We start from the raw sequence: 288358 nt of genomic DNA, 5'->3' as shown, positions 1-288358 counted from the left end.
AAGAAATTTTTCAAGGTACATATAATAACGGTATGTGGGAGTAAGTATGTAAATATATCATACATCAAATCTATAATATACAAAAAAATAGCATATTATCACTGAAGTATGAACTTGAGTGGGCGTACATTTTTATTAATGAAGTACAGTTAGCTGAAATAAAGCATTAATTTGCATTCTTAAACACTCACTTAATTTGCGGATGCTCGAAATAACCATGAAAACAGCAAGAACAAAAGTAATAGGCAATGGGAAAAGGAAGAAAGCGACTAAGTGTGCGGAAAAAGCGCTGAGTTATCTAGCAAATAGCTGGAGTAGTGACTGAATTATGAATGAATGGCGATGGAAGATGAGTGAAATAACACAGCGTGACGTGGAGGTAACGGATAGAGGCAGATAAATGAATGAAAGTGCGAAGAGAAATACCAGCAGAACGGATATATATGTGTTTATGTGTTTAGGGCTGCTAATGGAGCTTTGGTGGGGAGTGATGTATGGGCTTCTTCACGCGTTTGCACGTTGTTTACTGCGCATACAAGTGTAAATATTATGAAAAATATATTTTTAGATTTAAAAAATAATAAAAGCTGTTTACTTGTCAGACTGGAGTGCGATGTAAATAATTGTCTGCTATTATTTATCACTCACACGCCATTTATATGAATAGCAATGGAAGAATGTATATTTTAAAAGATTTTAATGACCTACACTATTAAATTCAATTTTATTTTTTTCTTCATTGGTTTTGTCTAACATATTTGCAGCCAGTGCTTAGATATAAATCATTAATTTAATTTCATTTATAAATTTCAATTGTTTATTTATTTGTTGTGGGTGCAATGAACTAATTTAACACACAACAAATTAGGAGGTATTTATAATTGGCAAATAAAAACGAAATAAATATATAAGTGTGCCAGTTCGGGCAACGGACAATAAGTAGAAACAATTAAAATTAGCAAATACTTAAAGGCCAATGATACACTTTGAAAAAAAAGATAAAAAATATCATTTAAAATATTTCTTTACATACGCAAGTACAAATCTCAAGGCTTTTATGTGTCACTTCGACGACGTAGGCTAATTAGTTGACTTCACTTCGACTGAAATAGGCAGCTGGATATAATTGCTCAATTGCGTTGCTCAAAATAGATGAAAAAGCGAGGAGATTATTTTATTTTTTCAGATTAAAAGCTTTGGTGTATCTACTTAAAAACCGCAAATTCTTAACAACAACAACAACAACAATAAGCAATCCATAAAAATACATTTTTTTTACATTCATGGGAAAGTACTTAATGTGAGGCCAATGAACCGTAGGAAATGCTTGAAATTATAAGTTTTGGGATTTTTTGGATTTTTGTGCTATTTTGCCGGCTGTTTTACATTGGATTTTTCCTCGTTTTTTGCATAAATTTTACTGTGTCTAGAATCACAAAAAATAACACATATGTCCGTTGATGGCTATTAAAAATATAATTTCCCAATATACAAGATAGCAATCATTAAGAAATGTAAAAGCTAAATAAATTTTTGATACTTCTTAAGGTATTTCAACGCACTGTAACACTATATATATACATATATATCTGTCGACTAAACTGAGAACACTACCTGCAGTAACAAGAAATATAAGAGCGCTAACAACACCACTAACATAATAAATAACATATGTACGACAAATTTTAACATTAGCCCTGACATTGCTGGTCTTCTTTGGCAGGCGGGATAATATTTATTTGTTTTACTTGCGACCCAAACTGAAGTAAATAATCGTATATTTTTATATGTAAGAGTACACATATTTATGTTCCTAAGCATGGTTGTGCTTCTTTCAAGTGGGCGATTGTTCGGTCAAGTGGCCGTCGTTACTCAGGTTTCACTGAGAGCAAACAAAACACTTTATTTCTTCCGAAAATTGAATTTGTTTTACTGTTGCCATTTTCTTTAGAATGGTATAAGAAATAAGGGACGGATTTTCGAAGGACATGGCGTATACTTAACAATTTGAGAAGCTGAACAAGCTAAGTTAGACCAGTTTCTGGGTTCTGGTGAACCTTGTTCTTTTATTTTTGAACTCATTATTGCGATATTCATTTATCTTAACAACTTAAAAAACTAAAAATAAAAAAACAATTTAAAAAACAAGAAAAAACGTTAACTTCGGCTGTACCGAAGCTAATATACCCTTCGCAGGTGCATTTCTTTTAGTAACTATGTGTTTAAGCAAATCTAAAGACGTAAGAAAAAGTAAATAAAAAAAAGAAAACATTTTACTAACTCTTTTTAGCCGGGATGTTTGCTAGAAACATTAAGGTTATATAGTTAACCGATCTGAACAATTTATTCGGAGATTATATTATTACCTTAAGCAGTAATCCATGTCAAATTTCGTGAAGGTACCACGTCAAATGCGAAAATTTTCCATACAAGCCATTGATTCCGATCGTTCGGTTTGTATGGCAGCTATATCTTAAAAACTGAGGGACTAGTTCATATATATACAGACAGACGGATATCCACTCAGTTCAACATACTGATCATTTATATATATATATACTTTATAGGGCTTACGACGCTTCCTTCTGGGTGTTACAAACTTCGTGACAAACTTAATATACCCTATTCAGGGTATAAAAATTCCACAAAATAATATTCTAATGATTTTAATTTCAAATATTATTGTTTACGTACATTTCAAAATCATAAAAAACTCTTAACAGTTTTTCACAACTTTCAACAAATATTGACACTCCATATTATGCTATTGCAAAAGTTTTGCATGCAATTTTCGGGCAAATAAAACTCTTTCAAGTTCCTAACTTTCCAAAAAGTGAAATTTGTATGCACGAACGCTCAAGTACGCGCTGAAAATGGCAAAAACAATTGCCAAGTAAGTGAAAAGAATAGCAACAACAAAAGAGACAAATATGCTGAGCACACGAATTTACAGCAGACAATCGGATAATGCAGTAGTCTCGTATTGCTTGCAGGATATTCGCAGAGAGCAGATACTTGTATACTTTAGGATACTTTAATCACGTACACACACACATTCGCAATGTCGTGTCGGTCCATAAATAACGATTTTCGCATTCCGCAGTAATTCTTGGTATCGCTGTCACTGTTATTGTTGTGGTTTGTGTTGCCGTTGTCCTATTGTTGGCTGCCTGCTTTTACATGCCGTTGCACAAAATGACCAAAAGCTTAAGTGATTTACACTTATTTCCGTTGTTCTTTGGAAGTTTCTATGTATGTAGGACTATTCTTGCTTAAAACCATATTGGGTCGGCGTTCGCAGACCACGTTTTAACTTATCTGCCTTAGAATAACTTAAATATTAAAAAATTCACAAGAAAAGCGGAGAGATACAGTAGAGAAGAGAAGGCGACAGCATTAAATTCTCTGTTGGCTTACATTCCTAAGTTAATTCATTTCGCGAAGCCACTTCTGGCAATTCTACTAAATCATGGTTAAAGTGTGGCCATAAGCGAAACCATAGCATTCTGAAGCGTAAGTAATTAGATTACTTCAGTTGCTTAATTCTTATTTCTTCCTTCTTTCTTTTTATTTCTTTCCCTTTTGTCGCTGAGCCACATTGTGGTCTATCGATCGAGCATCGATAAAGATTCAAGTGTTTGCCTCAAGCAAGTTATTTATACTCCCGCATAATTAGCACTTAAATGAGTGGGAGTGTGAATGGAAGTGGAATTGAGCAATTTATGTTTTAGACGGAAATTAAAGATATCGAATAATTAAATTCCAGTTTTTTGTTAGTATAGATTTTTCTCAAGGTATCTGTGTTTCCAACTTGTGATTAACCAAAAATGTAGTGCTTAAGTGCCAATTGATATGAATTTTCTGACTTAACCACTAATACTTCTATTAAAGCTGTGAATGTGCATGAACTTTTATTTGCGGATTACTTTACGCATGAAGAAAGTAAATAATAAGCTCTTCAAGTAAAAACATATGTCGACAAACGCATTCGCCGTAGACGATAATAATTAATTATACTTAATTATATCCAAATGTATATAAAGTCGAAGAAATTATATACATACACTTGTATATCACATTTATTTATATACAAAAGTTTCTGAGAAATTTTTTCTAGCCGATCAGTGTATAAATAAGTTTTGTACTACACCTCAAATTATGACCACAGGCTATAAGCACTAATTGACAAAGTTGCGCCTATTTGCACACTTCGCTTGATTAGTGTAATCCACTGCACAACATTGGCGGCCATAATCATTATGCTCACTTACATTCACACATTCACTTAGTTATTTAGCTATTTTGGTGGTCAAAATTAATTACCTTCTCGGGCAGAAGTTTCTGAATTTGTGTATATGTATATAAGTAGGTATATTGCTTTACTGTCCCAACCGACAAACAATGGTATGCCATAAATCAGCAGTAATCTAAAAATGGAGCCATATTTTTCGCTATATCTCTGTTCATATATGTATACGTATGTATGTATGTCCACTACTTATATCGGAGCTGTGTGATTCAAACTAATAGCCTATTCACACAGAAACTAATTGATCAATTAACCAGCCTCTGCTCAATTTGGATCGATTTACCATACAAAATGAAAATCTACATTAAATATACTCTCGCAATAAAAGTTGCTAAGAGAGTATTATAGTTTTGTTCACATAACGGTTGTTTGCAAGTTGAAAATCGGGCCATTGCCATGCCCACAAAATGGCGAAAACCAAAAACATATAAAGTGTCATAACTAAGCCATAAATAAAGTTATAAAATTAAAATTTGGAACAGGGTATCGCACTAGGAAGAGGCATATTTGGATGTAATTTTTTTGGGAAAGTGGGCGTGGCCCCGCCCCAAATCGGTTATTTGTATATATCTCGCAAACCAATAAAGCTAAATAAACCAAACTTTCTGCAGTCAGTTCTCTTACGTACCCCACCACACACTATGAAATTAGTTGAAATCGGATAATAAACACACCACCTTCCACCCACCTCCCATACAAAGGTTAGGTTGAAAATTACTAAAAGTGAGTTAACTCAGTAACGAAAAACGCCAGAAACACTAAATTTCACATAAAAAATGACAGATGGATGCAGCACTCAGATTTTTTTACAAAATGGAAAATGGGCGTGGCATCGCCTACTTATGGGTCAAAAACCATATCTCAGGAACTACTCGACCGATTTTAATGAAACTTGGTTCGTAATAGTTTCCTAACATCCCCATCATATGTTGTGAAAATAGGCCAAATCGCTTCACAACCACGCCTACTTCCTATATACCAGAACTTTGAAAACGATCTGAATCGTTAACTTTACAATATATAAAGTAAGCACTAGTGAAGATATCGATGCAGAACTTTGCACAAATACTACCTTTATAGTGTGGCAGCCCCATTCTAAAAATTGTCGAAATCGGACCATAGGTTTTCAAGACCCCATATATCAAACACGAGGACCTCGGTGCTTCTAACCTAATATTATGGTTTCCAACTTTCAATGGACTTTATACAATATATATGACGAATATGTGGGTCAAATTGTGTATTATATAATATTAATAAAGTTAAATAAATTGCGAGAGTATAAAATGTTCGGTTACACCCGAACTTAGCCCTTCCTTACTTGTTTTTAATTGAATTTTAATCGACTTGAAAATGAAATGCACTCTGCGACAAAGACCGTATATGTAATTATATGGACATTCATTGTCTGCGAGTTGTTGTTCATGCTACACGAAGGTAGATGTGGAAATAAATAAAAAATAGCAATCAGCTGTTGAAACTTACCAACCTCTTATGATTCGCAAAAACAAAAATGTGTAACAGTTGATCGATTATCAAGTAGCCAGAAGTGTGAAGGGCAAAAACTTATTTCTCAAACAAAATTTTAATTGATCAATTAATTCGACTGTGCTATGTTCATTATGTTCCATGAATTTAAAATATTTGATGGATTTGTTAGGAATTACAAATATATCATAGATCATGAGTTCAAGCAAGAATAGATTAGGCTTTTAAAATTATCTAGCGGAAAATAATCACTTTTTCTTGGTGCATTCCTGCTACAAATGCCTATAAATTATATATTATAAAACAGACACACCACCGAGATAATTGATAAATTTTGTTGATTAAATTTATTATTTACAATTTTAAGCTAATGTGCCACCTTTTTAAGAGCCTTTCACCTTGAAGATTATATAATGAAACCGCTTTATTTCCATTCCTTAACTTCACCTTACATTATTTCTCATTCTCGTAAATGTAAATGGAAGTACAATTCCCTCGCGCACTAACTAACTAACTTCGCTACATCCAATGATCATTAAAAACTTAAATAATACCTGTGTCACATCTTCTGATACAACCCAACCAAGTCATGCATTAAATGGGCAACTAGTAACGAGCGAAGTTTATTTCTCCCTTCCATGTGCAACGTAGGGGGATCAGAAATTTCAACAAATTGCAATTTAACAATGGAACTATTGCTACTGAATTTCTTAATTAACTATAATTTGTACTTTTCGTCACTCACCGGAAACTAAGCCACCAACCGCTTGTGGATCAACACAATTTGCTTGAGCAGAGCGCAATTTCTTAATTGAAATTATGCAAAAATTTTGAAAATATACTAGGGAAACTCAATGTCTAATGGATAAAGTAACTAATTTGCAATTTTGCGTTAAAATGTTTAGCCAAGTGAAAGAGAAACAAATTTTCATGAGAATTTGACCAAGTGAAGAACTTCACTGTTGAGTAGCTTCCTCATCTTTTCACTTAAAATTTTGCGATAATAAGTATATCTATTAGAATACACTTCGGCTTTCAATAACACTAGTGAGCACCTCTCGATATCCAAGAATTTGCGGTCCCCACAGTATTAGCTTAGAAAGTTTATAATTTATTACAAGCATATTGCCATTGTCATCTGCCACTGCATACTGTTTCTACTTTTCTTCTATGCAGCTTCTCTGCTGAGTAATTCAATTGAAGCGCAAAAACAATAAATTAAAGATTTTTACAGAAAAATAGTTAAGACTGATTAAAGAAAGTTGTCAGCCATAATTAGGTAATATATCTTTATCAGCTAAATTTTGAAGAGGCTAAGAGAAGATACTTTCAAAAATTCTTATTGACCAAGTTGTTGTTCTCGTGAAAAATTATCGTTCTTTGACTCTAACTGGAATGAGATTATCTAGCGCTTACAGTACACAAAGCTGATATTTTGCACACACATCCACATCTAGTCATACTCTCTAGTCAAAAGCCGAAATTCTTGTTTGGTCGCAATGTAAATATTATCATGCTGTGGCATTAAATCTGTCAACTAAATGTCAAACAGTGACATCCAATGGCATGACTGTTAGCAGCGGTCAGTTACACACCAGTGAACACACAATTCATGAGGAAGTCAAATGCGATTGTGAGTAAATGTGGGATAATTGAATCCAATGACAAATTACTCGATGACAACGGGCCATTTGTGAGGTAGCTTAACATTGTAGTGGACTGGCAAATGTACTTAAGCATAGTTGGGTATGGTAAATACCACTGCAGACAAACAATCATACAAATTCAGAATACCTTGTACATAATTACTCAACAATATGCTGGCATACTGAATTGAGTGTGTAAATTTAGTTGGATTTTCGATGTGTAAATTGAATTCCACAAATTTGCGTGTGTAAATTCATTATAGCTGTGTTCTACAGCCATACACCATGGAAATAGTTGAAATTGGATAATAACCACACCCACCTCCCATACAAAGGTTAGGTTGAAAACTACTAAAAGTGGGTTATCTCACTAATGAAAAACGTTAGAAACACTAAATTTTGCAGAAGAAATAGCAGAAAGAAGCTTCGCTCAGATTTTTTTACAAAACTGAATATGGGTGTGGCATCGCCCACTTATGGGTCAAAAACCATATCTCAGGAACTACTCGATAGATTTCAATGAAATTCGGTATATACTATTTTCTTAACACCCTAATGACACGTGTGGAAAATGGAATGAAATCAGTTCACAACAACGACAACTTCCCATACAACTCATTTTTGAACTCCATCTTATTCCTTCACTTTATAATATAAACATAAGGAACCAATGAAGATAGCGAAATAAAACTTTACACAAATACTGTATTTGATCTGTGGCATCACTTGTGAAAAAATTGTCGAAATGTAACTTTTCAATGCCCCGGATATCGAATATAAAGAACTCCGTGCCTTATGGTAATTTTTCACCGAAAATGTCGATAAATCTCTCAGGTATCTTAATTTAATTCAGATGAAATATTTTTCTTCTAACAGTGTGTCTCTGTACCAGAAATGGTTAAAATCGGGTCATAACTTCCCCTAGCTCCTCCCATATACCTAATATAAGGGGTTTCAAACTTTCAATGGACTTTATACTATATATATGCCAAATATATGGGTCAAATTGTGTGCTATATTAATAAAATTAAATCAATAAATTGCGAGAGTATAAAATGTTCGGTTGCACCCGAACTTAGTCTTTCCTTACTTGTTTTTGCTTATTTTTTTTTCTCACGCACTCACATTGATTTCTACATTTTGTTTTACCTGTTGCAAAGAGCAGCTACTTTCAAAACTACGTTGCTCGGCAATATAATTTTTCGCTTTATTGTAATTCATTCTTTTCTGTGTGTGTGTTTCCATTTCGGTTATGCTTTATTGCCTTCGAGGCTTTGAAGTTGGATATCTCTGATGGAGGCTGCTTTCCATGGTAATCATGTTTTTATGTTATTTAAATTTATTTTGTCTTTGGCTTTTACGTGTGATGTATAGGTACATGTGTCAGGATAAAAATAACTCTAACTCATGAGAAAATGTCCTTAAAATATGTTTACAGATCCATTCGCCTCCTTTTCGCATCACTTCAAGACCTCATTTGAAAGAAGTTCCACAGTATTAAAGGTAGAAAATATACATTATATACGCACCGATAACAAATTGGTTCTTTCTGTTTTCAGAATGGCTGACTGATTGTTAATTACTTTTGGTTCGCAGTTTGACATTGGATTAGGTGATCAATGGAGACAATTGTTATTATATATTATTGAATTCTGACAGAGATAACTTCTAGAGAACTTGCTAGTAAAGCAAATGACTACCAATAAATAATATAAAAATTGTATAAGCTTTGGTTTTTATAGATTCTTCATTTTTTTCTGTTTTTATACATATTTTGAAATTAATAAGGAATAATTATTATGCGACACCAGAAGGATTTTCATAGTAAAAATAAAAAGATTTTGCAATTAAATATTTAATTCTGCCAAGTGATCAATTTGAAATTGTCGTACGCCGCGTCGCATGAGCAACAAACGACGGAATAATTCAAGCAGAAGTCCTTTATTTCTTCTTTCTCTTCAACCTTCAGTGTTTGTCGCATGCGAAGTGATTTCCGGCCAAATGCTCCGCATACGCGACCGGCAACAAAATCAGACTGAAGGCAAACAAACCAAACTGTTAACGAATGCCGCTATTCATGCACTGCCAGCCAACATCTGCTGCTGTCGCTGTTACTGCTTATGCCACTGTTACTGATGCTGCCTCTGCCACAGTTATAGGTTGTTAGGCAGCAGCGACGCTGACGCTAAAGGTGATGTGCAAAATGATTTCAGCTGAGAAGAGCGCAATGCGGCAGCCGCTCCAAAGCGTGTTCGGTAGCAGCAAAAATATAAACAAACATTTTTTTGTTGTTATTGTTCACTGTTTACATTCGTTTTGCTAACAATAAAGTTCAACTGAACGCCACCAGCGTTGCCATATTGCTTTTGGATAACGTAATAATTGAGAATAGGCACTCTCTTGTCGCGATGCGTATCTACCAACCAAGTTACGGCGCAGAAGCTGAAAGAAATTTTTTGGTAAACAAAACAAATGAACGCGCTCTCAACAACAACAAAACAACTGACAATGCTGATAACGTCAAAATGCGACGCCGAGAAAGTAACAAGTTGCTCAACTACGGCGAATTCGGTCTCTACTTTGGTTGCCATAGCAACATAGCAACTGCTGTTGTAAGTTGTTTTTGTTTTGATTTAAATTTCTTATCTTTTTTGTTTACTTTCATCGTTTCCATATTCGCTTGCTTGTTATGTTTAGTTATCCCTTGGCGGTAGCAGTAGATATTTGCTGTGTTATCAACGCCACCTAAAAACAACTTTGTTGTGGCAATGAAGTTACTCAACACCGGCAAAGCCCTTGCGTTCGACACTGTTGTTTCAATGCCTTGAACAAATGCCGCCAGCTGCCTTCAATGACCTGCTCGAAGGCTTTCCTTATATTTCTCATCATATTATCTTTTATTTGATACACTATAAAGGTGATATTGAAAGCTCAATACTTCACTAAAGAAAAATTTATAAACATATAGAAAAGTAACTGAGTTAAGCATGCAATTTTTTTAGTTCAAACTTTTTATTGTCCTAAAAGATAAACATTTAATTATGGTTTACCGAAATTATAAATTTTTTAAAAACAAATGTTTTATGTTATTACTTCTTTCATTATTATTTGCATTTATGCCGATTTTCTTTCAATTTACTTACAGTCCCGACATTGCCACACCACACAAACGTCCAGCAGAGCGTGGTAAGTCCCGTATTTGTTTCGAGGTTCGATGATAATGAAGCTCGGTCTGAGAATAAAGTGTTAAAGAATGTGAAATAGAGCAACCTACAGAAGAGACTTTAAACTAAAATTTAAAGCATAAAAAACATACTTTGTTTGCGTAAGAGTAAGTTGCTAAGAGAGTATAATAGTTTTGTTCACACAACAGTTGTTTGTAATACCCAAAACTAAACGAGTTAGATATAGGGTTATGTATACCAAAGTGCTCGGAGTGAAGTGTGGAGTTCAAATCCGCATGTCTGTCTGTCCGTCCGTCCGTCTGTGCAAGCTGTAACTTGAGTAATAATTAAGATATCTTAATGAAACTTGGAACACCTGGATGTACTTTTTTGGAGAAGTGGGCGTGGCCCACACGTATGTGTTTGGTACATATCTCGTTAGCTACTAAAGCTATATCAACCAAACTTTCTAGTGTCATTTCTTTTTGGTACTACCATATACAGTCCAAAAATGGAGGAAATCGGATTATAACCACGCCTACCTCCCATATAAAAGTTAGGTTGAAAATTAAGAAAAAATGCTTTAATTCGCTAAGGAAAATCACTAGAAACCTTAAATTTCATTGTAAAAATGGTACAGGGGAGCTGCACTCAAATTGGTATACAAAATTTTAAATGCGCGTAGTTCCGCCCACTTATGGACCAAAAACAGTATCTCCGAAACTACTCGAAACATAATGTCTTCCTAGCTTCCCAATGATATTTTGTGAAAATAGTCCAAATCGGTTCACAACCACGCCTACTTCCCATATGCCGGAACTCTGAAGTCGATCTAAATAGTTTACAATATATAAAGTAAGCACTAGTGAAGATATCGGTGCAGAACTTTTTTTACCGAAATTATAGTTAAGTCTCTCAGATATTTTCCTTTTAACTACAGCAGATTGTTTGAATTCGCACAAATTTACGAAAGTAGAACTCGACAATCAAGCGACATAGAAGGGCATAAAGGTATTTAAAACTGAAAAAAAATGTCTTTAAACTAATTTGAACTCACTCAGGCAACGCACATACATCCCGACTACACTACAAGTTCTTCACGTAACAACATTGCTTTGATTGAACTGGACAGCGATGTGGAGTACACGCCAAAAATATTTCCAGTGTGCTTGTACACTTCACAAACGAAACCAAATAATTGTGAGTTTACTCTTAGATTATTTTATCTACTCTTATTTTATGATTTATTTTTATTGTAGACTTGATGACAGGATTTAGGCAAGTTCAGATTGTGGCGGACGCGGACTGTTTGTAAAATTCAACGACTGATGGCAACCTTCAGCCATATCAAATATGTGCAACCAGAATAGAAAATGGTTGTGGTAATGTTGGTGATCCTGTATTTGTAGACGAGCCGCATTTCCCCAGATATCAGTTATTCGGAATTGTTGAAAATCAGTCTTACAATTATAATGCTAGCCTTGTTATAACAAAATTATTTGATAACTTGAAGTTTATAGAAAGCATTGTATGGCCGGAGAGTGCAAATTTGACTTCGAATGTATAAAATATATTTTTTACAAATATTTTTCAATAAATAAAACTATATAGTTTAGACAAAACTATTATGAATTTTTATAAGTTTTATGATTATTGCTTTTTGGCATGTATCGGGAAATGGCGCCACCATGGCGTATACGCAACTTCCCGCATTTGTAAATGTAATTTTGAGTACATAATAGATAAACTACATATTTGTTAGTGTAATAAATGAAAATAATTTTATATTAACTCTAAAATTTGTTTATTTGATTTGTACACTATTAAGTTGGAAACTAAACAATATAATTTTGGTTCATCATACGCCCCGTGTGACCTATCATTTAGTTATGTTTAATAAAAAAACATTTACATAGCAAATATTTATCTTATGTCGTCTAATAGACATTTAGCTGTGAAAAAAATTAATAATTAATAGTATTGAAAGTTCATTAATAATTTGCTTCGTGACCACCCACTGTAAGCATAAATATCGATGTGAATTACAAAAACAACAAGTAAGCAAGGGCTAAGTTCGGTTGTGACCGAACATTTTATACTCTAGCAATTTATTTATTTAATATTATATAATAGATATTTTGACTCACATATTCGTCATATATATGGTATATAGTCCAAGTCTAATATTAGGTTAGAAGCAACGAGGTCCTCATGTACGATATATAGGAAAGGATGAAATTTAAGGTTTCTGGTGTTTTCCGTTACTGAATTAAAACATTTTTAATCGTTTTCAACATAACCTTTGTATGGGAGGTGGAAAGGAAATATAAGGAAATGCCTGAAAAAAACGACTTCTCAGAATTTTGTTGATAGTAGTTTAGTAGTTTACGAGATATGTACAAAAAACTTAGTAGGAAGCGGGGCCATGCCCACTTTCCCAAAAAATGGCATCCAAATGTGCCCCTTCCTAGAACAATCCTTTGTACCAAATTTCATTACCATAGCTTTATTTATGGCTTAGTTCGCGTCTTGGCTCCCACGTCACTGTTGACAGTCATAACTTCGAGGTCGTAGATAATTTCGTATACCTGGGAACCAGCATCAACAACACGAACAATGTCAGCCTCGAAATCCAGCGCAGAATAACTCTTGCCAACAGGTGCTACTTTGGACTGAGTAGGCAATTGAACAGTAAAGTCCTCTCTCGACGAACCAAAATCAAGCTCTACAAGTCGCTTATCATTCCCGTCCTGCTTTACGGTGCAGAAGCTTGAACGATGTCAACATCAGATGAGACGACACTAGGAGTTTTCGAGAGGAAAATTTTGCGCAAGATGTATGGTCCTCAGAACATTGGCAACGGCGAATACCGCAGACGATGGAACGATGAGCTGTACGAGTTATACGACGACATTGACATAGTTCAGCGAATAAAAAGACAGCGGCTACGCTGGCTAGGTCATGTTGTCCGAATGGACGAAAACACTCCAGCCCTGAAAGTGTTCGATGCAGTACCCGCCGGAGGAAGCCGAGGAAGGGGAAGGCCTCCACTCCGTTGGAGGGACCAGGTGGAGAGCGACCTGGTTACACTTGGGATCTCCAACTGGCGCCGAACTGCGAAGGAGAGAGACAGGTGGCGCACTATCGTCGATTCGGCTATAACCGGCTAAACGGTTGCAACGCCAATCACATACATACAGTTATGGCACTTTATGTGTCTTCGGTTTTTGCCATTTTGTGGACGTGGCAGTGTTCCGATTTTGCTCATCTTCGAAAGCAACCTTCCTATGGTGCCAAGTTTCATCAAGACATCTTAATTTTAACTCAAGTTACAGGTTACACAGACGGACGGACGGACAGACAGACATCCGTTTTTGAACTCCACTCTTCACCCTGATCACTTTGGTATATATAACCCTATATCTAACTCGTTTAGTTTTGGGTGTTACAAACAACCGTTATGTGAACAAAGCTATAATAAAAAATATGGTTCAATAAACTAAAACAAATTTATGCACTGCAGCAGCACTAATTCGTGATAAATGATAAATAGTATCTCACACTTGCTCTTCCAACTATGCCTCTGTCGAGGTCATTAACTTCCAGCCAAGCTGAGACAGTGGGTGTGTAAAGTATGAGTCATTATGAGCCTCCGTGTACTAATTTTGGTATAGCGATACTGCTATTATTGATAATTAAAGAAATTGCTTAGAGTGGGAGCCTACAATTATAAAAATTTCTATAAAGAAATATATGTACACGGCATATCACCCAACATTTCGTTCACTTGTAAACGTGGCTTGCGATTAAATGTCGAATTTATTAATGAATTATTCACCGCATGGAAACGGGCAGCAAAATACAGAAAGAAGTTAAGGAAACTATTTTATTGTATTTAGTTGAAGCTTTGACAAGTAAATGTCTGTTGCTAACCGTTCTAATTTAATTTAAGCAAGTCATAGTCAATGTATCCATGTATAGCATGGAAGTGAGGTGCTTTGAAATTATACATAGATACTATATTTAATAGACGTAGGTTTCCTAAATTAATTCCACGTGAATTTCATGTGGCAAAAAAGCTAATATCAAATATTATTATTTTTTGTACATACATATGTCACTTGAGGACTCTCTCTGAACGGAGCTTAACAAATCCCTAACAATGTGCTAAAATACTTGAAAGCAGAAGTGTCTTCTACGTAAGTATTTAAGCATGTATAGCCCTAGTAAGATCGGATAAATGAACTAAATTAATTCCATAATAAATCAAGTGCAGAAGTATCTCGGCAACACATGCTTTGCAACACGTTTATGCCACGCTCCAGAGCGCTGATTGATATTGATCCTAGCTAACTAGTTTGTTTGCAGATACATGTATTGGACACCGTTTGGAAAGTTCATTGAATTTCGTACAAATTCATCTTCATCTTCATCACTTAAGCCAACTTGTTCTCGTACACGTACACATGCATTGACATTTCTTTACCTCAAGAGGTTTTCGAAAAGACAGTCAACTGCCTACGCCTCTTAGCGTCATGCGGTGCTATAAGTATTGCTGTTTATTTATCAAATCTGTCGCACATTAATCACAGAATGGCTTTCGCTTTTGTGTCACATAACAACAAGTATTTACAGTTAGCATACGCTTTTAAGTCAGATAAATACGACCTATATTCTTTTTGTGACGAAAAACGGCAAATTCACTTGTGAGTATTTAATCAATTCAGCGGAATTACAACCAGCGCACGAGCATATTGAGCTGATTTCTTCGACTTAGTGGTAAGTTATATTTTTATTTGTCTTATGATATTTACTAACTATTTTATACCACATTATGTGCCTACTTTTCTTAACTCTCTACTCACTCAATCTTGATAAATTTACAAACCGCCCACGTTAACCAAAGGATATCCATCACTGACAATGCCATCTCAATCTCAGTAACTCATCGATGGGTTACAAAAAATCCACAATATGTTATTTATTAAAAATTAGAGGAAATACATATGTATGTATATTTAACTTTATTTATTTACATATGTATGTATATTTTACTAAATCAACCTCATTTTATATCATGCGATAAATTTCTAATAATTTTTTTCTCGCATGCGATATTTTTATAAATATCAGTTAAATTTGTTCGGTATGTTTTTGTCGGCAACGTTTTTCGGTTTTTCCGTATCACAATTAATACAATTTAATACAATTTAAATCACAGTTAACGGTAATTTTCCAAAAAATTCCAATGCTATGAAAGTGTCTAAATGAATGAATCTACGCGAGCGTCAGCAACAACAACTGCGTAAATTGTGCACAAATTTAATCGCTTTAATGGATCAACGGTGGTTGTTGTTTATTTTGCATTTCATTTTATTAAACTTTATTCCATTTTGTAAGCTTTTTCTCTTTATTTATTTAATGATATTGAAGCGCTTATATTCCTATTAACTGCCATACTAACGGCTGGTTCGTCATGTAATAAATTTAAAGAGATTTATTTACTGAATTTTTATTTGTTATTGCTTTCAATATTTCTTTATTTTTCTTTTTTTTGTGGAAAGAATTATATTTTTTGCAACTATTAAGGGCAATGCTTTCATTTCAGAAATAGTTTTTCATTCGATAGTTAACTAAGAACGTATTTTTCGAATTGTCAGTTAAAATTCTAGCAGTGACTTCGGATTGGTATCAATTTTGGTGACCAAACAAACATATTTATTGATTAATATGAAATATTGGTTTATCACACTCAAATTATTAATAAAATAATCCTCAGTTATCATCATAAACGAATAAATGTATAGCAAGTATTAAAAGTATTCGTAAATATTTATCTGTATTGATAGTTTGTCTGTCTGCGAACTTTTGGTCCCTTAAGAAGTAAACACTTGACACTTAACATTTGTTGATTTTCAGAGAATTGACACTCAAATCACTTGTTTGTTTATTGTTGAGGGCAGACGATTGCCCTATCCATCGTGAAAATATAGTCACAAGTGAATTAGGTCACAAAATCAATTTGTCGCCATGCACTAAATCTACCGTCAACAAGTTGTTCATCACTCAAATGGTTGACATAGGATTTGATTTCATTTCAGCACCAATTTCTATGTATTTTCATTGAATTGACCTAAAAAAAGCTAATAACCACCCAAATCACTTTCTCATTGGCTGTTTACTCAAGAAAAATGCGTTTGGAGTCAAGGAAGGTAATTTTACGTTAAAATTTACCTCCCTTTCTGACGATTATTCGTTAATTCAACTTGTAACATCTAATGCTACTATATATCACATAAGCTAAATCAAGTATTTACAAAGATAACGAACAGATCATACAAATCTCAACAAATATGGCACTACTAATAAAGGGTTTTTCAAAAGGTGCGCTGCAAAAGTAGACCGATAGGGACAGCAAACGACGTCATATTTTTGACATTTCTCTTCAGTAAGGTTGGCCATTTCATCATGGCTAGATATACGATCCAACAACGAGTCCAAATTATTATTATTAAATTATTTTCTACCGAAATTCGGAGTCAGTGGCCTCAACTATAAGATCGCTACGTCCTACGTAGCATTGAGGCTCATTTCTGGCTGAATGGCTTCGTCAATAAGCAAAATATGCGTTATTGGTAAGGCAACAATCCACACGTGCTCCATGAGTCACTATTGTATCCCGAAAAATTACGGTTTGGTGCGGTTTATGGCAGGCAACGTCATTGGGCCGTACTTCTTCCGTAATAATCAAGACCGGCACGTTACTGTCAATGTGAATCGCTACCGCTCAATGATAACCAATTATTTTGGGATCGAATTGGATGATATGGACTTGGGCAATATGTGGTTCCAACAGGACGGCGAAAACAGCCACACAGCCAATGTCACAATAGAATTATTGAAAACCAAGTTTGTTGAACGGGTTATCTCACGAAATGGCCCAGTCAATAGGCAGCTTAGGTCGTGCAATTTGACGTTAGACTATTCCATTCTGTTAGACTATTTCCTGTGGGGATACGTCAAAAATTTATAAATATATGGTTTGTTGTAATATTAATTATTTCGTAGCTCATTTTGCTATGACATATATGAAGGTCGTCCACTACACTAATGTTCAATGAATGTCAAACACTAAGCCTGTATTTAGCTTTATTGCTATTGATTGCTCGTTGCTCTCTGACTCGACTCGACTTTCATAGAAATTTACGCAAACACCCGAAAGGGTTTCATATCATTCTCAATAATTATACGCAATTCAATCTCAATATTCAGCTCAAGTCCAGAGGCAAATTGAGTGCGTGGCGTGAATGCGTCAATGCATCGAATTTCGGTTGCCCACACGACGAGCTGCCTTAAATAAAATAAACTTGCTTTCGTTTTGAGAAAAAGTTTGCTCTTCTCATAGATTTTCATCTTTTGAATGGCATATTTAAAGGTGAATAAAACTTTGCGCCCAAACTTTTTCTCAAAAAGTGCAAAAGTCACTTCATGACGCGCTTGTACAACTCAAGGGTCCCCCCAAGGTATTATTAGAAACGTGTGACGCAAAAGCAGGTCTTTCAATTGATTTAAATCTCAGACTTAATAACAATTTGAGATCGTATCACATGAAATGGCCACATTTAAATTTATTATTTGCCACTTTTCAGCCATTTTCAACATTTAACAGCATTCATACATATTTCCATTAGTACGTGACCGTTATTGTATTACATTTTGGGTTCCTTGGCGACATAATCCAAAGATTAACAGCTTTTTCATTGCCATTGGTGTGGGTTGCGTAAAAATTTCAATTATTAAGTTGTAAACAAAATAGCCTGGGGTTGGTTTCAAGTATCTCCCTACCTAAGGGTGGGATATATAAGATAAATATGCCCAGTAGAGAGCTTTTATCACCCACAAAATTTAATATTCTCTTTGCTGTCTTTTAACATTTTATGCTTACGTCATAACTGTCAATAGTAATGACAATATTGTAGATGACGTGACTTTCGTATGACGAGCGTGACGACAACGCCAGAAATGACTGACAGCAACCGAAATAGCTTCAATATTTCCTAGGCATATCCAAACACATTATCTTTTTAACAGCCTATGGCTAACATTCTTAAGACATATTTTTAATGCCTCCAAGCTGTCATAACCACAAATTTCTCATAAAAATTAAAACCAACACAACCGCATCATTTTGGGAAACAAGGAAATGGTCGTTCAGGATACAGCTAAAATATACTTGGTCTCTTACAAAATTACAAATAAAGTTTAAGTGAATTACTTTAATGTCTACTCAAGTTGCGAGCATCCAACGCATTTGCTTCAACCAACCTCTCAGTTACACTTATAACCATCCTCAGTTACACTTAGCACTCAGTTCTTACTTTTATTTTATAGACTACTTCATCCTCTACTGCTGTTTCTATGAACAGCTTGTATGCTTGACAAGCTTTACTGCCTCCTCTTATTTCTCTTTTCTCTGCCTTATCCCCATACAAATGGTCCAGCTGTGAATCCTTTTCAGTAATTAGTGCGGCTTTTGAGTTGTTCATTGCATCATTGTTATTCTTGTCCTTGTTGAGAGATTTTAAGCAATAAACTCGCCCCATGAATAGCATAAAAATATGATTATAAGTGATTAAAACGGTTAGTAGAGCAGTTAGTAGTATTTTGGGTGGCACGTTTCGAGAATTTGAGTTTAGCACACTCACTCGATTTGTTGAAGTGGAAATTTTATTATTTGCCATTAGCTTTGTTGGCCACAAGCATTTTGCAGCAGTTTCCTAGCAACAAATCTATGAAATGTAATTAAATAGAATTTCGCATAATTATGAAAATGTTTGAAAACTTTAAAACAATATTCGAAAGCTTTCTACTAAAATTGACTGAAATGGCACCATTTTAAAGTGAAATAAAATTATATATATAATTTTTAAATGATTGTACATTAAAATTATATTTAAATTAAAATATATTTAATTTAAATAAAACAAGAATAATTATATAAAAATAATTATATAATATAGTTGGTTCCTTTTATTGGGACGATCTAGCTCTATGACATGCAGCTATTCGAGGAAACTAAAATATGTGACAATATATATTCATGCCGTAAGGGTTAGACCTTATTCGGTATGATTATATATGGCTTAAGGATGTATATTAAATAGAAAACTCCTTTAAAGTTTTTCAATATTTATTTTTTTGTTGATATATTTGAAGAAACATTATTCTTCTATCATCCTCTCAAATACCAAAAAAAATTCAAGCCAGTTGTGCCCAATGACACTATGATTGGCCTTGGAAATGATTACAATTTAATTAAATACAAATAATATTGACTTTAGTGCTGTTCAATTACAACTTTTATGGAGAAAAATCTATGAGAGATTTTTAACCTATATATGTATATAGCAATGAAGGTTTCGATGGAATGAGAAAGTCAATGCTCCGCTAAACAGACATACAGACGCGTACAGATGCTGTGAGTACTAGACAGTTGAGTTGGTAATCGAACTCTTATTTGTAATGGTCATCGAATATTTGACCTTCATCACTTTCCAACTGTCTGACGCTCTACCCTCTTGTATCTACAGACTGAATTTTTATTTTATAGTTATTCTACACATTTTTCATTATTGAAGCGCCATTCCAGATATAGTTATAGATATATTTGTATGACAATTGAACGGCGTAAGCACTAAAGTCTACAGTTAATATTTACGACTACATACTCGTATTCAGCAAGAGTTATTAGGTTTATATAAAGTCCTCTTCATGTTTATGAAAAATTGCAGTCCAAATGATATACAATAAATGTCTTCATACATATTTATGCACATAAATAATAAAAAACATATACAGAGAATTTATTATTTGCTCTTGCACTGTCATTCGCAAGTGTCATTGGTAAGAAAAGTGATTGCGTTGCATTAATTTCAGTGTTACTGGGTTCCAAAGACACCTCCTACTAAAGCAACCATGCAACATATGTCGCGACAATTTGAAATGTACAGCGTTCGCTGTTAATGAGGTTACCGCGGTCAGAGTTATTGCAAATATAGTTCACTTCACTTTGGATGTTAGTGTGTAGTGGAGATGTGGATTTGTACGATTTTCATAATCCCGAAAATGTCGGGTTCTTGTTGGAACAATAGCCGGTATTAGTTCAATTTCTCTCTTTTATTGCAAATCAATTTTCTTTTTTTCTTAATTTTACTCCTTTCAAATACTGATTACTCATAAGGAGGCGACATTCTTGGTGATTTTAATATTAGCTTCTTTCTTACTTTGACTCGAACTTTGAAGAAGCTTATGCTCCAAAAAGACTTTTTAAACTTTATTCAATATTTCCCACAATCAAAGTCCACACACTCACGTAATCACGTACTCACGGATAATTTAATGTGGTGCTTACTCCCAGGCAATTTCATTCTCAAACTGCATATGACATTCGTGAATCGGCACTTGTGCTTCGCCGGAAATTTATTTTATTGCAATTTCATATTTTTTCAAAAAGGTAATGCAAACACGGGCTTCACTTGGAGTGCACTCTGCACGCAATATTCTGCTCTTTTTTGCCAGTGCATTTAAATAAGTTGTGTGTGTCTGTGAAGTCACCTACGGATACGTGCAGTTTTTCATATGCGTACGCCCTTTGAATTGCAATCGTAAATTGTTCTACATGCAAGTTAACTGTTCTTACAACCGCTAAGCATGGTACGTGCCAAAAACAACAACAAGAACATTTTAAAAGTTTCTGCACCTACAAGTGTTTACGCGAGTGAAGACATTTTGTATGAAAATGCTGGCACTTATGCACTCAGGTACACATTTGCTAACAAAATTTTGCATACCAAAACACTTGTCGCCAGTATTTTTTGCTCTGTTGCACTTTTGCTGCGGTGCAATTCACAGGTGCAGTTGCGGTTTCCAATTTGAAAAACTATTCAGGCAAGAAAGTCCACAAAATTTACAAGTGCAGAGAATTTCAATTAAGTACAAGCAAGGAGTGGAAAGATGTGCTCATGTTGTTGCCAAGTAAATGTTGCGGTTTTTGGTAAAAATTAAAAAAAAAAAAACAAGTAAGGAAGGGCTAAGTTCGGGTGTAACCGAACATTTTATACTCTCGCAATTTATTTATTTAACTTTATTTATATTATATAATATACAATTTGACCCACATATTCGTCATATATATTGTATAAAGTCCATTGAAAGTTGGAAACCATAATACTAGGTTAGAAGCACCGAGGTGCTCATGTTCGATTAATGGGGCCTTGAAAACATATGGTCCGATTTCGGCTATTTTTAGAATGGGGCTGCCACACTATAAACGTATTATTTGTGCAAAGTTCTGTACCGATATCTTTACTAGTACTTACTTTATATATTGTAAAGTAAACGATTCAGATTGTCTTCAAAGTTCTGGTATATAGGAAGTAGGCGTGGTTGTGAAGCGATTTGGCCTATTTTCACAACATATCATTGGGATGTAAGGAAACTATTACAAACCAAGTTTCATTGAAATCGCTCGAGTAGTTCTTGAGATATGGTTTTTGGCCCATAAGTGGGCGATGCCACGCCCATTTGCCATTTTGTAAAAAAATCTGAGTGCAGCTTCCATCTGCCATTTCCTATGTGAAATTTTGTGTTTCTGACGTTTTTGGTTAGTGAGCTAAACCACTTTTAGTTATTTTCAACCTATCCTTTGTATGGGAGGTGGGCGTGGTTATTATCCGATTTCTGTCATTTATGGACTGTTTAAGGAAGTGGCTAAAAAAACGACTGCAGAAAGTTTGGTTTATATAGCTCTATTGGTTTGCGAGATATATACAAAAAACCTATTTGAGGGCGGGGCCACGCCCACTTCCCCAAAAAAATTACATCAAAATATGCCCCTTCATAGTGCGTCCTGCATACCAAATTTTAGCTTTATTTATGGCTTAGTTATGGCACTTTATGTGTTTTCGGTTTTCGCCATTTTGTGGGCGTGGCAATGGTCCGATTTTGCTCATTTTCGAAAGCAACCTTCCTATGGTGCCAAGAAATAAGTGTGCCAAGTTTCATCAAGATATCTTAATTTTTACTCAAGTTACAGCTTGCACAGACGGACGGACGGACGGACGGACAGACAGACATTCGGATTTGAACTCCACTCTTCACCCTGATCACTTTGGTATATATAACCCTATATCTAACTCGTTTAGTTTTGGGTGTTACAAACAACCGTTATGTGAAAGCACACTAAGCTTTCTGACAATTAACCCAAAAATTTTTTTCCCACACGAATTCGCCGCGTTATTTCTTTCTTTCACAATGGCGGCAAGTGTTCACACACAACATAAAGTTGGTTATAATTTCGCACCGCTTCCAAAAGTACACAACAACAACAAGTACACAACGGTAAACAACTAAGGGCGGCTTAATATGAAAGCCCACACTCGAAGCGTGACGTGTTTCACGAAGTGTTGCGCAAAATGGAGGCAAAAACAACATTTGCGATAACAACAGCCTACTTGAATACGTTGATGGCCTGCAGCTGCTGCCAAATATTCATTCATTCATTGAGTTTTTTTTGCAATCCTTCTGGCAGGACATGCTAACGCTCTGGTACAATGCAGCGGCTTACCAACTGATTTTTATTTATAGGGTAGGAGGTGTGGACAGATGAGCTAACAGGATCAAGCTGTAGGGTAAGTTAACTAGCAGGAAGGAAGGAAATGCTACAATTTTACGCAACGCCTAACGCAATATCTTTTTGTCATGTAGTAATTTTCTCTGTGTTGTCTTTGTTGTTATACAGTTGTTTATTACTTTTTGTATAGCTTTCTATCTATATTCTGCGTTTCTTATGTTGTAGGCGTTGGTGGAGAAACCCAAATTGTTGCTCTCAGTTATCGGCTACGAATTATGACCTCAAGGACACGCTCCAATTCACAAACCAACATAAAGCAATCGAAAGCGCTTGAGCATATCAATATTTACGATTGTTCCCGAAATTCATTAATCGAGAAAGTTTTTTATTTTTTCTCCTTTATGCATGAGTAAACACACAAGAAGATGTGGCTTGAGATTTACTACGCAAATTTATTGTTCTTTTTACGTTTTCTCTTTATTCTCGATTGATTTTGGTGTTCAAAATTGGTACACCAAGTGTAATGGCCTATAAAATGGTGATTTTTGGGAATTTTTATTAAAAAAAAATACTTTATCAATTATTTCAAAATTTTAAGAATATATTTATACATGTTTCAAGAATATGCAGTGAAATTTTTGAAGAAAAAAATTAAATATTTTTTAAGTTATAGCCGATCTTCAACGGGGCGAAAAAAAAGGTCCTTCACTGCTGCAGTGAATCCGGCCTTCTCCGTGGATGAAATCTAAAAAACCAAAAAAAAATCTCGTTAAACTAGATAATATTGTCTGTACAATGACCTACGATAAAAAAGTCAAAAATTGACAATATGGCGGCGTTTTAAAAAAAATAGTCGAATTTTATCCAAAATTTAGGTCGTTTTTGGCCTGCCAAAATTCGATTTTTTGATCAAATCAAAAATCGATAGGTCGTTGTACAGGGAACTATATATAGAACATGTGAAAAGAAATTCGGATCATTTGTTTTTGAGTAATAACTGCAGCAAATTCGAAAAATGATGTTTCAAGAAAAACGCGTTTAAAGATAAAATGATCGTTTTCACTGTTGCGGCTGCTCTTTAAATTACTATAACTCAAAAACTATTTGAGATATCGATTTGAAACCGTTGGTGTAAACCGCGGAAGAGGAAAACCTCCGCTCCGCTGAAAAGACCATGTGGAAAGCGAAAGGAAAGTTTTGGCGCCAAAAAGCAAGAAGGAGGAATGACTATAATCACTTAAGCCGTTCTTAAGCCAGAATTTATGAAAATTATCTTAATCATTCAGGAACATTTATGTTTGCCAATCATGACCTCTATTTATTTTAAGGGATCCCGTATTACTCGAAATTTTACAACATACAAATCGGTGCGTTCAAGTTGAGTCGCTACTATCATGACACTAAACTCGGTAATAGCATGGCATTCATAAATTAAGTTAGTAAGTGGTCCACGTGCCTTATTAATTGAAAATTAATGTATTTCCATACCTTCCAAACTACTATAAACAGACTTTTATAAATTTAAAGTGTATATCTGAACTTATCAACTTTTCACAGCAATGCTCCAACATTCCCTAACTACCGTCAAACTTTTGCTATCAATCACAACCATCGACAAGCTGGCTATCTTCAGGGTCAACAGACAGTCCAGCGTGTCGTAACAGTGTCTGCGCACCCACGCGACAGCAATTGCAACTCTGTATGTGTATAATTAAATGGCCGACGCAAAAATGTCTGCTCACATACTTTCGTATTCACAAACGTAAAACTACATAAATTTATTAAACAGAAAGTGCACACAACCTAGTCAACAAAACACTAGAGATGCAAGTGGGACTGCTGTTGAAACAGATCCTATGAAACAAGGTTCTCCTCAACTTTCTGAGATATACATAAGATATACCTTTCGTTAAACAGATTTTTTGTTTATAATTTTTAAATTATGATTCTCCATCATTTTGATAAGGCTCCGAAATAGTTTTAAAAGTCAATAATCGTTGTGTCACCCTCCCAACTCTACTCCAAAGTAACTACACCTTCTCAAACACCGTATCTATCTAGACCTCTATATATAGCTAGGGTTGACACGATTCCAGTTTTTAAACAATAATGAATTACAATCTCAAACTCGCACTTGTTGTCCATAAAATAAGTTAATCCAATATTTTGCTTGTTGGGCATAACTGTAGGCACAAACTGACCAGTGGGCCGGGCGCCATCATATCGAACTGTCCACTCAACTTTCGTCTGTAATTTAATTTGAAATTTTCCAAAAAAAGATCAATTCATCGTTCTTTGGCTATAAATTTTAGCTTTTGACTATTTTGCTGTTGGCATACACTGCATGAGCCACGAATGAGTTTATTAAGAAATCTCTTTCGAATATTTAAACGGCTTTTACGAACAACTATTCAATGATGGAGTGTCGTGAAATATGTACAACTTTTTACTTTTCAATTTAATATCTGGAATGCAACACGCGCGTAAATATTTTAGCTACGTCTGGTTCAACAAACCGCCATAAATTTAAAGTGAAACGAACTTTCTAATAAAATATTGGGCAAGTGTTCGCATGAGATTTATACGGCGCCTTTATAGTGGTAGCCAAAATTTTTCTTTGAACAGAGCGGTAAATAAGACCATGGGTCTTATAAATTGAGCAGCATAAATTGACGCCAGCGCCACCTAGCTGTACAACTTATTAGAAACGTCACAAGGTAAGAAGAAACCTAATTTTCTTTAAATAACGACTTGTAATTTTTTTCTCAAATATGAAATCAAATCCGTAAATAAATTGTGTATTCAAAAATATATATTTAATTAAAAATTCAATATTTTAAACAAACTAAATTTATTACCGAGCTCTCAAGTATCGCTCTCAAACTTTCATACCCAATTCACCGGGATTAATGATCTTTATATTTCTGTCATTGACTTTGTACAGTACTTCTTTGCGCATTTGCTCGAGTTCATAGCCGCCATTTTGCTGCACTTGCTCCTCTTCGCCCTCCTCCTTCACGCCATTGGCAGCCAACTCACGCTCGATCAGCAGTTTACCGTCCACATCACGCGATGCGCCGCTCTTCAGTTGCGTCGCGCGTATACGCAGAGTACCCAACTTCGCCACGTTGTTGTCGATCGGCTCATATAAATCGCAATTGCTCAACTTCGTGATCACCGCCAAATTCTTATATTGTTTCGGCAATTCCGCCAACTCATGGCACAGCTGTATGATCTCCTCCTTAGTGGCGCCCAAATTCAACAGGATCGCCAAATTGTCGATCAAAATCGTTGTGCTGACGCGTTGCGCCGCGCTTGCGCTGATGTAGTCGCGTATGGCGTCGAGTAGGAGTGTTGTGACCTGACGCTCATCCTGCAGCCACTTGCTGGTCATGCCTTTGATGGCCATATCCGTCAGCGGATCCACAACGTTTAGGGTTTTATCCAGGAAAATGTTCACATTGTAACCGAGCCGCATGCCGGCATGGAAGTAGTGCTGATAGTTGTGCTGCAGGCATACGAGCACCGTGCCTGCGTTGGAGATACGCAGCCGCTGGCCGAGTATGCAACTCAGCAGGAAGCTGCCGTCGCAATTCGACTCCTCGCTGATGTGAACGAATTTTGGCAGTTTTTGCTCGTTCAAGCCGCAAGCGAAGAGCACTGAGGCAGCCATTATGGTTTAATTAACTGGAGGAGAAGGAAATGAGATATATTTGTGAAAATGAAAATAAATGTTATATAATTAGTAATGTTCAAATAATTTTGCCTAGCATGAAAACATAATTACATCATGTTAATCTGACCACTAAAATAGTATGCACTCCTTGCCTCACTGAAATCCTATCATAATTCCTAACACCTTTGGGAACCATCTGCAACATTCATCAAAGCCAGAAACAGTTTTCTAATTAGTTCTTGGGGCTATGTATCATATGGAGCACAAAGCCTAAAAGGACTGCAGGCGCCCGAAGAGAAATGTGCATAAATTAATTGCAGCCGTAACATAAGCACATGTTTCATAGAAAATGGATGGCATTAATTACAGTGACCTCTAATTAACATCCACACATGGCGCAGTACTTGGCCAGCTGACTTGTAGACATTCGTGTTTATATATACCTAAGTACATATATGGAACATAACCTAACATTAAATATTCGCACTATGTATTAATTTTGTCTGCCCCGAAGACGGTTACCAAGGAGGATGAAGCAACAAAAGTCCACGATCTCGTATTGGCAAGTGTTCGACATAGCTGAGACATCTCAAAAGAGCAGAATAATCATATCTTAGACCACTCTATAGCAGTATTTGATGCTATTTCAGCACAATCCGAAGCCGTTTCAAGACCGTCGACATTTAAGGGACCCACTGGTACATAAAAGAAACCAAAGAACTCGAAACAGATGATTTCATCCGGCGTATTGTTGCCTAGGAATCGCCGACTACCTGGATAGAGGTTCTACTATAACCCATCAGGACTTACTTACTTATCCAAACGGCCAGGCACTTAATAGTAAATTAAATTAGCAGAAATCTCAAAAATTTGAACCAAAATTTTTCAGCAAATAAAGGGTGATTTTTTAAGAGCTTGATAACTTTTTAAAAAAAAAAAAAAAACGCATTTGCAAAATCTCATCGGTTCTTTATTTGAAACGTTAGATTGGTTCATGACATTTACTTTTTGAAGATAATTTCATTTAAATGTTGACCGCGGCTGCGTCTTAGGTGGTCCATTCGGAAAGTCCAATTTTGGGCAACTTTTTCGAGCATTTCGGCCGGAATAGCCCGAATTTCTTCGGAAATGTTGTCTTCCAAAGCTGGAATAGTTGCTGGCTTATTTCTGTAGACTTTAGACTTGACGTAGCCCCACAAAAAATAGTCTAAAGGCGTTAAATCGCATGATCTTGGTGGCCAACTTACGGGTCCATTTCTTGAGATGAATTGTTCTCCGAAGTTTTCCCTCAAAATGGCCATAGAATCGCGAGCTGTGTGGCATGTAGCGCCATCTTGTTGAAACCACATGTCAACCAAGTTCAGTTCTTCCATTTTTGGCAACAAAAAGTTTGTTAGCATCGAACGATAGCGATCGCCATTCACCGTAACGTTGCGTCCAACAGCATCTTTGAAAAAATACGGTCCAATGATTCCACCAGCGTACAAACCACACCAAACAGTGCATTTTTCGGGATGCATGGGCAGTTCTTGAACGGCTTCTGGTTGCTCTTCACCCCAAATGCGGCAATTTTGCTTATTTACGTAGCCATTCAACCAGAAATGAGCCTCATCGCTGAACAAAATTTGTCGATAAACACATTTCGAACCGAACACTGATTTTGGTAATAAAATTCAATGATTTGCAAGCGTTGCTCGTTAGTAAGTCTATTCATGATGAAATGTCAAAGCATACTGAGCATCTTTCTCTTTGACACCATGTCTGAAATCCCACGTGATCTGTCAAATACTAATGCATGAAAATCCTAACCTCAAAAAAATCACCCGTTAGTTGTCTAAATATCTTTTAATATAATATAAAATTCAGAATTTCGTATTTTCACTTAAATTATAATTAAAATAAAAAATTAAAAATAAAAAAATAGATGTGGCCCATGAGGGGATCGAACCCGCGACCTTCGCGTTATTAGCACGACGCTCTAACCAACTGAGCTAATGGGCCAGTTGGTATCTCGCTGTCAAATAGCTTACAATTACTCAGCAACTAAAAAAGAGCGAGAGAGATAAAACTATAAAAGTCGAAAGAAACTCTCGCACAATATTAGACGAGCATTAAGCAATTCAAAAAAATCACAGCAAAAACAAAGCAACTTAAGCGCCGTCAAGCAAGTTCAGTGAAACCGGCGCCTGCTCTTGAACGTGCTAAGTGATCAGTGATCGCACGAACACACAACAAAACATGCACACGAGCACACCTTCGTCCCACAGTTAGATAAACAAACGAGCGCAAGTTTTGCATTTCAAATTGAAAGTTCTTCAAGAACAACAAGAAATTGCAAAAGTTTACTTAGCAGAAGCACAGCACTGAAGGTATACTCGTACAAGGAAATATGTATGTAGCTTGTGCTTGTTCAGCAAGAAGCTTAACGAGAGAATTGGCGCTTTAGATTTTAACGAGTGACGTAGGTGGTCTTTGACCAACTTATTAGCGTTGTCACATTTTGAGGAGATAAAATAATATTATATTAGGCAAATATAGCAAGCTTACTCTTATAAGGCAGCGAGTTTTGTGACGCCGACTAGTTGGAGCAAAAGTAAAAAGGAACTTGGAAGTTACATGAACAGCTGATTATGAAATTGTTGCAGTTATAAATTATTTATATGCCCAAATAGTTTATGTCGAATACGAAATTTTTGATAGTTCAAATCTTGACTCTTATTTCTGCAATAATATATTTCAGTTGAAAGCTCGCGACTTGATTTAAAAAGTAACTCCACCTTAGAATTTCTAAACTTTTGTCTAAAAGCGACTTCAGGACCCTGAAAACAAAAATTAAAAATCCTTAAATAATCGAAAATTATATATTATCTATAAGAAGACTAAATATGGATTCACTTTTTTCAAAGCTACTAAACTACTACCAGAAATATAACTCGATTAAATGTTTAGCAATTGACTTGTATCTACAGAAAATAATTTTATTTGATGTTACTTATTTGTTTAGGGTACAAATAGAAAATATCTCTTTCCCTCTCCGAAGAAATGTGTCTCTCTTCAAATATTCATAATTTTTCCAAAATGCAAAAAGCTTTTTAAGGAAAAAATAATAAAAAATAATAGTTTTTTCAGGCTTAGAAACACCATAATTGTGTCAGGCGTACAGTTCCCCACCTCCTCAGTAGCCATTTTCTTTGAAAGAAATCAACAAAACATTATTTAATTTTTTTCATTCCTTCCGGTATTCCTTCCAGAAATTAGTTGTTATTTCGGCGATTCAGATTGTTATTATTCGAGTTTTCGTTTCTAGCTGAAACTAAATTTTTTTGAAAAATCGGATTGTAAAGGAATTGTTCTGTGTTGGGTTTTGGGTTGGTGATTTTGAGATTTTCGTATGAAGTTATTTTCTACATTAGGACTTTTGAACGTTTTTTAGCTATTTTTGAGTGCAAGCAGTTGAGATTTTTCAAAATATTCTACCGAAAACAGCCGATAGAGTGCGCTCCTGAGCAAATCATGAAAATTTTCAAATTTTGTACATTTTGATAATATTTAAAAAACTAACTGAAATTTTAAGTTCATTTATATTGTTTCGGAACCAAAACTTTTATAAATTTTTGACAAATCATAATAGTTGATATATGTATAATAAAAATGTATTATAGTAATGATAATAAATATCTATCGATTATCAAAAATGTTTATTAATTATAATAAATTATTAATTTTCCCCCAATTTCCCTACAACTACATCTAATAACGCAATTAAGCTCCAAATAAAGCTAGAAACTTGTGTTAGTCACATGTATGGAATCACTGTAAGCTCGCATAAATAATAATTTCGGAAAACTTGCAAAAGTTAAAAGAATAGGAGCACATGAAATTGCGGTCTGTATTGGCAGAACACTTTCAGATGGCATTGAAATAAAAAAACATCTCACATACACACAAACAAATATATATACAGACGTGCTTTGTATATATGTATATACATTTGGAATATACATATAATGCAAATGACAAGCTCCATACACATTCAGCTTTTTGACTTTCACGAAGCTTACCAACCAACCAATTGCCTATCAGTGCTGTAAGTACATGGTGTTAGTCAGCTTTTAAAGCGCCGCCGATTATCCATTCGCACTTTTTTTGAATGAAATGAAATTATGTTACAAGCACATCAATTCAATTCAAAATGACATGTAACTTTTTGCGCAATTCAGCGTTTTAATTAAAATAGCTCAAGTGCATAAATTGATAAAAAAATTTAATTTTATTTTTTTTATTGTTTTTTGTGCATAAACACTTCCATATCGAACACAAATGCTCCAAGTCCTTTGTACGCAAAAAAGCATTCAAGCACTCTTGTGTGCTTGTGTGTGTGCTCTTGTGTGTGTCAGCATAAAGCATGCGAGAAACCACATTACACATTGCCACAACACTGTGCAAGTTTCGCAGCTGAAAAGCTGCATTTTTGTTTAAATAAATGTGTGTGAATTTAAATTACAATGTTAACCACAATTTGCATTGTGTTAAGTGGCCGGCTCTCGTTTATTTAACTTTCGAGTGGTAATTGTGTGCGATTCGACTGCAAGTGACATTTATGAAAGCACTTTGTACAACAACAAGCACACACACAGTGTGTTGGAATAGTATTGCAAACAAAAATTTCATTAAAATATTTTTTATAAAACCATAATCCACAAAAAAACTTGCGAGTTATAGAATTTTCATTAAACATAAAATTTTTCAAAAAGCTGGCAAATATAGATTTATTTAATTCGCATAAAAATTTAATCCGTTTAAACATGTATTCTGTAATTCTGTTCGTTGCACTTTGCTATTGCTTGGCTCTTCACGTCTGTATCGCATGCCTTTGTTACACGATTTATAAAATCTATAAGTGTAATATCATACTTTTTGTTCACCTCCATAAGATATAGAGGGACTCTTCTAAAATTCTGCCTCGGTAGTAAAATTTAAAATTTTGTATTATGTCCTGACCAAAAAGTACGATTTATGGAAGGAAATTTGTATGAAAGTTGCACTCTATTGCCTCTTCAAAAGTTCGAGTTATGGAAGTTCCACTGTTAAATTTCAAAAATTATAGAAGCTGTCGTGAACTGTTCTGTATATTTCTTTTGACAAAAAATCTTATATGAAATTGTAGATTTTATATATATTTTCTTTCGTCTCTCATAAAAAATAAATTCATATTCTTAATAGATTTTTTAAGAAAATGGAGAGATCGGCCATATTTATTGGTCAACAATTTATTCAAAATAACTCACACTTATAGCTTGAGAGAGTTAATTAGTTTCGACAAAGCTCTCTAGATATATACGAGGTGTGTTCAAAAAATAACGAGAATTTTCGTTTTTGAAATAAATATTTCGTCCCCTCAATATAGCAATAGCGTATAATTTTTTTTTTGGTTTTGAGAAAATCGAGTTTAAAGTTTTTGTCAAATCAGAAATGAAGGAAATTTTTGAACATGAAATTATACACCATTTTTTCCAATGACATTTTGACCCACTTTGTGGAAGTAGAATTTGACGAAATTTTGACCAGACATAGAATCAATGATGGATATTGTAAATATGCAATAAAAAAATAATGGCGTATGAGCACACACGCTATTGTTATATTGAGGAGACGATTTATTAATTCTTCTACATTAATATTGATGCCTTTAAAATAGTCCCCATTTGATGTTATGCCAGCGCTTCTTCCAATCGTTGAAACACATCTCAAAATTGATTTTTGGGATAAGAAAATAAGAAATTTCCTTTAGAAATAAGATAAAGTCACGGGGAGTCACGGAGTCTGTTGAATATGGAGGTTGGGTTTCGTTACAGTTACCAAGAGTTCATGAAGAAGCAACGAAGTGTGAGCTTTTAACAAACGAAAGTCGACAAGCTCATAAAAACGCGTCTAACCTTAGCCGCAGCTATAGACAACGTAAGCAATAAATATAGCTGGAGATTTTAAAATATTGACAATTGGACTCTCAAACCCATGAAATCTTAAAATTCCCGTTATTTTTTGGACATACCATGCATTTAAATTATCATGAACACAATCGGTACCTATTTTCGAAAAAAATAACTTTACTAAATCAACAGAGAAAAGAAACTGAGTTACTAACCAATGACTTTGGAAGTCCTCTAATCAAACATCTGTAAAGATACTGAAAAACCTTATTAGAGGAACTTTTAATCAATGATAAAAACAAATGAAGATATGATTTTCAACAATGAAAGAAAAAGGTCACTATTTTTGAAATGTGTTGCTGTCAGTTTTTTTAAGTTTTTCCTAAATAAATTATAATAAAAAAATTATAATAGAAAATAATCAAAATATTTTCAATAGAACAGACGAATAAATGGATGAGTCAATCTTAAAACAGATCGAAATTTTTTTCAACGAAAAATCATAAGAAATAATGTAAGTTGATCACAACGCCATCTGGCATTTTACGTATAATACATTTTATATACAAAATTTTCATATTTTTCATTTCAATGAATACTTTTCAGTTCAACTGTAAATGAAATAAGTGCTTTTAATGACAAGTGAAACTATGTCGTAACAATTATTTATTGAGTAAAACAAACTTTTGAAAATTAATTTACACATAATTACTCAATTACAAATTGCACTACAATACAGTTAAGTATGCTCAGATCAAAGTAATTAAATTGAAAATGCTGCTCATAAATGAAACTGTTAAAATATGCACCACAAGTGATGCGAATTAATGAAAACAATTAAAAGGCGATATGGCTTATAAGCTTTGAACGAGCTAAAAAAAAATATTTATAAAATTTTAAAATTAAAAAAAAAAATAAAAAAAAAAAATGTTTAAATAAAAAATTTCGGTAAAAAATAATCAAAATTAAAAAGTAAAAAGACACTCATAAATTGTGTTTATTAATAAAAAGAACTTTTTCAAACTTTTAGTATCTCTTATTTGCAAGCACATTTATGCTTCTTCAACAACATTCCTGAGCGCAAGACACACCATCCCACAAGAAAACATCGGCACAAAGCTTATTTTGGGAGCTTCATAACTTGATGTGCTTAATTTAAGATATTAATAAAGCCCTTACGACGGAACACAAAAGTTTGTAAGCTCTGAAAAGTTAAATATATGAAACAAATTGCGTATAATTAAGCGTTAAGCCGACGCTTTATACCACTTTCATGAATAATTTCAGTGCTATTTGTTGATTTGTGTATTTACATAAAAGTCATGTATGCTAATATTTATGTAATACGCTTTATCGTTCGTAAGGTGAGTAATAAGCAATGGCAGCAAAGGAAATCATGCAAATCAATCACTTCAGACATTATTAAATCAACACCCGGTAAAATGCAGAAAAAGCTGCACAAGCTTGATTTCCTACAAATTTCTTGCAAACAAATTGCGAATTAATTACAAATACAGTGTTGCCTGGCTAAGTGAACCCGATGGAATTTGTATTTGAATCAACTGTTTGGTGTAGAACATTGAAGAAATTACTGTTAAAAATTTATATAATGCTAAATATATATTTTAGCTATAGAATTAATATAATTTAAAGCAGAAAAAAAAATAAAAGAGTTGCCACCTTTTTGATAATTGAAAGTAAAATAATTGTTAAATTAAAGAAATACTACAATATTGGTATAAAACTGAAAAGGTTTAGAAAAAAAAATTCAATTGAAAATATTTTGAGTGTTGCCACCTGTTTAAAAAATGTTAAATAATTTAATTGAAAATTAAAGTAAGAAGATTTAAGTATACTTGGTATAGAAAATATTTTTGAAAATAGTTGCCACTTATTTAAGTGGTTATATATAGTTAGACGGCCGAAAAAAGTGAATTTTCCAGAATTTTTTCTGAGAAAACTTTTTAATTTTTGATCCAAAAATTTATACACATATTATGGTATCTTTTAACTGTATTTTAAGACTTAGTACTAGTAAAAATATTTATTTGAAAAAGAGCTACAGCTGATCTCCAGGAGCTCCTCTCAAAAAAGACGTTTTGCGGTGACCACTATATCTCGGAACTGGATCATCCGAAATTAAAAAACCAAACAGATTTCGTTAAAATAATATTAAATCTAGTAATTAATGGATGGAATAAGCAAAATAAAATTTTTTGCAAAATGGCGGTTTCTCAAAAAAAAAATCGATTCTTCGCCGAAATTTCGGCCTTAAATTGTTTATAAAATTCCGTTTTCGAGTAATGTTGGTCACCGACTTTGAAAACACCATTTTGAGAAAAACGCGCTGCCGCTCGGACCTTGTACTTCCAAGCACTCTGAAACGCCTTTTCAAATTTGCTTGTAACTTTGAAAATATTCACCGGAACGATATGAACGATATACATTCTGTGTGTATTCTTAAATATATGTACATTAAGAAAATGTAATAAAAAAAATCGATTTTTTGAAAATTCTAACTGTATATAACCGCTTAAGGTGTTAGGGGTAGTCAGAAGAGACACGAAAAAATTAGAATTTTCAGTATTTTTTTGCTATTAAATCATGTTATTATACAAAAATAATAATATGGCATTATTACAAAATGTTTTGACTTGAAGTCACGAAAATTTAAAAAAAAAATTATTATTTCCAAAGTTATAGCTCTTCGTGTTGGACCAATTCCCAAAAACAAGGTCCTTGCGGTGACAATCATAAGTCTTTGGAGATTCATTTAAAATCAATCGGTTAAGAAAAATTAGTTTTATAAATAGATATTGCTGGAATTGATCGAAGCTTTTTTGTTTTTTTTTTCAAAAATTAACAAAATGGCGGCCTCAGGAAATTCTTTTCTAGATTTTCGTGAAAAAATCAGCGGTTTATTGTTCTTAAAAAATCGAAATTAAAAAAAAAAAGCTTCGATCAGTTCCAGGATGATAATGTATTCTAAAGGCTGTATAAATTTCATTAAAATCTATTGAACGGTTTTCGAGTTTAGTTACAGTTGTCATCAGTTCAAACAACATAATTTTGGGAAAAACGAATTTAAAGTTTCACACCAGCCCAGCTCAAATTTTGGATTGCCCGAGCGTTCTTTGTTATTTGTCGAATAACTCGAAAGGAAATTATCGGATCAACTTCATTATTATCATTATCAGAGAATATTTTTAAGATATTACACAAAAATTGATTTTTTGAAAATCCTGACCACTCCTAACACCTTAGTAATTTTTAATAAATTAAATTAATTTCAAAATTAATATTATAAAATCAACATAAAATTAAACATTCCTAGAGTATGGTAAGCATAAAATTATATAAGTTCAATGTATAAACATATAATTTTTAAATAGTCCCACTGCTTAACCCTGGAAAGTCATGCCTCCTCGAGTGTTTATTTTGTACAAAACCCGAATGAATCAGGGCCGTGAAAATTGTATTTATTTAATAAAAGATTTAAGAAAAACTGTTTTATATTGTTTTATTTAGAAGATATATAAACCAGGTAATGTGAATATATTGATTTTAGTAGGTTTTGATAGGTAGGATAATATATTAAGGACTTTGAGTAATGCCGTCGTCGAATCGACGAGGGATGACCTCTACTTTTTAAAAATAGCGATGACCTTCTAGGGTTAAAGAATTCCATATTTACGACACACCCCGAAAAATTTCACAGCTGTGACGTATGTACTTCTACGCACACAGTTTCAAAGTTATTTTTTTAGTTACCATGTGCGTCCAACTATTTCGGTAAGCTCTTTTTTTACAAAAATTTTAGTGAGATAATTGCCAAATGTTTACAGTGAAGATCAGCAGCATTTTACCATTATAGAAATACATAAAAATTATTTAACGGTATTTCATTCAGTTTGAAAAATATAAATACAGCTTTTTAAAGCTTCAACCACCGACGCAGTTTTCGAAAAACCATTTTCTCTAACTAAATTTGTTTACCAAAAATATTTCCTGTTTAACTGACCGCGTCTCCACTGTGCCACTTAATTTCAAATCAGCTGTCATGGTTAAGGACAAACAATTGCGGCAAAATTTGTACAATTTGTGCGTCAAAACTATGCATGGATCTGTGCCACATGCGTATGACGCGTGTTCTTTAAAATAGAAATAAACACAAAATTGTTAACAGCCAACATACAAGCGACGAGACAATGAACAATACATACATGTGAGAGAGCCATACAAGCTTCTACATTTTTATATATGTATGTTTGTATGTATTTTTTATAAGCACAAAACGATAAGACACGCTGCGAGATAGCACTTTTTGAGTGATCACCAAACAGAAATTATTTTTTTTTCCACATTAAGCTTGCACATTAAATGCGCTAAAAGCATTAATAAATTAGCAATTGCCTGATACAAAAAAAAATTAACTAATAATTGATAATAAAAAATATTTTTATAAACTTTTATAATGAAATTTTTATAAAAAAAACTTTAAATTTACGCTCGCGTACAAGTATCGGTTGTGTAGCAGTGAAAACAGAAAGCTTCTTCGGCTTTAATCGAAATGAGCGCGCACAATACCCCGCCAACGATCATGAGAATACGACAACGCAACGTCAACTGACCATATATAACAACAATTCATGTCGTACTCGTGTTGTGATGGTGGGGTGATACGCATGGCTCGGAAGCAAAAAGCTTCAAAGCGCTCGCTTGCTGCTGCCTGGCTGGATAGCTAGCTAGTTGGGCATGTTAGCTACAAACAAGCTGCGCACAACGCTCTATGTCGATGGAGGGGAGGCGCGGGCGTGTGTTATAAATATGTTTTTTCTTGATTTTGGAAAGAATATTGCTGCGCGTTTGTGTTGCTGACAGGCCGGCCAACAGCCGCAAGAGCTATTAGTAGGAGACGATTACTCGAACGCATCGATCGCGCTGCTGCTGAAACGCTTTGGAGCGCTACAGTAAAAATTCAAATAGTGCCAAATTGGAAAACACATTGAAGTTTTGGTAATACAAGCTAGTGGAAAGAAAAAATAAAATCAAAGCAATTTAGTAAAACTATAAAGCAGTGAAGAGTGACAAATGTATTTGTGTTCGTGTGTGTGTTGTTTAAATCGCGTGATTTGCCATTTCAAGTGTGAATTAATAAACAGAATTCATAATAAGAAAAAAAAATACAAATCTTTAAAATTATTGAACGAGCTATAAACACATGCTGGAGCACCGGAATAGGCACGCTCAAGTGAAATTATAAAACAACAGCTCATATACGTACATATATGTATAAAATCACGCTGCTGTGGCTATTATAGTGCACATTTGAATATTATTTTTTTTTGTATGAAATAATATTTTTCACTATTTACATTAGCTTGTTAGACATGCAAGCGCTGAATGATGCTTTTAATTTGTTATTATCTGTTTGTTATTATCTGTCATTATCAATTAGGACTGCACACAAAAAGACACTTATATGTACAACTAATACTATAAATATTTATATATTTTATGTATGTAAGTATAAAGTACAATGAGGCCAACGCGTGTTGTTGTTGGCAATGAGCTGAAGAGCATAGCAAACAGCTGGAATTTCATATGAAATTGGAACAAACTATGCCGAAGCTATGGAAAATGCTTCTAAAAACAGAGAAAAAAAATGGAAAATTAGTTCTTTTTACAAATTTTAAATAATTTCTATATAAAATTCGTTAAAACTTTTTATATAAATGTGTATATAGCACAGTTGTTTATACAAAAATATTTTCTTATTTTGTCAAGTCACTTTTTATTGGTAATATAGACCGGACAAAATTTTATTTTTATCATTTTCATTTCTTCCGTGATAAATATACATACATACGTACGGACTTTTGTGATATCAAGAACTAGAAAACAAAATTGTTATTATTATGGCGATCGAATTTTCTGAGCTATATCTACATTTAAAATTACCGCCATAAAACGACACTAAAGAGTGTTTCTCTCAGATATGAAGAGGTTGAAGTTTATTTTGTTGTTGTTATTATAGCTCATTATCTACCTTCAGCTAGAAGAAATTTAAATTATCAGAGTAGAAATTGAAACTATATCGGCTATCAACAGCGATTTTTATGGAATTTTGGTTCCTATATCGAGTATATACATACATACATACATATATACAAACATACATATTCAATAAGTCAATAACTTTCAAGTTTAACACGTTTTTTAAATGTCATTTGTTAGAGTGGATGCATTTGTTAGTTGCACTTAACAGATACACATCATAAAATATATTTTTAAAATTTGTATTTTTATCTGTTTTTTATATGCATGTATGTTTGTCCAACTATTTAATATGCCACTGCGTTTCTCTAATTTAAATAAAGTCAGAAATGAAAAACAACACTCGCACAGCAACAACGCTGGAGTCGTTGCATATAAATAATTCGACTCGTAAATAGAAAAGTTAAATAAATAGCCGCGTGTGATATTTAGGCATAATAAAGCTAAAATCATCACACAAAACATGCAAAATCACAAGCAAATAAAAGTTTATATAGACTGTATTATATGTATGTACATATGTAATATATTATTTTTTTATAATATAATATTTTATCAAGATAAGAAGGTTATCAGACAAATAATAACAAATAACTTGGTAACAAACTGATAAAGAAGAGACATTTTGCATTCTTCAAAGAGACTATCCAAAGATTACACGACTACATACATCCACATATATATGACACAAAGGACTACACGATATTTATCTGTTATTTGGATGTGCTCTCCAACAAATTCTCTACACTTTAGACCGTTTAGAACGAATATGAAACCAAGTCGATTCCGTATATAAATACTCGACTGTGAAGCGCAGTTATAAATGGACTGTAGTTATGAAAACAAAATCAAAAGTTAAAATATACAGTTATATGAACACTTTTTCTACAGAATATGATTATAATTGCATTGCATAAAGCATAATTCTATTATTTTTGCTTTACCAAAAAGTTACCGATTCATGCAAGCTTATAAGTAAGTCGTGATAAGAGACATTAGTAATGACCGGAAATTCGAATGAGATGATTATTGCAAAATATGAAAATTATGATTAATCACAAGCAAGGCATTAACGCACACAACACTCACATGCAAGTATTAAATAACAAAATAAAATAAAAATATTAAAATTATAAAACACACTTGACGTTGTTTAGAAAACTTAAATTGTACAAAAATAATTAGCAAGCTTTCACACTGTAAGTGCAAGATCAATATGTATAGTGACACGATCGTGTTTAACATTAATTTAAATATTTATTATTTTTGCATCAAAATAAAGTGCTTCAGCAAATAAACACGTTTAATATATTTTGCACATAGATATATACATATAAAACACGAACTTAGCACCATTAATTTTGTTAATAAACACACACAAGTATATCTACACCCGGTTCTTCACCACTTTATTTGCACTATTTCGTACCGTTTAAACATTTTCGATTAACGACACTTTAGATATTAACATGCGATAAGTGCAATCCGTCAAAAAACATTTGTTGAATTACCATAGTTGTTATCACAAACAAGTGGTACAATTATGTAATTGATATGTTTCACTCACTCATAAACAATTTAATGCTGTACATTGACCTACACACTGACATTCAGCGGCGTCTTATCAACATAAAAACAAAAATAAATATATTAACAATAATTTTGTGTCACATTCACAAAGATTATAAACCCATAATAAACAAGAGTCACACGCCGCACAGGCAATGTAGCGATATAGAAAAAAACAATATACACATATGAAAAGTGGGCGTGTCTTATGATTCCTTCCTAGACTCTGGAAACTTTTGAAATTTGGCTCAATTCAATAAAATTAGCAATTCAGAAAAGAAAAATAATATATGTACATATCTTTGAGATTTGGAATAACATATCCGCAGAAACAAATAAGCCAACATACACACATATATAAATACGGTACACGTGTAGAAAATTAATTATAGAAATGGGATGACTTTGAAATTTGTTCTCAAATTTTTAAAACTTGTGACAAATGTAGCCAAAACATGTGCGAATACAATGGGAATAACAATAATAAAAACACATATACACAGATTCTAACGAAAGATAATTTAAAAGTTTATGGCAATAATTATAACCAAAATTTTACATACATACATACATATGTATATAGTTTGCGTGGAATTGATAAAATTTGCAGTTGGTTTTAGTTTTGTGTTTATTTTTAAAATTCTGCAAAAACATTTAAGTGTCGGACTATTAAAAAGATTTTTTTCCAAAAAGAGTATAAAAATATAAAAAGCTCGATACTGGCTTCTTATTAAGAAGTTCTTAACCTTATTTGACCTTCAATAAATTTATTATTTGACTTGAGCTATAGCAATAGATAGTTTTAAGTTCTGCAAATTGCAATTTAAGCTGATTAATACATGGTATTCTGTAAATGCATTAGTCCGATTTCCGTAAACTGCTAAATTTTAAATTTAAAGCAAAGCATTCCCCTAAAACCTTGAATAATAAAGTCTGACATTCCTGAATTATTTTTGCAATGAAAAACGTCGCACTTTAAGACATATGAAAGCTAATCACCCAGCAATATGTAAACCAAACAACAGCAGTAGTTAAATAAGCCAAACAGCAATGTTTAAAGCGCCCAAGTCTTATTATATATATATATATATATATATATGAATATAGCACGTATATATATATGAATATAGCACGTTGCTGAAACTGAGAGTTAAATAGGAAGACTTTTTTTTGACACAATTAAATTAATAATTTAAACAAATATTATGAAACTTACTTGAACTTAGTGGTGGCCAATCAGATATCCGGCACTTCGAGGCTGGTCTATCTTTTTCAATGAAAAAGTTGCAACAGAACTTCCAAGTCAAAGCACAAATAGTTACTACAACATATGCTTAACTTTTACTTAAAATTTGCATAAAACAAAGATATATTTTAAAATAATAATAATTTTATTGAAAAAATTAAAAGCTCAGTTAGAAATGGCAAATTCGCAAATAACAATTAACAGTGTTGCCAAAAGTTTAAGAATTAACCGATTTATTTACATTGATGTACACTACAGCCCAACATTGAAATAATTTTAATTTCTCTCAAATGTTAAAACTATTTATTTATTTATTTTTAAAATTCTCAATTTGTTCTTTATTTGAAGGCAAAAAACAATTTATACATTTAAATTAACACAAATTAAGCTCACTCCAACAATAATTTAGCAAGCAATAACGGTGAATTGGCAACACGGCAATAGTTTACAAAGTTCCACAAAAGGAAATGTCAAAAGCGGCTGATTTACAGAATGGCACAAAGGCACTGAAATATTTTGAAGCCCACTACAAATTTTCTTTATATATAAATTGTGTTTTAATCTCTTAAAATATAAAATTCATTACTTAAAATATACGTTAACTAAAAACACATGTCAACTGCGTGCAAAAGTTTATTATTAAAGAAAATGTATTGGAAATCGCTTTTAAAATACTTTCGAGTATTTGTACTCGCACCGGATAAATCGGTACTTGTAATGGTCTGCAAATTTACAGCACCAGCATCAACAATTGTAGTGAGAAAAGAAATACACAGTCATCATTTTCGTGAGATTAGATTAGGCATTCCAGTTAATTGTGATATTCACTGGAGGAATTCAGTGCAAGTATGACACTTTTATAAGACAAAAATCTGCCGAGCATGGGCGCAACTACAAAATACTCAACTAAAGTACAACATTCCTATGGTTTATAAGAGGTATGAAAAGGAAATGAACTAAAACGGAAGTGTAGGATGTAGTACAGTGGGTGGGTGCCCGACTCAAGGTCACCGCTACAGGTGCTACTGAGTTTCACATTGACAAACAATTGAAGAAAATTACAATAAAACCACACTAGTATTTTATTATTATTCTTTTCATATATTTTCAGCTTCTAAAAGCATACGACCCACCCGAAATCTGTCCAGCAGCCCCATATTTACATAAAACTGCAACTATTTTAAATCAACATGTCCAGTACACAGACACAACGTCAAGGTCGTTGGTATTTTGGTGGTATAGCCAGCGCTGGTGCCGCTTGCTGTACACATCCGCTGGACTTGATTAAGGTGACGCTGCAAACACAGCAGGGCAAATTGTCTGTGTTACAGCTAACCGTGAAAGTTGTGCGGGAGCAAGGTGAGCTAAATGACATAATTATAATAAAAATATTCAAAACTATATTTATATATGTGGATGTTATTAATTGCAGGCGTTTTGGCACTCTACAATGGCTTGTCTGCTTCCGTCCTACGTCAAATGACGTACTCAATGACGCGTTTCGGTATCTATGAATCAGGAAAGCAACAAATCAATACCGATACATTCCTTGGCAAAATCACCTTAGCAGGTTTGGCTGGCACTGCTGGTGGTATTGTCGGCACACCGGCCGATATGGTGAATGTACGCATGCAAAACGACGTCAAATTGCCAGCAGATCAGCGTAGAAAGTGAGTTCATAATTTAACATTCCATTTGGAACATTTTAGTGACAGAGTGAAAACAAAAATGTATATTTTGTGGTGTTACTCGGTTCGCAGTGTAAATTATTATTTTTGTGGAGTTATTTTTGTTATTTTTTTTTTAATCAATTGAAAACTAAAAAGAAAAAAAATTTTAAACGATTTTAAAAATTATTTTTAACAAACCGGAAAATGTTGCTGAGATGTAAAAAAGTGTTTCGGTACCATAAACAACAAAACTTAATTCATTTTAAAAAGAGTGTGAATTGCTAGTTTTCTCGGTTATCGTGTCTGGCATTAAGAAATTTAATTTTTTTACAACTCTAGAAGTGTCGTTAATAGTTTAACATACAAATAAACTGATTCCGAAAATATAATTGATTCTTCTACTTCTTGCTTACAGTTACAAAAATGCGATCGATGGTTTAATCAAAGTATATCGCCATGAAGGTTTCACGCGTCTATTTTCGGGTGCTACCACTGCTACCGGCAGAGGAGTTCTTATGACAATTGGTCAAATAGCATTTTATGATCAAGTAAGTCTTCAATGAACATTATTATAAACTAAAACTTGTATTTATGTCACGAAAATCTACTTCCACGCACAGATCAAAGCAATGCTGCTAACCACACCCTACTTCAAGGATGATTTAGCAACACATTTCAGCGCCTCACTGGCGGCTGGCGCTATTGCCACCACACTCACACAACCACTGGATGTGCTTAAGACACGTTCCATGAACGCCAAACCCGGTGAATTCAAGGGCTTATGGGATATTGTCAAGTTTACCGCGCGTTTGGGTCCGCTCGGCTTCTTCAAGGGCTACATACCGGCATTTGTGCGTCTTGGTCCACATACAATTATCACGTTTGTTTTCTTGGAACAATTACGTTTAAACTTTGGCATTTTGCCAAAAGTAGAGGCTTCTGTGGTGGCTGCACAATAAACTCGTAGGAAAACACATGCACACATCACATTGCTGCCGAAGCACAAAGCAGCAAACTACTCGACAAATGTTACAAACACAAATTCAACTATAAATGCATTACAGCAACAAAATTGATGTTTAGTGTACGATATAGATATACATAACTGTGTATTTCTAGTTTACGTTAATATTTTACCTTGGACAAAATGCAATAAGTATCAGCCAGTTCATGGTCAATGTGCACTCATATTCATTTTTTGATATATATATATATGTATGTTTGTATGTATAAGTATAAAATTGTAATTTTGCATTTAGCATGCATTGTGCTTAATTGCATACTTAAGCGAAAATTTTTAGAAACATTTACAGCCGCACAGCAATGACAGTGACAGTTTGTATGAATATATTGAGAGTCATACAGCTAATATTCATATTTATTAACACAAAAGTGGTTTCTTTCTTTAATTTGCCGATGCTTTCAAAATATTTGTCTACTAATTATGTATGTCATTTAATATTTTGTACAATTTTAACAAAAAGTAAATGTTTGCTTCTCAACTAGTTGCGTTTACAACGCTTATACACACACACATTGATACATACATGAATGCAGCTATTGGCGTTGTTGGCGGCAGCTTCATATATAGTATGCATATAAGTGTTGTTGTTGTTATTATATTTGGAATGCAATATACCGTTTTTACAGCTATTTTACCTACTAGAAACGCATTAAATGCAAAACGGCTAACAGTAACTGACATTCCTAATTCATATAAATACTATTGTATTTGCAAATAGTATATGTATATGTTAAATGTAGGTGTATTACTTTTAAGTGCAAATGTTTGTAAACAAAAAAAGAAAACAAGATTATTTAGCCAATTAGTTACTCTAAAAATGTATGCTTGACCGCACACAAGGCTTTGCCTTTGCGCACAATTTGTTAATTCCCGTAAAAAACCTATAATATAATTATAAGTAAGCACTTTTTCTATCTCTAGACGCTGTCCTTTATTTATGTTCTATTGTTATTGTTCTCTTTTTTAATGACATTTGTTTTATTTTAATTAAATTAAAAATAATATTAAACGTAAATTGTTATAGTTGTATCACTATTTTAACTTTAAATGTGAAAAAATTAAATTTCTTTATTGCAATTTGGAACATTAAGCTTGTTAAAAATAAAATCTGTGTAAAATCTAATTAAATTGAGTTTTAATTAAAATCTTGGAAGTGTAAATTAACTGTGTTGATTAATATTGGGACTCCCACTGGAATTGATTGGCGCACACCTGTGGCGTGGAACGACTAAGTAATCTATATTGATTTTCATCACAGCGCTGATGTGGTAGTGGAGTGGGTATGTCTCTAGCATGCAGTGTAAATTAGCATTTTTTAACTTAATTTTCATATAAGGATATGCTGACTAACACAAAAACAACATTGCGAAAGGTAAATGCATCGGAGAGGTTAGTAGACATATTTCCTGAGATATTTACATATATGTATATTTTCCATTTTTTTTAAATCAGCTCATTGTGTCAATGGTCCTCCCAAAGGTGCGTCGAAAGACAACCAAGAATCCTAACCTAGTCTAGCTTATATCAAAACTACAAGTTCGTTCCTAACACAAACGGGCGTAAGCAACGAGAACGAACTCTTTATCCGGTTAATATTTGATATTGCAACAACAACAACTAACTATATACAGTTTTGTAGTTAAAAATGCATTAAAAGCACTTAACAATTTTTAAGAAATGCTACTTTGGACACCAACTAATTTTGAAACAAAGTGCTTTCAATCCGGGTTTAATAGTCTCACGACGAAGGTGTATATAAAAGGTTTTTCAAGAAGAGCGTTACAAAAGTTTGGTTTGGTTAGGGATATTAATGAAATAATTTTTTTCTGTGAAAGTACATTCGATGCAATTATGTATGGAACTCGATTTCTTTTTTTCTTGTCTTTTAGGGCCACCACGGGCACGCTTACAGAATTCAGGACGCTGAACCCAATTTTCGAAAGTTTTCAAGCATAAATCGGCCGATACTGCTGCAAACGTTCGATTTTTGGCATAGACCATACACTTAACGAAGCCCCACAGCAAATAATCTAACGGGGTCAAATCGCATGACCGAGGCGGCCAATTGACTGAGCCAATTCGTGAGATAACACTTTCACCAAACTTGGTTTTCAATAAATCGATTGTGACATTCGCTGTGTTGCTTGTGACGCCATCCTGTTGGAACCACATATTTTCCAAGTCCATATCATCGAATTCGATCCCAAAATATTCGGTTATTTTGAGCGGTAGCGATTCCCAATCACAGTAAAGTGCCGCTCTTGATCATCACGGAAGAAGTACGGCCCAATGACGCCGCCGCCCCATAAACCGCGCCAAACCGTACATTTTTCGTGATGCACTGGTGACTCATGGAGTACGTGTGGATTGCTGCCTGACCAATACCGCATATTTTGTTTATTGACGAAGTCATTCAGCCAGAAAGGAGCCCACCATAAATTGGACGTAGCGCGCTTAAAATTGAGGCCACTGACTCCGAATTTCGATAGTAAATTTTAATAATTTCAACTCGTTGTTGGATCGTATATCTTTCCATGATGAAATGGCAAACCTTACTGAATAAAAATGTCAAAAGAGCATGTGTCCCCATCGGTCTACTATTGTAGTGTCCCTTTATTATTGAGGAAAAAGAGGAACAACATAGTCGGATCAATTATAATTTATCAAAACTGAAAATGGATAACTCTTCGGTAGTTTGCTGGTCAACGTCCCGGTCCGAGCTACCGTCAATAACAGAAATATGAGCTTGCATATTTTTAGGCGACTCGACCACTTGCTCATCCTATTTGGAACACACTTTTGGATGTCATCACAAAAACTAAAGTTTAAAATCGTCTTGGAAGGATTAATGATAATAAAATTGCATCTACAAACGGCTGCAGTCCCTTAAAATCTCTCGTATAACATCCCTTCAAAATTTTCTACAACTTTTATTTTTAATTTTTATTTATTTAATATTTTTTTTTTGTTTTGTTTTTGTGAATATCAGTGCATACGCTAAATACTAGTTAAATACAAACTGATTAATTTTTAAATTGTTGTTCTTTCGCTTAAGTGTAAGTATGTATGTATAATTGTTTTCTAATATTACTTTTGCTTATTACTAAAACTAAAATATTAAATAACTATGGTGTAAGACAAGTTCGCTTGAGTTTGCAGAAGAAATACTTTAAAATGTATAAAGTGATAAATAAAATATGTATGTATTGAGTTTTTTATTAATAAATGATTTAAAAAATAAAATAAAAATATTATATTGAATTTTTTATTAATAATATTAATTCAAAAATTAAAATTAAAATATTAGAAAAAACACTTTAATAACTTAAATGAAGAATAAAATGCTCAAAAGCATTTATTGATGCTGCAATTGCTTATATTTGTTTGTATTAATGTTTTATGACATTTTCATTAATTTATTGTCGTTGATGACTTGAATGCTTGAAATGTAAGAAAAAATAAAATTAAATAAATAAATGAAAAAATACGAGCCGGACTTGTGATATAAAATATTTAAAGTTTTAACACATTTACATTTTTTCTTTACAAATTTGGAACAATTTCACGCCGAAAGTGAGTCTTTATTTAGAACTAGCTGTTAAAAGGAAGATTTGCTTACTTTTAGATTTTTTCAAATAATTTGAATTTTTTAATGATTTTTTTCTATGAATTTATATTTTTTAATGTTGCGATTGTATGCCTATCATAATTAATGTGTTACGGTGTTAGAGATACATATGAACCTTAACCATTATATAATATTAGTTTAGTTACAAAGCGTGTATTCGAAGTTTATTTATTTAATGTTGCCAAACAAAAAAAAAAAGCGCCAAAGTCTACAACAATTTGCTTTTGGGCAATTACTAATGTACAATGTAATCCGAAGTACTTTCAGTGCTTAGTTACTAGATATGCTTTAAGTTTGCCAAAGTGCAACATAATCCAACTTATGATATTTTATTTTAAAGAAGAGCAGCTTCCATTCCGTTTATTTGTTATAATAATAGTTTAACTATTCTTAAGTCATAAAGTTACTAAAGTGCGTGTTACATGTAGCTGAGTGTAACACAAGTGATGACTTGCACTCTGAGCACCGCAGCAAATCCAAAGCCACACTAACAACTTCATTCTGCTTTAAAATAACGTCTTTTCATTATTATTTTTTTATTTGATAATCAACCAAAAATTATTTATAAACGAAGTGGTATAAATAAATATTTACAATTTTTTAACTCATGTAACGAATTAAAATAAGAGCATTTAATTTACAATAATAAAAAACAGTTATAAATAAAAATAGTAAAAGCATTCTGCTGTTTTGGCCGTACACACAATATATATTGCATATGTTTAGGCGCGTTACCATTTTTTTCTAACAAATGTTACTTTTTATAGGTTGTCATGTCACAGAACATTTCTTAACATTTACTAAACGGACTAGTGAGAATATTCCTTCAGATCTTCAACTAATTTTTGAAGACAGTATCCTTCAGACAGACAGTTAATACACTTGCCGAAATTGTATTTCTTGTAGTCAGATAGATCAATTTACCCACTTCATTCCTTGTGGCCTGAATGTAGCAAATTTAACTCTTATATATGGAAACTAGGCAAAAAATCTAAATATCCCTCCTCGAGGATCAAATCAAAATATAACCAACTAATAGTTATAGTAACTAGAACAACAAAAACCAAACAGTTCTTGAATGCTTTAAACACTGATCGTTGGTTGGAAACGACCTGTAGCTCATGATTGTGGGCCGTTGTAATCTAATAAATACCTAATGCGCCTAAAAATATGCCTTGCTTTAATAGGTTCAAAAGTCAATACAAAGAAAGCGTTTAAAGACATTTAGTAAACAAAACCATCCACGAATGGTAGACCTAAAACCAACTTGTCTAATATTTTCTAACCAAACTTTTTTTCACCTTTCATTAACCTGGTAGCGACAGAATGAAGCTTGTTCTCGACTAATTGCTTTAAATACCTAACAGTAGATAATTTGTATTTAATTATTCTGCTGCTTATTTCTTAACTAGCCGCACATATATATGTTTCTTTGTATGTATTTATGTTATTGAATGCATAGTCTATATTAAATCATGCTTAGAGCGCTATATTCCTTAGTTTTTTATAAAAATTCTTACAAGTTAGTGATTCAATATGAGTGAGGCATTCATTTAGCATGCATACTGTTAGCGCAATATAAGTTTATTTTGTTGTTGTTGAAACCTTTGTTTATATGTTGATGACTTAAAATAGGGTTATGTTGTAGTTTGGAGTTCTATTTGAAAATAAAAATGTTTAAGAAACAATTATAATAAGTAGCATTCAAGTAAGTTTTTCGGGTCGAAAAAATATTTTTGTTGTAATTTGTGTGTTGTACGACACTTGATCGAGTGTTTAGGCAGCACTTGAGTTGGTATAAACTTTATCTCTAAACAACATTTTCACTTATAGAAAATGAGTGTAGCTAAGGCCACGTGCTCGCTATGGTAATGCTAGTAGATAACATAACTGTTTGTGGTGCTTTGTTGTTATGTGGGCATAAATAATTTTTTAAAATTTTTCAAAGGTAAATACCCGAATATTATGTTCATTAACACAGAAAAAAATTTAATTTTAGAAAGAAAATTTGTAATTTTATTTATTCTAAGTTCATTCGACTCAATTATCGCTGAATATTAAACAGCTTAATTGATTCAATAGAGCCCTTTAAGTGAGCACGCGATCCAACATAAAGGCACGAACCCTATTTCAAGCGAATTTATTGCGTGGAAAATGCGTTTTTGAGAATGCATGCAATAATCTGAGAATACAGCAAGCGCGTCAATAAAGTTCGTAACATGTGAGGCACACATTTTTTTTTATAAATATGCTTTCACACCATACACATATATGTTTGTATGCATGTAACTTACAAATAACTGTTATTTATTTCGAACTTATTGCTAGGCAGGTATGCATTTAAGTTGTTCTACCAACACATATATTCAGCATTTTTGTGGGATTTTCTACTATTAATGTTATGTAATGTTATGTAACTATGCAGCAGTGAAGTGTTTGCGGTATATCTAGCATAATTTAATATATTTGTATATCAGTATTTGTGGTATTTTTCATAATTATTTTTATCTTTCTTTATTACTATTTTGTGGTTTGTGGTAATAAATTGGTTTGCAATGAATTAAGACAATGCATACTGGCAGATATAAAATGAAAAGCATGAATTTGTCATTTATAAAACAGTTTCTCTTTTTAACTACGTATTTATATGTATGTATGTATATACTAAAGTAATGTTCTTGCTCGGCTGCGTGGAGTTTTTAACACCAATTCGATGGGCTTGCAATTATTCAATGAAATTTAACATACATGGTTTAGGCGACCATTTGTCAATATTATCATATAGTTTTCAAGTCATTTTAACTTATTTCTTTTACTTATTTAATAACCATTGTGTTTGCTTACAAATTGTTAACTACATTTTTAGGTTAGAGTGTCACTAGAAATAGTTTTAGTGTTTTTTAGTCATTGGAGCAGTGATTTGCATGTGTTTTCTTGTGAGTGTCTATCGAAAATTTGCAAATTAAACTTAATAATGTTTCAATAATGCTTATGCATTTGAAATATGTTGACATGCACCTTCTTAGTTTAAAATAATTTAAATTTATGCAAATTGCTTTAGTTAATTGTGTGTACTTATGTTTACTTGTTTACTCTTGTTTGCAGCGGGCGTTACAATGGATTTTTTTTTGTATTTAAATAGAAATTAATTTATTTTGTAATTTTTTTTCATTTATGAAATTTTGATTTGTGGCACATTTTAAAGAAAATTTTGTTTGTCGCGTATTCACCTAAGTATTTTTGTTATATCGTATGCAGCCATTATTTGCATGTATGTATGTATATAAATGTTAGGCTCAATGCAATTTGAACACAATTCAGTTGTAGAATGATAGGAAAAAACAAGAATGGCACAGTGTAACGATATAAGTGGTAATTAAATTAGAATTTATTTAGTTTTTTTTTTTGTTTGTTTTTATATATTAAATTAGTTACTGCAAATATTTTGAAGTAATTAAACAAATTTTTACTAGCCTTTTGGGTATGTCTTAATTGTAACAAATGTATTCGATTGTAATTGTTTTTTGCTTTATACGAAATGTAAACTAAATTGCATTTTTTTTTATTTAAATTTAGTATTAGTTTCACTTTCTCACAATTAACCAACAAGTGGGAACATGGTGAAAACAGCCGAAAAATCGTGTTTCAAGCTGCTCGTTAGTCACGTCGTCACACTGTGCGTACGCCATCTTGTTTTGTGTTTTTTTGTTTGCTCTGTTTCTTTTTTTGTTTTTGTTTTCGCTTATCACTAATAAAGCATTAACAATTACCGAAATAAGTCTATAAAATATTAATGTTACTATAAATTGTATTATTATTATTATTATTGTTATTAAATATATGTATATGTTATATGCTTTCTAATAAACGGTACTTTGCATTAGAACTCTTATTTTTTTTTGTTTTTTGTTATATACTATTACTTAATTTGTTTTTGCAACTAAGCTGCAGTTGAGCCATTAAGTGCCAGCCCACGCAAGCGCACACACGGTCACGCACACGAAGGCAAAGTCATTTTTTTGTTTTTTGATTAATTTTAACTAGCCTTTTTGACAGTTAACTCTGTATTAAGTCGCTACGACTTGCATCGTTAAGCACTTGATTTGTTTGCATCTGTCATGCTAAATATTGTTTTTAGCCTCCTCACGCCACGTCAACGCCGTGCCACATTTCTAGAAAGCCAGCCAAGGATGATGCAGCAACGATTCCTTTGAACGATCACCATAATCGTAGGTCAATTCTTCGCCCGGCTCAATGTCATCTTTTGCCACTAATATCAGATGTGGCCGTTGCTTGACGTCCACCACTTTTGTGACGAGATTTCCGTTGCGTGAGTGATTCACGAGACGTCCCAGTTTGCCGGTATCCGCAGTCGCATCAATGCAATACTGTTGATTTTTATGCTTAAAATAGTACATATAACAGCCTGCGTTCTCGTCCAATGCATAGCGCTTCTCGCGTTCACTCGCCTCGTTCATCGCTATCAGATCACCAATGTACTCCACCACGAATTCGCCACGTTGGAAGTGCCGATCGGCGACAATACCGCGACCTTTTCCCTCGAAATGTGCCACTTTAAGACCATCGGCACGTTCCTCCAAAACAGCTCGCTCCAGATTACGCATGATCTCCTCATTTACGGCAGTTTTAGTTTTGCGTACACTACGACGCACGGGGAAGCATTCCTTTAAGGTGTGATTGTTATTTGTGGCGGCCAGTGGTAGGCCATTCACCAATTTCGGTTTGTGCGATTGCATTTTAACTGCATGCGATTTGGGTGCCACCAGCTTTTGTGGTTGCTTCAAAGCACTCATTAATGTAGCGCACTTTTGTTGTTGTGCCAAGATAGGCGTGTCACGTTTCTCACAATTTGAGTTGAGCTCATGTTGTATATTCCTAGCTGCCTCGTTGACATTCTGCATTGAGTTGAGAAACATCATAATTAAATATTTTCATAAAAAATAAAATTAAATTGTTTAATTGCTGTAGTGACAATGTAACGGTTCAAGTGCGCTCAAATTCGATAAAAAAAATATTACTTTATTATTAATATAATAATAAATAAGTTTAAGCAAACACGACCGTTATTGAATAACATCACAATTCAACTGATAACACTTTTCAAAACACAACAATTTACAAGTACTCACCATAGCGACTGCACATTCCTCAGGTAACAACTTAACGGAGTCCTCGTTGCTTAATGCGCTAAGCTCTTTCTGTGTATTCAGCCTTCGTCGTGTTTTAGAGTGAGCGCTCGCCATTTTGCGCGGGGATTTCCGCGGCGATAACTGTTCTTTGTTAAGTTTACGCCCCGAAGGAGACGAGATTCTGCCGTTTGTAATAGCAGCGCGCATAGGTGAGATCATAGGTGGCATAGTTTTAATAGGTGATGGGCACACAATGCGATGTGGCGTTGCTGGTTTTCTTCTACGTGCATTCCCATCATCCGCCGCCACTGCAGCGATCTTGTCATTTTGTTCTGTCAACATCATATCTCTGTTAATTGTGGTAGTGAAGGCAACGCCACTATCGCAAGAACTATTGTCATTATCATTTTCATTGTCATTTTCTTGATCTTGTTCAGGTAATAACTCCTCCACCAAACCGTTCTCATGTAACGCTACAATAGCCATATTTTCTGCCTCCAAAGAGTATGGATCAAGTTTACACTGCGAAATGTTGAGTGTCACAATTTGATTGAAGCGACCATTAAGCGCCGTAGTAAGTGCAGGTGGTGATGAGAATATCGGCTCTACTTCGAGTGATGTGTTTATCTTTATGGATGACGCTTGATTTGGTGTTTTATCCACGTTCAATGTGAGCACGGGTTCTTGTAAAAATATATTTTCCGAATTACTAATATTTGTACATGCACTGCCAGTTGACGAGTGACTGTCACGTAATTGTGAGCGATGTGTCAGAAAATCGCTACCGAAGACTGTGTCCTCTGTTAGCTGTGCACAAAATTCACTATCATTTGTATCTTCGTCAAGTTCGCATGGCGTATCTGGTGTCGATGGGTGTATATTATTGTAATGGGGCAAGTCTTCATATAAATATTCTTCATTGACTGTGCAGCTTATGGTTTCTGTTTTTCTTTCGGAACGCTCTTCCAACTTAGCATTATTGGCAGCAGTTTTAGCTTTGAAGAAATTTTCTATTGTACGTGTTTGTGAACGAGTGGCCAAAGGCACACCTGCAAAATAAAATTACATAAATTTAAACAATGTAGTTTTTTACATATAAATCACAGGGCGTGTCCGGAGGAAATGTTCCTAAAATAATTCATTAAATTATGTAATTTAGTAATTTATGCTCCATAAAATGTAATCTCCAAATAGTTGACGAGTATCAAAATTTATCAAAATCATTTATAAAGCTGGTATGAAGTATTTTATGTAAGGTATAAACGTGACACTTTTTTCTTGTCAAATCCAATAATTTTGTGGCGCCGCACACCGATAACAAAGCATGGAGCTATTTACTAAACACTTGCAGTGAAAAAAGCGCGCTAAAATATGGCGCTGTGTACAGACGCCGAAATATGTACTTACCAATCGTGCGGCCTGCAATACCTCCTCTTTCGCCTCTTACTTTGCCACTTGCTGATGTCGACGATTTAGTTTTTCCGTGTGTTTTCACTTCTTTTTCGGATTGATGTTCTCTATTGGCTAGCTTTTCCGTCAAGCAGTTATCAATTTTACAGTCTTTACGTTTGGGACTGGCAAAATATTGTTCATCCAAATGTGTACAGCCAGCCGTAGATTTGAGTTCACCATTTTCTAACAAATTACTATTGGCGCTACGCGCACCTCCGCCTGTGAGCGCTGTAGCTTTGGTAGCGCGACGACGCACCATTTTTCCAACAGCAATTTATTAAAACACAATATTGTCAAAAATGATAGCCAAGCACCAATACGATCTCCACACAATTTTTCGTTTGTATTAAATAACTATTAAAAGAAGAAAAGACAAAAAAAAATTATATACATATCTTTTGAAAAGAAATTTCGCTGGCACAAAGCATACGATACAAAAAACAAAAAATTTGTCAGCTCGCTAACTTCGCCCCGCGCTAATGCAGAGCAATGTAGGTGCTCGCTACAAGCGCGCTATCGTTTTCACACCACGATGAGCCGCAGCTGCTGCCATCAAAGCCTTCGAACTATTCTTCCTCTTCTTACCGACGATCGGATCGACGCTTGTTTTGCAATTTTTCGCAGGCTTCTATAAACGCTTTGTCCAACGGCGCATCAGCGGAATTTCATTAACAAAACATCAATTACTTAATAACTTTACGGCTAAGCACTTTTTAAAACAGTTTTTATAATTATGATTACATTTTTCTACGCTGAACACCGCAGTTCTGTTAATAATTGCTCCGACCTTTTTCGCTTATTCGCTGCTTCTGCTTACGATTATTGTGCTTTGTTGTTATTTAGCAATATAATGCCACACGACAGAGATAACTGCTATATGCAAGCACGGTCACATCACGCTAGCCAGAGTGAGCCAATAGGGTGTACTGCATAATCGCAACAGGGTGCACTGAAAATGTAGAAATTGTAGTATTTGGAAGTACATAACTTTTTTTTTATAACTTTTTAGGTGAAATTATTTTTGTATTATTTTGAACAATTATTTAATTTACAAAATTAAAATACTAAAATTTCAAATTTTATTATTTTAAAAAACAAATAATTTGCTTTAAAAGTACGTATAAAGTGTGCGAGTTATATCTTTGTTAAAAAAATGTTTTATATATTAATATTAAAATTTTAATATTTTTTATAATTTCAATTTTTAAAAATTTAAATTATTGAAAATTACGTAGTAACTTATAAAATAAATTGTAAACTAATCTTTAAATAGTATTATTACTTCTTTTTAGTGAAATATTTACTCAAGCAACCCTGTGTTTTGTTAATTGTGCCAAAAGCCGTACCATTCACAATGCTGTTGGACACAATCGGAAATGACAGAAACGAACGTTGAATGCTAATCATCTGTTACCGGCCGAAGCCATGTCTTTTTGGTATGCATGTGTATTGGTAGTGGTGCAACTGGTGCTAGAGCCACTTGAAAATCAAACAGTCAGAAAGAGTCAAACACACACACACACTAACAAATCAGACACAATGCAGTTCTGTGATATATTTACATATGTATCTCATGCAATAAAAAACAAAATAATGTAAATAACAAATAATTTATAATAAAATAAAATAAATTAATGAAACACAATTTTATGTATGTTTGTATGTATACACCAAAAAATAACAACACAACATGCAGCTGTGATATGTTTGTATGTATCATATGATGTTTAAGCTTAGTTTTTGTTGTATGTATTTCATATACATACATGTGAGTACGCATGTGTGCGTTTGTATACATTAAAAATTAGTCATGAGTAAAAGGTGCTCTTGGCCAAAAGTTGTTTACGGTTTTTTTTTTATGCTTTACCATTCGCGTTCTCAACCACCTTGGCGGATGTTAAACAACAAATGTTGCTGCGCTGGAGAGCGCAACAGAGAGCATTTGAGCGCACACGCAACGAAGAGCAAATTGGAAAAATCACATTATTTGGCCTTTACAAAGCGTGTGTTGGAGCAATAGTCAGTCTGTTTGAGTTGGATACCAGTAGTCATCGGATAGACTCGACGTGGAACGGTCGTTTTGGTGTTTGTTGTAGTTAATAAGGGGGGAACGTGGTGTTCACGATACAAGTCACTATTTGTTCCTTCACTATACACTTTTCAATAAGTGTAGAATGCGCATTAATATACATATTAAAAAAAAATAAATAAATAATCATATAAATATATCGATGTGTGTGTGTATTTGTACAAATGAATTAGAGTCCAGTCAAATCACGACATAAAGCAACAGTCCGCAGTCGTTCATATAGGATAGTATCTATGTATGTAGTAGATATGTACCAGTAGTAGCCAACGCTGTAGTGTATGTGCGTGTGAAAAATCTACGTTTGTACTCGCAGAAAAATGTTATAAGCGTATAAGAAAAATCAAAGATATTTTTACGGTGGAGTTTTTCGGGTTCGGCCAATAAAACAGCGAAAATTCGTACAAACACGAAACGGAAAAGGGAAAACGGAAAATAAACGCAATACATAGTCGCGTCCATTTTTTCAATTCAGTTGGAATCTGTAAAATTGAAAGAAGTCAAATTGATACAAGCAGTAAAAGCACTAGAAGAAGGCGAAAAGTGCGAAATTTGTGTGTGAACGCGCGTGTGTTTGTGTTTTCGCGTGTGTGTGTGTGTGTGTGTATTTCACTATATGTATGTATATACAAGTGTAAGTGTATGCGAAAAGTGAATAGAAGAAGAATTGTGAAAAACAGGTTTCTTAGTTGTGGCAGCGGTCGCTTATATAGAAGTTGTAACAGCAACGGCAATAGCAATAGCCAGAGTCATAGCTATAACCATTGCCAGCGCAAGAGCAGCAGCAGCCGCACCGCATAGGCAACATTAACCAAATCAACGAATTGAGCTTACGAATAGCAGAACCAATAACAACAAAACCAAACAAACTTGAAGTAACAAACAAAAAAAAACAAAAATCAGTATAATACGCAGCAGCAGCTGAGAAAAAAAAAAACAAAAAACAATTGAGGTGAGTCAAAGTTTAAAAACCAACCGCAACATAACGAATAATTCCTCCAACGAGGAAGCGAAAGGTTGCCAAACTTACTACAAGTTGAAAGGGAATTTCCTTTATGACGTAGATGCTGCCTTTATTTACTTTGGCCAAGTCAATTTCCTTCTTATTTTTTTGGTGTGAAGGCATTTTAAGAATTCCAATATGTTGTTGATTTGAGTTATTAGTTGTGGTCTTAAGAGCAATACTTCAAAGTCAACTGTCATTTGGTACAGACACAGAGATTCACATACATATGTTGATTGAATCAAGTTAATAGTAAATGTATGTAGCAGTCGTAATTCTTTATTCTATAAATGTTGACAAAATGAAGAAAAAAGTTCACATTTGAAAACGGTTATTGTCATAACAAACTTAACTACTACTAACATCGAAAACATCCAAGTTTTGTTTCTTTTCAGTATCTATGAACCAGCTTCGATTTAAGAATGAATCTAAAATTATATTAAAACGGTATAGAAATTAACATAACTACAGAAATAAAAAAATAAAAATCCCGACGGTTTGGTCAAGAAAAGTAGATAATTGTATGCATCGCATTATTCCACTGTGAGACTTGTTTCAGAACAAAAGAACTTAGAAAAGAAGTAGAATAAAGCCTTTTAAAGTTAATTTTACTATCAAAGCTGTAGAAATCTACGTTTGACAGCAATGTTCTTAAGGTTTTCGATACTACGAAACGTCACAAGATGCTTCAAAAAGTTATGTATAAACTCGTGAGAATTACATTATTAATGGCGGGTTATAAGTTCTTTGAGCTTTTTTAGAGTTTATCATATTATCATCTTAAATCATGTTTTAGTTGAGAAGAATGGTTTTAAGATTTTTTATATATTTAGTCACTGCGCTTTGAATGATTAAAAACAAATAAAGAAAGCAATAATATATCATATTTTTCACATTAGGGTCTGTAGTAAAAATCCCATATATTAATTTGAAAAATAACAAGTTCAGCCCTAATTACTAATATCAAAACTTTTTTGAAAGTTTTAAGGAATATTCTAAAGATTTCGCAAAAAGTTATTTTAGTCTAGCTCCGAAGATGATATCTTTCATTATATTATAGAAGGTGAAGTTTGATCATTATACGTTCGTTTAAAAACAGGGAATGTGAAATTTGGAATTTGGAGAGTCCAATTGTCAATTGTCCCCTGAGGTGCGGTAATTTTTCAACGATATTCATTGCTTACTTTGTCTGGGGCAGCCGCTAAGATTAGATGTGATTTGATGAGCTCTGCGATTTTCGTTTCTTAAAAGGTTACACTTCGGTGATTGTTCGTGAATTCTTGCACAAAAACAATACTGGAACGATGCTCTAGACTTGATTTTCGCCAGACATGACTTCGTGTGACGTTTTCCTATTTCCAAAAACAAAGATAGTCATGAAGGGCCGCCGTTTTATAAGCATAGTGGTTATTTTCAACATTAATGTAGACGAATTAATAATTGTTTTTTTTTTTTTTTATGCATTTCGTAAAGTGTGTCCTAATATTTTGAGCCACTGCGAATAGGTTTTACTTCGGAAGTTTAGAAATACAAATAACAATATAAACGAGGAAAGATGATAAAGTAGTAGAAAAAATGCAAATATATTTCTCAATTTATACCAATTCCTAACACCACTTCCGATAACTTCTTATGGTAGAAAGCTACAAGCTCGCTTTTAACTAACTTTAAACTCTACCAGACAATCCTTCTAGGGATAGTTGTGACTCGATTTAACCATTTTTAGTACATAGATACATTATTAGAAGAAAACAGAAACCCCTGAATTAAATTAAAATATCTGAGATATTTATCGATATTTTCGGTGAAAAATTACCATGCGGCACTGAATTCTTCATATTCAATATCCGAGTCATTGAGAAGTTACAGTTATTCCGCAATCTTCATTGGTTCCTTATGTGTACATTATAAAGTGAAGGAATAAGATGGAATTCAAAATTGAGTTTTAAATAATAAAGATAAGTGTTCGCCATTATGTTTTAAAAATGATTTCTGACAAGTGACCGCTGCGGCTGGCTTAAATAAATTCTCGCCGAGAGGCCCAATTTTCGACCAATTTGTGCAGCAATTGGGGTATGTCACAAATAAACGTTGTTATGGAGTAAATCTATTAATTATGAAATAGCAAAGCAAACTGAGTATAAATCAAGTACCAGCTTTAAAAAAGATCAACTTCAAAAAGAGGAATCATTGAAAACCAATCGTTTAAAAAAGCTCCCGTTACATGTATGGGATGTGATTGGCGTTGCAACCGTTTAGCCGGTTATAGCCGAATCGACGATAGTGTGCCACCTCTCTCTCTCCTTCGCAGTTCGGCGCCAGTTGGAGATCCCAAGTGTAACCAGGTCGCTCTCCACCTGGTACCTCCAACGGAGTGGAGGCCTTCCCCTTCCTCGGCTTCCTCCGGCGGGTACTGCATCGAACACTTTCAGGGCTGGAGTGTTTTCGTCCATTCGTACAACATGACCTAGCCAGCGTAGCCGCTGTCTTTTTATTCGCTGAACTATGTCAATGTCGTCGTATTATTCGTACAGCTCATCGTTCCATCGTCTGCGGCATTCGCCGTTGCCAATGTTCTGAGGACCATAAATCTTACGCAAAATTTTCCTCTCGAAAACTCCTAGTGTCGTCTCATCTGATGTTGACATCGTCCAAGCTTCTGCACCGTAAAGCAGGACGGGAATAGAGCTTGATTTTGGTTCGTCGAGAGAGGACTTTACTGTTCAATTGCCTACTCAGTCCAAAGTAGCACCTGTTGGCAAGAGTTATTCTGCGCTGGATTTCGAGGCTGACATTGTTCGTGTTGTTGATGCTGGTTCCCAGATATACGAAATTATCTACGACCTCGAAGTTATGACTGTCAACAGTGACGTGGGAGACAAGACGCGAATGCGCCGACTGCTCCCGTTACATAGGAAACGTTAATTTTGTATGATTTGAAATTTGTTATAATAATTTCTGATAACTTCAAATCATCAAATTATTTACATTACTCAGGGGTCGATTGAGTATGGTAGTTCGGCTGGTTGAACCTAAAAGTATCCTTTAGTTTAGAAGATATTTCAAAAGAATTAAGCAATTACAGGTGTAATATTGTAAAATCAAAGCGGTCATACTATTATGTTCTGTCTGAACCACTCTGTGGTCATGATAAAGTTATATAATTCAGAGAATTTTATATATGCATTTCCGTGACATGGTCGAGTAAGCCGCCACAGATAATAGGGATACTTATACAAATGCTATAGTCTCTTTTTCGTTTACTTCTCGGCAGCTTCTACAGTAATCATTGTGAGATTACTCCAGTCTGTTGGCATGTCTTCCAATCAGACTGTGGCCTGTTGACACTCCTACATGGGTTCTTATATAATTTCTTTTAAATTTCAATAGTAGACACATTGCGGCTCTTATTCCATTCAGGCCATGGTTTGTCTGGTTGTTGAGCAAGCCAGGGATTGTTGCCACCAAGACTCAGCTATACAGTCAATCTCATCAGAGGAAGTTTTTCTAATACCTTCAATTATTTAGGATGTGAAGAAACTTAATATAAAATATAAAGGCTTTGTGGAGTTTATTTTAAACTTTTAGGTCCTTCTTCTTCTTCTTCTTAACCCTTTATAGCGAATATTTTGATAGGTTTTTATTTTAAGACAATGCAGTTACTACAGAGACCGCTTATGAGTGCGATTTTCAATATAAAGCTGACCATCAAACTCAACTGCGATTCTTGGGGACAACTGCTTTGTTTACAATAAGTAAGTCTATGGATAATGAGACTAAAAAGCAAGGCTTCACAGCAACAAAAGAAAAAATGCTAAAAATAAGTACACAAGTACTCGTGTATATATGTATGTAAGAGTGTGCAGTTTGGCAATGAAAATTATGCACATCATATTTCTATTTTATTAATAACTTACTTACTTACTTACTTACCTCCACATGCGTATCAAATGTATTTGACCAACAAGCAACAACAAACATGCGACAGTGACTGCTAAAATTACACTTAAACACACAGCTAATTACATACAACAGTTTACTTTGCGCTTAAAACGCTTTTGTGGCGTTAAAACGCATATGTTAATATTGTATGTATGTATGTATTTGTTGTTGTTGGTGTAAATATTTTTTTTTCGTGTTTGTTGGCGTGCACGTGTGCCTAACATAAATGGCAAAATTATGCGTTTCTATGTGAATACTATAAAGAGTGATACTCAACTAGCTAGCGAGCTACCTTATTTGTTTGGTGCAAAACAACAACAACAACAACAACCAACAAACAAAACATAAAAAATGGTTTTACAAAATAAATTGTTAAAGTGTTAGTGGTTCACCTTCATAGCCGTGGCTAAAGCTGTTAGTGATGTTGTTGTTGTTGTTGTAAACCAGCTATGCAGAAACGTCAACCGTTTCGCTATTTGTATTACACACTATTGCTGCTTGTTGTTAGTGTTGTTGTTGTTTATGGTGTTTTTTGGTTAATAAGTAGACACAAAAGCAAATATGCAAAAGCGTAGGCCAAGTAGCTTAAGAAGCAACGTCGTAAAGGTGGAATTAATGGAGGAGCGCCAACAATAAAGATTTACAAAAACAACAACAACCGCCATACATATATATATGTGCAAAGGAACGCATTTCGCTCAACATGGAAAATCAACACCGTCAAGTTGAAGTCAGTAGGAAATAAATGTGTGTGTGTCTTTGTGTGGCTAGCACAGCGCACAGCAGCGCAACGCATAGTCAACAAAGAAAGGGGAAATGAGAATGAGAAAAGAATCTGTTATTAAATGAAATTGATGCTGGTAATTACCGTTTCTGCTTGGTTGACGAACTGACGGACGGCTCTGTCTGTTTTAAGTAAATGCACGAACATTCACTGCCATTCCATAAACACATACACATCCCACATAGCTATGCTTATAACACTGAACGTATGTATTGGCAGTGAGTTGGGGATTTCTGGACCGTTTCATTTTCCTACTTTTCAAACTGTAATTGGGTAACAAACTTACACATGCCCATTTACTGGTTACTGCGTAGCGCAGACCATCATGGCCAGCAGGACGACGGTCCACGTCGGTTTGTCTTCCAAATTGCCGACCCACCAATAACTGCGGAGGCAAGTTGAGCGCCGAGCTTGCTTGCTTGGTTGAAAAGTCAACTAGAGTCCGAAAAATGACTCTAACTTCTAAATTTATTAGAAATAATGTGTGTATATAAATATTGGCAAACAGGTTCGGTGGTTTTTGTGGCGTATTTACACACATTTTTTTTTAAATAAGTATTTCATAACTTAGATTTGTTTACAAATATTTGTGATTTGAGGCTAGTTAATTGTCAATCGATTTGTTAACAGACATATTAATTAAGTGTTTTTTTCGAAGTCCAAATTGCAAGGTTTTGGTGTTTTAATTCGGTTGTACATAGAATATTTTATTTATCTACGGTTGTACCTTATATAATAATTTACAGTACTAATAGAAACTTTAAATTCATCCCTGAAACATTTGGGTCATCGAGTCATTTGAACTCTAATACCTGTGAGGCAGTCCATAGTCCACTTGAAGAGGTCCACTGCAAGAGCGCTGGACTTACAGAAATCGCATGAGCTCAATAAGCGCTGGACAACAATTAGCACCTGTGCCATTGCGATGTCCGAGGTCGAGCTGGCCCGCAGTGGAGCGTAAAAGGAACTGCTTTCTCTCAGTTCTCGCCATCTTGGCACGATTACTGGTGTGCTTACTGAACATTGCCCGAAAGGCATGTTAACGTTGAGACTAGAGCTCCAGGCAGATGTAAGTTGCGAAAGCTGTTTGGAGGAAGGCGAGGTGGAATCATATAAGTATTTCCTCCTGCAATGCCCAGATTTTCCCAGACTGATGTTGAAACACCTTGGAGGACTAACCTTCAGCGAATCTAGCACACTGGCTAGAATTGACATTAGCAGACTCAAGAAGTTTGTAAAAGATTCCAAACACTTTTGCAAATCATAAGGGTCTTGTAGATCCATTAGAAGTTTATTGGCAAAGAACAACGCTCAAAACTGTCCAAGTGAGATCTGTGAGAGATGTGTCGTTGGGATAGATATTATGGAGAAAATGAGATATAAGTTTTTTGTTGTTGTATGGCGAGAAAATGCTACCGAGTTTGATCGGACGAAATTCGGATCCGTTTCGTTAGATGAAGTCGGGTTCGGTGGGGGGTGCTTATTAAAGAATGATTCAAGATACAATAAATCTGTATGGTAATTTAACGTCGAAGACTCTTTGTTAAGTGCAGCTATTTTTCTTTAAAAGAACTAAGCGCGTATTGGAACTTATATTTCTGTATGTGTCTTTAGGACTCTAGTCCAAGGACTTCTTAAGTTCAAGCTCAATTACATAGAGATATTTACTTATAAGCCCCATACATATATACGCTTGGTCATAATTGGAGACTATAAAGTTGATGAACTTACAAGGAAGATCTTATCATTATAAAAAACTGTGACCGGGTTGGAGTTGTGTCTGTCGTAAGCTGAGTGGATAATGAGATGAATCCCAGAGCTTCAGTCATGGTCTGTGGTGGATAAAGAGAGGTGTAATAGGTTTCATCTACTCAGTAAGTTTCGACACTCCTTAGTTTAAGGGGGTTCTGAGTGATTATTGTCTGATTGAAACCTAGTCGGTAGTGCTAAATATCCATTGTCGAAGTTTCTGGGCTCAAAAAATTTCGTCTACTTTTGAAGATATTTGAGGTTTGATTAGTTTTAAGAGAAAATGAGTAGGAAGTGTCCGAAATGCTATTTCAGCGAGAATAGAATACCTTGTCATTTTAACTTCTTTTGCGGGTACCCTCATCCATTTCTACCCCCTCTATATACCCACATCACTTGACCTAATCTACTTCAACAAGCACCTTGTAATTTGTAATTTACGAACACTTATATAACTAACAACCACAACCATAGATACATATAGATATTAATGTCCGTAAAGTTGTATGCCCGCAGGTAACTTAATCAACACAAATGTACATAAACAAAAAGGAACTTTGCGAAAGTCTCGAGATGGATGCGCACTTTGACACGACGACCACTCTACCAGCATACCTGGCCTACGCTTGTTGTGCTCGTCTACGATGAGCGAGTCTTTGTTGTCGCTTTGTTTTGCCAGCCAGTTTGTCACAATTGAACTTATCAACTTATCATCACTGTGTCCGTCCATTGTTTGTCGTTTTATTAATTAATAATTCAAGACAACTTTTATGTGTGACAGAAAATCAATGATTGTTCTTGTTTACTATTGTTTTTGAGCAACCCCCCCCCCCCCCCCCCCCTCAACCACTCACCCACTCACCCACTCACCCGCCCTTCTTGTCTTCTTGGGGTCTGTGTTCTGTGGGAGTGCGGGTATTTGTCGCGAAGGCGCTTTCAACATGCCGCCGCCTTCATGTAACCCTGCTGGCACTTCAGACACTTGCCTGCTTGCAGTAATTTTGCAATTTTTACAGTTTCTTCTTCGCCTTTTGTCTACTCGCCGCTGCGACGACGCGACGTGGGCAATAACGACGACGAGCAAAATAATAATAGAAATCAGTAAAATTTATTACTTTCAAAGAATTTTATGAGCATTTTATAGTCGACTCCCCATTACAGCAAACAAATTCGCCTACAACAAAGTAAATGGCTCTGCTACGTTTAAAAGCGTCAAACTCATGGCAGCGATGGCAGCCATTGCAATGGTGGAGGCGGTCGCGCCGACGACGACGACGACGAGCACATTTTATATTCAGTGTTTAACTATGATAAAAAGGCTGGGTAACGGTTGGACCAAGAACACACACTCACAAGCGCACACTGAAAAAAGCGCCAGAAACAAGAGGAGGCGAATTCATTGAGTGTCGACACACACACACTCCATTGTTGGTTTTGTTGTTTTCCGTTGTTGGTGAGTGTGAAAAAGAGTGTAGTCGAAAGCGCAGTGAATAATAATATTATTAGTGCTGCAGTCCCTCGCCGCTGCCTAGTGTGACTTTTCCACGTGAAATAGTTTTTGCTCGGCTTGATTCTCGTGTCTATGGCCGTCGTCAGGCGCTAATAAATGAAGTTGTAAACATTTTCATCGTTTGCACATTTCCGTACATCCGCACATACGGCGCGCATACATAAATAACGCTCAAGTTAATGTCATTACGTGTGAACGCAAATTGGACCTGGCGAAAGAGTCAAGTTTTTGGTCAACAAAAATTATTGTTATTATTATTATTGTTATTATGCGCGAGCTGATTGAGTTATTGACTCTGCTTTCCGGGTGTGATAAATGTAAGTTGATCAAGTGTTTACAGAGTGTAAAAGTTTCGTGGTACCCATGACTTTCAAAAGAGGAAGGAGGCTGAAAAAGTCTCTTGAGAGCAACTTGAAGAAGTAAAACTTTATAAGACAGAATGTTGTTAAGCTTCTTTGGTTAAGTCCAACGTCAGATGTATTTTGAAACTCGAAGAAATTAGCTTCTTCTTCTCTAACCTTAGAGAAGTGACTATTCTGATAGTAAAGCTGTAATACTGGCCTTGAGCTCGCTGACTATGCACTCGAGACGGGTAAAAGGAAGCCTGTCCCATTATCAATGGTATCGAACCACTTCGCCATCTGGCTAGTTTGTATACCTGGCCACAACTGAATCGCAGAAGATTGCAAGGCTGTTAAATTTGCAAGGCTAGATATGGAAGAGATGGGAAGAGGTAGGAGTACCACTATCGCAAGAGGTCTAGAGAGCTCCTCGCTTACAGTAAAGGCAAACTAGCTGGGTTCTAACTAAATTTTAACAAACGCTTGCTACTGGAGGAGCACGAGTTGAAATTATTCCAAAATTTCCCTTTGGAATGCCTCGTCTTTACGTGATCTAAGCAAAAACTTTTTGGATCTCACTTTTTTGAAAATCCTCGCGATTAGTCGCGCTTAGTCTGATATGTCCATCATTGAAGACTCTGCATTTTATATGCTGAGCTGAGTGACACAAGAGAGAGAAAGCGAGAATACAAGAGACAATGAAAATATGAAGAGAAGAAGAAAATTACTATATGTTTGAGACAAATTTCTACAATTTTTTTTAGAATTACAATGATCCGGACTAGAGACATATGTATCACTATAGAACACAACTAAAGCTGTTCGAAAATCTTTTATAATACAAAATATAATATATGATTCAGACAGAGATATGATTTCAGATAAATAAAAAGACTATGTAAGTTAACAAATTAGACCAGTGGATGGAGATGTTGCTTGATTTTTTGGCCGTGTCTAAAATAGTGAATTTTGTTAATGCCATAATGACTCTTGCATTACAAGGTTACATCTTCTAGATTAGAACATTATTTTGTTCGTATTTTCTCTTATTAATGCTGTGTCTTAAATTATATATTTATATGAAAGAGTCTCACACTTTCTTATCAGATGGATGATCGATTTCTTATTGACTCTAAGTTCCAAATTGTTATCTTGAGGACTTACGAACCAGACTATTTGTCTGGTCAGAGAACTTATCACCATCCTATGGAAACCAACGAAGTTGGAAATTATTTTTGAAGATGACAAGATCACTAATGCTGCCGTATTGTCCGTACGATTTATTTTATACTCCACCCAGCCATAGTTCTTTGATAGAACCCTATATGGTTAAGTACTTCTTATTATCAGAAATTTTGCGTGAAGTAGAAAATGCTATGAGTATAATCTGTGATGTGTTCTAAATTATCAAATTAATATTGAATAAAGCTAGTGTTCTTCGATCTGCTAATCCACCGTTTAAGCCAAACTTAGTTCAATAGGTTGCATAAACTAAGCCATTTCCTGTTTCGCCATTTAAATTCACCATTTAAATTTGTTTAAAGTCACGATTGCAAACCCGATTTCCCCCTTTCAATTATTACCGCATCGTCAAAGGCAAATGAGCGTGTGCAAAGATTATAATTGTGGAATTCGAGCGTTATATTAATCCGTTTACATACAAATTTTAGTACAGTATATAATTAGATGCACATATACATATATAAATATGTCTTCTTGCCTTTGTATCGCTAATTAATGGCAACCAACCGAACGCCGATTCCAAGCAAATACTCAAATACTTAAATATGAAATGAGGCCAGCTTAAGAAACGAGGGAAGAATACTCGCAATTTTATGAGATCATCAACTCATTCGGTTTCATCTTTTTTTGGCTCGTTCTTCCTCTTCTGCGCTGCTTACCATTTTAAAGCGAATTCTTTAAAAGCGCTTTTAACGAACTTTAACTGTGGAGTTATTCTTAAAAAATAATAAAAATAAATAAATACAAGCACACATGTATATAGCTGTATGTATGTGTGGTAGATGTATGTCCACATATACTATAGTAAGTGTTATGCCTTTGGGTATGAAGTATTAACGCTATGTTAATTAAAGAGTCACCTTCAATTGTAAAAAACAAACATAAATATAAGATAAAAATAATTATTTTTGGTTAGTTTTAATTTTTTTTACTTGTTTATGATTCTGCCTTCTCTTTGAACGAATGCCAACTGCTTGGTTTTGGTTAAATAAAACAAAACAAATTCATTAGAAATACACCATATTTATGGCCAATTAGAAATCCAGGAAATAATAAATGTTTTCATGAGATAAATGAAATCAGAAATATGCTAAAATTCACGGATATACGGATAATCGTGATTAAAAAGTTCTCAAAATAAATCACTTCATGCTACATTAAACTTAATTTTATCTGAACAGTGGCTTTCATTTAAATTATGCTGGTAAATAATTTTGAATTCTAAATTAACTTCTTGTTTTTTGTTGATTATGAGAAAGACAATGCAAATAGAAGTGCTTGAATCGTCGCTATACAGCTCGAGAGGTTTGATAAAATAATGAGAAATGCAGCTAAAGGATATTATTTTGCAGCGGCGGTACATGAATATAGTCTAGAATGTATAGTTTCAAATTGAATAAAAATAACAAAAACAGAAAAGCTCTAAATTTTGGTTGTTGTTGTTATTTCTACAATGTAGTTATTGTAAAATTGGTGAATAGAATTTTTGAAATTTTTTTTTTATCAATTTTAATATATATATTTATTATCTGTCCAATTATAAAAAGAATAACTAAATACAATGAGGATAAATTATGGTATTATGGAATTAAAAAAAATACAAAAAAATTTACAAATTGAGAGAGAGATCTAGATTGAAAGGTTCTTTTCAATCTTCTAAATTGCAAACTATTATCTAGCAGCTAGGTTCGGTTAGTCTAGTTGGCTAAAGCCACACATGGCCCAGTTTTGGTCCTTTGCTATACCAGATGGAGTGCTGTCACGTAGTTAATGAGGAGTAGTCATCCTTTAGGATGCCTGTACTTAGCGAATTTTAGTGGGTTCTGAAGTTTTACTAACATTACCTCTTCCAGATTCTAGTACTGTGGGGCCCCAAAATGTTGGAACCGTTGTCTTGACATTGCAGGACAAGCGCACGAGAGCTGCTCCATTGTTTCTCTTATACCTTGTTCTTGATAATTACTGCAGTCATCTCGATTCGTCAGTCCCATTTTAAAGGCGTGTAAAGCAGTTGGATCGTATATATATTTTCATGGTACACCAAATGGAAGAGATAACGTCTGCTAAATTCGTCGATTGTTTCCTTTACAGTGAGCAGTGAGTTTAGATCTTGGTATAGGCTATCGTTTTTCACATAGCAAGTGGGGGTCCCACAATGGTGCGTAGATCTTTATTCTGTAAAGCTTGAGTTATTTTTAAATTTAAATGACTAAATAACTGCTCCAGATTTGAATGTTATACATTCAGATCGGCCCAAGTACATAATAAGTTAGTAACTCGTTCTTCAGACTGAGGCGGAATCTTGGCCTTAGAAGCCAATATAGCTACGCTGCTGTGAACATTTCAAAATAGTTTCATATTTGTTTTTATTTGTTCAATTATTATTTCTTTTTTAATTTAATTGGAATACATTTTTTTCGAAATATTTAAAAATAAATTCATATTTTTTTAATATGATAATCACTTGGCGCTATGTCCGGGCTATATGGTGGATGCAATAAAACCTCCCATCCGAGCTCCAGTAGCTTCTGACGAGTCATCAACGAAGTGTATGGTCTGGCGTTGCCCTGGTGGAACACTACATCCTTCCTTTTGCCAATTCTGAACACTTCTGGTCGATCACTTGCTTCAAGCGATTATGTTGTACGCAGTAGATGGTATAATTAAGCGTCTGGCCATATGGGAGCAGCTCATAGTGGATGATTCCCTTCCAATCCCACTAAACACACAGCAAAACTTTCCTGATCGTCAATCCCAGCTTGGCCACTGTCGGGCCTTCGATTCGATTCACTGGCCTTCGACCATGACCGTTTTCACTTGATACTATCGTATGTGATCTATTTTTCGTTACAAGTCACCATCCGTTTCAAAAATGGGTCGAGTTTGTTCCGTTTCAGCAGCATATCGCAGGCTTTGATTCGGTCCAGAAGGTTTTTTTTTGATTCAAATCATGCGGCACCCAAACATCAAGCTTTTATGTGTATCCAGCCTTCTGCAGATGGTTTATAATGGTTTGGTGACTAACTCCCATCGCCTGGTATCATCTAACTCGATGTTTTCCATGATTTGTCCGGTATTCGTCGTCACAGGTCTTCCGCCGGCTGGCTTATCCATGGTATCGTTTTCACCCGCTCTGAATCGTCGAAATCATTCCTTCGCTGTTCGAAGTGATAGAGTATCATCCCCCAAAATACCAATAATCTCACGGAATGTTTCTCTAGCGAATTTGCTTGTAACGAAGGAAAACTTGAAAATAGCGCGAATTTTGGCTTAGTTGGACGCAATATCCAAACTAATAATGCATAGCGTCGTTTTGTAGGTTATGTCAAGACCTTTCAAAGATCTATAGTATAGCCAGATTCGAGCTCTGTGGCGTTTTATACATAGGGAGATATTTATATATTATATATAAATTATTTTTCGTTTCAATAAAATTGCAATTTACTCAAATCCTTCAATAAGAACAAATGTACATAAGTATTGTCAAACAAATATATGTATGTACATATGCAAGTACAACTGACATATTTGTTTGGTCAGAATCGCATTAATATATTTATTTATTTGCTAATATGTATGTATGTACATATCTATTTTAAGAAGCACATTAGCACATATTTACATAAGCCCGTAAGTTAGCACATTATAAAAAGATACCAACACACATACATACAATCATATATACATACATATATGCATATAAATATACAAACAAAGAAGTACAGCAATAATAATATGTTATAATCATCAGTACGAGTATTTGCAATGCTTTCTTAATCAACTTAAAACTCGGCAACTCACCAAATATACAGACATTTGTACTTATACAGACAAACAGACATATATACATTTATAAACGAGCACTTGGCTCCAACAAAACGTAGCGCAGTTACCATGAACTACCAACTTTGTTGCATTGCCTGCCAGCGACTGATGGAGTTTGTGAGTTTTCTTATGTATTTGTGTGTGTATATTTTTATGTTTGTATGTGTATGTCTGTTAACCGCACGGCAAACAACAACTCACAAAACAGCCTTAAAAACAGCCCAACAACCCACCAGCCCACCAAAGCTATATATCTATACGCCATTTGGTATGCTTGTTTGTATGTATAGTATAGTATATATATAGATATATATTTGTGTATTATATGTATGTATAGATGTAAGTACATGAATCGCGTAAACAGTAAGGCACTGCGCATGCTTTCGCGCTTATGTTGTTGCGTTCGCGCGCTCTTTTTTCACTCCATGTTCCATGCTCTTGAGCGCCACAAACAACGAGAATATGCTTACATACTTACATATATATACACACATATATATAGTTAGTTGGTTGGTTAGCGTAGCGTATTGTTAGTTAGCGTTTTTTTTTCATTTGATTGAGAAGCGCTCTTAGCTTGGAAAATGCTGTGTGCTTTGTTCATTTGTTTGTTGTTGTTGCTGTTATTTTCCTTTTGGTATTGCTATTGTTGTTTTAGGTTTTTGTTTTACGTTTTAGCGAGTCGTTAGTGAATTTTATTTGCTCTTCCTTTATGAAAATCATTTTGTATTTGCGCGCGTTCTCTTTCTCTTACATTCTATACGAATGAATGCGCCACAAACACCTAGAGACACCTTCCAAAGTAAGCACAAGCATACATACATATATACAAACTGACATTTGGCCGTAGATGCTATGGCTCTAAAGTTGTACATTTGTCTATAAGTATGTATGTGTGTTTCGAATGTTAGTACTCTTGCATGGTATATGGCTTTCCGATTTCATCTTCTATGCTTCATTCCTGCTGGCTACCCGTGTTCGACTCCTCTATGGTCTAAGCTCGAATGTATGATTGCGAGTTGTATCTATCTGTCTGTCTATATAAAAATGTTTGTATGTACATATACATATATGTCTGTTTGTATGTAGGTACCTGTGAGTTACGGCTCAACCGCTTGACTGTTTGGCTGTTCGCTTTGTTAGTTATTTGGTTGGCACGACGATTTGATGATGGTTTTTCTCTTTTTGTTTTGATTGTGTTTGGCTTCAAACTTGTTAGGTGGGTTTCCTCCAGCTGCCAGTATTCTAGCCCGTATGTACTTTATCAGCGTCCCACCAGCTTCAATTGCTAATGCAATAGCCACAGCACCGCACATCAACTTTGTTCAACGTAAGCTTATTTCTACTACGTACTTACTGGCATATTATATGAGTACGACGTGTGTACAAAAAATAACGGGAATTTTCGGTTTTTGGAAAAAATATTTTTTTTTATACGTCTGTATGTAATGTTGTCGCCTTCAAAAAATGATATTATGCCAATCCTCGAAATACTTCTCAAACTCAATTTTTGGGATAACCTTTGGCTCTTTCAGCGATATCTCGTTTGCTTGTGAAACGAAGGCCCTTTAAGGCTCTCATTATTTTTGGAAATCGAAAAAAGTCACACAGTGTCCGGGAGTCTGACGAATATGAAGGCTGGGCCTTCGTTATAGTATTATTTTTGGCAAAAAAATCACGAAAAAGCAACGAAACGAGCGGGTTTTTAAGACACGAAAATCACCGAGTTCACTTCGAGTAAAATGTCTAACTTTAGCGGCTGCTACAGGCAAAGGAATCAAGATGAAAGGAAAAATAAAATTGACAATTGGACTTTTGAACAAAATTCCCGTTATTTTTTGAACACACATTTATATATGTATGCTTGTTTGTGTGTGTGTTTTCGCTGCCTTTTTTGTACGACGTCGTGTATCCGTCGGATAAGTTTGGTTATTCTTGTACTCAATTATACGGGAATTACGCGTCTATCTACGCTTCACGAGTGGCTAACCAAGTAGACACACAAATACGTACTTACATACTCATGACACCCGCATTAGCCATATGGGCGAGCGCACACATGTAACTGCACACATACATATAACACATCCACACATATATACATAAATATCACTCATAGGTAAAACTATCTTCCTCAAAATGAATTGAGGTGTGTAATATGCGCGCACACTCATTCACACACACACCCTAGTAGCAGCCATGTTGTGCTCGCTGAGTTGGCCAAGGCTTGGCCAACAGTTGACTGTAATGGATTAATTGTTGCAATGTGACAGTTATTACTTCTACTTGTGCATTTGATGATCGTTACTTTTATTTTCATTACTTCTACACGCATTTCACTCGCCTGCTTTGTTTTTGTTTTTGTGTTACTTTACTTCATTATTATTATTATTATTTTCCTTTCCTGCCTGTTTTTTGCATTACTTATACGTCCCCTCCAACTTTGCGCTGTGTTGTGTTGTTGTTGTTGGTGTTGGTGGTGAGTGTAGCCACTTCGAGGTGAGTTAATTAGCGCATCTAAGCACCTAATAGGCATACTTTTCGCAACTTTTATTTCATTATTAGTTAAGTGCGTGTGTGTGTGTGTGCGCGCGGTTCAACGCCTAACCAGTTAGCGGTGTTTATTAAGGGGAGAAATAATATATGATTATTTAATTGTGGGTTTACTACTGGAGTTCAGTGTAGTTGTGTTAAGGTTTTTCACATTACAATTGCTGGAAGTTTTGTCCGTATATCGTTAACAATAATATTTTTTTCTTATTTAAAGAGACTTCTCACAGATCATCCTAAACCAAATCCTACTTGATTTTATAACTTATAATTGAATAATATATATCCACAAGATCATAGAAAATATCATTCTTCTCAAATCTGTGCTTTTCGTGCTGATTGAATATATTTTTAGAAGTCAAAACTCGAACACATAAAAAAACAAAAACAATATTAATACTAACCATTTGTATTGTTTTATGCATTTGGGAAAGAAAATGTGTACCTCAGCATATTAAAAATAAATAAACACCTCTATCGTGAATGTCGGGTGGCAGTAGATAGTCGACTAATGAGCGATTATCGACTACAGGAACTATTATAATGGTCGATGAGTCGCTTAACCATCGACTGTGAATGCTTTTCAATCGCTCATTTGTTGTCAAACATTTTTCAATCGTTAGAAATTTTAGAATTTTGTCGATCAAAATAGCAAAATAAAATCGAATCGATTCAATTAGCTGGAGTCTATTCTACTGCCAATCGACACTCGCAATAGGGGGGAATGTGTGTTCTTTAAACATTCTATTTGTCAAATTTTGTTTTAAATTTTAATATTTTTCTAGGAAGATTATTTCAAATTAAAATCTGTCGTAAAAGAGTTTCGATACTCATCAAAAGCAGAGGCTTGGCAATTAATCAATACAGTGATTAAACGAAAAATAGCGAAAATGGAAGGCATATTTCTTCAAAACGAATCAAAAGATTTCAAAATTGAGTTATATGGGAAGTAGACGTAGTTGTAAACGCATTTCGCCCATATTCCACCCGTGTCATCAGGGTGTCAAGAAAGTGTTATATACCGAATTTCATTGAAATCGGTCTTGAGATATAGTTTTTGACCCTTAAGTGGGTGACGCCACGCCCATTTTCCATTTTGTAAAAAAATCTCAGTGCAGCTTCCTTCTGCCATTTCTTATGTAAAATTTGGTGTTTCTGACGTTTTTTGTTAGTGAGTTAACGCACTTTTAGTAATTTTCAACCTAACCTTTGTATGGGAGGTGGGCGTGGTTATTATCCGATTTCTCATTTTCGGACTGTATAAGGAAATGGCTAACATAAACGACTGCAGAAAGTTTGGTTTATATAGCTTTATTGGTTTGCGAGTTATATACAAAAAACCTATTTGGGGGCGGAAACACGCCCACTTTTCAAAACCAATTATATTCAAATGTGCCCCTCCCTAATGGGATCCTATGTTTCAAATTTCATTTTCATAACTTTATTTATGGCTTAGTTATGACACTGTATAGGTTTTCGGTTTCCGCCATTTTGTGGGCGTGGCAGTGGACCGATTTTGCCCATTTTCGAAAGCAACCTCCTCAGGGTGCCAAGGAACATGTGTTCCAAGTTTCATTAAGATATCTTAATTTTTACTCAAGTTTTCGTTTGCACGGACAGACGGACGGACAGACATCCGGATTTGAAATCCACTCGTCATCCTGATCATTTATGTATATATATAACCCCATATCTAACTCTTATATTTCTTGGTGACACAAACAACCGTTATGTGAACAAAACTATAATACTCTGTGCAACAGGTTGCGAGAGTATAAAAATATCAGTTTACTTGCAATTGGTAACACTTGTAAAAAAGTTTTTAATTCATTAATTTCTAAATAGTGCAAAAATGTAGCTTACTTTTCAGCGCGATGACGAAAAGTACTACTGAATATGTACTTCGTAGTTTTTTATTTAATTTCCTTTCATTTACATGAAAGGCGCTATCTTATTGATTTACATTATTTTATATTTGACTAAATTTTGAGGTTAAAAAGTATAGTTTTAGGGATGTTTATATAAAATCTACACCAAACTGAAACTACTCGTATTTTCCTAAACTTTCCTTATTATTTTACGGGGTTAGGGGTAGTCAGAGACACGAAAAAATTAGAATTTTCAGTAATTTTTTTTTGCTATTAACTCATGCTATTTTACAAAAGTAATAATATGGCATTATTACACAATGTTTTGACTTGAAGTCATGAAAATTTGAAAAAAAAGTTGTAATTTCCAAAGTTATAGCTGTCTGTGTTGACCCAGTTTCAAAAAAAGGTCCTTGCGGTGACAATCATAAGTGCTTGGAGATTCATCTAAAATCAATCGAATAAAAAAAATAGTTTTATAAATAGATAATCCTTTGCCTGAACCCTTTTTTTTCAAAAATTAACAAAATTGCGGACTCAGGAAATTTTTTTCTAGATTTTCGGAAAAAATCAACAGTTAATTGGTCTTAAAAAATCGAAATTAAAAAAAAATCTTTGGTTCAGGCCTGAGTTTATTATGCATTCTAAAAGCTGCAGAAATTTCATTAAAATCTACCGAGCGGTTTTCGAGTTACAGTTGTCACTAGTTCAAAAAACATACGTTTTGAGAAAAAAGCATTTCAAATTTCACACGAGCGTGTTGGAGTGCCCGAGCGCTCGTTGTTATTTGTCAAATAACTCTGAAAGCAATTATCGGATAAACTTCAAATTTTCAGAGTATATTTTTAAGAGTAAAGAAGAAGAAAAAATTAATTTTTTGAAAATCCTGACTACCCCTAACCCCTTAAGGAAATCCTTCATTATTTCAACTTCCCGAATTTTGCAATACCAACTTTGGAGCTCAGCTATTGTTTTATTGTTTTATTGTTTTTAATCTTAAACAAATAGCAATAAAGCCTTTTCGAAGAAGTTTCATAACTAATGCCAGTTTATAGGACCTCTTTGGAATGTCGAAAAACCCGTCTAGTACCAAAACAGATTTATGGTTTCTAAACGTATTTTATTTGATAGAAAAATTGACTTGTAATCTATGCAAGATGAATTGTTAAGCATTTTGAATCAATTTAATTAAATTATAATCCAGAAATCCCAAAGTCATTGGCTAAAATTATTGGTGAGTTCAGAACAAAGTTAAATTTTACAAAAATTCTTCTTATTTCTCTCAGTCGGCTTTTGTTTTATACCCATCATATAGTTTATATTAGAGCTCTTGGTATTCGACTAATCGACTAACCGAATAGGTCATTATTCGAATAATAATATTCGTCAGTCATCGACTATTCGATTAACAGAAACACAGGATAAATGCGCACAATTGACATTTTCACAAGTAAAAACAAACAAAAATTAAGGGCTGCTTGGATTTCAAACAATTTTCATTTATTCGAATAGTGACAGTATAACTATCGAATAACCGTAGTAGAACGACTATTCGAATAGTCGTAACATTGCGACTAATCGAATAGTGCTAACCGGTTATTGTCGTCGGTTACAAACCGGATATTCGAATAAGCGGTTTTGAGGTTAATCGATTAATTTTAAGAGCCCTAGTTTATATACACATATATGTATGTACGTATATGCATGTACCTATAGGTTCAACAAGGGTTTCATGACAAGCTATGTAGTATTATTTAGGGGCAAATCATGTTATAACTGCAATAGAACACGCGCTTACAGCCTTAGGGCTTAACATGGGACTTTTTCAGCAGCTAAACGAATGAGAACAAATAGGAAACTTAAATTCAATATAATGATTTATTTTATATGTAACATTGGGAAATAGAAAAATATCATTTTGTTGTTGTTGTTTTTCAACTACGATTATACTTGTATCAATTTCACAGAAATAAATAAAACTAATTTTTAACAATTTCTTTAATTTCAGCTGCACATTTGTGTGTGTATTATATGTGCGAAGCGCGTGTTTAACTAAACCAACATTGGCCACAACAAATACATACATACACAATTTGTATGAATATTCGGTCGGTATTTCTCCTGTGATATTTAATCAAAAATTTCTGTTTCCTAGAACAACTGAAATTTAGCAAATATTCAAGCGTGTACAACAAAAACAACAACACGTACATACACATAAATATACCACAAACACGCGCAATACAAGTGGCAAGCGGCAAGCAGTTGTTGTTATTAAATAATTTCATGTGTGCGTGTGTGTGTGTGTTTTTGCATTTTTGACATGTGCTTGGCGTGTTCGAAACGGTGATGTTACCAAATAAACTGGTTGTAATCTACTGCCAACAAACGACGCCAGAACAAGAACGTACCAACGATAACAGTATCAACACCAGCAGCAACATCATCAACAGCATAAGCAACACCAGCAACAACAACAACAAGCATAGCAAAAAGAACAACAACTGCATTAGCACGAGGAACAGCAGGCACACCAGCAACAACAGTAACAACGACAACAACGACATTGGCAATTGCCAGCACCACAACGTGAACGACAGCGGCAGCGACGCTGACTACGTCAATAACGGCCACGCCTCAATCAAGTATGAAAATTGTGTTGGTCAAGTGTGTCGTGTTAGTGGTTGCATTTTGAGTGTGTTAACGTCGTTACCAAGTCTGCTGCTGCAGCAGCAACAAGCGAACACGCATCACGTTTGCGTACCACACCAGCAACAACACCAACAACAACCATATAAACAACAACCGCAACGAGTTGTACAACAACCACAACAAAAGCGATTGCCACGGCAAAGCCAAGAAAAGCTAAAGCAAAAGCAAAAGCAAAAACAAATACAAGTGCATAAACATAAATATAAACAACAACAACAACAACGACGACTACAACAAACAGTTTGTAGAAGAACACTTAGGAAACCAGCAGCAACAACAACAACAACTATAACGTACTCTGCAAATAGCAGTACGTATCCATTGCCGGCAAACTTCCGTCATTCACCATTCACCAAAGTACGGCCAGTGAGGGCTATTGAACTATTGTATGCGAAGCAAAAGTATTGGAAACGGAAATTTGCAAACATAATTCGAAAATATGAATTTAATTATTGTCGCCATTGTGCTACTAATGGCCCACAAGGAATACATGGCAAGCCCAACACCATTAAAATTACCAGGTGAGTGGTGATCATTTCGAGCAAATATAGATATACAAACATACATACAAACATATATTCAACATAAACCATATAAATCTGCCCGCAACTATTAAGTCATGTGTACATAAATGTAGTAACGTCTAATATCCTCTCACATACTTACGTATATTTGTAAGTTGGATATGCGTAACGTATATTACGTCTGGTTGAGATTACGTAGCTTATAATGAAAAATTCATGCGAAACTCTGACATCTATCTGCATATTAATGTATTTTTGATGCGGTCGGTGTCCTGGGCAATACATACATATACACTAAGCCCAGTACTGTACTCCACTCCACTCCACTCTACTACACACCAATGGCAAGGCAACGTCATAAACGTCCACAATGAATTATTCACATAGTGACTGAGCGGCTGAGTGCGGTGCCGTGTGCGATGGGGCGGGAGTTTTAAAGTAGCTCAACGCAATGTTGCTTTGTAAACAATATTAGTCGTCGTCGTCGTCGTTAGTGGGGGGTTTGGAAGACTATGGCAAAGGACGTTAAGTCTTGTATTATGGCGAAATAAAATATTACTGCTTCGTTTGCTTTCGACTTTTCCATACACACTTTTAAGTCAATAATAAGTAGAATTTCCGTTTGATAGCATTTAAAGTTGTTGTTGTAGGAAATATGTTGTATTTTTGCATACAAAAGATGTCTGATTCGTCTCAGTTCTTTGTTAGCGGATCAAAAAACTTGTACTGTTTTAATATTTTTTCCCACACAGCTGTTGTTTGAACTTCTACACAATGTTTGGATAATTCAATCAAGTTTATTTTTATGGAAAACCTTTTCAATTTAACCCTTGTTAATTTTCTAAACGGAGCAAAAGTTTTCAATTGTTTTTTAAAGTTTTCTTGTACATACACACACCTTCTGGTAGTGAACTTCCTTGTTATTATTGGTATTCAATATACCGATATGAAACTTTTCTCAACAACTTTCAGCAGCAATCTTCCTTTTTTGTATACATAATTCCTTATTTTTTCCATTGACTGCCATATTAATACCATATAAACTTTATTCAATTTTTTTCAAAAATTATTTATCGAACAAAACCCACTAGGTTAGGTCAAGGGGTAGATCTCCGCATCTACAAAGAATCTCACTTAGACAGCATTTGTGACAGCCAAATACTCCTGTCGGATCGCCAATACCTTTATGATTTAACAAAGCGCTTGGACTCTGTTAAAGTTCTATAGTCCGTTAATGTCGATTCCAGTCACTTCGCTGTATACGTTGTAGGTGTACCACCGATATGTTTTAACCTTTGTGTGGTGAATGCTGTACATTGAAGGAGGAAGTGCTTGGTTGATTCCTGTTCGCCTTCCTCCAAGCAGTTTTGGCAACTAGCGTCTGACTTGATTAAAGCCCACTAAATGCTTTTTATTATTTTATAGCGCTCAAGAACACTCGATAAAATACTAAAATACTTTTACAACAACGGCAGAAATAAGATCTATGTTCCGTGACCAAACTTAGTGGGAACTCACGATGATATTTAAACAGCCATGGTTAGTATGCCGACCATTTTCTAATTTGAAAGACTTCCGCCTAACTATTGAGACACAATTCACTTCAAACAAACAAAAGTCTGGTCCAAAACCTTTAAGGTGTACCCATAAGAATACTTGGTAATTTTGCTACTCGCTTACAAACAAAAATCAGACTATTTTGTGAAAAAACGAATTCGCATGTCTGAAAAACATCATATTTTAGATTCTTACCGTTAGATTAAAAAAGCACTGCTTGTGAATCTAAGGTTAACATCTAAAATAACGGAAATTTTAAAATTTCGCGGGTTTGGAGAGTCCGCTTCGTCTATAACAGTCGCTGAGGTTACAAGTGTTTTTATGAGCTAAGCAATTTTTGAACAATACTGTAACTATGCCCCAGGCTCCATATTCACTAGAGATGGCTCTATGTGACTCTTTTCTATTTCCAAAAAAAAAAAAATAAACCTTAAAGGTCGGTCGTTTTACAAGTAAATGAGAATCGCTGAAAGAGCCAAAGGTTATCCCAAAATTCGTGTTTGAGAAGTGTTTCGCTGATTGCAAGAATCAACTGGGATTAGTTTAGACGAATGAATAAATATTTTTTTTACAAAAAAAACGAAAATTCCAGTATTACAAAAAATTCGACTAATATTTTACGGCTCTGGTGGAACATGAGTTATTGTAATACAAAATTGAGATATTCCATCAATGTGAACAATAAAAAGATAAATATGATATATTCAAACATAAATAACTCGATTGCACTTTTTTCTTTCAAAAAATAATCAAATCTGTGATTCATAATCCTTGACCTCAATTAAACTGTCGCAAAAAGTGTGGTTAATCTGCTGACATAATTTATGATTATTCCATCAAAGCAAAACTGACATTATTTTTTGAGTGGTATTATTTAAAATTCTTTCTATTATTACCGGTTTCTATTGAATTTTTTAATAATCAAAAAAACTGTAATAGCTTTCAACTTCAAACCCACTCTACCATGGTTTATGGTCGTATTGTTTTGGTTCCACGAAAAAATGAGCAATTTACTCATTGCGCTCCCTTGAAAATATTGAAATATAAAATATTTAGCTATTTTCCAGTGCTATTGTATTAAATTAGCAAAACTGTGACCTCGCAATTGTTTTAAAAATGTTTTTTTTTTAATGTAAAAAATATTGCCTTAATTTTTCGAAAGCTATGTTCTATTGAAAAATCGCAATAATTTTTCTGCTTTACTTATTTTGTATTTTTATGCTGTGGCTTCAATATCAGTCAATGTATGAATACATATTTTTGGTAATATTTAAAAAAAAAGCTTAAGTCGGCTTAAACTAGCTGGTTTAGTTGTGAGTTCCAACAAGTATGAGGATATATTTTACTTAAATTTTGTCATAATATGAAGCTATGGATTTAAATGGTTCATTGAGTTAAAACTTAGCGCTGAGTATTGATTATGTATCTCAGAATAAATTAAATTGATCCTAATAACTAATTTCGACTTAAGCTATTTTAACATTTTACAATTTTTTCAAATATATTTTTATTGACTTTATTGCTATTTCTCAAACAAAAGCGCTCGAAAATGTTGCTACTAAGTGGTTGATATTTAATCTTTTTCATTTTATGTAATTTTTAAAATATTCAAATAAACATCATTGAGATCCAATATATTGAATGTATAAATTTGTTTAGAGCAACTCAAAGTAGTCATGATAAATAAATGAATACAAAAAAGAATTTGTACATATGTAAATATGTATATATTTACCATATAAATATATATTTAATGTGTGTATATATCTACTATTTATTTCCCAAAATTGCAGATAAGAAAAATGTTCATCAAAACTTTCAACTTTTCTGCTTTAAAACAAATATCTAACGAATTTAGCACAGCATTCAGCTAAAGTGTGTACATATATATGTATATCGATAATGTATAACTGTATATAGTAGATAGGTATGTAAATTGCTTTTGCGCAATAATTGAAATAAGTTATTTACCGTTGAGATGCAAATGCAAAAGTGAAAATGTAATTGAAATGCGGAATGTGGAATGCAAGAAGAAAATCAATGAAAAACTGAGGAGGAAGCTGATGGTGTTGTAAATGAGAGAATAAAGTTAATTGAATTGATTGAAATCATGGAAAATAAATTAATTTGATTTTATGATTAAATGGAGCTTTTATGCCTGACCACTTCATTTTAATTATTACTCACTGTCGTCATGTTCAGTCACTTGGGCATGTGCTGAGTCGAAAGAGCGAGCGGCTGAGTAACGGCAGATAGGCGAAGTTAAAAATCTGTAATACAGCAAAGATATATTGTTGTTGTGTTTGTTGTTGTAGTTAGATGCTGATTTGTTGACATTTGCGGTGTAGATACTCCAGCAGCTGTGCCACCTTTGACAGGCAGACGTGTGCTGGTGAGCCTCAATGCAAATTAAGTTAATATAATTTCTAAAGTTGACTCAGCATGTGTAAATTGGGCACAAACGCACACACACACAAACACACACATGCATATGTATGTAGGTAGAGAGATAACTACGGTTAAATAAACGTACGCCAAACACGTGTCCATAACGCCCAAGCAAATGAACCCTTGTATGCTGCATACATACACATACATACATATACCATAGACGCCCAGTCCTGACAGCACACATGCTTTACACTGCGGTCTGCCATCCAACACACACATACATTCGTACTCATACACACGCATGACTTAATTTTTAAATCCTTAATATCGGCAAGTGGGTGTTTAACGCAAAGAATCACGGGGAGTTTATTCGAGAGCTCGAGCTCGTGCTGCTGCTGCTGCTGATCGGCTGCGGAGGATTAACCGAACACCAGCCAATTTAAAATGTCAATTAATTAGCAGATTGCCAACAGATGCATACAAGTGGAAAATTGATTACTGCTACATAACGGCACAAATCATCTCTTTCTCTCGAAATCATCTGATGTCATGTGCACTGAGACGATTTGATTTCGGTCTTTTTCACTACTCCGCCCTGCTGCCCCGCCTCCCTACGATTGGTAAACTCAAAGCCGGAGTGTAAGCAGCAGCAGCAGCGGCGACGGACGGACGGACGGTAACAAGGTTCGTTGCGGTGTCAGGGACAAAGCCAACCGCGCATGGGTTTGCCTTGTTGCCTCACCATGCCATGCCATGCCAAGCCAATGCATTCGATTCGGTTCGGTTTAATTGGTCTCACTGCGGGTGAGTCTACAGTTATGTGCGACTGACAGACTTGAATGGCGAAAATTCATATAATAAAAAAATTATGTTTTTATCATTAGCGATTTTTTTTTTTAATTTTTTAGTTTCAAATTTAAGGTGTTACCCAGCACGAAACTTGTTGAAAGTATTTAGTTAGACTGGTGAATAATGGTGGCAAAATTCGTTTAAGGTTTAAGGTTAAGCACTGCTTAACGAAAGTTTTAATAACACATTTAAGTTTCTGTGTGGTCTTGAAAGCTACTTTTTATTATATAATAAATAAAATTTTTCTGTGCTCTAATAAAATTTGCATAATTTTTGGCAAGTCGAGGTCAAGGTTACCAATGAATTGTTTAGTATTTCTTATCAAAATTACCTACAACAATTGTAATGGCATTTCAAGACACTTATACACGTCGATCAAATGTTTCGAATAAACTGTTGATTCATTTGAAAATATATTTTTTAACAGGTGGCAACACTTCCTAAAAATATTTTTATTTAAAATCGTTTTTAAACTCAATTAACTTGACCTGATCGTTGTAAACCGTAAATCAAAATATTAAATTATATTTTTTGAAAAAGTGGCAACCCTACATAAAAATTTTATCAACAATAAATTCTCTTAAATCTCTTTAATTAGTCGTCTTTCCTTATTTTATTAATTTTTTGGTCTTAAAATTTAAAAATAGATGGCAACTCTAAGTAATTAACCATTCCAAGTTAGAAGAGTATTAAGCGTCCCAATGCTCTTATTTCAATTTTAACCTTTAATTATCACCCTTGAAATGCCTACGTGCAAATCCCCACCCAAGTGGAAATTCCAAACTGATTACAACAACAACAAGCACTGTGTGTGTGTGGCATGTATGTACTACAACAATTTCGTTGCTAACACAACTAATTTAAGCCAATTTAAATTTTGCTATTTGTTAAGAAATCGATGGCTGCATTGAACAGCAGCAAAGGCCAAATGCAAGTACAACCCGAAAGCTGCCTGCCAACAATGCCAATAAAGTTGATGGCTCAGCAAGTGCAAGGCGATTCACACAAACACACACTCTCTCACATATACTTATGCATATGTATTCATTAGCACTGTGTGCCTGGCACTTCACACATTCCACACCACCTTTCACATTGTCATGCACAAATATTGTATGTGCAAACTCACGAGCACTCGTATATTTACACATCATTCAAGTAGTCATTGAATATATTTTCAGTGCTTATTGATTATGGAAAACTGTGAAAGGTTATTTAAATTGTTAAGTTTTCTAACTAACACTTGTTAGACGCTGACGCTGACGCTGTCTGTGAATGGAAAGCTCACGCGTTTGCATTGAAAAAATCGTGTGAAAGTTTTACGAAAAACGGAAGTGAAGGCTTATACACACATACTTACATACTATAATATGTACATACTAAAGTGTGAAAATGTATAAATAAACTTACGCTCGTACGAGGGTGGGTACACTAGTTTTAAGTTTTTGCGCTAAAGTATTCAAAATTTTATTCAAAATAGGGTGAATACGAATGATTTAGATTTACGAATATTTCGCTGAAATGAACTAGTAGTAAGTCATGTCCACTACAACTAAAAAGGATATTAGTTTGGTAGTCGAATATGTTTAACCCGAATAGAACCGGATTTGTCCCAACACAGAACTGTTTTCTCAACAAAAATCCTTTGATTCCGGTTGGTGTCGACTAACATAAAAATCATTGGTCGATCTTGGCTCTCCGACCATTAATTGCGAACCTCCAAGTGCATATAAGAATAATCTTATAAAATCCATTGCTTCTTTGGGAACTTTTTTAATGCTTTCAAGACCCTCTATTTGCTGGATAAAAATATAGTATTAAAGTAGAAGATCGCTTTTGCTCTACCAAATCTTAATAAAAAGATTGCCATTTTCTTGTCGAACTTGCTCTGATCTCTTTCTAAAATATCGGTATTAATATATAATAACAAGTTCTTTCAACTTTTATCTTTTATAATAAGATATAAGATTAGATTTATAAGAGCATTTAACATTAAGTTCTAACTAAGTGTTTTGTGGATCAAATCGATATTGAAGAAAGTTTTCTACATTCTACCTCTCTTTAGGTAGGTAGGTAGGTAGGTAAGGTAAGTGAATGCCGAACGACGCACCTAAGACTTAGGTGGCGCATTGTGATAACACAGGGACTGAAATACCCTCGTACTATCATATCCTCTTTGAACTACTCAGTGCTTTTGATGAAATTAATTAAATCTGTTTTATCTGTGCAACTTCGAGACATCGTCGAGGAAACCGCAATCGATAGTTACCATCCTTTTCCTGCATAAAGACTTTCATCTGCATAGATGATGTTCTACAGTCTCTCCTTCTTCTACTTCTTGGCAGCTTTTGCAGTAATCATTGCATGTTATCCCCAATCTGCTGGCATGTCTGCCAATAAGACATTGTACTGTTGGAACTCCGTCCAGATTTCATTCTTATATTATTCCCTTTACTTTTCAATAATCGGTAAGTGCGACTCATATTCCATTATTTCTACTAAGATTCAGCCATCTCTATGACATATTTGGATTCCTTTGAAGATTTATGATAAAGTAGAAAGCTAGTTCTACTAACAGCTCAAGGCATTATTTCACTAACTTCAAACTTATAGACTTTTGTGATTTCAAAGTCGCTTGGCGGTATGTGAATATAAAAATATTTCTAGTTCTTTTCTCTAAAATCTATGGACTATTATTCACGATTTATGAGTGGGTATGAGTGTTCAATGGTCCCTGGTCTAAGAAATGTCTTTCCAAGTATTTCTATCTTGTTAACTGATATTTATGTGGAACTCGAAAAAACTGGAACAGACAAACTAAAAAGGACGACAGCTTCATTGCCATTGTTATCTCTACAAAAATCAAATCAGTGGTAGATTCATTACTAGTGTGGTGAAATTGGTACCACATTGGATATAATCACAACTATAGTGATTATGTATAGTGATCTCACCAAAGTAGAACCCTTGAAGTGATTGAGAACAACATGAGATTTTCACCCAACTTGTTTAGAGAACAACATTTCACTTAATTAGGTTAAAGTTTTAATATATTAATGATGTTGAGGTGAGTTTTAAAATATGTGAAACATGTGGTAGAAGTAACTGAATTTTTTTTCAAATGGCAACACTGTAAATTTCAAATACTATATTATAATCAATATGTTCATGTCACGCTAGTGATTAGCCTTGCTTCTCAATCAACAGCCAAACAACAAAAATAAGAGTAAATATTTAATACTGAAAATTAACTAAAATTAAAGCAAAGTGCAATTTAATTGAATATACTCGTATTTGACACAAACATAAACGCAATTAGATATTTATTCAAGCATGCAGTCAATCAAATAAAATGCCTATTTGGCAAATTAAAGTGACTTTTGGCATGCGGAAAATTTCATGAATTTCACTCCATTGTAATTTGGTGATAAAATTTAATATTAATGATGACATTTCCCAGACTAATTTAATGAAAATATTTCACACAAGCAGAAAATTCTTTTGCCATTGCCACAAACACCTGCTGGACAACAACAAAAAAAAGGTAAAAGTGAAAAACGAAAATTTTCAAATCATAAAATTTGCATTTTAAAGCTACTTTTGCATTACTTTGCTTTAATTGAATATGCAACTAATTTATGCAAACGAAATTCAATTTCATGACATGGCATAGCACAAGCACAAGGAGAAAAAATGCAAAAACCTTCACTGCGCTATGCAGAAGTTTGTTTGTTGGTGGTTGATGTTGGTGTTGTTGTTGTTGTTATTTTTTTCTCAAGCATGGAGATCGATGGTTTGTTGGTTTGTTAGGCAGGATTATGGATGTTTGGCAGGTGCAGGTGTGCTGTGTACTTATGGCAATCTATGACATGCTGTACTATGCTATGTTATGCCATACTAAGCTCTTCTATGTTATGTCATATTTTGCTATGCTATGTTGTGTTCTGTTATGCTATGTTATGTCATGCTATGCAAATCCGATGGACACTTACACTATATAATTACCCGCTCCGGAAGTTAAGCTTTCTTAGTGAGACCACACAAGCAAATTTTGCCTCAGGATCTCAGAATCAAATAAGAATGTCATTGCTGTGCTATGCTATGTTACGCTCATGTTTTGCTATGCTATGTTGTGTTATGTTATGCTATGTTATGTTATGCTATGCTGTGCAGTGTTCTGCTGTACTCTGCTATGATATGTTATTATGGCATGTTATGCTGTGCTATGTTATGTCATGCTATGCTATGCTATGTTGTACTTATTTGCATGCATGCCACACATCACCTTATGCATTTTTATATGCAACATGTCTGCATGTAACTGTTCGCTTTAAGTGCAGCATTAAAGCATTTCAGTGTCATAAGCTGCTATTTGTTGAGGCGCCACAGCCACAGGATTTGACCCTTGCGCTATCGTATACAGTATATACTTGTAGCTCGTATGAGGCTTATATGCATATGCAAACAGCCGCTGCAAGCGCGTATGGAATTTATGAAATCTGTGCGTTCATGCGTTTACACATTGTTGTTGTTGCTTGCTGGCGAGGATTTCAAGCGTCAGTGCCTCGATTGAATGAAAAATGATTATTTATGCTGAAGTGATAAATACAAAATCCCCTTATAAGTAGTTGTCTGTTTTTACTGTCATTTTCACACGCACACACACACAAACACTCATATATATATATACTATACATATATATATATATGTATATGCACACGCACACTTAGCATACAATACAGTTGTAATGCTGCTCACTTAAATATTATGATTGAATTAAATCTTAATGAATGCTATGCATATTAAATCCTTTAGAGTGTATATTCCGGCTATGCGAGTGCTATAGATGTATGTGTGAGAGTATGGATGTGAGCTCTGTGTGTGTGTTTGCTTCGAAAAGGGACACAAGGGACGCATCAACACATTTCATTTCATTTCCACGTCATCACAAAATCGATTTCCCTGCCGTACAATGTTAATGCTATCTTTTTTGCCCAAACTCCCGCACGCACCACACCACACAGCGTTGCCACTTGATAACCTTATCGTGCATAGAGTGGCATGTGTGTATATATACTTGTATCTCTTACTGACCGCACAGTTTTCTATCAACACTGGCATATACATATATATAGAAGTGGATAAATAAAGTGAACACAGGAAACTTTCCGGCACACCCACACACACATGCACAGAAATATTGTTTACCCCTTGATTACGCGCAGCGCTAGGGTTTTGAGCACCTATATATATATGTGTATGTGTTCAGGAATGTGTTTTTTGCTTGTTACCGTGTTTGGTCGTTCGTGCGTTTGTTGAGCCAAAAAAGCTCAATGAAAAATTTATGTAAATTACAACATCAAGTCTGACCGACCGCAAAGTGTCTACACGCACTATAACACACACCAACAAACACTCGCGGATATACAGGAACTCATACTCGCACACGTGCTGGCAAATAACGACACACACACACACACACACATCCATAAATTTATAACGCCCGCGCGCTCGTTGAACGCGCCCACCTACAATCATGTTCACGTTTCGGCTGGGGATCCGCCTGTTTTTCGGGGCGGCGTTAGACATGCGAGTGCATAAAGTGGTTCAATTAAACATAACCGCAGGTATTGTCAACATCCAGCAGGGAAAACGAAAATCGAATAAGCAAACACAAAAACAACAACAAAAACCGCAAAAAAAGTGGAAACAAAATTACTTTCGAAAAAATTCTGGAGCGCCTACAATTTCGAATTTGTTGTTGTATTTCGCGTTTATTTCTATTGTTTTTTGTTTTGTAGTTTTATTTGACCAATTGATTTATTGTTGTTAGCTGCATTCCTGTTCGTTAAAGTGAACTTCAATTTGGCATATTTTTTTTTTTATTTTGACCATTTTTTGGAAAATTGAATTGCCAATACAAGCACTGCTGTTGCCGCACGGAAATTTTAAACTCCACTTAATTCGTGGCAAATGCAATTAAACCAGCTGAAATTCCATTTCGTGTAGCGACAAATACACAGGTTTGCACTTTTTGTGACAAAATGTGAATTTGTTTCGATTTTTAAAAGTGGGATTTCTGCGATAACAAAAGTATCAACGCAATTTCAAACCACTTTTGTATACTTTGAGCATATATTTGTTATTATTTTATGCACGAAATTGCTATTTTTTATTAAATAAGTATTTGGGTTTAAATTCAATGTTTATTTTTTAGTACAGAATGAATCGTATTTCTCTCTTAAGAATGAGTTATGTATATCCCTAAGTTTCGATTCCAACAAACTGAAAGAAACTTTTTCATATCAGATTTCTGACAGAATACCGTTATTAGTAGGAATTTTTTTGATTTAGTTCGGAAAATAATTACTAATTAATAGAACAGTAACTACTAACCTCTTCGCCTCATTGGTATTTACGAATCTTATATTAATAATGGGAATAGATGATATGGTGAGTCAAAAAATTTAAGTCATGTGGAGGATTCTGAAATCAGATTCGAGAGCTAGATTAGATTAAAAGGACTTCCTTTTCTTGTATGTATGTATGTGATTGACGTTCAACCGTTTAGCCGGTTATAGCCGAATCGATGAGAGCGCGCCACTCCTCTCTTTCCTTCGCAGTTCGGCGCAATTTGGAGATTCCAAGTGTAACCAGGTCGCTCTCCACCTGGTACCTCCAACGGAGTGAAGGCCTTCCCCTTCCTCGGCTTCCTCCGGAGGGTACTGCATCGAACACTTTCAGAGCTGGAGTGTTTTCGTCCATTCGGACAACATGACCTAGCCAGCGTAGCCGTTGTCTTTTTATTCGCTGAATTATGTCAATGTCGTCGTATAATCGTACAGCTCATCGTTCCATCGTCTGCGGTATTCGCCGTTGCCAATGTTCGGAGCACCATAAATCTTGCGCAAAATTTTCCTCTCGAAAACTCCTAGTGTCGTCTCATCTGATGTTGACATCGTCCAAGCTTCTGCACCATAAAGCAGGACGGGAATGATAAGCGACTTGTAGAGCTTGATTTTGGTTCGTCGAGAGAGGACTTTACTGTTCAATTGCCTACTCAGACCAAAGTAGCACCTGTTGGCAAGAGTGATTCTGCGCTGCAATTCGAGGCTGACATTATTGGTGTTGTTGATACTGGTTCCCAGGTATACGAAATTATCTACAACTTCAATGTTATGACTGTCAACAGTGACGTGGGAGCCAAGACGAGAGTGCGCCTTTTCTTACTTATCGAAAATAAATGGGAATATTTTAGTATCTACTATTCACAAGTATAATATGCGAAATGTCGAACAGAATAAGTCCGATGGACACTTACACTATGTAAGTACCTGCCTCGGATAAGACATTAAGATTTCTTAGTGAGTTCTTCCGCGAAAGCGAATTTTGCCTAGGAATCACCTAACGAAATACGAAGTTAAGCAGCTTTAAAGAGTTAAAATAGGTATTACAAGACATAAGAGGTTCTAGAAATTGTGAATAAATAAAATATGGAGAAATAGAAACTGAGTTCAGAAATTATTAGTATTAAGAGGGTCCTTCCATGTGATGGGCTCAAAAAAAAATGAAGTAAAAAACTAAAAAAGCGCCAAATTTGCAATTTTTTTCAAATGTCTACCAAAAGTCCAATTTTTGGTATATTAATTTGATAATAGTCAATTTCATGCATTTAAGCTAACAGATTAAAATGCCGCTAAATTTTTTTGTTTCCTATAAGCCAATCAGCCAGAATAGTGGAGGAAGTGCGAGCCTACTTTTTCGAAGCAGGGGTGTTCAGAACGCTGTAACTCATGTTTTACAAAAGCTTTTTACCTTAAAATTTACATATATACTGTCGAAATATGTATATATATAATATATATAATAAATGATAATAAACTTAAAGCTATATCTATTTACTGATCATAGCAAAAAAAATCTAAAAAATCTCTGAAAAACCATCCCTTGTGACAGCCACCTTAAGGTGTCTTGGATTGAGTCAAAAAGAGACACTTCTCAAGAGAAACATAGCTTTCTCATCAGATTTGGCTCACAGCTACTTTTGCTCTTTCAGAAATTCATCTAATCCTTTGAAAATATCAGGAGTTCAATTGTAAGGTACTATATAAATAGATAAATATGCACTAAAAAATATAAATATATATTTTTTTAATTAGTGTCAAATTTGATCAGCTGATATTTTTATAATTTTCAATTTCTTTTCTCTCATAAATTATTTTTTAAATAATTTCTACTTTCTACTCTCTTTAAAAATATTAAATATATGTATCTGAGAACATAAGTAGCTTAAATGAAAACCCCAATTCGCACAACAAAACCCATATCACACTGTTTAAATGTCCTCCTGTGCCCAGATAATACGCATCAATAGCGTTAACGTCAGAAATCCTTAGGGAGACCATTATGAATATCAGCTCTTAAGCTTTATTGCGTTTTATGCGCTACACACGGACACACATACAAACACACAATCGCATGAGCGCACACAAAGGTTTTCCGAACATATTATTGCTTATTGCTTTTACACCTTTGAAATTTATTGAAATGATGATTTAAACCCGCTTTCGTCGAGACGCGTTGAGCGTGGTGTCCTTGTAGCGGTGCTGAGATTTAAGGTATTTTTTGTACCATACAGCACAGCACACGGTTGACTGGTGAGCTTGGTCATATTTAAACTCATATATACATCTACATACTCACCTGCGTGCATAAATATTCTCCTCCTTATATGTGTATGTATGTTTGTATGTGCTGGTGCAGGTGGGCTTGTGCAAAATATCGCCTGAAGCACTGCAGTCTGCCGCGTCCAGCAGCTGCACAGCGACGAGGTGCATGAATTTTCATTTGTCCAGCTTACAGGCGCACACACACACACCCATACATGCATATTTACTTGTTGTGTCGCCGCCACAACTTTTATGTGTGGTAATTGCATTATACCACCGGCATTGTAAATAACACTCAACTCCTTCGGTGCGCCAACTTCAGCACTCACAAAGCCCCGCAGCGGCGGACCGACTGCCAAAGCTACTTTTCTATGCTTGTGTCCAGCATATTCACTTATTTCACGTTTCTTTTTTGTTGTTGTATTTTATTATTCTTTATTTTGTTTTCAATGCTTTCATTATGTTGCCCACACTCGCACACAGAGGGGCGCAGAGAGACACAGAGGGCCACAACAAAGTGCTATTTATGCGCCTGTATTTATTGTATATTCTTTACATTTTGTGTATTGTCGGTTGGCGAGTATTTTACTGCCAAGCCAAGTAAGCACTTGCTGCCTATTTTGTGGTGCTCGGCTGCTGCCAGCTTTTGTGACCATTGCCGTATTGTTGTTGTGTATTTCATATTTTCCCACAGCCATAAATATTTATAAACAACATACATTTTATTACCGCCTCGGTGTGTCTGTGTGTGTGTTTGTTTGTTTGCAATTAGCTCGCATGTGACTGGCTACTAATTTTTTCGCTCCATTGCAACACACACACACACGTATACACAAAACAAAAAGAAATATATTTATTTGCGCGCATATGTGCCTTTATGAGGCTGTAAGTGCACTTGCGCGTATAAATTGGTTTGAATAAGACAACAACACGGCGTAAAAAAAACTGTGTGTGCACACAGTCATAATCATAAAAACGTCTGCCTGCAGAGCCGCAAAAACACACACACACAGCGCAGGCTGGGTCACTTTATCGGCTGGAAAAAGCACAGTAATTGCACTCTTTGCTTCATTTCATTCACACACAGCGGAAGCACATCCTCTCACGTTTGCCTCGTCCGCCTGCCTGCCATCCTGCATTGTTTTTGTGTTTTGCTGGCGTTGTTGTTGTTGTCGCGGCCACGACGCTGTCTGCGTTTGTGTTGCGCATCTATTGTAATGCATCCACACGCTACACCTGTACAAATATAAATACTAACCTAGGAGCATGCCGTGGAATATGTGTTTCTGAGCTGAGCTCAAAGAGTGCCCTGTAGGAACAGCGAACTCTTCATTAATCTTTTGGCATTTTACGAAGACACTGAGGATCATATGATTGATCAGTTGTTGATCAGTGATTTTTAAAGTTCTCTTGATGATACTGAAAACAATAAGAAAATCTTATTTTGCTTTACAACTATTCATAAGTATCTCAAGATTTCGAAATGCTTTTTTGGTTCTTCAAAAATAGCCATACGATCGATCAACAGCTGTGGTCGAAGTTACATGATCCTCACTTATGTGTCACCATATGGAAATAATACTTATGGGATTCTTCATCGATATATTTACAACAAAATATTCTGGAAGCATTTTTATAAACATCCATAATCCATAATTGAGCCAATTCCTCAAGATCTAGTTAGAAATTCTATTTTGTCTATTATTTGTATCAAATTTATGCGGAAATCGTTATCCATTTTATGAAATATGAATTTTGAAAATAAAAGATCAATTTTTTGAGATCACGAATCTCTCCTGAGATACTCTGTGGTGGGTATATATGATTTTATTACTTAGAAGTCAGTTGTAAGGAATTCTAATTATCTTTAACTATGAATTGGAGATCAAATACAGCCAATACACTATTTTCAAGTAGCGACAAAACTTTTCCTAATTTTCGAAAACGGTTCCAAGCTCTTTGGAAGAATATATGACTACGGTAATACCTCATTGTCATAAAAACTGTGACCTCATAGACCTCAACTTAAAGAATTTATTGTCAAGAAATTAACTAAAATGGGCTTAAAAGTCCCAAGTTTAAATGAAAATGATTCTGGTCCTATACAAGAAGTCTCATGTTACGCAAGAGGTTTCTTAAGGAAATGATATTATTTGACATATTTTGACTTTTTACGAGCGGTTCGAAAGTCTAGATCTGTTTTGGAACTCTTGTATCAAAATCTCTTCAAAAATTTTACTTCAATCAATCTCAAACGTCGAACAAAGAACAGAAAACTTCTTCTCTTCCATCAAATCTCATCGATTTCCAACTGGGTCACTACTCGTATTATCTACGCGTGCCAATATGTGTCTGAACTAATGGCAAAATATGAGCCTGACAGCGGAAATATTGCAATTATAGGCGGCCTGCTCGTGCGATTGTCTAAATATTTGCGCTTACATACCTAGAAGCGCATACGCATTCTCACCATATAGGGTTATATATAATCATATATACACACATAAATGTTCATGGTAGCCATTGCTAGACATATATATTATCCATAGGAAATGAGTGTAAAATACGGCCGCTACTCATGTTTCATGTCATATTCAAGTCATGTTTTCCAGGTAGCTAATAATAACCAATTTAATGGCTGTGATTTTTCTCCATTTAAAATACATTTGCACATAGAATTGTAATGAGTTTTTACACATTCATTTCGTAATAAAGGTGTTTTACTAGCTAATATTCGTAACTTCGGTGTAGAGGAGTTATATAATATACGAGTAATATAAATGGGTTAATGTTATGGTTATGGAAAATAGAAATGGGTTTTGCGTTTTTGAGTTCTAAGGTAGCAGAAGTATGTATATAAGTTAGTTATACATTTAAGTTCGATAGAGTTCAGTGGGTATAGGTCAATTGGAAGTGACTGAGTGATAGAAAGATATTTCAGAAGTCATTGGCAAGAGATCTCATTAGCTTCATACACTCCACAATGTAAATAAATCTCTGCCTTAATCGTAGGAAGTCGAAGTTGTCTGAGAAATAGTGGTGCACATAGTACTTCGGCTTTCAAACTCGCCACGTCATGCAAAATATATACTTTTCAAGAGATCTATATCTAGTTAGAAGAGCGAGAAAACAGATAATATTCTGTAGCTCTCGAGCTAGATTTTTCTGAAAGAATATTTAAAAAAAATGTACTCATATTTAGAGGAGGAAGTCAAGAGTTTCGAGGATGAAGTGCATGTTTTATTAGCAAAGCTTTACATCATTTACGATTATAAAATATGTCTTTGGAATATTCATGGAAATAAAATTGAATGCGGACTAAAAATCAAAGAGTTCGTGATTATTGGTCAGAAAAATTCTTCGTAGTTTCTTCTGCTCAAAAATTGAATTTCTCAAAATTAGTTTTTGGAACACTTTTCGATCCAAAATTCATTACTGGCGATGATTAGGGGAAGATTAGGCTGTCAGTTCGTGGGTTTTTTGATTCTATTTTGAAATGGTGATTATATAAAGACTGATTATTTTGTATTTTTCAGACTTTCATTGAACTCGATAAGGAAGGCTTTAGAATAATAATATATTTCTCATTGCAGTTTTGTCGTTGCCTTTCGAGCGATAGCTGTTGTTAAGAAAAACTGAATCTCCCTGTGATCTTAAATACCCAGAACCATCTCAAGGAAACATCAATAAAAGCATGAAACAATTTTAGATTTTGTCTATCCGGTGATTAGCACCCACAATCCAGCGATTAGTAGTCAGGTACTCAACTCATTACGGTTTAGATAGAACGCTATTAATGTTTTTTTAAAGGACATTTAGATATAAAACAGTCCCTTCGAAAGCATAATAACCTCGTTTTGGTATAAGTAACAAAATGTTACTCATACGCCACCACCAACCTTGCTGAGTACATAACCTACCGTTCCTTTTTCTCCGAACTTCTACACTTAATCTAAAGTTATGCAATTTTCTAAGTATTCAAAGATATTAAACGGCGACAACAGCACATGCTTTGCATTCATTTTGCTCGCCGCCAAGCAACACCGGTGTGTGTGTGTGTGTATAGGAGTATAACAAAAGCAACTTTTCGCTAATAAACATTTATGTAAGTGAATTCTATTATTTACCTGCGCACGGCGTAGTACAACCCTTTATCGTACGCTTTATTATTTCAGCATTTTGCATATCTTGATTCGGAAATAATTTACAGGACTCAACGTGTACTCAACGCGTCACATGGGCGCTCAGCGGAGACGACGCCTCTAAGTATACCTTTAAGTATGTTTGTATGTGAGTGCGTTTGTGTGAAGGTGCTCGTTTAGCCGCTCATTCACTCACACATACACACACACACACACACATTCATTTATTGCATTCAACTCAAGCACCCGCTTTCGCTTTCGCTGTTCCTTTTCTACTTCCATTGCCATTTCCTGTGTCTTCCGAGTGCGTCGCAGAGCGGTCGTGTGTGTGTGTCGAGTCATGCTATCTTCAGATCTTCTTTGTGTCGCCTTGTGTCGTTGTAGACGTTGACGACAAGCGGCATCATCGTTATAAGTTAATTTGCAACTTGAAACGCGGCTGTACAGCGTTGGTGACGTGAATGGAAACGCAATTAGATTTGATTATCATAATTTTGGCAGCGTTATTCAGGTGTTCTAAATGAGCCACATACTTATTTCAAAGGCACACATACTTGAGTACAACAACACTTCTGCTTAATAAATAACAGTTTATGTGTATGAGTGAGTATAGGGTGTGTCAATAGGAGTGAAAGCGTTCACTGATTATGGCAGATTTTCCTTTATCTTCCACTTTTATTGCTTTGCTTTAATGGGTTTACATGGCAATAACAACAAAAAAAGTGCAGATTATTAAACGACAACAACAACAACAAAAGCAGAAGGATTAAAGGAAAATGCTGCACACCAATGTGGCAAACCGTTATTCACACACACACACACACACACACACATATACCGCTTCCTTCGTTTATTTGTATAGGACAAAACGTTTATGTGTGTCTGAGAGATGCGGTTTGAAGCTGCGGCCGACTGGGTTGTCTACTTGCCAGGCTCGGCTGACTCGATTGGCTCGGCTGTTCTTAATGACGACGGGCTCTTTACGTAAGTGCGACGTTGCGCGGCGCCAACCGGAACTGGCAGAATTGCGCAAAGATGTGAGAAAATTAAGTTGATATGAAAGTGATGAAGATCTTGATACACACGAGATTGGCTAAACACACACACACACAGACAGACATACTCACATAGACTCCAACGTTACGCTACGAAAATAATTTATTAAATTTCTATATTAGCTTGAAATTGGGCCAGCGTCAAAGCGTTGCGCGTTGATAGTGCGCCACTATATATTACAGTTATATATATATATATATATATACATATATTGGTGTGTGTTTGTGCAGCTAAATAACTATTAGTGCCACATAAAGTGCTGCACCGAAAGATTTATCAGCGTTTAGTGTTGCCGTACTCCCCACACTCTCGAGCGGCTGTCAGTAGTGAAATAAATTTGCTCGATTGTCGGGCAAACCGCTCGCATAAGACCGCAACGAGGAGGTAAAGGGGTGACTGGTGGGTGATTTAGCTACGTGTTTTGCAAGCTGATAATCAGTTGATAGATGAATGTTATTTTCAAATGTTACAGGTCGTTGTAGAGTGTTGATTAGGCGCAACCGACATACGAACACACACACACACATACTGTTTTATATGAATATATATATATATATATATATATATATGGAAGTGTGTGTGTGCTGATTCGAAAGTTTAATGCCATTAATTATCTTGCTTTCGCAGTAGTTTGACTCTAAAATGAAAATGTGCATTAGTTGAATATTCTAACTTCCTAATTGCTTAATGGTTAGTATTAAGTTAAACATATGTAATTGTTTAAACTTCTAATTGAATAAGTTGAGTGTGAATGATGGCATGCATAGATGAGTATTCATATTTTTGTTGTTGCTGTAAGCCATACTGTGTTAATAGTGTTGGAAAATTATGCACCATTATAAGCTTATCAGTTTCAAAATGAATTTGGAATTATAAATTTGTACAAAATTAATTTTAATTCATTAATTTGGCATGCGACTTTTGATACATATTTCGGCTAATAGACATATTTATGTTTATTTATATTCGATTTATAGGAATATTAAAATATGAAAACAGTAAAGACAAAAATTGTTTAAGCAGGCTTTATTTATTAGAAATGGAATATTTCGGTGAAATTTATTAAATTGATATTAAATCATTTCAGAGCCCAAAGCCAATATTAATTTTTATATGAGCTGATATCGCATTTTATGATTTATGTTGAGCCTGGAAACTTGTTGTTTTGCATTGGATCAAGTTGAATTTTTTACTTTTTTACAAACTAAGAGGGTTATATTCTACGTTGGGCAATGACAACTTATCCCAAGGATTTTAAATCGTGCAAAGGAAAGAGCGATACACAAAACAAAAAGATTTCCACTGAGAGAGATTAACTTCATAATATGTGAAAAAAAACGATTACAAAAAATGCACTTTTCGTACTATATTAAGTGAAAAATTTAAAGTTCTGACAAAAACTAACGAAAAGTAATACAAACAAGTAAGGAAAGGCTAAGTTCGGGTGCAACCGAACATTTTATACTCTCGCAATTTATTTAGAGATCTACCTATATTTTCGGTGAAAAATTACCCTTAGGCACTGAGTTCTTCATATTTGATATCAGGGGCCTTGAAAAGTCATGGTTCGATTTTGACAATTTTTCCACAAGTAATGTCACAGCTCAAATACAGTATTTGTGTAAAGTTTTATTTCGCTATCTTTATCGGTTCCTTATGTATACATTATAAAGTGAACGAATCAGAAGGATTCAAAATTGAGATATAGGGGAAGAAGGCGTAGTTGTGAACCGATTTCGCTCATATTTCACCAGAGTCATCAGGGTGTCAAGAAAATATTATACACCGAATTTCATCTGTCGCGTAGTTCTTGAGATATGGTTTTTGACCCATAAGTGGGCGACGCCACGCCCCTTTTCCATTTTGTAAGAAAATCTCAATGCAGCTTCCTTCTGTCATTTCTAATGTAAAATTTGGTGTTTCTGACGTTTCTCGTTAGTGAGTTAACGCACTTTTAGTCATTTTCAACCTAACCTTTGTATGGGAGGTGGGCGTGGTTATTATCCGATTTCTTTCATTTTTGGACTGTATAAGGAAACGGCTAAAAGAAACGACTGCAGAAAGTTTGTTTTATATAGCTTTATTGGTTTGCGAGTTATATACAAAAAAACTTATTTGAGGGCGGGGTCACGCCCACTTTTCAAAAACAATTACATCCAAATGTGCCCCTCTGTCATTCATCTGTTCCAAACTCTATACCAATGAGTATAACAAAAACAATTTCTGTTGAACTTCCATAATACCTTCTGAAACTAGGAAGTCTCTCTAACTTTTTTCAGTGGATTATGGTAAATTCAGTGGATACGGATGTTCTATTGTATTTACCAAATTTCGATCGATCTAATAACGAAAATTATTGATCGTTTTAATATGTTCGATGTATGATTTAAAATTAATTCCGTGCGAGTCCCTAAAAGCCTGACTAAACCTTACAGACTCTTGAAAAAGTTTTTTTTATCTCTGTTCAGCAAAGAGCCGATTGCACTGAAGTGTGTTACGTTAAGATCAATAATCTAAAAACAATCGGATAATACTTTCAAGAGCTCTAAAACAGGACAGGATATTTTTTTCAGTCCCAAACTTCGAAAACTATCAACTGCGTTTCCTTAGTTAAACAGTGACATATATCAAAAAAATAAAGTTAGAGTCTTTTTCTCTGCACAATTCAATTAGATTCAAGATATCGGACCAAATTTTTCTTTCCAATATCATGATTTCCGCTCAACTGATTGGCTTCATAATACATATATCGGCATATACATATGAGTGAAATTCTAAAAAGCAAGATATGTTTTTTTAAACTACAACTACTTTACAACAAGCCATAGTGATCAATCTCATATAAAAATAAAATTTTTCACCAATGAATAGTTATGTTGTTTTTTACCAAAATTACAGCAATGTAATGCAATAATTCTTTGTTTATTTTAAAAATTAAATTAAAATTAAATCGAACTGTTTACTGTTCACTTCACCGTTATTATTCCATGTTAAGCTCACCACACATAACATATAAGTACATATAAATGTTTCCTGATTTCAATATCTAGATTACCCGTTAATTCGAAAGTCATAGTGAAATGTACATATTTGTTTATTTATTTATGTGATTTTTTTTATTGTGTGTCGAGTCACAATAAATACAGTTTTATTACGAAAATCCGTTGCAGTAATCTCATTAAAAGTGGCAGACCAGACCGTTAAATGCATTTCCGTGCATTGCGCCAACAAATCAAAGCAGTCACAAAGTGTCTAATAGCGACACTTAAAGCGAGCACAAGCACACACAGACACCTCACCTGTTCACAGACACAGTTTTGAGTATTGAAATAACAGTGAAAGTTTTTCTCATGCAACCAAATAAATCTTATGTACAACAACAACAACGACAACAAAGGCAAAATTCGATTTAGCATTGTAGCTTGACATTAACCGAAACACATTTGGAAAATGCCGATCGGAAATTAGCAGCTGCCACAAATGGGCACACGCAGCCAACAAACTTGGTGAGCACTGAAAGCGAACCGAAAAAAAAATAAAAAAAATTACCCGAAACAATAATCAACGAAATTGCATACGAAAGTTGTGTAGACTCCGCTTCATACATAATTGGCTTAAAAAATGTAAGTGACAGCGGTGTTATAATCTTTCGTCGTTTCGCTTTCAATAATTCTGAAAACAGCAATGCGTTACGATTTCATACGATTTATGGTGGAAAACAATTGGGTCACTCCAACTATGTTGCTGTTGTTGTTGTTGTCTTTCCGTTACACATACGATTTTATTCCGTTTTATTTCAGCTTCAATTTTGTCTTTATTTATTTGCCTCTATTGCCGCATTGTGTTGTAGTGGCAACACCGTTGTTGCGCAGCTTTGCAATGTCAAATGGCAATTTTCATCCATTCGAGTTGTCGTTGAATTCACAATTCAATTGGTTTATGTGTGTAGAAAAACCAAAAATGTAAAAAGTAAACGGCAAATATAACAAAGTAAAAGAGTTTACGAGGTTTTTTTATGAATTTACTGACAAAGTGAATTTACTCGCTACATTGATACGCGCAAAAGTTGATTCTTACCAAAGAATCAATCGATGTTTCAATATTTCATATTTTTTCTGCACTAAATCGAGTATACATAAGAGCTTGACTATTTTTTAGAAATATGAAATACTTATTTAAAATAAAATACTTTAAAATATAACAAAATTAATGAATTCATTTATATTTTGGCTTCATTAGTTTGAATTTTCGATGGTTTCCAGTGTTTGAACAGATCGATCTGTCAATAGCCCATAGACACTGCCGTTGATGAACACCATTCTATATCAGTGGTTCGCTTTGAACCATTTTATCCAGCATAGTTGGCCTTAGTTCGCCTAGAAAAACTCTGAATTGTAGTTTCAAACTGTCAGTCGTAACTACAACTATTAATTTTAGAATCAATCCCATAATGTAGGTTGCCTTTTGGCTGAATAACAAGTAAGGAAGGGCTACGTGCGGGTGTAACCGAACATTTTATACTCTCGCAATTTATTTATTTAATTTTATTAATATAACACGTAATTTTACCCACATATTCATATATATGGTATAAAGTCCATTGAAAGTTGGGAACCCCAATTTTAGGTATATTGAGGTTGGGTAAAGTTATGACCCGTATTTTAGGCACGGAGACATATTATTAGAAGAAAGATATTCCCTCCGAATTTCTTCAAAATTTCTGAGAGACTTACCTATATTTCGGTAAAAAAAAGAATTAAAAGTCCTGAAGTCCTCATGTTCGATACATGGGTCCTTGAAAATTTAAGGTCCGATTTCGACGATTTTTCGAAGGGCGATGCCACATTATAAATGTAGTATTTGTGCAAAGTTCTGCATCGATATCTTCACTAGTGCTTACTTTATATATTGTAAAGAAAACGGTTCAGATCGTCTTCAAAGTGCTGGTATGTGGGAAGTAGGCGTGGTTGTGAACCGATTTGGCCTATTTTCACAACTTATAATTGGGATGCAAGGGAAATATTACAAACCGAATTTCATTGAAATTGGTCGAGTAGTTTCGGAGATATGGTTTTTGACCCATAAGTGGGCGGAACCACGCCCATTTAAAATTTTGTATACCTTCTTTATAATGAAATTTAAGGTTTCTATTGGTTTTCCTTACTGAATTAAAGTAATTTTAGTAGTTTTTAACGTAATCTTTGTATGGGAGGTGGGCGTGGTTATAATTCGATTTCCTCCATTTCTTTATAATGAAATTTAAGGTTTCTATTGGTTTTCCTTACTGAATTAAAGTAATTTTAGTAGTTTTTAACGTAATCTTTGTATGGGAGGTGGGCGTGGTTATAATTCGATTTCCTCCATTTTTGGGCTGTATAAGGAAATGCCTGAAAAAAACGACTTCTGAAAATTTCGTTGATGTAGCTTTAGTAGTTTGTGAGATATGTACAAAAAACTTAGTAGGGGACGGGTCCACGCCCACTTTCCCAAAAAAATTACATCCAAATAGGCCCCTCCCTAGAACAATCCTTTGTACCAAATTTTACTTTCATAGCTTTTTTATGGCTTAGTTATAGCTCTTTATGTATTTTCGGTTATCGCCATTTTGTGGGCGTGGAAGTGGTCCGATTCCATTTTCGAACATAACCTTCTTATTGTGCCATTCATGTTCCAAGTTTCATTAAGATATCTCAATTTTTACTCAAGTTACAGCTTGCACGGACGGACAGACAGACATCCAGATTTGAACTTTACTCGTCACCCTGATCACTTTGTATATATAACCTTATATCTAACTCGTTTAGTTTTAGGACTTACAAACAACCGTTATGTGGACAAAACTATAATACTCTCTTAGCAACTTTTGTTGCGAGAGTATAAATATTGCAGGACCAATATTGCCTTCGGCATGTAAACCAAATCAGGCTGTACAATTTTTTAAGTCAAGAGAGCTTAGGGAGTATCTTCAAGATTGTTCCTACTCCAAATATAACGTACTCGTTAAGGGGCTATACCAGTGTAAACCATGAAAAACTAGGCCGAATGAGTAGCTGAAACTAAAAATTTCAAAAAGGGTATTAAAGTTGAAAGTATTTCCTATAAAATGACCTAGAATCTTTGAAAAATATCAAAAATTAACAAAATGACGTATGTCTGAAAAAGGGTAAAAAATTGTCGTCAAATTGACAATTTTCAATACATCAAATTATCGTAGTCAGTCAGTCAGTTTAAATTCGAAGTTGATCGGTCAATGTCTCGTTGAGTTATGATGTCAGCAATTTTGAGAAAAGTCGTTTCGAGAAAAACGCGTTTAAAATAGAACGCTGCCATTCAAAAACTATTCAAGATAGACCTTACCGCTTTCACAGGATATTTTTGAAAGTATAAACTAACGAATAAGCAAAAAATAAAAAAATCGATTTTTTTTAAAGTGTCACACTGGTATAGCCTCTTAAGTGAGAAATATGTCTCACCGCTGAAAATAATTTCACAGTGAAAATGTTAATATAAATTAAATCGATTTTTAAATTAATGAGTATAAATTTCAAAAATATTGCCTGACAGTTGATGTGACAACTATCCTATTGATAATTATCAGCCACTAAACCTTTTACATATAATTAAAAATATAGTAAAGCAAATGAAAATTAAACAATAACAACAACAAGAATAACATAAAATATAAATTTTACAAATTATACTTTAAACTTCATTATCTGCTTTACCATATCTGAACAGCTAACGTTAATTTTCTATACAACAATAAAACAAAACAATGAAACTACTAAATATGCAACTGAAAACATACAAAGCTCGCTTACTATATGTAAATAAAAACTATAGTACAATAAACGAGTATAAACATTCACTCATTTACTCCACGATATTTACAATTTTACAATGGAAAACTCATATGGCATGATTGAGTGGCGCGCCGTGCCGATGATACGGGCGCCACCGTCGTCTAATTGAGTGCATTGAACTCGCATTTGCTAAACACGCAAATAAATACAAATAATTCGCGTGCGTTTATTTACCCGCACATTATTACAGGTCATTGATGCTTTTCAAATACATATTTTGTGAAATATTATTATATAATGATTCTTTGTTTGTTCTGCGAGTTTGAGTCATTGGACGCACTTTAAAACTAAAATTTTAATTATTATAAGTTGAAATAATTAAAGTTACTGTTAGAATTTAAGTGGTGAACGAACTGAACGAATTGCAAATATTACTTCAGCGTCAACTGTCACAAAAGCATTAGAAATAATTAAAAGCAAAAAATTTTTTTTTTTTTACATTAGAGCGATGCCTACCTAATATTCTGACTTTGTATTTTGAGCTTTACTCTAACGTTTTTGGGGAAAACCACGACTTTCTCTTAATAAAATCTTACATTTTATTGATTTAGAAGCAGATTAGCTAAGTTTCTCTATTCTCTTCATATAATTCTGTTTCTAATTTCATTAAATCTGAAAAAAACAAGTTTTCTTAATTATTTTAAGGTGTGGTGAAATGAAGTCACAGTTCTAAACCTGCTAAGTGTGAGACATGATGATGATGTCTTTGTTGACGCATTAAACTCGTTCATACACCTTCGAGAGTCTTTCATTTTTGATTCTAGCTCTAATGTGATAACCGAGATTTAGTTTCAATGTCAACACTTTGCAGCACTTATATATATTTTAATAGCACTTATGAATTGTTATGTCATCTAAAAACTGCAGTAATGATCTCGGGTTCTTTTGGTGCATATCCGCTTAAGCTTAAAAAACACAATCTTTTTTCGTTTGGTTTATTTAGATGGATAATTTTTTTATGAATCTGACCAAAAATTATTTTGGAGACGATATCTCGGTTATGATCTATAATTTCATCGGCACAAGTCTTGTTCCAAATGGTAATCGCGGCCAATAGAGGCAACTACACTCTCAAGCACTTACTTGGATGATTTTTTTTGAATAACCCAATTAATATTAATATCCCTACATTTCATTATTCACCATTTATCACGCTTGTTTAAAATTAACAAAATAGTTCTTTTTCATTTCCCTTCAATCAATCAGGCATTTACTACAACTGACATTTAAAAAGAGCTAACTTACAATTTTATTTCTGGGAACAAAGTACTCCAAACATATGATATGTTTGGTATATGGGAAACCTTAGGTGGGTTTCAAAAGCTAAAAACAAGGGTATTTAGATTTTTTTTAATATATACAACCATATATTTAATTTAAACCATTCAGTGTACCAAAGATACATGTGTAAACAGTATTTTGTAATTTTTTTATTTAAAGATTCCGAAAACTCAGCCGTTGGCACCACATCTGCCATGACGTGTCCAACAAAATGTCTTGCCATGGACAACATAACTCATGTTTGGTTCATCTAAAACAATAAACCTGAAATATTTCCTTAGTATATGGATAAATCTAGTTACTGAATGAAGGAAAAAAGAAAATATTGAAATTTGAATTTTCGACAGAATTTAAATCAAAAAATGTTCGCCATATAAGATATAAAAAAATCCTTCGTTCACTAACTAGATTCGTTATTCCAAAGATGTGTGCAAAATTTTAACGAAATTGCTTCATAACTTTTTGAGATATCGTGTCTACCGACTTGAAAAAGTGAGTTTCGAGATAAATGCGTTTAAATTTTACATCCGTACTGACATGGCCAGATAGACGGAACTTCCAAAGGGTATATCTCTTAGATTTTTCATCGGATTGATTTGATATAATTGGTTAATATTTTAAACATATTGCACTATTTAATAAGAAAAACAATTTTTACGTTTCAAATTTTGAAACCAACCTAACCCCTTAAGGCTCTAGAAGCCGAAAAAAAGCGTTTTTTAGCAATTGTTTTTTTAAGGGAAGGAAATGATTGCGGTAAACGGAATTTTAAGACGATAGTGTACTATATTTAAGGCTTAAAAAACAATATTTATTATTAAAAAATATTGAAAATTTTTCAAAGTTGTAAGTATTTTTCGGGAGCGCCTGGAGTCTGCACTTGTAAATCGTCGCCGGTGATGGAGGTCGTGCGATGCATTTGAAACAGTCGAACCAAATTTTTTTTTTTAATTTTTATAAGTTTATTTTCTTTATGAACTAAAAAAATATCGAAGAAGTTATAAAATTCCAAATTTTTTCGAAGTTTGAAAAAAAATTCACTTTTTTAAGAAAAAAAAAATTGACTTTAACGTTGCAAAACCGGTAGTTTAAATAATACTTTTGTCTAACTTTTTTAGTTCAAATAGAAGATAATTTCATACTGAAGCTAGATCACTTTGGTTTTTCGATTGGAAATATATTCTTTTTGCTATCGCCGGCATCGTTTTCTAACACTTGTGAAAATGAAAAGTCGATAAAACGCGCTTTAAAGTTTTCGGATTCGCATTCGCACCTGCCCGACGCTCGGCCACTAAAACTGCTCTAGCTTCGAAAATATGTCGAATTGGCCTCTGAAATTTTAAAGACATATTCTTGGTTAGTTTTGGAAGAGATTTAAAACAAAACAAAAAATAAGATTTTTTGAAGCGTGTAAAGCAGACTACTGCCCTAAGCTGCGACAACCTTGTCTCGAAGATATATAGGTCAAATTTTTGCCAATAAGTTTACTCAAAATAGTATTGTTTCTTACTTTAAACTACTTAAAATAAATAATTTCTTCAGTTTTTAATGAAGAGTAAAGCATACATATATTTCATTCAAACTAATAAGGAATTTCTAACAAATTTAGTAAAATGTAAAAACACGTGCTCACATTTCAATACTCTCAAATGCACAGTACTGCTGTGAGTCACTGCATGAATTTATATTAATTATAAGATAATTTATAATATAGTATGCATAACACCGTTTGTGCAATAGTCATGTGAAATAATTATCGTTTATTAATAATTCAAATTATTCGCTTATATTCTGCATATTAACACAATAGAGTAATTAAGTAATTATACGGAGACTAAGATGAAAACAAATTTCTGAAAGTAAGCGTGATTTGTACTTACTGTATTTTGTACGATTTGAAAACACTTAATTCAAAATTAAGTAAACTCAGTGTAAGCAAAATTATAAATAAATTCAAGGCATATGAAACAGTTGTTTAGTAATGCGCATAAATCATAGTTGTTTTTGTAATTTCACATGCTTTTGCACTCATTAACAACCTTGACAGGTTTTGAAATTGCATCTCATTTCATTTCATTGTGTGAAATGTGCAAAAAAACACTAACAACAACAACTCTGTTATCTTATTATAAGCTATTTTCCATTTGAGTTTTTTTTTTGAGAAAAAAAAAAGATAAAAAGCAATCAAAAAAACCCACTACCAGACCATTTCTGAATGTTAATATAGCCGTTTTGCCGTTATTTGGTCAACTGTCAACGTAAATAAAATTAAAAATTTTCCTTTTTTTGCAAATGTTTGAAACGAGTTTGCATGCAGAGAGCAGAGACGGCGCGGCGCGTTTGCGGTCGGCTTATTTGCGATATTTATTGCCGACGCTTTATTTGTTTTCTTTGACTGCTCATCTGTCTATTTATTGCTGCTACTGTTGTTGTTTTTGTTTTTGTCGTGTATCAATAACAAAACAAATACACGGTGTATTTAAATATTTACATCAACAACAAACAGTCGCAGATACATACTAACATATAGATAGATTGCTTTATGCAAATGCAAAATATCAATATGAGATTTCTCTCCCACCCGCCCCGTCCGTCCATTCATTGGAGCTGCCAATTTAATTAATGCAAACTTTTCGCTTACGCATAATACACAGCATTAAATATTATTTATCTGCTTACATAGATGCATATATATAGTATCTGAAGACTGCACACAAAGCCACCGTTAAGCTCTACAGCTGACCTACTTACAACAAGTGTGTTGTGTTGTTGTTGTTGTTCGTGCGCTTGCGGCTTTGTAGCTGAGCTCTGCTTGCTTTGTATCCCTTCAGGTAAAATATGATGAATTTGATAATTTAATGCATATTATTATCGAGCATAGTATAAATTATTATGAATCATATGCAAATAGATATCTGTGCATTGCTGTGCTATTGCTGCGCGCAACGTGAGCTACAAAGCTTTGTATGCAAATTCATTGGAAATTCATGTAATGCTAATACCATTGGTATGCAAGTAGACAAGTTCCAATGCATTACGAGTGAGGCTTCGCAATTTGCTAATAATTTTCTTAGAAATATTATATAGAAGTTATGAGCAAACATTAGAGAGAATGAGAACAAGTAAAGAGTGATTAGTTGAAGTTGGTAATTTTTGAAGGTTTCGATTACAATGCAGGTAATTAATTGAAATAAGAAATAAATGAAATAAGATTCATGATTTTTATTCCCAGAACATTTTTTTCAGTTTTTGAAATACATATTTTCCAAACAAATTTATTTCAATTCGAATTCGAAGATCGTCACACAGACATAAATAAATCCATTTTTCACGGCTATTCAGACAACAATCAACTATAGTAAGAACAGAGAGTTGTCTTCACCTGGAACTGAAATATAATGCCGCTTATAGCCTTTCGCACAGGAGTTAATTGATTCATTAATCGGCTTTTGCTCCTTTAAAGCGCTGATTTAAGTCGATTTAACATACAAAAGAAAAAATCTTATTTTACTACATTAATTTTTAATCGAATACAAATCGAGTTGATAATGGAATACAGCTGTGCGGGCTTTTGTCTACGGTGTAAATTTGGTTATGGTTATTGATAAAATAGTAATCAACTGATGAAACTTACCAACTTCTTATGAATGGCAAAAACAAAAATGTATAACAGCTGATCGTTAATCGAGTAGCTAGCTGTGCGAAAGGCAAAACTTGATTTCTCAATTAAAATCTTAAGGTATTCAATTAATTTGGCTGTGCGAAAAGGCTATTGCTCTTCAGATTCAAGCTTATATAGACTCATGTTAATCGATTTCATTCTAATGAACGCTTATATGAGACTTTACTAGCGCTAAAACCTTTGTTGCTTGTTCTTCTTCATGTACGGATAGACTAGATCGCTGTTGGTTTCAACTGAACAAAGTCCAAGTCATTTTGTAGCGTTTTTGTTTTGAATAACTGTTGATCTTGCAAAGTTTGAACAAAATTTCGGTTCGATGGTTACAGGCTGCGTAACCCTGGTTTCAATTTATGACGGAATAAGATGTCATTCCTTTAAGCTACAGGTTTTAGGTATAAATTAGAGATTTTAATTATTTATATGCCTTTAGGCAGAGTTTAAACTAGCAACCCAGTGATTTTTGACGAATTTAAGAAACTTGGTGAAAATTCATGACACAACTACTGTGGGAATTCAACCAGATTGTGCTAAAAACTGCAAATAATCTATTCCCAAAAACATTTCATTATAACAAATGAACTTAAGAACAAAATCATTGTAAGAATCTCAATTTAGTTGCTTGCAATGGCTCAGCAATTTCAAGCAATTATATTTTTCACAACATGAAAGGGATTGATGAAAAGTTCAAAAAGGGTTGACCATGATAAAGGGGCATGACACAAACTTGTACCGAAGTCTAAAAGTTTGACACACAACTTAAAAAAAGAAAACAAAACAAAAAAAGGCACACAGAAAAAATAATTTCGTCTCTCTTTTTTCTAATGAACAAAAAACTTCTAGTTTTCTTCGACCGAACTTACGCTTTGACCAAATTACTTTTTTTTTACTTTTCTTGTTTTCCTTCAGTTCTAAATTGCCTCTGACCCACATTAGTCGCTCAAAAATCGCCGTACACAAAATCAATGACGGAATCGTTTTTCAAGTGCTCGTAAAATTGTTTATGCCCATACAAATACTACCACTTCAGAAATCAGATATGTATATGTATGTATGTACTAGACTATATGTTAGCTTGTAATTAGCCAAGCTCAAACTGAAACTGGAAAAGGCATGAGTACTTGCCAAGTATTGTATGCAGACAAATAAATTCTTGTGAGGCACAAAAATGGCATGGTTTGTTGTAGGAGTGTTGTTGTAATGTTCCAATACATGTGTCGTGCCTTGTAGGTACACATGTACTTACTAAATGTGGTAACATGCGACAGCAGCGGCTTGAACTTGCATAGAGTTTAGGTTGGCATCTAAGTACGTGCCTACAGTGGGGTTGTTTAAGGTTTTTTTGCTCAAAATATGCGAAATATTTATTCGAAAAAGTTTTAAAATTTGAGAAATAGTATTCTCTCTTACTGAAAAGTTAGGTCAAGGCTAGTTCTTTCTCCAAATATACTAAGTTTTGCTCAAGAGTTATAAACTGGACTACTTGGACGACGTTTTCCTATATTCAGGGTAATCCCACGTACAAATATCTACCAAGCCAGAAAATTATTTATCAAAATTTCTTTATAACGGCAGTTCAGTTTGATCACACAAAAAAATCTTTAACTCCTCTTGAGCATGGATTTTGAACTCGAAGTTTCCTAAAAAAAAATAAAATTTGTTTTTTTTTATTAAAGCTAATTTGATATCATTAGGAATCACTTCGAGTTTATTTAGAAATTCAGTGTTAAACACTACTAATAAACACGGAGTTTATGAAACCAAAAAATTTATGTTTCTTCAACTCTCTATAACTTTTAGTCAACCAAAATTACAAAACTGTAAAATCGAGTTTATGGGTTACTGGCTCACTAATTGACTCAATTAACTTTAATTGAATCAGTCACGAAGGATGGATCTCTATTATTTATTGACTATGAAAATTTTGTAGTTCTGGGTTAATAGTTCACTAATTGACTCAATTAATTTTAAAATAATCAGTGATGCATAAAGTGAGCGGATATACCTATTCATATTCACCATTGACTATGGTAATTTTATAGTTTACACAAAAATAAATCTCAACAAGTTGGCTTTTCAAAAATAAAAATAAATTTCCATAATTAATGTTAAAAAAAAATTGTCAAAAGAATCACACGCAGACACCACCATATGTGGTCCACATACTGTTTGGAGTCACTGTAGTCGTCACTCGTTGCATTCTATAGCTGCTTGCTGGCATGCACTGAAGTTATTTGTAAAATTCGCTCTCTTTCCCAGCATGTTCTTGTCTGCTGTAGTTGCATACAGATTTTTCTGTTCTATATATGCCATATGTATATATATGTATATTATATACACCAATATATATGTATGTATGTATGTATGTATGTATGTTAAGTGTGTCGCCGCTGATGTCTTGGCTGGTAAATTGTGCTTCTTGCAATGTTGCCGTTACCAGCAATGACGTTGACACTGATGAAAGTTTATGTAGAAAATTTGTTATTCTCTTTTGCGTGTTTTGTTGTGTTTTTTCACCGATATCAACGTCAATGTTTTTATTATTGTTTGTCTTTATATTTAGTGCATTTTGCTTTTCACACAACTTTTTTCTTTTTTTATAATATTATTTTTTATTTTTGCCCTTTATGCAGTTTCGTTGATTTTGTTTCGCATTTAATATTTGATTATTTTCTGCTTGCCTTCACTTCATATTTTTTGTTGTTGTTTGTTTCCGCTTTTTATGTTTTTTCTTTTTGTTGTGTTTTGGTGAAAAATTCTTTCGGTATTTATGACATGATTATCCGCAGTGCAATTTTTTATTGACCGCCATTATTTGATAGACATTTTTGTTGAATTTTTCATGAATGTTGTTCTTGTGATTTCGCTTATGCTAAAAACCTCACTCTGGGCGAATTTGCTCGTGGTGTATGCATGGCTTATCATCGAGACGTGGGTTTAAATCATATCGTAACGCAGTCGTGCGTTAAGAAAATGGAAATTGTTTTTTTTTTTTGTTTTTTTGTGTTTGCTAATAATATTCGCTTTCGAGCGATGCTGGAGCGCTTTTTAAATCGTCAATTCATTCAGTTTTTGAATAAGGTTATATTTTTATCACCTTACAAAAGTATTATTGTTTACGGTTTTACATTGCACTTCTTTAGTGACCTTCGTGTCATACAGTGAAAAGTATCATATCTTACAATAGCAAAAACAGCCTTAAATTAAAATCTCAGACTACCCAATTTGATCAAAATATCATAGGGTTTTTTTATTTATGAAATATCATATTTTTACAAGAATACTTAAAAGATATATGACCAAATTGTCAGATTTTTGATTACTGTAGAGGTGGGATTATTTAATTGAGTTTGGCCGATCCACTATAGTGAAAACGAAAGTATGAAATATTTGAATATTATTCGTCATTATTTTTGGTCTATGGCGAGCTATTCTTGGGGACTATTAGGAGCCCGTTATGATTCGTCCATAACAATTTAGCCTGACTTTAGAAGCCTAATTAAATAATATCATATTTATCGAGGTAACATACCTTATAGCCTTTTCGCACAGAAGCTAATTGATCAATTAAACTGTCCTTGCTCGATTAAAGCGCTGATTTAGATCGATTTTCCATACAAAATAAAAATCATATTATTCTACATTAATTTTTAATAGAATTTGAAATGAGTTGAAATGCAACTCAGCGAAAAGTAGTAATACTACTGACGGTAAATGTCGCTTCTGGAAATAAAGGCTGTGGTTATTGAGAAAAGATTAATCAGCTGTTGAAACTTACCAACTATTTAATGCAAAAACAAAAATGTTTAACAGCTGATTGATTATCGAGCAGCCGGCAATGTGAAGGGCAAAAACTGGTTTTTGAATTAAAATTTTCATTGAACAATCAATTTGGCTGTGCGAAAAGGTTTCAGCTTTCAGAATTTGCTTTTCCATAAATATTTATTTTTAAGGATGTGGTTTTTTATATTTTAAGAAACAAGTAAAGAAAAGTAATTAAAGTTAATCTAATAATGGTGAATTATATTATTGCTGTTGACATTTAGCTAATTAAAGAAGTTTAAAAAAGAAGACAATTTGTATTTGTCGCATATTTGCCAGACAGCTTTGGTAAAGTCTCTTCAATTGCCATACTTTTTGTAATAGTCTTCTTAGGCTTATTTTTTTCGAAAAATGCCAACTCTATTCTGAAAATCGTTTAATTAAAGAGTTTCTGCATAATTTTCGAGCGAATTTAGTGAATAAAAATTACAAGTTTATCCCGGTTTTCTTTTAATTATTCGCAGAAAGGTGGCAACTCCAATCCAAATTTAGATTAATTTAAGGATTATGAGAATATATTCTGTTTGATGACCACGTTGGATTATTTTTTCTGGTTTTGTTCGAAAATCTCCATTTCAGATTCTAAGGAACGATAGTGTCGAGCCTATATCGCATGGATTCTCTTAGGAAGGGTTTTCTGATTTAATTTAAATTTAAAATATCGAAATATAACTCTGAAGAGAGGTCACAAATTTAGTCAATGATTATTTGACATAAGCACATCAGTTATCTATAACCCATATATATACATAAGCATACATATGTACATAAGTAGATCGTTGAGAAAAAATCTATTTTTCGAAGATTTTAACATTTGCAAACACTTAAAGATAGAATATAACATCCATTTTGGAAATACATCTCAAACTGAACGAGTATGTGTATATATATGTGTTTGTATCTTAATCGTAGCATTTTTCAGCTTGACAAACGAATACTTCGAAAAGCTGTGGTTGCTTTAAGCTACTGTGGTTTTAATTACTTTCAAACTGCGCACACACACACACATATATATACAAGCGCACGCACACAGCGCTGTAGACAACACACTTATTCAACAACTATGTAGCATTCGATGCGATGCAAATAAATAACTTGGAAATTCACAAACTTAGAAGATTATTTGCAAAATAGCACAATCTTCGTTTTTCACTCTTCTTCTTATTAGTGTTGTAGTTGTTGCTTTTTGTAGCTTGAAGCATTTTTGTCACACTCAAATAGTTGAATATTGATTATTTCGTGTGAATGGCGAACGCGCCTCAGGCGATGTAACATGCAAAATGCCGTTATACAACAATTTGGCAGAAATAATTTTTGCAGATGCTAACTGTTAGTCACTGGAAGAGACAAAAATATAGGCACACGAGCACGAGAGCTGAATTTAAAGTATTTTATGCGGTCAATGCCATTTGGTTAATTACGCACACGCACCTCAAATTAGAATGCAGAGCAAGTTGCGTTTCCGCTGAAATTAAATTCTCGCGCTGATTGCACGAAAAATTCGCAAATTTAATTCATTTGCGTGTGATTGTTGTTGTTATTGTTGTTGTTTGTATTGTGAAAAGCCACTGGTTTAAGTGGCAACAGTTTAAATTGCAGATTTATTTGCCATGGAATCGAATGAAACAAGATGAGAGAAAACACAAAAACACACACAGCAGTGTAATAGCTACCAGCTAACAGCAACAATAATAACAACAGCAAATAGCAGCAACAACAACAAGCGCAACATTCAAAAGGTAAATCATGATTTTAATGACGCAATTAGAGCGTAAAATTGTTGTACAAACAAAGCATTAGCAGCAATACAACAAGCAGCAGCAGCAGGCAGGCCAGCAGCGTCAACGCCAGCGTCAGTTTCAACAACAACTTTGTTGCAACAACTCCACAAGCATAATTTAAATAATTTCTGTGCATTAAAGCAACAGTGCCGTTGCCCGAGGAGGAGTGAAGCGCTCCAAGCGCTGAATTCGCTGAACCCAACTCGACCAAGGGGTCGCGCAACGGCAATCGACCGGCCAATTGGACCTGGTAGCTGATGGAGCTGTTGGGAGTGGGTTTGTGGATGTCAATTGTTGCAAATTGCAACAATAAAATATAAATATTCGAATGTTGGCAACTTTTTAAGCGTTGCGCTGATTGCAGCAACAGCAGCAGCGTCGGCGTGCCGACATGACTACAATGAGGGTGATTGGCTGCGCTGCTTTAGCAGTTGTTGTGCTGTGGTAGTGGCACGAAGTTGGTTGTGGATGTATTACAACTACAGCAATTTTATGGTGCGATGGATCAGCTGTTGGGTGTTTGTGTGTGTGTGTGTGGGTGGGAGCAGGCAATGCTGTTGTTTGCATTCGCGGAAGTTTCTTCCACTTTCTGTTTTCAATTTTTTTGTATAATGGCAAAAAATATAAAAAAATGAATAGGGAAAGACTAACTTCGCTTGGAACTGACCCTTACATACCTTGGAGCTATATAAAATTGAAGCGACTGTCATAATAAGTTTTCTTTTTGGGAAATCTTTCCTAGAAATCAAATTTTTTTGTAGAATTGGATGAGGAAGTGTTCCAAGTTTTCAACAAGTTCTCAAAATTGAGTTTAGCTGTTTTTCCCTGAGGCAACAGATTTACCGTAATAACGATTGGTCAATTGCCTTTGTGAAATTTCACACTGAAATTATTGTATCTATTATATATGAAAATACAACAAAAGATAGTTGTTGTTATTGTTATTGTAGTGAAACATTCTTGCAATAGTTTTCAAAAATACTGCCAAGTGGAGAGTCCTTGGTCGGATTTGAATCTGGGTTCATCTTGGTTATGTACAAGGTGTGTTCAAAAAATAACGGGAATTTTATAGCTTACACTTTTTGAATTCTTGGCCAAAAACAAACAGCCTCAGCTTCCACATTCTCCAGACATGGCTCAGAGTGACTTTTTCCTAGTTCCAAAAATAAAGAGAACCTTAAAGTGCCGTCGTTTTCCAAGCATACGAGAAATCGTTGAAAGAATCAAAGGCCATATCGAGTTTGAGAAGTGCTGCGACGATTGGTCGAAGCGCTGGCATAAGTGGGGAATCAAATGAGAACTATTTTGAAGACGACCACGTTAATGGAGACGAATGTATAATTATTAAAAACAAACGAAAATTCCCGTTATTTTTTTAACACACCTCGTATATACGATTTACATGAGAGTGTTCTGGAGGCTTATCATAAACAGTGTTAATGGTGTTATGCGCCAAACCCCTCTATAAAAATTTTAGAAATGTAATTTTAAGGTTAGAGCATCAAAGCTTAGATAAAAAAGCTTATTGCAATATTAGTTCAAAAAACCTATTTTTGAGAATTTTCACATTCTTCCAATATATTTCTGGGTTATCATAATCTCTTCGAATATGTACATTTCTGAAATCTATTGAACTTATATAGCCCTATATCATCATTTATTGATGTCAAAAAAAGATCTCGCAGACAACTCATCGAAATCCACTCAACGCTTCATTACAACTCACAAACAGCATTAAGTGTTACAAATAACCGTTAAGTAAACAAAATTATAATTCTCTTGTGCAACATTTTGCGCGCGGCCAGAAACAAACACACAAAAATTAGAAAAAAAAATATATACATATAGCGCTCACTATATAGCCCATAAGCAGATTGAGAGTGTGTTTGTGCGTCGCGAATTGTTATGCCACATTGTCTCGTATTTTTCGGCGATTTATTTGTTTCTCACTTACATTGCCATTGTTTCTATTTCTGCTTTTTTTTGTCTTTTATTTTTTCTGCTTTTGCGGCTTTTCGAGAAAAAACATGGCGCAAGCTAGCTATGCGCCGGCCACTGCCGGCTTACTGCCTTTCGAACATTTCCAATATAAAATTCAGGCTGAGTGGCCGAAAAGTATACTTGAAACACACAAGCGCACACACTTTTACACCAACAACGTGGGCCGGTAAGCCCGTTGTGGGTGCTCGCATTCGTAGATAAAATTCATATGTACAAATGTACTCGTACTGCCATGAATTCAAGTGCAGTTTGTAGGTGAAAAATTTTAATAAGTACCAATATGTACTTGTATAACATGAAAATATGGCGATCTCATTGTGCTTTTTACTGTTACGTAAGCGGTATATATGTAAGTGCATTATTGTGTGTGCGGTTTTAAAGGTAACACACAAACATAACTACATACATACATCTGTGGGGATTTTTTATTAATATTTTCCCTTTCAAACACTTTCCAACTTAAAAGTTATGAAACTTTACTTCTTTTCGTGACGTTGTTTTCTTTATTATTGATTGTAGGTGCAATTAGAAATAAAGTTATGTCGGTTTATTGTTTTTGTTAGTGTGCTATTATATTTATAGGGACTTGACTTGACTTCCCTTCACTTCCCTTCACTTCACTTGACTTGACTCGCCTTCACTCGACTTGACTTGACTTAACTTGACTTAACTTAACTAAAAATTATATTATAGTTTTAAAATTATTTTGCTATTTAAAAAAGGAATTATATTGTCATGAGATATCTTAACTTAACTTAACTTAACTTAACTTGACTTGACTTGACTTGACTTGACTTGACTTGACTTGACTTGACTTGGCTTCACTTCACTTGACTCCACTTCACCTGACTTAACTTAACTTGGATTGACTTGACTTTACTTGTCTTGACTTCATTTCACTTGACTTGACTTGACTTGACTTGGTTTGACTTGACTCGGCTTGACTCGACTTGACGCGACTCGACTTGACTTGACTTAACATAAAAATATTGTTTTAAAATTATTTTGCTATTTAAAAAATGGAATTCTATTGTCATAAGATATCTTTACTTAACTTAAATTAACTTTCCGAGCATAACACAAAATATTAAAGAAATAACGTTTTATTATGATTTTATAATCTTCTCTTTCTCTTATTTTTTTCATTCAAAATCAAACTATATTTAATACAGAGAAATGCCGGCAGTAGCATTCGCTTAGAGCTAGAGGCAATATGTATTCATATAATTGCCCACCAGTGTACTTACAAATAATATTTATACAGACATATATGTATATGTATCTACACATAACTTACTTCGCCAAACCAGCAAGCAATGTTCCACCCACGCTGAAAGCATTTATTTGTTGCACAACAATGCGGTTAAGAAATGAAAAATAATGGTTCACAAAAAAAGTTCAAAACTTGCGAAATAAAGAAATTCAATAATTATATTTCATGTTTCTGAAAGTGTGTGGCTGGTCGGGTAGCTGGGAAAGGCATATTTCTGTGTATCCCTACACACAACACAAGACCGTCTATGTATGGCTACAAATAAGTAATTTGAGTTGTACACTCATTTAGCGTTTTGCCTTTTCGCATTGTTCGAAGATGCTTTATGCGGTTTTTTTATGCGACAGTTCGAAGATGACTCACGCATTTCGACTTCTTGCCTTTGCTTTTGTGTTTTTATATTTTTTCTCGATTTTATTCCTTTCCTCCTTATTTGCTAAGTCGTCGCGACTTGTTTATTTTGCGGCATATTTGTGGTAATCACTTTTATGACGCCTATTTTTTTTCTGAAACGGTCGTACTGTAGACAACCGGTTATATGACGCTAATTAACTTGCAAACAAATGGCGGAGGGCGAAGGCGTTAATGGATCTACATATGTATATTCTACTTGGTGTTCAATTATTTCCAAATACTTTATTGAGAGTAATGAAAATAATAAAATAAATATACATACATACTAACTATATATGAAGCCTTTTTGAAAAGTCGAAAGTATTGATGGAAAGTGAAATTAACCTAAATTATGTTATAACCTCAAAGCGGAGATGTTCAGGTCGCCATTATTTACGAAGTCGAACTTTAGATATCTGTCACACGAGAAAGTGAGAGGCAAATATTGAAATAAATGAAAGTATTTAAGAATTAAGTATGATTTCGATTACTACTGACAAACTTATGACGAATTTTTTTCCAAGATATCCACGCTAAATATACCAATTTCACTCAGTGCGAAAAAACTACAGTGAACGAAGAAGATTATATCAGATATACATAGATGTATAATGTTCAAGTGCTAATAAAAGAGGGATAGAACAAAATATAGATAGTCCAAAGAAACAGGATATATTTCTAATAATTTTTTCTAGAGTAAATACACTTCAAGGAAGTCGATAGAAATAAGTCTAGCGAAGTTTCGAAGAATAAATCGTCAGACGATTATCATTATCGTATATTGTCGTATTATATTTCTACAATACCACCAGCTGAGCAAACTTATTGTCCACCTCAATATAATCAGGAATAGTAACATTTGAAAGGATATTTGTATTAATATTTCTCATCCATAACCGCGATGGTTCAATTTTAAATTTTGTATTATGCCTTAGTCGAAAAGTTCGAGTTTTGGAAGGAAATTTGTATGAAATTTGACTTCTAAACGTTATTGCCAATTCAAGAAGTTCAACTGTATATATGTATATACATACAGTGTCCGACAAAATTATGTACATATACACTATGAATATAAACACAAAAATTAATATGTCAGTTAAGCAGTCACCGACACCGTCTACCAAGTTCAGAAAAAGTGATTGTGGTAGGTTTTCCCAAGAGTCCTTCAATCTATCTAAAATTTCTCATTTATTGGGACGACAAGAATATATGAAGAGCTTATCATTCAAATATCGTTATAAATACTTAATAAGATTTAAGTCAAAGTTTTTGGCAAGCCATAGTAGGAGCTCTATCGATTTTTGATCGAAACATTCTTTCGTAACCCGACTTGTATGTTTGGGCTCATTGACCTGTTGGTATAAAGAGTTATCTTCTAAGTCCATTTTTTGTGCTGAAGGCTCCAAATTTGTACTTAGCATCACTCCGTAGGACTCTCCCGTCATTTACCTTCGATTAATACAAGATTTGATAGACACTGTAGCTACAGCAACCCCAAACTAAAACATTTCCACATCCGAACTTAATGGTGACTTGGATGTATTTACTGTGGAGCCTCTTTCTTTTTGACTGCCTTTCGTTTTCTTTCTAATTAAAGCTTGCTCTCATTACTCCAAATTAGTATTTTCCAAAAACTTGGCGACATTTGGTAACACTTTTTGGTAAACTCAAATCAAGAAATATTCAAATAATAGTAAAAAATGTGGTGGGGTATCCATAATTTTGTCGGATACTGTATGGAGTTAAGAACTTATAATCTAGAGATAACGACCGAAACCACTGTGTAAATTACTTTGGGACGCTGATAACAAGGTCTTGAGCATAAACTTTATATAAATAAATATTATTGCTTTCAATCGGTTTGTTATCGGAAGTCGAGAGTCAGTTCGAGAAACTTAGCTGTTGATATTGTTGTAGTATTCTAACTATGCAAACTCTTGTATGTGATATGACATAATGGTCGCCTTCATCTCTGGAGAACTCCATTAAAATAGGTGTTTCGATGTAAGATTAGAACATACGAATTTAGGTTTTAGTTGAGTGATTCGGGATGGTTAGTATCATGTTTGGCAATCGTTGTATGGTATAAGAGTATTATACCGAAATTGAGTCTGTATAAGAAAGAGTGTGACTAGCCTAACTACTAACCTAACCTATTTCATAAAAATAGTATGGGGAAAAACAATTTTTGATAGTTCCTCGACGCTAGAAGTTCTTCGCTAGGGCTGTTAGTGTTCCTTACTCGAATAGAGATTATTTGTGGTAAATAATTGAGCTTTTAGAAATTTATTCCAAAATACAAAAAAAGAAAATTCCCACAACTTATTAAATCTTTGTATGTATATAACCCGCTTCGGAATCAAATTAAACTTTCCACGAGCTAATGAGCCGTGTGATTTTCTTCACATTCGGGTAAATATAAACAACCATTGCAAATACCAAAAACCGACCGTTTTTCGTTGCTGAACTTTGCAAAAATATATTTAAGATAATTACATTTGTTTTTGTTTTTTTGTTGTTATTTTTCCAAACGATTTGGGTATTAACTGCATTGCTTTGTGTTGTTGCCAACATACTTTAAATACAATTAGTTAAATGAGAAATAAGTGTGAACGAAGAAAAAGGACTAAAAGTACATTTACAAAGGGTTAATGATGTTTAAATATGCTTTTGCTCAGCAGCAGTTTAGTATGCTGTTGTGTGTGTATATGTATGTATGTATGTGTGTATTTATATAAGTGTGGTGAATGCTTAAATGCATAAACTTTTGTTTAATTAATTCATTTTATAGGCTTGTTGCCACACCATGTATTGTATTTGTTGTTGCCTTAATTCTAATTAAATTGCTGTTTGCTTATATTGTATTGTAAGTTAGGCAAGTCTCTACTCGCTTATAATTACAGCAATAAATCAAAAATTAATTAAGGTGTAAATGCGTAATTCTTATTTATTTGTGTGCGCGCCGCTTCTCTGTGCTTCTTCAAAACTTTGATTATTCAATTACACAAAAAAACTGTTTTAAGTAAATTATGAAATGTTTTTGCCCATGTTGTTGTTGTTGTGTTACTTTTTTAAATTAATTATCTACGTACGTGACCAGTTGTGTGTGTGTGGGAGAGAAAACAACAAAAAAGTTAAACAAATTACAAGAACAAATACACACAGAACTACATATATATAAGCTTCAAATATATAGAATTTATGTAACTCAGTATATATAATATATCCATATATGTACATATGTGCTTTGGATACGCGTATGATGAGCACATTCATTTAAGCTGGCAAACCACAACACTTTCTGCCATCGCCAATCAAATTCAGCGAAAAAGTGTAAATGAAATTAATTAACGTGAGGATAATTCAATGAGTCATGCTGGCTTGCCTGGTTGGCTGGTTGGCTAGCTGACTCGCTAACTGGCAGACTGGGTGACTCTCCAACTCGTTGGACGCTTGGCAATTTCGGCTGGTATGTTATGGGGTATTGTTGGTATTGTTGTAAGTGGCCACTTAGCTGCCACAGTGGCAGCGCGGTGCGTGGAGGGAGATGAACACAGCTATAATCATGTGTCCTCTCAGTCGTCGCATTAAATTGAATCTTGCGGTTTGTAATGCAAGTACGATTATTTGACACAAAACCGCATAACACATGCAACTCGCCGCCATTGCACTGCAGTCAATAGCCACTCGTTAAAACTTAACAATTTTTTTTTGTTACTTTTCTAACAGTTAACGGCAGTATCTCGTTGTTTGTTTCAATTTTCGCATTCCCGTTGCAAAATTTCAACTCGAAAAATCACTAAAATTCGTTTGGCATTTCACATGCAGCAATTTGTTGAAACACAGCATTTTATTAAATGCAACATATGCCGCCCGCGTTGAAACAAATCAATAAAGACAGAAACAGTGGCATTTTACACACACAAACACACTTACATATATAGTAGCTGCTGCATAGCTTTCCGCTTGTTTATTGTAATTGAGATGGCGCGCATAAATTTTAATTGCCATTTTATGTGCTCTAAGCCCAAAACATTTGATGCGGTTGCGAAATTTCATCATTAATTCATTTGGCTCGGCATTTTTGCGCTGCTACTGTTTAGGAATTCTATACGAAATTTGTACAAAACAGTTACACAGGCACATACATATATACATTTGTATATACAATAGTCTAAGCCATCTGCAGCAGAGATTTATGAAATTTCTATTTTTTGGCGAAATTTACAAATTAATGGCCTTCCGTTGGCATTGAAAGGATTGCAGAAGGATTTTGTAAATATTAATTTATGTTAAATAAGTCATAAAAAGCATTGTAAAGGATTAAATATATATAAATACATGGCAACATTGTATTTTTGTTGTTGTGGTTTCAAATAATTGATATTTTTCGGTCATGAAAAAGTTGAAAAATAGAAATTATTAAACAACTAGTTGATCCGTGAACTGTGTATCAAAGGAGTGTTTGAGTGCAATCATTTAGATAATTGTTTTCGAATTTTATTTTTGCTATTTTCTACTTTTTATTATTTTATTTTTTATTATATTTTATTGTATTGATTTTTTTTTTAATTTTTTAAATTTTTGCATTTCTCTATATATATTATATAAATTTTTTAGTCATATTTCCTGTTATTATACTGGTTATTTTGCTCATTGACGCGGCGAAAAATTTAACAAAACAGAGTTCATCTAAATAGTGCTAGTCCTTCTTGAGTTTCAAATGAGAAAGTAACTAGGCTTTCTTTTACAACTATAACAACGAACTCTTCAGCATTCCTTCACTTTTTATATATCGTACTTATCTTCTCATAAGATTTCATTATATTCCTTGACTTTTAATTTTGTTGATCTTTCTTCTGGATTTTTCAAAAAACTCTTTCTCTTAGAACACAAAAATAAAATAGGTTTTTAATTTCATTACTTGTAAGCTCATATTTATTAAATTAGGCTTAGTTGTAGGTCTCAAACTTGATTAAAAACAAGAAACATTAAGGTTATATAATTAACCGATCTGAACAATTTATTCGGAGATTATATTATTACCTTAAGCAGTAATCCATGTCAAATTTTGTGGAGGTACCACGTCAAATGCGAAAATTTTCCATACAAGCCATTGATTTCGATCGTTCGGTTTGTATGGCAGCTATATGCTATAGTGAACCGATCTGAACAATTTTTTAGGAGATTAAATTATTTCTATGAGCAATAACTCACACCAAATTTCGTGAAGATATGTAGTAAAATGCGGAAGTTTTCCATACAAGCCCTTGATTCCGATCGTTCAGTTTGTATGGCAGCTATATGATATAGTCGTATGATATCGGCAGTTCCGACAAATGAGCAGCTTCTTGAAGAGAAAATAATATCAGCAAAATTTCAAAACGATATCTTAAAAACTGTAGGACTAGTTCGTATATATACAGACAGACGGACGGACAGACGGACATGGCAAAATCGACTCAGTTCAACATTCTGATCATTTATATATACACTTTATAGGGCCTCCGACGCTTCCTTCTGGGTGTTACAAACTTCGTGACAAATTAATATACCCTGTTCAGGGTATAATAAAGCTACTATCGAAAATAAAGGACTTGTTGGGTGTGGCCAGTATTCCTATTTTCGGACGCCATTCAAAATTATAGTTTTCAAATTCTCAAGCAGGGATTTTCTGCTGTTCCAATAAGCTTTGGAGGATTATAAAACTCAATATATATCATGACAAAGCCTTTGATCACTTTGTAGCTTTATTGACAATGTAACAACTCTATTATGTCGAGTATAAAGCTTTGTTTTTATGAAAAAATATTAAAATCTAGTTTTCAATTTAGAAAGGGGTGTTTAGCAAACAATATTTTCTCATGTATTAAATTTCTCTCAAGATATTTTTTAAACAATATTTTTTGACAATATTTCTTTTTTTCTTACAATTCAAGATTGATGAAAATAACCAGAAACTAACTTGTTTCAATGTAATCTAATGTTTACAAATTACTTATGTGAAGAATGTCGAAATTTTGATGTCGAGACTCTTTCATGGCTTACCTTTACATTTTCTCCAATCTTATTTTCTTTTAATTACCAAAAATTGCTTTTTCAAATATTTACATTTTGGACCTGTCCAGTAATGTGCCTCTCTTTCTTTGTTCGAAAATATCCATAATTGTTCGTTAGGAACCCCCATTAGGAATATATACAGGGATTCGGGTTCCAAAATAATATGTTATTGGGTCCAAATCGAAATTTACTTCAGTAACATACGAATTATTAAAAGTTCGTTTTTGGACCTATTCTTAGCTGATTGGCAGTTCTCTCTCCTAAAGTAAAGACATAAACTGTATTTATATATGTATGTATAAAGTTTATAAAGCAAATAGTCTTTACAATATATATAATATATTTGTACTTAAGTCCCCTCACGCTTAACAACTAACTCTAGAACCTATTGACACAAATTAAATGAGTTCTGACTGCCCGAGCCCGCTGCATGACTGCTAATTTAATGAGCACAAGTGTCGGTGTTGTCGATAATTAAACAATGTGCTAATCGGATAATCTTCTCTATTAAATTGGGCGATCACTCGTGCTGCTGCTGCTGCTGCTGCGAAACCAGCGACGAAAAAAAAGCAACGAACAAAATTAATGGCAATCATCTTTGCATATTGGGTCTAGGTCTGGGCTGGCTAGCGGCAACGGCACGACATTGGGGCCAATTTAATGATTAACCAAATTGATTGATGGCTCACGGGCTTATCATACATACTTCAGTACGTTGCAGACAAATTCGTTTGCTAATGCTTCGGTTTGTTTATTGCTATTGTTGTATTTTTTTTTCGAAGCTGTCAGCAAATAAGGCGTTGAAGTCATTACTTTTCTTCGTAGAAGCGAAAACAACAGAAAAAAATCACGCAAATGACAGGCGATTGCATGGAGAAGGGAAGTGCTCACACAATAGTTAATAATTTAATTGCATAAGTTGTTATTGTTGTTGTTTTCTTTTATTTCTTCAATATTCCGCACATCATTTGTATGCGCACGTTGGTATGGCAGCGGAAATAACGGCACATTACGATGTGTAAAGTTAAGACGAATGCAAGTTGAACTTAAAGTTTTCTGTTATTTCCTTTCCAACGTTTCGCCAGCAATGCATTTTCTGCTGTGAGTGTGTGTGCGTGCGTGCGTGCAAAGTCACGTTTTTTGTTGGGGAAAAACTAATAATGGGCATATTACGAGTAGCAGGCAATTTTTCACAATTTTCAGTTAGAAAATTTACGAGTGTCGATTAGATCTTAACACGTCGCAATGTCTTTTATTTCACTATCGTTATATTTTGGTTTTTGTTGTAATTCAATATGGCTGCCGGTGCGATTGGTTATCTGTGTTTTTGTGTGTGTGTTTGTATATGTACGAGTATGTGTGCCATAAATTTATGTGCAACGAACAGCGCTGCATTTTGTTACGTTGCATTTAAAAAGTTGGACTAAAAACTTCTTCAAACGCAAAGCATTACGAGGGATGTTTGATATGTCAGAGTTGTTTTTGGAGACATTCGGATATTTCTTTCTGTAAATGAGTTCTTTTCAACAAGTCCTCGTGGTTCAGTTCAAAAAATATTCCCGTCACTTTTAGATTTTCCGCATAGATGTTTTACAGTTTCTTCTTCTTCTATTTCTTGTCAGCTTCTGCAGTAATCATTATATGGCGTCTGGCATGTCTATTAACCAAACTGCGTCCCGTTAGAACTCCTACCAGAGTTCTTATATCGTTCTCTTTAAATTTCAATCATCGATCCATATTCCATTCAGACCACATTTATCTGCTTGTTGAACAAATCAATGATTGCTTCCACTGATTTGGGTGTTTGCAAGTAGTCAAAGACATATTACATACATATCTTCCCTCTTTATCGCCTTCTAATTGTAACGAGTTGTCCAATTTGGCAAGTTCATTTGCTTTACAGTTACCTGGAATATCACTATGTCGTGGAACCCATTGCAGATTTATCTTAAAATAGGAAGCTACTTATATTAACAGCTCAAGGCATTCCTTCACCAACTACGAAGAAACTCTTAGAGGCGTTGGTGATTTGAAAGTCGTTTAGCTCTCTGTGAATATAAGTATTATATGTTTCTTGTTGCAAGTACATTCTTTGTCAGAACAAGAAAGCCTTTTTTAATTGCTGTAACCTCTGCTCGAAAGACAGTTCAGGAATATGGTAATCGGAAAGCTGGTATCGAGCTATGCTGAAAATAAACCTCTATCATTTATCCAGTTTGGATCCATCCAAACTGTGTCTTTAACCACCTCGCCGCTACCTCACTTCTCTCTGGATGGGAAGGTAATATTGAGAGCTGAATTCATATTTAATTCTACCGGTTACGAAAATCCGTATTCTCAGTTATGAACGGGAACCTATAAAGTATGTTAGAACGTCCCTTATTTCAAGTAGCTAGTAAGGAAGATTCCCTTAGTCTAAGTGCCAACTTTTTTACAAACAATATAGGCAGTAAGTGAAGAATAGCATTTAGCGCCTGACTTGGCGTAGTTCTAAGGGCTACACTAATACATATACAACAATTCGACACTGGCGCCAACTAGCGGTCATTTCTTTTACAAAAGTAGTTGTCTTAAGTTTTCCATGATATGTTTTGGATATCGGCCAATTAGGAGAAAAAATGTAATCTTCTTCTTCTTCTTGACTGGCGTAGACACCGCTTACGCGGTTTTAGCCGAGTCCAAAACAGCACGCCACGTATCCCTCCTTCTGGCAGTTTGGCGCCAATTAGTTATTCCAAGCGAAGCCAGGTCCCTCTCCACCTGGTCCTTCCATCGGAGTGGAGGTCTCCCTCTTCCTCGGCTTCCACCAGCGGGTACTGCATCGAATACTTTCAGAGCTGGAGCACTTTCATCCATTCGAACAACATGACCTAGCCAGCGTAGCCGCTGTTTTTTTATTCGCTGGACTATGTCTATGTCGTCGAATAACACATACAGCTCATCGTTCCATCGTCTGCGGTATTCGCCATTGCCAATTCTTAAGGGACCATAAATCTTCCGCAAAACCTTTCTCTCAAAAACTCCTAGTGCCGTCTCATCGGATGTTGACATCGTCCACGCTTCTGCACCGTAAAATAGGACGGGAATGATGAGAGACTTGTAGAGTTTGGTTTTTGTTCGTCGAGAGAGGACGAAAATGTAATGTAGGAGAGAAAAAATGTAATACTTCGGAATAATTTGACTACAGCGCCATCTAGCGGATTTGATCTTCACGGAGAAGTTAACATAACTTAAAGCCTCTTTAGAGTGCTCCGTGCTTTCATTGCTTCTAGGATTCAGACTTCTACAATCATACTTCGATTTTTTGATACATAGATCCAGGTGTTAAGCATCGTAAGACCAAGATATTTTTCAATTTTCATAAACTATGAAATTTTTCTATTAAAAGTATTTGTAAACATAAAATGACTTTAATCGCTTGAATTTGCTATTCTAGTCTGTTTGCTGTTTCTCTGTGACCCTGCAAAGTCGCTCGCTTATCCAACAACTCTCGTATCAAAGCTTGCCAACCAACATTGGATAATTCCAAAATCGCAGTCAAGAAGAAAGGGTAAATGCACAGGAGCTTATGTGCGCTTGTAAGCTAGAGTGCGCGTGCGTGTGTGTTTGTTGGAAAACGTCACTGAAGTAGAAAATTACAAAATTAATGTACAATGACTTAAACAATTACTCGCATGCCATATGTGTCGACTTGAAGTACAAGCGAGTACTCCAAACACTTCAGCGGCACACATTTGCGGCAAACACACACACATATACATGCATACTTAGAGAAGTTTGGTATGAAGAAGCGCGCACACGCAGCCCCCTCCACGACCACCTCAAGCATATGCAAAAGAAATAAAAAGTGGTGAAAAAAGATTATTATAAATGACTGTGCTGTGTGCGGTGCGGTGCGGTGCTATGTAATGCTGTGCAACTTTGCAATTAGTACACCTCAGCGCGCATATTTTTTGTAATAATAACAAAAAAAAAGTATAAAAGCATAAAAATTAAAAATAAATAACACAAAGTTTTCATTTTGCGGTTTTACGCTCAAAACTTTGAGCCGAAACTTTTTTTGCTATTGTTCGTAATTACCGCAAACTCGATACGGCATCATCATACTTGCTTGCTTGTGCTTGTGCAGTCAACAACAGCAATAGCAACAACAACACGCACTCATTTGCACAAAAACGCTAATTAAAGTTGTATGAAAAATTTGTTGTGTCTTTGCTTGTTTGTGGCAGTATTTCAGTATTTCTGCCAACCCGCGCCCCCTCTTCTTCCACTCCAACCAACCGCCAAAAACATTTCATATTTATGTCGCTAATAATTAAATTTTCACTAATTTATTTTCGTTTTTTTTCTCTTTCTCTCTCTCCCCTTCATTCCAATTACAGGACACACACAAAAGCTGTCACCCTATATACGGCATTGGGAGGCGGCGGATTTCGATCGTTCGCACTTGCATGCGGCACATCAAAAACACATCGAACAGAAACGTCATCGTCGAAAAAGAGCGCTGAATTCGGTCGAATTCGGGCCAGTGCACACAATCAGACTGAATTTCTTTGCTCATGACAGGTAAGTGAAAATGGCAGAATGCATTTATATCGGCGAAAACGTTTAGATTGTTGACAGTTTTTAGTGCTCACTTATTGCAGGGAACGACAACCTAGGCTATTTTTGAAGGCAATAACATTCTGCAAATACATTTCGTTACCCTGTTTCGATAGTTTTTTCGAGAAATCTTAATTCCTCTTACATTTTTTTTCATTAGATCGAAGATATAGAGTTTTTTTTACAACACTTGGCTCCGTCTCTCATTTAACCGACTCGAATAAAGACAAATCGTAATATTAATCGCCTAATCAGTTAAGACAGTTAGTAAGGTCTACTTGTGCTTAACCTTAGATTAAAATTAACACTTCGGTATCTAAAGTCTCGACATCAAATGTAGAACTTCAAAAGGCCCTCCAAATTTGAATGTCTGGAGGCGGTCCCAAACTAGAATACGATGCCAAATGCTTTAATGGCTGTAAGTATCATCCATCCCATGTTAAGATATGGTACACTGTTATGGTGTAAAATATTACGAAAGAAGTCCCCTCGAACTGGCGCTATGAGAACTAAATCAACAAAGCCCCTAGAAGTAATTCTCGAAGTAAATTATGATTATACCCAGCCAACTTCATTCATTCAGGCTCCGCACCATTACTACCCTCCTTCATACTGAATCGTGTCTCAAAAATCTGGCAAGATTGGTAACGCGACTTGAAAAAGAAATCTCTGGGGAGACAGCAAAACTTCCTTATTCTTTCCTTAGTATAGAAGAATGGGACAATGCATTTTGGAGAAACATCCACAACTGCGATCCATCGTCTGCGGTATTCGCCGTTGCCAATGTTCTGAAGACCATAAATCTTGCGCAAAATTTTCCTCTCGGAAACCCCTAGTGTCGTCTCATCTGATGTTGACATCGTCCAAGCTTCTGCACCATAAGGCAGGACGGGAATGATAAGCGACTTGTAGAGTTTGATTTTGGTTCGGCGAGAGAGGACTTTACTGTTCAATTGCCTACCCAGTCCATAGTAGCATCTGTTGGCAAGAGTGATTCAGCGTTGGATTTCAAGGCTGACATTGTTGGTGTTGTTAATGCTGGTTCCCAGGTATACGAAATTATCTACAACTTCGAAGTTATGACTGTCAACAGTGACGTGGGAGCCAAAACGCGAATGCGCTGACTGTTTGTTTGATGACAGGAAATATTTCGTATTGTTCTCGTTCACCACCAGACCCATTCGCTTCGCTTCCTTATTCAGGTTGGAAAAAGCAGAACTAACGGCGAGGGTGTTGTTTCCAATGATATCGATATCATCGGCGTACGCCAGTGGCTGTACACTCTTATAAAAAATTGTGCCTTCTCTGTTTAGTTCTGCGGCTCGAACTATTTTTTCCAGCATCAGGTTAAAGAAGTCACACGAAAGCGAGTCACCTTGTCTGAAACCTCGTTTGGTATCGAACGGCATGGGGAGGTCCCTCCCGATCCTGACGGAGCTTTTGGTGTTGCTCAACGTCAGCTTACACAGACGTATTAGTTTTGCGGGGATTTGTTGCGTCTAAAAATTTCAAAAAGCCTAATTTCATAGTAGAGCTATACTTCTAGGAATATTTTTTTATGTTCTTCGGTATTGGAATCGAACACTGGTTATTCCTATACGTTATACTCCCCTGAAACTAATTTTTTCTATAAATCGTATCCAGTAATAACAGTTTTATACAACTGATTTTATGGTAAACCATTTGAACTACTATAGACTGAGCCATTTGAACCAGGGACTACTTTTTCCACCAAAAATTTAAGTTTAAGATGTTTCGCTTTAGTTTCTAAACCGATGTACTTATGACATAAATGCCTGATAATATGAATGCTTTATACAACCTAAGGTTTTGAAAATACTATTTCGAATCTTTAAAGTTACTTATTTATATACCATATATATTTAATCTAAATTTAACGGCTGATCTCATAACTCGTCCTTCCATTTTCAGAGAATTTCGCATGGTTCTCCAGCAGAATCCACTGTCGGTATTTGCGGGTGATGTAGAAATCGAAAGTACGCACGGACCGGTGGATTATGACATTTCGAGAATATACACCGGCACACTAGAGGGTAAGCAATGCAAATATTTCAAAAACTAACACCTAAGCAACAAACTAGTGTTTGGCATAAAAAATAACAAATGTTGGAAATTGTAAAGTTCAACGAAAGTTTTCGCTAAACCCACTGCGAGGCTGTATATTTTCACAGTTACTTATGTACATATGTATGTGTGTATGTCTGTGCTATGTATGCATTCAAATTGGAGCGCGTCACTAAATGGAACACTGGCAATAACCATAAAACACATGGGAATCAATGATGTTGTCATGTCAATAATGAAGAAACAAACACAAAAAGACACGAAAACACATAAAAGCCAGAACGAAAGTGTGCGCAAGAGAGTGAATGACTGAAAGAGAGAGTGGGAGTGGGAGAGAGTGAGGCAAGCGTAGAAAGAAAGCACACGAGCGCTGTGCAAAGTTTTCACATTTTCCGAAAATGACCATTTCCGGTGCTGCCTTCGCCGCTGCTGGCACTGCCGCTGCCACTGTTATTACTGCCACTGCTGTTGCTGCCATTGCGTCGCTGCTGCTGCTGTTTCTGCTGCACACATAAGCGTTCTGTCCATTTGGTCGTTCATCATCTAACAGCTTGGATGGCGGTGATGACTGTGCAAATATTTGAGCTCGCATTCTCCAATGTATACTCGACTCATATGAGCACATTTGCACAGCATCAACGAGATTCAGAGATATGTATATACAAATGTACATATATATGAGAACATACAAGCATTTGCATGTATTTATTAGCACGCGTATATAGTTCTACATACATACATATATATATGTCTGTATATATGTATGTGAACCATGAGCGGATATGCGTGTTGTGTGGGTGTGTGTGTGTACAATACATTTCACCTTAGATTGAATGAAAGATGTCAAGGACGTAATATTTGCATTGACTAACGGCCACACAGTCACAGTTGAGGCAGAGAGAGAGGTGGCGGTGGCAGTGGCGTTGGAGTTGCCATTAATGGCGGTTGGGTTGGGTCTGGCCTTGGCGAGTGTGGAAGGGAGGAAAAGTAGGTATTTGAAAATCATTATGGATTGCTAGGAAGAGGATGCTCCTATGATTGCTACAATCGCTCTACCCCCTCCACTCGCCACGCACGCTCCTGCACCGCCGCCGCTGCGCTCATAAATACACCAGGCGGTGTTGGTATGTTGAAAATGAAATGACTCGTACTCGACGTGTAGTATTGGCAACTGTCCATTGCCGTAAACAATAACCACTTTGTGTTGCCAATGGCAATGTCGACTGCCACAGCTATAAATCTTACCTTCAACTCTCTCAAGGATTGTATGGAAAAATAAACAAAAATGCTAGTTGAAAGAAATATATTTGAAATCTAAAAGGTTTTTATTGCATACTTGTGCATTGCACAATCCGACTCACTCATTCACTTATGTGTGTCTGTATGTGTATGAGTGTATGTGTGAGTGTTGTTGGTGATACACTTATCGACAGGAGATTGAAATCAATAACGTTTTGTGTCCGGAAACTGTAAGGATTACAATTTACATTTACTTTTATTCAGTTTTTTTTTCGTTTATATCCAGCGCATGTAAGCTCTGGTGGTTTTATAGATTTTTTTTTTATTTCCATAGAATTTTAACTCTGTTATGTGTACATAATACATATAGAAAAAAATTATAATTTAATACGATAGAAATATGCAAAAAGTTATGGTTAATGGATCTGGAGATTTAAAAATTTGATCCGAGTTTGGTAATTTAAGTAAAGTTAAATGAATTATTGAGTAAATTAATGAGTATGTTAAGCAACACTCACCAGTACTTAGTAATTTAGAGAATACTTTAAACACAAGTAAACATTATGAAGTAGTCTAATGAGTACCTTAAACAGCATTAACAACTATTGCGACTCCCGTGCCCATTGGTTGGTTTGCAGCCAGGAGATAAATCCGGCTGTATTCGAACGGAGCCTTCCCAACATTGGATTGCCTTGCGAAGTGACTTTAGCCTAGCCACGTCATGCGGTTCTGGCGTGGCGAACCTATTGCTTCACCACAGTAATTTTGACCACGAGGCTCAAGTTTGTTAGCCGGAAACAGATGGACTAGAAAAAAACCAAAAACAACCAAGCAGCGACAAAGGTACCCTAAGATCACGGAGACTACCACACTTCCTGGATCCCCTGACGGCAGAGTAGCGTTCGTTGTTCGAGGATTACGAAAGAAACGACAATGTACCCTCAGAGTAAGCAAGACACTACTTCAGACAGCGGACAAAAGCCCAAGAGAGATTTGAGCAAAGGCTAACCCCACAACAAGTAGTTCTTTTTGATTAACATGAGTATCTGCCTTGACGGCCTAACCTCAAGGTGCTCAAAAACACATCTGCGCCCTTATTTTGCTATGCACCTTCAGTACCAAGTATGGACACACTAACCACCTTGGTAGTAGTAGTAAAACCTCTGCCATACTTTGGGTCTGGCACCCTATTGAACTCCTCAACAGTACCCTCTTTTGTCTAGAGGGACAGCGGCAAAATGTCTCAATATTTACTCCAGTTATCGCTTGCAAAGAAAGAAAGATAGACATGTGGATTCCAACTCGTCTCATCATCCTGATTACTTCTGTATATATAACTCTATATCTAACTCGTTTATTGTTACACAAAGAATTCTAATGTGAAGGGACCACTTTGAAACTGTATTGAGTATATTTAATTAATATTTTATGCTTTTACCATTACTAAGTTGTGACTGAGTACTTTAAGTCTTAAGTATTGAGTACTGATATTAATTACAAGTACTTCAATACCGACTACTTGAGACAAAATGTCGCTTGAAACTGTACTAAAAATTCATATTTGTTAAATTTATACAGTTCTTTTGAACAGTTTTTTTAGCGAGTAAAAATTAAAATTATAAACTTTTCACGAATTTTTTTAGAAAACATAAACATAAACATAAATATAAACAACAAAAAAAAATTAATTTTCAGAAACTGAAATAAAAAATATAAAAATTAAATCAAAAGTATGGCAACTCTTACAACCGTTAAATGCCTGCTGGGTACACAAAAATACATTTACACACTTATATTTAAATTTAAAATTCCACTCTTTGTTGTAGTTGTTTTATAGCATTTTCAATATGTACATATACAGACGTACATTATCCATGCAGTCAGTTTGAAACAGGAAGTGATTGGTTTGCAAGTATTTGCATTTCAATGTGAGTGCAGCAGTTTGTAAGCAAAATAAGAGAATTGCAAAACTGTCTGCGCCATACTCGTTTACTCGTATATGCATAAGTGGCAAGCTGTTGCAGTTGCTATGAGAAACTGCCAAAACGGAAGGAAATACTAAATATTTATTTGAAAAATAAAAGCGAAATACTGTAAATACACTGAGTGAGCAATCTCAGTAGAATTTGCTTTGTTTGCGCACAAAAATAGTGAAGAAATTAATGAATTGATTTTACTTAGAGACAAAAAAAAACCAAACCAACTAACAACAAAGAAAAGTAAATTAAATATATTTTATGACCACAAAATGATTTAGATCACAGTTAGTATTCTTTATTGAATAACAATAGCCCAGAGTTATTTATACGATAGCAATAATAATTAAAATTGTAGCCCATTATATTCGAATTTTTGTCAATTAAGAAATGGACAGTTGAACAAGGTAGATGAAAACACACATCATCATACATAAAAACAGGTGTAGACATCATTTAGTATTAATTACTTGTAGCAATTCCCCTGAAGTGAACTCAGTCAAAGAGAATTGAATATGTTATTTAAATTATTTAATTAATTTTAAAAGCAACAAATATACTCGTATCATATTTATTTTTAAACTCCCTCAAAATTTTGCATAGAGTTTAATTGCTAGACTTTTCTCTAGCTCCAGTATAAAAAATATAGTGAGAAATTACATGACCTTGTTCAAGTCTCCATATCCCCTCATGATATTTTTGGCACACCTGTTTGGCCACTGGTCAAGATTTGTTTACATTTTGGCCGAGATCAATGACCTTTGACAGCAGTTTGTTTAAATTTTTTAGGGTCATGTAAAGTCAAGTTTGTCAAATGATGATAGGTTTGTTTAGATCTTTAGAGGTCTCGTGAGGTAAATTTTATGGACTCACTTGCATCGGGTTTTTTATATGTGAGGAGTTATGTGAAGTTAGATTAGTTTATATTTGGAAGTGTCATGTAGGGTTAGACTTGTCTACATTTCATGGGTTCAAGTAAAATCTGATTTGTGTATAGTTGGAGGGATAAAAGTTTGTTGAAATTTTGAAGCGTCACATGATGCCAGAGTTGTATACATTTTGAGAGGTCGCATGAAGTCCATTTTTTTACATTTTGAGGTGTGAATTGTTTACAATATGAGAGGTCAGGTGGAGGTTAATTTGGATTTTTTGGTATCACGTGAGGTCAGGTTTGTTTAAGGTCTCATTAGGATTGTTTCGAGAAGTCATTTGAGGTTAGATTTGTTTACATTTTGAGAGGAAATTATGAACGAATTGTAGAAAACCCGGGATTGTCACGCTCTTGGTGACGCCAACATGGCTACTATTGTCGGTAATGGTACCCAATAGAATCTACTAGGTCGTCCGAAGCGTTTGAGTCATCTCCCGGACGCACCCGATCGATCGGCTATCAAATTTATTTACTAATTTAATTAATTTCTTTATTCTGAATATTTGTTTGCCGAATATATATAGCTTATTGCTTGAGATATCTTAATAGAAATATTTGAGCAATTTTTTGGCTAAAGTATACGAAGTCTATACCCTCTCCCAGCGCCAATGTCAGCAATATATATTATATTCGATTATATAAATGTGAGAATATAAAATCTTCGGTTATAACCGAATACACCTTCCTTACTTGTTTCTTTTCATTTCATCAAAATAATGAGAGGTTGTATAAAGTAATAGCTTGTACAAATAGTACAAAGGCTAATTTACGGACGATTTCTTCATTAACCCAATTTGTTTACACATACCCATTTGACAAATTTTGAGAACATTATGTATTACCCTATAGAGTGGGACCAGTGGCAGTTATATATTGTTTGAATACTTTTTCATTCGGATGTGTTTATCTTGGAACAAATACTCTTCATCTCTAGTCACAATTTTTTGCGGAGAAAACAATTCGAATAATAATAATAATGAGCACTTGCTTCCTCTCATACAAAATAAAAGGACTTCATTCATTGGAAACCAACATGTGACATTTTCAAAAAAAAAAAATACAATTACATAATACGCTGAAATAACATTATTACATTTGCAGCTTTTCACTTAAAAACATAATTGTAATTTAAATTATTGTTGCTGACAGCTGACAAATGCGCGGCAGAGCTTTCAGCGTTTCGGCGAAATAAACGAAACAGTATGTGCTGAAAGTAATTATATAGAAACCCCAAAACATACGCACACATACATACATGCATATATATGGAGCGAAACGTGTATAAATCTGCATTAGGCAACACATTTGGCACAGTTTCGCTACCCACGACACGATTATCCACACACACACACACATACGAGTATATATGTATGTATGTATGTGTGCATGCAATCAGAACTATCGTGCGTAGCTGCAGTCATGTGACATTTGCAAGTGTTAACTTAAATTACTCACTATAGTCTCGACTCCAGTCAGGACATCCAAATTAGGCGTACGTGATGAAGCAGGAAATGTGGCATTTATCATCGTATCGTATCGTACGCAATGTCCATGGCGCAGCCAAGTTTAGCACTCGGATTTATTAGAGGTGCCATGCCGAAGTAACGGACGGAGGGAGCAGAGCATAGCGTAACGCCGTTGGCATAATGCACAACATCAACATGAGCAATTTACGCACACACACACACACACACACACTTGGTGCTTGCTTATGTGGGTGTGTAGTTGTATGGATGTGTGTGTGTTTGTGCCCAATATTCACGTAACTGTTCTACTGTATGTAACTTCATACCTTTGCTGGTAGACTAAAAGCATTTATTACTGAAAGTGGTTTCCATTCAAGCAGCAATCCTTTGGCATCACTGAATGCGAAAAGCTTTTAAAAGTGTGAATAAATGGCAAAGTTCATACGAGGCATACTCGTACGAGTACACTTACGCACATATCTACGTCAATGAACATCTAGAAAATGGGAATTTCATTTCGTAGCACACCAAAAACACTCACACAAAAACAAAAAAGTACTGGGGTGAAAGAAAAAAAGTGGTATCATTAAAAGTTGAATGTGACCATCTCTGGTGTTTCCAGCGCCAAATAATCTAGACCGCAAATTGGTATTTTGTTGAGTAATTTTAGTGCACAGCTAGTTGCTTTCAGGTCGTCAGTATTCGTTTGAGTTGTGAGTACAGGCTTTCACAGGTTTTTTGAAAGTAGGCAAAAGTATTTCAACACTTTTTTTATTTCGCTTGAGGTTTGTAGTTTTCATTTGAGGCAAACTGAAATATCTGAATAAAAAGAAATTTGACTCCAAAAATTGCTTAACAGGGCTAACTGTATATAAATTATCTAGATCTATATAGATATACGAGTAGATCTAGGCCTAGAACTTATTTGATTATTCAAGGGATTGTCTCGAGACAACAATTTGGAGATCATCAAAGTTTTGAGGCTGGCATATGTCTAGAACAATAATTCTCTTTGAATTATCGAGTCCAAAGGCTCAAAACTAAAGGGGTTTTCAATAAGAGCGTTACAAAGGTTTGGTTTGGTTTGGGATATCAATGAAATTCATTATTCCTTCGTTGCCATTAGTCTGGAACTCTATTTCATTTGCATGTCTACCACGGGCAAGCTTGCAGAAGTTCAGACGCTACGCTGGTTTTCAAGCATACGAAGTTCATCAATCATTGCTGGCTTGTTGGCATAGACCATAGACTTGACGTAGCCCCACAGAAAATAGTCTAACGGCTTCAAATCGCACGTCCGAGGTGGCCAATTGATTGCGCCATTTCGTGAGATAACACATTCACCAAACTTGGTTCTCAATAAATCGATTGTGAAATTCGCTCTTGGAACCCCATATTGTCCAAGTCCGTATCATCCAATTAGAGCCAAAAATATTCGATCATCATTGAGCCGTATCGATTCCCATTAACAGTAAAATACCAGTCCTGATCATCACGGAAGTAATGACGCCGCCGGCCCATAAACCGCACAAAACCCTAATTTGCTGCCTGACCAATAACCCATATTTTGCTTATTGACGAAGCCATTCATCCAGAAAGGAGCCGACCATAAATTGGACGTAGCGCTCTAAATTTTAATAATTTCGACTCGTTGTTGGATCGTATATCTTTCCATGATGGAATGACAAACCTTACTGAAGAGTAATGTCAAAAGAGCGGGAAAAAATATGCGTCGATTGCTGTCTCTATCGGTCTACTTTTGTAAACCCTTTATAACATTAATAAGGCTCCACATATTCTTGGGTCCGATATTCCCTAGCTAAGATTTTACGTTATTAATAATAACTTTCTTACATGGATTTTGTCATATCCTTCAGTAACAGCCATCGAATTCTTTTTATAGCTGTTTGACAGCGTTTTCAGACCTCAGTCGATATTTTTGATAGAAATAAAATTTTTCAGACAAGATAAAGGGTTTTACAATTCCTTCCAAAACGGATGGGTTTAATGATAAGCTTTGCTTATAACAGAAATATACATGGAGTACGTCATTGACTTCCGAGTGAAGACCCTATTAAAATAGAAAAAAAAAATTGATCTGGTTGAGATCCTGCAACAGGTAGTAGGAACCTTTCAAATTTTACCACAACTGTCGATTCGAGAAATATTGGTTCTCTTCAGCTGTAAGTTACTTTGCACTTAACAATCTCATTACATGATTGAATCTGAAGCATAAAAGCTGATTTACCTCTAACTGCAAATAATTTACCTCGCCACATACTTATATTACACTTTTGGATTGAAATTTTAAGAGCAACAAAAATCTTTTCCATTCTACTACACACTCTCCTCTAACTGTGTGCATTTCAGCATTTCATTGCAGCAATTTTTTTTGCAAAAGCATACCAAAAAAAAACCAGAAACAACAAATTCAACAAAGCCATTAGATGCTTGCTTGCCTGATTAGATAAACTGAAGCTTTTAAGACTTTAGCCGATTATCGAGAAGCACTCATATTTTTTCGAGAATTTTCAAAAGCAACCACACTACTACCTGTAAACGTAAGGAAGCCTGTGTTATACATATATATGTGAGTGTGTGTGGTTGTGGAGCAGCGTGTAAGCACACATGCATATAATCGCTTATAAGCACTCTTGCCGAGTGCAGCATATGTTTTCACGTTTACAATACACACATGCAACAACAACAATATACGTGTGTTTGTGTTAATTATTTTAAATTTTTCGGTTTATTTTCTCCGTTGCTCTGGTCCTTTGTTCTGTTCTGCTACGCCTAAATGTTTTTCTTCTTCTACTTGCTTTTGCTCATGGCAGCAATGCATATGCATAGATAACGTGATAAAGGCGCCGCATATGTGTAGGTGCGTGTGTTTTTGTTTTTTGGTTGGTGTGCTTGTGTCTTCTACTTGTTTGCGTGTGCTTTTCTGCAGCAATGCCTTAGGTGCGGCCACACAGCATTTCAGCATATTTTTTTGGTGAGTCTCTTTCAGTTTCAGTTGCTGTTGTTGTTGTTTTTGCGTACATTTCATTTTTTCACGTGCTCTGCCACATGACCTAACTATTCGTACGTTACAGTTTTTTGCCTTCACACTCCTTCTTTTATATCTTTTAGGTGATTCTTTTATTTTGAAATTGTTTTCCTTGCTTTTTTGTTATTGTTGTTGCACGCTACATGTGTCCATTCGACGTTGTTGTCCCATTTGTTAAACGCCCCGAAGTCAAGTTGAAAGCTTATTGCATGCACTGAGCGGCGAGGAGTAACCAAGTAACCCGGCTCCAGCCAAGTGCGTGTGTGTTTGCGCTAGTATTTATTGCATGCGGCCCTGCCTACACACCGAAATGTGTGCTGTGCATTCGTGCTACAAACCGACATGTGTTTGTCTACGCTCGCCAACGCCCTTTGTTGACCATTGTCATTAGGGCTCTCTCTCTCACTCTATGTGTATGTTAAGTGGCTGTGTTTTTCCTACTCCGCACACGCTGTTACAATTCTAACTGGACCAGCAGTTGGTTGGCGGTCCAACCCTTCGGTTTCCGCACAAAACTGACTGTGCTGCCAAATAAGCGCGCACAACAAGAGGCAACGTATACAAGCGTTCAAAAAATAACGGGAATTTTTGGTGTTTGATTTTTTTTTTATTTTTTTGACTACAAAAAATAACGGGAATTTTTGGGTTTTGATTTTTTTTATTTTTTGACTACATTGATGTTCTAGCCTTCAGAAAAATCAGAAAAAAGTCCCAATTCGATAATATGCACCAGCGGTTTTTCCAATCGTCGAAACTCTTCTTAAACTCGATGTTTAGTATGACCCATAGCTCTTTCATCGATTTCTCGTATGCCTATAAAACAACGATTCCTTAAGGTTGTTTTTATTCTCTGGAAATAGGAAAATTGCACACGGAGCATTAAGGAGGGTGGGGTATCGTTAGAATTTGTTTGCCAATAAAGAAGAAGAAGAACGATGTATCAGCTTTTAATAAACGAAAATCCCGAAGCTCAAAAAAAGATACATGTACATACATATACCAATATGATAAAAAAAATTTTTTTTTGGAAAATTGAAAATTTTAAAATTCCCGTTATTTTTTGAACACACCTCATATATGTATATATTTCATGTAAGCCAGTATATATGTATGTATGTTTGTTTGTGGCAACAAAACATGCTCCTTTTAGTAGGTGTGTCATAACATGCTCTAGATAGAAGTACAAACAAACCCAGTAATACATTGGCACACACACACACGCAGCCACATATAAGCGCATTTAACAAGCATATAAATCACTAATGAACAAACAAGCAGCAAGTTAACAAACAAACACGCACACAACAACAACAACAAATGTTTGGGTATTTATTGCAAAAGGGTGAAATTATTCTATTAATACTGTAATCTGATTAATTGAGAGCTTACTGTTTACAGAAGCAAGCGTTTTTAACAGGAAAAAATTCTGCATTTCAAAAACACACAGAGACATTCATATGTAAGTAGAAGAGCCTTAATTCATATATATACAAGTACCATTGTGCTTCAGTGCTTCTGTTGGGAAAATCCCCTCTAATAGCCAACTAAAGTTCAAAGAGCAGTACACGCGTGTGTTTGCATGTGTATGCACGTCCCGCTGTGAACCGGAGCGCTCTCAAGCAAGCTCCTCAAGGCAAACGCGCGATTTACTAAACAAACATCAAAAGTTTCTGCTATGGGGCGTTGCTGGGGAATACCCGCAAATAATTTCTGTGAGTCACCAATGCCATTACAATCCGCTGAACTACTGCACCCGCACCCCACGACCTGGACAGCTGCAATGGCTGCCACGCAACTGAATATCCACAAACTATTAGCGCACAAAACGACTGGCAGTTGTTCTACTGTAGTTATTACTATTGTTGTTGTTGTTAGAAGTCAGTCAACACACATTAAAGGCCAAACTTTGCAACGCTTGAGTAATTGGCATATTAAAATACATAATTAAATTCCCTTTATTATAGTGTATGCGCCAAATACTATGCCTCAATTTGCATGTGTGCGTGTGTGTGTGTTTAGGGGTTTTTCCACAACCTCCCCTCCTCCCCTATCTGGGTAGCACTGAAAAAATTGTAATATTTAAGAGGCATTAATTTCACGTTTGACTGCTTTCGCGTTTAATTCAATTTAGAATGTTTTGCACGCTACTGTTTTTGCTTTCTACTCGCAGGGGGTTGGACTTCTAATGAGGGGTTGCCAAATTTAACTCAGTACAAATTCAAATATTGAAAGGTGTGTTGAAAGCTGCTGCTGCTGAGTGATTTCGGAAACAATTTCAGAGTGGTTTTGGAGTAATAATCATAGCAATAACAATAACAATTGTGGTAACAACAAAAACAATAATAATATTAATAATAGCATAATAGCATAATAGCAAGAATCATAATCGTATTCAAAACAATAACAACCACAACAATAATAACAATATAAACTTTAATCAAAAAATTTCATTGACATTTTCAAGCAAACTTTGGAGCTAAGATTTAGCATTAACTTTGTTAGAACAAACCATTCTAATACTTGTAGGATATTAAAAGCAAATACATTTTTTAATAATAGAATTTAGAATTTTTTAGATTTCTGATAGAATTTTAACTAAATTTCTTCGCTCATTTGTTTTAAGCGCTTTATTGCTGTCAGCGGAATTTAAAGTATTTCTATTACCAATAGGCCACCTAACGGTTAATTAATATAATAAGCAAGTAAAAAAAATTATAGAAATGTTCCTACTGTCAACGATAATATTTATCTTAAATTTCATAAATAATATCGTTCTGATTCTTCTTAAAGAAATTAAACGCATGTTCGTGCCTTGACTTGTTTGAAGAGGTGTTATCTCACTTCTTATGTATTTTCATAAAGCCAACGCACATGAAATGCGACAAATTGTCTCAAACTGTCGTTGTTGTCTTTGCCTATTGCTGCACACGTTTTTGTGTCTTATTAGTCAAAGACGTTTTTGACTAATCCGATGTGTGTTGAGCCTTAAACATCTACTATAATGTATTCAATTGATTCATAATATATATAAGATATTGAGAGTACTTACAATTTTCGAGAATAAATTTCTTTTTTGAGGTTATCGTTATTAATACTCGTTGAAACATACCTGAAAAAGGAAAAACGTAAGTAATTTAAGACTCTAGAATTATACAATAATGATTCTTATTGAGTAGATTGTAGAGTTGAGACATATTCTTTTACTATTAGGTTAGGTATATAAAATACTTATAGGAAACTTTCAATAATGAGCTTTTAATTTTTTTAATGAAAAGCCCACTCTCAACGGTATTGGTATACATTTTCAATTTTATTCTAAAAATAAAAAAACAACATTCTATATGATTTTTCATTAAAAAATGCTTAAAGTTAGAGTGTTATGCAAACAATTTTGAAATTTTATTCGAAAATTTATGCTAAAAGGCAAGAGACCAATTTGTATAAAAGCAATGTTGACAATGATGACCCATTCAATTGTATTATTATATAATATTTCATTCAAATAGATTCGATTCGTTATATATTAGATACAAAAATCGTATTAAATTTAGCATTTAGAACAACTTCGAATTCTCAAATTCATAAGAATTATTAATTTTGTTTTTAAGGCAGTAGTCTGCTTTAGAAGCCGAATAAGAAAACGTTTTTTTAGCAATTTTTTTTTTTGAAAGGGAAGGAAATGATTGCGGTAAACGGAATTTTAAGACGATAGTGTACTATATTTAAGGCTTAAAAAAACAATATTTATTATTAAAAAATATTGAAATTTTTTCAAAGTTGTAAGTATTTTTCTGGAACGCCTGGAGTCTGCACTTGTAAATCGGTGCCGGTGATGGAGGTCGTGCGATGCATCTGAAACAGTCGAACCAATTTTTTTTTTTTTTTTTTTTAATTTTTAAAAGTTTCTTTTCTTTATGAACTAAAAAAATACCGAAGAAGTTATAAAATTCCAAATTTTTCCGAAGTTTGAAAAAAAATTCACTTTTTTAAGAAAAAAAATTTACTTTAAGTTGCAAAACAAGTATGTAGTTTAAATAATACTTTTGTCCAATTTTTTTAGTTCAAATAGAAGATAATTTAATACTGAAGCTAGATCAATTTGGTTTTTCGATCGGACATACATATATTCTTTTTGCTCTCGCCGGCACTGTTTTCTAACACTTGTGAAAATGAAAAGTCGATAAAACGCGCTTTAAAGTCTGCCTGAGCATTCGCACCTGCCCGACGCTCGGCCACTAAAACTGCTCTAGCTTCGAAAATATGTCGAATTGGCCTCTGGAATTTTAAAGACATATTCTTGGATAGTTTTGGAAAAGATTTAAAACAAAACAAAAAAATCGATTTTTTGAAGCCTGTAATGCAGACTACTTACTGCCTTAATACAGTTTTGAGTTATTAAAGCTTGAATATTTCAATACATTTTGCAACTAAAATATCTTAAAATCACAAAAACATTAACACAACTCCACCGCATCACTTAAAAAGCATCACAAGCTCGCATGTCAAAACCGGCAGTCACTCTTTGTCACAATTTTGCGACGAAGCACTTCATGCCATTTATTAAAAATAAATGATAAAAAGTAAAATAGCCAAATTATAAAATAAACAAACAAATGCCTGTAAAAAGGTACACATTGCATTTAATGCGCGCGCGTTGCACTTACTCCGCGCAAAGCAGCAGCTGTCAGTTGCGCGGCGCACAGATTCCAACATTTTATGCATTTACACTTGCAATGCCACTAAGCTTAAAAGCTTCTCAAGTGCGAATAAAAGGTTTATTATTGACGCGTATAAGCCAGTTTGTGTGTTGTCACTGTTGGCGGCGGGTGATGACCAGCGCTTGAATGGTGACATTAACAAGAGTTTTCCGACTCTCCTCCCTCCCTCACTCTTTCATTTTAGCTGTTTCTCACTCACGCTCTGCCAGCTGTGCGACACATTTTTACTTAAATTCCGTAAAAGTTGACTGCATGTTTTATGCTGCCGTATTATAAATAATAAAAACAACAACAACAAAATATTGTTATAGTTTTAGTTGTTGCAAATGGTTGTTTGTTGTATTTTTTATGTTTTTTGCTGCTGCAAGTTTTTCAGTTGTCAGATTTGTACACATTTTTAGCTGCATACTCGCCTCTTTTTTACTTTTTTTACTCTCAAATGTACATGAAGATTCCTCGGCGTTTATCCTTGACAGAGAATATTAAAAATCGCAAGGGCGTTACGTTTTACAATTTTTTTGTTTTTATTTTCATTTTTTTTATTTTTTTTTTATTTTTTTATTTTTATTTTCATTTTTATTTTCTCTTCTCTGCTCAGCCATCATATGCATCACCGTTGTAATAGTTTTATTTGCTTGTAATATTATATTGTTTTTATTTCTTCCGCTTTTTCATTGTTTTTCTTCTCATATTGTTTTGCTTTTGTTTTAATTCGCTTTCGTTTGGGGTTTTCCGATTTCTCCATTCTTCTTTTATTCCGTTTTGTTTGAGTGTATAGAGTCGGCTTGTGTTTATGTGCCATTGCCAGTCGGTTGATTGTGTCCTGCCGCTTAGTTGTGCACTTTTGTTCAGTTGAGCAGTCATGTCACCACCGCACCTCTCTCTCTCTCGTCTGCCATTTCCTGCCATGGCGACATTCAGCTTGGCATTGCTGTGGCCATTGTTGGTGTTGGTGTTGTTGGTTAAATGAAGTGTGCCTGCCACATTAATGTCCACATGCTTCAAGTGTGCACAGAAACACATAAAAACCCATACACAAAAGCGCACACATGTGTTAATGTAAATATATATATATATATAAATGTCTGTGGGTGAATATTTTATGTAATATACATACATACACACATATGTTTTCATAAAAGTGCGCACTAGCTGCTTTTAACGCAAACGTGTCGCTAAGTGCGTATAAATATTTGTGCAAATATATTTACACACACACACACACTCATACTCACTCACGTACTATGCATTTAGCATGCTGTCGCGTATACGTCTAGGTGCACCACACTATTGTAGTTTGCCGCAAAATAGTACGTATACGCACTGTAGTTCGCATTTAAATTTATGCGCTTATGCTCTTGCATACAAAGATTCTTGCGCACAGTTGTTGTGGCGTCTTATGCAAAATAAATTTTTCCGCATTTAGTTAAGCCATTTCATATTTTAAGCAGCAAACTTCTAGTGGGTTTATAAATTCTACTTCTGGGTATAATTGTTTTTATGTTTGCGTACATATGTTTGCTTCTATAAATAGACTGATAATGATTATGTGCCACATTTTTAAGATTTCTGAAATAGTATAAGCAAGAGAGAATACATTTGTATTTCTATATAGCACTAAATTCAGAATAGTAAAACGGAATAATTGTGAAGCACTTCGAAAAATGTAGGTAGAGATTTATGGGTTGAAAATGGATGGACACATATTACAGACACGAGACCCAATTTTCATAATCTATTCTACTTTTTTAAGTAGTGGAAAATGTGAGGCGGTACTAATGATAAAGACTGATATGGTTTTGGATAAGATTTTGAACGCGTATATCTTAACTCGGCCATCACAATTTCAAATTTAGCCGCCATAGATAGCTTTTTACTCAAAACGATGTTAATCAGAAGCGATTAATAAACTTGTTTGGACTCTTTTATCATTTGTTGCAATATTGGAGTATTTGAAATACAAAAGTTTGGAAGTTGCCACCTGTTAATAAATTGAATATCAGTAAAAAGTACAAAATAAAGAAACAAAGCAAACAAGACGTTGCAAGCAACATTAATATGAAGAAGATTTTAAAATATTTTTGTATAGAGTTACCACTTTTTCAGAAATTTTAATTTAATAAAAATTAGCAGGTTAATGGATTATTATAAAAAAGGGTAATAAAATGTATAAACGTATAACAGAAAATATTTACTAAGAACCGTTGCCACTTATCCTGTCATTTGCTTAAACATTAATGGATATTGAGAGATTTATAGTTTTTTTGTTTTTATTAAATTTTAATAATTAAATTGGCTGAAGAAATATTCAATAATACTTTTCAAAAAGAAGATATATCTATATAATACACTACCTGACTCCGCAGTCGTTGCACTGCGTGAAATTATTTGTTTTGAAAACAAAGTTGAATTCGTATAGTGTTGGAAAACATTTATTTGCGATTTTTCTAAATTTTTTTTTCAATGTAACTCAGCTTAATAAACAACATTTTTTGTTTTCTGTTCCGGTGCGTAAATGTACCGAGAAGATGATTTTTCAACTCGTGAATGAAATTTATGCCACACACCTCCAGCGACTGTCTTTGAGACCTGTCGATTGTCATCCCAAATGCAAGTCCCATTGGAAACTGAATACGTAAGAATTTAGAAATTTCACTGGATAATTCACAGCTTCGTCTTCATTTTCAACATGATCGATCGATGTGTATGAACACAAATCTCCCGGAAGTTGACTTTAAGTCGTATAGATTAAATCATCGACATCGGTATTTTTGGCAGTTAAAAATCTGCGTGCACTCAACCAATCGTAGTTACGATAAATTTGGCTAATGTTCGGATTGATATCAAACCATTAGAAGTATTAACCAGAATTTGCCCAGTTCTTTGCAAATCTTCTGCGGTGCTTTCCTGTTGCAGGAACACACGCATATTCATGGTCAATCATATGGTTTTCGCGTGCCGCCACAAGTACGATGACTTGAGACATACGTTCAATTCCTCCGCCGCTGTTGATTTCGAAATAACAGAATGTGTTTGTCAATAACAGTCATTACGCCACCAAAGTGACGATTATTATTCCACAGATCTTTCATTGTTCTGTCAAGTGCTTCTAGAAAATTGCGCTCATCTCATAGATGTTTATAGATTTGCATGTTTAACTAAAGCTACAGTGTCGAATGTGCGGTTCTTCCAACTTCAAGTAGCGTTGCTGCAATTCCAGTAGATGCGAGAGCCAACGTAATACCATCTTGAGATCGTATTGTTGCCAAAATCAATGATATCAGAATCAATAAAGATTCCCAGTTCCACCGTGCGTACCAAGAAATAAAAGTCCACCATTTTCATCATGGACATCCTTAATCAATTCATCATAGGTTGTCTTTTGCTGCTCATTAAATAATGGAACATTTCTTTATGCTTGTTGTTCCAAAGTTATTCTGTCGTATGCACGATTCAGTACATCTCTAATTTGACGATTTGGTGATGGCATATGAATTTCAATGCTTCATTGTAGATGTCACCGTTCATTTGCAATTCTGAATTCTCTGTTGCCACTTGCCAATTTCCGACTTTTCCGAATTGTTTTTTTTTTTAGATAGATTGAAAAAAAAAATGTATGGAAAAAAGTCACTTTTTGGAAAAATTTTACAATTTTCCGACTAAACCTTCCAAGATCCACAACGAACCACCTCTGAACATTTCATCAAGAATGGTCCAACCGTTCTCGATCCTTAGCGTAAGGAACGGAAGCCCTCAAAGATAAATAATTTCCCCCGTTTTTTACACATTTACCACCGTTTCTTCGCTCCTGATGCTATATAGCCTATAGCCTTCCTCGAGAAATGGACTATCCAACACAAAAAGAATTATTCAATTCGAACAAATAGTTTCGGAGATTAGCGCGTTCAAACAAACAAACTCTTCAGCTTTATAATATTAGTATAGATTCATATATGTATTCCGAGGCATAATTCAACTAAGTTGAGTTTACAGTTATTCGTTTAACTTCGTCTCTCTCAAGATACGAAAATTGGTTGAAGAACTCAATATGGTTCGAACAGTACAAAAATTCTATCTTATCACTTTCTAAGACGAAAATTCGATAGGAACATGAGGAAGTTAAACTGAAATTGTTTGGAAATAGATGGAGCTATCTATAAAACATACTCAAATAGATTCGAAAAAAATTAAATTCGCTTAAGTCTGTTGGCCAGAGCAATGAGTGGAAATTTTTAAAGGGTTAGGTGGGTTTCAAAATTTCAAAATTTGCAAAATTTTTTTTCGTCTTATTAAATAGTACAATATGTTGAAAGAATTATCATAAAATAATATCAATCCTAGTAATATTCTAAGAGATATATCCTCTGGAATTCCCGCCCGTAAGGCCACGTCAGTATGAATGTGAAACTTTAAATACATTTATCTCAAAACTCATTTTTCAAGTCGTTGGACACTATTTCTCGAAAAGTTATGAAGCGATTTTGTTTAAATCTTGCACACATCTTTGAAATAAAATTATCTAGTTAATGAACGAAGGAATTTTTGTTTTTTTTTATTACAACTATTTTTTTCGATCCAATATAAAAAAGTGTGTGTTTTTTGATTAAATGTCTGTCAAAAATTCAAATTTCAATATTTTCTTTTTTCTTCGCTCATTAATTAAATTTTTCCATGTAAACCTACCTAATCCCTTAACTTCGAAACGGATTGTCTAAAAATTTTTATATGTAGAAAATAATTCAAAGAGATTTCTGAATAGCCCATAATGAATATTGAAACTTTCATGATATATTTTTAAATTTAAGAGTTTTTTATTATGAACAAAGGATTTGGTTGTTCTTAATACATAAAAAAATAAATATATAAACATAAAAAATGTATTTAGTAATAAATCACATATTCTCATAAAAAACCTTTTTTAGATATGTACACTTTAAAAATAGTAAACCTGTCTCACTTGAAACAGCCTGTTGTCACATATCGTTGAAGGACAATTTTTGTGTCAAAACATTTTCACAGTCATTGTTTCATGTCTTGAGTTGCTGTACAAAAAGGAAACCAACACATGCAAGCCAAGCATTTACAGCTATTCATATATGTATGTATGTATATATGTATATGTTTCATCATACATACTGCATGTTTATATGCTTATTTGTGTATTTGAAAGCATACAAGTTCGTCGCTTCGAGGTTGCCGACACGCACATACATATGTACATAGAAAATTGTGTGTATGCCTTACGTTTTCGTACGTCAATTGTAATGCTATTTGTATAGGTCAAGCGCGTCTGGAGCATCATACATTTTTAATGTCCTTTCGCATCGTTTGTTCTTTTCAATTTCACTGCTCAGGGGTATTTTATTTCATTTTTTTGTTGCTTTTGCTCCTTTTGTACTGTTTTTACTTTCGCTGCTGTATTTTGCATCTTTACTTTTACGCTAGTGTAAGTGGAAGAGTGTGAGTAGTGGCGTGGGAGTTGGAAACAAACAAAAAAAAACAACAAAAATCACACAAATAACTGTTTGCTACATAAACACTTTCACGCAAGTGAACTTTCTGCGCATATTTAAGTAGTGTGAAGTGCCACACAGACATACATACACAGATATACATATTTATATTGCTCTATATAAACTCAAAGGTATAGGCAGCTCTGCATGAATGACTGAAAGCAAACGCGTGCTTATAAATTGGTCTGTATGTATGGTATAACACTATGTCAGTGTGTTTGCTTAATAAAAGTAAAAGGCAAAATAAATACCGCCAGTCACTGTGTTGGCATGTAATTTATGTGACACACTGCCTGATATATCACAACGGCAATTTCGATGCTCACCTGCTTCGTAGAGTTCCTCAATTTTTGTCGTCTACTTAAAGTGGTTGTCAGCCAGCTTTATTGCGTCAATTACACAATTTCTTATATATGCAGCTATAAATGTATGTGTGTGTATATACGTATGCGTTGCAAATGTAGTCATTCCATTGCTCAGTCATCTGTGCAACACACTGACTGCCAAGCAATTTGAGGAATGTTCTTTGTCCTAGCCTTGCATGTGTGTCTGTGTGACGTGTGTTCTAGTATGTTACTGCCATTTTTGTGTGTTCATTGTTGTTGTTGTTGTTTTATGCATGCTTTGTTTTCAGTGTTGTTACATACTCGCTTTGGCCTGCATGTATATAGCAGCGCAACAACAGAACAACAACCACAGCAATGAGGCTAACAAAAATTCCAAAGAACGCAGTAAAGCTGCAAATCTGGCACGGCAAACACACACACACACATATTTAACTCTATAGCAGGCAGGCAACAGGCAAATTAGTAACATGCCTAGCATTGAGTTTGCAAGCACTGGCAGCGATTTTGGTCGCCGTTAACGTAGCATAAATCCTAACAACGCGTAAACAAATCCGTTTTTTCCTCAAATTTGGTTTTATTAAAACGCTTTTTCGGCGCTTTTACGCCACTTGCATAGATATGTAGATTTGTAGCGCTGCAAGGTAAGGATATTTTTGGTTGTGAAAATAACATTTGCTACCTTTATGACACGTACAACAAATAAAACTTTATTAACTCAGCGGAATTTTTCAAACCCACACACACACACAGATATTTTCATACATTCATAGATATATATATATATCCATACATACCCCCACATCTTATATCAGCCTACACTCTAACCTTCTCACTCAGCTTTCAACTCGATATTTGCACCATTGCCTATGAGACTGACAATTCATTCACGCATCCTGCGCTGCTTCAACTTCTATTCAAACACTGACGACCACAACTACCGTATATACATACATCCCTACATCGTTAGCAATCGAGTCGCTGCTGTATGCCCCGAAATATAGCTAGCTACACGCTCACGTATTCATAAATTTTCCTACCCACTGAAATGTGAGTTAAGTCAGCTTTTCGGTGCTGCAGTTCATCAGTTACCAATTCCTATTTTCCGGCTGGCAGCTTGCAGCTCGCAGCGTGCCATACACGAAATTCTAACTTTATGCCTGTGAAATTTCGCGTTATGCCATACTCCTTCGCCTTCTACGGTTTTCCAATTTTTGTATGCATAAAACACACACATATTTTCATAGATATGAGGTTCAGTTATGCATGCTATGTATGATTATTAGGGGGGTTCTTATTATGACGAAATGGAAATTATACTTTTATTAAAATCTTTTTAAAAATTATTTTTTTTTGGGTTTAATATTAAGATTTAACTTGAACTTGAAAAATAGCCAATCGAACACTTATCTGGTATAAATTACACAATTGGTATAAATTTAATAAACTGGTATAGAGCTGAAGTCATATATTCATTGAAGTCGGTACAAGAAAATTTGAATTAATTTATAAAAATAGTGCATGATGGCCATGAGTGACCTTATAGATTCATCCAAAGAAGCTAAATATAACCCCTATAAACTAATTTTTATGATTAGAGGAGTGATCTAAAGTCAAGGTATGAGAATACTTGATGACTAAATAACATTTCATAATTGCCTGTATCAACTGTTAAGAGCTTATATAGTACTGAGGTTTACAACTGAGAACATCTTCGGGTCATGAGTCTACATTTGACGCAAGGACAGAGTGCAGAGTGATGATAAGTCGAATGGCGTTCTCCTCTATCTCGGTCGTATTTTCATTGACAAAAGGCGTTCGATACACTTCATCATCATGCATTCTGGAATGCTTTATACTGTAGAGAATGGGTAGAAGAGTATCCCCTCAAAACAAATAAAATCAATATGAGTGTTATATTCTGATGCCGGTTGTCGCATTTTGTACAAAAAAGAGTTCAGAGAAATGAGCTGGCGTCTAAATAGACGGTTAGAAGATCTAGACTATGCAGACGAAATATGTTTAAGGACATATACCTTTGCTGACATGACAAAAAACTAGTTGTGATGCAAGAAAATTCAGCCAAAGTAAGTCTCAGAATTAATATCGACAAAGCCTAAGAAATGTGTATCAACACCACCTATGCCCAGAACTTTCAAGCGGCTTGGCTTTGAACTGTAAAATGTGAAATCTTTTTGCTACTTGGACAGTATTACATCTGCCAACGGAGGATAAAAAAGAAGACGTCAATAACCGTATAAAAAATGCCAAACAAGCTTTCGGTATTCTCACAGTGGATTGAGATTACGAGATTTACCAAAATAAAAATATTCAATTCCAATGTTAAGTCAATCCTTCTATACAGTTTCGAAACATGGAATCTCGTAACCTCTGACATCCAAAAGTACCAAATTCTTAAGATTTATCGTATTTTCTGACCCATCACCGTCTCTAACACGGACTCATGGTCACGCATAACCCAAAAACTTCAGAGGGGTCGAAATTCTCACGAGAAAATGGGGCTGACCCAGGCATGTTCTGAGACGAGATCCAGATACAAATACCCGGAATGCTATCGACTGGAATCCACAAGACAACGGAAGGAAAGCCCGAACCCCTCTGGAAGTCAAATCAAGAGGCTAACAAGATCAAAAAATTGGAAGAATCTCATTATGGCCCTTTGCTACCCCGCGCAGTCAATACATATCTGTAGATTATTACAAATCTTTTCGGATACCTCTTACTATATTATGAACTAGAACAAATTTTTTCGACTTCCAACCATGTGTTAACTATCTGTCTAATCTAATCTATAGTATGCTCGAAGAATCGGCCGAAAGATGAATATATCAAACTAGCATTTTGCATTATTATTAACAATCATCCTGTCGTTCGCAAGTCATTTACTAACTCCAATCTATATTTATTTAATTTCTTCAAGACTCACTCAAAAATTCAAAAGAAAATGCTGACAAGTGCAACAAAATTGCAACGAACTTCATAACAACCCTAATGCACATAGTCACCCCAATGAGCGTGCATAGAGGAGTACCCACAAACTAACTAGCTTCATTTTTTTCGACTTTATATTCTCCGAACCAACGCCATTATGATGCAACGCATTCGTTGTGAACTTGTTTTTGCCAATTTCGCCTGACGGCAATGGCAACAACAACAACACCAGTCGGAGCGAAGCAGCAGAGCAGCGCTGAACAGCAAGTTAACAGCAACGAGTCAGCAAGTCTGGCTCACGCCAACAGGCAGCACTCTTTGTATAATTTAGTCATAGCAAAATTGCTATGCTCTTAAGCTTCTTGCCATAGGAATTGGGAAACATTTTTTTGGTTGAAGTATTCCCCACACTCGCATTCCTCAGCACTTCCAGCTTACCTCATTTATTTGGTTATGCAGCTGGCGCACAAAGTTATGCCGCTCACAAACACACACACACATATTTAGCATATTTACACAAACAAGCCAGGCCAAGCCAAGCCAAGCCAGCAGGTACAAAGTCTTAAGCAGTAAAGTGAATGAAAAATCAAGAGGTTGAAGGGAAGAAAAGAAAACAAGAAAATTCCAAAAATTAAAAATAATATTACAAAAGACGCACAAAGTAAAGAACAACAAAGTTCGGAAGGAAGTTTTTGAGCAAGAGTCCTCCCGAAGTACTTGTACCTCTTCATATGTTTGTACTATATTTCTATTCTCTTTGCATATATAATATATAATACATACTTCTTACATGTGTTTGTTGGTGTGTGTGTGTGCGTGTGGCTGTCATTGATGTGCCCGTTACTGCACACTCACTTATGGTTGTTGTTCTTAATAAATTCATTATTGTTTTCAAAAACTTCTGACACAATCTCATACTCATACTCGGGCTATTTCTTTTCGGCAAAGTTCTCATTGTAACTCTACAAAGCCATACACATACATACATACATACATACTTATTTGTGTAGGCTTTACTATCGTCTACGTTGTAAATTCATGCATATTTGTGGTGTAACTTTCAAAATTTCTAAATTCATTAAAAGGATTTATAACCACGCGCAATTTAGCATTGATTCAAGCAAATATTTTTGGGACTATTTTTTGATAGACGATTTATTGTGCATTTATGAAGCAGAAATGTATGAGTCGCCAATATGCCGTTGAAGTATTTATTTTAGGGATTAAGAATTATAAAACATTCACCTCCTTCTCTTTATCAGACTAAGTTACTATATATGTATATATACCAACGGTACATATTGTATATGTTTAGCCTTATACTTCTACTTGGAATTGAGTAGACACATACTCTAATAATAAATATTGGTCTAATATGAGACCAAGTGACCACTTTGCACTTCTCCAGTTAGTCGATGTACATTAATATCTCTTTGGAATCCCTGAAAACAGCGTGCATCACTTTACCGGCTGATAAGACAAACCTCGCTCTCTTCAGATGAAGTTGCCCGATTGAAGCTAGTCAGAGCGGGTCCACTGATTGTTATTCCATAATCTTGTATACCAGCATATCCATGTTTCATAGTAGGTCACGAAAGAACGCAGAAACTCCTTCGGATTGTGCTTAAAAGGTGTTGAACACTGCACTGAAGTGATCTCACGATTTCGTTTTTTGTACGGAGTGGGCAAACGCGGAACATATCGGGTCTCATGCCCAATATGCCATACAGTAAACGATCGATGCAATCTTTTTAGATACCTAATATCTTTCCTCCCTTCTGCCATACAAGATCGTGAGATTTTATCACATTACAGGTACGTCACCAAGACATGGTAGCCGTTTGGGGCACCTGCTTGTGGATCTGCTAAAACTGAACCACGACCACGTTCTAACCAAGAATCTTTTCAAAAGCCTCTGGCTCTTCCAAAACCAATAATCCAATCAACACCAGGCATAGTCTTTCCTTAATTTTTCTAAAAACCGCGGACTCTCAATCAAAACAAAACTATAAGTCCGATTAGGTTTCGCATTTGGTATTTCTTTTGCGATCGAGATATCAACACAAGGCCTAAAATAGCCAAAGCTTGAACAAGTCAAGAAAAGTGACAAGTGAAGACAGTTGGAGAGGAATCATCCTTTAATGTCCTATACACAATAGATTAAGGTTAAGACACCTCGATAGGCATATTTTCAGCGAACCAGAAAACCCAGCGAATTGAATGGAATTGATTTAAGCCGACTTTAGAATTATGTAGTAGAATCCAAGAGCTTTGTCGAATCATGAGTGTCTTTCTCAGCAGTCGTGGAGATCTACGCCTTGACCTAACCTAACCTGTGTAATGTTGGGTCAGCAATGCAGATACTTTTTTAGATATCAAAGGATGTTATAAAGATACGTTCTAGTCGGATATTACATATTAAATTGACAGACATTGATGAAGAGATAAAAAGAATTTGGAATTAGAGGGATAAGAATAGCCGATAAGAACATAATAGAACTTTACAACCTTTAACTGTATTATGTTCTTATCGGCTAATCTTTCGCCACTCACTTAAATGTTAAATAGACCAATGAAACAGACTTCAAGATTAGTTTCTAGAACTCTCGAGTTGCTTTTTAATACTTTTGTGAGTGGCCGAAGCTATATATACCTAATACTATTCTTCAAAGCAAGCAGTTTCGCAAAATAATATTTAAATCCCATACAAACATAACAATCACACCTTTCAACGCACCCGGAAGATTGGTGTTTTCCTTCTAACTTTGTCAACGATGACTTTGGTGCGGTCATCACAAGCGTGTTTAAACTATATAATTATTAGAGTTTAGCTTTATTTATGCATTCAAAATCACTCTCAGCGCAATTATGCCATAAAATCTAACTCGATTAGCAGCCTTAAATATCAATTATAATAAATACTAATTTGCATGTATGTCGTCTATGCATTTGCAGGTGATGAGAACTCGCATGTACATGCCATTCTCACCAGCGACAATCTGCTCGATGGCACCATCGAAACGGCCGCCGAGCACTACTATGTGGAGCCGGCGCAACGTTACTCCAGCGAGCTGCCCGCAACGGGTGTGCACAGTGTCATTTACAAAGTCAGCGATGTGCAAATGCGCAAGTCGGCGGCAGCTGAGCACTGCGCCAGCGAACGACTGCGACGCGACATGCTGTTGAACGATCTGAAGCGACGGAAAGCGGCCACAAGCGAAGCGGAAGCGTCAAAGTCGTTGGAGCGGCACAAACGTTGGCTGCCGGATGAGGTATGTAATTTAAAGAGCAAAGCCAATTACCCGAATACGTACTTAGTTACAACAACAATGCGAACAATGTAGCATAATTGCGCATAATTGGTCTGACATTTTGTTGTTGTTGGCGACTCACATGACGTTAACTCAACTAACCATTGACATTCATCGATTGCACATTTTATTTTATACGCTTCCGTTGTTCTATTTCTTTGTCTTCACACGCAGTTGGCCGCATCCACCGATGACCATCAAAATCCGCCGCTGCCATTGGACTTGGACGTGCCCTACAATGACGACTTCAGCATTTATGCGGGAGGCGGTAGTCGGGGACGGTTTCGGGAGCGGGAGCAAGTGAAGAACCGCGAACGGGATCCAGGTCGAGACCGAGATCGTGAACGAGAAGAGATCACTACAACGAAAAGTTTGATTAACAACAATAACAATAACCAAGAGTATAACTTTAATAGGGAACAGCAACGAAATAGATATCAACAATCGGCGACGACGTCCACCACTACAACAACAACAACGTGGCGTAATGCCGTCGCTGTCGATAGAGAAACAACCGACCGATATGGCGATTTGCTGCGCAATGTGAACAGTGCCAACAACGATAATAACAGTAATAACAACAACAACAATACTAGAAGCAGCAACTTTCATGTTCCGTCCCTCATTGTTGCGAATGCGTCCACAATTGGTGGTGGTGCCGGTGGTGGTGTGCAGAATCGCAATATCCTGGTGAACAATTACAATCCTGGCAATAGTTATAGCAATAGCAACACTAACTACAATAACAATAATAATAATAATAATAACAACAACAACAACAATAACAATGGCTTGCGCAAAACCTATGCAAAGCACAAGAATATCATTGTTAGCACTTACAGCAATAAAAACAACAACAATAATAATAATAATAACAATAGCAACAGCAACAGCAACAATAATCGTTCGTATCCATATGATTTTGTCATCAATGGCGGTGGCAGCAACAGCAACAACAACGCGAACAACAATAATGGCGTCAATTATAATTACAATGACAACAACAACATTAACAATCGTTTCGACACAAACAATTTCTTTCAAACGAATTGGTCCACCATGTTCACCAACAACAACAACGATCGTCCCAGTCATAAGACACACGTCGAGATCATAACCAAGAATGGCGCCACAAAGAAACCGAATATCATTGTGAACAACTATAATCCAGATATAATGCTTGTGCCAAATCCACAAAATCCACACTTCAACAGCATGTTGATGACAAATTTGCTAAGTGGGCGTGGTCGTGATGCCGCGTACGAGACAAATTCGAAAGATAGCGCACAGTCCATGTACGATCGCAAGATCACTTGTATGCTTTATTTGCAAGCCGATCACACATTCTTTCAGAAAATGGGTTCGGATGAGGCCAGCATTGAGGCGATCACACGACATGTGCAGCGCGCCAATTCGATCTACAAGAATACGGGTGAGTTCAGAGATTTTAATCCGAGATCTTTTGATTCCGAGCATAAATAATTCCTTTTCTTTTTCTTTCTTTTTTTTTAATATTTGTGAAACAGATTTCAACAATGATGGCAAGCCAGATAACATAACATTCATGATCAAACGCATCAAAGTTCACAATATGAATGCGATCCGAGATCCGAGTTATCGTTTTCCGGGCAATTACGGTGTGGAGAAGTTCCTGGAACTGTTTTCAGGTAATATAGAAAATTAATATTTATTTATCAGGGTTCAATTTTTACTTTATATTTTAAATACATATAAAGGGGTTTTCAATAAGATCGCAACAAAAGTTCTTTTTAAATAAAATAAAAACGGTTTGGGATATCAATGAAATTCTTTATTCTTATGAAAGTACATTCGATGCCATGATGTATGGAACTCGACTTCTTTTACATGGCCACTTGCAGATTTCGTAAGATAACTCGTTCACCAAATTTGGTTTTCAATAAATCGATTTTTGATACGTTGTCTGGTTTGTGGCGCCGTCCTGTGGGAACCACATTATGTCCAAGTCCATACCAATTCGGACCAAAAATATTCGATTATCTTTGAACGGTCAGACAGGACGATTATGACGACCATTAATTAGAGTAGCGCTCTTAAAGTTGAGGACACTGACTCAGAATTACGGTTCTCATTGTTGGATCGTATATCTTTCAATGATGAAATTGCAAACCTTAACCGTTTGCTGTCCCTATCGGTCTACTTTTGGAGCGTCCCTATTGAAAACCTTTCTAGCATCACCTTTATCGAAAGGCGGCAGCTCTACTAAAAAAATGTGTAAATTTAAGACTTCCCGTCTGCTTTTCATTTAATTAAATTTAATCCAGTTCATACATGAAAGAAACAGCACCTGAATGTTTTATATCGTTATACTCCTTCAAGAAATAGGAAGAACAACTTGAAACAGAACACTCTCGAGGAAAACTAAAGTTTAAGACTTTTTTTAGAAAAAAACCTAGTTAAACTTAACCTAACTAAAATATGTATCTCTTTACTAATTTTCTCCATATCAGAGGAAGATTATGATGCCTTTTGCCTGGCCTATATGTTTACATATCGAGATTTTGAGATGGGAACTCTGGGTTTAGCTTGGACGGGAGATCTTAAAAATGCCGGCGGAGTTTGTGAGAAGAATGGCGTAAGTTCAAATTTTATTTCGTAACATTTTTTGCATTTTTTATCGCAGAAAATCATTTCGCAACAAAGAAATTTGGGTTTTATAAAAAAATTTCCTAAAATCACCGTTATTTTCCAGCACTATCGCGGTTCTTTGAAGTCACTGAACACAGGCATTGTGACACTACTAAATTATGGTAAACATGTTCCTCCAGCTGTGTCGCATGTGACATTGGCACATGAAATTGGACATAATTTTGGATCACCTGTAAGTTCATTACTTGAAAGTATTATTATTATTTTCAGTTTCTGAATAAAAAAATATTTAAGAAACCCTTGAAAGAATGTAAACAATACTTTCTAACATCTTTAAGCGAACAAATAATATTTCATCAATTTATTTTCTTCCTTCTCTCACTCTAACTCATTTTCTCCCACGTCACCCACACAATTTCATGCATTTGTTGTCTTGCCCACTGACCAGCACGATCCGGAACAGTGTACACCCGGCGGTGAGGATGGTAATTTCATAATGTTTGCGCGCGCCACGTCTGGTGATAAGAAGAACAACAACAAATTCTCACCATGCTCACTGAAATCCATCGAACCCGTACTAAATGCGAAAGCACGTAGCGCCAAAGGCTGTTTCACCGAACCGCAGGCATCCATTTGCGGCAACGGTGTGGTCGAGGGTGACGAACAATGCGATTGCGGTTGGGAGGAGGACTGCAAGGATACATGTTGTTTCCCGATGTCACGTCATCCGCGCATCGACGAAAAGCCATGCACATTGACACCGCGTGCCATGTGCAGTCCATCGCAGGGTCCATGCTGTACGGGTGATTGTAAATTGAAATTCGGTGATAAGTGTCGCGATGACAACGGCTGTCGCGATCCGAGCTTCTGTAACGGTCTCGGCCCTGAATGTCCGCCATCGGTGAACAAACCGAACAAGACGATATGCAACAAAGAGTTTGTCTGTTATATGGGTGAGTGTACGGGTAGTATTTGTTTGGCCTATGGCCTCGAGTCATGCCAGTGCATACCGGGACCGACTGATGACAAAATTAAATCGTGCGAATTATGTTGTAAATTGCCCGGAGAGGGTAATGCCTGTCGCAGTTCGTTTGAATGGAATGAGCCGCCGTTTGATGTGCCGGATATGTATGCGAAGCCGGGCACGCCGTGCAACGATTACAATGGGTGAGTGTGATGCCGACCACGCGTGTGCTTTCGCGTGCTGATGGACATGTGTATGAGCGCGTATTAACTTTTTCTTTTTGTCTCTTTTTTCATGTTTTATTCTCTTAGCTATTGTGATGTATTCCAAAAATGTCGCGAAGTTGATCCTTCGGGACCGTTAGCTACGCTACGCAAATTATTGTTGTCAGAAGAGAGTATTGCCACGTTTAAGAAATGGGTACAGCATAATTGGTATACCGTTGTGTTGGCGGCATTAGGCGTATTCGTGTTGCTGGTAAGTTGGAGAGACTTTATTGAAGCTCATATTAAGTCACTTAAATTTGTAAAAACGGTAAAATACATATGAATATTTATAGGACTCTAAGGTACGTTGTCTTAAACATCAGAAGATATTTAAAAAAATTCTTATTTCATTAGATTTTTTCATTCGCCTTAAATTATCTTCAATTCTCAACAGGTTTAAGGGATTAGTGAAAAGTAAGAATTAAACTTTTCATCAGCCTGTTTCTAAATGACAATACTTGAGACTGCTCACAAAGTATTCGAATTCAATAAGAAATAAGAAACTCATAAGGTTATATCAGTGAGATTTGAGTCATATGTAATCATATCTATGATATGAGATATAGTAATCATTAAAAACTAATTATGTATATTGAGTTCAACAAATATTATTTATGGCTTTAAGTTTCATCATTTAAATTATATTTAATTAAATGACTTGAATATTTTTGGTTTTCTCAATCTTCAAAGATCATGAAGATTGCAACAAAAATGCTTAATGACGAGTATGAAGAGAAGATTGCAATGCAATTACGTGAGAATAGTAAGTGCCTGAATGAGTATTCAGATTAAGACTGCTGGTAATTATCGCTAGTTCGAGAAGTCGTTTTAGTTGTGCTATTAATGTGATCATTATGGCTTTGTCGAATATGCAGTAATTATGCTGGTCAATGAAATAATTCACAATTAGGCATTTTAGAAACTCCTTCATTCATTCTTCCAACAAAAAAACTTGCATTTTAAAATTTTCACGAAGCTGACTGCTCATGGTGGTCATGTTTATGTAGGGATTTGTGTCATCATGGTACGTATCACTTTGGTCCAACGCTTGGAAATTTGCCAAGAATATTACTAAATCTGGCTTCTGGCTATAAAAATCTGGCTTCTGGCTTAATGGCTTCGTCAACATACAAAATTGGCGCTATTGAGGGGAGTTAATCCCCGTGTGGTTCAAGAAACGTAGTTGCATCTCCAAAAATTTACCGTTTGGTCAGATTGTGGTTTAGCGGCGCTATCAAGCCGTATTTCTTTCGAAATGAGACAGAAAATGCCGTTACCATTAATAGCGTTAACCGACTTTTTTCCCGAAATTTGATGAGATCGACGCGGACGAACTCTATTTCCAAAAAGAAAGTACGTCACATCCTGTGTTACTTCTAAACATTGACATATTGGCGAATCTTTAATTTCAATCATGTGATTTAACGCCACCAGAATATTTTCCTGAGGGTATGATGAAACAAAGTTGACGCCAATCTATCAGTAATGGTCGAGGAGCTCGAAGACAACATACAGTTCAACAATCCGTCATGAAATCGGATTTCATTAGATCAGTATTTTCTCGATTAGTTTCTGGTAAACTTACAAGTTTTTGTACATTAATTTAAAAACCAGATTACCATATTAAGTAAGACATTTGTAAAATAATACCATGTAAGCTAGTGACTTATTTTTTTAAGCGAACCACTGAACCAAAGACCTTTATATTTAAACCTCATATTTTCATTTCCACTCAAAACAGATACTCAGCACGAAGCTACTGGCGAAGCGGTCGAATCTGAAACTAAAATCGGTGACCATCATACACAGCGCCACCACCGAAACGGTGCGTCTACCCGACGACAACAACGGCGTCATCGTGCACACGGCCGTCCGTACAAAAGTACCGTTCAAGAAAAAGGTGCGTGGCGAGCGCACCAACAAAGGTAAGAGCGCGCACAGAAGCGGCAGTAGTGGCAATATAGGCGCGGGCAAAAGTAAAGGCAGCGGCAGCAAAGCAACGTCCTCCAAGACAGGCGAGTTGGCCGCGAAAACAACTCACGCGCACAACCGTAGTGGAAAGCCAAGCAATGCTGCAGCGACAACAGCTGTTGGTGCCGTTAACACCGCTATTGGTGAGGTGGCAGTCAAACCAACGCGCACCAAGAAGAATCGTGTTGGTAGTGGCGGTGGCGCGACTGCGTTGAAGCCCACGCCGGTTGCAGCAGCGCTAAACACGCCACTAGCGCCTACAGGCAGCGGCGGAAAGTTGGAGAATGAGGTGAAAGCGAAAAGCAAGCGCTTCAAGAAGCACAACAAAGAGATCATCGACTATTCATCGCGCAGCGGACAGGATGCGGCGAGCATCAGCGGTAATGCGCACACGAATACATTCGGCAAGGTGCAGAAATGGCTGCTGGAGTCGCCGATTGTCGTGCAACCGCTTTCGCATATCGAACACTCTTCGAAAATACGCAAAGTGATGAGCAAATCGCAGTCCACACCCGAGCGACTGGTACAAAAGTCGCCGCAGAAGTCAAAGTCGGTGACAAATCTCGTCAATGACAAGGTGAAACTGCAAGTGGTGTATAAGCCGCCATTCAAATTCGCGCTGCGCCTCTCCAAGAATGCCAAAGTGAAGACGCATGTCATTGGCGGCGCAGCCAACAAAATGAAGCGTACAACACGCGCGAACGGCGCTGGTGCCAATGGCGCTGAGAGCAAACGCAAGAGCAGCAATCAAAATAGCGAGGGTAGCAAGAATTCTGGCAGCGGTGGCAATGAGGAGGTTAAGTGCAAACGCATTGCGCTGCTACTCCGTAATAATAACGAAGACAATCAAATATTAACCTTAAATGAACCGACCTACGAGACACTCAACCCGAAAACCATGCCCTCCAAAATGGAGAATCCATTCTATGAGAATCTACAGTGCAGCACAACGACGGGCGAAATGCGCGCCGCCATGGTCGCCAACAATGAAGCGGCAGTTGGTAATAGCGGCGCGGCGACATCGGCAAACGCAAGTGTGTCCAGTAAAGCGCCCAGCTCTAGTGGGGGTGTACTGCAGAAGCAACGCGCACACAACTACAGTCGCTCCAACTCATTTTCAGCCAACAATCCATTTGCCGCCAATCCTACCGCGCTTCACTCGCGCAAGCTGAGCGAAAGCAGCAACGCGCAAGCGCCAGCGACGTGCGCCGCCGATTTGGGCCGCAACTTTGGTAGCACACAAAACCTTGGCCAAATGGCACAAAATCAAAATCACTTAGCCAAATCAAAGAAGCGCAGCAGCTTGAATCTGAAGCTGAATAGCGCCGCCAAGAATGGCAAGGATCCATCCATTGCGGCGCGGCGCAGCAATTCAAATATGAATTTACGTAGTAATAATGCCGCGTCCACATATCAGCCAAGTACCTACTCGAATGAACCGCAAAACGCCATTGCCACCGCAACCACCAACACAACCACTTCCACGCACGCCAGCAACACTGCTGCCACTGTAGTGACGCCAGCGCCCACGGAGCGTCAACTGCGACGCAGCTCCAGCAGCACCGCCTACCAACACCAGCCAAAGTCCACGAGCCAAAGCTCGGCTTTCACAGCGGCACTGCCAACTGCGCGCACCAGCTTCAGCAACATACCACGTGCCAGTCTGAGTGCCGCTGCCAGCAGTGGCGTTAATGCCGGCACTGTCAACACAAATGGCGTTCTCGGCAACTTCAGTCGCATCGCCGATGTGGATCAACTAGTCGTCGCCGGTAGTCAATCCAGTCACAGCAGTCAGGGTAGTCACGCCAGCCACAGTAGCCACCATGCACCCATACGCCATGAACATCGACGTAGTCGTAGCAGCGCACATTCCACCGCAGCACCAACACTAGCCATCACTGCCAATTCTAATGCCACCACCGCCCCTACGGAACAGCAACAAAAACGTTCCAATTCTATAAGACAGCTGCAACATAGCTATCATCCACCGCCGTTGCCAAATGTGGCAGCGGTGTCCAGCCACATCGGTCAGGCGCGCATTGAAGCGGAGCACGAACTGCCATCCGACTTGGAGGTATTGCTGTCCGATGTGGAGCATCTAGTTAGTTAAGGGTTAATAGTTATAAGCAATAGATGTGCGCTTGAGTATTGTGGGCAACTGGTCGAAAATGCTTTAAGCAAAGCAATTAAACGGTATTTAATAGTGTTTAACGGTCTATGGGTGTATAAATGTTTGTAGGAAAACTCAGCACATGCTTTAACGACTGTAAGTTGCTTCCAGTTTGTTTAGTAATAGAGCTGTTTCCATTATTGTTTTCGCTTCTTTTCCCAGTGGTAACAAAATGTAATCGATATATTATTTTCTTTTTAAAAATAACGTTTTTGAATTCTTTTTAGCAACGTGCAAAACTTTAATATCGTTATGATTCTACTTGATATGCTAGTATTATACAACTTTTTTCAATATTTTTTTTTTTGTTTAAAAAATCGTTTTTCTAAAATATTATCGATAATTTGAAATATGAAAAAAAATTATCGGTATAATTTTTCCATTTTAATTTTTTTTTTTCAATTTTTTAAGTCATCAGTGGGAAATACGTTTTTCCAAAATAAAAAGAGTTAAATGGGTTCAAAAAAAAGTCTGAATATACATAACTTCAAGTATTTCAAAAATAATTTTCAACTAAAAAATATTCTTATCGGCAAACATATTTTCATTAATATCTTTTAATTATGATTTTATTATTTCTTATCATAATTATTTATTTAAAAACAGAAACTAAAATTATCGATAACATATTGTAATAATTTATCGATATGTTATATTGCCGATAACATATTTTAATAATTTATCGATATTTTCTTTATTTACTCTTCATTGCAAATCAAATTTAGACTAATTTCTAAAGATTTCCCATATTTTGAAAAATTTACGAATTTTAGAAAAAATTGAAAATATGAGCCAAGAACTAGACCTAATTTTTTTCGAAGTTTTGTATTCTTAGGTACTATAATTTTTATAAAAAATAGTATTTTTCTTATTTTCGAATAAAATCGTTCCATTTTATACAGTTTATGACATTCCAAGGTCGTCAATACTCGAAATCTTAAATTATTTTCTTTACAATATTAAAGTATTAACTGAATCTCTTTTAATATTTATTTTACTTCGCTTTTATACTAATTTCTCCAAATACGTTAGGAAATTTTCTCACTTCCATTGTATAAAAAAAAATAGCTAACGTGACGTCACGCTAGCAAATTCACAGGGAGAAAACTGGGAGTAAGAAGTCTAAGAGCGAAACCGCTCGGCACAATCTCCGAATTTTCTCAATAATTTTTTTATATCTTTCCTAGATTTTCTTCCACAGAGCCTTATCGGTGTTTGGTTATTATTTTTGAACGATTTTAAGCCGTTACTCCAACTAGTTTAAATTCCATCTACTAGAAATCCTGCGTGTTAGAATTCTACTTTCTAAATTTTAATCTACACAACTGTAAATATAATTTAGCAATTAAGCAAATGCTTTCCCCACTCCCGACTCAAGCAGACTGACCTGACCGAAGGCAGTAGCCCCGTATGCACTCTCTTGCTTTTAGCGATAAACGCAAACGCACTTGTCCGTCGATAATGTCTTCATTAATTACTATATACATATATGTATTGAGCATAGTAAAAGCAAGCAAAATGCAAAATACGAATAAATCAACTTTTAAATTAAATAGAAATATTTTTGTGATTGTAATTTATATTTGCACTCCAGTGAATATTATTAAATGATTAAGAGCAAAGCAAAGCAAAGAAAAAAAAACAAAATTACTTGTAATAATTAGGTTTAGACATTCTTTTATAAGTAAATATATACATTAATACTTACTTACATAAATATATTTAAAATACTCAAGTACATAGCAGCACATACAAACAAACAAAAAGACGTATGCAAATGCAGATACAAACAACAACTAACAGTTATGCCTCTTTTGAAGTTACACACTACTCTTTCTTTGTGAAAATTTATTAAAAGAGTTTTAAAATAAAATAAAAATATATATTTTTCTTAATTATTTGTTTTAAATAACAGTGAATAAAGTAAAATGTAATCATTCCGACTTATGAATCTTTGTGTCAATTACAATTAACTATGTGAAAATAAATTATGTAATGCATTAATGCAATAAACTTAAGTACAGCAAAGCATACATATGTACATAGTGTACATACATATGTATATGTACTTATTAGTCCTAAGTACATTTTAATGTGTTGTATATGTACGTATATAAAATGGTATTTTAGCGAGTATTTTATTTAAAGCCACGCAACAAAAATTACTCAATCTACATACATACATATTGACACATATGTGTATGTATGTAGTTAATGCTTTCAATGTTATTTTAGTATATGTGAATTATTGCGAAGCATCTGTAAATATATATATGCGAGTGAAATGTATTGAAAAGGAAATCGTGTAAGACGAATATGTCCTAATCATTTTGTGTCTGTGAAACATTTTTAAATATTATTATTATTATTATTATTATAATTACTAAAACTGTATGTTCAATAGTTATGTATGTAGTTATAATTAATTAACACACTCACACACATACACTATAAATTAGCTTAATGTGACGAAGCTAGCTAACGTATATGTAAAGTAAAGAAATAAACAAAAAAACATATAGTTGTAAGATAAACTAATGATAAATAAAAACTACAACAACAAATAATGAATAAAATTAAAAATGTGAATGTGTTTGTTATGGTTGCCTTAATGGATACAAAGTGAAAACTTGTGTGAGTAGCCTTCAACATGAATGCAACCGGAATTCTCTTCATAAAATACTACTGAACATGAATTAGTCTGAATGCTTCACTTTTTGCAACAATGCTAGTTATCTAATAGCTATTGGAAACGCATATTTGCAATTACACCATTCTTCTATATTCCTTACACTGTGCGACAAACCTGGCCCCGATAAATATGTGTCTAGCACAGTAAGCGACATAAAACTTGCGCCACAACGCTCGTAATGGCATAAATATATAAAGAAGTTCGCGCAAACTTCTTCCAATTGAAGTGTATCTTCTTTTGTCTTCAAAGACTTACCTATTGCCGTTGGTGAGGGTGCCAAAAGCTTTGTGGTGGAACCTGCATTAGAAATTTAGAGAATTAGTTAAAGTCTCAGCAATATTGTGTTGATTGTGCTTATGGAATTGGAAAAACTTACCAAGTAATGACGAAATATCACCGGAAGACATTAAAATTTGATAGCAGTCCACAAATTGCGAAGTTATCACTGCATTTACATTAGTCGCTTTATGATTGCGAAATAAACACCGATAACATTAAGCACACTCACTTATATATAAAATAATCATTTTAATTTGTACTTAATACACAATTAAACATATTACACTGCATTTTTCACAATTTAAGTTAAAAGAAGCGCATAGAAACTGATTTCCGGAGGGAAAGATACTTCAACTGTCAAATAAAATGCAAAGAACAGGGCGATTCAAGTGATTCTTAAAATTGTGTAAATAACAACAACAAAGTGTTTTATGAGCAGGTGCGACACTTCAAGGCTGCCAGCTGACAAACTGTGAATGAACAAAATGCCACCTTACAGTAAAATGATAAGAACACAATTCTTTTTTGTTTAGAAAATCAGTAAAGAAACAAAAGTGTGAATATTTAAAGTTTTTATCAGAACAAATACTATTATATTATTGACAAGCCGCCATAGTCTTACACAAAAAAGTTTAATATACTCAAAAAATTTTGTTTTAACATATTGAAAGTGCGGCAACACTATGCATTTAATACAAAGTGTAGGTATGTCAACGTCTTTGCATATTTGGAAAATTGTTCGAGATGGAAAACGTCACGAAGAAATATAATATTGCCAAAAATATTTAAATAAAAACAAATGAAGTTCTTGAAACTGTGATTAATAAACAGCAAATGTGTAGTATTTAAATAATATATGTGACGCGTCGTTGGTGTTAGAGCAATTGAAAGGTTTGGCAAATCCCTCTAGTATTGTCAAATAGGTACACAAAAAACTTTCCAGCTGGTGCCATTTGTGAAGGTGAAAATACAAATCTATATATATGTGCATACACATTTTTGTATGGTTTTATAAAATAATAAACAGAAACTTGAGTATAACTAGAATTTGTGTAAATAAATCGTTGGTGTTTATGAAAAGTTTATAATATTCAACTATATGCTTTCATTTGACAACTATGCAAAGCAGAACTTACGTATTGATGCACCTTAACAAATAGCAGAATCGTTAAATACATTGTTTAATATTTATATGTTTTCTTTTAATAGTTGGTGCCGCAATATCTCATGTGATAGCTTAAGTGGATAAACCACAAAACATAAGACATTGACCGCGTTGATTACTTGAGAAATATCATTTCGACTCGGTCTTGTTGTAAAAAATCACTGTGTACATATAATAAATCGTCCGCTCCCCTTTCCTAACGTGGCCAAAACTCGATAAGGTGAGCGTGATATGATTTTGGTTTTGATGACGCATTCACGATAATAAACTGAGGTGCAGCTCAAGTACTTTGAAGTCAGTTTCATTGTTTGCAAATAAAGCATGATTGTTGGCATTTGAATACTAATTTCAAAAACACTTGCTAATTATTGTAGAGAAATTAGCTATTAATACACTGAAAGTAAGAACTTTTATAAGGCATGGCAGGCATTCCCTCTATACCACCGCTACTTTGCAACACTCCGCCACCAATAGATTTTGGTGAAGAGGATGACGATTCCGGTTTACCGCCCACGTTAACGCTCGAAGATGAAGATGATTATGGTGATTTTGCATTGGGCGCAGATATAAATGAGGATACAACCAATGCTGAGGGTAAGAAATGAAGCGAAATCATATTCAGAATACATTTTTCTGTTTGTTAGTAATATTAATAAATTATCGTGTATTTATAAACATTAATTTGTTTTTTTTTTCTTCATTTCTTTATTATTGCAGTATCTTCGTTACCACGCACACCTCAGTTTGAATTAAGTTCTTCAACAACCAGCGGTTTTACGGATATCCCACCCGCTTTCGAAGATTGCGGCACTCTATCTATAACGTCTACAGAATTTAACAATTCTGCAGCAAATGAAGAAGTCAAAACACAAATTCAGCTAAATGAAGCATTCAATTACAATGTAACACAGACATTTTCATCACCAAATGGCGAAAATAATAACAACAACACTCTAACTACAGATGCTATGAGAGAACTAGAACAAATTAACAATTCCGATAAACCGTCTGCGCAGCAAAATGTGAATGATAATAAACCATTAGACTTTGATTCAAATGAGGCCAAAGCTACAACAACTACAAGTACACTCAAAGATCAAGCTGAAACCTTAACTGAAATTACAACTAAAGAAGTTAGTCAAGTTGGAGATTCTAATGCAGCAACAAGTGAGCCGGAAACTGAAGTGAAATCGAATTTTATGCCAATAATTTCACAAAGTCCTCCGCCATTAGCGGACCTAGTGTTATTAGAAGATTTAGCTGACGACAGTAGCGATGAGGAGTGTCATCGTTCACCAAAAAAATCACCCATATCAACAACGGCACCACTGGCGGACAATATTGATAATGATTCCCAGGATTTCTTTGCAATTCACGTTGTTAATACGCCCACTTCTCCGAAAGAAGATAAATTTTCAACGATTGCAGACGATATAAATATGAATAACTCTTTCAACCACAATAACAATAACACGAGCGATTTACCAAATACAACAAATGCAAATTTAAATGAGCAAGTACATGATGAAGGTGATGATGATGATGATTTCGGTGACTTTGCCGATTTCGAGACAGCATCCGATTTCATGAAACCAACAGAGCATAATGGATTAGTTACAGCTGATTCGATAACCACATCATTGGTCGATAGCAACCAAAATGTGGAAGCGTTAGTCGAGGTAAATGTTCACATATACTATTTTGTCACATATATATGTTTATAATACTATTTTTGTCTTCAAATAGCCACCACCGGATACTGCAATCCCAGCGGATGATAATGATGATGATGATTTTGATGATTTCCAAGACTTTACTTCAGCTCCAGCGCCAACACCGGCTGTTGTGCCAATCATATCAGCACCGCAAGCATTAAGCATAACAGCAGAGAATAATAACACCAACACAAAAGCTGGACCATTGAAAACTGACAGTGTTGGAGCTGAAGTGAGAAAAGGTGTGGAATCTGCAGCAACCTCGTTTGATAATGATGACGATGACGATGATTTTGGCGATTTCGAAGAGGCTACATTTGAAACACCTGCAAGTCAATACACTTCTGCTGCGCCAGTTTTACAAACAACAACGCCAGCGCCAGCAACGACTGTCTCTAGCGCCAATATCGGTGAACGTTTAGGTTCGGTGCTCAAAATGATGTTTCCAACGGAAGACGAACGTACCGCTGAAAATAATGAGTTGCAACAAACAGTAAAAGTTGCCAATAACATGAACGAAACACTTCCTTTAGAAGCAATAGAAGCTGCCAAAGCCTTAGAATTTCAATGGCCACAATCAGAAATGCGACATGCCCTCATACGTTCGATAGGCATCGATTCGCGAAATATTGTAAGGCTCTAAGCAGAAGTCATAATTTTTGAAATAAATATCTTATTTTATTATTTTCTAGCTCTTCGGTGACAATTGGAATCCCTCAATGCCACGCTTTGCTGCCAATCTCAGTTTTAACCCTCTAAAACCAATGAAACCGCAAACAGCCAACACTGTGCCAAACACAACAACATATGCCGATGCCGATACAATGCAATATAGCATAAACAGTGGCGTTAGCGCTGCCGAGCCGGACATTAGCAGTTATGCTAAGAAAACGGATGTACCTGATGTTGAATTCGATTGGCAAGGCACCGGTTTGGTGAATCCACTTGACGGTAAGCATGCTTATATAAATTATACAATACTCTAAACCATGCAAACACACTTTAAATTCTAAAGCTATCACAAAACTAAAAAAAACGCTTTCTCTGCAAGCCATTCGACAGATATGTGCTTTGTGTCTACTCCTTTTCCGTATATCTTTTTATTATTAAATATCATTTTGTTTTTATGCAACATTTGTACATGTTTTGCGCAAACTTTTTATATTTTATTGTAATTTGTTTTTCTGTAATTCACGCCGCAACGCCAAGCAACGTGTGTGTTCTTATATTATCAAATCGTATAAATGCTTTACAATTGCTTTACTTATGACTTTTATAATTATATATTTGCAAACTGCATGGAAATTGCTTCGTTTTTAACCTATGCAACTGTGCTAAAATACTAAAAGCAAAAAGCGCGAGAAAATAAGTGTACAAATGTATTTTACGCGTGCGAAATGTGTGTAAGTTTGCAATGTTAAATTAATTTTCCAATGCCATTATTGCTAGTAAAGTACATATTTTTATACAACTTGTGCTTGTATTAGTTTTCACTTAAAAATTCGTAATTTATACTATTGTATTTGCTTTGATAGTTTTTAACAAATTTTCAAGCAAATTTAAAATTAGATTCTTGCATTTATTAACAAATCACTTCATAATAAACTAATTTAATATCAAAATTGGTAATCTATAAAACTAAAATCAGTTTTTACTTTTAATTATTGCGGCTAAAATAAAATAAAATCAAGTGCTATATCAAAATTATTATTTACCATTTTCACTGGGTGATACAGATACAAAAAAATAAAATAAAAACATCAAAGTTTATATGATTTAAAATTCTCATATTTGTTATATTTAAAATAATTATAAAAAAATTTAACAATATCAATTATTACATTTCTACATACAAATTTACTAAACTTTATTTTTGCAAAACTACAACAACTTTTTTTTTGTAATTTTCTTGCTCAAGTTTGCATTTTATTTATAAATTCAATAACTTTTAACTTTTACTGTACGCGTTCAATTTCAATTTCTTCTCCAATTTACTAATTTTATTGTTGCAAACTAATTTTTATAATTTAAGTTAATTAGTAATACAATTATAATTTGTTTATTTAATTAACAAAAAACACTTGTATATCTGTCTCTACTAACAATAACACCAACCAACCAACCAACTAACTATACGATTGCAATAACAATCAAAATCAATGCTGATGAATTACAATAAAAACAATAAAACAAATGACTAGCATCACATGTTCACACTTTACTATTGGATCTAGACCAAGTTATGGTGATGGCTACTAAGCTTGATAACTTAACTGTTGATTCCTCCTACTCCTCCTCCTTCTCTGCATGTGCAACGTTGGAACGAAATGCAACAACAACAACAACTACTAACAATACAACCGCTAAAAATAATTTAATTAATGAAATGCAACGGCTTAATTTAACGTCACAAACCACTAACACAACAACAACAACAACAATAATAACAACGCCCACATGTGTTGCATCTGCTCAATCATCATCATCATTATCCGCACGCATCTCATTATCACCATCATCGTCGTCGTCATCATCTTCATCACAATCACCAACACCATCATTACTAAACAATAACAATAACAAACCAACTATATCCACCAATTCTACGCACATTATCTATTCAAATGCTAAACAACAACACGCTACTAACACTAACGAAAATATCTGCACTTCTCAAAACCACCAAACGAATACACTGACTTGTTGTAAAACAACAACACATGCAATCGCTGGCCACAATGCTTTTTTGCACTCTCTCAACACAAACGTGCCACCACAAACGCTTATCGCTCACGGTACCGTTGGAAATATCAACACCGTTGAACCGTTTTTGTATTTAAACTATCTTACTAATCACCTTTTGGCTATTAATCAAAATCATGCAACTGCCATGAACAACAACAACAATAAACTATCTTTAAATACCAACTTAAATGAACGTTTTGCAATGCCAAATCCTAAAACTACTGCAACAACAAACGCAACATTGAAATGCGCCGATATTTGTAATAATTTTAACATCCCCAATAAACCACTGGAATGTGTCAACTTCCACATGAACTCAAATCGCTTACTGGACTGTAGTAGTAAGTTAAATAATTGTTGTTGTGGCATATAATAAGGTATTTGCACACAGTAGGTTAGGGTAGAAGTATGTGCCGCACCTTTTCTTTGAAAAAAATTCGTTTCTAACCTAAAAATTAATAATTCAGTAGAATATTTAATGCGATAGAAAATTTACTGTTAATTAATTGCGTTAAATTATACAAAAATATTCTACAACATTCACCAAATATTCATTAATTGTATTATTATTATTAATTAATTATTTATTTATGACTGTTTTTAAAAAATGACTGTCTAAAAACACATAATCCTATTTTATGATATTCCAATATTAAAAAAAAATTTTGTTTAATTATTACACCGAAAGTTAAGGCTTCCACAGATAAGCAATTAAATGTTTCCTCTTTTTTGTTATCATTTCATCAAAATATCAAAAATCAGTTCGCTTAATTACTTACTTGTTGGTAGTTTATCTACCATTTATTGGATTTTATTAACTAATAGTTTATCTTATCACACAAACACAGATTGTTTAACTAGTTTCTTAAGTTCGCTCACTGTTTTAGCTTCAGAAAAGAGAGAATTTACTTATTTACACACTTAAGCCACGAACTATCCCAAAATTGCATGAACAGAAGCATATAAATGTTTTCAGCTTCAGAAGTGAAAATGTGCGTCATATGCCCTACTCTACCCTAGCTATTATACGCCTTCAGTTAAGTGCACCATATACTTTACTTAAACATCTAATCTTTGTGTTCTTCCCAAGCACACTTTTTATGATAATTTTTTTTTTGTTATAAAATATTATAAACTTATGTGTATTTTTTGCTCTTTGGTGGTAGCTTGAGTACATAAAACGGAGAATTTTAATTTAAAAAAAATTGAAGAAAAAAATTCTTACCTAAACACACTTTTTCAAGTGACATAAACTAGAAATAATAAGGTTATAGATTTTATAATATTTAATTTAAATAGGTTCCTCTTAATTTCAGCTTTTTAAGTAAAAAATATATTTAAGGTTATGTTGTGTTTAATATAATTCCAAATATTATTAAAAAAAAATCGGATTAAACCAAAGGAACACTAGATAAATACAATATTAATTGGGGCAACTACCACCAATTGTATTTAAACTTAGCAAAATTTATTTTTGATTCTATTAACCTTCGTTTAATTCATAATTTTAATTTCCTACTTTTTAACTCTCTATTACTTTACATTTTTAAGCTTAATACAAATAAAACCCTACAAACATTACTCTAAACAAAAAAATTAAAAACATTTTGCTTCATTGCAGGGCCCAAGAGCGAGACAAACACGCGAGAGACTGAAGCGATTCAGCCGGCGGCGCCTATTGCACGGTTTGATACACCCGATGACGAGCAGCAATCGCATACAACCTTTTCAAGCGTCGGCGATAACATTTCCGAAACCTTAAGCAAAAACGATAACGAACTGACGGCATCGCCAACCAGAGACGATGGTCCGTCACCATTAGCACTGGATAATGCCGCATATCAGTTCACAGCACCCGAGACCGGCAACACCATCAGTAGCAGCACGAGTGCCAGTAGTCTAAGCAGCAGCAGCAAACCCTATGACAATAGCAAACCGATGACAACATTACGTTTGGGCGCCAATATCGTCGTGGATGTTGACGATGACGATGAAACGGTGGTTACATCCACTTACGCGGGTCCGTTGAAGGAGACACACATTTATACGCCATCGAAGGCAGATGCAGCGACAACTGTGAAAGCTGGCAAAACTGCGGCCAGCGGCAGTGAACCAATCGATTTTGATTATGAAATTGCGGCGGCGGGTATAATCATCGATGAGAAGGTGGTGAAGAAAGAATATCGCGATGTTGAGTACAATCCTGGTTTTAGTTTAGAAGTGGTTGCTGAATACGCCGGTGAGTTGTCTATAGGTGTACCGGGCACTTTAGCAAATGAACCTAGTGCTTCAGCCGTAACAGTGCCGCAAGCACCAGCAACACAGCAAACAGTCGAATTCGACACCGATGAGTTTACCGAGTTTACGGAGTTTCAATCAGTGCCACCGCCACCACTGGCAACTGTGCCTGCAGTGGATGCACATTTTAGCGCCCCCTTTTCCATCGCCAGTACAATAACGTCCAAGTTCCCCACAGAACTAAATGCTAAAGCGCCACTCAGTAGTCAACCGCCCGTCCTACCTGCAGCCATTGCAAAGGCAAAAGAAGCTAGTAAAACACCAAGTCGCACGAACTCACCGTCGATGATTGACAATATGATACTCAGTCCAGCCATACTGTTGCCACAAGCTATACCCATCAGTACGAATAACGGCACGGCGAATACGAAGGCCACACCAACCATTGAGTGGGGCGACTCCACAGCCAGCATCAATCCCGATGAATTGGCGCGCATTGAAGAGCTCTTCTCACAACCGAAAATGCCGCCTGTAGCTGCTGCCAAAGATGTGATGAACGCTTCACAAAAAACGACGCCCATCCATAACTATGGCGAAAAGCATACGAAGAATAATTCAATTTCCATAAGCGCTTCGGTAGCGATGAAGGAGCAGGACTCCACACTCAACGATGATTACTGGTCGGAGTTTGTGTCGGTGCCGGTGACGCCACAATTGCCAACTAATGCAAATCGCATGTACAACAATAACAACAACAATAGTATCAATAGCAATAACAAGAGCAACAACAACAATCAGCTGGTCAACACACCAAAGCGCATGAGCGATGTGCATATCAACAACAGTGCCAACAACAGCAATAATGCAATGCGCTCGCCGCGTCATCAGCAAGAACAACAACAACAAAATATCCATGCACAACGCACGCTAACGCCAACGCCACAGCAGAAGTCAGCTGCGCATACGTCGACCAACTTCAGCGCCAAGAGCAATGTGTACAACAGCAATAGCAACAGCAACAACAGTAACGATGATGACTGGTCCGATTTTGTGTCGAGCACACCAACACCTGCATCAGCTCAGATACAACAACAACAACAACATGTCACATCCTATATGCCCGCCGCACATGCGCCACAATTCAACAGCGCCGCCTGGCAAAATGCCAACTTCTACAATAATCCACTGGGTCTCTATCACCAACAGGCCAGCATGCAGACGCGCACATCAGCGCTAACACCGCAACAACAACAATTGCAACTACAACAACAAATACATATAATGCAGGATTTCTCCACAGCGCCTGTCGCAAACCGTCCACTCCACGCTATGAGCAACAGTAACAATGCAAACCACAGCAATCTACAACATTCCAATACATCATACGCCTCACCACACCTACAGGTGGGCAGCGCGCGCGTCGCGCCGAGCATTTCACTAATACCCGATTTGGGTTTTGTGGCGCCTGCATTGCCGGTACACACCGCCTTCGTTAATGTGTTGCCGAAGACGAGTTTCAATAGCAAAAAATGACGTTTATTAAATTGCGAGCAGACGCACAATCGCGGTCGCACAACGCTGGCACATTCCTATCGTACGCACTCCATACCAAACGCTAGTCCCGTTACAGCTGCTGCCGCCACCACAAGCATACACGACATCCTCACATAGAGTCAGCGGCAGATAATGCCTCAACGTCACGTGACGTAACGTTAAAGTGTGGAGTTGTGTGAAGCTGTGTGTGTGTGGTTGGCAAGTGAAAGAAATTTTGTCGCAAATCCTTACAAGAAAACTGCAACAATTGGCTGTAGCTTAAAGGAGTTTTTTTTGCTGTTATTACCTTTAGATCGTTGTTTAGCTTATAGAAATTACGCCACTGAGTTACCGGTTTTCAAATTCCTTGTTAAACAAATTCCATGTGCTGCGCTTTGTTTTATGTACCTAACGGTGTTAGAAACTGTAAAATATATATTTGATTAAAGTTCAGACGAAATATAGTGTAATTTCATTAAATTTTTTTCCTTTTACCTCTCCTAATACATCGTTGCAACTAACGGTACTTCCAATATTTTTGCTTGAGGCTCACTCAATTCATTCAAGCTTCTGCAATTAAAGCAATATTTTTGGTTTTCCTTTTATAAATATTTTCTCCGAAAAGTTTAAAAATTTGGACACCCTTTTCGAAGTTTAAACTGCTTTCGAAAACACATTTTAACTGTTATTTACTATATTTTAATACCGGCGGCATGTCTACCAGCTGAAGTCGATAAGTTATGCATAAAGTGTTGTTGTTTTTTTTGCTTTTGTTGGCCTAATCAAATCTCTTGACAGTAGTCGAAAGGTTATAAAATCATTTAATAAACGTCACCAGGGAGAGATTACGTTAGATTTAGTTAATTGCAGCTATTATTATGCCCAAACGTTCATTAACTCGAACCAGTGATTATTTTATGATATTGCTTTTATAATGGAGGAATGAAGAACGGTATCCATACAATTTACAACAAAAAAATAAAAACAGCATTAACAGTGGTGAATTAGTTAACATTTAGTTATAAATCAAATGACATGATTAACAGTAAAAGTATATTTATAGATTTTTTTTTTTTTTTGTTAGCGAACTGTCTACTTACGAGTATTTAGCGTGTATATTATAACTGTTTTCCGACTTGAAAGACAACTAACTTGTGCTTTGTGTGGTTAATAATGATTTAGGATCCTAAAGCAATTGTTTGCATTGTCGTAGTCGTGTAAATTTTTACTATGTAGTATGTGTAAAAAAAAGAAAAAAAAACAACAAAAACAATAATAAATTGAATGAAACTATTGGAAATTATGTATTAAACACACACAGTTAATATAGACACATTTGTTGAAGAGCGCTACAGAGATAGAGAGCTCTACTTAAATATAGTACCTAAATATTGTAGCCTATGCAAAACATAAAAAAGACCAGTATTCCATAACAAAAGCAAAAAAAAAAAAATTAAATAAACAATAAAATAAAAATAGCAAAAAAACATTATAAATATTACAAAGCTGTGTTAATACACTGTATTGGATATCAAGCAGCAGCTAAGGTATAATGTATGTATTCTCTAATATATGAAGTTACATACATTTATACCCAGACACTAACTATACATACTTGTATGTATGTAATTGTACTTAAACTCCTTGGTGAGCAATAAACATGCATTATTGATAATTAATAAAATATATATGTATACATACATATATATATTTATTTTCGATTTTGATTTTATGATGTATATGGCAAAAAGCTTTTGATTTTAATACAATAAATAAATAAGCTTAAACGTTTTGGAAAAATATATGATTCGAGTGGAATGTTTTATTTGTATACAGTGGAACTTATCTAACTCGAATCACCATAATCCACAAAAAAACTTCGAGTTATAGAGATTTCCGAGTTACAGATGTAAGAATTGTATGAATTTTGACTTCTATTACCAATTCAAGAGTTCGAATTATGGAGAATTCGAGTTAGAGCAGTTCAAGTTATGGAAGTTCAACTGTATTTTTAAAGTAATGTATGGAGAGATGGAAAAAAATAATAATTATTATATATTAATATTATAGAAAATATTTTTCTCAATAGATCTGTGAGAGCAAAGGTAATATTCAAAAATACTCATATGCCATGATGTAACACAAAAATTATTTGAAAAATCTTTGCTGATGCAACAACAACAAAAACAATTTATTTCAAAATTAAATTAAGTATGAAATGATATAGAATTGCTATATGAGATAACACTTCGTACGACCAAATCGATGAAAAGTAGGTAGTTTTTAAAAAAAAGAGCATAAATTCAAAACAGTGATTTTTGAAAATTCCCATAAAACAAAAATTTTACTTTGAAATTATATTTTAAATAATTTTTGTGTGAACTCACTAATACTTGATGAGCAGCTACACCCACATAATGATTAAATAATATTTACACAAATATTCTATAACAAGATGTATTGATAAAAACAACAACAGCGTTTTTAAAAATCATTTCCGTTTCATGTCAAATATTATCACATAACTGTAAACACACTAGAATGGTAGTTATTGCGTGCTAGATATCTTTTAAATATTTTTATGAAAAGTGGTGTTTCAGCAAACGGCGCTTCAAACGCAACGCAAACGTTGCAGCATCAAAATGCACTTCTATTTGTTGTGCCTTTACGGAATTGCATTTAAATATGCCGTTATTATCACTGCAGTGGAAGCGTCCAATTACGAATTCATCTTGGATCAGTTGATAGCTGTGAAGGAGGACGATGATGTGGGCAAAATTAATGTGGAATTCATTCAAAGTGAGGACGGCGTGAAGATCAGCGGCATTGCCGAGCAGCTGGTGGCTCTGGATAATGCGTGGAAGGTTGTGTAACAATAATATTTAGTATACAGTATAAATTAATTTTTTTTGTTTTTATAGATAAAAATTTTGCTAAAGCGTGCCGAGGACGCTGAGAAGGATTATAATACACTAATGCCATTGCCTGCCATGCGAGTTTGTGATTTCATGTTGTTCTTCTATCGCATGTATATTTACGAGTCATTGGTTAAATACTCGAATGCACCATCACCATATGTTTGTCCGGTTGTTAAGAACACCTATGTGATAAAAGAGTATCCTATAGTGTCGGACAAGTTCAAGCAATATCTACATCCCGGTTACTACCAAGTCGAAGTGAGTTTGTGGCATAAAGATGTGGAGAAACTGAACTACATTATCGAAGGTCATGTCGAGGAGGAGTAGTCGGGGGGGAGTGCAATATTTTTTAATAAATTATTCTACAAAATTAACAAATTAATATTCAAATTTTCGGAGCATATTGTCAACTTTTAAAAAATTCGATATTTGATCAATTTAATACCGTTCTTTGTTGATTACCGATGTCAATTACCATTCCAAAGATTCCTCTAATGAATGTATTTTTTGCTATCAAATTGGCATTTAATTGTTAATCAGTACTTCAATTTTCTACTATCAATATAATGAAGTATGTGGCTTGATAATATATACAGATATCTACGAAGGGAATAAATTTACTCATAACGTCGAATCACTATTCCCAGTATGTTATATTGGATGTTAATAATATTCGATGAGACCGATAATCTTGTGGTCTTCCTTGGAGAGATTCTAGGAGAGATAACTGAGAGAGCCAATATAAACTTTGAATACGTCATCTCAATTAACGAGGAAAGTACTGGCGATAATTGAAGAAAATACAGAAAAATATTCCGACAAAATGCGTTACCAACCAACTGATCCGGGCATGGAACTTGGACTTGTGTATACAGAAACGGAATCCTATTATTATAGCCCAATGTTGGCAACTATGAAATATATACATATATTCCTTAGTATTCAAAAAAAAAAGATAACTGTTGAACTATCAATTTTCTTCACTCCCATTTTCAGTGTAAACAATCTATTGCGCTCTCTTAGGGGTATAACGCTGAACGGCGTGATAAATCAAAGCTGAAATACTTTCGAAAACAACGGTACCGCCGAAAAAAATCGGCCGCTAATGAGATCATGCCTGTTGACGCACACTTCAAGTCATTATCGCGAATTTGTAAATTATTTAACGATTTTTAGCTAATCTAGGGTCATAATTTCTAGCCATTATCTGCGTAACGCTACTGTGGGGGTATACAAGAATGCTCATGGCTATATAAGACCCCTTCGAACAATTAGATTGTTTAAAAAATGCAAAATTCGGTGTTAAAAGGAAGTTTAGTGTTAGCGCTGCTGATCATTTTCGACTGCGCATATGCCGCGGATCGACCCATTTCGGACTGTGTAAGCTCATATAAAAACATTTTGTGTTATTCTCTATTTAACACTTAAACAAAAACTCCCTCCAAACCAGGGTGAACGCATCATAGCCGATGGCTACCCCATGGAACGTCACACGGTCACCACCAGCGATGGTTACATACTCACCATGCATCGCATACCTTACTCACCGAAGAGTGATAAGTCCGGTAAACGACCTGTTGCATTTCTCATGCATGGCATGTTGAGCTCCTCCTCCGACTGGGTGCTGATGGGTCCGAACAAAGCGCTCGCCTATATACTCGCCGATGCCGGTTACGATGTGTGGATGGGTAATGCGCGTGGTAATACTTACTCGAAGAAGCATCGCACTTGGCCCACTTACTGGCAGGTCTTCTGGAATTTCAGTTGGCATGAAATTGGTGTTTACGATGTGCCCGCTATGATCGATTACGTGTTGAATTACACGGGCAACAAGCAGTTGCAGTATATTGGCCACTCGCAAGGCACAACCGTTTACTTGGTGATGATGTCGGAGAAGCCAAGCTACAATAATAAAATTAAATCGGCACATCTGCTGGGACCCGCTGCCTATATGGGCAATATGAAGAGTCCACTAACGCGTGCCTTTGCGCCCATTTTGGGACAACCAAATGCGATGGTCGAACTTGTGGGCTCAATGGAATTTATGCCAAGCAATAAGTTCAAGCAAGATTTGGGCATTGAGATGTGTCAAGCCACATCGCCCTATGTCGAAATGTGCGCCAATGAGATTTTCCTAATTGGTGGTTACGATTCGGAACAGTTGGAATATGTGAGCGTGAAGCTTAGTGTTCATTTGAAGCATAATCATTAATATTTTCTCTGCAGGAATTGCTGGAACACATCAAAGCCACATCGCCAGCAGGTGCTTCAATCAACCAGAATCTGCACTTCTGTCAGGAACACAACTCGAATAAGTTCCGCAAATTCGATTACAGTGTGCTACGAAATCCCTTAGAGTATGGCGGTAGCATGTACCCACCCAACTACAAGGTAGCGAATGATTCAAATTGTAGTATTCTTAATTCTTTCATTTCTCCACTTTTCAGTTGAGTAATGCTAAAGCACCTGTTATGCTCTACTATGGCGCCAATGACTGGATGTGTGATGTCAAGGATGTTCGCCGTCTGCGCGACGAATTGCCGAACATGAAGCTAGACTACCTTGTACCCTTCTCGAAATGGGCACATTTGGACTTCATTTGGGGCAAAGAGGCAAAGAAATATGTATACGATAAAGTATTGGAGCAAATGAGAAAATATGAGTGAATTGGGGATAGACTTGGAAATCTAATCTAATAAATTTTAAATAAATATGAACTTTCTATACAAGTATTCCAGCAAAATCCAAATCAAAGCAATTAATTTCATAAAAGTAATAACAGAAATAACGGTATTTGATGCGATAAAATCGGTAAGCTCCAATGATAGTCATCGCGTTCTAATACCAAATCATATATTTACAAATCCCGATTAAATCCATAACCTCCAATTTCTGAAGGTTCCTGGAACAATACTAACAGGCAAAGTGAAACAATTACCCCAAGAATGTTGCATTTGTACATTTCCTTTGGGAATCAGTATAGTAAATCATAGTTCATGAATATAAGATAATTAAATGATTATCATACCTTTGTGTTTGCAACAAATAATATGCATTGTGTTCGATTGTGTGTGGTTATATACATACATATATGTAGATATAATCACAGCAGGTGTAAACTATTGATTGACGATAAACTAGGCTCATGTGCACTGTGTCACTGCTCAAAATTACGGACACGTATTAATTTAAGTAACCCACGGTAACCAGTTGAGCCATAACAAATGACTTCTCATCTTTGTTATCTATTACGAGGAACTTAAATAATATTTTACAATCAACTAGTGAAGCTAATAGAACTGGAGAAAAAATAAAATCGAAATTGAATTAATACATTTGTTTAATAAAAGTTAAAAGTTAAAAAATATCGTTATGAAGCATCAACAAGTTGTTGTGGATTACTGGAATATGATAAAGACCTCGTTTACATGTTTGCTATTGGCCTTCTCCGGTTATATTTTAATCAAGTAGGTTTTAATTGATATAAGTAAATACTCAACCAAATATTGCACACTTCATTTCAGAATGGTTCAAACCATATTTTGGTTACCTGGCTATTTACAGAAGAATCAGAAACGTTTAGAAGAGTTAGCAGCGCAGTACAATTTAGAACTGGACGGTGATAAAAGTCTTACTGACGTGTTGAAAGCACAAATAGAAGCCACTTTAGAGGAAAAACAAACGTTGACAAATGAAGAAAGTGTTGAGGATAAGAGCAACAATGCGTTGGTGGTTACGGCGAATGTGGAAGGCGAGCCCAAAAAACAAAAATAAATGTATTTAATATAACTATAAACTTTTTATTACAACTTTATATTACATTATTTATGTGCTATGTAACTCTGCAAATATATTTTTCAAATTCTTATAGCATAGCTATAAATCTAAGTCATCTCTACTATAACGGGCATATCTTCAGGATCTTCATCGAGCAAACCGTCAAAGTGCCATTGCAAAGTTTTTTCTAATTTTCTACTAAGTTTATCAGCACTCACACCCAAACCAGCCAAATTCATGTTGACTAGCAGTGCACGCACATCTTTATAGACTGTATTATATTCACCTGGTTCCATTAGCTCTTCGGGCAGGTGTGGCACTTGTTGCATCAATGCTTCTGCATATTTCATATAAAGTATTTTGAAATTTTGCACAGCTTGCTCAGAGTGTGCCAACAAGTGTAGTATATTACGCCAATGGGCCAGTGACTCTACCGAACAACCAACCAAAAAGAAAACAAAAGCCAATTGTTCCTCCTCGATTAAAGCCTCCGAACTGTGAAACATGCCAACAAGTTGCTCAATTGCTTGTACACAATCGATGCTGTGGCGTGATACTTCAGCTGGCGTGGCATTCTCTGGTACACGCGCTGGTAGTTCTGTGAAACGTGGTGCGGTGCCTTCCACCGGTTTTAAGTTGGGTAGTAAGTCACTTTCATTTACAATTGTTTTACTACTTTTCTGCTGCTGCAAATTGTTTGCATGCAGCGTGCCTCTTGGTCGTTCCTCATCTGTACAAGATTGCAATTCAACATTTGTACGTATTGGGCCTAATGTTGGTCGACAACGATCTACTGTGCTCTCGGTCACCTTGTCTGTTAGCAGTTTCCATTTATTGTAAAATCGATAGTCATATGGTGCAAGAAAACTATCGAATTCCTTCAGATTATCACGTATACGTTTCTTTTCCAATTCTTTATCATCGGATTGACTTTCTTGCAATTCTTCCTCGCTTTGGCTCCACTCACGCACAACCACCTCTTCGCTTTTGAAGTAATGCACAAAACCCACGCGTGGCGCAACATCACCATATGGACCGCAGGATGCACACCAGACGTAATGTGGACCGGGTGGTATCATTTTCACGCCACGAAATTTCTCACCGATTGTGTAGTTGCACAGATCAATGCCGAATTCTGTGCCGACTGGCGCGCCAGTTATAACCAACACCGCACCGGTGGCGAATAATTTCTTGGCCAACTGCGGGTCCATTTCCATTGTGGATTCGTCAACATTCATGGTTTTGCTTATACGTTTATTTAACGTTTAAGAAATAAATGTTGTTTATTGCAAAAATTTGTTTAATTCTTAATCCAATCAGCTGTTTGTTGTGTACAATTGAAATAGCAGCCACAAAGTGGAACGTAATGATGCCGTATTTTTTTTAAACGACAATTTGTGTACGAGTATCTGGTATGGCAATATCCGGAACCGGGATTTATTTTTAAGATTACACTTAATTAAATAAATATTAAATATTTTTATTTTTTAAATTTATTAGCGAACTATTAAAATAATAATTTTTATAATATGTTCTTCGTATAGATATTCTATCAAGTATTGCTTTTAAGACGTCGCTGTGTCTAAATAATATTTTAATTTATTATCCCATACCCGACGATCAATAAAACACTATTTTATTACATTTATAGATATATAGTTATATTTGCACTTAAGATTTAATAAAACAAAAACAAATATTTGAAAAAAATATTGTACCTAACCGTCTAACTAATGTACTAAATAACTCAGCTCAGCTTAGCTATTTAAACACATAATACACTAATTAGCATTACCGTTATATGTAAACATATACGTTTGTTTTATTGGATATATGTATGTATATGCATGTGTACTCTTGTAAATACAATTAAAATACGAATGCAGTTATACGCGCCTACAAAAAAAAAACATATCCTTATAGGTATAAGCCTATCATAAAATGTTAAACATTTAGCCATTATTACAGTTATAAACACAATGCGAAACTGCCGCCAACTTGTTATAATTTTCGCAGTTGTTAATTTTATTTTATCATAAATTGATTTCAAATCAAAATATGTGCACTACTTTTAGTTTTATGTATGTTTGTTTGTATATATAATATCGCTTTTTAGGATTACTTCAAAAATCAGTTACGCTTCTCTAATAAACTGGAAAATTGTTGTCTAAGTATGCTGTGATATTTTCCAAATCATTTTTGCAATAAACAGCACACTAACTGTTTGTTTTTGTTATAATATATTATTTTTTTAATACGTTTTTCTCAGCTCTAGTAAATAGATAAATTCGCTTACGCTGCTTTGCAGTGTTCAAAATACTCATTGTTGTTGTGTTGCTGGCAACAAATAAATTAAATAAATTTTGGAGCTTTACAAAACTAAAATAGATTTGCCACCGCTAGTAATGGACGATTTGTGAGCAAATTCGCTTCGCTTAACTCGGACACTAATTTATATTGTTATGATAACTATGCTGGAGCTATCATAATTTGGAACCAAAAAAATATTTATGTATATATAAATATGTATTTTTACGTAAAACTTTACTTATTGTGGAATCACTTGTTACTGCGTCCATTTCATGGCTCTAAAGTACGGAGAGGAAGACGATTGTAGGTGTTAGCGAGATTAACATTTGCAACCGACAATAATTCGGGACGTTCTGCCAAAGTATCGGACAAAGCGCGGAATAAGATGTCTGCAAGAAATTAATAAATTTAAATAACAGTAATAATAATGCTTAAAGAGACATACGTAAAACTTTCTTCTGCAAGTCAATTGGTATGACACCAAGATTGCCCTCACGTTCCAAAAAATCGGTTAATTTCTGCAATTCATGCTGAGCTTCATCGGAGCCATGAGCCAAAGACTGTGTGAACATGATCTGCAAAAACAAAGCAGAGCAATAAATCCGTATACATAAATAGGAAGTGAGAGAGGCAGAGTGTTTGTAAACATACCTTTGCCAATTTATATAAAATATCTTCCAAAGTATATTCATTATACAAGAATTGTGATATCTTAGCTCTTTCGCCGTTCTCATCATAATCGTTGAGTTCTTTAATAAAATAGTTTGTTAAATAATTTGATTATTATTTTTATATATTTTTCTTCTCCTTCACCTTGATTACCATCATTGTTGAGCGCTTGCAATTTATGCCATACTGGTGTATTATCAACTGGTTTCACTTGGCGTTGATTGCTTGTGTGCAGTAGACGCTCCAGTTGTAAGTAAGGAAGTAGCGATTTTTCGTTTGTGGATGCAACAGTTGGCGGTGCCACCGGTTTGGACTGGGGCATCTCGAACATTTTCTAAAATGAAACATGGAAACACTATTAGTGAAATATATATTTTTTATTTATATTCTTTTACCTTGTCAATGTTTATATTCAGCCCGGCTTCTGGGAAGATGCGATTTGTGTACGACTGTTGTAGATACTCAATGCCAATGCGTACTTCACGCAGAAATGCTAAGGCGTTTTCACGTGACATCTACATAATTCATATGATAATTATAAAAGTTCGTAATTATACTTTTCATACAGACTTACCACTCCACGATCGATTAGTTCCTCAACGGCGCGTGCAACACCTGCCTCATCGCCAGTCCAAAACACATACTGTGCCATGTCAAAGGGTGATAACTGACCATTGTGGCGTTTTAGAAGTGTTTCGACGGTCTAATTAAGTATAATAGTAAAAAAAATATTTTATTAATTATGTTTAAAAATAAATATGTTTTCGTAAAAATGTAAATATGTATGTATTTTGTAATTATGAAATGTATGAATTCTCTCAGGTTTTTGGTTTCAGAAGAATATTTTTGGATGCCGTCACTGAGACTAAAATTAAAATAAAACTTTTGTATATCGTTGAACGATAGTAGCGACCGAGCATTTGTTTCCTGCTTTTATAGTACAGGGCAGCTCATATATAACAAAAAATTGATATTTAAATTGTGTGGGTGGCAATTGTTGAATTTCAAATTCACTTATTAAGCTGCCAACTATTCCAAGGATAATTTGAATGCATTACTTTTTATTCAAATATATTTGCATGTATGTATGTATGCAAATGAATATAGTTGTGTGTAGTATGTATGCATCTACTTATGAGTTTATACAAGCACTAGGAGTGCATGAATGTGATTTATAACCCTGCAAGCAAAGCCATATACATATTACGTATAAAATTTCTAGTTCATAATTAGTGCCTCTCTGAGTGAAATATTCTGTAATTCTTCTATCACTAGAAAGGCAATCATTTCGAGGGATTTCCTTGCAGGGCTGTGCTGTGTATCCGGTATCGGTGTATGTGACACATGTATGTGGATGTATGTGTTAATGTATGATGTGAAGAACGTTTCAGCATAAGAACCTGTTGTGGCTTTAAGGGCACCGAGCGACGTTGTGCTGCCGGTTTAATTTGCTCGGCCAATTTCTCTATTGGATTCATTTGTGTGCTTTCTTGCCCATTCGTTCCGACACTCTTGACGTCAAGTGGAAGTGTATCTGTTTCAGGCGCATTTGCATCTTTGCCAGCGTTGTTGGCTTGGACGATTGCTGGAGTAGTGGTGGTTGTTGTTGTTGACGTTGTAGTGCTAGTGGAAGTGGCCGCTGTGGAGGTGGTTGGCAGCACTTCCGGATTTTGACCGAATGCCAAACGTGCGGCACCATAGAAAGGCTGTATCGAAACACATTTACAACCATTGGTACACAAACATACATTCACACGACATTTAAAGGAAATTTTCTTTATTAAGATGACACTTTTAAATACTAAAGTACATACCTTGATAGCTGATGGTGCAGGCGGACCGCCACCATTTGGTACAACCGCACCAATTTCAGCAGTTTGCTGCTGATTGGTCGCACCAGCCTCAGCTGGTGTCTTACCACCGTTGTCATGTTGTAGCGTGGGTGGACGATGAATGCCACTGCCGCCAACTGGTAAGAGCTGTTCGCCACGCCCCTCCGGCTCAATTGGTGCGACTGATAACTCTGTTGTGGTGCTCTTTTCCAATTTTGTGGTAATTGCGGGCATTTGCTCTAATTGACGTTCCAATTCCTGCGATTCACTTAGCGGTTCAGCACTAACGGGTTTGCCGACGCCAACATCGGGCACAAAGGTCTGTTCAAAATTTGACGGTATTTGTCCAGCTGTTTCTATGTTTTCACTGCCATAATGGTCCTTTAAATGCTCCAATTCCACCACATCTGCATCGGACTGTGAGAGGAAGGGAAAATGTTGTTAACTAAATGAATTTAAATTTAACTGCAAAACAAGTTTATATATTTCTTAATATGTATGTATATTTGCATGTATATATACAGTATGTGTCAACGGTAATTATTTTGTGTGCATAGAAAGCTTACTTGTATTTCCAATCCACTCCTTTTGAACCTGGAAGCGTTTTCGCCATATGCGGAAGAAACTTTTCAAATAGAAAAAATAAATAATAATGGAATATGAAATAGTAATACAATATGAGTATAACACTCATAAATTCTATTTCTTACTTTCTACTAATGTACATACATATGTATTTAAAAAATAACCTAAAAAATATGGATTGAATAATTTATATATTGACTACTTACCAAATAGGAATGGTAGTTTTATAGTTGGATATGCATAAAGTGCAATGACTCCGTTAAGTAACCAAATCACTGCGTGCAACTGATGCGAAAGCATTTTCCCCCCTTTTATCAGTTGGGCTTAAACTAAATTAGAAAAAGTTAATAAAATATTTATTAAGAACAAGAATGTTGCACATACAATCTTTTTATATAAGAAATATGTATATAATATATACAATCATTTTATAAAGTTCACCAATATGAATGTGATATCAAGTTCTCAATCTTCCTTTCAATATCAGCTCCCTACACGCAATTATATGACTAAACTCGCAGGTATTTCCTTTCAATTGAAAATGTATAACAAAGACTTTATTGTTTGCTTATAAAACAGTTAATACTGCCAACAAACAACGCAAAAAGGATGCAACGTCCGTCATCGATTGATGGTGGTAATACATTAATCCATTCAAAATACAAAGGCTTAAGGATGCATACACATACATGTACACGTATATGTGACTTTTCGGGTGCATGAGCACTCGTACCCACTGTGTGTTATGTGTTCGAGTGTCTAAAAATAGCATGAAAACACCAACAAATCGATATTCCACAACAAAAGTAACTATGCAAAAATCTAAAGTTAAGAAACAGTGCCAACAACGTGACATACTGGAGGGAATGGTAGACGTACATAAATACATACATATGTATGTATTTATTAGTTATGTACATATTGCAAAGTAGAATAGCAGAGACGTGCTTTATAATAAAATGGTTCATTGCGCAATTTGAGGAATGGTTGAAATTGATTGAAAGTGGTAGGTGGAGGATTTATTGCAATGATTTTGTGATGCTCTTGATTTTACGGCATGCACTTTGCATAAATTTTCTTTTATGCGCATTAATATATAAGTGTGTTTGTATAATTTTAGCTTTATTCCAACATTATACACGATGACCTATCACCTATTTATTATAATAAGCACATTGTTTCTTACTGTACGCCCTTGAAAGTGAGCCTTATATGCATAAATGGCTGTTAGTGTATGAATTATTGCTGTTGCAGACCCACTTCCGTATTTGTAGTCAATGAAATGCAATTTAACGACTGGCGTACAGATTTACTATGCAAATTAAAATATAGTTTCTTAACGGTGTATCATATTTTGTTATTATTGAATTGTTTCGCCGAATGTCGTAATATTTGATGGCTTTAATATGCGTCCTATTATATATTAAAAATCCATTCATTTACTCGCCGTTTTAATATTTGGATACCTTATCCACTTTACAACCCACATTTATGTGTAAGTTTCTTGGATTCCTAATATTTTCTGCAATAACCATATTCAAAGTACACAAATTTGTTTAAGTTTCTTGCGAATTGCACTACTCTCATATTGTATTTCCTGATTGAATTTCCAACACTTTTCCTTTACATACCACTAAATTGATGTAAACACGTCCGCTCTGTTCGAAAGTAAGAAAATCTTTAGTTGCAACTTGCAGTCATCTTTACCAAAACAGTTTGAACTGTCAAACATTGTCCACGAAGCTTTCAAAGACCGCTGAAAGCTTTTAAGCTTCAATTGAACCTTTGCCAACATATGTAAATGTAACTTTTTCAACACAACTGGGTTATTATAACAATTGAAAAGGGTTTTTTGTTTAACAACACATTAATTTTATTTTTGTTTTCACTATTTATTACTAATAGAAAATTAACTGCATCCTGGGAATGGCTCAGTGCGATTTTTACGTAGCACAAACTGTATTTTTCGATTCATGTCTTCATTGTAGATTGCTTTGCACTTCTCGAAGTTGACGCGACGACGTACCTGTAAACGTAAAATTAATATATTTATTTTTAATTCAGTCGTAACTTTTGTGGTACTAACCTGATATGGTTTCTCATAGAAGCGTGTGCGCCGGTATTGATCAAATATTTCTTCTTTACCCAAAATGCGATTTAGCAGGCGGCAAGCTTCTTCAACATTATTCTTTTGTACCATTACGGTACGAGCAATAAATTGTGCGTGTTTCATTTTATTTTATAATATTTGGATAATAATATTACTTATTTTGTAACACCCACAGGAAAGTATGCTGCAACTACACATAAACAGCTGTTCTATCAACCCCTATTGGTAGACAACTTTGACAACCAGAGGTCGCTATAACATGATGTGATGCTACTGTTTTTAGTAAACAAATATTACACTTCAATAATGTTTTTTGCTCCATATTTGCTCCAAAAGTGACTATTTTACAAAAAGATAAATGTTTAATTTAATACCCATTAAGTTTCTATAAAAATAAGAAGCAAATTGTGAACTTTGTTATCGACAATACATTTGTGGAACATCTGAAACAATTTCGATTCAAAATATCGATTTTCAATTATTCATCGATTAATTGTATTCATAAAATTAAAGAATGTAAAACAGCTTTTTGGAAACTATATGTGTCATTTGCGGTTCTCTAAAAAATGTTTTTCGTGTCAACAATTGTAGTAAATATTTTCAATCAATAAATATAAGGTCGTTAAATTTTGTAGATTATTTTGCTCATTAGCAGTCGCGGTCCATTAGCAACGATAATTCGAAATCGATTACATCTATATGGTCTGTATTACCGACACTCACGTTTCTATTCTAGAAAATTCATGCGTCAGACTGGGACGGTCTTCCACATTTCCTCAGTTGAAAATCAAAAGGGCACTCATTTGAAGTTTCTTCTCGTCGGAGGTTTATCTTGATCGCAGTGTGACCACGTTTCTATTGTGAGTTTAAAGAAAAGTATTGTGTAAATTATTCTGGCGTTTACAGTATATTAAACAAAGATAACAGCTGGGCAAGAGGAGATAAAGAAACACTATTTACAAATTGTAAAAATAATTTTTAAGTTCAGTACCCTAGAGACAGGTAATTAAACGAGCTGGAAAGTATATTGCGTTCTTAGATTTGCACAACTAGTAGACCAGTAGAAAATTTTCGATGGAACTTTTTGTCATTTAAATATTTTGAATATTTAGTTTATATCTAAAAGAATCTTCGTTCTGCAGGCCGTGTAAGTAAAAACTTATTAATGTATAGAAGATACCTATTATTTACATAATGAAAGAAAGAAACTGCCAACTAATGGAAAGATGGCGTCAGGCCAATAGTTCGCGAGTATAATATAGCATATGGCATTGTTGAACTTCGTAATGTAAAATTAAATTAGAATTAATTTTGCAAATGAATAGCGAGTTGGCGTCTAAAATTCGGCAAAAAATGGAACTAGGTACATAGGTAGCTACTAGCCAGACAGATGCGGTGACGAAGGTAAAATCGATATTACTGCAGCAGGCTACAACAATCGAAGTTCGAAGTGTTCGTAACTCGTCGGTGGCTTTGTTCGTGTAGTTTTGCTAAATGTGGTTGTTCCTACTCGCTACTTTGCTATGCACTTTTCCCCCTTTGGCCAGACGGTGGATAGTCGGACGCATTTTTCTGGATATTTCGTAATTGCAAAAATTTTATTTAAAAACGATCGCGTAGGTGTGTGGGTATAAGGGATGCGATTCTCAAGAATACACTTTTGTATCTACCTGCTGATGAAAAATGTGTATGATGTTTAGTCAGTCATTCTTGTAGTTGGAAAGCCAGGTAGAAATGCAAAGAAAGTTCTATTGTAACTAAATACATATGCCGATCCATTAATATGCACAATTTTACACATCACATTCAGTATTGATTTGGCAGAGCTACGACACAGACGTTTAGAAGTTGACAAAAAAATTAATAAACAAAAAGCGGCTGCAAACTTTAAGGTATACAATTTTAAAAATCATGTGCTAAAATATGCACAATAATACAGTGGCATACAAACGCAAAATCGACATGAAAACAGTGAAAGACTTGTAGAAGTGGAGACTTTTTATTGGCTACGAAACGCGTGAACATCGGTGTAAATTAAACATATTTTAGTAAACGTGTTATTTTAGAATTTTACATCAACTATACTTCAGAAATAGACATATCAAAGTAATAGAAAAACTTTTGAGGGAATGAAAAAATTTGGATAAAAAAATATTTCATATTTCGTCTATATATTTTGCTCACTTCGTGTATTTCTCTACACTTTTCAGGTCGTACATTTTCGTCTTTCCTTTGGAGGAGCTGTGAATACTTTTTTTATTCGATTCATTGGCATAACATAAATAAGAGAATATGGTTAAAGAAACTGGTTATTATGACCTGTTGGGTGTAAAACCCGACGCCACAGGTGAAGAACTGAAGAAAGCCTACAGAAAGTTAGCATTAAAATATCATCCTGACAAAAACCCAAATGAGGGTGAGCGATTCAAGGCTATTTCACAGGCGTACGAGGTGCTGTCAGATCGTGAGAAACGACAGATCTACGATGATGGCGGCGAAGCGGCGATCAAGAAAGGCGGTGCTGACACAGGTGACTTCCGCAGCCCAATGGACTTCTTTGAGAAGTTCTTTGGCGGAGCTGGTTTCGGCGGTGGTGGTCGTCGACGTGAGCGTCGTGGTAAGGATGTTGTACATCAGATGTCCGTTCAGTTGGAAGAATTGTACAATGGTGCCACACGCAAGCTGGCCCTGCAGAAGAATGTGATTTGCGACAAATGCGAAGGTCGCGGTGGCAAGAAGGGTGCAATTGAGAAATGTATGCAATGTCGCGGTAGTGGTGTAGAAACCCGAGTACAACAGATTGGACCTGGTTTAGTGCAGCACACCGAACAAGTTTGTCGTAAATGTATGGGTACAGGCGAGATGATCTCTGAAAAGGATCGTTGCAAGCAGTGTAATGGTAGGAAAACGGTTAGGGAACGTAAAGTATTGGAAGTGCATATAGAGAAAGGTATGCGAGATGGACAGAAAATCATATTTAATGGTGAAGGCGATCATGAACCTGACTCGCAACCTGGTGATATTATCATATTGTTGGATGAGAAAGAGCACTCGACATTTGTGCATGCCGGTACGGATTTAATGATGAAAATGCCAATACAATTGGTGGAAGCACTTTGTGGTTTCGAACGTGTTATTAAGACACTCGATGATCGTGATCTTGTGGTGCGGTCCAAACCTGGTGAGGTTGTCAAACATGAAATGACCAAGTGTGTCATGGAAGAAGGCATGCCGTTGTATAAGAACCCGCTGGAGAAAGGTCGCCTGATCATACAATTCGAAGTAATCTTCCCCACTAATATTCCACTAACAGTTATTCCCACACTTGAACAATGCCTGCCCCCAAGGCCAGAAGTAACCATACCACTTGATGCTGAGACAGTCGAATTGGTAAGCTCATTTAATTGAGGTTAATTTAAAATATATTTTTAAATATTGTATACATTTACAGGAGGAATTCGATCCCAAACAACGTCGTCAACAACAGCACCAACGTATGGCTTATGAAGAAGATGATCGCGGCTATGAGCAAGGACCCAGAATAGAGCAGTGTTCGTCGAGTTAAGCGCATACCGCCAACATCTCCAACAGCAACTTATGTTTAATCGTTTAAATAATCCTACAAATAAGCCGTGAACACGCAGAAGCACTACAAAACTAGATAAATTTTAACAAGTCACCATAACAGCAGAACAACAACACAACAACAGCGAAATAACAACAAAGGGTACATTTACTGGAGCGATTAATAATAGCGCCTGCTGGTTTCCTAATTGACAATGTGACTTTGCTGCAGCAATGTTTAATTTTTCACAACAACCATCGCCAAACAGCAAAAGTCCGTAAAACGAAAGTAAATCGTTACCATAAAAAAACATGTTTTAAAAATCCACTTTTTGGAAGAGTCTGCATGTGATGTCATAAACAAGGCGCATTCCTTAAGGCTATTCAATTTCACTCTAGAATACAAATTAGAAATTCAAAAGGAACTATTAATTTAAATGGTTACATTAACGGCAAATATACTATAATAATACATAAATCCTCTGTGCTTTTATTTACTGATGTGGAACCTGAGTTGCCAGGCGATAATTTGAAGAGTTTTTTACATTTAATATGTGCAAGAGATATGTAAATACGTGACCTTAGGGTTGGTCTGCGTAGAGATTAGTTAATTGATATTTTCGTTTCTAAAATTGGATTAGTCGTCTTGTCAAGACTGCTGCAAAAACGTGAAAAGTTCTGAGTTGCATACGATGAGAAGAATTTATTAAATTTCGACGTAAATTGTAGGTGTGCTTTAAATAAAGCGAGTTTATGCTCCAAAAATTTTGAAATAATGGAGACAGAATGACATGCAATTTGGAGGTTATGTTAGTTTTTTTAGTTGTAAGATTTGCAGATAAGCAAAAACAGCTGATTGCATGTAAACATCAACAAATTATAGACAAAACATAAACAAATAAAGGCTGGGTAATTAAATTTCAAGGACTAGTAATCAAATTTAAATATAAATGAGATAATCAATAGCAAAATATAAAAGTTTTCTTCTTTTTAAACAATGAGCGTCACTGATTACTAAGGCAATAGCTTAGCAACCAAAAATTGCCTTTCCCCTTTATGATTTAATAAAAAGAAATACATAAGTTTTCATTAGTATATTTAAAAAAAACATACGTGAACCATATTTTCTATATACATTAATACCATAAAAGCTGGTAGCACATTTTTATCTTAAATCAGTGTCTACGAATATCAACTATTCCAAATCTACACAAAATTTCTGAGTGCAGTCACAACACCCAAACCAAACAACATTTTCTCCTCAACGACTTTCCAACTCTTTTCCTGTACTGCCGACACCTGTTCCAATGCGTCAATTACCGACTCTGAATCCAATAGATCTATGCCGTAGACACGTAAGAAAACACTCAAGTACGCTTGCGCCAACTCATAGTTCGCATTTGATTGAAACATTGACTCGATTGTTTTCAAAAAGGCGACCATGATGCGATACGAACCACCGCCATTCGGATGCAATGATTTAATTTCAAAATCTACCATTGATGGACCAAGTTGTTTCAAATGATTCACACATTGTTCGTAAATTTTACTGTCTGCTGACTCGTGCAGCATTTTGCCAAAGTTGGTTAACGTGCTGAGACCACCGGCACCTGGTTGCAAGACACGCGAACCCTCATCAGCTGCATTGCCTGCGGCTTGCGCAATATCGAATTTTAAATCCAAACCAGCAACTGTTGGCAGGAAAAATGGCGCTTGCTTTGGCGTTTTTGGTGGTGCCTTTGGCTTGTTGCGTTTCTTAATTACTTCAAGGTCTAGCAAATTTTGCCAACGCGATGCCGCAGCGCCAGATAGCGTAATCAGTTCACAGTCTAACTGTGCTGGTGATTCATAGGTTAAATTGATCTCAGGACCCACTTCTTCATCACTCATGTCCTCGTCGTCTTCATCGCCCGTTTCACCCAGTTTTGTTTTCTCCATCAAATCAGCTACATCCATCTCATCGCTAGCACTAATTGGTAGACCAACGAATGGTGGTGTGCTATATGGATTGATGGAGCGTAGTGTAATCTGGTTGAAGAGCATCTTATTCGCCCACAAATATATGCCCAAATAGTTGACATGTGCTGTTGCCAAAAAATCACCATTTGGCGACATGCTAAGCGACACACATGGACGATCCACTTTGAAGTGATCTATCATGTAGGATGATGGTATATCCCATACTTTAATTGTGGAATCCATGCTTGCGGTTATAAGCCAACGGCTGTCGGGGCTGAATGTCATATCATTCAATTTCGCAATGTGTCCCTCGAATTTACGCACCACGACCCGCGTGTCCACATCCACAATGTGTACGGTGAAGTTGACCAAGGCAACAGCAAGCATAGCGCTTTCGCGGTGTATGCGCATCAGTGAAATTCCATCAGAAAATTTAAGGCACTTGATATGATTAGCAACTTCGAGAAATAAAAGTAGAATATGTTAATCGGGTTCAATATTTTTTTATGAATACAAAAATTTACCTTTTTCTTTGAACGGCCAAAATTTCAATAGACCATCGCCACAGCCAGAGATGACAAATTGGTTTAAAATGTCCGAAACTACACCACGTACTGCAGTTTTATGCGCTGGAGCACCGTAACTCGCGCGATGTATGCCACTTTGAATGTTGAAGCGCTCCAAGTCACCGCTAGAATAACCTATAAAATATATTGAACTAGTCTATTACAACTATATGCATATATACTTCAATAATGATTGCATATTATTATTTCTAATTCCTTACCAATAATAACAAAATTACAGCAGTGCGTGAGTGTTACACAAGTTGTGATTGTATTGTAGTCCGTACGATTTTTGTTTTGGAATTTCTCCGGTACCAAACGATGTTCGCCCATACGGTTTTTATGATATGACCATGTTGTCGTTTGTATGATGCCCTCGTGTATAGCAGCTATATTATCCCATTCACGCTCACGTGTTGTCTCGCTGGTAAACTCGATGATTGGTGGCATACGTAATGAATCCTCTTCGAAACGGTCTATATATATAACAAAATTTTTTATAATATTCTGTAAAAAAGTTTCATTTAACTTACTTCTTTTTTTGGACTGTTTTCGATTGTAACTAGCTTTGCCCATACTTTTATTAAATGATTCTGTCAGTGTGCTAAATACACGCAAAGCACTGTCTTCACCAGCGGAAAGTATTGTGGTGCCAGTATTGCCGTGATATCTTATACACAAGGGTGGTCCGGTGTGTCCTTCTCTTATGCGTAACATACGCGCGCCATTATCTGGCATATCGAAGATCCACAATTTCATCGAATTATCTGGCGAAGTGGTAAAAAGTAGCGGTTCGTTGTGGAAGCAAATAGCCGTAGCCACGGAGTCCTCGTGCGCTTGTAATTGGCCAGCAATCTTTAAATTAAAAAAAAAATTATATTTTTACATAAATAATTAGAGATTTATATAAAAATCTTACCTTACGATCCTCCAGATTCCAAAATGCGACGTGACCATTAGAACACGCAGTGATCATTATGGGTGGTCCATCTGTTCTGAACGATATCTGTGAAACTTGTCCCCAGTCTTGCTTAAACTTCATAAGCACCTCGTCGAATTTGAGATTGAGCACAATAATAGTGCCATCTTGATGACCAACTGCTACAACATCTAACGCTGGTGATGGTTGTATACACGTAACCTTGCTGCCCACACCAGCAAAAGTATACACCAAACGATTCTCTTTAATATTCCAAATTTTAAGCATACCCTGCTGTGAGCCTAATACAATTTTGTTCAGATAGGCAGGCGGATGTGCCAATGCGGTTATTAAAAACTCATCCGCATTGAATTGTAATTCCAAGTATACTTCTTCCGTTGCTATATCCCAAACGCGTAAAACATTCGCCTCATCCACCGCTATTAGATGTGCCCCGAATGGCAACAACAAATGTACATTGCGTGTGTGACCACGAAACACGTGTCGCTGGTGTTTGCCGGCGCGCCAAGCGTAAATACAACGATTACTGGCCGTATAAGTGTGTATACGATCCATAGCCAAGGCGGTTATCTCATCTGGATGCACTGGCCCGACATGTAAGAGGCGAAAATGGCTGGCCGTGTACACTTGAAAGGAACGACCAATACAAGTGGTGATCAAGGTATCCTTACGACGGCGTACATACCGTATCGCGGCGGGCACGCTGTTGCTCACATAGCCCAATGCACGATTTCGACGGAAAATTACACTACTATTAACTAAACCGTCATTTAATGTGCCTTTGGACACTATTTGCCCCGTGTTGGTCATTATTTTCGCACTATTTAGCTCCAATCACAAACGAAATGTTTACTAGTCGTGGTTACAGTTTCTTGCAGCATGTGCTCCGATAGCTATGTAATCGACAGCTGGTTGCGATGGAAAATTTATCGATTATTGATAGTAAAGCAAAGTGGCCACTAAAATGTTATGAATTTTTTAATTATTTTTGCAAATATACATTTTTATGATGGGCAAGTCGGTGCTAAATAACTATTAATTTTATTTATTGTATTATATCTTAACAGTATATTAACTTATTTGTACTAAAATTACTTAGGTTTACGCATGAAAGTTAAATAATTTTTTGAGTCGTCTGGTTAAGTTGCTTTTCCTTTTGCTTCCTCTTCGGAATATTTGACAGTATCGCTTAGTTATTTTGAAGTTTCAACCGCTTTTTCTTCACAAGTTGCGCGTCGGTCGTGGTTTATTACGGAATTTTGCATATTTAACCAAATTAATTGATATAAATCGTCTTTTATTGCATCGATGCATAAAATGAAACGAGTGAAGTGTGTTTAAGTGTTGTTTGTGCTAAAATAAGAGAATACCTATTGGTATTCCATGAAATGTGCCACAACGGGCATAGGAAGCAGTTGTGTGGCAGATATCCGGTTATATGTTCGGAATAAAGTGAATTTGTGTGGTTTCTATATCCGGTGTGCTGTATATTAGTGTTATATGAAGAAATGTGTGAGTTCTAAGTATTAATTGGCACAGTCTTAAGGATGCTCCAGTGATAGGCACGGCGCTGCAATTGAGTCCAGCGCTTGTAAGTTTTACTTGGTAAGTAAGCACGTTTATGTGTTTGTACGTAGATAACATAGCAAAAGAAGCTGCAGTATGAAGCAATGTAAATATACTTACCCATTCTGTAAATATACAAAATATTTAAATATTCATTTGCATACGTACATATATATTTTATATTTTCTATAAATCAACCATAGCATTGCCAACTTAAAATTTTCGTAACTTGCCAACTATTACGATAATTTCATTGAAAATGTCAGCTGAAAATTTAAAATAAATTAAAATGAACGGAAGGAACAAAAATCGATAATAACCGATTTAGAAGAAATATACATATATTTATACCGATTTCATCTATTATAATATAAAATTTATTATGAGCAGGGAGAATTATTCGGCATACTATGTTGATTATGGAAATATACTGATCGATTTATACTAATTTTCAATTTTTAAATGAAATTGTCTCATGTCAGGAACGCTATTTGAACTAAGTTTTGAATTATTTTAGTATTGAGTTATCTAAAGTAACGTCAAGGGAGTGAAGGGATTCGTTCTAAGAGATGTGACTACAATTATTTTCGACCCATTTTGCCATATTCAATATAAATTAGGAATTTATGGATTTTAATTCGAAAAAATCATAAAAAAAAAACTTACAAAGGAGGACGTAATGCATGCCACCATCTATATTAACTTCGAGTCCTTTTTAATCTCTACCTTCAAGCCCGCGTCAAATAAAAGCTTTCTCATCATCAATTTAAGCTTTATAATAATTTATTAACATTTACATACATACTCATATTTGGTAAATAAAGGTATCCTATAGTCTTTGCTTTTCATTATCTTTGTTTTGGAACATAGAGTTTGGCTAAGTTTGTTTTAGATGCACTAATCTAAAGTATAGTCTAATTTCCTTAGTTATATAATTGTATTTCACTTCGGAACAGTTTGAAGAAAGCTTTCGAAATAGTGTTTAATGTACAATGCAGTTGTGTGTGTGCGTTTGTATCTCTATGTAAGCTATGCAATCTACTGAAATTTTCCAGCCCTTAAAATTTCAGTCAGATTTTGTCATAATGAAGAAAATAAGTAATTTAGTGAATTCACTGTTTTTGTTTACCATATTTTTTGCTAAATTCTGCTTATATATTTATTGTATGTACACATATTAACGGTGATAAAGCGTTGTAGTTATACAATATTATGCATGTACAGTGGTGTGTGTGTGTGTGTTTGTTTGATTTCTCGCTATATGTATATATATACAAATATTTAAGGAAAATATGGTTTTCATGCTTCTTCTTCTTATACATAAGCCAAATGCATTTGTTTTTGGTATTTTTTGGTAATTTTTTTTTACAGCAATTGCGTATTTGTTGTATCTGCACACTTAAAGGTCCGTCTACTTGCTCGTTGCACAACAGTTGTATTGGTGAAATTAACAGTCTGGATGGTTTGTCGGCGTTCTTTCATGGTGTTTGACAATTTAATTGAAGCTGTTGCTGTTATCACGGCTAAACGCCTCGGCTGAGATGGGGTAGTCGATTTCATTTGGTCGCTCAACAGGTCGCTTCAGATGTCCACTCAACTGCACATAGTTGAAAATGAAAGCGTAATTTAGTATAAGCTTGTGTGTAAATATGTGAGCAACTGCCAAACTTACCAATGACCTCATAATCTTGATGAGTCGATATCTGGGGAACGTGTCAATTTCTCTATCCTGTAATAGTCCTGTCGCTTCGTTAGGCATCGCCTGCAGCAATTCATTGGGATGCAATTCCTCTCTCTCGTTTCTGTATGCCTTATTTGCCAGCATCTCATCCGTTAAGGAGCCCAGCGAACGTTTTCCGTGTCCACCGTAACAGGCTTGTCCATATGCGTTGCAGCCCTCTGTAAGGCAGCAGAAAATTGCATATTTGTGATTAATTCATGTAGTGTCTGTCTGAGGTACTTAAATGCTAGTAGGAGTGTTTATACATATGTATGTTCAGATCTATTAAATATACCTATTGGGCGTGTGTGTGATTATGATGATTTGTAAACAGCTTTTCAAGCTAACGTTTTTTGGTAACTGTGTGTTATTTTGAAGTTCTTCAACCTCAGAGCGCTGTGTAAATAACCTCAAAATTTATAAAATAATTATTTTGTTATACATACATATGTGTTTTTATGTGTTAAATAGTCCAGGCTATGGTGTTCCTTGTATATAAAGTACCGTTAATTAACCGATTTAATATTTATCTATTGCTTTTTAGTTTCTTCAAGGCATACAAATTCAGCTCCGATAAATATTTTTGTTTACATTTAGTTCGATTTCAAACTGAGGATTATTTTTTAATCTCCAAGGCGATCTCCAGCTTTCTTAAGTGTGACATAAAGAAATTGGAATATAGTTAGACCAAATTCATTTGTATTTCAGGATTTTAAACGTAATAGTTGTTTCTCGAAAATTGTTAAAAAATGCCTTGAAATGTATTTCTTCACTTCTTCCCCTTAAATATATTTGTTAAATAGATTCAAGAACGTTCAAAGAATAGGCTTTTAAGGAAAAGAGGTTTCAAGATTTTCAAACTAAGCCAACAATGAAAGCCTCCATGCAGCCTATAATTCATAAAAGTATGTATGTATGTTTATTTATTCATGCATTTATCACTAACTTACTATTTTTCAAGTTCAAATAGCTAATTTAAACTCATAACCATTTACTTGTATGCGGAACTCCCAAAGGGATATGAAGGGATACAATTTAGAGCCAAGCATATTTGACCAAATTGGAATTAGTTGTGGCATGTAATAATCGAAATCCCATCAACTATTTGTCTTTGAATACATACGAACATATTTGTATATTTTTTTGTAATGAGACCAACTTTGTTGCCAACTGTGCCCTATGTGAAGATTGATTCGAGGAATTTCTCTAAGTATGCCTCTATTGTGAATCAGCGCAGAGTGGTCACTGTATTTCGTTATCATGACTTTGTGGCTTCTATGCAAGATACGTACATACACATAGAACTGTATGTATGTAATTGAGGTGAGGGTGAGGCTAATGTTGTGATCGTTTAAATTTGTGCTATAAATACATATAAATTTATATTTAAATACATACATATATAATAATATATATATACATTTCAAAAAGTTGTTTACGCTTATCTCGCAGCGAGCAGCGCTGCCCAAAGGCCATACTAAATAGACCGAAAATAAATATTTTCTTGCAAAGAGATTTTTTAATATTTATTTTCAAAACAAACAATTTACATAATAAGTTAATTGTAATCTATACAATGCAAATGTTTCTGAGAAATGATTAGGAGAGGTAAAGAATTAGTGAGACCAAGTAAATTGAGGATTTTCTACATTATTGAATATTTGCAAATAATAAAAATTTGGTCATTGAACTTGTTTGGAGAATTTAATGCAGCATTGTCTTTGCTTCGCCTTCATATGTAATAGCATGCACATAAACCTACATTTTCCAGACATAAAACGGATATCGACATTTTCCATATATGCTAAACAATACTATGTTGTTGTTATTGCACACATAATATAACGGTGCAACATTGGCATTTGCCGGTGTCAACAATTTCCTTGCACCTATTATTGTTGCAAGTAGAAAATTGTATTCAATTGTATTTTACTGGAAGTCACAACTTTATAGTTAGGGTTTTAGAGACAGTGGTCGGCATTGAAATAGAGCCAAAGTTTACAAAATTTTAAAATGTCTTTTCTATTAGTAATACTGTACAACACTCGGCTGGGTATTGGACTAAACTAATTTTTTCCGAGAGATTGAGTCATAAGTAAAAAAAAATGTATTCTCCGATTTTCGAAGTTAGCCTGAAAAATTGAAATATTTGTAAGCGAATATTGAAAAAAGGATTTAAAAAAATATTATTAATTATAAGATATAGCTACTAATAAATCCAAAATGTAGATAAAATGTAAATTTTCTTGTTAAATAATGGTATATAAAACTCTTCAAGCTTATATGATAGAAGTTATAAATATTTTCAATATTTTTCGATATACATTTTTTTTCGAAAATCAAACTTTGACCCTTTAAAGCAGAGGTACATATTATAAGTAAATAATAAAATAATAAAAAGGTTAATTGCAACACCATTTCAACTTGATAATAGTGTACAAAAATGTTAGTAGAGATATTAATACAAGTATCTTAATTCTTGGGCCTTTACTAGTATGACACTCTCTCATATCTATTCCACATCCGTTCAATCTTAGCACTTAGCGAAGGACCAAGCTTAAATGCAAAAGGGTAGTTCTAATTATTAGCTGACCACTGTATCTATCCTCCTATTGTATTCCAACATATATTTGTAAGCACGAAAAATAAGCATTCCGCTGTTCCTATGCACTCAATTCAAGCGCTGCGAACACTGCTTTGCTTCCTATTCGAGCCCTTTAAAATGTCGAATGAATTTCCGAAGATAAGAAATTTGTTTTGCTCACTTCAAAATGTTGTTTCAAATGCATTTTATTTACTGTACATACATATATATGTATGTACATAGGTATATATGAAAATATACATTTTCTAGCAATATTTTACAGTCTATATGTAAGCCAATTGCACATTTGTTTGTATGTATGTTAGTTTGTATTTAATAGTTTTGTTTTGCTACCAAATCTCCTACAACATATATATTTACATAATTCCAACAGCAGCAGCTCAGTTTCACCTGCTCGCTCGTGTTGTTTGTGAATTGTTTCAATTCCACTCCCCCCACTTTTCGCACCCTCAAACACAATATAAGATGTGCTGCTGCTCGATTATCTCTTAAATTGTCATCTTGCAGGCAATGAACGCCATCTCAATGTGGACGGCTGGCAGTAAGTGTATAAATTTCGACTTTCAACTCGTGGCTTTATCTATTAATTTGGCTAATTGTGTCATACGGCTCTCTTATTTAAGTGGCTGCGAACTAAACGAATTTAATTTTATTTATTTAAGTAGACAATGCTTTGTGTTCACTTCAAGCTGTGAGGAAGGTGTCAAATTAACCGGAGACCACAGCCAAACTGGCTGAGTTGCTCATTTAAATGTGGTGGTGTTGGTGTGTATATATGAGTCTGCTGTTCTTTAAGACGCCCAATTATGTTGCGTCAATTATAATAATTTACCAAATAAAGACAATAATTTGCTGATTTTATGACTTACTCTTTGCTTGGCCTTGTTGTGCCCCCAAAACGATCGCACAGATCATCAACAACAGGAAGGATACTGAAGAATTCATCGTCTCTGAAATAAAAAATAAAAAATACAATTTATTATTTGAAAATATAATAAATAAAATTAATTAGTTTACTTAATGTTTTAGTACAATTTAAAAGTTTAAAATTTGAGCGGGACCTAATGTATTTCGAGGATAGAATTAAGCAGAGGAACTAACAGCTCCAATTTATATATTAGGTCTAAAACTTTACTTCCGCCGTTTTTTGTAAATTTAATTTTTCGTTGTATAAAAACGGTTACAAATGTCGATGAGCCTCGGCCGAAGTTTTCTTGAAATTAAAAAAGAAAAGCAAAATTTCCCGCAAATGTCGAGAGTCAAAAAGTGACATTTTCAGTTGAGAATAAATTTGGGATGCAAACAGATCTCTACAAATATTTTGTTGGGTTAATGTTGACACAAATGTCCAAGATCGATATAAAACGATTTAATCGATTTAATCGACCAGTGCTTGACCCTAGAGACATCTATTGGAAAACGACGGAAGCAAAGTTATATCACTAGCAGACCACTCTGGCTTCGCACGGGCGTGTATATTTCTAATATTTTGTTTTTCAAGCCGCTACATTCGATTTTCAAGCACGTACTTGTCAGATTTATAAATTTTTTTCAGCAAGCAGCTGCGAGCACTCGTTACTCAACTCTCTGCGAAAAGAATGACTTGCAAGACGGCTTTCACTTTCAGATTAAGATTTTCCATCACGGAATCTTTTTGATACCCTCACCTGGGAACTATTTCCAGAATGTTGAGATATGGGTATTTATTGGTATTTTTAAGTACTATGCAACTCCGCGCCGAAATGTAAGCAACACAAAAACATTCCGCTTCACTAAAGCTTTAGATTGTTTGAACGAACTGTTCAATCTTCGATAATTATTTCATTGATCAATTGAAATAAGAAATTTTGGTGAAAATCTTATTGCTCTGTATTTCAATAACCAAAGACAGTAAATTTGTCTGTTCGAAGAAATATTTTTCATATTTGGAAAAACACAAGCGTTGCTGATTATAATAACAAATGTAGAACAACTATCATTGGTGATTAGCGGGACTTCCCATCTTGAATTCGTTATTTTGGACAACGCGGAACTGCGTCATTAAGCGAAATGGCTATAAAAAGAATCATAAGCAGGCTATTAAAATTAAAACAATGTAAATATGTACATAGGTTCTAAACACATATATACAAGGTTTAATGGCTCATAATTTCAATCGCTTTATCGCCTGGTAGGCTTCCATGCGTATCACTGCAATAAAAAGCCTAATCACATAATATGTATTAGCCATTCGAACTAGAATTAAAATATTTGGGTCCCTCACAGAACTTCAAATCATGCATCATTAATGAAAGGGAAAGCTCGGACAAACATCTCCATATCTACCATACATATCTATAAATAATCCATACATATCATCCATATCTACCATACATATCTATAAATAAGCCACAAATAAATGAATCACAACAAATTCCGCTTTGACCAACGATTTCATCCGTTGTAAGATTCATGGTTCATTCATTAATGGTTCAATATAACAATATGTATGCACGTAATGTAAACACCTTTTACGCCAAAAGGTTAATCGGTGCAATCCTAAATGTTGTAGTACAACAAAGTTTGCATAAACTTCTTAAGCTGCGAGACGTGAGTGGACTACTAGTAGAGCCTTGTGTCAATACAAACTTTTTCTATGTTAAATGCTTTTGTTGTTGTCGTAGGCACATTTCTTTAATCGTGGTTATGAACGAAGGTTAAATGTCGAAAATATATTTGATTTCTTAAGTTATTTTCTTATTATACGCAAATAACGGTAAAAATACATAAATAAATTAGAGAGCCTTTCCGGCTTTAATTCAATTAAAATTTACTGAGGAAAAATCGAACTTTGAGATAGTAGAATTAGCCTTATAACCTATTAAACAGTAAAGAAGAAAACGGAAGAAGTATTTCAATAAATTAAGATTTTGGGATGAATTAATTTAGAAGCTAGGCCTAAGGGTTTGAAACGGTCGGTAAGATGGTAAAGGTATGAAAATTAGTCCCCGAGACCTAGGTATATAAAACTGATTGGAAGCATGAGATTTTCTATCAGTATAGCCGTCGGTCTAAAAGAGGTTATCAAAAAAATGAGAAACGAGTTCTTTGACAACCTCTGAATATTGTTTTTGTAAAAGCTTGGAATGGGAACATTGCCACGCCTTCGAAAATACTTTAGCTCTATAACGGCATAATTAAAACATGACCTTCAAACAAGTGGTTGCAGTGAGTATAGTCTAATTTGGTTTAAAAACGTTTGAAAAATAGGTTCTAATGTTGAGATGACATTAACAGGATCTGTATGTTCGAAAATTGAAGTTTTTTTATGAGATGACATTAACAGGATCTGTATGTTCGAAAATTGAAGTTTTCTTTTGCTCGATATGCTTTATATTCAATATCTCAGGCAATAAATGAAGTAGCTTAATAAAGTTAACGAAGTTAATGCATTACATGTCAGAAAATTTAATAAAATTAATTTTAAATATTCATGAAATTAATTCTTTTATTAACCTAAATGTATTTAATTTCCATTAACGGCAAAACTTAATTGACTAAAAGCTAATTTAACTGCACTGTAGCTGCCAGCACAAAGTTTATGTAATCACAGGTGTATAAATATACAAACATATATAAATTAATATTTGCAATTGTGCATATTGCCAAATCATACTTAAACACACACACATAAATATATACATACATACATATATACATACATACATATGTACATACTTTTGCATTTCATGCTTGGGGAGCGTGCGTTTATTATTGTTTATTAAGCTTATTTATGTTCGACGCTTCTTATCAGCTAATATTAGTTTGCTATATTCATACCTACATACATGTATATACATATGTATGTGCATATCACTGTGTTTATGCGTGTGCGGTCTACCATAAGTGTTATGAATGTAAAGTTGATGGGTTAAAGAGTCATAAGTGCCATAAGTGATTTTAATGTGTCAATCAATGCATCATAATTGAAGTAAAACATTTTATTAAGCATATCACCTATATTACCTATACATACATACAAATATGCGGATGCATGCCTAGTACTCTGGGTAATCATATTAGCATTTTATATGCAAGAAGGCAAAACATCTGGCGTATGCACGAGTTATTATGCAGGCAAATGCTGTTCGACATACATATGTACATATGTTATATACGAGTATGTTTATGCCGGCGGTGAATTATGAATTATATATATATATATGTGTGTAAAAAATGTTAAATGTGTGCTTAACGTTGTTGTTATTGAATTAGCGTAGGTGGCAGTTAATGTGTGGTTAAAAGTTTTAGACTTCAAGTCTGAATTTTGAAAGGAGGCGAGTGAGTCTTGGGTTTCTTATTTTTGTCTGAAGAGTTGAAGTGCTTATAAATATCTTAATTTTAGAATTTTTAAATACTTTTCACATAAATTATGTATAAATTTGTATGTATGTGATATAGCGTCGTTTATATTCTTGTAAAATTTTGTTGTTGTGGTTGTAGGAAAGAAAACATTAAATCTAAAAAGAAGTTAAGTAATGAGAAGCTTAAAAGAGTTAATATTATATATTTATTTATAACAATTATAATTTTTTTTAATGATGATGATAATTATTAAGCAAAAATGGCAACGTTCTTATATTATTTATTTTATTTTTTTTTTTCAAAATCATTTTTAAATTTTTTGGAAAAAATTAGCACTTTATTAATTACTTATAATTTTCATATACATATTTTATAGTCTTAAGATACCAAAAGTTTCACTTTTGACCATTTTTCAAAAATTGTAGTTGACTCACCTTTGTGATTTCTATGAATAACTTCGTGCGATTATATAAGCTAATGACCTTCTCGTGCCAAACTCAAATTGTAATCTAAATATTCACTAAGCTACTTAGTTTTTATATGTATATACATACATACATATATTTAAAATAAAAATATATTTTATAATTTATTTATTTATATTTTTTTATTTTGTATATTTTTTTCGTTAACGTCGTTGTTTTGTAAAGTAGGTACACAGTAATCACAGTTATATTTTTGCTAAGCAAATCTATTGCTTTTTTGTTAATATTAAATTATATTGTTAGTATTGAAGTTTTTTTATTTTTATTTTTTTAATTTTTTCTATTGTAAATTTCTGCTTCTTGTTCTATTTTGTTTGAAATCTTGCACTAGTTTTGCACTATTATCATCATTACCGCTGTCTAAGAAAACAAAATGTTCACACGATTCGCGTTAATTTATGATCGCAACGCTTTCAACTGTTCAACTGTGTGACTTACATCTTCAAAAACTTCCGACGAAGTGTCAGCTTATTTATTGCTGAGCCGTGATTGAAGTGAAGGCGCTTAACCTGAATAATCTATACATTTTTTATTTGTTTATATTGTATATATGTGTGTATACATAGCACGGGGTGATCTCAAAAATATATAGCTGGAATTTTATATGTATTATCAAACTGTGGCGTCGGCATTTTGGACTTTAAATAAACACTACGTACATTTTCACTAATTAGAAAAATAGATTATGCAATAAATTATTATTTTAGAAAACTTTTTTGTATGCAGGTGGTGTGTTCAAAAAATAACGGGAATTGTTAAATTTAAAATTTCACGGGTTTGTAGAGTAAAATTGTCAAAAAATAATTCTAATTTGTTGATATGCATTTATAAAATTTTTTTTCCAAAAACCCAAATTACCGTTATTTTTTTAAAACACCTCGTATAATAGACTATTTTTGTCATAAAAATGTTTTCGTTATAAATAAATTACAATTAAGAGGTGATTTAAAGCTCTCTCTTTTATGAATAACCTCACAATAGCCACCATAAATAGAAGAAAAAGCAACTTGCAAAGCTCAGAGCAACAAGTTTTCATTATAAGGAGCGTGATGAGTGATAAGAGAAAGATATTATAAAAATGTATGCAACAAGTGACTTTCGACACTATTAATGTTGTATAAATTTTTATTTTTACGTGAAGTCCTTCTTCAAAAAATCCAAAATAAGTAAACATTTTTTTTTCAAATAAATGCACAACAACAAATAGTGTAGCGTGCATAATTGAAATGAGAGCAATTTCAATCGAAAAAAGTGTCCAAGTGCCACGGAGTGTCTCCTCCAATGGGCTGTCATATACTACACTACACTGGCTTCCTATTGGCTGTTTTCTTTAATTTATTACATAGCCATACACATACACACATACATATATACACGCGTGAACACTTTAATTGGCACATAGCCCATTTAAAAATATATTAAGAAAATACTTTTTAAATATAAATACAAATATATATACATATAAGTAAAATACCTCGCTCGAGTGCTTGTGAACCATAATATTGATTATTAAATAATAATAACAACAACAAAATATGACATTTTCAACGCAGAAATTTGCACTCTGTATTTTCGAATTGTCACACGCCGTGTTGTATGATGCTTCCGTCTGTATGGTTCTTAAGAACAACAATTGTTTGTCTCATACATACATATGTATGTATGACTGCCTGTCCATCTTGTCCGCGCTAATTATGATGATACTTTAAAAATACGTTGGCCTCAAAGGCGTGATCAACAACAACAAAAGCAACAATAAAATTATGTCCATCCACATTGTATTGTTGTGAGGCGCCTCTAGTGTCCAGTCGTATATCCCTGTCTGTTGTTTACTGTCTACAATCTTGCTACAACAATAACAAATAGTTGCATCTTCACTACTAACCATTGAACTCCTTAGACATATGAAATAAGTATAATAAAAGTAGCGCTTGATCGCTGTAAATAACTGTATAAATATAAACAGAAATATATATAAATATGGAGTAATCCATAAATAACCACTTGACATGCTATTTTAAGCGCTGCAGACTTGTTATTAAATATTTTGCGCGCTACTGATAAACAGTGTGTACTAGGTGAACCATTAATATGCTGAGAAAACATATACTTACATACTTATATATGCAAATATATATATATATATATTGTCAGTCACATATGTGTTGTGACATCTAGACTATCTGGTATGCATATTCTGCATCTCTTAGTAGACCTCTTCATACTGGTTTTAGGAGGATTTTTTCGTATGCCATATGCAAAATTAATTTCTCACATATTTATGTGCGAATATAATCATTCTCATTAATTCATACTTATATATACATATGTATGTCGTCTGAACATAAATACATACTTGTATGGACTATGACTAGCGATAAATTTATCACTGACTGGCTACTCCAGTGGTGCAATCAAAGCAATATTGTTTATGCTGTCAAATCAGGTTGTTAATTTGACGATTAGGGATTAGCTCAAGTGGCCAAATGATAGCAAATATAAATATTGATGAGCTATCAAAAAGCGATATATGTATAAATCTGAATATCTATACAGTAGATAGTAGTAGATAATGGTGGATATGAGCTTATCTTCTTGTTGAAAATTGTTTTGTGTTGAAATGTGTGACTACAGATTGATTTCTCTATGATTTATAGACACATATCAATTCAACATTTATAAATTAATATTTTGAATAGATATTATCTCCATATGTACATATGTTTATAGTAGGTATTTCTGTAAATATTTACATATTATCAAATGTTACTCATACGACACGTGTACCTTCACAAAGTCATATATATCTTAGCGGTATTACTTTTCACGTTTGAGTGTTAGAAAATTATTAAAATTTTAAAATAACGGTATAAACTAAGTAAAGGTAATTTTTGGAATATTTTTTTTTCAAAGTTGTTTTCTGATTTAATTTTTTTAGCTTCAATGTCATATTAATATATATAAGAACAGTACTTGGTCTGTTTAAAAAATCTCCCTGTGGTAAGTACTTAATTTGAGATTGAGCTTTTCATTACGCTCCTAAACTAATACAAGTGAACTCATAGATATCTTCAAAATCCGGAAAATTAACTGGGCTAAGATTTCATATGCAATATGTGTTCAAAAAATAATGGGAATTTTAAAATTTTCAATTGTCCAAAAGTCCAAATATAATTTTTTTAATTTTTTATTATTTTGATATATGTGCGTAAGTGTATCATATTCACCAGAGATAACTCGGTAAAATATTTATAAACATACATCGGTGTGATTTTTTCCTATTTCTAAAAATAAAGAGAACCTTAAAGAGCCGTCGGAAAAGCCAAAGAGCCACAAAGGTCATACGAAAAATCGACTTTGAGAAGTGTTTCGACGGTTAGAATAAGCGCTGGCAGAAGTTCAACATATCGAATGGGGACTATTGCGAAGGCGACAACATTAATATAAATGTATAATAAATATTTTACTAAGAAAAAAAAAAATTCCCGTTACTTTTTGAACACATCTCGTATGACAGATTTTTGAATAAATGATGGAGGATAAGTTGCCTCTTAGAACCAAATTTCACTGGCCCAGTTTGCAAGAAATTTTCAGAGGTAGTCTCTTAAAATGTTAAGGTAGAATCTTAAAATGTCCTGTGTTTGCCCTTCGCTAAGTGTTGGACGAAACGATATATGAAAAAACCAGAATCGTGACATATCCATTAAAAACAACAGCTCATTTGTCGTGTGTAAGTGCTGATGCACTCAGCTGTACTGTTACTAACTTAATACAAATCAATACCTACGTATGTATGCACAGTTTACTGTTAAAAATAAATTAAATAAATGTCTAACAGTTCAATACAAAAATATAGGAACTAAATATATAATACATACATAATATATGAGAACTTTGTTAATTATAGTGGCGTTTAACTAGCGATAAGGAATTGGAAAATTATTATTATCAATTTCTAAAAAATTAATAAAAATAAAAACAATAATAATAAAATTAAATAGAAACAACTCGTAACATTTCAAAAAAAAATAAACAAAATTGTGCATCTGGAATGTGGTAAACAAATAGAACTCGCTTTTGTTGTAATTGGCTATTAAATGACAAAAAAAGTGTCTTACCCGATTAAGTGTGCTCGGGCTGTTGCAGCATTTTCAAAGGGAGAGAAGTACACAGTGCAGAGCGTTTGGAACACGAAAAGGTGCTTCGCAATCTTGTGACAATTTGACCCAATCGCATGGCATCGGCGATAAGTGCGGGAATAATGATTAGCTTTGTGATTTTTCGCATAAACAGACGAGAATTTTATACATACATACATATATATCTATATATAATATCATGTATTTAATACGTAATATTAAATTATAAGTAAGGTAAATATTCGCAATTATACTGGATAAAATCGCCCACAGTTTTAACCGTTGGTAATATGTATATAGTTAAATATTATAAATATTTATTTCTGTATTTTTATACTCTCGCAACAAATATTGCTAAAGAGAGTATTATAGTTTTGTTCACATAACGGTTGTTTGTAACACCCAAAACTAAACGAGTTAGATATTGGGTTATATATACCAAAGTGATCAGGGTGAAGAGTGGAGTTTAAATCCGAATGTCTGTCTGTCGGTCCGTCCGTCTGTGCAAGCTGTAACTTGAGTAAAAATTAAGATATCTTGATGAAACTTGGCACACTTATTTCTTGGCACCATAGGAAGGTTGCTTTCGAAAATGAGCAAAATCGGACCACTGCTACGCCCACAAAATGACGAAAACCGAAAACACATAAAGTGCCATAACTAAGCCATAAATAAAGCTATGGAAATAAAATTTGGTATGAAGGATCGCACTATGAAGGGACATATTTGGATGTAATTTTGGGGAAGTGGGCGTGGCCCGCCCCCTACTAAGTTTTTTGTACATATCTCGCAAACCAATAGAGCTATATAAACCAAACTTTCTGCAGTCGTTTTTTTTAGCCACTTCCTAATACAGTCCAAAAATAAAAGAAATCGGATCATAACCACGCCCACCTCCCATACAAAAGTTAGGTTGAAAATTACTAAAAGTGGGTTAACTCACTGACGAAAAACGTCAGAAACACTAAATTTCACATAAGAAATGGCAGATGAAAGCTGCACTCAGATTTTTTTACAAAATGGAAAATGGGCTTGGCATCGCCCACTTATGGGTCAAAAACCATATCTCAGGAACTACTCAACCGATTTCAATGAAACTTGGTTTGTAATAGCTTCCTTGTATCCCAATGATATGTTGTGAAAATTGGCCAAATCGCTTCACAACCACGCCTACTTTCTATATACCAGAACTTTGAAGACAATCTGAATCGTTTACTTTACAATATATAAAGTAAGTACTAGTGAAGATATCGGTGCAGAACTTTGCACAAATACTGTGTTAATAGTGTGGCAGCCCCATTCTAAAAATAAATTAATTTCGAGTTAAGAGTACAACTACTTTATATTAAAATTATGTATATATATTTTTTTTGTTTGAAAATCTATAAAATAGCCTCCTATTGACTCAATTCAAACATGCAAAGATTTACCAAGTATTCCATATACTGGTACGAGCTTTATAGCGTTGTTAGACAGCCAAGTTAATTGATCAATTAAAATTTTGATTGAGAAACCAGTTTTTGCCCTTCACACTGCCGGCTGGCTACTCCATAATCAATCAGCTGTTATACATTTTTGTTTGTGCTTTTCATGAGAAGTTGGTAAGTTTCATCAGCTGATTAATATTTTTTAGCTACGACGTCTACCGTAGCTTTTTTTTATCAAAAAATTCTGCCAATCGCAAACAAAGAACGTATATCGTACGTCTTTGTCGCAGAGTTGCATTTGATTTTCAAGTCGATTAAAATTCAATTAAAAATAAATGTAGATCTTGTTTTATATGGTCTTAATAAGCGTTTTAATCAAGCAGAGGCCGGTTAATTGATCAATTTGCTCCTATTTAAAAACACTATTAGGTTCAACCCACACCGGATTAGTCAAGACGTCTTTTCTTGTCTGATACGACAACAGTCCATAGCATCATATGTGACAACCCACACCGAAGAAGACGAAACAAAAACGCATGTTCGCTTGGTTTGGGTTAGAGCAAACTGCGTTTTTGTGTCCTATTAGTCAAAGACGTGTGGGTTAAGGGTAATCCGGTGTGGGTTGAGCATTAGTTTTCAGAAAACAGCAAGAAGTCACAAGAAGCCAAATCTAGAAGTTAAGATGGTAAAGCGATGCATTTTACTTAGATATATTTTACTTAATAACCTATACTTAAAATGCTTTTTATAACCATCAATACTAAAGTTTTATGGGGTTTAAGTTGAAGTTTAATGCTATTCAGACGACTTTCGAATACTAATTGTATTAGTTTTTAGATTTCCAAAAAAAAAAAAAAAATTATAGAACCTTAGTAAAATAAGTTATCGGATCAACGGATATGGTTTAATTTTTTTCGTGGTTTTAAAATATTGGTACCCCTTCGTTTCGCCAATATTGTTTTTGAGACAATATCGTATTCTAATCCATTCAACAATTGTTCTACGATATAGAACGCAAAAAGCCTAGATGTATTTTAAAAAGAAGCTTGAAAACTTCACAAATAATTGAAAAATATGTCATTTATTATTTTTTGATTTTTTGTATAATTATTGCCAATTTCCCCTTACAAAAGCGCAAAGCAATGAAGCTTCAATTGAAATCGATTACCTAAAATTGATCTAAAATTACTTTGTGTAAATCACACAATTTGATTTCTTATTAAAACAATAAAAACAACACCGGATACGCTGGACGCGATATTTAACACGACACGCTTCATTTAAATGATTATAACAAGCTTCTAAGTACGTTTGTTTGCAATATGTACATCAGGATGTGCGTAAGGATGTGTCTATTTGAGTGCAATTAATTATGAAATTAATATTAGAGTAGTCTGCAAAGTTTAAGTGCTCAGCTTCCATAACCGTAGGCACATTTCGCCTTTCATGGGACGGAAAAAGAAATGAACCGCGAAAAAAAAACAAAAAAAATAAAAGCAAATATTTTTTTAATGGCATCAGCAGAAAGTGAACGTCGCACAACATTTGACTTCCTGTCCTAGACACAGTTATTGTGCCATCGCTTTTCTATACATTTATGTACTTTAAATATCCTCTTTTGCTATTTCACATCCATTCATGTCGTGGCACAAAGAAAAAGTTACACGCTGACATCCTGTGCTCGTGAAAAAAGAGAGATGGCTCGTAATCGCATATGACGTTTGGCGTTTTGGTGTTTAGCGCTTAGAGCAATTAAGCGTATTTATATATTTCAATAGGTGTAAAGCAGTAAAAGGTGTGCAGTTAGTAAACATAAATAGTTTTATTCAGAATTGTAAGTATTCATAGGTGAATTCGTGGGCTCACAAGGGATCAAAAATGGACATTTATATTTATGAATAGGAAGTAATGAATGAATGGAGACAACTCAGTGGGTGAGCCGCTTAAAATAAATATTTTAATTTATATATAAATATTAGACAAAAGAGTTGGAGGGCAACATTCTCTTTGACCCAGTTTTGTAAAGCGTGGAATTACTTAGAACAGTATATATAAATTTGAAAATATAAAGTTGAAAATCTTTTTATAATGGGAGGTATTTATTTTATGAGTGATGCTACCGATTTTTTCTGATAAACTCTTCTTCTTCTCTCTTCTCTACATTTTTCCCTTCTTTTGTGAAGCTACACCTCAATTATCGATTGGTTTCGAGATTGTGGTGAAAAAAATGTTGTTGAAAATTTTAGATTTTGTTGTGTTAGAACTTTTATGGAGACGTAGACAGATTTTCTGATTGTGTTATTTTTTCGTGCTTACAAAATAGGGAAGACAAATAACAGATATAAAGGGACTCCACAAAAGTAAGCAAACGACGCCTTTTCCCGCTCTTTTGACATTTCTCTCCAGTAAGGTTTGCCATTTCATCATGCAAAGATATACGATCTAACAACGAGTCAAAATTATTAAAATTTACTACTGAAATTCGCAGTCAGTGGCCTCAACTTTAAGAGCGCTACGTCCAATTTATGGTTGTCATAATCGTTCCAAAGATCAACAACTGAGCGTATAGTGGAAAAATTTGAATCTACAGGCACAGTACAAAATGTTCCCGTGCCAGTGAGACAAAGAAGTGCCCATAATGTCGAGATTATTGATGCCGCTAGCGCATCAATTGAGGAAGACCCAAATCAGTCCCTCACACGTCGTTCTCCAGCGTTGGGCATCTCTTATCTTGGTCTACATTCTTACAAGATCAAATTGACGCAAGAACTGAAGCCGGTACCGCTCAATGACAACCGTAAATTTTTCGCTCGAATTGGATGAGATGGACTAGGACAATATGTGGTTTCAACAGAACGGCTCCACAAGCCACATAGCGAATGTCACAATCGATTTATTGAAAACCTAGTTTGGTGAAAGTGTTATCTCACGAAAATTGGGTTCAGCATCTGTACTTCTGCAAGTCGTGCCATGCCAAAAAAAATCGAGTTTCATACATAATGGCATCTTTTGTACTTTTATAGGGCTCTTACTGAAAAACCCTTTACTATGGAATTAAATAGTAAAAGCACATTTCTTCTTCATTTTCAGTTTAATAAAATTATATTTCTGTATTTAATACATATATTAGGTAAAATTTCGCTGAATCTATTTAACAACACTCGTAAGGTCGCAGCTGTCGGGGCATATGCCACATTTTTTTTGTGTGCCTGAGGAAATTTTTTTTTTAAACTCCCTGAGATATATTTTTTCTATACACTTGAATTACTTATTTCTTGGCACACCTTGATAAACTCGCTAAAAACAACCCAAATTTGGGTAGTGGTAATTTAGAGACCTTTCTTTTACCACCTCTCTACAACTTAATAGAGAATACAGTGCTACCGCAATTAAAAGTTATAATAAATATGATGAGGACATAGTCGAAGTTTACTATCTCGCCAAAGCCTTTCTGCATTCAAGATCAATAGTGTATTTAGAATAGTTCAAAGCTAAGAAAATCAGGAGTAAAACTGAGGAGTTAAGGTTAAATCATTTTAGAAAATTCTTAAATAAATATCTATTCATCTCCGAGATATAGAAGTAATGTACTAGATTACATCAAGTATTGCGAGATCATCATTTACTGTATAATTCCCTTTATTAGCTAGCTTTTAATTGCTTAGTTCAGAAAAATCTATTTTTTTTAATTGAAGAATTAAAAATATCGGAAATTTGAAATTCCTAAACTGTCCTACAGTTAAATTTAAGTTTTGAAATATTTATATTCTACAAAAAACTGTAATTGTTGTTAAATAGATCGTTTCAGATCAAGTTATAGCATCGACAAAAATTGCTTATTTTTATAAATCAGGGCTTTGCCCTTAACTACAAATTAAATTAAATCAACAGTTCCTCAAATATAGTTAAAAATTGTATACATTGCAGATCAACGGTATTTTATCTGAACAAAAGAAATCTGTAAAGCATACATTTAGGAGTCAATAAAATATTGTAGACTACCATATTAAATTGTTTTACTTTTCGCTACGGAACTAACTGTTTTTAATGAAAACAAGATAGCAGAAAAACAATATAGTTTCAAGTGATATTTAGATTTTGAAAATAGAACTCAAAACAAGATATTGCATGATTATTATTCACCAATTATTAATTTAAGATAATTCAAACTTACTTTGACTACTACTTTTTTGAAACTTATATTATTTAAGTAAGAAAAGTAGAAAAATATGCAATTTCAAATCTCACTTACCGATTTTTTATGGTTTTTCTGAAGCCTTTAATAATTGAATATCTTAAGAGTGCAGCGCAAACTGTCGCAAACGATCACTTAACTGTGTTTTTAATATTTCTGATTTCACCCGCGTTTACACCTGACTGCAGTTTTTATTTTTTAGCTCTTTTTTTATTTACTTCCTCCGCTGTTATTACTCAATTACGCGTTCACTTACTTGTCGCTCATATATTTTATTGGCTAACACCACTTGTTGTTTCGCGTAACTGTATTTGATACTTTCAATATTTCTGAATGACTTTGCGTGCTACCGGTCACAATGTGCTGCTGCTGCGGCTGCGGCTAAATTGTGCAAGCGCCAAAATTTGAATGGGACCTCTGTGCTGTGCGTTGTCAATTTATACTCGGCCAACAACGATGCGGCACGAGCGAGCAACAGGATTCTGCATTTCGACCAATCACAAAGCGCTAACAGTAACGAGCGTTGCCGAGTGTCAATTGTTGTAGTTGTAGGTGTAGTGTGGACGCCCACCCAACGCCTCATCGCCTACTGCGACAGCTGCGAAGGCGAAAGGGCGGCTGCTGTAGGGAGGCGCATAGCCAAAAGCGTAGGCTTTCACTAAGCTTTCATCTCTGAGTTGAAGACTATTTTTTTCGACTTTTTTGCATTTGTGTTGTTTGTATTTCAGTTTCCCTTGGGTCAATTTGTTCATACTGTAGGCAACTTTCTAGTTTGATAGCTGCTCATCTGTTTTAAATGCGAGCAATAACGTATGCTCTTTGAGCGCGCTTCTAAATAAATGTAGACAGCGTGTTTGCGTAGATTTCTTTAGGTTGAGGGGGCGTTCGACTTATGACTTATGTAAATGATTACAACGATTAATTGCTTGAGCTAATCATGCTATCAGTGATGACGCATACGTGGTCACTAAATGCCTGTGTTTATACTTGTACGTGTATATGTATGTTATAAGAGCGGCTTAAGCCTGTAAAGGTCAGCAGATTTTCTTTGGAATTGCTTTTATGCAAATGAATTCGATAAACAATTAAAAAGTGAAGAATATATGATTTATTATGAAATATATTTATGTATGCGGCCACGCGCCTCTCACGCATAGCACTCACATACTCTCTCACACTCTCTTATACATATATTTCCCACCTTTAACTGAATGCAATTTCGTATCAAATTCAAGTTTTTTTGGTCTTTGTGTCCACCTTGTCACTTGCAACGACTTACTATATGCATACGAGGTGTGTTCAAAAAATAACGGCAATTTTTGTTTTTGAAAAAAAAAATATTCTCGCCTTCAAAATAGTCCCCATTCGATATTAAGCACTTATGTCAGCGCTTCTTCAAATCGTCGAAATATTTCTCAAACTGGATTTTTGGGATAACCTTTGGCGATTTTTTGAGCGATTTCTCGTATGCTTATTAAACGACGACCCTTTAAGGTTCTTTTTATTTTTGGAAATAATATTTCGCCAATCGAAATCTCCAAATCTGTGGAATTTTAGAATTACCGTTACTTTTTGAACACACCTCGTTTATAGGTATAGTTCAAGCATTTCTCAAGCTTCCTCGCCTTTCGCTGTCATTTGCACTTTTTTACATTGTCGTCGTAATGGTTTTGTTATGATGGCGCGTACTTGGCTACTTACTGTCACACTTGCTGCCACCACTACAGACAACAGTTACAATTGCCGCTCTGTGTGTATGTGTGCTGTCACAAATTTGTTATCAGCTTGTTTACCACGAATAGGAAATTTATCGGTGGGAAATAATTCTTATTCGTAACGTTTCGTACGTAAATTTTTGTTTATTCATTCAACATAATCGCCAGCAATGATGCCAATAATCATATACTATGTGTACTCATAATGACAGCAATGTGCCACAATCAAAGCGAAATTGATTGTAATTATGACGCGATTTACTATAATCCAAACACCTACCTGTTGTGCCTGCTTGATTACACGCATACGTGGTTGGAGGTACGGGGACTTTTTTGGTATTTATCGTTAGCGCAGATTTTATCGTACGTGAACAATTCAACGATAAACAGCTGCAATTTTTTAATAACTTCACTTTACGTAATGGATTAGCGTCGATACAGTGGTGGTTAAAAGTAGACGAATAATTAATTTTTCATAGGAATACTAGCCGAGAGAGTCGTATGTGGAGACTGAAATTCAGTGAAACTATGAACTATGATAGACAATCGTGCTGCAAAAAAATTCTTAACTATCTAACAATTGCAGAAGCAGCCATGTGTTGAACTCTTGAAGCTCAACATGAATAGAGAAGATTTGCTGAACAACGTTTTGGGAGTAAAAGAACCGTAAATCACAGATCAGTCTTCGAGATATTCCCCAAGATACACCTACGTCTATAATGCCATAGCTTGTTCAGCTTGACTGAACTTGCCAAACATATGTCACCCCATGCAATGGGTTCCTCCATGAGATTAACCCCCTTTTGCAATGCTTCCGCGAAACCGTTTTCCTTATAACCCCTCTCCAGAAAATCATGTAGTCCTTTATGTAGTAATATTTTCGAAAATATAATCATTTAGTTTAAATTAGTGATAACACTATTCTAAAATATCTGTCCATAGCAAAATATTCAAACTTTTTTCAATAGAGACGGGACATGTTTTGTATTCGAAAGTTTTTATTTTAGTCGACCCAACATTTAAACATATATTTCTCAACACCACTTAGGTCTCTTAGGAAGTATAGACAGAAACACGCCTCTATTTTTAAATAACTATTGCGTCTAGTGGAGGTATGCATACTTTTCAAACACACTGTTTGTGTATAAAAATACCATATTCAATTGTGGCATAAACAACAGCAGTATTAAATCAGAAAGCTAATTCATTTTGTTCGCCAAGCGTTAAACCTTGAAAAACAAGCCACTTTAATGTTTTATAAATATTGATGTTAGCGATGAGTTAAATTATGCAAATATTTATAAAATATATGTGAAATAAATAATTGCACTTGTTTAGAAGTAATTAATAGTATGTAAGTAATATTCTATACTAGTTGTTACTGTGTGGTTAGCAACAAAAAAAAATTATCAAAAAGTTTAGGAGTATGGTACCGACTTTGTTTGACAAAACTATTTGAGTGATAAATTTTGAATAGAGCAACGAAGACGTATCAAAAAAATTACACAAATGGAAACACTTCAAAAATTAACTTTATATTTTGGGGTAAAAATACTGTATAAAAAATTGGTTAAATATTTTTGAAATTATTCAATCTAAAAAATCCTACGTCTCTATGTGGAAAATATATTTACGAAGATGTATTTTAATTTTCAAGTCAATCAGTTGAATAGGTTTTGAGAAAAACGCAAAAGATGAAAAAAAAACTATCGGCGCGCTCTCTCCACGCTGACTTCTAATGATCATAACTTATTGAGACATCGTTTCCGAAGACATCTCAAAATACTCGTTAGAACAATAAACTTTCAAATTAAATAAATAATGTCATTTCAAAGATATGTGCAAAATTTGAACAAAACCGCATCATAAATAGAGATATACACTTTTGAAGTATTAAACTGAAACTGACGGAGCCTGACGGACGGAACATCTTTATATATTTATATAAATTTATATTTGCCCTTGATCGAATACAGTTCTCTGAAATCTGGGTCCCTATTCTTGTTATATAGATCTGATTGTCAATCTATAATAAACGTTTACCATTTAACAAAGGGAAGGGTCGTAGAATATGCCGAGCATAGCTCCTCGTTCGATTTCTGAAATTTAGAAAATGTCATCATTGAAGACCCTCTTTAGAAGTACGAGGGGGTAACTGCAACGTCTAAAAACAGCGTGGAAGAGAAAGTGGTCAGCAATTCATGTTTTCGAGAAAGCTTACAGCATCTCAAGATTCAAAAAGGAACAAGTATCTATTTACTTATTTTCTTTTCTCCTCAAGGAATGTTTAATATCAGTCTTGGGGGGTACGATTTTTTGGTGAAAAAACGGTCTTCACATTACGATTACCAACTCTTGAGTCTATAAAACCTCTCTTGAAAAACACCCGTATATTTATATATATATACATGTATGTATTTATTAATTAAATATTTAACAAATGTGATTATAATTCATGATTTACAGTTAAACTTTTTTCTATAAGCACATTCTACTATACAGATAAATACATATCCGTTCTAATTAACCATTGCACATGCATATATATTTTATATATAAAAAATATACATAACTTGTAATATATATATGTAGATTTTTCGGAATCACAATACCTGGACGGCTTGGTTTGTGTTAGAATAAAAAAAATTAAAACAATTTACGAAAATGATACTTCAACGCTATTTATTGTAATTTGGAAGCTGAATGGTGGTACCCGCCTGCAGTAGCGGCTTTGTAAACTGGGTTTTAGTAATAACTTAGATCAAACGCACCAACAAATAGGCCAGTAAAGCTAAGAGAGGTGTAACCGCAGTGGCCACGGCCGAGTTGAGCGCAGCACACACCTTCGGTTGTGGCTGAGGAATGTACTTGCAGACAACGTTCAGGAAGCTGGACATGGCTTGATCGTTCTCCTTGGCATTATATTGCTGGAAAAATTTAGAAAAAAGATTTAGATTAAATTAATATTAAATAAATGTTGATGAATACAAAAAGCAATGAGGCCCTAACAAATTTAGTTTGAAATCAAGTCTATAATAAGAAACTAATAAATCGCCAAAAAATTTATTTTAAAATCAATCGGTCCAATACTTTCTTAAGCTTTATGAATTTCGAGAGAATTGAATATAAACAAACTAAAAACTCACCTGCTTGAAGACAACAGTTGGAACACTTGTCAATGGATTTTGGAACGCATTGGTAGCCTCGCCTTGTTTCTTTAGTAAAATACTGCCTTCAGTTGAGTTGGCGCAGTGCTGGATATTTTCCCAGGCGCTAATGTGATTTTCACGTGCGCTGAAATATACAAAAACAACAAGAGAAAAGTATATGAATCAAAGTGTTAATGAACGTTGCGCTAACTAAGTCCACATGCCCACACATAACACACCTGGAAGTGCGCAACAACATTTACATAACAGTCTGTGAAGTCAGTCGTCAATCGTCACTTACCAACGTGCACCCGGATATACATTGTCATCGAAATTCTTGCCCGCCTTCATCATGCAGTTGATGAAGTCCAAAGTCAATGATTCCCGAGTGAATTCGATTTGGTACGAGTTGGCCTGTATGTGCTCGATGGCGCAGGCATGCACTTTATTGCCGTAGCACTCATTTGGACCGTGATGACAATCGAAAATCACTTCGGCACCTTGTGTGGTGAACTACACAAACAAACAGAAAACAAAACAGTTATGCATGAGTATCATACTATATACCGCATATGTACAGGTGATTTAAATGCTTGCACTGCACAATCAACAAGTCAAAACAAAGCAATGCTAGTTCAGCAAAATTATGCTTCTTTTTGCTCTTATTTATGTGCGTACATACACATATACATTTATGCTAAGCGGTACCTACATGCGACTTGCCATAAGGCACCCAGTTGATGTCGACGTAGTCGCGCAGTTCGCCCTTCACGACTGGAAAGACTTGCTCCGTTACGAACTTGGCACTGTCTGGGCAGAGTGATTCATAGTAGATGGTGACCGGTACCTGTGAGAAAGAAAATGAAAAATGGATTTGAGTAAAATGGTATATTTTCTTAATTTAGTTGCTTTTACAAGAATATCAACATATCTACACGTATAAGTGTGTTCAAAAAATAACGGGAATTGTAAAATTAAAAAATTTCACGGGTTTTTGTGAGCTTTGACGATTTTCGTTTGTAAAAAAGCTCACAATTCATTGCTTGTTCTTGAATTCTTCTTCAAAAACAATACTGTAACGATGCAACAGTTATCATATTCGCCAGGCATGGCTCCGTGTGACTTTTTTCTATTTCTAAAAATTCGTAATTTTACAAGCATACGGGAAATCGCTGAAAGAGCCTATGGTTAATGTAGGCGTATGAATTTGTTTTTGTTTTTTTTTTTTTCAAAAAACGAAAATTCCCGTTATTTTTTGAACACACCTCATAAGTCATCTATAAATTATTGGGACGATTTTAGTTGTACCGACCAAGTCCACCAGTCCGACCAAGTCCGACCAAGTTATTCGAAGCTAGATGTTGTGTATTGGAGAAATAGTTCTTCCTTCAATAACGAAAATTAATATAACGGAGAGTATTTTAACATATGGGTTATATTTTTAAAGCTCACCGAAGCTTTGAAGGTGGTCTGCTGCTACTTATTATATAATATACGTCCACAATACCCAACGAATATTTATATAATATTATTTCGAAACTGCTTTCGAAAGTATTCATATCAGAAATATACTATATTTTTCTTCTCCTTCGTAGAAAAATGCAACGAATTGCGGTATACATGCACCAACCATAATAGAGTTATTTAAATAATATCGATTTGTACTTCGCGAAACCGGAAGCCGCTAATGGCTGAAAATTGCAAAGCAAAACAAGAAGGCACTTACACAATGTCTTCCTTGTTGAGTCAATAACAGTATTTTTAGAAAATATACAATATAATATTACACTTTAATTTGCTTTCTGAACGTTTTATGAAAAAAAAAATGAAATCTAAAAACTGCATTTATAATCTTGATCTAGTTTCTCATAATGCATGAAATATTATTCGATTTTCTAATAAGTCCAAGCTCGCGTCAAGTAAAACAATTAATGAAACATGAAATGTTTGCAAAGTTTGGGAAATTTGTGTAATTGTTATAATTATTTGAACTTCCTTAAGGTTTCAAAGATAAGATAAGAAGTAATTTCAAACGATCTATATTCTCTACTTTGTCAGCAAAAGTATATTATTTCAGAAATTTTATTCAAAAATAGAAGAAAATGTAAACTTAAAGCTGTAGTTTGTTTCTGTGAGCTGAGATTTTCTCTTTTCTTTAATCTCATTAATATAATATATGTACTTGGCTCTTGGCATAACTCTGAGATATTATTGTAACTTAACCAATCGCATATGAATACATTGATCCCATCCGTACTTTTTCAGATAAAGAAATTAATTATTAGTAAAATATTTTATTTGACTTTTTTCTGATGATTTATATACAAATATATATATATGTTGACGCAAATATCCAAGATCGATATAAAACGATTTAATCGATATAATCGATATAAAACGATTTAATCGATTTAATCGACCAGTGCTTGACCCTAGAGACATTTCCGCAAATGTCGAGAAAAAAGTGACATTTTCAGTTGAGAATAAGTTTGGGATGCAAAGAGATCTCTACAAATATTTGTTGGGTTAATTTTGACAGAAATGTCCAAGATCGATATAAAACGATTTAATCGACAAGTGCTTGACCCTAGAGACATCTATTGGAAAACGGCGGAAGCAAAGTTGTAGACCAATATATTAAAAAAAAAATAAAAATGAATTTAGAATGAGTTAGATTAGATCGGTATATTTAGTTCATGCTTCATTTCACCGAATTTGCTAAATATGGAAATGATGTCAGTTATTTCATATATAATTACAAGCAATTTAGTTAATTAGTATGCGAACGGCATCAAAACAAACTACAAAAATTTGTGAAAAATAAATAGGAATTATTGAATTTCAAAAAAACAAAAAAAAAATCAAAAAAAACAGAACTGGTTCCTGGTAAAAAAGTTGTAAATAATAATGGGCGAAAAAGTAATGGCGCTATATGCTGGCGTACTCAACAAAATATTAACATATTCATACACATATATGCGTACGTGAGTATATACACTTTTATCATGAGACCGGCTTTTTATTCAAATTCTAATTGTATGTTCAACCGGCTTCCATCATATTAATATTCGTTGCTCAATTATTTTCAATGGAAGTGAAATATTTTTCAGTAACAGACTTTGTAAAGCGTACTAATATTTTGGTTGTATAGCGTTCTACCTTTCGGTGTTTATATTTACTACCAGAACCTGCATGCGGAACTTGTTTGTAAAGCATAAACGAAGAATACAAAAAAACGACAACAAAAAATGTATACCGCGCTTAAGTTGTAGTAGAGTAGTTGTTGTAAAGCGCTGTAGTCGCAAGCCCCTGCAGTTAAGCTTGACTTCACAACGTTGTCTCCAGAACCGGTTTACTTACAACCATAGAATGATTTATTGCACAGTGTGACACTGTCAAATTAATGGCGCATAAAAATAAATTATAGTTGATAAGCTTTTTTATTGTTTTTTGCTGTAGTTGAGTTATTCTAAGCCATTAAAGTCGAACAAATGTAAATTATTAACTTCTAAAGTAGCTTCTTGCCGTAAAATGCTGATAAACAGTGTTATTAGTTTTCTCTAGAAGTCTATAAAATTGTCTTTTCGTAGATAAAAATCCTGACTTTTTGGCCTTTATTAATAATAGTTAAAATTTCCGGATAACTTAAAAGTCAAAATAGATGTAAGTATTTATAATTAACCCTTTCATGTCAGAATTAAAATGGGCGGAGCTAACATTTTTTTTAGGACAGATATATATTAGTCTTAACTCAACTATGAAGTGATAAAAATTTCAAAGTCCTATGTATCCTGGTTCATTAGTTACAGGATGTTGCTTATAGGCACAAATTAGGTTATTATAAAAAAACTAAACACTTTTTTCGTGAAAATTTTTTTTTTAAATAACTCTCTTATCTTTACTTATTTATATAGTTCATTTTGTTTTAAAATAGAACAATTTTTTTTTATGTTTTTGAGCACTTTTTGTATAAACGCTTCAGTATAACTTTTTCGCGAAACCGATTTTGACAATTCCACTCTGCGGAGAAGGCCTACTGAATGAACACGTGCACAACTCATTACAAAAAATGTAACTGTAAGCTTGCACAACACATAAGTCTACATAATTGAAAAAACCGCTGGTCAAAAATATTTAAATAACGAGAGTTAGAAGCCGATAAGTACAATGTTGTTAACATGAAAGGGTTAAGATAAATTGACGATTTAGAGAGACGAGTTCAAGAACTTGATTATAAACATTCAAGACATACCTTTAATTTAGTCAATTAGCAATTATTCACTACATTTATACTTCTTAATTAATAGTTAATTGCTTAATTAAGGAATTATTGAAAGGATAGAATATTGAGAAAGCTTATGCAATTTATAGTTTTTGCTTATTATCTTAGTCTCTTCACATTTTTCATCACTTGCACACCACTGTGCCCCACTGTAAGTCAACAAAAAAAAAAGCGAAAATGTTTATCAAAACGCAGATTGGTTGCTAAACACAGCGATCAAAGCAGAAAAGTTAATACGAGTATTGCTACAAAACAAAAACTTGAATTTTAAAGACTGTCTTATTTAACTTTGTTTAGTGTTTCGGTATGCAATAGAGCAAAGAAATAAACAATACAAAAAGCAGACAATTAAACAAATGCAGAGTTATGTAAACAAATACAGTAGACCCTTGATTAATTGAATCCAATTGATTTACATACAAATTTGTTTCACGAAAAAATATTGTTTTCAATAACACAAATTATATACATATTTCATAATCACAATTAGCGACATAGTGGCTTTAATGTACTAAATTACCAAATTGCAAAATTAGCTTATTAACTAAATTAAGGTTAATTTACTAAATTTATACTAATTAACTATATTTATACTAATTGACTAAATTAAGAATAATTGACTGAATTCAGACTAATTGACCAAACTTAGACTAAAAGTCTAAATTTATATTAATTGACTCAATTTAAACTAATTGACTACATTTAAACTAATTGACAAAATTTACTCTAAATTACTAAATTTAGACTAATTAACTAAATTATTAATAATTGACTAAATTCAGACTAATTGACTAAATTAAGTTAAATGTTCATAAGTTGATTACCTAATAAACTAAAGCTAGAAAAAATAGGAAGGTCTGCAATTAAACGAAGAGCTCATTTAAATCATTGTAAATCTTGATACCACATATTTAAAATCTCCTAGTTCAATTTACCGTGAAACACTGTATGTACATACATAAGTACAGTTACGCTTTTCCATGAAATCAAATGCAGATAAATATCTAGGTGCGCACCAATGTACATTTACCCAGCTGTAAGCCACTGATTTATGCATAAAAAATTTAAATACAAAGCTTTGTATCGTGATAATTTAGAGAAAAAAACGAGTTTTAACCCATTGTTGGCCCGGTGTTGGCATGCAATTTTCAGACAAATTAGTGTTTATTACCCAATTTATATTATTTAAACATTTTTTTATTTTTATTCAATAGAGAACAAATTTTTTTTCTAATCAACTCTGGAGATATTGTATTGTGAAAATTAAACTTTATACATGTAAGTCATTGCTTTTATCACGATCGGTGTTAATGAACGCGAAGTCAATAATTTACAATAATTCATTCGTTTCGTAATAGATAAATGCTACATGACCTGATTAAGTAATTAGTTTAATTATACCGTTATTATAGTAGTGTCGCTTCACACTTTCATAAATTATATGCATACATGACATGTTATTTACAAAAATATTTCTTCGATTCATTATTCGATTATTTATACAATAAATTTACAAGCTGCACAAAAACCTCAATCGATAGACAAATTTTACTTTAGAGATACCTAAAAATAAATATATACAAACATACACACATACATATGTAAATAACCATATTAGACTATATACCACCATCAAATTATATTATAATCTGCAATTTGACATGTCAATTTTTGTGTTACCTTCAGCGCATTGGCAGCTGCGATCAACACCAAGAACACACCGAACACAACGTGTTGACTCATAATAATTTCGTTGTTTTTGTAAAGAAAACTTTATGCTGATGTGTAAAACTTTGTTCTTCCAACGAACTGCACACAAAGATAGCGCGCAGATGCACCACCGTATAACCGAATAACAAAGAAGAAAAATGAAAACAACAAATGACAAACCAAACCGGGGTCAACTGAATAAATAGCGACAAAATAACAATTTTTGTTGTTGTATATTTCCAATAATTAAAAACAACACTTTTTAAGCTACTCAGCACTGGCTGGTTCGAATCGGGCAACGCCTAAAATTCAACTGCCAACGCTTGCTCTGAGTCGCAGTCGGTTAGCCGCAGCTAGGGCTCGAACTGTAGCTTTTTTTGTTTGCATGACACACCGTCAACCGGTGACTTGTCTTGGCTTGGCGGTGGTTTGACTTGACTCGGTCGGTTGGTTGGTTTGGTGTTGGTGGTCGGTCGGCTTTGTGTCGCGGCTACGCTGAGTTGTTTGACTCATTAATTAGTTTATTGTACCTATGGCTGTAGACGCTTTGAAATTTGTTTTGATAGTGTTTGGGGAGTGTGTGTGTGCATTGAAAGTGGTTTGAGCCGATCGTTTATTGCTTGTATACACGCTGTGTGAGAGTTTAGGTAGAGACTATTGCATTTTCTTTTTCTTCTGAATTTACATACTTACATTTGAATATATTGTGGTTATGCCCGTTACATGTGCATAGAGAATTGAGTTTTAAAGCTAGTGCTTTTGAGTGCTGGAATTCTAGCTTTTTTGAAAGCAGAACTAATTTTTATGAGCATCAGACAGATCAGCACTGGTTTCTATTTTTTACACTTTACATATGTATATATTTTCATTTCTTTACTCAGTAACTCTTACGTTAAAGCTCCAAAAACTTAAACTTCATTAAAATCGTTTATAAATTATTAATTGGGAACATCTTATGATATGACAAATATAAATATTTATGTCCAAACATACAGAATTTTCTTACTCGTAATAATAAATGTATTTAATAATCATTCAATAAAAGCATTAACTTTTTTTTATAAAGTTCACATTTTTCAATTAAATAATTTAAATACTTTATTCTTATTATACAACTCGTAATCCAAGAATTTGAAAGCCACATATGCATATACAGGTGCTTCAAGCTAAAGCAAAATATGTGTAAATTTAATTGAGAGAAATATACAAACAGTCACCTTTTATCTAGTGGGTGTGCTTTGCTGCTAGCAGATAAACTTTCCACAGACTGAACTATGTTATTGATTCTATAATATATAACGATTATAATATGTACATTTCGTTAACACTGGATGGAAATTTAAATTAGTTGCAGTCACGCAAAGCCTTTTGTATAAGTTCTAGTGTGTGAAGTTAAGTAAAGGGAGTGCAAAAATATCTTACAATGTAGTAATAAATAATACTTCACGATTAAAAAAAATTAAAATAAAAATTAGGATTAAAAATAATATTTTTTTGACAGATATTTCACAGAGATAAATAACATGTTTTTATTTATTTATTTTTTAATTCAATAATAAATCAACTCACTTAAATGACCTTTTGTTCTTTTTTTGACCTCCCTTGCTTTCACACATATTTTTGTATGTCTGTAAATATGTTAATATTGCTTTTCAAATCAAAGCGTGTAATCCACTTTTAGAAACACAAAGCTAAGGAGTGTTAAATTATTGTTGGCATATAGGTGTAAGGTGTGCATACGTCAATTATGTAAATAGCAGATTTACTCACGATAAATTACTAGATGTTCTCATAATATTGCTAATGTATAGACCATAACCTTGTTTTTTAATAAAATACAATATTTCATTCATACTTTTCATAATAATAAATGATTAAAAACAAATTTTGACAACCAAGAAATTCATAACAGTAAACAAAAATATGTCAAATTAAAATTATACTACCATAACAAATACAAAACAATAACAAAATTTTACAACAATGTCATTTATTATTCCTAATGCATTTATGATTATAGGGTAAAGATATATAAATATGCATATTGTTCAAATATAGTTGTCATCGCTTTGGAGTATGGTAATTAGAATAGTAGTTGGCAGTTATACGTATGTATTTTACGTGTCACATCAAGCAGAAAATTATTAACAACGAATAAAACATTTCACATTTCTTAGCGCCTACTCGCATGAGCAATGAACCTCAACTTCAACTTGCGTCATTTAAATAACAAATTATAACACATAATTAAAGTTTTATAAGTTATTTACTGCGCTTGGCATTTATTTAATAAAAAATAGAAAGTCTAAAGCTTACTTGTCAGCTTACACGAACTCATTAAACAACTTGCCAGACAAGTTTCAAAACAATTGTTAATATGCAGATGCTACTAAGTTATGCAGAGAGTTGATATGCATTCACTTCTCAAAGTATATGTAAATTAATGCATTTATTTATTTATTTGAATTCATCTATAATTAATACTTAATGTGTAAGGAAAGTTTATCAGCACATAAATATTGTCTAGTCGCGAAATATGAAACCTTTTTCTTTCAAATCTTTGCGTGCGAGCTCAATCTGTTCCTGCAATTCTTTGGCTGCCAGCGGACAATCGTTAAATGTAAATGTGCGATAGAGCACCACTGTAGCCGAGTAAGCCTGTAAGAATATTATAATTTTAATATAAAGTATTTAATAGAAGATGTGTCACAATGTACACTGACTCACCCCAAACAGTACAAGCACAACAAGTGGCAACAATTGAATTTCCAATTCCCATTTAGTGAGCACCGGTGCGCGTAGTATACCCGTCACGATGGCCACATAGGGTATCGCAAAGAGTCCGATATATAAAAGCCAACGTTGTAAATTTGTCATAACCATTGTTTGCCGGTAAATTTTATAAAGCGTTGGAATGTTTTAATTAAATATGTGTAAATAATCAACACTTGCGTGGCGTTTGACATTGGCGAACAGCTGTTTAGAGAATTTATTTGCGTCGTTGTATTTGCAAATGAACGGCGCAGATTAGTCATTGTGAATTGTGAAGGTAATAACGCTAGATGGCGCTAATACGTTTATGCTTCAGGGGAGTTGTTTTTGAATTCAAAAGTTTTTAATTTTTGATTGAAGTTGATTAAATTTAAAGAATTTTTAACCTCTTATTATTCTATGATTATTATTTTATTATAAAATTTTTCCATTATCTTTATATGACTAATTTAATTATACATCGTTGAGAACCCTCTTCATCATATAGTTTTAAAATATATTATTTATTGATGATAAGACCCCAAATAATAAAAATAATTTATAATCAATTAATTGTTGTAGAATTATGTAATTTTTTTATTCGTTCAAATTGTATTTGTTACTATTTTTCCATTCACGCATTTTGTAAATGATTTATTACTACAGAGCAAGGTTCATTTTCCAGTAAATTTTTTACACGACAACCAATGATTTGGAACTTTATATCGTCTGTTTGCACATTACCACCAACAAATAACTGAAATTGTTGATTCGGTAATAAATTATTTAATATTTATTATTATTTTTATTTTTTTATTAAAATTTCTTACCTCTGGGTTACTGCTCAAGGCCCAAAGTTCATCTTCATCGAGATTATTTCTGTTTACTTTGAGGCCTGTGACGAAACGCAGTCTATCGGGATTGTAAGCGACGACCTATAGTTTGGAAAAAATAAATTAATTTATTTTATATATTTTTTATACTTTTCAAAATTTATTTTTTGATCAAAATAACGTTGTTCTAACCTTCCTCTTGTTACTTTTTATCATATTAAAAATGTTTTTGAGTTAATTTTTGTTAGTCTATATTTATCTTCTTTCTCTCACTTGCCTTCAAATGATCCGAATCATAATCACTATCTTCCTTCCAAGCTATCAAAGCGCTTGAACTTATCAAACTGCAATATAAATTACCCTCACTGTCCATAGCTTCCGATTCACACTGTATGCCGCGACTGCCGACGATTCTGAATTCATTCAGTAGTTCATTTTGTGTTTCCGTATCCTTAGGCTGAGTCCACAGTGTAGCGTTATTGACCACAGACAACGGTACGCTTACTTCTAGAAAGCTATTCAAAGCATGAAAATATAAGCGGCGATCAGCTGGAACAAAATTATTTAAATATTGGTTTATATACTTAATATTTCCTTTATAAGACTTTATCAGAACCCGACTTGAGGTCTTAAAGTTGTATATAAGTTACTTTGTCAAAACGGTTCTTAAACCTATTGGTTAGTGGTTCATTAAATTTCCTGCCAGTCTTCCAGTACTTACCTGCTTCCTTATCATGCCGCCTTGGACTTATGCTCACTGTGAAAATGCCGCTGTTGCCAGTTTTTTCCTGCGTCAGCTGCTGATCTGGTTGCATATGTGCATTTTGTATGCGCCAAGACTGACCACGATTCATATTGTAAACAATCAGACCATAACCCCAAGGGTCTGCGATGTAGACCATAGCGTTACTGCATTCCGCCTTCGATTCTGATTCATCTATATCCACCGCGAGTGCGGTAAAAATGGACACACCCGGTGTATATTGCGATGCCGGTATAATATAACGGTGTATCAGCTGATCGGTGACCAAATCAAAAGCGAGTATTTGAGGTGCGCAATATTGAATACCGTTAATTTGACCTAAGTCCACAACCCACAAACGCCAACAGTCGTCGATCTAACGGGGAGAAGTGAAGAGTGAGAAAAGAGACCGAAGTTATTTTAGAGATCTTTTGATTTTATGTGTGAGTTCGTATGAATTTCACTCACGAATGTACGTATGGCCGATGTGATAGTGCTGCAATTCTGTCCAAAGTTGGAGTGCCATTCATAACTGGGATACGGCACTAGAAGTGGATTAAGTATTGTGGAGTTATCGCTGTCGGCGACCACAGCCAGAGAGTAGAGTACGCCATGGCTCAAACGTGGTATGGTTAGGAAGGTGCGGTGGTAGCCGTCATCTGAGAAGATGGAGAGTGATTGTGGAAGGCGATAGAGAATTTTAATATATAATTCAAAGAGACAGTAACTCACCGCCGTACTCCACATCCACATCGACCGGCAGCAATTTATCCTGCGCGTAATGCGTTGCATCCAGCGTCGGTGGTTGTTGGTGGCCTTCAGGCACCGTTAACTTTAATTCGCTCCATTTATGCAGCGTAACAAACTCCTTTCTGCGTAAAATTGGTCCAACATCACTTTCTGCCACACCACCACTGACCAAATGCAGCAGCAATTGCGCAAAGCAGCAACAAAACAACAACATATTCCAAATTAATTCCCAATTTCACAAAATCACAAATGTTTTCAAAACATAAAATTAATAAGAATAGAACTAATGCAGTTAAGTTAATAGCCGAGCTGTGTTCTTAAGCGGGTGACGTCTATCTCGACGCGTTACTGAAGTCTGACTGATTGAGCGCCTTCAATGACTGCGTGCATACGTGCTGCATCCTCTTCAAATGCCGCTTTCTTCCACTGCATTACATACATCTGTACTTATGGCTGAGAATACAGACACATATGTCTGCCGGGTTTTTGTAGGCGCTAACCAAGTCTAATTAGCCAACGGCATTCTTGAATGCGCCCAAACGTCAAAGTAAACTATCCACTTCATGTTGAGGCAATATAAAAAAAAGAGAATCACTTTATTCTGCAGACAAGACAACTCCAGGCATCACTTATTGATATTTGAGTTATTGTTCGCTACACCGCAGAGTGCAAGACATATGCGACTGCAGTTGTGTTTTAATGAAGGTAAGGTTTAGAGACATAGTACATGGAGCTGTATAGAGTAGGAGAATCTGATAAAATCCAATCTCATATATTTTTTCGATTCGAGGATATTTCGAACACGATCTCAATAGCTTTGTTTTGTGAGGAATTCTTCGACTGAAGTTAGATCTAGCTCGTTAAGGTTATAAAGGTCACAAACCCGGATAGAAAAGGGAATTAGCATCATTCTAAAAAAGCCACAATCCTCTTAAAATCAAGCCAGAGCTATATAGATCACTTGTATAAAGATCCATCGGCCTTGCCGCCTGGAGGTAAAGTGGTATCCATATAGGAATTATCAAAGTAGCAAAGAAAAATGGGTCTTGAAACACTTAGATTAATGGAGTTCTGTTAAATGATTATGATTCTTGCCTGCAAGATAGGAGTACCTCCAAAATCATTCATCTGAACTTATATCTACAGATGGAAATTTGGGTCCTCTAACTGATTCGGTAGTAGAAAGAGTTCTATCCAAAAGACGCGGGATCCACAAAGAGCTTTAGAACTCAACATTATGAACTTCATCAACTTTCCCGATTCCCACTTATATTCTTCAAATTGAACTATATTCGTCAAAAGTAGGGCACAAATCGATTCGCCTCTAACCACACAAGAATTTGAGTTATGTTTGTATACAATTTATTTACAGTTTTTTCTACGTTTTTACTGGTAACCGACATCAATGCCAATACATCCTGCCACAAACACATACATACCTACACTCGAGTATGAGTATTTGGTCAGACGGCTGTCTTAGGCCAAATACTTTTGACTTGATTTGCCGCTCCAGACGATTGTTTGCACGCGTGTGCGAGGAGCGCTTGACTGCTTGCCGCAAAGAACAAACGACCAACTTGGCCATAAAGCCTTAACAGGTACACGAATAACAGTGCACTACAGCGCAGACACCGCAAACACCTATTTCAGTATGTATGTATGTATGTAAGTCAGACAAATCAGAGTGTTCAGGTGAGACTACGCCTGGGGCTGGCTGGCAGTGCCGCTTCCACTGTACTTTGTAATAGTTTTCCAATAGTGATTTACTTTTGAGTAGGTGCCTTGGCATTGTGTGAATATGCGCGTTTACATGCATACTCAAAAGGTTTACTTTACCTGGAAAAACAAACCGAAAGTGTAAATAATAAACAATAAGAACGGAACAAATAACTCAGCAGACAATCCATTCAACGACAACACATTCAATTCTGTTTGTGTTTATATGAATGAAGAGTTAGCTGCGCTGGGCTCAATAGGTGACCCCGCGACAGAGTGCAGCGTTGTGACATTGAGGTGTTAAGAACGATTGTACACATGCTGCGCTGTATAACCCAGCAATAAATTTTATGACTTTCTTACTTATTGATTATAGTGTCTCATATAATGAAATCAAAAGAGCTCACCTACCTAAGTCACATCATGTGACAGTATGTGAGGTCAACATAACACAAATATGTGTGATAGATAGATATATAGACTTTAAAATCACAGGAAATGTCGCATAACATGAAATTAAATCACATCACGTGATGTCCCAAAATGTCACATCACATCATAATGACATCATATCTCGTCAAAAACGAAATCACCACATCACTCATTTGTCAATTACATTGTATTTTCATCAATGAATTATACACTTGTACTTTTGTTGAGTATCTAGTTGGTTTCCACTAAATAGTTTTAATACATCACATATGTTCAAATCATATGATAAAATATCGGTTCCATTTTATCATATCATATTACATAGAAAATCACACAGTTCTAACAATGCCAACCCTTTCCAATGAAATCATCAGCCATCAACATAGTTTTTTCACATCGCATTAGTAGTATTATCATGAATCTCGTCGCATTCATGTGACGCGATGTTGTCATCATCTGATGTTCCGTTTAAGTCTTCAAAGTTTCGAGATTTAACCTCCAGTGTAACGTCGATAGTCATATCAATATTTATATTGTCACATCTTATAATCACATCATTTATAACTATTTCTGATATGTAGTAGTTAGAATCACAGAACTTTAATATCATATGATGTGACTTCACTTTACATCTTAACATATCTTATATGCGTGATATGAAGTATACAAGTAATCGCAGAACCTACAATATCAATATCACGCATATCACGTGATGTGGTGTCTGCTTGCACTAAGGCTTCCCACTACCACTTTTCTTGGAGATAAACTGTAAGCATTTCACTTGAAATCAAATAACTTCAAATCAGAACTCTTTGACAAAAGTCACATCAATAGAAGATACATCACATCGTTTGTTATCACACATCATATGTATGCATAACGTTGCATATAAATTCCGAAAGCCTATATCATATCATATACTGAACACCACATCATATGGATTTGACATCACATCATATCATTAAGATTTCTACAGTTAGTAATTGTGGTAGATATTCTTAAGCGTTTTCAGAATTTCCAAATTTATTTTGATATTTTTTCATACGTTTGAGTTTTTGGCACGACTGAGGGAAGAAAAACATACATATATTTGCAAACTATCCTGCATTGGTTATGTCTCTATTTCTTGCGACTGTTTTCCTTCCAATTATTATTCAAATTATTTATAGCTTATGCCGATACTCGAAATCCATAATATAAACCAAATTTTTTTAACATAAAAATGTTTCAAATTTATTAATCAAATTATTATTACAAGTAATATTGTACACACAATATTCTCAAGGTACTAAACTGACTTGATTAGAGCTCATCGCCGACTAGCAAGGTCTACCGAACACTAACTCTTCGACGCCACATTTGGAAATGCGGTAATTAATCTCATTGTAGTTCATGGTGCCGGAGAAGCCCTTCTGTAGCCTATTTGACAGCATCCAAACCTCTTCTTTGCCCTCTGAATTTCTTATCACTTTCAAACCGCTAATAAATTGTAGTGTGGTGGGATTCTCAGCCAACAGCAAGCGATTTTGAAATGTGTATGGTGTACGTATATCCCAGCCGAAAAGTCCAATCGGCTCTAGATGTCCACACAGAAACATGCCTTTCGCAGTCATAGCTGGTGCCGCACATTGTACGCCACGTTTGCCTAACAGCACAAAATGCTGCAAAGCTGAATTGATACCGTTACCCCAGTAGGTGGGATCGTTCACAATATCCAGTGGTATGGCTACTTGTGCATCATTCGACAGCGAATGCAGGTATAACATGCGACGCAAACCCAAACCTCTAGGTGTAACGGCAAAACCGAATGAACCATCTACGAGTTCAAAGCTCTCACCGGCTATGGTGTGCGTACCAAAGTCTGGATCGGGATATGTATATTTGTTTTCCACACGCCATGAACGTTCATGCTGCACGTCGTAGACCACAAAACCCGTGCCGGTGGGATCAGCCATATAGACGAAGGCTTCCTTGCATGAACCCTTCGGTGCAGGGTCGGCTATGTCTACATATGGTGTAACAAAGCGACTTATTGTTGGCTTGTACATGCCTTTGGGAAAACGATAGCGATGCACCACTTCGGAGGTCGCTATATCGAAGACTACCAATTGTGGGGCGCAGTGTTGCTTGAATTCAATTTCACCACTGTCCAATACCCACATTTTGCCACACGAATCGATCTGTTGTGCATTAAACACGAGAAGAAAAGTTAAAGTTTGTGAAACAAATAATATTTGTTAGACAAAACCTGTATCCGATAAACCGAGGTAAGCCCATCACAGTCATCGCCGTGAGATTTATGCCAGTCATAGCTTGGATAGGGCTGCAGTTCCGTGCCATTCGGACGCACCTCATTCGTTAGATAGGCCAGCGAGTATGGCACACCTTGACCGAAGCGTGGTATTGTCACGAATATCTTCGGCTCCTTGCCACTTTCTATATTAAATAAAGAGTGTTTATACTTAAAAAAAATGTCTAAATGAATTTTAAACTTAAAACTCACTTGGATAGTAGACATCCACATCTATGGGCAGCGGATTGTCGGGATTGTAGAAACCTTTATCCAAAGCTTTTTGCCTGTCATCTTCACTGGGGAATGCAAACTCCAAATTTTTCGCCTCGTAAACTTTCGTCAACTCCTTATATTTCGGGGCGCTGGGGCGATGATTGTTTTGACTCCATTGATTGCCGCGACCGTAAGCGCTCTCGCTGTCGTGGATGGCAACCAGAAGCAGTGTGAGACAAAACCAGCTTGAATGCCTGAAAATAAAATATTTTTTTATTATTATTTTGTATTTCAATTCGTAAATATTGCAAAAAAATAAAATTACAGTGACTTGTAAGAAAAGGTCGACCTTGCATTGATTTTATACATTTCGCTTGTAAAATTTTTACCGCGTTGTGGAATTCTTTGTGCCTTGACTTGTTGAGCTACTGAGCGCATCTAAGACATCTGTAGACTTTCACGTGAAAGTAAATATTATATTTAACGAAACCTGTTCGTTACTTATTGACAATTAAGCTCAGATATGAATTTACATACACACAATATCTAATAAGTTAACTTGTAATTAAGATTATAAACAAAATGATCGTTAATAGCTCGACTTTTCTAGGCGCTGCCACTCATACTGCATTTTTTTGGTATAAAGATATCTAAATATATTTTGTTGTTTTATTTTTAGCAAATTATTGTTTATTATATAATAGTAGTGTATTAAAACATTCCAACAACAATAAAAAATTAAAAATGTTTGAGGTTTCATGGGATATAATTAAAGTCTGCTCGGGTCTGATCGGGTTTCCAAAATATTTTCGAGACTAAATCCTAATATTTCAAAGATATAAAGATTTTATTCATGTAATAAATCGACATTTCACAACTTCAAATCGGAGGAATTTCTTATTTATCATGAAATTACATTTAGTTGCTATTTCAATTACTTATATATAAATTAAGACTAAACGTGTTTCATAATATTAATGAATATTAAATACTCATAATGATCATAAATACAATTATTTAATTCTGATTGAATAAATGTAGTTTCTGAATAAATTTTATCTAATACTAGCTTGCTTAATTTAATGTTAATTATAATATTAGATATAATTCTGTGAAAATTTTACCAATCAGCTTATATCGAGTTAGTACTTTTATCCCACAAGTGTATTCTAATATAAATTTGAATTGCATAACAGAAATTCTGTTTCTTAAGAAACTATCTTCCCATAAACCCTAAAAACATAACTAACTTGTCTGGGAAATACCAAATTGCAAGTATATAATAGTCTTAAATCAAATAACTTATTTTATCAATAAAACACAGAATTTATTTTTCGCGCGCGATGCTGTGTGCGAATCAAAATACTCTATTAGTCAGTGCTTTGCAACTGGGTTGTTTGAACTATTGATATATTTATTAGTCTCATTAGCACATTTGAATATTATTGCGTATCTCCTAAGCTTTGACAAAATACCCGCACTACATACATATGTACTACGGTATATATATTTTTAGAAGTTTGTAGTCATAGGCAAGCGGGGATTTCCCACTCATCAATTAAAACACACAAAGTTCCAATCAATTCATAGTTGCCATAGTAACAGTCAATGGACTTTTAAATATTGTTTGACGTAATATTTGGTTGATATTTTAAACAGATTAAAATTTATTTTACTCATTGCAAACATTTTAAATTGCAAGTCACATTTGTGTGGAATACCGGGTCGTACCGTTTTAAAAATGAAATTTTCGTTTTAATTTGATTTTCATATTCAACATAGTCATCGACAGCGATACAATGAGTATAGTGAGTGGTATTCAAACTTTTCGATGACAATTTTTTTGTACGATTTACTTAAAAATAGGTCTCAGCTTCGATAACTACATCTTCTTTTTAACGAACACCTTAAGGTTTGAGAACTTGAAAATGTTACGTTTTAGATACCATAGTTCAGATCCAGAGCATACATGCAATTTCTCAACGTTTTCATTGAATGAATGAACTTTATTGAAGAAACATCGTACTCGCTTCTTCAAATAAACTATCAACGATTTCATACACTAACCGTTCCAATAACGGTATATGATTGGTTTCACTTTTCAAGAAAGTCGATGAAAATTTTTTTCATGCGCAATAAAATTTAGAAGCCGGCTGAGATTTATACAGAACTAGATTATATATATATATGACGTGTTCATATATAAAATACTATATTTTAAATATTTCAAAAAAACTTAATTTATTGTATTTATAGGTATGTTGCATAAGTGAGAAATAGAAAGATTGATTGCCTATAGTACGGTAAATGTATAACTTGAATTAAGTTTGGGGATTTTATTATTAAATCAAACCTTTTTTTAGACTATAATTCGAAAAAGAGTTATCAGCAATAATTCTTTGTTTATTATGTCTGAGTCTGCTGAATTTGCATTTCAAAGTATAAAATAAGTTTGTGAACTACCCGTCAGATGACTGTTCTTCATTAAATGGAGGGCAATGGTCATAAAAGTGCGATGATGGTAGCCGGGTATTAAAAATCCTTGGGTCTTGTGTAATAGAATTATTATGCCTTTTATAATACTTAACCCATTTGATCTCATTGGATTGCCATTGGATGCTGCCAGGAGCAGACGCTGGCATTATCTTGCAAGCACCCGCCAGTTTATAATGCAGCGGGATGTGATGAATGAATATATAATTTCCGGTGTACACAAAAGAGGTACCGTTATACGCTATTCGCTTATCTCAGCGTATCTCAGCGCTCTCTCACTTTTTTTTAATTCTCAGACAGCTAAGACGTAGGTGCAGTGAGTGTCACCAAAGAATTCGGTGGATTTGTGAACTATGTAATATAGCCATTTAAGTACAGCGAGAATGTTTCAAAAATTCTAATACTAAACTGTTAACATTGATGAGGGGTTCATTATCCCATTGTACTCGCTTGGGACACTTATTGAAAATTTTCAGTTATTATTTTAATTTTATTTATATTAAGAGGGAGTTAATTACATGATTTTAATAAACGCCTTATAAATGATTGAGATTTAATGGGTTAATACACCAAATCTATACATTTGATATATTGTACACTTGTACAGCAGTTCTTTAGAATATATTTTAATATACATATGTATATTTTTTCACCACAAATAATTTTTTTCCCAAATCAAAAAACACCGCTTAATTGCTAAATCCTGCATTTTAATATAACCGGTTTTACGTTTCTAAACATATTTGCAATTTCTCAAAGCGATTATAAAACATTTTGACATGCAAAAATGCTAAAACCGCATTTCTTAAAATAAAACTTTCAAAATATTCGAAAAAAATAAACAAACACTATCTCTATTATTTATTTTGTCACTCACATTTGTTGTTTAATTAATTACTTTTCTTATTTACGAGCGTTTAAAATTTTAATTACTTCGAATATATGAAATTTCAAAGCCGCAAGAACGTTTCGCAGATTGCTCGTCTCCGTTTCGATTTAAAAACCGACTGATTGTGTGATTTTAATTCTTTCGGTTTTAAACCTCACCTTACCTTGAAGATTTATAGTGAAATTTTCAGGCAAGTGTAGAGCGTTCTGAATTAATTTATTTGTTGTTGTTTTATTGTTGTTGCGTTATGCGAAATATATGATAATGTTCTCGCATGTGATTCTGCTTGTTTCTTAACACCGTCGACTGGTTTCGTTATTAACCGCTTTTGTTTATCCCAGAAATTAACAGGTTATCAGCGACGGACATCAGCAGTTGACGACGATTTTGGCAAAAAATTAAAATTTGAGGAGTAAAGGCAATGTTATCGTTGGCTGACCCCCATTTAAGTTATATACTTAAGTCAAAGGCAGATTGGCGCGAGCGCTAATACTCTTATAATCTTAACTAGGCATTTTGCTAAAGCAATTAATCTGAGTCATACGCACATCAAAATATACGCATAAATAATATCTTAATTGTTTATAGAAGCCTATACACCACAATTTATTATGTCTTACCTTGTGTAATTGGTCCGGATTTGAGTCTCATGTAATTTAATAGCGAAAATTGGCAATAAAATTAATTAAAATTTATTACTGAAGCGCCGTCCAAATTTGCGCATTTGCTCGTAAATCTCACAAACATAACATAACATAACAAAACTTAAGATAACGTAACATGAGTTAACTTGCCTTAACATGCATACTTTTCAATGTTTCTTAATTACCAAAGTAACTGACATTTCCAGCTCATATTAACCGTTGCACGATATCTACAACTCACTGATTTTCTGATTTAATGCTTACATTAACAATCCAGCTGTCTATATTGTAATCATTTATCACTTTACTAATTAAATAATGAATTCAATAATATTGCTAATAATTGTGCAATCTCATTTGCGGTGGAAATGACAAGCCTTTAAATCAATTGAAGTCATGTATTGCAGTATTTTTTCGATGAGCAAATATTTCTGCATTATTGCATTCTCGCTTTCATATGAACATTAGGGTGACCTAACTAGCTCAAGAATATAAAATAAATGTGACTCTTACATTCGTAATTTAATCTCTTTTCTCTCTCTTTAGATCTCTAAATTCGGATTTCTTTCTCTCCCTCTATCAGATCTTCCTCTAATTGCAGACTCTATTGCGAATATATTGCAGACATGTTAAGTATAGAGAGCGGATAAAGTAACTTTTCCATCATGGTCATCTAATATGTAATAGGGTATAGAAATCCACTATGGTCTATAGAATTATAGAAAAAGTAAGATAATAAAATCATACCTGAATATGACTGAGATATATGTACATATAAAATGAAAGTCAGAAGCTGAGTTTTCTAAAGATATATCATTATCAATTAATGTCTCTTGGTAATTTTATACGGAAAAATAGATTGTGAGATTTCTTTTTATATTTTTTGCCATTGGATGAAATGTTAGATCACTTATTTTATAAAAAACAAGTAAGGAAGGGCTATGTTCAGGTGTCACCGAATATTTTATACTCTCGCAATTTATTCATTTAATTTTATTAATGTAATACACAAAGTTGGAAACCCTAATATTAGGTATATGGGAGATAGGGAAGTTATGTCCCGATTTCACTCATTTTTGGCACGGAGAAATATTATTACAAGAAAAATATTTCCTCTGAATTTCTTTAAAATAACTGAGAGGCTTACCTATATTTTCAGTAAAAAATTTGTTAGAAGCACTCAGTCTTGAAAACTTATGGACCGATTTCGACGATTTTTAGAAGGGTGATCAAACTCCTTAAATGCAGTATATTTATATTCTTATATATTGTAAAGTAAACGATTCAGATCGACTTCATAGTTCTGGTATATGAGAAGTAGGCGTGGTTGTGAACGGATTGGGCTATTTTCACATCATATCATTGGGAAGCTAGGAAGATATTATGAACCGAATTTCATTGAAATTGGTCATTTTGAGTGCAGCTCTTCTGTACCATCTTTATAATGAAATTTAAATTTCTGGTGGTTTTGTACAAAAAACTTAGTAAGGGGCGGGGCCCCTCTAAAAAATTACATCACATAAGTGCGATCCTTTATACCAAATTTTACTTCAATAGCTCAATTTATGGCTTAGTTATAGCTCTTTGTATGTTTTCGCTTATTGCCATTTTTTGGGCGGACACTGGTCCGATTGCGCCCATCTTCGAACTTAACCTTCCTATGGTGCCAAGAAATACGAGTACCCAGTTTCATCAAGATATCTCAATTTTCAATCAAGTTACAGCTTTTACGGACGGACAGACAGGCATCCGGATTTGGACTTTACTCGTCACCCTCTTTTTGATATATATAACCCTATATCTAACTCGTTTAGTTTTAGGACTTACAACCAACCGTTATGTGAGTAAAACTATAATACTATCTTTAGCAACGATTACTACAAAAAAATTTACATAGTATATATTTACAGTATTATTATTCATATAATAAATTCCGAATACAAAATGAACCACCCTTACACAAATTAATCACATACTTATATGTACACAATTATATTCACCAGCAGTTAATGCTTGAATGCACTTTGGAAACTCATGGAAAAAAGTTTTCTTTTTTACATAATTATTTTGTTTAATATTTTAAGGAAACACCTATAAATTTGTTTGATGTGAATAAATTTTGATTTGTGATGACTCAAACAAAGTGCAAAATGCGATAATAATTACAATTTACATAGATACGTATGTATGTATGTATTTAATACTCATGCGGGAAAAGGCCCGATTGGAAAAAACCATAAATTTTTTAAACATGTTTCTTTCGATCATTTAGTAAATATTTTTTATGTTCCTTGTTACCTCCATTATATAATGTGTAGTTTCCAAAAATTAATATTTAAATTATTGTTGCGAAAACCGGATATGATAATAAAGTTTGGGAAAAATAGCAGATTAGTATTGTATTTATGTCACTCGAAGATTGAAGAAAATTGCAAATTATATTTTTCTGAATTCAAATGAAGTGATGGATACATTGAAGATACTTGGTGGCAAACAATGTTTTCATATCGTGTAGTTCTCTCACAAGTCATGTTGTATCCCACAAACTTAATGAGGAATATAAAGAATAGATGATGATGTGATTAGATGAAGCTTTATTGGAGTCTACGCGAATCGATTTATGCTTAAGAATAGTTAACTCTACTATCTAGATGCTGAATATTATCCTAGATGCTATGAAGGTATTGAACGCGAAAGCATACATTGTCAGAGCAAGAGGAAGGCCAAGCACAAGATGGAAGGACGAATTAAACGAAGATCTGAAGAAGCTCCGATTAGAAAACTGGAGAGAGACCGCAAAAGACAGCATAGCTTGGAGACGTATTGTTCAGCAGAATCAAGCTCACAGAGAGCTGTAGAGTCAAATGATGATGATGCTATGCTTTCCAAGACCTTTAGAAGAAACGAAGGCGATATGTGCAAGCCAAAAGGCATTTATTCCCACTACTGCTTTGAAAAACATTCAGTTTGCCACTTGTTTCCTACAGGGTATGCGCCTTTATAAATAATATATGAGCACGTACACGGCGTACTTACTGTAGTTTGTTTTATTTGTATGTGCATTATGTGTGCTATCACGAAATTCCTTGCTTGGTTTGTTATTCGACAAATTGCTGGCAAATTGCTTTTGCATGCCACAATTTTCACTTGCGAACGTTTTTTATGTGCTTTTCATTCACGACTTTAGGCCCTAAACCGTTATATTAAGTATTTTCAACTTTTTTTCTTAATCGCCTTAAGCCTTAATTAATAACATTGTTTACGGTTGTTTACTGACTAAGTGCCATATCATTTGAACGAATGACAATAAAAAGGCTATTTGCGGTTATTTCAACGAATGTACTCGTATACGAATACTTTTAATATTTGGCCTCATTCGCCGTATTGAATGAAAACAAGTGCCGGAAACTTTTTGAAAACAATTGATTTGAATAAGAGAAGAAACAGCTTATCTCTTGAGAGATGAGTCTTATCAATAAGATTGTCTTTAATTTATATTATGAGAGAAATACTTTTTAAAAGTTGATTTTTTTTTTGAATTTTAAATTATTTTTTTATTTAAGTTTATGAAATTATCAATGAAGTTTGTTTGGGTTTTCATAAGCACATTAATTTTTGTTTCTGAGGTTTTCAGTGACCTTGTATCACTTTTTGTAGAATTAAATATTATTCGTTGAGATTAGAAATACATAATTTTATTTAAATGATAACCTTTTCAGACGAAGAAGAGTCTTATTAATAGTGAGTACCCTGAATATATGTACTTTGAATCATTTATTGTTTTCAAGGTTCCATAATCAATCGTTAATGTCTTCGATTGAATCTATACAAAAGTAAGGTCGTTTAAAATTGTGTCAGACCCTTTCTAGGTAACTCAGCTACTGTTACGGCAGCCCATCTTCAAACAATGTCACAATGCATCCTTAATACTTTGTTCGTTGAAACTGTATATACTAAATATTCTTCTTCCATACTTTATATATGAATCTCCAAATAATTTAAGTAATATTTTTTCTGAATTACCATTGATTTCGAACACGATTAAAAGACTTTCGAAAATAAAGTCACAATAAATTTATTACTTATATATATATCATGCATAATATAGTAATTATTGGTTTGCGAAAAGATAGAATAATTAGAAAGAAGTGCTACTAAAAGTAATTGACTTTAAAAATACAATGAAAGTGCTCAACGCACTTCAACTCTAGAGTTGCAAATACTGTTATAAAGTGCGTATAATATATAGGAATATTTTATAGTAACTTTTCATAAAAGGTTTCCGAAGCCATGCTTAACTACTCTACTCTGCCAGGCTAATTAAAGATCAAACGCTGACTAAGATCTTGCTTTAACTGTCCATGTTGTATGTCATCAAGCGGGCGGCGCACAATGCGGAAGTTAACCTCATTAAAATCTATCGTACCCGAGGCGATTCTCTGTAAAATATTGAAAATAGTTACCAAATTGTGCCGTTCTTGTAATAAGTATTTACTAACCTGAAAACGATTCGACATCATCCATAATTCCTCTTTACCTCCATCGGTTTTGAACACCTTCATGCCGCTGACAAACTGCAACAGTTCCGGATCCACCGGTATTTCGATTTCATTCTTCACACTATACGGTTTGTTCATATTCCAGCGCACCAACTTGATTGGATTGTGAATAACACAGTAGAGATTATTGTAACTGTCCATCGCCTGAGCGGCACATTGACTGGTGCGATTGCCCACCAAACGGAATGATTTCGTCATCGAATTCACATCTGCCAACCAATTGGTACGATTGTTTATGACACTCAACGGCACCGAATACTCACTAACGCTGGCCAACGGATGGAAGAAGAGCTGTTGACGATCGGTGGCCAAACCAAATATGCCGTCCATTAGATCGAATTTCTCGCTGGCAATCAAGTGTGTGCCATGATCGGGATCGGGATGCATGAATTTATTCTCGGCACGCCAAGCCGTATTCAATTCCGAGTCATAAATAACCAGACCATGGAACGTGGCATCACCCTGCAATGATTTATTAGTGCAAAACAACAAAAATTATAAGGACACGAGTCGATAACGAGTTAGTAGCTTGGTACGTAAGCAGATATCATGCGTACAATGTAAACTCGTAGTTTGCGGCAGCGGCCTTTTGGTGGAGGATCGTCCACAACAACTATAGGCACAACGAATAGTGAGGCGACTGCTATGTACGTGTCTGGTTCGAAACGATACCGATGCACCAAGCTGTCGTTGTTCAAATCAAAGACAAGCAGCTGTGGCGGACAATGTTGGACCATGCTGATAATGCCCGTATCGAGTACGAACATCTGATTGCACTCTGTGATCTACATGGTGGTAAAAGAAAAGAAAAAGTTTCAAAATAACTGCACAAGCTCCTGAGCTAAACTTCAACCTACCGCCACACGGAATACAGAAGAAATCTTATCACAATCACCGCCGTCTGAGTTGTGCCAACTGTAATCTGGATATGGTTGCAGCACTGGTCCATTCGACTCTTTGGAGTCACTCACCAACGCCAAAGTGTACGGTGAGTCGGAGATATATCTGGGTATTGTCGTAAAGACACGTGATCCTTGGTTCGCTGCATTATTTGTGGAGAATTATTATTTTTATATTTTTGTTTAAATATACACACTACTTACAATCTTGATGTGGCGCCACATCGGTGGGTATTCCGTTTTCTGGCGCTAAAGTGCCATCAGCCATCGCCTTTAGACGATCGGCCTCCGTGGGAAAACCATAGACGAGCTGTTTCCACTGATAGATTACCTCCACATCTCGCAGTTTAACGCTGACTATGGCGTGTGGCGTTAAAGCCAATATTAGTACAATGAAGAATCTCCCCCACATAATGTAGATTTCGTAAGTCGAATTTTTGCTGTAAGATGGGTAATGTAAGAAATGAATAAATTCAGTTTTAGAACGAAGTTGTTTACTATTTATTTGGTAGACTGAAATAAGACTTGAACTAGAACTTTGAGAACCGAAAATTATCACATTTTTTTATATTTTTATATTTTTGTTATTTTGAAGAGACGTTAGCGTCAGCTGGAAGCGCATTCATAAAGTTTATGATCTGTAGCCCTAATGACTATTTCGTTATTGAAAACTTGAGAATCCAAATCCCCTACAAAGCCTTTATTCTGACAAGTCTGATAGAGACGGTAACAAATAATTTCATCTTCATCTTTCGAAGCAGTTTGTTAGATCTGTGCTCGTGCATTATAACAAATTTGTAGATACACAGCTAGGGATGATCCTTAAAACGACTTTATTGAATAGATTATCGATATTTTCCGGATAGCTACCGTGTGATTTGAGAATGTTGAGCCGCTTTTAAAACTATTTGCAAAACCGACCTGCTTTATAAATTTAAAACTCCTGTAAGTTTAAAGGATTCTGAAAGGTTAAGAAATACGAAAAGACTTAAAACGTTAGAAAGTTGAGTATTCTTCCTGACTTCTTCAAACTAATTTTATTTCAAATTCACAACTATTATTCACTCTTTAAGAACGCACATGTGGTCGAGTGCTGCGTAAAATTTTTGAATACTTAATTCAGATATTTTATTTTAAATCATACCTTGGTTGAAAATCATCACGATCTCTTTATAAAATAATTTAATTCGATCAGCGAATTTTATTTATCTCCTTTAAGCCCTTGATTATACATCATGGAAATGGAGGAAATCGGATTATAACCACGCCCACCTCCCATACAAATGTTATGTTGAAAACTATTAAAAGTGCTTTAATTCAGTAAGGAAAAACACCAGAAACCCGAAATTTTATCGTAAAGATGGTACGGAAATGCTGCATTAAACTTGGCATAAAAAATGGACAATGGGCGTGGCGATGCCCACTTATGGGTTAAAAACCAAAATTTTTCATTAATTACTCGACCAATTAAAACGAAATTCGGTTCACACATTTTTTTTGCCTCCCAATACCACAGTTTTAAAATTGGCGAAATCGGTTTACAACATTTCCGTCAGAATTTTGAAGTCCATCTGATACAAATACTACATTTAGAGTGTGGCATCGTCGGTGTAAAAATCGCCGAAATCGGACTATAACCTTTCAAGGCGCCAGATATAGAACATGAGGGCCTCAGTATTTTTGGCTAATTCTCAGATACGAACATAGCAACATTTTTTGTTAAATATCTGATTATAATGTTATTACAATAAATTGACAACGTTTATAACCGAAAATAACAAAATTATTATAACTTGTCCCGATCGTTCCTATGGGAGCTATATGATATAGTCGCTCGATGTGGCTAATTTTTTTATAATATATAATATTTAGAATATTTTTCTAGATATTTGGTGAAAATTTCATAGCGATATCTCATAGCGATATCGACAGCATAGCTAAGCTTCTAAAAATTCGTGTTTACCCATTTACGTAGTAAACTATAGAACCGGTAGCCGCGAATATGAATTTTTATTGGTAAACTTACCTCAAAACTCTTCAACGCAAAGATGTAAATTGGGGACTAAATCTAATAGCTTTTACCAGTACCCAAACTTAAGGCGCGTGTGTTTGAATTGTCAAAAGTCAAGTTAAAAATTTTAGTCAAATTATTTATTGACAAAAATATTAAAATGCTGCTTTTATCAGCCTTTTTTGCTATTTTTTGTTTACCAAATCTATTAATATTGAAAGAATTGGTGTCAACAGTTCAAAACCTCCGAGGTGTATACTGATATCTACTGCAAGCTCCTCTCCACCTCTTTTTAAACCGTTTCTTCAATGCGAAACTTATTCCTTATCTGTAACTTATTCATTATGTATGTAATACAATTTGGTAAAAAATCACTTACAAATAAATGCCGCTGATATGGATTTAACGAGTACAGGGAAATTAGAAATTTTAATTGAAATTCATATTTAACTATAACAGTTACATGCACTCGTAGATAATTGAGTCTGCAACCTTTTTGCTTTAGCACGTTCGTAAATACATTATTATAGATATATTAGGTCTACAACTTTACTTCCGCTAAGTTTTCTAATAGATGTCTCTAGCGGAGGAAGCAAAGTTGTAGACCTAATATTAAAGAGGTTGTCTGTAATTTATATTATTGGAGAAATATTTTTTAAAAGCTGAAATTTGTTTTTAAGTTTATGAAATTATCAATGAAATTTGTTTGTTTTTTTCATAAGCACATTAGTTTTTGAGGTTTTCAGTGACCTAGTATCACTTCTTGTAGATTTTAATAATATTCGTTGAGATTAAAAATACATAATTTTTTTTTAATGATAACCTTTTCAGACGAAGAGCTTTATTAATAGTGAGTACGCTGAAGATACTTTGAATCATTTATTGTTTTCAAGATTCCATAATCAATCGTTAATGAGTTCGATTGAGTCTAGACAAAAGTAAGGTCGTTTCAAATTGTATAAGACCCTTTCTAGGTAACTCAAGTTTCTAGATTCTTAAAAAAAATATAATTTCAATCTTCTGTTACTGTTACGGCAGCCCATCTCCAAACAACGTCATAATGCATCCTTAGTACTTTGTTCGTTGAAACAGTATTTACTAAATATTTTTCTTCCATACTTTATATACGAGTCTCCAAATAATTTATTGCAATGTATCTTTTTGGGGTGCCTTCTGTCAATTATTCCCTCAAGTCGATCTATAACTTGTTCAAGTTACCATATATTAAAATAGATATATGGTAGCCTTTTGTCCGGTTCATTTTAAGATTAACTAAAACTAAGGTATAAAAGTTACTTTTTCTTTTATTATTTACTCCTATAGATAACATATTACTAATTAAAAATAAAATAATTATATTGACTAAGAACTAATTTAAAATAATTTTACTTGATATTTATTATGCTTAATGGCAACCTTTTATGAAATTTTCGTTACTTTTGTTATTGTTTTTATAATTTTAATTTTTTTTTTATTAATTGAATGTTTCATTTCCGCTATTTTCAAAGATATTGAATATTAGTTTTAAAATTCGTATTCTGAATTACCACGAACACGATTGAAAGACTTTCGAAAATAAAGTCACAATAAATTTATTATTTATAGTTATATATATCATGCATAATATAGTAATTATTGATTTCCGAAAAGAGAAAATATTTAGAAAGATGTGCTAATAAAAGTGATTGACTGCAAAAATACAATGAAAATGCTTAACGCACTTCAAGTCTGGAGTTGCAAATACTGTTATAAAGTGCGTATAATATATAGGAATATAGTATAGTAACTTTCATAAAAGGTTTCCGAAGCCATGCTTAACTACACTACTCTGCCAAGTTAATTGAAGATCAAACGCTGACTAAGATCTTGCTTTAACTGTCCATGCTGTATGTCATCAAGCGGGCGGCGCACAATACGGAAGTTAACCTCATTAAAATCTATCGTACCCGAGGCGATTCTCTGTAAAATATTGAAAAATAAAATAGTTGGCAAATTTAAGCTTAGTCGTAACAAGCAATTACTAACCTGAAAACGATTCGACATCATCCATAATTCCTCTTTACCGCCATCGGTTTTGAACACCTTCATGCCGCTGACGAACTGCAACAGTTCCGGATCCACCGGTATTTCGATTTCATTCTTCACACTATACGGTTTGTTCATATTCCAGCGCACCAACTTGATTGGATTGTGAATAACACAGTAGAGATTATTGTAACTGTCCATCGCCTGAGCGGCACATTGACTGGTGCGATTGCCCACCAAACGGAATGATTTCGTCATCGAATTCACATCTGCCAACCAATTGGTACGATTGTTTATGACACTCAACGGCACCGAATACTCACTAACGCTGGCCAACGGATGGAAGAAGAGCTGTTGACGATCGGTGGCCAAACCAAATATGCCGTCCATTAGATCGAATTTCTCGCCGGCAATCAAGTGTGTGCCATGATCGGGATCGGGATACATGAATTTATTCTCGGCACGCCAAGCCGTATTCAATTCCGAGTCATAAATAACCAGACCATGGAACGAGACATCACCCTGCAATGATTTATTAGTGCAAAACAACAAAAATTATAAGGGCACGAGTCGATAACGAGTTAGTAGCTTGGTACGTAAGCAGACATCATACGTACAATGTAAACTCGTAGTTTGCGGCAGCGGCCTTTTGGTGGAGGATCGTCCACAACAACTATAGGCACAATGAATAGTGAGGCGACTGCTATGTACGTGCCTGGTTCGAAACGATACCGATGCAGCAAGCTGTCGTTGTTCAAATCAAAGACAAGCAGCTGTGGCGGACAATGTTGAACCATGCTGATAACGCCCGTATCGAGTACGAACATCTGATTGCACTCTGTGATCTATGAAAATAAAAAATCTCAATACAACTGCATAAGCTCCGGCGCTAAACTTTAACCTACCGCCACACGGAATACAGAAGTAATCTTATCACAATCACCGCCGTCTGAGTTGTGCCAACTGTAATCTGGATATGGTTGCAGCACTGGTCCATTCGACTCTTTGGAGTCACTCACCAGCGCCAAAGTGTACGGTATGCCGGAGGTGAATCTGGGTATTGTCGTAAAGACACGTGATCCTTTGTTCGCTGCATAATTTGTGAAGAATTATTATTATTTTTGTTTAAGTTTTCACACTTCTTACAATCTTGATGTGGCGCCACATCGATAGGTGTTCCATTTTCTGGCACTAAATTGCCATCAGCTATCGCCTTTAGCCGATCGGCCTCCGTGGGAAAACCATAGACAAGCTGTTTCCACTGATAGATCACCTCCACATCTCGCAGTTTAACGCTGACTATGGCGTGCGGCGTTAAAGCCAATATTAGTACAATGAAGAATCTCCCCCACATAATGTAGATTTCGTAAGTCGAATTTTTGCTGTAAGATGAAATGAATAAATTCAGTTTTAGAACGAAGTTGTTTACTATTTATTTGGTAGACTGAAATAAGACTTGAACTAGAACTTTGGGAACCGTAAATTATCACAAATAATGTACTAAGTATATATTAAAAAATCACATTTTTTTTGTTATTTTGAATCTCACACGTTTTCAATGCTCATAAAATAGACTCTTATCACAAGTGACGTTAACGCCAGCCTGAAGCGTCATTCATAAAGTCTATTGTAGCGCATAGATGATAATGAAAGTGGTTTAATTATTTATTTGCTATTTTTTACATTTATACTGCGTACATATATACAAATAAACATAAACATCAATATTTGTATATAATTAAGTAATCTTAGGATTTCTATCTATAGTAAAACGCTTTGAAATTGAACTTATTTTGAATTTTAAAATCATAAGCCTTGTTATAGTTCTTATAGCTATTAAAAACATTACCAAAATTATAATAATAAATCTGAGTAAAGTAGTTAGTATTACAGAGTTCAGTTTTCTGTAGCCTTACTATGTATCTCTAAAATGTAGCCTCAATGAGCAGTCCGTTATTGTAAACATGAGAATCAAAATGTCCTTGCGGGGACAAGTCTGATAGAAACGGTAACAAATCATATATTAGGATCAGTTCGTTCGAACTGTGCTTCTGCATTCTAACAAAATTATAGATCCACAGCAAGGGATGATCCTTAAAATGGCGTTTTGAATATATCATCGATATTTTCGGAATCACTAACTGCTTGATGATGGCCTTAATGGAATATTTCAGCGCGCGAACGATCCTATATATCTCTTAACACATTTGCTGAGCAATCTTTCGTAGAAATTTCTAATTTCTTTCGGAAGTTTATATGCCTAATTTTGGAGAAACATATATTTTGTGATTTAGCAATGTTGAAACGATTATACGCTTAATTATATGTATGGCGACGTGTTTTATTAGTTTCAACCTTTGTATGTTTAAAGGTTTCTGAAAGGTTAAGAAGTACGAAAAAACTTAAATCGTAAGAAAGTTAAGTATTTTTCTAGACTTCTTTAAATTAATTTATTTAAAATTCACAATTATTATTAATTTTGCACTCTACTTTACACTTTCTCTCTCTACATCAGGATTGTTCACGCTTTATTCTGATATTTTATTCTAAATCATACCTTGAGTTGAAAATCATCACCATCTCTATATAAAATAATTTAAGTAGATCAGCAAAACTTTATTATTTACACCAAAATCACTAGACACCGCAAAAATTAAATCACCTTTCTCCCTGTTAACTGAGTGAACTATGACAGCCTAGTATTTTTTAAGCTCTTCTTTCTATGAATTTACTTCTCATTTCAAAATTCCCTACAAAATTAGTTAAATTTTTCGGCTAAATCACTTTCACGCTCAACAAATCACTCGCTTCTGAAACTGTTTCACGTGTATATTCATAGGTAAGCTTCTAAAACGTCGAGTTTACGCATTTGCGTAGTAAACTAAAGAACTGGTAGCTGCGAATATGAATATTTATTGGTAAACTTACCTCAAAAATCTTCAACGCAAAGATGTAAATTGGGGGCTAAACCTTATAGCTTTCACCGCTATGCAAACTTAAGGCGCGTGTGTGCGAATTGTCAAAAGTCAAATTTTAAATTTTAGTCAAATTATTTATTAACAAAAATATTAAGATGCTGCTTTTATCAGCGTTTTTTTGCTATTTTTTTGTTTACTAAATCTATTAGTATTGAAAGAATTAGTGTCAACAGCTCAAACCCTCCGAGATGTATACTGATGTCTACTGGGTGCCAGCACCTCTTTTTAAACCGTTTCTTCAATGTGAAACTTATTCCTTATCTGTAACCTATTCATTATGTATGTAATAAAATTTGGTAGAAAATCACTTACAAATAAATGCCGCTGATATGGATTTAACGAGTACAGGGAAATTAGAAATTTTAATTGAAATTCATATTTAACTATAACAGTTACATGCACTCGTAGATAATTGAGTCTGCAACCTTTTTGCTTAAGTACCTTTGTAAATACATACTTAGAGGTGTTTTTATGTATGTAAATCTATTAGGGAATCCATTAAGTGGCGGCATAAATATATCAAATATATGCAAATTTACGCTAATTGGAAATTTTTGCGTACGTGAGTTTGAATTTTTGCTGAAAATATATCAATCACTTAGCATGCGCATAAATTATGTTCTTTCCGCTAACAACAAAGTTGTGTTTCCAGGGAAACGTAGTTTTTTACCTACAAATATTAGTCACTAATAGTTGCTAATTAAATTTCTAGTAAATTTCAGCAATAAAAATGTTAGATAAGCAGGACATTAAATAAATTTAAATAAGACAAATAATAACTTATAAAAATCGAAGGTATATTGAAGTATTTTTCAGCAGAAAAGGCATTGAGTGAGGGTAGTGACAGGTGCTATTTTTGAATTTTTTTGTACTCACTGTGAAAATTTCACAATTTTTTTAAACATGTTTTGTTGGCAACCCTATTTATCACGCATATATTCCATTATCAAGAAGTAAAAACCATAAATTGTGGGCCTTATTGTTGAATTCTTAATGGGCTATACCAGTGAAACACTCTCAATAAATCCATTTTTTTGTTTTTGCTTATTCGATAGGTTCATACTTTCAAAAAAATCCTGTGAAATCGGCAAGGTCTTGAGTAGTTTTTGAATGGCAGCGACCGTCCGCAGGTATAACCCGCGATAGTTGAAACTTTAAAATCGTTTTTCTCGAAACGAAATTTTTCAAAATTGCCGACATCATAACACAACGAAAAATTGATCGATCGACTTCCAATTGAAACTGAGTATTGTTGAATATATTTACTATATAATGACCTTTTTGATTGGTGGAAAATTGTCAATTTGGCATTATAAAAACGACAAGTTTTCGAAATTCATAGGATATTGTATTCCTATACACTTCAACTTTAATAACAGTTTTGAACCTTTTAACCGGAATTCTGTCAGCGGTTGGGAAACTTTTTTTGGGACCATGAAAACAGCACATTGGTCCGTTATTTTTCAATATCTTTGTAAGAAAATCTTAAAATAATAATTTATTTTTAATAATAAAAACTATGAAAAAAACTACTCACTCACGTCATATACCGACATATGATTTTTTTTTAATTCCATTATTGACCCATTTTATCAGAGACATGAATAATGTCTCGGGTACACAACAGTAAGTCATCACTTTTCTGGGATAACCAATGATTCATTCGAATAAAATTTTATATTATACAATACAAATAAATGTATTTTACTTTTGCGCTCAATCTTTAGAGTGTCTAGACTTTCGATATAGCAAAAAATATAAATATATTGGTCCAGTCATATTAATTATATGATTGCTCTATTAAATATTAAGTAAAGTTTTTAACTAAAATTTATTATCCACTTTTTATATACTCCTTACATTACTACGACTATTTAAAACCTATAAAAAATATAAGGTAACCCCATGATTGACTTTTTTAATATTTTTTTTAGACTTTTTTTAGATTTTTTTAGGAAATTTTCCAGAAAAATAAAATATATAAGTTTCGATTTGTTTTTTAATTTCTTATTGAATTAAAATGCTGCTTAATGATGCCAATGATATCTATAAAATTCACATTAAATATTATAGGCAAATAATTTATTGTAATATTAAAAACAAATCAGGTTTTTTAATGTGAAACAAGATCGTTGAATTTATTTTTGTGAAATTTCGGCTTTTGATGTCATTATGTAGTATATAATACACATATACACATATTATTTTTATTTAATAATTTAATTATTTTAATTTTGTTTTTATTATAATCAGTCACTAAAACACCAACGGCTTAAGCTATACGCGTACACATGCACTTTTTTCTACTTCATCAACTTTAACTGCTTTTCTCACCTAAATTATTTGAACACACTCACTCCGTGCACAAAAATCGTTAAATATTTGTTTCTAACTGTATATTTATTAAGCCGCTTCTAATTCGATATTCGCGCGCTTTCAATCTGCGAAAAAATTTGCGTTTTTGTTCTCAAAATCAACAACGCAGGAGGTGTTTCCGTCTGCGATTACAACGAGGAACTAATTTATATATTCAATGCCAAGATCGATACAGGCGCTCAAATCTTCTTCATTTAGCAACATCAATGACGTACAGCACGTATCAACAGACAACAGCTAAATCGACAGTAGCAACAACAACATGCGACACATTGCGGCCCCGTTCACCCTACGTTATCTACATACAGAGAAGAAACATGCCGAATATGCATGAGTACACATAAGTAGCTGCGAGTGCGTGTTTCTGTGTGTATGTGTGTGTGCTAAACTTCTGAGCCCGGCTTCTTCAATGAGACACAGATGGGATGCGGTTACAGGTTCGCCAAATGCCATTTCGCTCTGAGCTTGTTCCAAAGCTGGACCGGGCAGTTTTTAGGAGCGGGTTGGTGACGGTTTTATGCGTTGTCATTATAATGTTTATATTTTATGGTTGTTTGCTTTTGTTGGACCGTAAGCAATCGAAATATATTTACAGGTGTGTATTGTGTAGCTTCGGTTTTCTAGTTTAAAGCTTCACTGCACAGCCCAACCGGCCCATCGACTCCCCTTCCACCTTTCTTAATGAGCAATAATTTTTTCATAAATTATTCGGCAGCCGCTTTAAACTCGTATTAGCATTGTTATTGAATTAAGCAAATATTAGCCGAGACATGTTTAGCTTTCAGTGGGTGCGATTCAAATGAATAATACGAAAATTCCACATTTGTCATATTGATTACTACTCATTTGGGTTTTTGCTTTGTTATCTTAGTTAATTTTTTATTTTTTCTATCCTTATCATTGGAATGCAATTACTATTTTTAATAAGAAAGTTCATTTTTGTAACGCTTGTGTAATATTTACATATATAGTTTTAATCGTCTTGGGAATTCCCAATTCTGACAGACTACATAGAGATAGCGGCAGCAATAAAGTTGTTACAACATGTTCAGCTAAACTATATATCATTATTGGAAAAACAGTATTTTAAAGGAAATTCTAAATTCCTAATATTTCAAAATTGAGAGCTCATGGTTAGAGATATAGAATTTATTAATTTTAAAATTTTTTCTATGTGGAAACTGATTAACCAGGAAATTTCGAAGGTTTCTATGATAGCACAATACTAGAATTTTATACATATGTTAGTAAGCTAGTTAGTTCTAAACTTCAAAAGTTTCACTGTTGTAGGATTATTGGTTCGTGAGAAGTAATATTTTGAGCGACGTATACTTCGGTATTTTCAAAAACGATGGATAAAAAGAAAGTGCTTGCTTTAATGAAATACTGCTTTTCAATGAAAAAAGACGAGGCTGATAAAAAGCGGTACCTCAGATTAGTCAGTATATATTATATAAATAACTGATTTTTCTTACAGGCATATAATTTCCTAGAGGGATAGCTGTCAAACCAGCTGTCAAAGTAAACACAGCTGTTGGGCATTTATATTAAAAATACCTTGATCCATATATATTTTTGAGCAAAAACACATTGCCAATGATTGATCAAATAGAAACAAGCATTTGATACGTAAATGATAAAATAAAAGTAATACTGAAAAAAGTGGTGGCTATATATCCCAAATTCTACCAAAAAACTAAATCCCATTGAATTTTCAAACTAAAAAAAAAAAATAACCAAAACATCTCATATCAAATAATAGTTCTATACTCCTCTAAAACACCCTTTATTGGATTATTCTTGCTATCAATTATTATTCCCATGTGTACATTCCGTTACCTGCAAAAATGAATCAAAACAAATTAAAATGTCAATCAAATTATATGCAAATATAATTTTGATGAATGGGCGAATATAATATAAAACTAATTGCTTACTAATACTTGTACTAATAAATAAATGAAATATATACTGTAAGGAAATTTTACGAATCGCAGAACTGACTCAAACTGTGTTTATGTAAAAAGTCAAGGGGACACTTAGAGCTAACTTGAAATTGCGACAGTACAATGTGTAACTGATTATTTAAAACTAAGTAATTATGTTAATATAGTATTTGATGGGATTTAATAGTTTTGTCCTCCAAAAACTAATCGAGATAGGTATAGAGTTACCAAAAGAATCTGGATGACGAGTCTATTAAATTTTGGATATAACTTGAGTAAAAATTGAGAAATATTGATGTAACTTGGGACCGGTTCCTATTTATATATAATAGTATTCGACTGTGATTTTAAGTCATTTTAAGAATATTTCAAGTATATTAAAGTTTTAATTACAGTAAAAGCTGTAAAGTTGGGCACCCTTATAATTTGGACACTCGCTCAAATTGGACAAAATGTTCTGTGCCAACATAATATTGTACAAACAATCATTTCTGCATAACATAGACACTCGTGTAACTTGGACAAAAAATGCTGAACCGCAGGTGTCCAGCTTAGACAGGTTTTAGGTACTATCAACTATCGAGACTAGCAACCCTGCGTTGTAAGAGAGCAATCAGCTGACTCGTTTCTACGGTAAAAATCAAATTCTCGTGGACATCCACGTGACGTCCGTTAGGAAAGGACTTTAGAAGTGTTGGTGAGTGGTAATTTCATAATATAGGTCGTATCACCTGATTCAGTTTGCCGTTTTGCGTCATTCACTAAGTGCAGCTATACAGTTATACTGACTCAGATATCTGAAAGTTCGATCCCAGTACTGACTCACTTTATCTGAGAAATAGATGTTTTGCTAGGAAATCCCTGGCGCAATGTCTCGGATGCACAACAGTTTAGTTCGAACACTGATGGAAATATCCCACGTCCAATAGGTATACAATTGTCTAGAGAGTGGCAATAACAATCTTAAAAATAATGTATAATTATAATAGCTACGAATCTATCGCCAGGCCCACAAAATGCTGTAAATATTATACCTGAGTCACAAATCATGCCATAAAACTCATGTTTTATACCGTTTTTTTTTACATAATTTACAAACATATATTACAACTACCATATGTATGTTTACCAATAAAACTTATTTTAAATATTTAATTCTGACCCCGATCATTCGTAGTGTGCAAACGAGTAAAATCGGATATAACTTCGCCCAACCAAAGACTATTTGTATTGAATTTCACCATTAAGATGGTCTAGATGGTCTGCATATGGATTAAGATTGTTACAGTATATAAATCAATAATCTGAATAAAACTTTGCATAAATAGTTCATTCGAAGTGTGGCTTCTCTCATCTAAATTGGTCGAAATTGTGCCATGACAGCATACAGTTTATATTTATTATTGACTAATCGAATGTTCAATATTTCAATGAAATTATTTAAATTTCTTAACCAAAATCAGATTTCTTGCTGAATTGGAGAAAATCGGTTCAGGCCTTGATCTAACCACAATACGAGATGTGTTCAAAAAATAACGGGAATTTTAAAATTTCCAACTCTAGAATTAAAGTTATTTTTATTAGCTTGGCGATTTTCGTTGGTTAAAAGCTCTCACTTCGTTGCTTGTTCGTGAATTCTTGGCCAAAAACAATATTGTATTGATACCCAGGTTTCCATATTCGCCAACATGACAGCGTGTGACTTTTTCCTATTTTCAAAAATAAAGAGAACTTTAAAAGGGCCGTTGCTTTACAAGTATACGATAAATCGCTCAAAGCGCCAAAGGCTATCCCAAAAATCGAATTTGAGATTGAAAGAAGCCCCCTGGAGGTCCTCCTTCAAATTTAGCACTTATTAAAATGTGCAAGGTCCTCACAATGGTATTGAGTTCAAGGAAGAACCATCAATCTTTTTAACCTTAAAATGTATGCTAGTAATGTTCGAGCAGATTACAATAACGTACTAAATTGAAATAAAATAAAATATTTTCGAAATCGTGGTAAAGTTACGGTTTTATATGAAAAAAAAATTTAAAATATTCTCATTAAACTGCATTTTCATGGCTACCTTTGAAATACACCGCTGCAAACTTTAATATACTGACCGTAATAACAGTGAGAATTTATTCAATTAATAAACTCATTGCAATTTGGAGGATGGAGTCATATGTAGAAGTTCACGTAAGTGAGGAAAGTTTCTGACTGCCATTTACTTGGGAGTGGCCAGGAACGATTCTTTTACATGTGGCTCAAGCAGCTCACAACTTCCGGTCTTAGACCAAGTATCCTCTGGGTAGCCAACAGACATCCGTCTGGAAGCGAGCTAAAGTGAGAAGGCGAATCCCGCTTATGCGGTTGTGCGTAGGGCTTGGGACCCACCACATAAAAACGAATAACCAGTGAATAAGAAACACAGGCCTCGGATGAGAAACCCCCCTTTTGATGACGACCACGGCAAACGTATAAAGGACTATGATTTAAGGGCATGCACCTGGAATGTCCGGACCCTTAATTGGGAAGGTGCCTCTGCCCAGCTGGTTGATGTCCTCGTAAGAGTAAAGGCTGACATCACCGCAATCCAAGAAATGCGATGGACGGGACAAGGACGGAAGAAGGTGGGTCCTTGTGACATCTACTACAGCGGCCATATAAAGGAGCGCAAATTCGGTGTGGGATTCGTGGTGGGAGAGAGACTCCGTCGTCGAGTCCTGGCATTCACTCCGGTGGATGAACGTCTAGCCACAATCCGCATCAAAGCGAGGTTCTTCAACATATCGCTGATTTGCGCCCACGCCCCGACGGAAGAGAAGGACGATGTGACCAAAGATACCTTCTATGAGCGCCTAGAACGTACCTATGAGCGCTGCCCCCGCCACGATGTCAAAATCGTGCTTGGCGATTTCAACGCTAGGGTGGGTAAAGAAGGTGTCTTTGGCACAACAGTCGGAAAATTCAGCCTCCATGACGAAACATCACCAAACGGTCTGAGGCTGATCGACTTCGCCGGGGCCCGAAATATGGTCATCTGTAGCACTAGATTCCAGCATAAGAAAATCCATCAAGCTACTTGGCTGTCCCCGGATCGAATCACTCGCAACCAGATCGATCATGTTGTGATAGATGGACGACATGTCTCCAGTGTTTTTGATGTGCGTACGCTTCGTGGTCCCAACATCGACTCGGACCACTATCTTGTAGCAGCTAAGATACGCACCCGCCTCTGTGTAGAAAAGCGCACACGTCAACAAACACAAGGAAGGTTCGACATCGAGAAGCTGCAATCACAACCGGCAGCCGAACGATTTTCTACTCGACTTGCACTCCTGCTCTCTGAGAGCACTCATCAGCATCTCGGTATAAGGGAGCTGTGGGACGGCATATCAAACTCCTTACGTACAGCTGCAACCGAAACCATTGGCTTTCGGAAAAGCCAAAAAAACAGCTGGTATGATGAGGATTGTCGTCTCGCAGTGGAGAGAAAACAGACTGCCTACCTCGCAATGTTGCGATCGACCGCAACACGAGCGGGATGGGAAAGATACCGAGAGCTGAAGAGGGAAGCGAGACGCATTTGCAGAAAAAGAAAGAAAGAGGCAGAAATGCGTGAGTATGAAGAGCTTGACAAGCTGGCCGACAGGGGTAATGCTCGAAAATTTTACGAAAAGATCCGGCGACTAACTGAAGGTTTCAAGACCGGAGCACACTCCTGTAGGACCCCCAGCGGTGATCTAGTGGTTGATGACCAGAGTATACTGTGTTTGTGGAGGGAACACTTCTCCAGCCTGCTGAATGGCAGTGAAAGTACAACACCAGGAGATGGCGAACCCGATTCCCCAATCGACGACGATGGAACAGATGTTCCATTGCCCGACCGTGAAGAAATTAGAATAGCAATTACCCGCTTGAAGAACAACAAGGCGGCGGGGGCCGATGGATTGCCGGCCGAGCTATTCAAATACGGCGGCGAAGAGCTGATAAGGTGCATGCATCAGCTTCTTTGCGAAATATGGTCGGAAGAAAGCATGCCCGACGATTGGAATCTCAGTGTACTCTGCCCAATCCACAAAAAGGGAGACCCCACAATCTGCGCCAACTATCGTGGGATAAGCCTCCTTAACATCGCTTATAAGGTTCTATCGAGCGTACTGTGTGAAAGACTAAAGCCCACCGTCAACAAACTGATTGGACCTTATCAGTGTGGCTTTAGACCTGGAAAATCAACAACTGACCAGATATTCACCATGCGCCAAATCTTGGAGAAGACCCGTGAAAAAAGGATCGACACACACCATCTATTTGTCGACTTTAAAGCTGCTTTCGACAGCACGAAAAGGAGCTGCCTTTATGCCGCGATGTCTGAATTTGGTATCCCCGCAAAACTAATACGGCTGTGTAAGTTGACGCTGAGCAACACCAAAAGCTCCGTCAGGATCGGGAAGGACCTCTCCGAGCCGTTCGATACCAAACGAGGTTTCAGACAAGGTGACTCGCTATCGTGCGACTTCTTTAACTTGATGCTGGAGAAAATTATAAGAGCTGCAGAGCTAAATAGAGAAGGTACAATCTTCTACAAGAGTGTACAGCTCCTGGCGTACGCCGATGATATTGATATCATCGGAAACAACACCCGCGCCGTTAGTTCTGCTTTTTCCCGCCTGGATAAGGAAGCGAAGCGAATGGGTCTGGTGGTGAACGAGGACAAGACGAAATATCTCCTGTCATCAAACAAACAGTCAGCGCATTCGCGTCTTGGCTCCCACGTCACTGTTGACAGTCATAACTTTGAAGTTGTAGATAATTTCGTATACCTAGGAACCAACATTAACACCGATAATAATGTCAGCCTTGAAATCCAACGCAGAATCACTCTTGCCAACAGGTGCTACTATGGACTGAGTAGGCAATTGAAAAGTAAAGTCCTCTCTCGACGAACAAAAACTAAACTCTACAAGTCCCTCATCATTCCCGTCCTACTTTATGGTGCAGAAGCGTGGACGGTGTCAACATCCGATGAGACGGCACTAGGAGTTTTCGAGAGAAAGGTTTTGCGGAAGATTTACGGTCCCTTAAACATTGGCAACGGCGAATACCGCAGAAGATGGAATGATGAGCTGTATGTGTTGTTCGACGACATAGACATAGTCCAGCGAATAAAAAGACAGCGGCTACGCTGGCTGGGTCATGTTGTTCGAATGGATGAAAGTGCCCCAGCTCTGAAAGTTTTCGATGCAGTACCCGCTGGTGGAAGCCGAGGAAGAGGGAGACCTCCACTCCGATGGAAGGACCAGGTGGAGAAGGACCTGTCTTCACTTGGTATTACCAATTGGCGCCAAACCGCCAAAAGGAGAGATGCGTGGCGCACTGTTGTGGACTCGGCTATAACCGCGTAAGCGGTTTCTACGCCAGTTAAGAAGAAGAAGAATTAAAACACTTCACACACATATTAGGCTAATTAGGCGCGTAATAATTATTTTATTAGTATATTTACAATACAAGTTAAGTGATTTCTATGGTCTGTGACGCTTCGAATTCATTAATTTGTGCACACATTTACGTATATAAGTATGTTTATTAAATTTATATACCGCTACATATGTACATATATAAGAATAGGCTTGTGTGAGCTGGTACATACATATATACATAGACATTACTATAAATTACAGTTCTACTAAATGTACTAACAACTTTAACATACATAAATTAGGTTACTCAATTCCCCCCTAACAGTTGCGCACGATACACAGACAGGGTTGCATAGTGTACTGTACAGAGGCACATAAGTTTTGACTTTAGACCGCACACTGCTACACATGCAGTTAAACTGCTGGCCCACACCCACTCTACTGCTTGTTGGCAGTTGAGTCCACTGTCTCGTTTACCTTTTGACCTTCGGTATTACGTAAATGCCGACGGAGACTGAATTCGGAGCCGTATGGTAACACTGCAGTGTGTAAACCGTTATGAGAGATCGGTGTTGGCACTGCTGTTGTTGGTACGAGGTAGCGCAGATCACGACTAGTAATAGCACCTTCGCTACTATTCAAAGTGTCCAGATAGGAGGGACGCTGATCGTTCGAACGTTGTTCTTTGCGCGGTGGGAACGACTCACCGGCGTTGAGTGCTGTGAAGGGATTGCGCAGCGAGAAATTGACTAGTCCAACTGTTTCGTAATTATATGGTGGTTGTTGTGGTTTCACCGATGTATGCAAACTGTTGTAGACATAATTGCCAAAGCCCACAACGTTCGATTTATCCAGAGAATTTGGCTTATAAGGACTGCCGAAGTAGTTGGACGCCTTGTTGATTGTATGCAAATCGATTGACGGCGCGTCGGGACTGTGTGGTGCACTATAAGCGTTTGGCAGCGGCAGTCGCAATATGCGATTATTGATTTCGTTGGGGTTGAGATTTTTCAAAAAGAAACGATGAAACTTTGAGGAGACCGCATAAAATACACCAGGTTCGTGTGGTGTTGTTGTCATGTCGGCAACAAATTGCAAACGATCACGATCGTGCGCGAGCACCACTTGATTGTTATTGCTGGGATTCCATGCAGCAATGGCTGTTTCAGTTAATGGACTGAATATAACGCTGCTGTCGATGGGCGATACGGTGAGTCCAATGCCCTGTGATGATTTCTTGCCGACCAATTTCACTTTGAGTATATCGTTTTGTGCAAGTGGGCCGGCGCGCAGCACCTCTCTGGTGACTGAGAATAAGCTGTAAGAGAAAAGAGTTAGTCCCTAAAATTACAAAAAAATTTATATAATTATTTCACATACCGATCTGTAGCCAAGGGCTGGAAGTATAGCACACCCAATTTCTGATCAAATGCTAAACCTACAACACCGTCCATCAGTATGAAACGATCGTTGAGTATCTCGGACTGCGCAAAATCTGGATCGGGATACATAGCGGGATGTGAGACGCGCCAGGTAACATCGCGTCCGCTGTCGTATACAATAATGCCTGAAATGAAAAATTATATTTTGTTTAAAAGTGGATATGCTGTCTGATTTTTAATCCTACAAAAATGATTCCCAAAGATGAAAATGGATTTCCAAATTACCCAATTTCATCTCTCGACTTGTTTTCCATTTCATTAATGCTCATTTACAATGTTCAATTATAAAGTATAAGTGTAGATTCTGAAACTTGAATTATTTTAAATCGATCTAAGGTCATACGGATCTCATAAAACTAAGGAAGATCGTGATCAACTAAATTAAGATTGAAATACATTCTATAGCGTGAGTCTGAGAGAGGTCTCCACTTGTGTGGCAATTTTCATTTTGCTTTTTGTTTGGATTTTTTAACCGAGACTCTGTCCTATATATAGGGAGATCTCTGTACTCTGTATAGGTAAACTGTATCCAAAAGACTAAAGAAGTGTTATCCATCTTACTCACAGCTATTACAATACAACAACAATTTAATACAAGTTCAGGAACTTGTCTCCAAAGATTTAACACGAGCTCAAAGCTAGTAAGTTTTATAATACTCATGCACTTACCCGGCTCCACCGTATCTGAGATGTACGCAAACACATCATCACAATTGCCATGCTTCGCTGTCGTCTCATCAATCACTAAATTCGTAAACAAAGACTCGCCACGTAAGATTTCTTTCGGGAAGTCCACACGACGCACCACCTGATCGGTATTCAAGTCGATAATTAAAATTTTCGGCGGACAAGTGATTTCGTAGTCTTCGAGCGAACGCGAAACACCAGCATCTAGAAGCCACAAGCGGTTACACGAGTCAATGCGCATGCGGTACACAGAGATCAGAACTAAATCGCTGCAATTGAAATCTGTGCGACCGGTTGTGGAAAACGACCAGTCTGGGTAGGCCTGAAAGGTAGCAAAAATACAAAATAAGTTTAAGTGTTGGTAAACCGTTATGTAATGCACTTTGCGTTGCGTTACACACCTGCAACACCGGTGAATCACCAAATTCCGCTTTCGAGACGACATTGACGGTGGACGAGACGCCAGAGAATAATTTCGGTGTCGCAATGAAAATCCGGTCGTAGGAGACGGCAATACCGGTTGCCAGCACATTGGTTGGATTGTAGAAGTTCAAATCGTGTATCGGCGCATGTGGTAGGAAGTTATAGGTGAACAGCTTCCAATGCTTGGCAGTCTGCAAGGTTGAGGACTCGGCCAATGCGCCACTGCACCAGCAGCCGGCAATTATGGCTGTGAAGATCAAGAGCTCTGTTGTGGCTGTAAAACGCTTCATTGTTGTTTATAAGCCTATTAACTTGAGTTTGGCGTTTGTAATGCGGCGAAATAACTGTAAAATGAAAATGAATGCGAAAATTGGAAGTTTATAACGTTTTTATAGTTTCGTGAATGCGCTCAGCTGCGCTGTAAATTTTTATATGTGTTATACTGTTTGTAGCATTTTGTGAAAAATCATGTTAATTTTTTCGACGTCTGTTTTTGGAATTTTCGACAAGTGTCTGCTTAAGTAATTACTCGCGAAGACAAGATGCCAATTATTGGCGTTTTTTTGGATTATCACTTTTTATTCATTTCTCCATTTGCTGTTAGTTTTTTTAGCGTTTGATTGAGCTAATCAGGTAATGAGTTCAACATAAATGGCAACCTGAAGTAGCTGTCACTCTGAGGTGTTAATAACTTAATTGACTGCGCATTGGAGGATCCACATTTTATCAATATACTTTTTTGGCATCGCAATTATTTATAAGTAGTGTTGTTAACAGAAATACTTTTGCTAAAACATACGTCAATTATATATTCATATATACAGGGTAGTTCACGCGGTGCCTAGTTTCATTTATTCGATATTGTGAGAACTGTTTTCGGAAAGAAATCTTGTTAGGAAGCCAGCCTGCGTCCTTCTGAAAACTATTGACTTTTGCTCAAATCTCGTTTAGTAATCTTTCAAATATGTCTCGAAACCCTTTTTGAAGCTTTTCGAAAATTGTGTTTTTGAAAAACAATGTTGCCCATTGCACCAACTAAGGGTTAAAGATCTATACACTGACTTTTTCGTGAATTGAGTTCATGATTCTCTCCGTCGAGTCTCCATATTGATCATCATGCCATGGTTTTTGAACTTGGAAATTAAAATTAATCCGAATAGAAAGTTTTCAGTTTCAGAGTTATACCTTCTCTCTACGGGTATCCTAAGCAGCACATTTTTTTCGGATCTGACAAACTTGACAATAGAGTGGAAGACAGGTAACGTTTCAATTTGAAATGAGTAAACTGTTTTGGTTAACAGAGGGGTCATTAATTTATGTAAACAAATTTTATTTTTGTAGGAAGATATATCTTTCGATATACATACATATATTAGATTTCCAAAGGTTTGGAGAATTTGGAGTCAAGGAGAGGAAAAAAGCCAGAAAATCCAATCGATCCTGCTATAGCAGCGATTTTTCGACGTCGAATTTTTGTGAGATAGAGCCAAAACCCACCAGAATAAGGATTTCGAGAGACTGGGATGCGCTACCGTAAGATAAATCAGACATCAGGGCATATTTGGGAAGTAAACCCAATGCATAATTTATCGAAATTTCTAATTTTCTTTTTTTTTTACTCACAAAAGTCATTATGAACCACCCTGTACTCACGTATGAACGAGTATCTCACTTCCACTGACGATAATTAAAAGTGTTGGTGGTCGTACGCTGGCGCCGACTTTTCAAATGTTTCTTTAATGGCATTACAACATCTGTAAATACAGCAAAACAACAACAATAACAACTACTTGTACCCGCTAACCAAAGAGACACACACACGTACTCCACCAAAATGGCCAAGTGCCAACTGAATTAACGGCGACAAGCGGCAAGTGTTATTCAAGCATTTGTACATATCCGTCGTAGATTTGTACGTCAAAAGCGACACTTCGAAAGCGGAATATCGGTTAAATGTCCCGAAATGCACATATTTGATTCGAAAAAAAATAATATGTATCAATAAATACGGTTTTAGTTTTACTCTTGGGCATATTTATAATTGGCTAAGAGCGGAACGCCGTTTTATGGTAAACTAATGCCTCAGTAGCACAATATGCTTACTTGGCTACGGTTGATCAGTTTTGAAAGGCAATTTTTTCCTGCTTTTGTTTTAACAACCCCAGAATGGTATATCGCTTTTTAATCGGTGTTAGTTAATACGCTTATTTGCTGAAAATTCGTAAATTCTCAAATGGAAAGCCAGACAACATATTTTAAGTAAGCAATTTAAAAGCAATTAAGTGGCGCTATACATACATGAACCCCTGTGTTTCGCAAGGATCGATATATGAATAATAGCCGCATATTAATAAGTAATAAGTAAACTTGATGTAAGTGAAAAGCAATTTTTATGTTTTTATGTGCAATATTTTGTTAAATTCCTTATTAATTTATAGCTTAAGTGTTGAAGATATGCGATTTTGTAAGTCATACTTAATAAACAAACCATCGAAACGGCCACGGTAAAGTCTTGTAGTGTGAAAAGTGCATAAATTATCTAATTTTTATATATTACATGCATTGTTATTTAATTTAATATAATATAATTTACACGAGAGTCCACAGTTTGGACGGCTTATTAACAAAAAATGTGTGTTCGTCTTCTCCTTCAATACGGCTTTCACTCTTTTGAACAGAAACTACATGTGAATGGTAAATATCTCTACATGCAAACGGAATACATATTAGTACGAGCTCAAAGAACGTTCGAACATTTTGGATTAACATTATTCGAAAAAAAATTGAAACTAAAAACCCAAAACTAAACAAATTTAAGTTTTTCCAATGGCCTGAGATTTCTTCTTAGAGAGTTTTTGCTATGATCCTCAGAACATATGTTTAAATAAATCTTAGAAAAACGTTTAATAAACTTTTGAGAATTATTTTCGAGTCTAATAACATCTCCATCTTCATCTTTATATTCGTATCCAACTTCGTCATTATATCTTTAAACCTAACTTTAACCATATTCTTATCTTTATCTTTATCTTTATATTAATTTAATTTAATTTAATTTTAACTAGAACTTCATTCTCAACTTTATATATATTTTTCTATCTATTTAAATCTTTATCTTATAATTTCGTTCTTATTACAATACAACTATTATCTTTCTCCTTACAGCTTCAAACATTGGTATGGCTATAAGCAAGGTAGATATGCATATCTATACAACAATTACGGGGTAAGTCGTTCATTAAATATTCTTTAAAGGGAAAAAACCTCTGAATTTCCTCTACAAGCCTCTACAAGGGTCATTGCAGTATTGAAATTTGATTTCCAATCATGTTAAGAGAAATTTTTAGACTAATTCATTCCATTCAATGTGACGTTACTTTTCAAAAATTCAAAATGGCCAACCAATGTGGTGGAAACATTTTAAAAATTTACCATATTACATCCACCATTTTGAACCCCCGAGTAACAAGTTTCGAGCGTTTTCTATGAATTTTTCAAAATAGCGTCCGCATATTGGATCCGCCATTTCGAATTTCAAGCAAATCCGATGAAGTTTTGAAAACGATGTCCGCTATATTGGGTTTCTGGGGTTATGTCAAAACCCTGATCAGATGGCGTTAAATGGACCTTGAATTCGGATTCAGAGACCCCCACATTTTGTTTGTGTGGCTGTGTTATTAAAATAAATTTCTGCGAGAACAGAAATATATAATCGTGTCAACCCCAGATTCCATGCATAGTTAAGTCAAAAGTCCATTAGTAATTTGGTGACTACTTAGAACTTTTGGCTCATAGTCTCGAGATCATTGAGACACATACCACAAGTTATGAAAGACTCTTAAATTCCTACATATCTTTGTACATGGTGTTTTCAAAAAATAAAGGCAATTGTAAAATTTAAAATTTCACGTGTTTGGAAAGTCCTTACTTTGCTTATTTTGTCTGTAGCAGCCGCTAAGGTTAGAGATGTTTTCATGAGCTTGTCATTGTTTGTTCGTGAATTTCTGTTCAAAAGCAATACTGTTACGATGCCCCAGCCTCCATATTAGTCATGATTCCTCTGACTTTTTCCTCTTTCCAAAAATATAGAGAACCTTAAAGAGGCGTCGTTTTACAAATAAATCGCTGAAAAGGCCCAAAGCTATCTCAAAAATCGGTTTGAGAAGTAATTCGACGATCGGAAGAAGCGCTGACATAAGTATAGGGACTGTTTTAAAGGCGTCAACGTTAATATAGAAGAATGAATAAATATTTTTTTTCGAAAACCGAAATTTACCGCTATTTTTTTTAACCGATTTCGGAAGTATGCCAAATTTCGGTATTTATAAAACAATTCGGGATTCTATGCACTACTCTGTGACTAACAGTTGCGATTACTCTGATCGCTGTCAATTACTATACATTTAACATTTACGCAGGATTCAGGAAGTGTGACAGTTATAACTGTTATTACTGTTATACAAAAAATAAAATATGAAAATAGTACATTTTTATTTTTAATTATAGTGAAGTTATCTAAATATTACTACAATACACACATATGTATGTATAAAATTCATATAGCGAAATACCGATAATTTCTATTAATTTAAGTAATCATGACTTTGCAGAAAACTTCCACTAGTCGAAATTTAAAAATGACTATTACGTCGTTTTGAAATTCACCTAAATACTTTTTCCAAATAGACTATATGCGAAATATCAAACTCGTTTGCTTGCCAAGTTGTTATCATTCGCCAATTATACTTGCAAATTTATAACTTAATTATTGGGTTTCACACAGTAGTACAAGTAAATACGAGTATGTATACGCGAGCTTATGCTGGGATTAATGTTTGAGTTCGTTAGCGCAAGCGATGTATGTCACCTTTAGTCAATGGCTTGGTGGTAAGTTTTTGTGTAGGACTTATTCGCTGGCGGGAATAAATAGTGGTTAAGTGTGTTCCAGATTTTGATTTTGAATATATTTTTTTTAAGTTTTAAAATGTAACACCGTTATTGTTATTAAATCACTGTTGATTTGTTTTCATTAAACCTTGAAAAAGTTCGCCACGAATTGAACAACAAATGGTATAAGTGCCATAATTGCATACAGATATAATACCGGTTGCACCACTTTAATGAGGTATTTACATACTCTTTGATGCCGAGTTTAACTTGATAACATTGTTGTTGTTTACGCATGAAAATTGCATTAAATACCTTTTAATGTAATTTTATCAGTACTTTCCTAAATACCTCAAAACGTCCACCAGCTGCTACTGAGTTAGATTTAAGTAGCTGCAAGAAGTGAACGGAATACTTATGCATAGTTGTATATACTCTTAATATCTCAATCTCGAGCAAAAACGTCGTTTGTGGATTTTTCACAATCATATGTAGAAGATTTGCTTGTGGTTGGGCACCTGGCAGTCTTGTTGGCGTTAACTGCGTTCCAGCTGCGTGGCCTATATGTAGGAATTCGATATGCTGGTATGTACATACTTGCATAAATCTACATTCATAAATTCATTCATTTTTAAAGCATTTCTTCTCATTTCTGTTGGTTGTTGGTATTTCTTTTTGCAGCAATCAAGTTGATCCAATTTGCGCAAGTTGTTGTGTATTCATCACCTTCTTGGTGTGTTGGAAATGTCATTTTTGCCTCTTATGCATCTTCACATTCGCTGTTGCAGCTGCAATGATTGGCAGTATATTTATAGTCTTATCTTGTAATTGGCGCTCACACTTTTGACGAATTTTGGGCCGAGTTTTTCTTTCTATTTATCTTATGGTTACATCGAATTATTGTTGAATTCTTCACGAAAACTACGTATAAGCTTCCACTCAACAAGTTAAGATTTATTTAAGCGATTTTTACCACAGAAAACATTTATACTATCTTGATTATTTTTCCCTTTTGTGATTTGAACTGACAGCTTATCGTGTGATAGTCACACTCTAAGTCACTCGTCTACATCTCAAGTATATATGGACTTGTTTGTTTTTGAGTTGTTTTGCTTGTCTGCAATGTTGCATCGCGTGCAAGTCGTCGATTTCAGCAATCTTATCAAGCCGGCAACGTTTGATTTCAAGAGATGTGACTGACAAGTTCGGCACAATGCAATTAAGGCCTTTTCAAACAATTATTATAAATTGAATAATCTAGATTAATGCGAGTTGAAATATTGATTGAGTTGCCAATGATTTATTGATGTATAGTAACTGAGGCAGCAGGCATACCATAGTGATGATATATGTATGCATATGGATTGTATGGTTTTAAGAGATAGCACTGATATTTTATTCAAAAACTTAGTTAGTGGCTTGGAGTAATCTTATATCCCTCTCCAGGAATAAATTATAAAATCATTAAGTTTGTTAAATACCTTTTACAAACGCTATATTTGGTGAGACAAGTATTGCTGGCTGGAGAGACTAGTATTTTCGGAGGTCTTTAATCTGCTTAAAATTTTTCTGATAGCGTTCCAGAGAATTAATTATTTTTACATTCTAGTGCAGAATCTTTTACCGGCTACCGGATCATTGCAGTGTTTTCCAAGCAGAGATCACTACAATTAAAGAAAGTCTTCTCATTATGTTAGAAAGAGTGTTAACGACTAGACACATATTCATATTCTCGGATAGTCAAGCGGCTTTAAAATCACTAAAGTCTCATAGAATATCATCAAAGATACTGAAAGAATGCTTGGATTTATTATGAACTATGACATCATATTTCACTATACACCTGCAATGGGTCCGAGGACATAGTGACATTCCTGGAAACTGTGTAGCAGATGAACTAGCCAGATTGGGCACCACACTGCAGTTGGATGCTAATAAAGAGGGAATTTATAAACCTCTGGCAACGTGTATGCTCCATAAGCATACAAACGTGACCTGAGTGGAATAAGAGAGGCACTTGTCGCTGATTGAAATTTAAGAGGAATGACACAATAACCCTTGTAGGGGTATTAACGAGGCACTGTATGATTGAGAGAGACGCCATCAGACTGGGGATACCTTTTAATGATTACTATTATATATAGAAGCTCTCAATAAGAAGAAGAAGAAGAAACGATTACATAACTTCTATGTGAATGTAAGTCTCTGTATAGGAAAAGAATCGCAACTATTGGACGCGGTTTTCTCGATGATGTAGGCGAAGTTGATCATATCAAATTGTGTGAACTATTTCACTTTATCAAGACCACAGGGTGGTTCTATAGTGTGAGGGATCACAGTCCCAGTGGTGTCATAGTGGGCCTCCCAAAGGCGTAGGTGCGTCGTTGGACAACCACTTAACCTAACCTACTTTCTAGTGAGAAGGCAAAGAACAGCTTTAAAGTCTCGATTATGTTCCTACTATTAATTGAGTTTTGATTGCGATTTTACAGTATGTTAAGGTAGTATAAATTAAGATACATAGAATTTAATCCTCGCCGATTATAAACCATTTATTTGTAACCTCTAGATCAGAAGAAAGTAGAGTTTGTTCCTAATTTCTGCGGTTGATAACCACAGATCCATAAATTTATTTTACTTTAGCACAGAAGCACTAAAAACTATTTAAATCGGTAGCATTTATTTTTTGATTAAACTGGAACACTCAATTTCAAAACATAATAGTTTTATCATTTGGAATAATAATGGAATAATAAATCCCGTTCAGAAGCTTGACAATATCTATGTATAAGCGACAATTGAAATATTAATTTTATTCATTTCACAGTCATGGGGTAATTCAGACAGAAAACTTTTTTGAGGTAAAAGAAGAAAAATCTATATAAAAGGACTTCTGATGATTGTTATACACGTTTTTTTTTATTTTATTAGATAGCTGCGGTAATTTGCTTAAGTTTAACTAAACATCGTCCAATGTAAAAAAATTGATCAAAATTACGTATTATTTCGAACGCAACAGGAGAGCAAAATAATTTCCTCTAAAACAAAAGACTTGAGACACGAACTCGCTGCAAATACGTAACAAATTAAGCAAAGTCATGCCATATAATATAATAAATAAAACTGAATATTTGAGTAAACTTGACCTTCAACAAACACAAAATTATTATTCATAAACATATGCATATCAACACCTGTCACCTATAGCGAGCAGATTAATGCGGTGCAGTCAAGTAAAAATTGTCAACTTTTGACTAAAATCATGTGCACGTCACTTTGTAAAACACAGCATAAGTTTACACATACATATGATATACTATATGTATATATATATTATATATAATAATAAAAATATATAAATAAATTAGATATATTTTAAACGTTGTGACAGCGCGCATGCGCCGAACACCCAGTGCGCCGGCAAATTGTCCATTTAACCGCATTACATTGGATTGCCGCATGCCGGCGACGAAGTGTCGATTGGACTGCGCTGTAGACTGCTGTGGCCACACAGCAGGCGTATATGCACATTATCACCGTTAACGCAAACGAATTTTCGCAAATAAAACAAATATTCAAATACTTTACGCGTTTTTCACGCAGACTCACCACTATGGGCGTACAGACTGAATTGCCATATGTGGTTTGCACGCCGACTAGGTATTGCATAATTGCCAGAAATTTTTAGTTACTCATTTTATTGGTTTCGGCAACCAAAATAAGTATCCATCTTAAAGTGGCCTGCTTGATTGATGTGTAAACACATTTGGGAAACTATTTGAATGCAATGAACGATCAAATTGGTTTAGAGGAATTGCATGCCACAAGAATTGGTGCCACAGTAGGAAGAGTTTGATGAACAATTTTAAAAAAATAATGACATCAATTGACATATTAAGGAAATTTTCGGTTTTTGGTGATGCATGCGGTGCGGTTATGTAAGTAATTTAAGTAATATGCCGAGATGTAGACTATGAAGAGTTAAATGAGTCTGTCTAGCCGAAAAGGAATCTGATTGGTGGCAACTCTACATTTAATTAAGATGAAAAGTAAAGCAGTCTACTAATCAACAGCTTTGATGACGTCATACTAGCAATTAATTGTACATTTCAACTTAAATATACATATTTATATACATATACCTATCTGTCTATATTTATGCACCTCTGCACATACATTCTCCATTACCTTGATACCTTCGAAAATACATTAATTGCCAATTGGCGGGGGCAACAATTTTAATTGGTTTTACACAACCTTTTCCAGCTGATCGACATTAAGGTTGTGGAATGTATTAATCTTTTTATTTTGCTAAGCTCAAATCCGCATTTAGGCGCAACTTTTGAAGTGGTATATGTCCAAACCCTAATTAAATTCACCAAAAATGCAGAGCAATCCAAATATGTGTGTTTTTGGACCGCCCGCCGTGGTGGCAATTGCTTGACAAATGCACCGGCAGAGACAGGTGTAAAAATGAAAAGAAGAAACCATTTGAATGACCATACATGGGTTATTAGTAGCTAAGTGAACTACTTTAGATTGTGCAGCAAAACGATCTAATCGATTAGTTCGCTGTAACTGGGTATACTGGATTATCAAATTTTACAATGGTAAAATATTTAAAATTTTTCTGCAATGCGTTTAATCTCTTAAAATTCTGCCCAAATAATGTGGAATTAAGCTGATATACATATTACATAAAATTGCAAATGTAATATGCTTTGCCTCTATTTTTCGCTAACTTGACAAACTTGTTAATTATTGTTTATAATCGAGCTAGATATTTTGGTGTATAGAAGTTAAAGTTCTAAATAAGTATATATAAAGCAGATTTACTCAAGGGTTAACTAAAAAGAGAGAAGGGAATAACCTTTATACACTGTTATATCCAAAAAGTATATCAGATTAACTTAATTTTGTAATAATCTGAAAAGGATGCTATACGATTCGATATTAATGCCTAAAATCAGTCAAAATCAATCAAGTCCCTCATTTGGGACTTCAACCGATTACTAAGATCTGGGTCTAAATAGCATTCACTAGAGACAAAAAGGGATACTTGCTGGTAAATAAATTGGGGTATATAAATGTGTGTGAAATGGAGAGACTCTGAATTTTAAGAATTGAAACATATTTTTTGAAAACCTAAAACAGAAGATACTACAAAATATCTGATAGACTTAAGTTTTTTAAAGGAACGTCTGAAAGAAATTGGTGGAGCTTAGTTTTATAGAAATAATGGAATAGAGTTGTCATATATTATATACAAAAATACTAATTTTATAAAATGTCACTTAAGGGGTTAGGGGTAGTCAGGATTTTCAAAAATCATTTTTTTTTGCATTTTCGTTGAGTGTAATATCTTAAAAATATTCTCTGAAAATTTGAAGTTGATCCGATAATAACTTTTCGAGTTATTCGACAAATAACAAAGAGCGTTCAGGCAATCTAACACGCTAGTGTGAAACTTTAAATGCGTTTATCTCAAAACTATGTTTTTTGGTGACTGGTGACAACTGTAACTCGATAACCGCTCAGTAGATTTTAATGAAATTCATACAGCTTTTAGAATGCATAATTATCCTGGGCTGGATCGAGGCTTTTTTGTTTTAAAAAAATCGATTTCTTAATATACAGTTATAAACCTAATAGACAGTTATTTCTACACCAAAATCTAGAAAAAAAATTTCCTGAGGCCGCCATTTTGTTAATTTTTGAAAAGGCCCAGGATTATCTATTTATTAAACAGTTCTTTTTTATCCCATTGATTTTAGATGAATCTCCAAGGACTTATGATTGTCACCGCAAGGACTTTTTTTTTGAAATTGGGTCAACACAGACTGCTATAACTTTGGAAATTATAGATTTTTTTTCAAATTTTCGTGAGTTCATATTGCCATATTATTACTTTTGTAAAATAGCATGAGTTAATAGCAAAAAAAAAAAATCACTGAAAATTCTAATTTTTTCGTGTCTCTGACTACCCTTAACCCCTTAAGGTACTTTTTTTGGGAGAGAATTCAGACAATTTTACATTTATACTTATGCTGAAATAGAGTTACTGTTTAACGAGCAGAATAAATCATAAAATTCGATTATCAAAAAATGGGAGAAAAATATAAATTGTGATTAAGAAGAAAGGAAAGATTTTAAAAAGCATGCAATTTAGACACATATCCTGATTAGAGTTGCTATGTATTAAATAAATAAAATCTAGAAATAAAACGAGGCATGGAAAGCGTTTGGGTAATATTTTAGACAAGATATTAGAGTTCATAGTCATAGCTATTATGCAGCTAAAAATTGCCTGCATTAGTAGAAAAAAACACCACAATTCTCCAGCTCTAATCCATAAAGCTTTTTCGACTAGTACAAATTTGTTCTCAAAACGATAGAAAAAATATTTAAAATCAAAGCTCCAATTAATAAGCATTTTACAAGTCGGATTAACATATTTTATGGTTTTGATGTTTCGAATGCGATTAATATGGATTTTATTTTCTTAAGACTCTAGATATATATACATACTCGTAAACACATGCGTACATGCGTTAGTGGTTAAATACTAAACATTTTACTTTTTTCTAAAACTTTTTGGAAGCAAAGATTAGGCTCATTTTTATGTGGCAATAAAGTAGATAAAATTAGTGTAATAAACACATCGTTTGTAAGCATTTTCACACGTCGTATACTTTAATTGTATGCTCATTATATTTGAAGGTAATTATGTTGAGCTCAGCGAACTGATTTAAAAAGATCGAAACTTGTATTGCCGAGTAACAGAAAGAAGTATAGTATATAAAAAATGTATGTTGGACTCTTTATACACTCTTTATCTTCAGACACTGGGCATAATAATCTACCTTTGAGTTATCGTCACATAAGCTTTATATGAAGAGACTAATATTTGGAGGAATCTAGAGTATGGTATAGCTCCTAGGACTTTTTTGATATAAAGTGGCGATGATTAGTTAGAAACGTCGATTGGATTGGATTGGATTAAACACATACTCGGTTCATCAAATATGTTACCGTAAAATTTACCTTTAATAGATATTTTATTGAAAAGCTCCTCGTTGTGGTATCAGATTACTAAGACACGGAGAGACAATGCAACATTTCTTATTTCATTTATTAAATTATTTTATATCGTCCTATTTTATTTAAAATATACAATTTTTCAATATTTCAATTGTTATTTGTCTCAAGTGTATCTGTTAAGTTCTTTAGAAGCGTTTTGATATATTACCAACTGGCCGCATTATTTTGTTAATTGAACGATTAATCTATATGCGGTTTAATTCACTGTTAAATTAAGCAGTTAAATATATACATATGTATGCATTTTTAATATAATATAAATTTATTTTGTTCGGGTATGTGTCACTGAACTTATCCTAAACTGCTGGACCGATTTGAATGAAATTTTTGGTGTGTCTTCAGGCATATTCGACAGTGGTTTGTAGTCACCATTCGGTCCTATTTAAATCGTGCATTTAATTAATTTTACTTTTATAAATTTTTTAGATGTTTTATATTTGCCAAAAATAGATGGTGCCATTGTTACTGTATAGAAACCGCCTAAAGGTATTTAAATTTGTTTTTTCTTAGGAAATGTTTTATAATTGGATGTCGCTACTGTTTGTGTACCAAATCTTCAATATAATTATATATTAATTCCAATTATTTTATTATGTGTGTTTCATTTCATTTTTTGTTAATATCCTAATAGCTATATATTTTTTAATCACCATTGAAGAAATGATATAAAATTTCCTATAGGCAGTCAAACACAAATTTCTTACATGGCCCCCACGTAAAAATTCCATACCTCCGCCACTGCTAGTACACACGCTTGTATTGTTTCCTGTCATTAATAATATAAAATATAATAACTCACTCTTAACAACCAACACTGCTGAAGACTTTTTAACGTTTCTTTATTTTATTTCATCAATTAATTTTTTTTTATTATGCCACACAGAGTAATCTCATATATGTTTGTATGTATCTATGTGAGCCTATTAAAAACGAGCATATGTGTAAATTAGTCAAGGTCGCTATTCGGTGGCTATTTCGATTAAACCAATTTGTAAAATATAGAATTTATGTTTTAAACGCGTGGTCTTTGACTAAATGTGAACGCCGCCGCGCATGCGCAGATGAATGAAATTTTTAGTTTTAGAATGTGAACTTAGGTCAACTTTAGTTCATTTAAGCGCTTATAAATTTGTGTAAGAGTTATTTCTATGTGTTGTTGTTGCTGTTTTATATGTCTTTCGTGTGTTGTCTTGTCAAGGTGCTGTGATGTAAATCTCATTGTGCGGCTGTTGCTTGGAGTTTTGCATAAAAGTAGGTTTAACAAAAACTAAAAAAATAAAAAATGGGTCTTCAGACCTTCGCTTAAAACGGAGTGAGAGAAGTGTAATAAAAGTGAATGCGTTGTTGTATGTGACAAAAAATTTGTCATAAATAATAAAAATTTATAACTATAACCCCATTTTGTTGGGAATCAATGCAGTGACCTAGTTTTTGGTTAAAAAAAATTTAGTTTAAATTTAAAAATATTTTAGTGCGTGTATTTTGCAGATTATCAAATGGCAATAAAATAAAGTTATTTTCTGATTTTTTTGTATGTGCGTTTGCACTAGTTTCCCGTAAATATAATTTACATAATTAATGAAAGTATTTTCGCGCACGTTTTGCTTTAATCTTCTTTCGCTGTTGATTTTTTTTTATGATAGCCACTATACTAGTGATTTTTTTCATTTATTTTGCGAATTCTATTTCGGCATTTTTTAACAGCTGCATACAGTTTTAGAAAATTTATTACCGTCATAAAAAAGCGAGAAACAATAAAACTAGCAAATCACACAACAAATTGTGCCGCGCCATTCATACGCAGCTTCATATGTAATTATTAAGCGATTATCCAGCAACTCAATTAAGCACGTATGTAGCTCATCTCACCGCAGACAAATCTGCTTAATTTGTTTATTTTGATTTCTTTAATTTATTTTTTATTTTTTTATTTTTTATTTAAACACTTTCTTTCGAGCACTTTTCTTTTCTAAGCGCGCCACTTTTACACTATATATTATAATTACTTCCTCTTCTAGACACGTATGTCGTTATCACACACACACACACAACAAACACTTACATTTGCAACTGTTTGCCGCGGATTAGCCGTTAACTATTTAGCTACAGCAAACACTAATCACTGCACACCGATCAATTCAATTAAAATTTTTACTCTAGAATTGTATAAAGTGTCTAAAAATAAATTCCTTTGCACGAAATTAAAATTGTAACTTTTACACCGTTATATTTCGGCTCGACTGTGTGGTAAACGCTGTTTGGCGGCAGCGCGCATGCGCAATGTGTCAGTATAGTTGGATGGCCACGAAGTAACTGTTTGACTATAAATTAATACGCTCAGTTTAAAAGTGGCGGCAAATAGCCAGCAAGCTGTCAACAGCAGCAGCAGCAACAAAGTGTAAAACCCATACTCAAGCCAGCAACAACAATAACAACTATAGCGATACCCTATAGCCAACCAAGTCGGGCGCTCCTTTGTTGAGATTACTGCAGTCTCATTGTGGCTCATTTACAAATACAACAAGCTTTATGCTATAATCAAAGAAAAATAGTTGTATAAAAAGCGATCTCTTGAAATCCATATGCAAACAAAGAGACCATTCAATGCGAATACCAAGCGTATGCAATTCGAGTTCACTAAATTCGAGTTGAGACTTTGTGGCTCCCTCCAGCTGGTTTCTCGTATGCGCCATTAATGCGCTGGTTTTTGGTGAGTCGGTATTGTACCGACGCGAAATTGTTGCGGGTCTCGTTAAGAGCGTCGGCGCGTGTTTCATTGCACTCAGTGGCTTTGATACAGTAAGTATCGCAAAAAGTTTGCAGTTTGTTATTTTAATGTTGAAGTTTGGTAGATTTCCCTGTGGGTTGAGTCGTTCGTAAGTATTATGGTTTCGATGAAGTCCTTTCCAAACTGGATATTTATACCAATACATCTTATTTACCATAAGATATCATAAAATATAATGTCATAATTACGATTTAATGTCTTGAAGCAATCTAAAAGTATGAAGAGTGAATTTTATGTTGTTTAGTTTAGCCTTTCTTTTGTTATATTTCCATCTCTTCATCTTACTACATATGTCATAGAAATTGAGCACAATGTAAATAAAACGGTTACGGTCGTTACGTCCAATTTCCACAACAAATTATCAGGCGACTAAAGCGAGACCTCAATTTCATACTGAATTAATTTGAATAATTCCCAATTTATTTATGAATATGGTGAGAGAGAATAGTGGAGTTCCATACAATCTAAAATAAAGAGAATAAGTTCGAAGAACTGTCCATCTTCTACTACCAAATACTATCACTATGGTCGCTGAGTACAAATGAAGAAACTAGAACACTACTTACCATATCTTCGGTGTTATTGTGAGACAATTGGTCCATTCTTTTCCAAGCCGTCACCACATTAAATGTGATATTTTATTAAGTAACACAGATAATGGATATATTCAGCCAGAGAGTGTACCATTTTGACATTCACGTCTTATGTAAGCTTATATTAGGTCTACAACTTTGCTTTCGCCGTTTTTTTTTTTGTAAAGTTAAGTTTTTTTTTTTGTATAAAAACTGTTACAAATGTCGATGTTACAAATGTCGATGAGCCTCAGCCGCACTTTTCTTGGAATTAAAAAAGAAAAGCAAAATTTCCCGCAAATGTCGAGAATTCGGCTGAAAAAGTGACATTTTCAGTTGAGAATAAGTTTGGTATGCAAACAGATCTCTACAAATATTTTGTTGGGTTAATGTTGACACAAATGTCCAAGATCAATATAAAACGATTTAATCGATTTAATCGACCAGTGCTTGACCCTAGAGACATCTATTGGAAAACGGCGGAAGCAAAGTTGTAGACCTAATAGGTTGGAGTTGCAACTCTTTCGTTATTCCTACTTTATAGCAGGTATAGATTGTAGATATTATTATTAACTTTCCATATTCATTTTTACGTATGAGAGTGAATATATTCATTGTTGCTAATCTCAAAAGCTCACTGTACTGTTTCATTTCTCATGCTTCGCTTATGAAATGTAAACAAACTAAAACAGTTAGGCGCCAAAATCAATAAGCAAAACCGTTTATTTTTCATGCCAAACATACAAATGATGTGGAAAATCAGTGTGGTTGGCTGAAAATATTCGCGAACTCTCGTTTTGGGCTTCCTCACTGCAACATTTTTTTATTTCTCACACTCTTAGCAGTCTCAAACTACTTTATAGTCTTGATTTGCTCTTTGTGCCGCTTACAAAAATCAACAGACGACAACTCTTAATATATTTGATAGTATTTTAGTATTTCTATTTCATTACTGTTAAAAATAGTTTGTAAATTACTTGTTAGTAAAATCCAGCATTTATTATATTTAAATGTTTACTAATTATTTTCAAATTATTAAACAAAAATTGCATTTTTTTAAACAATCATACCAAAAACAAATAATTTATTTAAATCACCATTCAAAAATATTGCTTCAAAACGAATCTTTCTATTTTGAATATGCATGACCCGTTTTAATTAACACAAAACTACAATTTCATTTGCATAATCGCTTGCAAGCGAACCCAATCGATATGTCACAAAATCAAGTAGCAATAACACTGATAATAAATAATAAAATTTAACGCCTAAAGGCATAAAATACGCATTGCTAAATAGGTGTACAGACAAGAGTTCGATTTTTTGTGAATTTGCTAAGCAAAATAAACTTTACTGGTATAGCAAGTGGTTCGCAGCATGCAGCTAAACGGCAACATATTTATGTATGATTTTTTTTTTTTTCTTTATCAATATATACCTATATATGTATGTAGATACATGCATGTAAATGCCCACCAGCGGAGCTGCCTATTTTAACTGTAGTTTTTGCTGCGTAGACTGGCGCCTGATAGGCTCGTTAAAGTGTCACAGTGTCCTTAGGGAGGAGAAAAAAAATTAAGTATATAAAATATAATATTTGCTCTAATTAATAGTGAAAGTTAATAAAAGCATTCATTTAATATAAGCTATAGTGCAAATCAAGGAAGCTGTAAATGACTTAATTAAAGTAACCACACCTAATTTCTCTGAATAATATTTTTTGATTTTTCAATAGAATATAAATGACAATTTGTAAATTCCACAAAAAATGATGCTTCTATGTAAACTATTTTGCTCTTCATACCAAAGTATTCTTTGAATCATCTTTACATTGATCCGTCAAATTTCCACAAACTAAAAAGATATATTTTAACTGAAAAAATGTTAATAGTTATGAGAAATTTCTTATATACCATCCATTAATATACATCTGAGAACATATCTTTTTCTGTTTCGCTATGTGTAATATGCAATATTTGTCCACTGTATTGCTTAAGAAAAAAAATATAATGAAAACTAAATTTTTTTTTAATATGATGGTATTCAGTGACAGGCCGTATATACGTCACGTATAATAAAGACTAAGTAATTGGCAGAATCGTAAAATATGGAGGAGTTGAAACATCACTATCATTTAAAGGCATGTCAACGCATGTAACTCTCTTAGACAAAATTGACTGACTGCCTTGGGTAGACATCAAACGACGGATAAGAACATAGTGGACCGTAAGGAAAAAACTAAATACATTAATATTTTAATTCCACTCTGTGAAGATTTCAAATTTGTAGTTTTTAAGGATTTTTGCATTCATAAATTAATAAAATATTACGCTGAACAAGATGTAACTAAAGAAGGTTGAATTAAGCAGGGATCACTGTATTTGTTAATTAATAAAAAAATGGCTTTACATAAATCTTAATCCTTTATCATTTATGCAACTCAGATGAAGGTAATAGTATTGCTTTAATTATTTGGGATGCGAGTTCGTTGCTTAAGTCTTTTGTATTTCATATCTAGTTTCAAGCTTCATCCTAAAGCAAAAACACATATATCACATTTTCGAAAAGTATTTTATGTTATTAACACCTCTTTTAATTTATGTCAATTAGCTGAGACAATTAAGATGTTGATAGACTAATTGAGTTGGGTATTCGAACATACTCAATTTATTATTAAATTATAATTAACTATAATAAAAATAAAGCAATTTTTGGTTTTTGTGTATGAAAATCCGCTTCTTCGTCGAATTAAACACACTCAACAGGGTTGCATGGGATCTTTTAAATCAATTTGATGTATTTTAAATACCTATTTAATAATTAGTTAATTGTTCTACTAAATGGTAATTTCATAACAATTAAGGGTGAATTTGCAGAAATTCGCTTAATTGATCAATTAAGAGTCAAATGGCTTGATTATTATTGCGTTTTAAATTAAGTAACTAATTAATATTTTTAAATTAATAAAATTTGCTGAGTTCTTATAAAAAAAAAATAAAATAAATGAAATAATAAATACTAAATTTTAGCCTTACTTTTTTGTTACCCTTAAGATTAATTCATACTATTAAACAAAATCGACAAAAATTGTGCGAACACCTCAGCAATATCTGCGTGAAACAAATTTGATTGAAATATTTAAAATTTTAATTTTATTAAACACACAAGTACAAAAGGCGTTTTTCAATTAATCACACCGGTGGGTGAGAAAATTAATAATTACACATATTGAGTCACACCTCACACACAACTAATAATTTGTTTATTCACATATACTTACATACCGACGCCTGTGGTCTTGCAGATTTCTTTTGCCAGCTGACAGTGGAGCTGCCTCGAGGTCATGGTGGTGGTGTGTACGTGCGTGTTGCGTTGGCCTTTCCAACGCCTGCACACCGGAGCTGAGTGAATTCGATGCCATTTGAGCTGCGGCGCACCATGGCAACCGGAAGCTTAACTAATACGCTGCGCATGCGCGTGTGGCTAAACGCATATACATTTGAGTATGTTATATATATCCATATGTAAACTTGTATTGCACTTGCTTTACATTTTTTACCGGACATAAAATTTTGTAAACAATATTATTGTGCGTCAACTGGCGCGTGCAGTGCATGAATGCGCTTCTGTGCATATGTAAATACATAGAGATGTATGCTGACTTATGTTTTTGACCGACGCTTAGTTACAGATTTCATATTGAATTACACACGTGTGGCACAAATGAAAGCGAGTGCGTTTTTAAATATCACAAGTGAATGTGAGTGAGTGTGCAAAGCGCGTACTCAAGTGATAGCTTTTGATAAATCAACAAAATTGGATTATGCTTCGGCTGAGCGGCAATTTCAAAAGCGGCTCCAAAACAGCCTAACAAAGTGTTCATGCACAATTAACTTTGAAATTTTTGAAATATTTTTTTTTTTTAATTTAATTGTGGCACATTAGAGTGCAAAAGGTCTGCACAATAATAGTGAAAATTCAATCATTATTAAGTGAGTATGCATAACTATTTATATGTATTCAAGTGTGCACACTTTTGTGGCGAATGAAAGCAAAAACCCAGCCTTTAAATGTCACGCTGCGGCTTGGTCTGCATCAAATCAAAATAAGCGCTTAAAAAGCATGACAATACAAAGGAAAAAAATTAAACAAGAAAACAGAAAATAAAAGCAGAAAAAAATAAAATAAAATAAAAAATAAAATAAAATAAAAAATGAAATAAAAAAATTTAATCCCGCAAAAAAATGCGCAAACTCGCTGCAGCAACATCTGTTGCACGACCTGCCACCCGTTTACTCGACTTATCAAACGAGCATTCGCAATTTGCCCGAAACCGCTTGGTAGTTGGCATTAACAATCTGATATTTAAATGCCAGTTGCCACCAGAAAAAAATACAAATAACAACAACAATAAAGTGTATAAAAATAGCAATTCATGCCAACATCAACACAAGCAAGCAACCACCCCCTCTTGTGGGACCAGAGACACAGGCGGCGCCACAGCAGGGGGTCTAGTAATTTCAGTTAGCCACTTAGTCGCGCCAGACAAAATTGTTGCCAGTCACTAAGAGTTCGTGTTTGTGATTTCCGAATTTCGCTGCTGCACTTGAATATGAAAATCATAGCTAAAGCGCACAAAACAAAATATGTAATTTACCGTAAATTGTTAAAATGAATAGCGAGACAAGCGTGCAAAAGAACCAAACAATAGTTGAAAAAAATTGAATGCTGAACTTTTGTTGATGGCTTTAAGACATAGCGACTGATTCAATTATGTACAACATACATTTTTT

At 34.7% G+C, this 288358-nt stretch overlaps 22 protein-coding genes and 1 non-coding gene across 53 annotated transcripts; 8 read left to right on the top strand and 15 right to left on the bottom strand.

The window, feature by feature from the left end:
- Window positions 1–26028: 26028 nt before the first annotated feature.
- On the bottom strand, window positions 26029–41956 carry LOC105211947 (uncharacterized). 2 transcript variants are annotated; one of them, XM_011183659.3, is made up of 2 exons: window positions 41687–41956; window positions 26029–26925 (listed from the first exon to the last, which is right to left on the bottom strand). In XM_011183659.3, exon 2 carries the CDS (start codon window positions 26909–26911, stop codon window positions 26117–26119), a length of 795 nt encoding a protein of 264 aa, XP_011181961.2. In that variant the 5' UTR covers window positions 26912–26925; window positions 41687–41956; the 3' UTR covers window positions 26029–26116. The 2 variants fall into 2 exon arrangements, with proteins under 2 accessions (XP_011181961.2, XP_011181962.2); XM_011183660.3 differs by lacking the exon at window positions 41687–41956 and adding an exon at window positions 37362–37517.
- Window positions 28842–28915, bottom strand: Trnai-aau (transfer RNA isoleucine (anticodon AAU)). The gene has a single exon. It is a non-coding gene; the product is annotated as a tRNA-Ile (tRNA).
- On the top strand, window positions 37584–46991 carry LOC105211948 (mitochondrial dicarboxylate carrier). Of its 7 annotated transcripts, none has more exons than XM_054225620.1 (8): window positions 37584–37860; window positions 42828–43075; window positions 43149–43386; window positions 43802–43934; window positions 44007–45690; window positions 45747–45799; window positions 45863–45889; window positions 46300–46991. In XM_054225620.1, exons 2-5 carry the CDS (start codon window positions 42907–42909, stop codon window positions 44343–44345), a joined length of 879 nt encoding a protein of 292 aa, XP_054081595.1. In that variant the 5' UTR covers window positions 37584–37860; window positions 42828–42906; the 3' UTR covers window positions 44346–45690; window positions 45747–45799; window positions 45863–45889; window positions 46300–46991. The 7 variants fall into 7 exon arrangements, with proteins under 7 accessions (XP_054081595.1, XP_054081593.1, XP_054081592.1 ...); XM_054225618.1 differs by having other exon boundaries at window positions 45863–46172; XM_054225617.1 differs by having other exon boundaries at window positions 44007–45799.
- A 3230-nt stretch (window positions 46992–50221) lies between these two features.
- On the bottom strand, window positions 50222–168109 carry LOC105211945 (histone-lysine N-methyltransferase PR-Set7). Of its 5 annotated transcripts, none has more exons than XM_054225599.1 (6): window positions 167845–168109; window positions 167724–167765; window positions 55226–55589; window positions 54596–54994; window positions 53189–54198; window positions 50222–52954 (listed from the first exon to the last, which is right to left on the bottom strand). In XM_054225599.1, the coding sequence occupies exons 4-6, from the start codon at window positions 54897–54899 to the stop codon at window positions 52211–52213; spliced, it is 2058 nt and encodes a 685-aa protein (XP_054081574.1). In that variant the 5' UTR covers window positions 54900–54994; window positions 55226–55589; window positions 167724–167765; window positions 167845–168109; the 3' UTR covers window positions 50222–52210. The 5 variants fall into 5 exon arrangements, with proteins under 5 accessions (XP_054081574.1, XP_054081572.1, XP_011181959.2 ...); XM_054225597.1 differs by having other exon boundaries at window positions 53189–54237; window positions 167845–168106; XM_011183657.3 differs by having other exon boundaries at window positions 53189–54237; window positions 55382–55589; window positions 167845–168106.
- Window positions 78546–166516, top strand: LOC105211959 (disintegrin and metalloproteinase domain-containing protein 10). 2 transcript variants are annotated; one of them, XM_054225594.1, is made up of 12 exons: window positions 78546–78770; window positions 128974–129157; window positions 131126–131247; window positions 156422–156738; window positions 156952–158209; window positions 158304–158444; window positions 159267–159391; window positions 159509–159637; window positions 159854–160572; window positions 160681–160846; window positions 161326–161398; window positions 162377–162713. In XM_054225594.1, exons 1-12 carry the CDS (start codon window positions 78689–78691, stop codon window positions 162562–162564), a joined length of 3504 nt encoding a protein of 1167 aa, XP_054081569.1. In that variant the 5' UTR covers window positions 78546–78688; the 3' UTR covers window positions 162565–162713. The 2 variants fall into 2 exon arrangements, with proteins under 2 accessions (XP_054081569.1, XP_054081568.1); XM_054225593.1 differs by lacking the exon at window positions 161326–161398 and having other exon boundaries at window positions 162377–166516.
- A 331-nt stretch (window positions 168110–168440) lies between the features above and the next one.
- LOC105211944 (serine-rich adhesin for platelets) lies at window positions 168441–178425 on the top strand. Of its 4 annotated transcripts, XM_029039983.2 has the most exons (7): window positions 168441–168708; window positions 168957–169132; window positions 169287–169506; window positions 169630–170591; window positions 170659–171258; window positions 171320–171578; window positions 174994–178425. In XM_029039983.2, exons 3-7 carry the CDS (start codon window positions 169332–169334, stop codon window positions 177141–177143), a joined length of 4146 nt encoding a protein of 1381 aa, XP_028895816.2. In that variant the 5' UTR covers window positions 168441–168708; window positions 168957–169132; window positions 169287–169331; the 3' UTR covers window positions 177144–178425. The 4 variants fall into 4 exon arrangements, with proteins under 4 accessions (XP_028895816.2, XP_011181957.2, XP_054081571.1 ...); XM_011183655.3 differs by having other exon boundaries at window positions 168441–168638; window positions 168957–169506; XM_054225596.1 differs by having other exon boundaries at window positions 168441–168670; window positions 168957–169506.
- On the top strand, window positions 171586–174048 carry LOC128919919 (uncharacterized). The gene is made up of 2 exons (XM_054225622.1): window positions 171586–172030; window positions 172829–174048. The coding sequence occupies exon 2, from the start codon at window positions 172870–172872 to the stop codon at window positions 173743–173745; it is 876 nt and encodes a 291-aa protein (XP_054081597.1). The 5' UTR covers window positions 171586–172030; window positions 172829–172869; the 3' UTR covers window positions 173746–174048.
- A 1248-nt stretch (window positions 178426–179673) lies between the features above and the next one.
- On the top strand, window positions 179674–180698 carry LOC105211943 (uncharacterized). The gene is made up of 2 exons (XM_011183651.3): window positions 179674–180007; window positions 180065–180698. Exons 1-2 carry the CDS (start codon window positions 179786–179788, stop codon window positions 180386–180388), a joined length of 546 nt encoding a protein of 181 aa, XP_011181953.2. The 5' UTR covers window positions 179674–179785; the 3' UTR covers window positions 180389–180698.
- A 264-nt stretch (window positions 180699–180962) lies between these two features.
- On the top strand, window positions 180963–182800 carry Lip3_2 (lipase 3). Its single transcript, XM_011183650.3, has 4 exons — window positions 180963–181441; window positions 181512–182231; window positions 182288–182452; window positions 182509–182800. Exons 1-4 carry the CDS (start codon window positions 181349–181351, stop codon window positions 182725–182727), a joined length of 1197 nt encoding a protein of 398 aa, XP_011181952.2. The 5' UTR covers window positions 180963–181348; the 3' UTR covers window positions 182728–182800.
- A 124-nt stretch (window positions 182801–182924) lies between these two features.
- LOC105211940 (uncharacterized) lies at window positions 182925–183888 on the top strand. Its single transcript, XM_011183647.3, has 2 exons — window positions 182925–183528; window positions 183586–183888. The coding sequence occupies exons 1-2, from the start codon at window positions 183434–183436 to the stop codon at window positions 183833–183835; spliced, it is 345 nt and encodes a 114-aa protein (XP_011181949.1). The 5' UTR covers window positions 182925–183433; the 3' UTR covers window positions 183836–183888.
- LOC105211941 (protein AAR2 homolog) lies at window positions 183675–185195 on the bottom strand. Its single transcript, XM_011183649.3, has 2 exons — window positions 183882–185195; window positions 183675–183725 (listed from the first exon to the last, which is right to left on the bottom strand). The coding sequence occupies exon 1, from the start codon at window positions 185074–185076 to the stop codon at window positions 183946–183948; it is 1131 nt and encodes a 376-aa protein (XP_011181951.2). The 5' UTR covers window positions 185077–185195; the 3' UTR covers window positions 183675–183725; window positions 183882–183945.
- A 277-nt stretch (window positions 185196–185472) lies between these two features.
- On the bottom strand, window positions 185473–191016 carry LOC105211939 (uncharacterized). Of its 4 annotated transcripts, none has more exons than XM_011183645.3 (11): window positions 190866–191016; window positions 189441–189563; window positions 189216–189274; window positions 188632–189066; window positions 188218–188523; window positions 187392–187520; window positions 187213–187332; window positions 186962–187151; window positions 186800–186897; window positions 186594–186723; window positions 185473–186537 (listed from the first exon to the last, which is right to left on the bottom strand). In XM_011183645.3, exons 2-11 carry the CDS (start codon window positions 189532–189534, stop codon window positions 186419–186421), a joined length of 1680 nt encoding a protein of 559 aa, XP_011181947.2. In that variant the 5' UTR covers window positions 189535–189563; window positions 190866–191016; the 3' UTR covers window positions 185473–186418. The 4 variants fall into 4 exon arrangements, with proteins under 4 accessions (XP_011181947.2, XP_028895849.2, XP_028895847.2 ...); XM_029040016.2 differs by having other exon boundaries at window positions 186971–187151; XM_029040014.2 differs by lacking the exon at window positions 190866–191016 and adding an exon at window positions 189676–189877.
- Window positions 191017–191082: 66 nt separating this feature from the next.
- Window positions 191083–191915, bottom strand: LOC105211938 (28S ribosomal protein S21, mitochondrial). The gene is made up of 2 exons (XM_011183644.3): window positions 191321–191915; window positions 191083–191260 (listed from the first exon to the last, which is right to left on the bottom strand). Exons 1-2 carry the CDS (start codon window positions 191465–191467, stop codon window positions 191144–191146), a joined length of 264 nt encoding a protein of 87 aa, XP_011181946.1. The 5' UTR covers window positions 191468–191915; the 3' UTR covers window positions 191083–191143.
- A 149-nt stretch (window positions 191916–192064) lies between these two features.
- On the top strand, window positions 192065–195386 carry LOC105211937 (dnaJ homolog subfamily A member 4). Of its 4 annotated transcripts, none has more exons than XM_011183642.3 (3): window positions 192065–192204; window positions 193555–194734; window positions 194796–195386. In XM_011183642.3, the coding sequence occupies exons 2-3, from the start codon at window positions 193637–193639 to the stop codon at window positions 194907–194909; spliced, it is 1212 nt and encodes a 403-aa protein (XP_011181944.1). In that variant the 5' UTR covers window positions 192065–192204; window positions 193555–193636; the 3' UTR covers window positions 194910–195386. The 4 variants fall into 4 exon arrangements, with proteins under 4 accessions (XP_011181944.1, XP_011181945.1, XP_054081586.1 ...); XM_011183643.3 differs by having other exon boundaries at window positions 192135–192346; XM_054225611.1 differs by lacking the exon at window positions 192065–192204 and adding an exon at window positions 192369–192491.
- A 601-nt stretch (window positions 195387–195987) lies between these two features.
- On the bottom strand, window positions 195988–199286 carry LOC105211936 (WD repeat-containing protein 36). Its single transcript, XM_011183641.3, has 5 exons — window positions 198353–199286; window positions 197967–198288; window positions 197655–197909; window positions 197392–197568; window positions 195988–197325 (listed from the first exon to the last, which is right to left on the bottom strand). Exons 1-5 carry the CDS (start codon window positions 199181–199183, stop codon window positions 196115–196117), a joined length of 2796 nt encoding a protein of 931 aa, XP_011181943.2. The 5' UTR covers window positions 199184–199286; the 3' UTR covers window positions 195988–196114.
- Window positions 199287–200700: 1414 nt separating this feature from the next.
- Window positions 200701–219267, bottom strand: LOC105211935 (neuropeptide CCHamide-2). 2 transcript variants are annotated; one of them, XM_011183640.3, is made up of 4 exons: window positions 218912–219267; window positions 205134–205214; window positions 201612–201838; window positions 200701–201536 (listed from the first exon to the last, which is right to left on the bottom strand). In XM_011183640.3, exons 2-4 carry the CDS (start codon window positions 205207–205209, stop codon window positions 201435–201437), a joined length of 405 nt encoding a protein of 134 aa, XP_011181942.2. In that variant the 5' UTR covers window positions 205210–205214; window positions 218912–219267; the 3' UTR covers window positions 200701–201434. The 2 variants fall into 2 exon arrangements, with proteins under 2 accessions (XP_011181942.2, XP_054081599.1); XM_054225624.1 differs by lacking the exon at window positions 218912–219267 and adding an exon at window positions 209043–209525.
- A 3697-nt stretch (window positions 219268–222964) lies between these two features.
- Window positions 222965–230036, bottom strand: LOC105211934 (GILT-like protein 1). The gene is made up of 5 exons (XM_011183638.3): window positions 229681–230036; window positions 224431–224565; window positions 224020–224231; window positions 223716–223863; window positions 222965–223496 (listed from the first exon to the last, which is right to left on the bottom strand). The coding sequence occupies exons 1-5, from the start codon at window positions 229741–229743 to the stop codon at window positions 223326–223328; spliced, it is 729 nt and encodes a 242-aa protein (XP_011181940.2). The 5' UTR covers window positions 229744–230036; the 3' UTR covers window positions 222965–223325.
- A 1921-nt stretch (window positions 230037–231957) lies between these two features.
- On the bottom strand, window positions 231958–232697 carry LOC105211933 (dolichol-phosphate mannosyltransferase subunit 3). The gene is made up of 2 exons (XM_011183637.3): window positions 232438–232697; window positions 231958–232368 (listed from the first exon to the last, which is right to left on the bottom strand). The coding sequence occupies exons 1-2, from the start codon at window positions 232591–232593 to the stop codon at window positions 232234–232236; spliced, it is 291 nt and encodes a 96-aa protein (XP_011181939.1). The 5' UTR covers window positions 232594–232697; the 3' UTR covers window positions 231958–232233.
- A 343-nt stretch (window positions 232698–233040) lies between these two features.
- LOC105211932 (protein yellow) lies at window positions 233041–236468 on the bottom strand. Of its 2 annotated transcripts, XM_054225606.1 has the most exons (7): window positions 236226–236468; window positions 234769–234950; window positions 234505–234695; window positions 234016–234412; window positions 233572–233843; window positions 233292–233396; window positions 233041–233218 (listed from the first exon to the last, which is right to left on the bottom strand). In XM_054225606.1, exons 1-7 carry the CDS (start codon window positions 236369–236371, stop codon window positions 233096–233098), a joined length of 1416 nt encoding a protein of 471 aa, XP_054081581.1. In that variant the 5' UTR covers window positions 236372–236468; the 3' UTR covers window positions 233041–233095. The 2 variants fall into 2 exon arrangements, with proteins under 2 accessions (XP_054081581.1, XP_011181938.1); XM_011183636.3 differs by lacking the exon at window positions 236226–236468 and having other exon boundaries at window positions 234769–235198.
- A 1672-nt stretch (window positions 236469–238140) lies between these two features.
- On the bottom strand, window positions 238141–242972 carry LOC128919779 (protein yellow-like). 4 transcript variants are annotated; one of them, XM_054225605.1, is made up of 4 exons: window positions 242811–242972; window positions 239438–239694; window positions 239183–239370; window positions 238141–239114 (listed from the first exon to the last, which is right to left on the bottom strand). In XM_054225605.1, coding segments are annotated over exons 1-4 (1308 nt in total). In that variant the 5' UTR covers window positions 242813–242972; the 3' UTR covers window positions 238141–238253. The 4 variants fall into 4 exon arrangements, with proteins under 4 accessions (XP_054081580.1, XP_054081578.1, XP_054081577.1 ...); XM_054225603.1 differs by lacking the exon at window positions 242811–242972 and adding an exon at window positions 239790–239909; XM_054225602.1 differs by lacking the exon at window positions 242811–242972 and adding an exon at window positions 239766–239907.
- Window positions 242973–247718: 4746 nt separating this feature from the next.
- LOC105211931 (protein yellow) lies at window positions 247719–251088 on the bottom strand. Its single transcript, XM_029039995.2, has 6 exons — window positions 250951–251088; window positions 249129–249364; window positions 248883–249067; window positions 248583–248810; window positions 247966–248487; window positions 247719–247905 (listed from the first exon to the last, which is right to left on the bottom strand). Exons 2-6 carry the CDS (start codon window positions 249334–249336, stop codon window positions 247783–247785), a joined length of 1266 nt encoding a protein of 421 aa, XP_028895828.2. The 5' UTR covers window positions 249337–249364; window positions 250951–251088; the 3' UTR covers window positions 247719–247782.
- Window positions 251089–252223: 1135 nt separating this feature from the next.
- Window positions 252224–258455, bottom strand: LOC128919918 (protein yellow-like). Of its 4 annotated transcripts, none has more exons than XM_054225610.1 (6): window positions 258296–258455; window positions 254107–254342; window positions 253866–254050; window positions 253578–253805; window positions 252961–253482; window positions 252224–252894 (listed from the first exon to the last, which is right to left on the bottom strand). In XM_054225610.1, the coding sequence occupies exons 2-6, from the start codon at window positions 254312–254314 to the stop codon at window positions 252772–252774; spliced, it is 1266 nt and encodes a 421-aa protein (XP_054081585.1). In that variant the 5' UTR covers window positions 254315–254342; window positions 258296–258455; the 3' UTR covers window positions 252224–252771. The 4 variants fall into 4 exon arrangements, with proteins under 4 accessions (XP_054081585.1, XP_054081584.1, XP_054081583.1 ...); XM_054225609.1 differs by having other exon boundaries at window positions 258273–258453; XM_054225608.1 differs by lacking the exon at window positions 258296–258455 and adding an exon at window positions 255889–256147.
- Window positions 258456–265682: 7227 nt separating this feature from the next.
- Window positions 265683–282506, bottom strand: LOC105211929 (major royal jelly protein 1). 2 transcript variants are annotated; one of them, XM_054225600.1, is made up of 6 exons: window positions 282268–282506; window positions 269871–269971; window positions 268196–268561; window positions 267777–268116; window positions 267046–267232; window positions 265683–266983 (listed from the first exon to the last, which is right to left on the bottom strand). In XM_054225600.1, exons 3-6 carry the CDS (start codon window positions 268505–268507, stop codon window positions 266104–266106), a joined length of 1719 nt encoding a protein of 572 aa, XP_054081575.1. In that variant the 5' UTR covers window positions 268508–268561; window positions 269871–269971; window positions 282268–282506; the 3' UTR covers window positions 265683–266103. The 2 variants fall into 2 exon arrangements, with proteins under 2 accessions (XP_054081575.1, XP_011181930.2); XM_011183628.3 differs by lacking the exon at window positions 269871–269971.
- Window positions 282507–288358: the final 5852 nt, after the last annotated feature.

The sequence above is a fragment of the Zeugodacus cucurbitae genome, chromosome 2, assembly GCF_028554725.1.
Source record: "Zeugodacus cucurbitae isolate PBARC_wt_2022May chromosome 2, idZeuCucr1.2, whole genome shotgun sequence".
Taxonomy (NCBI): Eukaryota; Metazoa; Arthropoda; class Insecta; order Diptera; family Tephritidae; genus Zeugodacus; species Zeugodacus cucurbitae.
This window is presented reverse-complemented; position numbering and strand designations above follow the sequence as displayed.

What these genes read in the sequence shown, in the direction of transcription:
- LOC105211934 (XM_011183638.3), bottom strand. Translation starts at nt 229,743, where the DNA reads ATGAGTCAACACGTTGTGTTCGGTGTGTTCTTGGTGTTGATCGCAGCT. An exon ending in GTATATCCGGGTGCACGTTG is followed by an intron (nt 223,864 to 224,019) that starts GTAAGTGACGAT and finishes TGTATATTTCAG; the next exon opens with CGCACGTGAAAATCACATTA. An exon ending in CAACTGTTGTCTTCAAGCAG is followed by an intron (nt 223,497 to 223,715) that starts GTGAGTTTTTAG and finishes AAATTTTTCCAG; the next exon opens with CAATATAATGCCAAGGAGAA.
- LOC105211945 (XM_054225597.1), bottom strand. Translation starts at nt 54,899, where the DNA reads ATGGTGCGTCGTCGCGCTACCAAAGCTACAGCGCTCACAGGCGGAGGT. An exon ending in TATTGCAGGCCGCACGATTG is followed by an intron (nt 54,238 to 54,595) that starts GTAAGTACATAT and finishes TTTATTTTGCAG; the next exon opens with GTGTGCCTTTGGCCACTCGT. An exon ending in AGGAATGTGCAGTCGCTATG is followed by an intron (nt 52,955 to 53,188) that starts GTGAGTACTTGT and finishes AACTCAATGCAG; the next exon opens with AATGTCAACGAGGCAGCTAG.
- LOC105211943 (XM_011183651.3), top strand. Translation starts at nt 179,786, where the DNA reads ATGCACTTCTATTTGTTGTGCCTTTACGGAATTGCATTTAAATATGCC. An exon ending in CTCTGGATAATGCGTGGAAG is followed by an intron (nt 180,008 to 180,064) that starts GTTGTGTAACAA and finishes TTGTTTTTATAG; the next exon opens with ATAAAAATTTTGCTAAAGCG.
- LOC105211939 (XM_011183645.3), bottom strand. Translation starts at nt 189,534, where the DNA reads ATGCTTTCGCATCAGTTGCACGCAGTGATTTGGTTACTTAACGGAGTC. An exon ending in GGAGTGGATTGGAAATACAA is followed by an intron (nt 189,067 to 189,215) that starts GTAAGCTTTCTA and finishes TTCCTCTCACAG; the next exon opens with TCCGATGCAGATGTGGTGGA. An exon ending in AACTAATCGATCGTGGAGTG is followed by an intron (nt 187,333 to 187,391) that starts GTAAGTCTGTAT and finishes TGAATTATGTAG; the next exon opens with ATGTCACGTGAAAACGCCTT.
- LOC105211941 (XM_011183649.3), bottom strand. Translation starts at nt 185,076, where the DNA reads ATGAATGTTGACGAATCCACAATGGAAATGGACCCGCAGTTGGCCAAG.
- LOC105211940 (XM_011183647.3), top strand. Translation starts at nt 183,434, where the DNA reads ATGAAGCATCAACAAGTTGTTGTGGATTACTGGAATATGATAAAGACC. An exon ending in TCCGGTTATATTTTAATCAA is followed by an intron (nt 183,529 to 183,585) that starts GTAGGTTTTAAT and finishes ACTTCATTTCAG; the next exon opens with AATGGTTCAAACCATATTTT.
- LOC105211931 (XM_029039995.2), bottom strand. Translation starts at nt 249,336, where the DNA reads ATGTGGGGGAGATTCTTCATTGTACTAATATTGGCTTTAACGCCACAC. An exon ending in TGTGGCGCCACATCAAGATT is followed by an intron (nt 249,068 to 249,128) that starts GTAAGTAGTGTG and finishes CAAATAATGCAG; the next exon opens with CGAACCAAGGATCACGTGTC. An exon ending in CTTCTGTATTCCGTGTGGCG is followed by an intron (nt 248,811 to 248,882) that starts GTAGGTTGAAGT and finishes ACCACCATGTAG; the next exon opens with ATCACAGAGTGCAATCAGAT.
- LOC105211937 (XM_011183642.3), top strand. Translation starts at nt 193,637, where the DNA reads ATGGTTAAAGAAACTGGTTATTATGACCTGTTGGGTGTAAAACCCGAC. An exon ending in ATGCTGAGACAGTCGAATTG is followed by an intron (nt 194,735 to 194,795) that starts GTAAGCTCATTT and finishes ATACATTTACAG; the next exon opens with GAGGAATTCGATCCCAAACA.
- LOC105211959 (XM_054225593.1), top strand. Translation starts at nt 78,689, where the DNA reads ATGAATTTAATTATTGTCGCCATTGTGCTACTAATGGCCCACAAGGAA. An exon ending in AATTTCTTTGCTCATGACAG is followed by an intron (nt 129,158 to 131,125) that starts GTAAGTGAAAAT and finishes TTCCATTTTCAG; the next exon opens with AGAATTTCGCATGGTTCTCC. An exon ending in AACGTTGGCTGCCGGATGAG is followed by an intron (nt 156,739 to 156,951) that starts GTATGTAATTTA and finishes CTTCACACGCAG; the next exon opens with TTGGCCGCATCCACCGATGA.
- LOC128919919 (XM_054225622.1), top strand. Translation starts at nt 172,870, where the DNA reads ATGGTGATGGCTACTAAGCTTGATAACTTAACTGTTGATTCCTCCTAC.
- LOC105211929 (XM_054225600.1), bottom strand. Translation starts at nt 268,507, where the DNA reads ATGAAGCGTTTTACAGCCACAACAGAGCTCTTGATCTTCACAGCCATA. An exon ending in GTGATTCACCGGTGTTGCAG is followed by an intron (nt 268,117 to 268,195) that starts GTGTGTAACGCA and finishes GCTACCTTTCAG; the next exon opens with GCCTACCCAGACTGGTCGTT. An exon ending in CAGCCCTTGGCTACAGATCG is followed by an intron (nt 266,984 to 267,045) that starts GTATGTGAAATA and finishes TTTCTCTTACAG; the next exon opens with CTTATTCTCAGTCACCAGAG.
- LOC105211932 (XM_054225606.1), bottom strand. Translation starts at nt 236,371, where the DNA reads ATGGCCAAGTTGGTCGTTTGTTCTTTGCGGCAAGCAGTCAAGCGCTCC. An exon ending in TGTGGATGTGGAGTACGGCG is followed by an intron (nt 234,696 to 234,768) that starts GTGAGTTACTGT and finishes CCATCTTCTCAG; the next exon opens with ATGACGGCTACCACCGCACC. An exon ending in CCTTGAGCAGTAACCCAGAG is followed by an intron (nt 233,219 to 233,291) that starts GTAAGAAATTTT and finishes CAACAATTTCAG; the next exon opens with TTATTTGTTGGTGGTAATGT.
- LOC105211944 (XM_011183655.3), top strand. Translation starts at nt 169,332, where the DNA reads ATGGCAGGCATTCCCTCTATACCACCGCTACTTTGCAACACTCCGCCA. An exon ending in GGATACAACCAATGCTGAGG is followed by an intron (nt 169,507 to 169,629) that starts GTAAGAAATGAA and finishes TTATTATTGCAG; the next exon opens with TATCTTCGTTACCACGCACA. An exon ending in ATGTGGAAGCGTTAGTCGAG is followed by an intron (nt 170,592 to 170,658) that starts GTAAATGTTCAC and finishes GTCTTCAAATAG; the next exon opens with CCACCACCGGATACTGCAAT.
- Lip3_2 (XM_011183650.3), top strand. Translation starts at nt 181,349, where the DNA reads ATGCAAAATTCGGTGTTAAAAGGAAGTTTAGTGTTAGCGCTGCTGATC. An exon ending in ATTCGGAACAGTTGGAATAT is followed by an intron (nt 182,232 to 182,287) that starts GTGAGCGTGAAG and finishes TTTTCTCTGCAG; the next exon opens with GAATTGCTGGAACACATCAA. An exon ending in TGTACCCACCCAACTACAAG is followed by an intron (nt 182,453 to 182,508) that starts GTAGCGAATGAT and finishes TCCACTTTTCAG; the next exon opens with TTGAGTAATGCTAAAGCACC.
- LOC105211933 (XM_011183637.3), bottom strand. Translation starts at nt 232,593, where the DNA reads ATGGTTATGACAAATTTACAACGTTGGCTTTTATATATCGGACTCTTT. An exon ending in TTGTGCTTGTACTGTTTGGG is followed by an intron (nt 232,369 to 232,437) that starts GTGAGTCAGTGT and finishes ATATTCTTACAG; the next exon opens with GCTTACTCGGCTACAGTGGT.
- LOC128919779 (XM_054225602.1), bottom strand. Translation starts at nt 239,878, where the DNA reads ATGCGCTCAGTAGCTCAACAAGTCAAGGCACAAAGAATTCCACAACGC. An exon ending in ACCTTTTCTTACAAGTCACT is followed by an intron (nt 239,695 to 239,765) that starts GTAATTTTATTT and finishes TTTTATTTTCAG; the next exon opens with GCATTCAAGCTGGTTTTGTC. An exon ending in TGTGGATGTCTACTATCCAA is followed by an intron (nt 239,371 to 239,437) that starts GTGAGTTTTAAG and finishes TATTTAATATAG; the next exon opens with AAAGTGGCAAGGAGCCGAAG.
- LOC105211947 (XM_011183659.3), bottom strand. Translation starts at nt 26,911, where the DNA reads ATGGCTGCCTCAGTGCTCTTCGCTTGCGGCTTGAACGAGCAAAAACTG.
- LOC105211938 (XM_011183644.3), bottom strand. Translation starts at nt 191,467, where the DNA reads ATGAAACACGCACAATTTATTGCTCGTACCGTAATGGTACAAAAGAAT. An exon ending in TCTATGAGAAACCATATCAG is followed by an intron (nt 191,261 to 191,320) that starts GTTAGTACCACA and finishes TTACGTTTACAG; the next exon opens with GTACGTCGTCGCGTCAACTT.
- LOC105211935 (XM_011183640.3), bottom strand. Translation starts at nt 205,209, where the DNA reads ATGAATTCTTCAGTATCCTTCCTGTTGTTGATGATCTGTGCGATCGTT. An exon ending in ACAACAAGGCCAAGCAAAGA is followed by an intron (nt 201,839 to 205,133) that starts GTAAGTCATAAA and finishes GCTGCCTTACAG; the next exon opens with AGGGCTGCAACGCATATGGA. An exon ending in TCAAGATTATGAGGTCATTG is followed by an intron (nt 201,537 to 201,611) that starts GTAAGTTTGGCA and finishes AACTATGTGCAG; the next exon opens with TTGAGTGGACATCTGAAGCG.
- LOC128919918 (XM_054225607.1), bottom strand. Translation starts at nt 255,540, where the DNA reads ATGGTGATGATTTTCAACTCAAG. An exon ending in CTTCTGTATTCCGTGTGGCG is followed by an intron (nt 253,806 to 253,865) that starts GTAGGTTAAAGT and finishes TTATTTTCATAG; the next exon opens with ATCACAGAGTGCAATCAGAT. An exon ending in TGATGTCGAATCGTTTTCAG is followed by an intron (nt 252,895 to 252,960) that starts GTTAGTAATTGC and finishes AATATTTTACAG; the next exon opens with AGAATCGCCTCGGGTACGAT.
- LOC105211948 (XM_054225619.1), top strand. Translation starts at nt 42,907, where the DNA reads ATGTCCAGTACACAGACACAACGTCAAGGTCGTTGGTATTTTGGTGGT. An exon ending in CCAGCAGATCAGCGTAGAAA is followed by an intron (nt 43,387 to 43,801) that starts GTGAGTTCATAA and finishes TCTTGCTTACAG; the next exon opens with TTACAAAAATGCGATCGATG. An exon ending in AAATAGCATTTTATGATCAA is followed by an intron (nt 43,935 to 44,006) that starts GTAAGTCTTCAA and finishes TTCCACGCACAG; the next exon opens with ATCAAAGCAATGCTGCTAAC.
- LOC105211936 (XM_011183641.3), bottom strand. Translation starts at nt 199,183, where the DNA reads ATGACCAACACGGGGCAAATAGTGTCCAAAGGCACATTAAATGACGGT. An exon ending in GGAATCTGGAGGATCGTAAG is followed by an intron (nt 198,289 to 198,352) that starts GTAAGATTTTTA and finishes TTTAATTTAAAG; the next exon opens with ATTGCTGGCCAATTACAAGC. An exon ending in CTGTAATTTTGTTATTATTG is followed by an intron (nt 197,569 to 197,654) that starts GTAAGGAATTAG and finishes TATATTTTATAG; the next exon opens with GTTATTCTAGCGGTGACTTG.